The sequence below is a fragment of the Molossus molossus genome, unplaced genomic scaffold (genome assembly GCF_014108415.1).
Source record: "Molossus molossus isolate mMolMol1 unplaced genomic scaffold, mMolMol1.p scaffold_m16_p_11, whole genome shotgun sequence".
NCBI lineage: Eukaryota > Metazoa > Chordata > Mammalia > Chiroptera > Molossidae > Molossus > Molossus molossus.
Window position 1 is genome coordinate 82,518,572 of NW_023425346.1, and position 288,358 is coordinate 82,806,929.

The 288,358-nt window shown below is 43.1% G+C and overlaps 7 protein-coding genes and 1 pseudogene across 9 annotated transcripts in view; all 8 read right to left on the reverse strand.

Annotated features, from left to right (window-relative positions):
- Window positions 1–18,314: 18,314 nt before the first annotated feature.
- Window positions 18,315–189,472, reverse strand: PLEKHM3 (pleckstrin homology domain containing M3). Of its 3 annotated transcripts, XM_036254484.1 has the most exons (9): window positions 189,206–189,472; window positions 169,426–169,571; window positions 167,241–168,187; window positions 149,533–150,468; window positions 124,516–124,661; window positions 113,569–113,762; window positions 94,856–94,919; window positions 45,360–45,517; window positions 18,315–19,772 (listed from the first exon to the last, which is right to left on the reverse strand). In XM_036254484.1, exons 3-9 carry the CDS (start codon window positions 167,869–167,871, stop codon window positions 19,595–19,597), a joined length of 2,307 nt encoding a protein of 768 aa, XP_036110377.1. In that variant the 5' UTR covers window positions 167,872–168,187; window positions 169,426–169,571; window positions 189,206–189,472; the 3' UTR covers window positions 18,315–19,594. The 3 variants fall into 3 exon arrangements, with proteins under 3 accessions (XP_036110377.1, XP_036110376.1, XP_036110378.1); XM_036254483.1 differs by lacking the exon at window positions 169,426–169,571; XM_036254485.1 differs by lacking the exons at window positions 18,315–19,772; window positions 169,426–169,571 and adding an exon at window positions 44,577–44,669.
- A 26,517-nt stretch (window positions 189,473–215,989) lies between these two features.
- LOC118625964 lies at window positions 215,990–216,161 on the reverse strand (annotated as a pseudogene).
- A 25,739-nt stretch (window positions 216,162–241,900) lies between these two features.
- Window positions 241,901–244,334, reverse strand: LOC118625463 (gamma-crystallin F-like). The gene is made up of 3 exons (XM_036254502.1): window positions 244,304–244,334; window positions 243,979–244,221; window positions 241,901–242,234 (listed from the first exon to the last, which is right to left on the reverse strand). The coding sequence occupies exons 1-3, from the start codon at window positions 244,310–244,312 to the stop codon at window positions 241,962–241,964; spliced, it is 525 nt and encodes a 174-aa protein (XP_036110395.1). The 5' UTR covers window positions 244,313–244,334; the 3' UTR covers window positions 241,901–241,961.
- A 9,897-nt stretch (window positions 244,335–254,231) lies between these two features.
- Window positions 254,232–256,226, reverse strand: LOC118625461 (gamma-crystallin D). The gene is made up of 3 exons (XM_036254498.1): window positions 256,212–256,226; window positions 255,887–256,129; window positions 254,232–254,567 (listed from the first exon to the last, which is right to left on the reverse strand). The coding sequence occupies exons 1-3, from the start codon at window positions 256,218–256,220 to the stop codon at window positions 254,295–254,297; spliced, it is 525 nt and encodes a 174-aa protein (XP_036110391.1). The 5' UTR covers window positions 256,221–256,226; the 3' UTR covers window positions 254,232–254,294.
- Window positions 256,227–268,334: 12,108 nt separating this feature from the next.
- On the reverse strand, window positions 268,335–269,982 carry LOC118625442 (gamma-crystallin C). Its single transcript, XM_036254438.1, has 3 exons — window positions 269,932–269,982; window positions 269,584–269,826; window positions 268,335–268,659 (listed from the first exon to the last, which is right to left on the reverse strand). Exons 1-3 carry the CDS (start codon window positions 269,938–269,940, stop codon window positions 268,387–268,389), a joined length of 525 nt encoding a protein of 174 aa, XP_036110331.1. The 5' UTR covers window positions 269,941–269,982; the 3' UTR covers window positions 268,335–268,386.
- A 6,940-nt stretch (window positions 269,983–276,922) lies between these two features.
- On the reverse strand, window positions 276,923–279,181 carry LOC118625359 (gamma-crystallin B). Its single transcript, XM_036254286.1, has 3 exons — window positions 279,073–279,181; window positions 278,737–278,979; window positions 276,923–277,264 (listed from the first exon to the last, which is right to left on the reverse strand). Exons 1-3 carry the CDS (start codon window positions 279,079–279,081, stop codon window positions 276,989–276,991), a joined length of 528 nt encoding a protein of 175 aa, XP_036110179.1. The 5' UTR covers window positions 279,082–279,181; the 3' UTR covers window positions 276,923–276,988.
- A 4,659-nt stretch (window positions 279,182–283,840) lies between these two features.
- On the reverse strand, window positions 283,841–285,572 carry LOC118625049 (gamma-crystallin A-like). Its single transcript, XM_036253351.1, has 2 exons — window positions 285,282–285,572; window positions 283,841–284,113 (listed from the first exon to the last, which is right to left on the reverse strand). Exons 1-2 carry the CDS (start codon window positions 285,570–285,572, stop codon window positions 283,841–283,843), a joined length of 564 nt encoding a protein of 187 aa, XP_036109244.1.
- Window positions 285,573–287,295: 1,723 nt separating this feature from the next.
- Window positions 287,296–288,358, reverse strand: part of CUNH2orf80 (chromosome unknown C2orf80 homolog) — a 16,543-nt gene continuing 15,480 nt past the window's right edge. The window contains exon 8 of the mRNA XM_036254840.1: window positions 287,296–287,649. Coding sequence (XP_036110733.1) covers window positions 287,641–287,649 — 9 coding nt within the window. The 3' untranslated portion in view covers window positions 287,296–287,640. The remainder of the gene's footprint in view (window positions 287,650–288,358) is intronic.

The window sequence follows — 288,358 nt, forward strand, 5'->3', positions numbered from 1 at the left end:
TCAAATCGAGAAACTAATTAAATTCTTCATGATACCTCACAGCACAATTTTCCCGAAGTTTAACTTGTTCTACCAGTCTCAGAAAAAAAAAAAAAATTTAAGCCAAATGGCTATGCAAACAGTAGCTAGTCAAGTTTATGCTATTTGAAAAGCACTGTAGTGACCCTGTACTGTAATGGGCTTTGTCAGACGGAGACCACAGTGATTAAATAGCCCATAGGTTAGAAAAGAGTGGGAAAGGGCGGTGATTCTTAACTCAGTCTTCCTGCCTCTTCTCCAGGAAAGAGACCATCAGTGGTGATAGCTACCACTTTTTTTTTTTATCCTCACCCGAGGACATTTTTCCATTTTTTGTTCAGATAGAGCGGGAGGGAGAGAGAAGAAGAGAGAGAGAGAGAAACATCGACATGAAGGGACACATCGAGTGGCTGCCACCCACACGACCAACCAGGGCCAGGGACAAACTGCAAGCGAGGTACGTGCCCCTAGCGGGAACCGAACCCAGGTCTCTCCGGACCGCAGGCCGACGCTCCAACCGCTGAGCCAAACCGGCCAGGGCGCTACCACTTCTTATAGGCTTAGTATGTACCAAATAACTTGCTTAGTGCTGTACATTTGTTATTTAATCATACTTAGTCCTCATAATCATCCCGCAAGGGAACATTATCCCCATTTGACAGATGTGGAGGGCCCAGGAAGGCTAAGTCACTTGCTGAAGGTCACACAGCTTGTGGTAAAGGGTAGAACTGGGGATCCATCCTTGTCTCTTTGGTGGCAGTCACTGAAATCTTGACGAGCATCCTGTTCTGTGTCCATGGTACCCCAACACTGGATAGGGTTACTACCAGGAACCAAGGCCAGGAGTAGATGGCTTTGCCTGTGTATGTGGTGGAAGGGGAACAGGATGGGAATCTCCGGTTTTGCTCTTTGCCCCATGTTTGGGTGTGGGAATGAAGGCTGGAGTAACTGTGTGCCCTTGACCCTCAGGTCCACAGCGTCTCTGGCCAGAGTCCATCCTCCTCTGGGATTGATTCCCTGAGGCTCTGGCGGTCCCTGGGACTGGATGAGCCCCATCAGACCAGTGTGACGGCTCCAATTTGTCCTCCCTCGGGAATGGCTCTGCTCAGCTCCTCGGCGACACCGCCTCCTGACTGTTGTCCACAGAGACCTGTGCCTTGCTGCCCTGACCACGCAGGAAGTTGGCAACTCAGAGCTGAATGTGGACGTCTGTTGGGTCTCGGATTGCTCTGCACTTTGTTCCTTGTCACACCAGACAAACAGCGATGCCTCTGGGGCCAAAGGCCTGGGGTGCATGTGTTTTGTAGACAACTCCTCTGAAAAAAGCACTGGACGCAAATATTGACTGATAAAGTGTATTTTTACAGCCATCTCCAGCCTCTGTAAACTGAGTCAGCTGAGAATAATTAGTATGAACAGCTGTTCTGAGAAGAAGAAAGATTCAAGGAATTAAATTTTATGATTCTGGAAGGAATGCTGTGTACCTGCTTTTAAATGCAATCAGAACTTAAAGGGAACCCCCTCCCCACCCAGTTTCAACTATCATTTCTCTCCTTCTTATCCTAACTTTACAGTGTTAGAGCTAATTTTCTAGAATTTCCTGCTCCCTGTAAACGGGGAGGCCCCTGGGAACCTGGGGCCTGGTGGTGTGAGTGGTGGCCATGAAGGTGAGGGGAAGGACCCACATTTTACTTGGGGGTCTGAAAATTAATCTATCTTTTTGATGATAATAATTTTCATCAAAATAGCATTTGAAGTTATAATTCAAATCCTAGGGGGGTTTTCTCTTTTCTGCAAGTTTGTGGATCATTTTAAATACAAAGGGCCTGAGGGGCTCATTCTTCTGTGACTTGCTTGTCGTGATACTCGGCCATCTAAATCTGTTGTGATTTCTACTCACCCAGCTGCTCTCATCTTTGAAATTGTCCCCAGGTGATCTACTGTTACCTGTATTCCTTACAGACGTCCTCGTCCTCGCCCTCGCCCTCGCCCTCGCCCTCGCTGAAACAGTGCACCTTGAAAATGGAATCCTCCCTTCCTCCTCCCCTTCCCTCCCTCCCTCCCTCTCATTCTCCCTCCCTCCCTCCCATTCTCCCTCCCCCCTCCCTCTCTCCCTCTCTCATCCTCTCTCCAGGTCTTTATTTTTTAATTTATTATTATTATTATTTTTTATCCTCACCTGAGGACATTTTTCCATTTTTTGTTCAGATAGAGTGGGAGGGAGAGAGAGGAGAGAGAGAGAAACATCAACGTGAAAGGGACACATCGAGTGGCTGCCTCCCACACAACCCAACCAGGGCTGGGGACAAACTGCAACCAAGATACGTGCCCTTAGCGGGAACCGAACCCGGGTCTCTCTGGACCGCAGGCTGACTGCTGAGCCAAACTGGCCAGGGCTCTCTCCAGGTCTTTAAAAACCCAGAGCCCATTGACTACACTGGTGTCATCCACAGAACCATGGTCCTGACCCTGCAGGTCCAAGGGAGAGCCACAGCGACCATGAGTAGGAATCCTTTGCCCTCATTGGAGGAAAGGAATGTAGGCTGGTCTTATTGCCCTTGGTGACCACAATGGAAACACTTGACTCCAGCAGGTATTTCCCTCCCAGGTGTAGAAGCTCCCCCTCATTTCACCGGTGGGACCAAGTGTCTACACCAGGAAGTCCCAAACTGTTATTAGCAGACTGTGTGCAGAGAGAAGCGGCTGGATTCAACCAGGGAGGATGGAAGAGATTGTTTTCTCTTTCATTGAAAATCTTTCTCCTCCGGAGGTCCTTAAAGGCTTGTGATTTGCAGGGAAGTCTTTCTGAAGCAACTCGAGCTCCCCCTGGCCCAGGGCGAGGATCAGTAATGTCATGGAAGGCGGCGCTGCCCGCTGGTGCCTCTGGCCACGTGTGGCTGTGTCCATTTACATTAACTAAAATGAAATAAAATGAAAACACTCAGTTCCTCACTTGCATTAGCTATGTTTCTAGTGTTCAGTAGCCCATGTGGCTAGTGGCTTCTGCCCTGGCCAGAGCAGCGATACAGGACACTTCTGCCATCACAGAGAGTCCCATTGGGCCGCATTGCCATAGGGCTCACCCCTGGCCCCAGGGACCCAGTGAGGACAGAGCGACACACGGAGCTGCAGTAAATCTGCACACGTCGCGTGGGTACGGTCGTCGGAGTGAAACCTGGATGAAAATTTCAATGAGCTTGTATTTCTCTACATGTAGCATTTGATTCAGTGTCACCCAGAGAAGCATTTGAGATCCTGGTACTTGTCTGACCTCTATGCTGTACACCTGAAATTCATACAAAACAATATTGAATGTAAACCGTAACTGAAAAGAATTTTTAGAAATTATGTAAATATAGAACAGAAATCCGGGCACCGTACGAGACGCAGCTTCTGCTGTCCGGCCTCCCGGCCTGCGCTGAGGCAAGGGCTGAGCAACACGCGGGGCGAGCTGAGGAGGGGCATTTGCAGAGGGGCGGGCAACATGTGGATGGGGAATCGGGAAGATTCGCAGAGAAGCGCGTGTAAGCAAAGTTTCGATGGGTGATGAGAAGCTTAGCAAATAGGGAGCATGTTCGAAATAGAAGGAACTACAGAAACGTGGAGAACTGAGAAGTTCGGTTCGGGGGAAGGCCAGGTGGCGGGAGGAGAGAGGCAGGCCAGTCACCGCAGCTTGGGTCCCATTACATCAAGCATGGGGTCCAGTGCGAATGCCTAGGTCGCACGCCCACGAGACCATCCTGCTGGCAGGAGCGGGAGTTCAAGACAAAGGTAGGGTCATGTGCTCAAGGACGTTCCTGTCAAGCTTTGGAGCGTGGACTGTGTCCGGCAGGTGACAGAGAGACAGGAGATGTTAAAGCTGGGGTGAGGCACGAACAGGCTTGCACCTGACAGAGACCATGTTGGGGCAGCACCCCGGGCCTGGAAGGAAGGCTGGCCAGGAAGCTACTGAAATGGCCTGGAGAGAAGACGAGGACAGGGGAAGTGACAGTGGGATAGAGAGGGCAGGACTGTGAACGGTAGGCGGTGAACTTGATGACAGGACACTGACTGGACAGAGCATGGGCTGGGAGTGGGACTTGCGGGCGTGAGCTCTGGACTCACTATCCTCGGCCGGAAGTCCCCCTCGCTGTGGCCGCGGCTGGGCTGTCCCCACTGGGCTGTCCCCACGAGACAGATCTCTAGTGCCTCCTCATCTGCAGGTTCAGCCCAGAGCAAACGGCGGAGGTGGGGGGCAGGGGGAGCTGCCGGGGTTGCACCTGCCGGGCTCCTGCGGGCAGACGTGTCCCTCACCTAGATCTGGAACAGACTCAGTCCCCTCTCCTTGTCCGGCCTTCGAGGAAGTCAGTCTCCGCGGTTCCAGTGCCTCCCTCCGTTTGCGTTTCCTGACTTGGGTATTTGTGACATTCCATGGGCCCTGCTCAGAGGGTTTCACTTCTCGTTTCCTGCCTGAACCAGGACATGTCCTTCTTTTGGGGTGGTGCCGGGGTGAGGGAGCCAGTGTGTGACAAGGCCTCCACCAAGGGCGTGGGACAGTCCCACAGCACAGCAGGGAGCGGCCTCTGTGGAGGGCACCCCGGAGCCCTGACAGCAGCCGCCGAGAGAAGCCAGCGTGTGTTGGGGTCCGCGCCAGGGTGCACCAGGACTCCTCCCTTTCCACAGGACATCTCTGCTGGTATCATTACTGTGCCGGACAGTGACCCCCGTGCACACGGACACGGTGACTCCGCTGAAGTCCGGAGCAGCTTGCCCCTCGTGGGCTGGTGGCACGTAGATTGGAGCGCTGGCCTGCCCACTGCCTCCCGTCTGGGCACAGGCCTGGGAACACCCCCAGTTCCCAGCTTATACTTCACAGTGAGTCCTGGGTAAACTCTGACTATCTGGTTTCTAAAATGGGCGCAATTTTATTTAAACCATGTATGAACTGATGTCTCCAATTATTTGTTTTTAAAAAATTGCCCTGGCCGGTTTGGCCCAGTGATTAGAGCGCCGGCCTGCAGACCATAGTCCCGGGTTCGGTTCCTGCTAAGGGCATGTACCTCAGTTGCAGTTTGTCCCCGGGCCCGGTTGGGGTCGTGTGGGTGGCAACCACTTGGTGTGTCTCTCTCACGTTGATGTTTCTCTCTCTCTCTCTCTTCCTCTCTCCTTCCCGCTCTATCTGAAGATAAATGCAAAAAAAATGTCCTCAGGTGAGGGAAAAAAAAAATTAGGATCTGGTCTGGCCATGCACCAAGAGGTTGCCAGTTCGATCCCTGGTCAGGGCACATGCCCAGGTTGTGGGCCCGATCCCCAGCGGGGGGCGTGCAAGAGGCGGCCAGTCAATGTTCTCTCTCATCAATGTTTCCATCTCTCTCTCCCTCACACTTCCTCTCTCTCTAAAATCAATAAAGGAAAAAAAAGAAAAAAATTAGGATCTGGTCTGACCCAGAGAGAGGGAAAGGGGAGGTGCATATTTAATGCATTTGAAGGGAAATAAAAAAAATACCAGTAGTGGGTGAAGCAGGTACAAGTGAGAAATTGGCCGTGTCGGGCTATCCTGTTATGAGACACATGACTCCTTGTTCGACGGCAAGTTGGACTTGGTAAGTCTTTGCACTTTCTAGAAATTGGAGGGTGTGGCGGGAGCCAGGTGGGAGAGAGACCAGCAGAAGTTCAAGGTGGCTTCTTTGTCCGGAGCCCTTTCCTGTGCCAAGAGCTCAAACAGGCAGGGAACACACCTGGTCATCTCAGAGAGCAGTGAGGAGGGAGGGAGGGGGACAGCTCCGGGAGCTACCTGAGGATGCTCGGACCCCAGCTCAGAAGCGGGGCTGCCTTTTCAGGCCTGCCGCCCGTTCACACTGGACTCCTAAGTTTACCAGCAGAAAAAAACTCTCCTGGACATAAAAGTTTTGCTGACAGAAAAAATCCACAACCCACGGGCTCTGGATGAAAGGGCTGGGCCTCTGGGGGCATCTTCTGGGCTGGAAAAGGCACTTGAAACAAACACAAGGGTGACTCTAAAACGCACCCATATGTCACGTCCTTACAGAAAAATACGCTCTGTAATTAGTTACAAGCTTTGGAGAATAAAATCCAATTTACCTGTCAAAGAATAAGGCTGAACGCCCCCCCACCCCAGACTGCAGCGGGGTGGGGGGGGCACTGGCGGGCAGGCCCCCTGCCTCCCCCAACCTGGACCTTTTTCCTCCCACCCCATTATTTGTGAAGACTGAAAAAAAAAATAGAAAATTTGGAAAAATCCTCTGAAGACACACAGTGTTCCAAGCACAATCAGACCACTAATTGCTGTTAAGCCCCAGCCCTTTTTGTGTTCTGAGGGGACTTCAGTGAACAGTGACCACTTGGGTCCCTTCAGGAGTTCGGGCTAACTCCTGAATAGCAGATTTTTTTTCCTCTTCTTTTCAACGTTTGCTGCTTGCCTTTCTTTCCCTTCATCTTCACCTTCTCCTTTTCTTCTTTCTCTTTCTCTTTTTGTTTTTCCTTTTTGCTTTTCTGACAGCATTTTTCTCCTGGCGTTGGGCTGTAAGTCTCTAAATGAAACTTGACTGCCCCCACGGCCGGCTGGAGAAGCACAAAGGCCTCGTTCCACTGGCTACAGTAACGCCATTGTGTGTCCTGACAATGCACTAATTGGCGGTGACAATTGTGGAGTCGGGAGGAAGAGGGGGGCCGCTCTTTTCCAATCAGCGGGCCACTGAAATAAAAGAGGAGGAGGTGGAGGAGGTGGAGGAGCGGAGGCCCAGGTTCCTGATGGGGAGTGGGCGGCTGGACCCACGGAGGGGCGCGTGCTGCGGTCTGTGTCAGGCTTTCTGCGTGAATAATAATAGTGAAGGAGAAAATTATTATTTTGCAAACAATACGTAGACTTTGCTGCAGACAGCTTCAGGGCCCTGGTGGTGGGGATGGGTGTGGGTGAGCCCCCAGGATGACTCTGCGGGCAGGGAAGCTTGGGGGCGAGCCATGGGAAAATGGGGGCACTGGTGAGAAAGGGTCCCAGGAGTAGGACGGCTGAAGGCAGGCACGGATTTGGTGAATCCCCCTTTCAGCACCTTTCTCAACAATGGGGGAAGAAGCCGGAAAGGGAGAAGGGCATCTATTTGTTGTGTGGTGGGTGTATTAATAGACCTTGGGAAAGTCTGGGGGCCACAGAAGGTGGTTCTGACCTTTAAAATGGCCTTACGGGGGACTCGGGCAAGGTGGTGGACAGGAAAACATGGTGGCCAAATGGTGTTGCTGGGGCTCAGGGCCACTGGAGGTACCTGAGAAACCCAAATGTCACCTGGAGCTACAGGAGCTCAGAGGCACCTGGTCCAGCCTATACCCTCCTTACATGGAATGACCCACCTGCCCGGACCAACCCCCAGTGAGCCCTCTCCCAGAAACTTTCCTGGCCAGGTGGAAGAACTTTTCCCTGGCCACACCCTCTTTCATGCCTGCCCTCTGTGCCCTGGAAATAGCAGGTCCAGAAGGCACCTTCCCTCCTGTGGGCGGGCCTGGTGTCAGTGCCTTGCGCCATCATTCCACTGAGGTCTCACCCCAGCCCCATAGCCTGCCACCTCTCGGCATCCCCACAGAGAAAGCGAAGGGGATCTGAGGCCTCTTCACTTCCTGAGAGGCTAAGTAACTTGCCCAAGGTCACCCAGCATGAAGGGGGCAGTGGGGGGCAGGGAAGGGAGCAAAATCTGGCCATGGCAACAGCACTGGTTACCATGGCCCTGTTTGTCCCCTTTCTGCATTTCTGGAGGGGCTGTCTTTGCTGCCTTTGCACCCCTAGCACCTCCAAAAAATGTTTGCTGACTTCGGGGAAGCAGGGAGAGCGGAACCCCTGGCAGCCCTCTTCTTTGATGGGGGGGGGGTAGCTAGACCTCAGCCTGCATCTGAATCCCTGGGGTGGGGGAGGGAGGAGTGGCTAAAACTCAGGCCCCCAGGCTCCGCCCCCAGGGTCCAGGCAGGACCGGAGAATGGGCTCTCCTGACCCAGTCCCAGCAGCTGTTGCGGGTCCCGGACCACAGTTTGAGGACTGCGGCTCTAGCATAATGTTCACAGTGCAGCCAGGAATTCCATTCCTTCCATTATCTCTGCCTTTTTGTGGCCTGAGATCAGAAGTTTTATTAAAGAGAAATTAAAGTTGAAAACCTACCATAATGATAGATAATGTTAGGCTCCTGCCTGCATTAAATAACGATTTTAATCAGTCATTTATATCTGATTAAAAAGGGATGATCAACGATGTGCCCAACTAACCCACTGCAAACAATGTCATTTGCCAGAGAACATCTAGACAGTCTTTTATTTGGGAAGACTCTTATGGAGAGCCCTTCTCTCTCACAGAATTTTGTGCTTGTAACTTTTATTTTATGAATATCTTAGACTTTTAAAGGGAAAGACTCATCCCATGAAAGAACTGAGTCAAGAATTCTAAAGTGTTTGGTGAGGGCATCTCCGAGGAAGGCTGAGGAACTGTGGAATCTGCCCACGGGATCAGGGCGTTGGCTCGGGAACATGACCGACAGGGAGCAGACGGGCTCTCTGCACCTTGGGGACAGCTGCTGTCTCTGCAAATAAATGGTTCTCTTCACTCAGTTCTGTAGGAACCAATTCTGTTCCTTGAGCAAGTTGTCTCAATTAGTTAAGTATTCGTCACCCTTTAGAAGTCACTATCATTGTGTTGGGGATGTAGCAAGCTCCCGAAGACGTACCTTGTCTCAGTTAAAGAAAAATTTCCTCTAGCCCTGGTACAGCTTTCTGAACAGAGGTCAGGACCGGTGCACCCGGCTGGCTCCCACGCCTACATTCCTGCTGCAGTGTCTGATGGGTGCATAGGTCAGGGTGAGGTTGCAAATGCAGAGAGAAACTGTAGTGAGACATTGCATGGGAGAGACATTGTGTCAGAAAGCAGCGCCTAACTTAGAGAAGGCATGTGTTGTCTAGTTCATAGAATTTAAACAATAAAAAACCAAGGTTCAGTCCTGGCTGGTGTGGCTCAGCGGTTAGAGTGTCGGCTCATAGGTGGAAGGGTCGTGCGTTCAATTCTCGGTCAAGGGCATGCACCTGGGTTGCAGGTTTGATCCCCAACCCTGGTTAGGGTTGTGCAGGAGGCAACACATTGATATGTCTTTCTCACATCAATGTTTTACTCTCTCTCTCTCTCCCCCCTCCCTCCCACTCCCTCCACCTCCTACCCTCCTCCTTTCAATCTCTAAAAATCAATGGAAGAAAGATCCTCGAGTGAGGATTAACAACAACAAAAAAAAGAACAACAAAAAACAAACAAACAAAAACCAGGGTTCAGGGCAGTTCCGAGGGAGCAGGCATTACCAGACAACCCCTTCAGTTGCTGCAATCCAGTATGTGCACTCCCCTCAAATTCAATTCTGCTGGCCTGCCTTGGGCTGTGGGTCCAAACAGAAAGGGGACTTTGACTGGCAGCCCACCAGGACCACCTGGAATGGGGGAATGTCCTCTGAAGGAAAAGTGGGCACCTGTGTATTAAAGACGGGGTTTGGGGCGCTGGGGAGGTGCCATAGTCCTCTATAATTTATCAAGCCGGGGGGGGGGGCATTCCTATTTACTTTGTAAAAGTCTTCCTTCCTGAACAAATAAAAAAATGTTTTTAAGACAATGAGATACATTTAATTTGGAACCGAGCATCAGCTGATGACAAGGAATCACTTAATTTTGCTAAGTGTGTAATGGCACTGTGACTACGTCCAAAAAAGTAAACATTTTTTAGCTGCACGCTAAAGCACACAGGCGTAGCATGTCATCGTGTCTGGGCTTTGCTTCGTGACATTTCTTGAAAGTAAAAAAAGAAAAACAAAGGTAGGTGAAACAAACCAGGCAAAATCTAATCACCCTTGTTACAGACACCCTGCCACGGGCTGCGTGAACTGACCGCTGGGGCGCTGGGCACGGGCTGGGGGCGACGAGCAGGGCTGACGTCGGACGGCGTGCTGACACATTTGCTACCAGCACCGGCCCTCGGCAGGGTCTGTCAGCGGTGCCTGCCTCTGCCTTCCCCGTCCCACCTGCGTGGGATTGAATGTGCGTGAGTGGGAGTTCCTGCCAGGCGCCACCCTGGGCACGGGGCGGCCGGTGGCTGCTTCCTCAGGGGCCTCACTCCCGGGTGCAGTGAGAAAGCCCTTTGGGGAGGTTGACCCAGTTTAGAATTCAAATTCACTTCCCTGCCTGTGCAACTGGGATTTATTTCCTCTGCAAAAGGCTTGAATCTCAGAGCAAAATACCTCTGGCTGGGCTGGAGCACGCGTGCGGTGACCCGCATGGAGAAAGCCTGGGGTTTATTTTCCTGACAGTGTGCACCTTGTGGCGTCCTCGGAACCTGACATCATTAAGAGCGTGTCATCACGATACAGCAGGAAACTAAGGCAATTTGGATGTCCTTGGGCCCCAAATTAATATGTGCTTTGTATCATCTTGTAATTTGGAAGGCAATTTTCCATAACACAGTGAGAGATGTTCCTTTATACGTTTGAGATAATTTAGCTCAATGTTCATTTGAAAAAATTACTGTGCTAATAGCAGCTTTTCAGCTTCGGAACAGACCTGACTGGGAGGACATGGGAGCCGCCGAGAGCGTTCTCATATCAGCCTGTCTGGGAGCGTCAGGACAAAGCTGGAGGAATTTCCCCGGAGCAACAGCTGCCCCAGGTTGTATGGCAGGATCTGAAATATTGCATGAACTTGTGAACTTGAGCTGATTTGCTTAAAACCCAAAGTCCTTAATGGAGGGATGGGAAATAAAGGTGGAGGAGTAGTGAATTCCCCTATTGTCCAGGTAAATTGGAAGTCAGTGCACATAAATCAGGATTTCTGTATGCCCAGTGTGGGAACAAGGTGTTCTTCCCCGAGACTGTCCTGCCCAGGCCACGAAGAAATGGGTGCAAACGGGAGAGTGAACGCTCTCTCTCTTCGGGGTGTGTTTGCCTCAGGCTTCCTGGGTGTTATGTACCAGGGGCCTTCGTTCTCCTGGGGGAGGAATCCTCTACCCCGGTCAGAATTCCACGTAATAATAAAAATGAATGTGAGCCCTGGCCAGTTTGGGTCAGCAGTTAGAGCGTCGGCCTATGAACCAGAGTCACAGGTTTGATTCTGGTCAAGGGCATGTACCTCGGTTGCAGTTCGTCCCTGGCCCTGGTCCGGGCCATGCGGGAGGCAACCAATCGGTGTGTCTCTCTCTCTCTCTCCCCCTCCCTCCCCCTCTCTCCCCCTCCCTCCCATTCTATCTGAAGATAAATGGAAAAATATCCTCAGGTGAGGATTAAAAAAAAAAAAATGAATGTGAAACTCTCCCCTGCCCCTCAATCAGAAATGTGGTTTATAATGATGCTGTTTCGGAACAAGTTCCAGGCAAGACCCTGGTGGAGGAGACACAACTTCATTTCTAGTGCTTGCCTGCCCCTTAGCACGGCTGCTTCCTCCAGCGCCTCTGAATGAACTCAGTGCTGCGGGGGTGCCTGTGTGGTCAGCACTGTGAGCGTGAAGATCACATCTTTTCTAGGACTCTGAACCCTTTGGGAAGGTGTTTCATCAGTGAGGAATATTGCCAGCCTTACCCTAACTGACTTCATAAGGGGAGGTGAGGGTGAGAACTGTCTTCCTGTGTTTCCTTCACCTGTCACTGGCACTGAGGTTGAACGTCATCAGTTCGAGGGGTTCCCGGGTTTGCAACGGCTCTGGTTCATGGTAAAGTCCTTCTTCTACTGAACCAAGGCAAATCTGGACATGGCTCAAGATTTCCTGAATGTTCCAGGCCTTTCTGGGCAAGAAGCACCTAGTGATTTTCCATTTGAAACACCACTCTCCAGAGTGACGAGGCTCATGGTCGTTGGTTGGGCCTAAACTAGGACAACTGCAGTCTAACCCGGAAGAAGGAAAGAATAAAAAGGTGAGGACAAGACTCCCTTCGTACGCCAGCTCAGTCACCTGTGGCTGTGACCTGGCCACTTCTATTTACCAGGCTGTCTGGCTGTATACGCTGGATAAATGGAAGCTAACCACACCCTGGAAGAATAAGAAGGATATAAAGGTAAGGTTTTCATGAAAACGATTGTAGTTCATGAGCAGCAATTTCCAGAGGACTGTTCTGCTGGCAGGAAGGGCAGCAACGGCCGTGAGCTGGGGACAACCAGACCCATTCATCCCTCCACATCCCTCGTCATCCTTCCCACACTGGACCACCAGCATGCCAAGCAGATGTTTACTCCAGGGCAACTTGCTTCATTTGATCCAGTGGTTTTTAACTTTCAGAACACATGGGACTCACCAGGGGGCTTTTAAGAAATACAAATACTCAGGCCCCATCCAGAGAGATTCTGCTTCAGTTGTTTGTAATGGTGTCTTGACATTTTGCTTTTTTGTGTGTGTTTCTAATGTGGAACCACTGATTAAATCCACCATCGTGAGCCATTGTCAAAAGGACAGGTGGTGGTGGGGGGAACAGTTAAGGGAGATTGAAATCACCATTTCCTGGGTGGGGGGAGGGAACTAGATGGTGTCTCTTCCATCCTCTGACAACACCTTTCCATTTCTTCTCTTTGTTTTTGTTTTTTAAAAATCCTCACCCAAAGATATCTATTTATCTTCAGATAGAGTGGGAGGGAGAGAGACAGAGAAACATAGATGTGAGAAAGACACATCGACTGGTTGCCTCCTGCATGACCCCAACCAGGGCCGAGGTACAACCAAGGTACGTGCCCTTGGCCGGAATTGAGCCCGCGACTCATTGGCCTGTGGCCCGATGCTCCACCGCTGAGCCAAACCGGCCCGGCTCCGTATCATCTCTCTGATAATGCCCCAGCTTGCTGGAGTGATCCAGCCGCTCCTTGACTCTAACTGGGGCAAAGTGAACTTGCCCTGTGAATCAGATGAACCGGGGCTCTATGTCGAGTGTCTAGTTTGGTTCAGAGAAACATTAACTCATGTCTCTGTCGGGGATCGTGCCAGGTTTCTTGTGAGGATGAAGTCCAGTTGCTCCTTGGGTACGGGTGTGAGCCTGCCTGGTTTCCGGAGGGCAGGGGAGGGGAGGCTGGGCGTGAACTTGTTTAGGTGTGTCTCTGGGGGAGTGAGGCCCAGGGTTCACCTTTGGTAAATGGTTAACCAGAAGCACCTTTTCTAGTCTCTTCAATGTCTTTCTCTTAGAAAGTGAGTTTAAATGGTGCTTTGCAGGGTTCTACATGGACAGTTGTACCCCGAGGCCTCGCTGGTGGCAGGGCAAGGGCCAGCCACGGAGGTAGTGCGGATATTTCCAATCACTTCTCACCTCCCAGAGGGCTGCTCTCTCTCACATAAACATCTACTCTTTACTTTTCACTCTTTGCTCCCAAAATAGGGTCTACAGGAAGGACTAGCGCTCTTGCCTAGTGGCCTCCTGCCCGGCACTTGTCCGTCTGATTTGGAGAGAGTAGAGGCGAGATGAAACCAAGGCATTGGGGAGGAGGAGCTTTAGGAAAGGAGGCTTCCTGCATGAGCGTTGGCAGGTTTGTCTCTGAACGGAGAACATCAGGCCCTGATTTGGCAAATAAGGCCCATAGCACAACATCTGCCTTAAAAACTTGTGCTGGGTTTTCATAAACGTAGGAAGGGCTGGTGAGACGCTTACAGACTGAGGAATTAAGAAGAACAAAACAAAATCTCTAAGATTAATATTGAGATGTATTTTAAAGTCCTAGTAGCTCACTTTCAACAAAGCTCAAATTTTGACTTTGAATGAACACCCAGGGCTCGTCTTGGGCTTTCATTCCCCCCAACCCCCACCCCCAGCACAAACAGTAATTCAATGAAGTTATGAGAAGAGAAAATACTTTCTGCATTGTTTATTGAGGGCGAGATAACTTTATACATTAGGAACTGGTGCACTTAAATTATATAACAGGTAACCGTAAAAACTAGGGATCTCGTCAATAATACAACCTCATTATATTATTACAGTTACTGATATTTGGAAAATGATGTAAACAAAATTATGGATAAGTGATGCCAAAACAAAAGGCAATAAAATCTGGAAAACAGAAACAGCACATATATGTTAGCACATCAGCTATTGCAGAGTGACACACTGATCCAACCCCCGAATTTCAGTCAAGTCTGTAGTGCTGCGCAGAAGTAAGGGAGACGATGGTTCGGACCCAGGCGCGAACGAACGAGTCGGCGGAATCTTCAGCATTGCCATGCTCAGTGCTGTTCATCTGCAACCTCAGCATTTGCCCTCTTTTACCGTCCCTTAGGACAGATTTATTTTTTCTTCAATTTTCTGCAGTCGGCTGCTGGCCATTCACAATGAGATTCCGACAGAGAACCGCGATCAGAACCCGGGCCTCCAGCAGTGAGACCCTAATTTACCGACAGCTCCGAGGCCTGCCTGCACCACAGACTCGTTTTTATCGCAATTTATCAAGAGGCTTTCCACTTCCCACTTGGAAAACGGGCAGCAAAATAAAAAGAAAACCTTTATATAATGAAAGAAAAAAATCCTCATGTTTATGTAATTTCTTAATCTGAGAAAGGCTAAATTCATTGACTTCACAGATTGAGATCTGGATAACGGGTTGAATTGCTCTGCCCATTGGCCTTGGTGACATCATGACATTCCCCTGAGTTTGGTTAATGAGAGTAAGCAGGCAAACCAACAGAGAGAGTGATGTAAGAAACAGCATACAACAGGATGTGGTTTGCATCTTCTGTGTTTCCTGGTAAGTGTCAGCGGAGCTAGGAAGCCAACGTCCGCCGTCCAGGACGTGTTCCCCCAGGAGTCCCGTTCGCGCAGGAGCTAAGGCACCAGTTAGCGGACTGAGGTCGGGCGCGCGGAACGTGCGCTCCGGCGGCCGTGGCGGAGCAGCCAGCAGGGCAGAAGCGGAATGATCCGTGTTTAGCGAAGCGTCTCGCAGGCTTCGAGTGGGTCCGATGGGCTACAAGCACTAGGCGGTACTATAAGGCACTCCTACGGGGACACAATGGGCTGGCAGTGTGGAGGAGGAGCCACGGGCCCCAGTTGTCCACCAGCCGGGGTACTGGCCACCAGGCCCCAGTCTGGAGCAGGGCCCAGGACTGGGGCAGGGCGGTCAAGGGAAGGGGAGGGCGCTGGTCTGCGGCCATCGGAGGGAAGCTTCCCTGTGCTGAGCTGCCGTGGCCCTGATCGCCTACCTCGCGACCACGGGCTTCGCTCCAGACCTTTCTAACAAGGTGGCGTCTCTTTCCAAAGCAGAAGGGCAGTAGTCTCCTCTCTCGAGTTTAATGGGGTTTTAGCAGTGCCTTCCATCACACCGGAGGGCACTTCATGAGCAAAGTGCCACCTAACGTGGTCATTTGGAAGCTAATTTAAATTAAAGACCCCTGACCACTACAGGTGTGCTGAGGGGGGTGTGCCACACTTCTCTGTTGACTTTAGCCTAGAGTTTAAGGACGACTTGGATTTTACCTGCTAAAGTAAAATCGCACCCCACACACTAACCCCCTCAAGTTACAGATTGTTGAATACAATGAAATTAGCGTTATTTACCAACACGACGGCTGCTGGGTGCTGGGCTTAATTGTCCAAACACTGCCCCACAGGAGGGCAACCGCCAGCTGTCGTTACTGGCAGGGCTTGTTCACCCCCACGGTCCGACCAGGCGCAGTCCGCTCCGCTGGACTCGGGGAGGGCATGGTCCGAGGTGCACTCACCAAGCCCCCCATGCCCGGTGGTTAACAGGTACCAAGGAAAGAAAACCAGATTCGCACCAAGGAGGGAGGTGATCGTTCCTTTCAGTCTTGCCCCCAATTCTCTACTTTTTCACATTATCTTATAGTAAGAAAAGTAGTGAGATGGAAAACTCAAGAAATAAAGGGGGAAATTGCATGTATCTCTCTTTACCAGGAGAAGTAAAAATATCAAATAAAGTAGCCTTTGTGTTGACTCCAGGCGGTATTAGACTCAGGAGTTGGAGGTTTACTGCACGATCCAGTTATTTCAGTTAGTTCGGCGGCTCCGAGGGGACGGGCAGCTCTGCCCAGACACACGAGCAGCAGCGGCTTCACCCGAAGCGAGGCAGATGTGCTGGGCGTCCTCAGACAAGGCTCTGCGGAGCTCAGTGCGGCATCACAGGTCCCGCCCTGGCACCGTGATTCACACAGGGCCTTTTGAAGGAGGCATGGGAAGAAACTCCACTGTCAATGTTCAGGCTGTACATACCCAGAGACAAAAAAAGAGAGGCCAGTCCGCCTTCAAGGGACTCCCTCCAGCCCAGCACAGGCTGCTTACCACAGCTAGTGATGTAAACACCTGGCTCTCACCGCAGCGGGAGGTCAGGGCACGGTCCCTGCGCGGAGTCTGAAGGATGCCGCGGGTTGGTTGGGAGCCACAAATCCCAAGTGCTAGCACTATGCCCTTCTGGAGCCTGGTGTAGAACCATCGAGGAGTATCACCCTCTCAGCGAATCAAATGTGACAGCTCCTGAAGGATTAGCCTTCAGCACAACAGACACGAAGATGCCTGTACCACAGTCCCCCAAAAGGCATGAAGCAAGCGGGGAAGACGAGTGTTTACACGGTTCTCACATAAAGAGGCTTTGAAATGTGGGAGAAAGCAGCCCTGGAAAGAACACGCGTTGCATTCCAGTTGACTGCTTGTTCAGTCCTCTGCGGCCTTCCTGCAGCGGTGCAGAGTGAGGTCTATTTTGGGAACTGGCTTCTTTACTGCAGGGTTGGGTGCCAGCGTTTCACCAGGGCTGGCCGGCCTCACACATGCGTTTCTGGCGCCGCGGGCGGGAGTTCCTCCCGTGATACACCAGGGATGGGCCTTTCAAGCGAAAAGAGGTTCCCCCGAGCCGGCTGCCAGCTCTGGGAGATTAATTGGCCATCTTCTCGTGGGCTTTATAAGCAAGCTGTTTCATATGGGATGAAAAACGGAGCATGAGGGAAAGCAGGTACCGGCTGGTCTCAGGGAGGTGGTAATCCGCAGAAAGGCTTTTGTTTCGACAGTTCCTAAGCACTGGAACGATGACCTAACCGCACACCAAGGAATCTGCTCAAGTTGAAACCGGGAAGGGCATTCCTGTGCTCTAAGGCATTCTGGGCTGGAAACAGCAATTCTGCCTGTTCACGGCAGCCTCAGCCGCTCAGCCACGCCGCCTGTCCTATCGCCGCCTGTCCTATCCGAGTTTGGTGGCGGCGGCTGCAAGCGTCGCGAGGGCCTGCGGCTGGCACTGACCCGGCGGTCAGAAATGTGGAGAAAGGAGAGAAAACAGAAGCCGCTGGGATGCAGTGCCAGTTCTGAGTACCGAGGTGATAGCACATCTATTTTTTTCCCTTTTGAAAATAAGCAGAAAATGATGTGAGTGGAAAGCTCTCCTCAGAAGTTCACAGGGCTGCAGACATTTAGCAGGGCCCTCGGAGCGGGCCTGGTGACAACAAAGGCCTTCAGAACAGGCACCCAGAATTTCACCCTGACTCAAGGCAGGTCTGACCCTGGGTGCCTGGGAGGTGGGACAGGAAATTCTGTCCACAGAGCAAACACACCAAGGGGAGGAGACGGCCCTGCACCGGGTCTGCACACGCAGTGTGCTGGGGACAGCCTCGCTGACAGCTGGGATCACAGATACATTAATTACAGCGAAGGCAGAAGTAAGCTACAGTGACAGGGAGTGGGGTGAGGGAAAAGGCACTTTGCCATGGGAGCACATCTGTTTTATAATAAGCAGGTCCATAATTCTCTTGTGAAAGATCCTGTTCTGCTATCTTCTTTGAGGCTAAAAAATATAAATACTGTATTTCACAAAGGGGAGGAGGGAAGAGGAGATGATCGAATTTGTTTGCCTGTTTGCCAAGCGCTTGTTTGAGATTTTCCACCCTTTTTCTTCTGCGTGCAACGTTCTCTCTGACTGCAGCGGGGGAGAGTCAACCTGTTTGTCCAGGCGTGAAAGGCACCATGAGGCGTCTGGTGAACGGGCCCAGCCTCTTCACAAGTCTTCATGCCTTCGATACAGCTGCTGTATAATCAGAAAAGAAATGCGTGCGTGGTGCTGAGCTAGTAAGTGAAATGTGTGGTCTCGGGCCAAAGGAACTGGCACGGGTCAGAGGCCAAATGCTCACACCCGACCGTCTGCACAAAAGTCCGGCTGAAACATCGTGTCTGTCAATGGACAGAAGCATCGCGAGGTGGGACCTGGAGGGGGCGTCGTGGGGAGGACAGCACCGTGGCTAAGTGCATGTTTCACCCAGAGCTCACTTTCTGTTCTGGGAAGAGAGGGTGGAAGTGGGGGTGGGGAGCCCCTCCACCATCCCTGTGCCCGGGGTCCTGGAAGGCAAGCAGCGGGGAGCATGGCCCGGCCGAGCAATTTGTTCTAGTTCTCCTTCCTGTGATTTCATTTTAGCGTTTTGTTTTACCTTAAGGTGGCAAGTGTATCTATTTATTTAAACAATATTAGATTTCATTCATTAATTACACTGGTAAGTTAGGTATTTTCTTAATAGCCTCTCATTGGTATTTTGAAGTTCCCGGTTACTCTAAATGTTTGTTTTAAAGATTCAAAAAATATGAAAGTAGAAGAGGTTGACAAACGTCAGAATGAAAGCGCAACGAGGACCGAGGAGAAATCAAGCGTTTACTCGGAGAGGTAGGAAGTGCGTGGTGGGCGCCGTCCTGCGAAGGAACCGAAGACCGGCTGCTGGGAGCCTGCTCCACCTGGACCAGTCTGCAGCCGTCCAGTCTGCAGCCGATGAGCTGAACAAACAACCACCCCCGGAAATGCCCTCAGGCCAGCTCCATTCACAGATCAGAAACGTCACCCATGGAGCCCCCAGAAACTCCCAGGAGAGCCGCATTCACAACCAGGTGGAGGTGGGGTTCGAACCAGCAGCCCATCGACACCATGCAGTCACTGGTAGCAGAGTTCCTTCTTTTTCAAGAAAAAGACTTTCCTGACATGGACCAGAACTCGTTCTCCTGATACATGAGGGGTGCATGCTTTCTGTCAGGGGAGCTGCACTCCTGATTTCCAGGCCACTCAGCTCAGCTTAGGGGATCCCCGCCTCTGAGGAGGAAACCGGGGTGAGAGCCAGGGACTCTGGGTCCTGGAAGGACCCACCCGTTATTCCTGTGTTTTGAAGATTTTCTTAGAAACAGATGGTGGTGGGTGCTTGCCTCAGTTACCTCATTGACTATGAAGGCTAAAAATAAAGAACCCCGACCTAACCCAAAGGCTGTCGTTCATTGGAAATGCTTCCTCCTGTGTCCTGTGTAATAAAATGGCCCCCGAGAGCCAAAAAAGAAAAGACAAATTTCTGAAGCATGAAGCATTGTATGTAAACCACGTTTTGCTTGGGAGCAAGCAGCTGAAATTCATGGCTAAGTGTAATTCGGCGACTGGTAGTTTTTTGAGCTACAGAGGCTCCATGGACCTTTCAGACACTGACTTATACAGAACATACGTACAGGTATGTGTGAGTACATATAAATATATACCTATATCTAGCTGAAGATGAGACATACTCTCCTTCCCGAGGGATCTAACTGGCCTGCTAGGAAGCCGCTGGGGCTGTGGATCACTGAGAGGTCAGTGCTGGGCCTTGGGCTCCTGCCCAGTCAGGTGTTCTGGTAGGACAGCTCAAACATGTTGCAAGCCTCCTCCAGGCTCTCGTCCACGTTCAGCCTCCGCCAGAAAGACTTCTGTTTCTTCTGCAGCTCCCGGCGGACACACCTCGGGCAGGGGACAGACTTTTCTTTGCACTCGGAATGGAAAACAGCGCCACAGCATTCACACCTGTAAAAGCCAACCAGGGATATGATGAGCAAGGTAGACATGAGCTAGACAGATGCCTGACGTCCTGTGGCCTCTGCCGCTTGGGACACAACACTTGATTCCGGATAGCCCTGCGACAGGGAAGAGAAATGACTCATAGAAATGAGCGCTTCCGTTCTCCAAATGTTCAAGGTCGAGTTGCACTTGAAAAAAAATGTGTGTGTGTGTGTGTGATGAGGACTAGCTGGGGAAGAGGCTTTGGCTCACTGGTGGAATGGAGCCAGCAGTCAGCTAGCAACTCTGTGACCCTGGAGACGATGGACAGAGCCCGAGAGCTGTGTTAGTTTCCTGTCCCTGGAGAGAGGGTGTTAGTAACTCGGGCAAAGTGACAGAGAACAAGGGTGAAGGGCCTCCGCAACTGAAAACGCTCCGACCCTGGTGACAACCCCAGTTCCAGCCATGAAAACACCGCTGTCCACTCCAGTTAACATGAGCTAAGTGGTTCCCCACCAACTCCCGCCTTTATTTGACAGCGTGGGGAGGTAAAAGGACACATTTTCATTATTGAGTGCTATCCTGGGGTCTGCTGCTGTTCTGAGGTTTTTTGAAATTAGGACCCCCCCCCCCCTTAATTCTACAGTGGTAAAACAAGCGGGAACAGTAAAGCATGAGTGCGAGGGAGAAAACCTGGCTTTCTCAAACAGCACACAGATACTATCATCTGTAAGAGGAGACATTCCAGGTGGATGACTAGTGTGTTGTTTGGCTTGGTGGTGGAAACCTGTACAGGAGTCTGAACGGCTTGTTTTTACTGCAGAGTCTTTAATAATGAGTAACTGACAAGCACAACTATAGCTGCTTCAGTGGGTGGCTTGCCAACGTGGATTAATTTCTCATCCTTCCACACATGAGCGACAAGCCACCATTACCTTGCCCCTGGAGCCCAGGGAGCTGGGCCCGCGTGATTCTGTTCCGCAGCACCAGGGAGGGGCCAGCACTGGACCAGGTACAAAGCCTGCTGCGACTACAAAGGGTCCTCACGGCTCAGCCGAACGCTTCTGTTCCCAGAGTGTCCTGAGCTTTGTTCCTGGGCTCAGCAGGGTCTTTGGAGCTCCAGTCCCTAACCCCTGGCACCAATCAGGATTCAGAAAGTTTTGTCAGAGGAGGGTCTTGCTAGCCACGTTGGCACCCAGGAGAGAAAAGTGACTTGCAGAGGGAGGCTGGACAGGGTTAGGGTGAGCGACAGAAATAGGCCCCGTGGCTCCCAATGGTCTCGGCCCAGCTCGGCTCCCTGCCCCAGCCGCACGAGGTTAGGAGAGGAGGTGATGAGAGAGAAGGCCGACTCCAAACCCACCGTTAGGGCACTTTCTGGCTGCTATGGACTGAATGTGCCGCCGCACCCCCATTCCTACATGGAAGCCCTAACCCTCCGTGTCACTGCACTCGGAGATAGGGCCTTTAGGAATAATTATGGTCGAACAAGTCATAAGGGTGGGCCCTGATCGGATAGGACTAGTGTCCTCACAGGAAGGGGACAGGAGCTCGGTGGGGAGGTGCAGGAGGACCTCAACACGTAAGGTGGCCATGGACAACCCTAAAGACAGCTCCGCCAGGCCAGCCCTGGCCTGGGACTCCCAGCTTCAGCTGAGAGGAACAATACCTTGGGAAGCCACCCACTCAGTGGTATTGTGTACACAGCCTGAGCGGACTAGGACAACGACCTTGAGCTAGTTATTTCCCCTCTCAAGCTTCACTCAGTGTCCCTATCTGATAGGCACAGTTCCCAGGATCAGTACCTTAAGGAGGTGTTGGGAGGCTCTAAGGAGATAAGGAAGAAAGCATTCAGCACAGTTCCTGGCACAAAGTAAGTGCTTAACCCAGCAAAGACTCTCCCTTCCTGTAAGCAGCTGCCCTCCTGCGAGTCTTCATTTCAACCTGACTGCATCTGTGTCACAGCCATGGTGACCTGAGGACATCCTGATCAACTCCCTGATTTCCCAGAGAAGATAACTAAGATTCTGAGCCGACAGTGATTAGCTCCTGGGGACCGGAGTTGAAGAGCGTTGTGACTGGGACCCAGGACTGCTGGCAGCTCAGCCCGCCCGTCTGAGAGCCGTGTGCCGTGGGCAGGGAGAGGCAGGGCTCTGAGTCAGAATACTTGTGTACAATCAGAGATCGTTCTTCGAGGGACCCGAGCGAGTGATTTGCTCCCTTGGTGCTCTGGCTTTCTCCTTTGTAAAAGGCACCTCCTTCCCACTCACTGCTCTGCAAGACTAGAGTGGGGAGTGCGAGGACAGCCGTTCACATGGCAAGGGCTCTAAGGAACGCAGCGGACACCACCTCTGGTGACTCGGCCACTGGTGCTATGCTAACAGGACAGCATCTCTGCCCCCAGCCCCTCCCTCTTCCCAGTGGAGATGAAGGTCAGGCCCAGGTCTGCCTAGAGCCTCCCTTGTCTGGGCCAGCTCCTCCCCAGTGGCAGTGGCTTTGTCCGGGTTAGGTCATACCTCTGAGTGACCTCCTATCAGTGAAGTGACACTAATGGTAGCTTTATCAAATAAATTTCCTCCTTCCTGCCCCCTTTGCCCTGCTGAGTTAGTCAGCGATTTATACACAGAGGGGTGTTGCCCTGGGGCAGTGATTGATAAGGAGGAAACTGCTGGGTTCCTTCAGTGCCACTCCCTTATCTCTGCTGATACCAGTTCCCCGCCCCCACCCCGCCAGGTTGTCTTATCGAACGTTTGTGGGCAGCAAACACCCACTGGTGATGGAGGGACCGAGCACACCTGCTCTCTCTAGCCAAAGGTCAGTAACTGCAAAAGTGAGATAAAAAATTAATGATTTCAAAATAGAACCAAGTCCTATTTTCTAACAATTTGTAACCCAGCAGGCATCGTTTGAACTGTATAATGGAGAGACTGATCAATGACCTTCCAAAATTCAGAGACTCTATTGTTAATTTTCCCCCTGATTTTTTTCTTTAAAGGAGAAGAATAAGGGCAGGAAAAGAAAGAAGAGACGCTGTTTGCTTACATCAATTTTATGGAGCTCTGTAATAAAAATGTAATAGACAGGAAAAATAAAGTATTTATATTAAAAATGCAATACACAGGTGTGCTCCTCTTTGAGAACAGGACTTTATTAAAAAGGATCTTTCACTTTAAGAAGCCACTGGCTCCTTAGTATTTACTGAATGTCCTGACTATATTTAAAATATGATTTAACAAATGCAACTTTTCAGGAACGTGTCTTTTATATAAGGCAAATCTACCAGTGTAATCATCTGTGCAGAAAATTGCCACAGATAATGAAAGAGAAATGTCCCTTCGGTGTTCCTGAGTGATAAATCAAAGGCAGCCAGCACCTTCGCTCTGAGTCATCCAGTCCCAGCCTTCAGCTGTTCCCTTGCTGTCGCTTGTTGCTGTATTGCACAGAGAACAAAGACCCACGTCCTTCCTTCCCAGGGCCACAGAGAATGCCACTGCGGGGAGACATACTGGCTGTGGATCACAGCCACTCGATGGGATTTTCCTAAAAGCATCCATTGCTTCACTCAGTCCAGGCATCTCAACCTCAGCACTGTTGACATTTTGGGCCGAATAGTTCTTTGTCGTGGGACACTGCCCTGTGCATCGTGGGATGTTCAGCAGCATCCTTGGCCTCTACCCACTGGATGTCAGTGCCACCCCTCCTCCATTCTCCCCGTTTGTGACAACCAACAATGTCTCCAGACACTACCAAATGTCCAAATGTCCCCTGGGGTGGACTTGGGTGGAGTCATCCCAGCTGAGAACCACTGACCTAATCTGTTTGGAGAAGGTATCCCAGAGGAGGTACCAGAGGGTAAAAGAGCCCCCCCCCCCCCCGCCCCAGACTTGTACTAATCAGTAAGGTCCAGTGTAGTATACTTCTTCACATAACTTTCACAAATATATATTTTTAATACATCATTTGATTAAAATAGCTGAAACTCACTAGTGGTTTCATCCTGTGGTTTCTAAAGTAATTTGGAAAATCATTTCAGAAGTCAGTACCATGACACAATTCTCCTAATACTGACCTTTAACATTCTATGAACTCGCTCTGATTCTTCGGCCCTCCACAAAAGCCATCTTGGTGGCTGGCCCCCAGTCGCATTTATTTGCTCTTTGGCCCAGAACCTTTGGGTGGTTTCTCTGTGGTATCCTTTGCTTCTTCAGGCCCTGTCTGGGCCATCTAGTGAATCAAACCCCAAAACTTCTGTATTTGCTTCGTAAAATAACTTGCTTTTATGTAACCGGAGCAGTTAGGCGTCAGCAGCTACTATAGTGAAGAGGAGACCAGTAAATATCAACGAGGCCAGTTACTGCGGTGGGGAGAGCCTGACTAGGTGAGGAACCCACAGTTCTTGGCTTAGGTTGGCCCTGGAGTCACTGGGATCTTGGGTAACTTCTTTATCTCAGAATCTCGCTCTCCACAAAAATAAGAGAAGTATCCAAGGCTCCTTCTAACTGGTCGATTTGGTGCAGGAAGGGAACAGGCTACTCTGGGGTTTGCCCTCCTCTTTCCCAATTTCCTTGCCCCACAGTCTGTGGATGAATGAATGGGAATGTAGCCCTGCTGGTCACTCCAGGGAAAACCCCAAACTGACAAGCTGGGACTGGATGAGATGAACCTTAAGGTGAAAAGCATTACTTTAAATTTTATTTACTTGCATTGATTAAGCAAAAGTTATGGAATGGTTTATATGAATTAGTACATGCGGCTCTATCAGAAATTTGGCTAAAGGAGCTGACTCTGCCCCTATCTCATAAAGTTACAATTAAATATTAAGGATTTCTTTCTAAGCCTTTCCCACCCTCATCAGCACCAACTCTCTCCAAGGAAGGGGGGGGGGGGGACTAGGGCTTTTATTTGAGGGTGAGGGGTGGGAGCCGGTCAGAGGCACAGTCATTCACCACCCTCGATGGAAGTGTTTTTGTTTTCCCCATCAGGACGGCCACACTGGTGTGAACCAGGTGCGTGTCTGCAATGGATACACCACAGGATGTGGGACGAGAAAGGAGAAACTTAAGTGTGGCTTTGGCGGAAGCTCTGTGGACAACGGCATCCGTTATCCACGTGTGACCTGGCAAACTGGTCTCCTTTCTCAGGATAAGGCAGGAGAACATCTCTACCACTTTGGGGCAACACAAATCTCACTGTGTCTTAGTAAAGGCACCTTGGAATGAAACTGCATCCGTGTTAAGAGCAGTTGATGACCTAAAAATTAGCTTACTGGCTGACCGATGGCAGGTGAGGGAAAAGTTCATAACCTAGAAATCTGATACTCACCCAGAGATGGGACAGACACAATGTTCTTATTACAGCTATGAGAACCAAGAAAACCAACCTGCTACAAACTAACAGCCCTAGATATATGCAGGGGGGAAAGGTTTGCTTCTCAAATGTTATGGCAAAGAAACAAGAATTCCGGGCTGCAGACAGTTTCCTGTTCTGGAATGCTGATGATGTGAGACCAATTAGAGACAGGCCCGTGGCTTTGTCTGCGCCCTTCCAGATTCTAGCTGCACACAGGGAGGTCACAGGAAACTGCTAAAGGCCCCTGCCCCAAGCTGAGGTCACTGAAATGCTTCTGCTCTGTTGATGTTGGGTCCTACTCCTGCTGCACTTTTATTTTTGGCTCCGGCAGTGACCTCAGATATTTCACGAGGATTCAAATTCAGGCTGGAGTTTGGCTGGATCTCTGACAAGCGAAAGGACAGGCCCACAGAGCAGGGTGGCGCTTTGGCTGATTTCCACACTGCAGAGCCCGCAGGGAACAGGGTGGGGAGCAGGAGTCAGTGCGCGCTCGCAGGATGGGAGTGTGGTTAGGTAGACAGCTACTATGTAAGGCGCCCATTAGGACCACTAGCCACTACTGGTTTTTCCAAGAAACCAAGATGATTATTCAAATCTCTTAGCTAAGGGAGGTAGTTATTAGGGCCTGGTTATTTTAATGTTTTGGGTCAGTGTCTTCTTCTGTTATTGGGTAAGTAAATACATGAACATAAGCAAACAACTTATAATTTGCTTGAATAGGAAATCAGCCAACATTACCTACGGGGTACGCCTGTGTGGGTACGTATGTGCTTTATATGTACTTACATATGTATGTATGCTGTTTAGAATAATACACAGACGTGTTACTAAATATTCTAAGGTAAAATGAATTTGTAGGATTTAAACACATGCTATGCTATAACAGATTCACTCTATTGGGGGGAATAGCAGGGTTAAAATGAAGGGAGGTTCACACACCATTTCAGTACGAAACTGATTACGGTTGGTGCTGATGGCCGAGGGGAATCCGAGGTCCACAGCCTCCCCCAGAGCACCACCTGCAGTGGGGCCTTGCGCCAGGATGGCCAGAAATCCACTCCCCACTCTCCCCGGAGGCCCCCCACTCCCCGCAGAAGCCGGCGAGAAGGGGAGCGCAGGGTCTGGGAGCGCTGGACCCCAGGGCCACCGTGGCTCCGTTAGAGTGAAATGGACTACACTTGGGCCTCTCACATGCAGAAGTGTTCGTTGTAATTTTTTCTTTATTTCTTTTTGGCTGAGGATAGGGATGCAGGGGCTAAAAAGGTATCCATATGGTTTGACTAGAATTGCAAGAGATTGGAAAAGATCCAGCTCCTTTGGCCAAATGTCTGGCAGATTAAGGCATATATGTGCTAGTTTATCGAGCTCTTCTAACAGTTCTGCATGGTAAATGTGAATACAGAAAGATCAAAATTAGACATTTAATTAGGCAGCATCTATAGGACCCCTGGCCCCCATTTTTACATAAATCACCTTCACATTAGCTCTCTGAGCCAGGTACTGTTTGTTTTTCTATTTTAATAAGTCAGTCAGTAAATAGATAAAATGATGTGAAAGAATAAAATAACTGGAGGCTTATCTGGTCCCAGACTTAGTAAGTGAGTGATCAACTATGGACTTGATTCCTGTCTTCTGACTTGAAACCCGGCCCTTGTCCCCTGTTCCAGGCCACATGCCCCTTGAAGTTATTCAAAACATCCCTAAATACCTGCTAAGACTCAAATCTGGGAAGAACAATTGGTATGTCCTGCAATGATCTTTTTATTTACCTCTTAATCCCCAGAGTTAATTAAGGGAGGCTTTTCCCCTGATTGCGCCCCACAAAGCATTTGGCTTTCACAGGTCTTGCACTTTTAGTTTGTAAACCAAGCTCAGCTAATACTTTTGACAAAAGCTTTACTTAAAATCTTGGCTTTGAAACAGAATGTAAACAAGGGTTAATTAATTCATCTGTTAATTCTGCTACCCTACTGGGGACAGTAACCCCCTGTTCCCTTTAGTGCAGATGCCCCGTGAGTGCTTCCTGATGCTGTGTGGCCGGTGACAGAACTCAGCCATCATCTCGGTGGCTGTATAAAACCATAAGGGATTTGACCGGAATGAAATTGTTTTTTTGGGGATAGGGAAAAAGTGATATTTCTGACACTTCTAAGTTTTTGTTATGGTTCACCTGGCAGTTCATATAATTTGCAACAATCAAATGTCCATCACTTTTGAGGATTACTTTAGGAAAAGCTTATTTAGTATTAGAAAAGTAAAGAAACTGCAGGAGGATTTAAAAATGTTTTAAAATTTCTGGAAAAATCTGGAATATATTTTAATTGTAGCCACAGAGAACCATAAATATAAGAGCAATGGCTTTCTGTAGGAATTTCTAAGGTAGTTCAAAACACCTAAGAGCCCAAGAGATGCTCAGAAATGTCTTGTTACATCTAAGACAAAGGAAGAGAATATGAGAGTATTATTAAGCCTATGCAGATTTAAAAACAATAATCTTGGCTTATATATGAATTCCATTGATTTACCAGTACCTTTTTTATGTAAAAATGAAAAATTTAACTGTCAAGTTTTGAAGTAAGCTTCTTTAAAAGAAATAATAAGTTATAAGGGTGATAGGTATCTAGGACTGAATAGGATTTACTTCTATTTAACATATTACATTTCAGTTCCTCAAAGTACTAAGACACTTAATAGAGCCAAAATGAAAGAAAAATTTCAAGCATGGGTACATTAGAAAAATGCAAAAAAGTTCAGAAGATAAACCAAATCTCTTTATGAGTAGCATGATTAGCTGTTTAGGAATAAGTTAGTGATGCAAATTTAGAAGGAGAAATGCTTTCAAAGAAACAAAGTGTTTCGTCATAACTTCAGACTAATCCCCTATTTGTCTTTTCTCACTAATACAATTCTTTTAACAAGATGGTATTATATAATTTTCTAATAATGTATTCTAAGCCAGTGACTCTCAAAGTGTGGTCTTTGGACCAGCCAAACCAGTATCACCAGGGAATTTGTTAGAAATGTAAAATATTGGGTCCCAATCCAGACTTACTGAATCATAAACCCTAGGGTGGGGCCTGGCAATCTGTGTTTTAACAAGCCCTCCAGAGAATTTTACGAACGAGAAAGTTTGAAAACCACTCTTTCAGCCCAATCATTTCCAAAGACAGCAGGCTAATGTTAGAGCTGTTATAAACATTTAAAACAAAAATATGGACTTTGCAAAATGAAATTAAGAAGTTGTTATTAATGTTTTCACATAGGGTTTTACATTTAGTATCTATTGTTTTCTTAAAGTTAATAGGTACATTTCATTTTAATTAATTACAAATAATATATAGTGGTTCGTGTATTTATTGGCCATTTGCATTGTTTTCTTCAGAATCAGTTTATGCTCCTTGCCTGTTTTATATTGACTTTTACTTACTGACTTTTAAAGATTTTTTATATTCAGGACATTAGTACTGTGTCACATGTGCTGAAAATATTTCTCCAAGTTTATTGTTTAGCTTTGTCTTCACCTATAGAATTTTAAAAATTTAACATTTTTTGTTTTTAAAAGTGTTTTGCTTTCATGGCTTCTGGGTTTATGTTAGGCTTAGAAAGACCTTCCCTACTTTAAGATTATAAAAATATTTACCCATCTTTTATTTTAGTACTTTACGGTTTAAATTTTTTTCATTAAAATAATTGATCCATCTAGAATTTATGTTGCTGTAAGGAGCATGGTAAAGCCCAGCATTACTCTCTTTCTACAAAAGGCCAGCTAGTCCCAGTTCCTTTAGGGAACGATGCCTATGTTGTTTCACTAATTTACTGTGATACCTTTATCTGAATTCCCATATTACGTGGGTCTATTTCTGCACTTCTGAGACCCTGCCCCATTGATCTGTGCGGTCCTATGCCAGCACCATGCTGTGGATTTTATAATATACTTTTGTATCTGGTAAAAGCAGTCTCCTTTTATGTAATCAACTTTAGAGGCCAAATTCTATATTGAATATAATAGGAAAATTTATTGCTACCCATCTTTATGTTAAATGAAAAAATTTGGAACATATATAATCAATCAACTATTTAAAAATTTTATATTATAGTTTTACTTATAAGGTTTATTTAAAACGAGAGGCAGATGCACCTGTATAAACATCTCAGGTAGTCAAGGACTAATCCTCTTAGATATTTGACTTTTTTAACATCTCAGATCTTTTTCATCTTTATATAGCAACAAAGGTATTGTGCAAATTTGGTGAGTTAAAGTAATAGACTGTTCACATGTTTATAAAATTAAGAAATATGGTTCAATTGTGTAATAATGTATAAATGTTTAGTAATTAACATTATCCTACTTTGCATGAACCATGCATGTAATATCTTAGAAAATATTGCAATGATGCTTAACGCCTGGTGCGCATTAACCCTGAACGAGGGAAGACGGTGTGAACAACAGTCCATGCTTAGCGGCCCTCCCGTTCGGTGAGAACATTCTCTGGAACTTCTGTTTCCACTCTGCATGTTAGTAAAAGTTGGATGGAACTGATAATCACGGTAATAAAAATAGTTATGCTGTGTAACGCAATAAACAGACACGTGAGATGCCTGGGAAGTCACTGACGATTTTATTTCTTTCACCACTATATTTATTCATAAGACAGGGACAGGGTGGAGGGGCTGATGGTCGCGTGTCAGCAAAGGGAAGTCAAAGGCAGCAGCACAATCACTCAGAGGGCCTTCCGCTGAGGTCTGGTTAGCAATGTGCTGTGTTAACCAGTAACTAAGCCTTTTCTCTTTCATCGTCTCTGGGTGGAGGCTGGGCAAACTCTCTAGTTCTTTCAGTGAGAAAACTGAGGTAAGACGCGTTCAGGTGGAGCTGGGTGTGGAAAGAAGGGTTCAGCACTGCCCACAGGTACTGTCAGGTGTGAAGATTCCTTTGACCAGGTCTCTCTCTTTTATACAGTACACCTTACGTGTGCTCTCAGGCCAGCCAGAGGAAGGGAAAAGCCATCTTTCTTGCTTGCTGCTTTGACATTCACATTGTTTCTGTCCCTAAATCCTCTTTCAGGCATTGCATGACCTCCCCCCCCCCAACACACAGGTTACCCCAGGCCACTCCCCATCATTCCACCCTGCCCTTCTCTTCCGCCCGTCTTCCTTACTGCCAATGGCATTTTGCTTCTCTTTCCATTCTCAATTCTGAATTTTTTTCTTTCAAATCATTGATGTATGCTGCTTTCCGGCTATGTCTTTTTAATTTTTTAAAAATTTATTGATTTTAGAGAGAGAGGAAGGGAGAGGGAGACAGAAACATCGATGAGAGAGAACACTGATTGGCTGCCTCCTGCACGCCCCCTCACTGGGGATCTGGCCCACAGCCTGGGCATGTGTCTTAACCGCGAATCGAACCGATGACCTCTTGGCGCATGGGTCAACCACTAAGCCACACCGGTCGGGCCCGGCTATGTCTTTTAATTTCAATTTTCTTTCCTGCTACCATCAAGGATTCTCTTTCCAGCAAAAAAGTGTTAACACCCCTGTTAAATAAATAAAGGCACTACGATCCTTCAACTTCCTAACTGTCAAGGCCAAACTAGATCTTTCAGTTCAAGTTAAATAAGTTCTACTTAGTGGCTTCCAGTGTTTCCAGTGCAATCTTTGGAAACCATCCACTGTCACCAGAAGTATCCGCGACTCGTTAAGGGTGTTAAGGGTGGGTAGTGGAGTCAATTGCCCTCCTCTGTTAGTTTGTGGGTCCCTCAAATTTCAGGCTCGAGTTCTGACCAAAGGAGTGAGGCGGAAAGAACTGCACTGGATTCAGCAGCCCGAACCTTCCTCTAGCTATGGCTGTGGTTTTGTGTGGGGATGCTGACCTTGATGGGGGGCAGGCGGAAGGGTAGGAGGTGGGGTTGGGGGAGGGGTGGGTGTTACAGGGGGTGAGAGTGATGAGAGAATGATTGCTGGGCTCCCTCTGACTCTACAGAGGTTCTGTGCTCTGATAAAAACTCAGTCCAAATGGCAACCTTCGGACAGAGTGTGAACATCTACGGGCTGGGCCTTTATCTCTGTGTCAAGTGTTCTGAAGGCATCCGGAGCTGAACAGGGGATTATTACAGATAGCAATAAATTACTATAGACAGTAATGCAGCTGCTTCCCGGGCAACACTGAGCGATTTAATATTCAGAACACTAAAGGGTTTTTTGATTTTGTTTAATTTTTTGGTTAATCCTCACTGGAGGATATTTTCCCCATTGATTTTTAGAGAGAGTGGGATGGGGAGGGGGAGGGGAGAGAGAGGAGAGAGAGAAGCATTGATATGGGAGAGACACATCAATTGGTTGCCTTTACACGTACCCTGACCAGGGCCGGGGATTGCACCTGCAACCCAGGTATGTGCCCTTGATTGGGAATCAAACCCAAGACACTCTGGTGCAAAGGCTGATGTTCTAACCACTGCGCCACATCGGCCAGGGCAGAACATTCAAGGGTTTAATAAAATTATGATAATATACATTAGATACTGAAATAAAACCAAAAAGGATATTTTGAAACAACTTGAACAGATAGTACTACTTGTACTCCCATGATTAGCTGGATAAAAAAAGTCTCGAAATAGCATAAACATATACTAAGAAAACCAAGATACTATTGCACCTTTTGTAATTCTAAAGCATAAAACAGTTCATTTCAGAACACGCTGCTCAGTCTGAAAAGTCAACATTTTTGTATGGAAAGGTAAATACTCCTTCTCTTGCCTATTGTGTATTTCAGGTTACTTATTTACAGTCCCATAGGGAAGGAAAGAGCACACACTAAAAAATGACCTAAGAGATGTTCTGAAAATTAAATTATCTGAGTAGCTTAGCAAAGCTCATATTTTTTACATTAAAGTTTCCATTGGGCCAGTAAAACACATCTGTCCCTAACATGTCATCACTCATTCAACAAAGTCACATTACCTTGGTACTGTCTACATTGAAGTAGACAATTTCCCCGGAATTAGTTTAAAAACTATTAAAAAAAAACATGTTAAGTACAGATTTGAAAAACGAAAATAAAGCAAGTTCTTCATTTATTCATGGATTTCGTATTGAGCATTGACCATGTGGTGTTCTAGATGAAGAGGATGGGGAAAGGAGCAAAATAGAAAAAGTCCATTTCCTCAGGAAGCTGACATAATTTCCAAATGGTGGACTGAATCACAATTTGAATTTAAATCTTAATCCCTATGGGTCACTTCTGGCAGAATCAGTCAACTTGACTGAAAACATCATGACAAACTTTCGAACAGACTAATACAAAATGCTAAGCAATAAAGCTGAAGTAAAGCTCTTACTTCTTCTATCAACAAGAGCCTAAATCAGTGCCATATGCCTGGCATGCGGATCCAGAGAGGGGGTTGCTTTGTCAGAGGTCACACAGCAAACTAGTGGCAGAGTTAGGAATGACACGCAGACTTCTTTACTCCTAGGCCAGCGATCGTTCTGTGGAGTACCCTGCCTCTATTTATTGAAAGGATGTTAATGATTTTAGAGGCATTTAAATGAACTTTTTCCTGTAAAAGTGCCCATCAATAAAAGTTTATAAATTAAATGTGATCATTTGCCTAGATCTAATATGATGTGTCACAAAAGCTGGATATACAATGATGTATTCAATACCGTCTTGCGTTTATTAAAAAATGTATGCATACGTATGTTGGAGAAATATTCTTTATACTCTTGTGTCCTTTTCAAATTTCTATAAGGAACATTGATTAATTTCATAGTTAGAGTTAAAATATGAGTTAAAGAATGAACAAAAAATTAGGTTGTCCTGAGTGTTTAGAGGTAAGATGACTAACACAGTATTAACCAGACACCTAATTACAAGCTTGGTAAGAAACGTGTCTAGCTGGAGATGACAGCCATCTATTCAAGTGACCAACTGGCTTCAAAAAACAATGGTGGCCTCAGCAGCTAAGACTGTGTTTATAAATGCACCGTATTTATCAAGCGGCTTAATGGCATAAAGGGTCAGGTCAGTCCTGAGGGTTTCACAAAAGTCTTGTCTGGGTTAGACATTCTGAGACATTTGACATGTGAATATAGGAGCCACCAGGCCAAGGTGAAATGCTATTTGCCAAGTTACTCTTTGACCAAAGTTTAAAAGCCAAAAAAACTAGCATTGTGCTGGAGTTTTTATCAAAGAAAACCATCGCCGACACAGGCACACTTAAGAGCGGGCGGCCGTAGAGCCTCAGAAGAGTAGAATTCCGTCTTGGAAAGTCACCGCCCGCCGCGGCCACTCGCAACATCCGCCAGCGCTCTGGGCTCGGCTCTTCTACTCTCCAGATGTCCAGATGCTCTCCGCACGCCCTCCCGTCCCTGTGAGTCTGTGCTTCTAGAACACCGGGGTGTTGGAGGACCGTGCAGCAGGTTCCTCCGTGTGCTCCTCTTCGGTGCCAGGGGGAGGGAAGAACGAGGAGCGAGGAACTCAGGGCTCCTCTGCAAAGGTCCACGTTTCCTCTAGCTGTTGTGAGGATCCCACACCTCGTTACAACACTCACCGAGTGGCTGCTTCCCAAGAAAAGCCACAGAAAGGAAATATCATTACAAAAGTGTATATGCTTAGGGGAAGCTGTTCCCTCCCTTCAGCTCGACTGAGCCAAGGCTGTTGTCTCTATTGTTGAACAGGATGTAACAGGACTGCCAAGCGCAGCCCACAAACCTGCTAATTAGATGCGCTGACAGTGTTTGCTTTGGAACCGCTACCCAACAAAGGAATGTGTCAGGCTGATTAGTGAGAAAAGGGTATGTAATGTATGTGTATTCTAGTCCAGATGAGGGCATAATCCAGGTATTCAGTCTGTTTGTGCAGGACTCACAGAAACGAGGGCTGAGCAAATAGGAAGCCACAGGGAAAGACCGGCTTCCGGGCAATGCCGCGCTCTCCTCCTCGCAGTTCTGTTGGACTCCCCCTGCCCCCACCCAAAAATTCCTGCCTCAACATGAAACTCTCTTTCAAAGACCGACAAACTATGACTGGCTCCCCAGAAAAATGGAAGAGCCTTTGTAAGGTTGCTGGCAAATCCAGGGTTTGATGATTTCCTAGACACACAAGTAAGTGACCACTGGAGGTAAAGCCTTCCATGGACAAGTCAGAGGGAACAGAGACCAGCTCAGAAAAATGGCATCTCAGCATCTTCTATGGGAGGAAGTATTCTATACTTCATTATAAAGCAGTTTCGTTGTCTTTTTAAACAGACCTTTATGAGGTTTGAGTACAGTTAGCTATCGGAAGCTTGGAGCAGGGCAGCGAGTGCCAAGGCCGAGAACAGAGTCCCTGCCCCGGCACGCCGAGGTCCTCGGGCAGGCTGGCATGGACTGCAGTGAAATGGAAATGACAGAGACCAATTCATAAGGTCAGGTGTGTTGGGCGGAGTCCCCACGTTCCTCAGGACAAGGTGGACATTTCTGAAGTTGGCCAGACGGGTGTCAGCACGTTCTCTGGGAGGCCTCTTTCTGTGAGCTAACTTCACAATACAGGTTTCAAACATGAAAAAGAGGATACGCCCTGTTAGAAATGCACTTGCTCTGGACTCTTCCACGAGGCCAATGTCTGTTGTCACCGGAGGTGCCGGGAGCGTGTGCAGGTCTGATGTGGTGGCGGATACGTTATCTCGACGGGAAAGGGTTTGGTGTGGACGAGTCCAAGGTCCTGGGAGCAATCGTCATTTCTCAGAGGAGAGGCAGGGAGGGCGCCATCAAATACTACACACAAGAGAAACTGGCGAGTGATGCTCAGTCTGCTTCTCTAAAACCTAGTGCTTTCAAAAACCAAACCCCTTTAGAAGAGTACCCCCCCCTTCCCCGCAGGAAGAACCTCTTTGGATGCCTTGGGGGGGGGGGGGCAAGTGAGTGCTGCTGACCTGGGCGGGCTGCTGCTCCTGCCGGAGAAGCACTGAATGTTACATCAGTGGCCTCGACCTTATGTGCAAAGCTCTAGTGTTACTTTGGACTTCTACTATGTCCTCTGTCTTTGCAAGTACCTTTTCCCCAGTTGTACTGAGATAAAATTGACATGTAACATTGCACTAGTTTCAGGTATATGTGATGATCTGATATATGTACAGGGTGTCCCCCCCAAAAATATATAGAGGGTGTCTGTAGATTCTACTATATTTTGAAAATGAAATGTATCTTAATAAACACTGGCTTTATCATTATTCAAAGGTGTGTATAAGTGTTTTTGGAACACCCTATATATACTGCGAAAGGATCATCACAGTAAATTTAGCTAACATCCAGAAGTTACAATTGTTTTTTCTGATGATGAGAACTTTTAAAACCAACTCTCTCAAGAGTCCCGGGTTCGGTTCCCGCTAAGGGCATGTGCCTCTTTTGCAGTTTGTCCCCGGCCCTGGTTGGTCGTGCGGATGGTGGCCATTCGATGTGTCCCTTTCATGTCGATGTTTCTCTCTCTCTCTCTTCCTCTCTCTCCCTCCCACTCTATCCGAACAAAAAATGGAAAAGTGTCCTTGGGTGAGGATAAAAAAAAACAAACAAAAAAAACCCCTACTCTCTCAGCAACTTTCAAATATATGGTAGAATATTGCTATCTTTAGTCACCATGCTGCACATTATTACATCCCCAGACCTTACTTATCTTACAACTGGCAGTTGGCACCTCTGGACCGACCACCTACACCCATTTCCTCACCCCCGTCTCACCACCCATCTTTTTTCTGTATCTGAGGGTTTTGTTTTTAGATGTCACATATAAGTGAGAGTTTTCTCTGATTTACTTCACTTAGCACAAGCAATTTAAATTCTAATCAGTTTATTTAAAAAGCTTTGTCAGTGTTCTTAACGAATGCTCATAATATATTTGGGCGAGCTGAGCCAAACAGTACATATTTATGGCATGCCTACTACCTGTGTGACACCAAATTCACTGTGGAGTATCCCCCATCTAGGTACAGCCAACAACGGCACAGGGCTCGCGAAGCCTTGAAGTGCAGTCTTGTCCATATTGGAAGAACCGGGGGATGATCTGCATTCACATGAGAAGAACCAACAAAGCCAACGGGTCAGATTCCTGGAGGCTGGCGTGTCCCCTAAGTCCATGTTGCAGCGCATGCGGCGTGTCTTTAAGATGAAGTCTTCATGGACGTGGGATCTGGAAGCACGTCAAGAGTCAGGAGTGGCAACTTCACAGAAACGTGGGAAGCAGGACGGCGTCCTCAGCAGCATAATGTTCTTAATAACAGGAGACTGGTGATCTGTCCAGACGTCAGAAAGAAAGCTGCTGGATGGGAGTCAACTTGAGGATTTAAAAAAAAAAATCTATGTTCTGGGTCATTTTGTGGATTTATGTGACTTTTTTTTTTGCTTTCCATTGTTTCCCCTTAAGTCTTAGAGCGCATCAGTCTAACCTTCTGACTCGGAATTGGAAAGTCAGAGGTCGGCTTCTTCCGGGCGCAGGGCACGTGCTGTGATTTCTGTCCTTCAGGGTGTGGAGTGTTCTCACTGAGTTAACAGAAGGTGGCTCTCCCCAGCGCCGGGCTCCGAGTCAGTCCCCGAGGAGGGTAAATGCGGGGTGAGTCTTCAGTACAGCGTCCACCACTCTGGATCTTCCCATTGTATTTAAAACCTTGCGATTTGGCCTTTAGAGTTTTCTATTTAAATTTGAGGGAGGTATGTATTTAACTCCTGTTTGAGAAGAACGAGTATCTCCAGGTAAAACTGTCAACATATCTTCTGAGTGGAGGGGAGGGTATGTGGGCAACAAGCAGGTTTGCCTGGGAGGCCTGGTTACAGGCTCACCTTCGCCCCCCGAGCTGCCCAGGGATGCTCAGGTGGACGCTGGGCTGGGATCCCCTTCCCCGCCCCTCGCAGCAGCTCCGCCCACCCCATCTGCGGGACTCACTGCTCCAAGTGTGAAAACCTCCACGGTGGCAAATAAAAGGAAAATTCAAAAGAACAGTTTTGGGGGAGGCTTTAACGATAGAGGCACACAATTATTTTTCCAATTTCTTTAGGGGGTATGCTTGCAAAACGGTGTGAGGACTACAAGTACAGAAGAAATAGTGATGAATAATGAAAAAAGCCTGGATTTTAAAGTTAGATATATTTGGGTTCAAGTTCTGGCCTTATCTCTTGGGCAAGGTAATTGCCTTCTCTGAACCTGCATTCCCTTGTTATTAAAATGAAGGTAACAGTAGTTCCTCAGACCACTGGCATGAAATTAAAGGATGATATATGTAAACTGCTAGCATTAGTACTAAATATTAGTGCCCCTCTCCCCACAATCCCAAAACATTCTCTTTGTTTGCCAGAGATGGTGTTCTAAAAATTAATACTAAGGCTGTATTTTTAAATTACTCATTTATAAAGTTTCCTCCTGTCTAACAATGGATTTCACAAGGAAAAAAAAAGTCTGGAGAGTTGACCAATATTTGATATATGGTATTAATCAAATAAGCATGTTAAAACCAATATAGACTAATACTAAATTACCTAAATCAGTGCTTTAGAGTTCAATATAGAGCACTCTAATGTTTTTAGAAATTATGGAACTTCTTTTTCATCTGCAATGTATATCACGCCTATAGATGCTATAGCCCTTGTTGGAGCTTCGGGGTCACACCCTTTACTGTGGCCGCTCCCACACTTTCTTTCTTTCTTTTTTGTTTTTGGTATGTGCCCCTAGTGGGAACTGAACCCAGACTCTCTGGTCCGCGGGCCGCTGCTCCAACCACTGAGCCAAATCGTGCAGGGCTGCTCCCACACTTTCATACACCCTCCTCATGGCTCGGTGAGTAGGTCTCTCTCACTCTCTTTAAAAAAAAATTTTTTTTTTCTTTATTGATTTTTAGAGAGAGAGGAATGGAGAGGGAGAGGGAGACAGAAACATCGATGAGAGAGAAAGAATATCGATTGGCCGCCTCCTGCATGTTCCCCACTGGGGATCAAGCCCACAACCTGGGCATGTGCCCTGACCGGGAATTGAACAGGCGACTTCCTGGTGCCTGGGTCGACGCTCAATCACTGAGCCGCACCGGCAGGGCGAGTATGTCTCTCACCAGAGACTGCCAACGACCTGTGAGCAGGAAGCACGCTGTGCTCATTCTGTGTCTTCAGGATTGAGCCAATGCACAGACACAGTACACTCAATAAACCCTTACTGAAAGAATCGAATCATTCTCGTGCTTGTGGAATTTTTAAAAAACTGAGTTATGTATTCAGTGATATTTGGATCTCAAAGGATGTTAAGTATATTTCTGAGGACATGGAGGTGCTGAATTCAGCAAGGTGGTCAAGGGTGTATGGTAACAAATTCACTAAATACTTCATTTCTAAGATTTTTACGTACTGATGTTTAAACATTTTATTATGAAAAATTTCAAATATACTCAGCAAGAGGACAATACACCTTTGTGTAACCTGCCATCTAGCTTCAACAATGATTAATCTTTCATCTATGACTGTCTCCTCTCCCACTAACAGATTATTATGAAGCAAATCCCATATCATATGACTTTATCCATAAAGATTTCAGTTTCTTATAGATTTAAAAATTTACCCCCCTACTCAAAATTATTTTTATTTATCACATTTATTAACTCAGCACATCTTTGTGGACATGTTTTACATATGAAACTCTATTTCTGATTAAAGTCTTTTTTTTTTATCCTCACCCAAGGACATTTTTTCGTTGTTTTTTTTTTGTTCAGATAGAGTGGGAGGGAGAGAGAGAAACATCGATGTGAAAGGAACACATCTAGTGTTTGCCACCCACATGACCCAACCAGGGCCGGGGACAAACTGCAACCGAGGTACATGCCCTTAGCGGGAACTGAACCCCGGCCTCTCTGGACCGCAGGTCGACGCTCTAACTGCTGAGCCAAACCGGCCAGGAGGCTGGTTAAAGTTTCTTTTACTAAGTCTTTGATTAGTGTTTCTTTTTGTCCTTTCCTACAGACTTGTATAAACTACTCCCAGTGTTTAACTAGAAACTGAGCTGATCAAGAAATAGCTCAAAGGACCCTGAAAAGCAGCAGCATCCTGTAAGTCCAGGAAGGCCGGTCAGGCCTCCTCTGGACTCAGACAAAGCTTAGAGAACTGCCCTGAGCCAGGAAGAAACAGGATCCTGAATACCTGTGAATCCTTTCCTACTGGATACAGGCCCTCGTGAGCCCACAGGCGTGCTGATGTCCTTTTGGTTGTGAGAAACCAGCAACTCTGACCATGAGCAGGCTATCTTAGAGGGGTGTCTTCCTTCGGGCTGAGATGCAGACTCACCTGGGGAGCCTCTGAAGGTATAGATTCTCAGGGTAGAAACCCAGCAGGTCTCATGGGAGATCCTGACGGGGAGCCCCTCTGCCTCAGTGAAGGGATAGGTCCTGGGACAGGCCTCTGAAATCTGTGTGCAGCCCAGTGCCTGGATCTTGATTTCCAATGTTCTTCAATAAAAGGAACCGGGGCTCTTTGAAAAAATGGCTGCTTCTAGGACTAGGGCAGGAAAAGTCAGAGCCTGGAACATCTGGTAGTGCCAGCAAGTATGGAAATGTTAAAAACAAAATCCCCACCATACTTAGGGTATGTCAAAGGGACACAGGAGCCAGATGAAAGAGCTGCATGGCCAAAGCTGGAATACCCCAAAGTATAAACTAAATAAGCACCGGTTCACACAGATATGAGTAAATGGGGAGGAAAAGACAAATCCCTCATGCAGAACAATTCCAGGGTAAAGAGGGTCAAATACATGGCGACAGAGGGAGACTTGACTGGGGGTGCAGACACATGCAATACACAGATGATGTATTACAGAACTGTACACTTGAAACCTAGTTTTAATAACTGATGTCACCCCAGTACATTTAATTGAAAAAATTTTTAAACAGTGGGGGGGGGGGGGGGGGAGAGAATTTCAACTAATTGTTTACATACTCCACTCCTAAGCGGGGTGGGCCTAGCTCCCCACCCCTAAGTGTGGACTGCACAGAGTGACTTCCTCCACAGACCAGTGGGGGGAGAAGAGTAACTAAGAGGTCTTCCCCCACAAACCTGTAAAACCCAGTCTAACCATAAGAAAAGCATCCTGTATATCTCAGTAGAGGGATTCTACAGAACTCCTGACCAGTGCTCTTCATAACTGTCAAGGTCATAAAAACAAATGGCGTCTGAGAAACTTTGGCCTAAACCCAAGAGGAACCCAGGGAGATGGCCATGTAAACAAACTGTGGGATCCTGGAACAGAAAAACGAAGGAAATCTGGAAAACACTACAGACTTGGGCCAATAATAACGTATCGATATTGGTTTGTTAATTGTAACAAATGTACTATTCTAATGTAAGATGTTAATAGGAGAAACTGGGTGTGGGGTGTATGGGAATTCTGTACTATCTTTATGATTTTTCTGTAAATCTAAAATTGTTTTAATAAAGTTTATTAAAAATGCTCAGCACTGAACTTTGAGTCAACTGTTGGATGGATAAATTGTTTTATTTCACTAGACTTCACGTTTGGGGACAGTTCTGAATTTATGGAAAAGCTGAGCAAACAATACAATTTCCATATTGTTCCCTCCTTTCCCCAGTTTTCCCTGTTATCAACATCTTGCATTAGTGTGGTATATCTGTTACAATTAATAAACCAATATCGATACATTATTAACTAAAGTTCAGGGCTTAAATTAATGTTCATTCTGTGTTGTACAGCTCTGTGAACTTTGACAAATGCCTTATATCATGTATGCACTGTTACAGAAGCATACAGCATAATTTCACTGCCCTAAAAACCTCCTGTGCTCCCTCTATTCCTCCCTCCCTGCCCTCCTGAGCCCCTGGTGATCACTGGCTTTTTAACCGTCTCTCTAGTTTTACCATTTTCAGAATATCACATAGTGGAATCATATAACATGTGGCCTTTGCAGATTGGCTTCTTTCACGTTAAGGTTCCTCCATGTCCTTTTGTGGCTTGAGAACTCATTTCTTTGATCGCTGAATAATATTCCATTGTATGAATATATAGTTGGCTCTTCAACATCCTGCATCAGTTCAAACCCGTGTTATTCAAGGGTCAACTCTGAGGCTGGGAATCCACATGGGCAGAGGGCCGAGTGCAGTAACACTCAGATTTTCGACCACATGGGAGGTCAGTGCCCTTAACCCCTGTGCTGTTTAAGGGTCAACTGTACCACATTTTATTTATCCATCCACCTATTGAAGAATATCTTGGTTGTTCCCAGTTCAGGGTGATTATATTAAAGCTTCTATAAATATCTGTGTGCAGTTTTTTTGTGAGGACCTAAGTTATCAAGTCATGATGTAAGTTATCAATCCATGTTTTTTAGAAGTATATTGTTTACTCCCCAAATATTTTGGGGTTTTCCAGGCATCTTTCTATTATTACTAGTTTAATTTCATTGTCATCTGAGAGCATACTTTGCATAATTTCTATGATTTTAAGTTTGTTCAGATGCGTTTTATAGCCCAGAATGTGGTCTCTCGGTAAATGTTCCATGTGAGCTTGAGAAGTATGTGTATTCTGTTATTGGATGAACCACATGAATTGACATGATAATGCTTTGCAGTTTACCTGTATTCTTACTTATTTTCTGCCTGCTGGTTCTGACAGTTACTGATAGAAGGGTGTTGAAGTCTCTAACTATAATTGTGGAGATAAAACTGCATTGAATCTATAGATTGCTTTGGGTAGTACAGACATTTTAATGATATTAATTCTTTCTATCCATGGAAATGCTTCCACTTATTTGTATCTTCTTCAATTTCTTTCTTCAGTGTCTTATAACTTTCTGAATCAGGTCTTTTACATCCTTGGTTAAATTTATTCCAAGGTATATATTTTTTAAAGCAATTGTGAATGCGATGGCTTTCTTAGTTTCTCTTTCTGATAGTTCATTATTGGTGTACATAAATGCCACCAATTTGTAAATAATTTTGTATCCTGCTACTTTGTTGAATTCATTTATTAGATATAGTAGCTTTTTGGTGCAGTCTTTAGGGTTTTCTATGTACAATATCATGTCATCTGCAAACAATGACAGTTTTACTTCTTCCTTTCCAGTTTGGACGCCTTTTATTTCTTCTTCGAGTCTGATTGCTGTGGCTAGGACTTCCAGTACAATGATGAATAAGAGTGGTGGAAGAGGACATCCTGTGTTGTCCCAGTCTTAAGGGAAATGCTTGCAGTTTTTGCCCATTGAGTCTGATGTCGGCTGTGGGTTTGTCATATATGGTCTTTATTACGTTGAGATATGTTCCCTCTATTCCCTCTTTGTTGGGAGTTTTTTAAATCATAAATGGGTGCTGGATTTTATTAAATGTGTTTTCTGAATCAATTGGTATGATTATGTGGTTTTTGTCCTTTGTTTTGTTTATGTGGTGTATTACATTTATTAATTTGTGGATATTATACCAATGTTGCATTCTTGGAATAAATCCCACTTGATCATGTGTATGATCTTTTTAATGTATTGTTGGATCCAGTTTGCTAATATTTTGTTGAGGATTTTAGTATCTATGCTCATCAGGGATTTTGGCCTATAATTTTCTTTCTTTATAGTGTCTTTATCTTGTTTTGGAATTAGGATAATGTTGATCTCATTCAAGGAGTTTGGGACCCTCCTCTTGAATTTTCTGAAATAGTTTGAGAAGGATAGGTGTTAGTTCTTTGACTGTTTGATAAAATTCACCTGTGAAACCATCTGGTCCAGACTTTTTGTTGGGAATTTTTTTTATTACTGCTTCAATTTAATTAGTTGTAATTGGTCTATTCAGATTTCCTGATTCTTCCTGATTCAGTTTTGGAAGATTGTATATTTCTAGGTATTTATCCATTTTGTCAAAATTGTCCATTTTGTTGGCATATAGTGGGAGGCAGAAGAGCGCATTTGGTGACTTATGGCGACACAAGGAAACTTGACTTGGGGTGGTGAACACAATACAATATGCAAATGATGCATTATAGAATTGAACAATGGAAAACTATACCATTTTATTAACCAACATTGTCCCAATAAGATCAATAAAAAGAAAAAATAGTGGGGAAATATATATATATATATATATATATATATATATATCCCCAATCCTCACCTGAGGAAATGTTTTTATTGATTTGAGAGAGAGAGAGGAAGGGGGGTGGGGGGGGGGAGAGATAGAGAGAGAGAGAGAGAGAGAGACATCGGCCGGAGATCGAACCTACAACCTGGGGATGTTCCCTCCCTGGGAACTGAACCTGCCACCTTTTGGTGTACAGGACAACACTCCAACCAACTAATCTACACTGGTCAGGGATGACACATAAGATTTTAGAGTGTATTATTTAATTTCTAAATATTTAAGGTTTCTTGGACTTTTTTTTATTGAAGATCTTAATTCTATGTGTCAGAGAATATACTTCGTATGTTTTCAATCTTTTAAAATCTATTGAGACTTGTTTTGTAGCCCAGCAATAGTTTATTCAGTTTAAATCATTTGTAAATTTAATTTTTTATTTGTATTAAACATTTTTATTGTGATATAATTCATAACATGAAATTCACTCTTTTAAAGTATACAATACACAGATTGTTAGTGTATTTACAAGACTGTGTAACTATCACCATAATCTAACTGCAAAACATTTTCAGCATCTCCCAGGAATATCCATATCCACTGGTGGTCCCTATTCCCCTTCCCCTCAGCCCCAGGCAACTACCAACCTACTTTGCCTCTCTGGATTTGCTTATCTGGGACATTTCATATAATTAGAACATAAAATATATGGCCTTTTGTGTCTGGCTTCTTTCACTTAGCATAATGTTTTCAAGGTTCATCCACATGGCAACATGTAGCAGTATTTCATTCCTTTTTAGACTGAATAATATTCCATTATGTGGACATACCATATTTTATTTATCCCCTCATCAGCTGATGCACATTTCTGTTGTTTCCACTGTTTGGCTATGAATACTGCTGTTATATACATTTGTGTATATGTTTTTGTGTGGTGTACCTTTTTAATTAGTATATAATTTCTAGTGGATGAGCTAACTAACTACCTGTCCACTCAGGAAACTGAAGGCTGGAGAGTGTGTTTTTGTCTGTGTGTTTATGTGTCTGTCTTTCTTTGTGTGGGAACAACCAAAATTCCTGGATCTTTACAAAGAGTCTTTGGGTTTAAGAAGAAGCCTAAAGGGCTGAGTTAACTCTTAATATTTTAACTCTACCCTACATGTTTCAGCTCTTTCTGGCTTCATGCCTCACCTTCTGTTCTGAACCACAGTGTAAGCGAACCCTGCAGGGTGGGAAATGGACTATGATATTTATACCCAAAAATCCAGTCTACACACGCACAAACAATGTATATTTCTATCATGCTTTCTGGATAAAAGGAAAAGGGATATGTATCATTTTGTGATTCTAAAAAAGCAATGGGAAAAACTGCTTTCAAGTTAGTGGGGGGAAAATCACCCATTGATCAATGGATGTGATGATGCCCAAATATTACTTTGGTTAGAAAAATAATCCTGCGTAAACGCTCACTTTTCTCTCCTTTGGTCCTAAAGCATTCATCACGACACTGCAGGGCATCTGTAGACAAAAGCTTGTGGTGAGCCAGACAGCTGTTCACCAGTGTCCTCTGGTTTCATTCCTAGTAATCCATTCAGTTTCGGCCGTCCTCCGAGACTCTGATTTCCCATCGTCTATCACTTGGCCCTGAAATGGTAGGACTCTTCCTCCCCACTCCTCATTCTAAAAATGAATCTGAATAGTCTTTGCTTCCTAATAAGGCAGAGCTATCTTTGCAACTCGGTTATCTCATTCTGGATGAAGGTAGTGAGGTGAGTTGGAAGTAAATATAGAAAACCAAAGGGTAAAAAATGTTCTCCAAGAATAAGGTAAATCTGCTCTGGCTGATTTGGCTCAGCAGTTAGAGTGTCAGCCTGCGGTCCAGAGAGTCCCGGGTTCGGTTCCCGCTAAGGGCACGTGCCTCGGTTGCAGTTTGTCCCCGGCTTAGGTTGGGGTCGTGTGGATGACAGCCAGTCGATGTGTCTCTTTCACATCGATGTTTCTCTCCCCCACCCCTTTCCTCCCACTCTATCTGAAGATAAATGCCCCCCCCCCAAGTCCTCGGGTGAGGATAAAAAAACAGAATAAGGGGAGTCTGACACAGGGTACGAGACAGAGATATAGTACTTGACTAAAAGTTGGCCAGATCTGGTCAATTAAAATGCATGGGCCACATTCAGGTATACATTTACAAGACAAGAGATTCTGTACCTGCTTGTTGAAATATCCTCGAAAGGGTAGAGGATCTCTCCATTGTTGCAGATTTCACAGATGAAACCCTTCTGGCTGCAGAGACTGCAGCTGTACACGTGTGAGGTGGCAAATTTAATGACCTTGCCCAGGAATGGAGCCAGCTTGCCCTCTATTACCTGCAGCAAGAGAAATGGGACAGGGAAGCAAGTCATTGAGAACAGAAATCTTGCAGATGAGGAGTACTGGAATTCCTTTCCTTTACACAACAGGAAAACCTCTAATTATAATTTCTCAGCAACTCTCAGAAAGAAAAGATAGTATTTTCGCTCCAACAGAACCCTCTGGTTTAAACCACTGGAGGTTGGAAAATGAAGATGTTGAAACTTCTTTTGTATTCTTCTTCCTTTGTAGTGTGGTGTAGGGGACTGAAGACCAACAAATGGGGAGCCCGACTTCCATAGACTGCCTTCACAGTTATGGTGTGGTGTAAGAGGAATGTCTTTTGGGAGTTCCCAAAATAGACTGAAAACATACAGGGTAAGTACGCATGTAGAACTTCATACTTTAGGCTGTCAATTCAATAATCGCCTTTCTCTGATGAGTTAACAGGATAGTTTTTTTCACTATCTCCCCCAAGAACACAAAACAAATGCAGAAAAATAGGTTTCTTTTGCTGCTGACAAATATATTAATACAAAGAGGCTGCAAATTTGGCAGTCTGAGGGTCACATTCAGCCTGAGGAGTTAAAAAAAGCTCTGAGTTTTAAAAAATGAGCCATTTTAATAATTGGGAGATTTCACATAAAAATACCAATTTGGGGGCTTCTTTGGAAAAATCATGAGATCTAGCAGAACTAGGCCTGAACTCTAGCATGACGGTGGCCCTGCCTGTGGCAGGGCAGCTTGCTCCCACTGGGCACGTGTCTCCTGTTGATAGGTATCCCCACTGGGCCCTAGTGTCCTGCATCTCCTGCCTCCCACAGTTACCGCACCTGTTGGCCTACAGATATCCAGGCGTTTGGAACCAATGGTCAGTCCGACCCCTCCTCACTTAACTAAAATGCATGGGCTTCAAAGAGGTCAGCAGTTCATATACTAACAAGATAAAATCTGCCTTTCTTTCTATTAGTGTAAATGTATATACATGCTGATTTTGATAGAAGAGAAAAAGAAAGATGAAATTTAATTTGGAAATAATTGGAAATGGCTGTATACTTTCAAATGAATACATCGTTTAAATTACACTCTTACATAAATATATCATTTGAGGGCAATGTAAATCCCAAGTAAAGACAAATTACAATGCCAAGGTGAATAAACTAGTAGTAACTAGCATTACCAAAATAAGACTGCGAGGAATGTAAAAATGCATTTTGCAGAAAATGAAGCTATGCATAATACTGGAGATAAAAACTAAAGTGGTTTTAAAGATTACAGCATAATCTCATGATGTTTTTAAAATGAATATAACAGTAGTTAACTCTAGAGAAGGGACTGGGAAAAGCAAGTCTTCTGCTTTGCATATAGTTGTCTTTTTGCATTTTTTGAAACAATGTATACTATTTTGCATCAAGCTGCGAAAGTGAACAGAAAAATCAAGATTGTTGCTGTGTAAGAGTGGAATTTTTTTTTCTTAATGAAGAAAGTAGAAATTATGCTGTTTTTTGAGTTAAGCAAGTCCATTTTCCACCATTCTTTAACTTATTTTCCTCTCTACTACCTTTAGAAAGCCATAGATAGAGCTGTTTCTATTTTTATTTGCTCAAGGACCATTAACTTCGATAAACCCCAGTAAAGCTTACTCCTAATACTAACACATGATACACTTTCTAAGAAATAACCACTACCAAATCATATACCCAACCACCAGTAAACACTTTTCAGTGTGTCATAGGGTTATTTCTAAACTGTGGTAACAATACTTCAGTTCTATTTGGTTTTACTCCCATTACTCTTTCCTAAACAACCAAGGCTAATGACGCATTTAAAGACAGGCACAAACTATAGTCCATTTAGGGGAAAACAGGATAGACCAGTTCTGGAAACCAGGTGGGCAAAGGCTGTTTGAAGGAACTGAGGATGAGAAGGAAAGACCTTGAGGAAGACCTCACAGTTACCGTCTAGGATCTAAAGGAGCAGATCGGACATCTTGTGCATAACGCTTTTCCCCCTTCTAGCTGATTTCTTTGAGACAAAGGGTATGAACATTTTGAAGGCTTTTGATATATTTCACCAAACTTATTTAATAAGCCTTTAAAAATTAATTTGGGGACTGATATCTTTATAATATTTAGTTTCCCTATCAAAGAACCTGATCTATATCTTCATTTTATTAAATCTTCATTTATTATAGCTTAATAAAAATTTGTTTTCTTCCCTTGTATAAGCCACTCACATTTATTATATTTAGGTTATTTCAAAGTTGAATTTTTGTGTAATTTTTTTCTTATTAGCTATTGCTGGTATATTAGAATATAATGACATTTGTGTACATCTTATAAATGACCGTATATTACTGAATTTTCAGAAATGCAAATCATCTTAGGTGATTCTTTTGGATTTTTCTGAAAGTTATAACCTGGTCCCTTCCTTTCTAATATTATACCTCTCATTTATGTTTCATGTCTTATTGCATCACCCAGCGCTCCTAAAACAATATTAAGTAATAATGGTGTTTGTGGACATTCTTGTTATTTCAAAGAGAATCAAATGGAAACTATGGAGTCCAGTGAGTGGCTCATTTTCTCCATTAGAAACATATATATTGTCATTCACCACATTTATTTATTTTTATTGTTGACAGTATTACAAATGTCCCCTATCCCCTTTTGACATTCCATTTTAAATTACAGCTTTACTGAGATATAATTCACATACCATGTAATTCACCTACAGTTAAATGAAAGCCTACAGTTAAATGGCTTTTAGTCATTCACAGAGTTGTGTACCATCACCACCATCAAGTTTTGAACATTTCTTCAACTCTTCCAAAAAACCTTGTACCTGTTAGCAATTACTCCCTTTCCCCCTACACTGCTCCCCAAGCCCTAAGCAACCAAAAATATAATGTCTGTCTCTATAGATTTACCTCCTTTGGACATTTCATATAAATGAAATCATACAATATGTGGTCTTTTGTGCTGGCTTCTTCCACTCAGCTTAACACTTTCAAAGTTTATGCTGATTCTCTCTTAAATATCTCTAGTGTGAGTCTCCTTGTTCCATCCTGCCCCACACTCATCACTCCTCTCTTCTAGTTCAACTTCCAGATGCCAGTCTTTTTCCTTTGCTCCAACCATCACATATTTAATCGATTTTAGATACCACTTTCATCATGTATCATCTCTTCCTTCAAACCTTGGTGAATTCTTATTTTATCACTAATAAAAATGCTTTACTCATCCATCTCATAGAATAGACTGAATTACTGTGTCCCATGTACTTGATACAAGAGCGAACTGGGCAAAACCGGAGCTTACGTTTTGCCTGGTACGCAGGTGTCTCCACAAGCTGACCCCACACTATCTATCCAAACTCGTTTCCACTTCTTACTATGTATGTGTCTTCTGTTACGAGCAAACTTTTCCTCCTGTAGAAATTGCTCCCTCTTGCTCTTGTGCCTTCACCCGTGTTATTTCCTCTATCTGAAGTTTCGCTTCTTTCTTAAGCACTTCTTTAAATTTCACCCAGGCTTCATGGCTCAGATCTATTCTGGCTTGATGTGGAAAGCCATCTTTGGTGACTTCAGCTGTTTAGATCTCTTGTGCTTCACATCAATTACTTTTACATAATGTATATCATGTAATTTAATATGAAACTTGACGCTATTGTTTAATGTGACTGTTTACTGAATATATTGAAATGGTGATACTATTAAATGGTGATTTTACTTTAAAAATGGCTATTTTAGCCCTGGCCAGTTTTTCTCAGTGGTTAGAGCGTCGGCCCGTGGACCAATGAGTCACGGGATCAATTCTGATCAAGGGCAAGTACCACGGTTGCGGTTTGTCCCCAGCCCTGGTCGGGGTTGTGTGGGAGGCAACCAGTCGATGTTTCTCTCTCTCTCCCTCTCTCTCCCTCCCTCCCCCTTCCTCCCACTCTATCTGAAGATAAACAGAAGAATATCCTTGGGTAAGGATTGAAAAAAAAAAGGCGATTTTATATGGAACAACCTAAGAGAATGTAAATTGCTGGGAGGCAAAAACGGAGTCTCACTTGTCTTAAATATTCCCTCTCTGCCAGGCACCTAAGTTCTTGTTGACTGACCAAGGATGCTCTCTCATCTTTTCCCTTGGCTGTGGCGGTCATATCTTAGGGCTGTCTTTGTGTCACCAACATTTTCAATCATTGTGCTGTGTGATTTAGGAAGGAGCATAAAGAGTGCATGGCCCTGGTGGCAGCTCAGCTATTCAGGGACTCTTTTGGCTTCTTTTCACTTGATTAATTGCTCTTCCTATTTGTCAGCTTAGTTTCATGGCCATGTTCCAAAGGGCTAAAGCTGCTGAACGTTTTCCCTCCAGAAAATGACGTAATAGTCTATAAGTATATTTTAGAATTGACAAACATTTCTTTAATATTTCAGAAAGGAAAACTTTATACTTATAATTTTCCAGGGATAAAGATATATTTAGGAGGTTTAAATCTTATCTTTGACTACAACTACTAACAGCATTGGGAACAGGATGCAACTATTTTGGCTTCTGGTAGAGAGGTTCCATCACTACAAAGAAGTAGGTTCCAAGTGTGACATCTCCTAGGGTTCTTTTATTATTTTTTTCTTTATTGATTTTTAGAGAGAGAGGAAGGGAAAGGGAGAGGGAGATAGAAACATCGATGAGAGAGAACACCGACTGGCCGCCTCCTGCATGCCCCCCATTGGGGATCGGGCCCACAGCCTGGGCATGTGCCTTGACCAGGTATTGAACTGGTGACCTTGGTGCACGGGTTGATGCTCAACCACTGAGCCACACTGGCTGGGCTCCTAGGGTTCTTTTAAAAAATCAGATATGTTAATTAAAAAAAAAAAAGAAATCAGATACATCTTTACTTTGGATAATTGCTTAAAAAGAAATCGAGTGTCCGGCCTCCCACCATATCCTCTTGCCCCTAAGAGTCTTAAAATTTCCACTCCGACTTCCCAGCTATCTTGTGGGGGCTTAAGGTCAGGACCATATCATAAACACCAGGAAGGTGACAGCCTTAAAGAAGACCAAAGCCCAAGAAGCCTCCTGCCTTTAGGTTCCAAATGAGAACAAAGAGTAGAAAAGAAGTGTTAGAATGCCAATGGACCTGGAGAACGACTAGGAGTTGGCAAAGTCAACAGCCAACAAACGAACAAGCACATAGCCTGAGGGAAGTCAGATTGAGAACTCGGCCAAGTCAGCCCTAAACTGGAGTGCCTCTCTAGAGTAACAATAGTCCTCAGTGGGGCCCAGCATGGGAAGCAGTCCTACAGCTGCGTATCTAGAGTTGACCCAGGGGATTCTAACATCACTGAGAACAAACCAGGACTGATCAGAACAAAGTAAGCCACAAAAGTAGTTCCTTCATAATACTGGCCAAAGTGTGTTTTAAAAAAACCCAAAAAACTAACTACAGAACAGTTTTTGCTTCTTGACAACTTGGGTGTATTTTTCTAATGCACAGAAGTTAGATTCATTAGGGAGTCTCCCAGAGACGCTTACATTACAGAGTTTTCCATACTCCCTCAGTACCTAGTTGTCTCTGGGTAATGGGAAGCAGTGTGATGGAAAGGAAAAAGTATGACTGGAAATTATCTTTCTTATTCTTTTCCTACTTATAATTAAGTTAGTCACAAGTTAATATAACTTTAAAAAATGTTTTTATTGATTTTTATTTAGAGAGAGAGGAAGGGAGAGAGAGATAGAAACATGGATGTGAGAGAGAAACATATATCAGCTGCCTCTTGCATGCCCCCTACTTGGGATTGAGCCTGCAACCCGGGCATGTGCCCTGACTGAGAATTGAACTGGGACCTCTCAGTCTTGCTCTGTGGAGTGGGCCCCTGCACAGCTGATCCTCCATGGTGGTCACAGCCAGTCCTTACAGCTGATAACCTGGGTAAATCCCTCCCACTGGCATGCCAATAGCAATCAAGGCTCAACTACAAGAGGAAGGTGTACAGAGCCCACACAGGGGTTCCACCTCGAGTGCCCAACTTGGGTCATTGGGGAGGCTGTGTCACTAGACCTGACAGAACACCTACTACATTAGGCCACTCTACCAAACTTAGGCGATGTAGCAGCAATACCTAATACATAGAAACAAACACAGAGAGGCTGCCAAAATGAGGAGGCACAGAAACATGTCCTACATGAAAGAACAGAACACAACTCCAGAAAAAGAACTAAAGAAAATGGAGACAAGCAATTTACTAGATACAGAGTTCAAAATACTGGTTATAAGGATGCTCAATGAACTCAGAACTTCAATATCATTAAAAAAGGACCAGAGATGAAGAATACACCAACTGAAATAAAGACTAACTTACAGGGAATCCACAGTAGAGTAGATGAAGGTGAGAATCAAATCAGCACTTTGGAATATAAGAAAGCCAAAACACCCAATGAGAACAGCAAAAAGAAAAAAGAATCCAAAAAAATGAGAAAAGTGTAGGGACCCTCTGGGACAACTTTAAGTGTACCAACATTCACATCATGGGGATGCCAGAAAGAGAAGAGAGCAAGAAATTGAAAACCTATTTGAAAAAATGACAGAAAACTTCCCTAACTTGGTGAAGGAAATAGACATACAAGTCCAGGAAGCACAAAAACATCCAAGCAAGATGATCCTTAAGAGGTCCACACCAAGACACATCACACACCAAGACACATCACAATTAAAATGCGAAAGGTTAAAGACTAAGAGAAAATCTTAAAAGTAGCAAAAGAAAAGCAGTCAGTTACCTGCAAGGGAGCTCCCATAAGATTGTCAGCTGATTTCTCAATAGAAGCTTTGCAGGCCAGAAGGGACTGACAAGAAATATTTAAAGTGATGAAAAGCAAGGACCTACAACCAAGATTATTCTACCCAACAAAGCTATCATTTAAAATTGAAGGACAGATAAAGAGCTCCCCAGACCAGAAATACCTAAAGGAGTTTATCACTACAAAACCATTATTATATGAAATGTTAAAGGGTCGTCTTTAAGAAGAAAAAAAGATAAAAAACATAAATCATAAAATGGCAATAGATACACATCTATCGACAATTGGATCTGAAAAACAAAATAGCCCTGGTTGGTGTGGTTCAGTTGGCTGGAGCGTCATCCTGTACACCGAAAGGTTACTGGTTTGATCCCTAGTCAGGGCACATACCTAGGTTGTGGGTTTGATCCTCGGTTGGGGCATGTGCAGGAAGCTACTGATCGATGTTACTCTCTCACACATATGTTAATCTCTCTCTCACTCTCAAATCAATAAAAACATATATATCCTCTGGTGAGGATTAAAAAAATAAGAAAAGAAAAAACAAAATAAATGAACAATCAGGACAAAAACAGACTCAGATATAGAGAGCATTTTGATGGTTGCCAGATGGGAGGTGGGCTGGGGAGAATGAGTGAAAAGGGTGAAGAGATTAAGAAGTACAAATTGTTTTTACAAAACAGTCATGGGGATGTAAAGTATAGCATAGGGAATATAGTCAGTAATATTCTAATAACTATGTATGGTGTCAGATGGGTATGAGATTTATCAGGATGATCGCTTAGTAAGTTATGTAATGTCTAATCACTGAGGTGTACACCTGAAACTAATATAATAATGCATGTCAACCAAAATTGAAAAATAATAAAATGATTTTTAAAAAGGCATCAGGCCATTAAACCAGGTGGTCATTTGAATATGTCATAAGTGATGGCTAAACAGGCCTCTGAGATGGGGGTTAGTTATCCCTCTATTCTTTTTCCCCAAAGTGCCTGCCTATGTGAGCAAAATCATGACAAAGTAATTAGCAGAAAGCATATGTAACCCTTCCTCCATCTCCTCAGCCCCCTGCACTCAACCTCCTTCACCTTCTCCATATACCAAATCACTTTGTCTTCTTGAGAAAAGGCAAATATCTGAAATAGGGCAAAAGACTTTGTTTCTGTTTTCCATTCAACTTAATTTCTTATACTAAGGAAGGTACTAGTCTGATTTTATTTACTTGGAGAGCATGCATATATGACTATTTCAGAGATATTTTACTGACTGGGTATTCAAGGAATACACACGTCCATTTGTAACTTAAAATGAAGAGTCCTCTTATTGAAAGGTAAGATAAGGACAAATTGCAGCATCAGGCTGGTATCTTCTTCCTGGTTTTGCTATTTTTCACTTCTGTGGTCTCTCTACAGATTCTTTTCACTCTGTCATCTCAGGTACTTCTAGAACTCAAGGAACCATCACATACTACTTCCCATGATCCAGCTAGCTCACAGATACGCCAAATATGCTTACCCCATGAAAGCTGCTGGTCGAACTTCCAGTTCAGGAATACACACATCTCCCCCCTGCCCCCCTTTCAATTCTGGTCAGGATGGTCAGCATTGGAATTTGAGGCCTATGGCTTTCTTGCAGACTAAGACAACAGACTTTATTTGATTTGCTTTCTTGCAGACCAATCAAAAATTACAATTAAGTTAAAAAATAACCTAGTGCTGCCTTCTCCAAACCACAGTTTCAGAAACAGCTGCTTATTACTCATGTGTGGCACCAGGAAATTGCAGTGTCATGTTCAAGGTCTGCAGCCAATGGAGATCTGTGGGATTGGGAAATGGGCACAAATGATTCTTTCATGTCCGTTACCTTCACTCCCTTGGCACCAGCACAACATTCAAAATCTACAGGGGGAGAGGGACAGGACACTAGTAACTTGGACAAGAAAAAAACGAAGGAAAAGCTCTTTCTCATTGAATTTCTGTGTGCATCGGCTAATTCCTTCCCCCTGATTTGTCAAGTTACCTTCCATTCGAATACAAGAATTCCTCAGCCATTGTGCAGCATTGAGATTCTGGACAACTGTTGGGAATACTTTGATGAAGAGGGCTGCTGCACTTGACAAATGGCCCCTCCTCTAAAAGTCTAACCAAAGGCCCCATTCACAGTAAACAAAGCCACCTGCCACTCACTAGTAACAAGCTAGCTTGATGAAATGGAAGAATCAAAATTGTCACACATTGTAAAATGATTTCCAATACAATTTAGTTTGCATTTGCTTGGCCAGAGGCCCATGGAAGTTGGCACTCATTATTTTCCCTAAGTGCCATTTCTCTGCGTTTACCAGGTGGGTACAGCGGGACCTAGGGATCTAGGACATGTGAGTTCATTGAGAGGGAAAGAAAAACAGCCTGTGGATTCTGCTCAAGTTTGAAAACCCTAACGCACAGTGAGAATATTCTGAGCCCTTATTCAATTCTAAATTTTACTCATCTTAGTCATAAGTCCTTAAAACGGGAAGTTAAAAAGCACTGGGGATTTTCCTATTTCAAAAAGTTTGCTAAAACCTCATTTTCCCATAATTAACCTTTGAGCTCCTTATCATGGCTCAGTGCTGGGATGTTTGTATATAAACAGAAAACGGTGTCTTCTCTAATTAGCTGCTCCCCACCCATCTTTACCCATTATGGAACTGCTCTAACACGCTGGGCTTTGGCTAATCAAGCACTTTACTGGGGTGGATTATGATGTCACCAATTAGCTCTTATCTGATCCTTTCCCAAAGGTGACAATTTTTACTTAGACTTAGGAAACTATGTGATAATTGAATCTGAGTTGATGTAATTGGGTAGATTTGTGAGTGGTCATCATCCATCCTATCAAATTACATCTTGCCTCCTGCTGGAAACTAAATCTTAGGGAATAAAAGAGAAAGGAATTTCAATTTTCTTCAGTTGTTGAATGGCAAAGAACATACATTTCTTTTTCTTTTTTCTTTTTATCCTAACCCAAGAACATGTTGATTGATTTTAGAGAGAGAGGGAGCGAGAGAAAGGAAGAGAGAAACATTGACTGGCTGCCTCCCTTCTGCCCCCAACCAGGGATCAAGCCTGTCACCTAGCTACGCGCCCTGAGCAGGAGTTGAACATGCGACCTTCTGGTGTTCGGGATGATGCGCCAATCAGCTCAGCCACCCAGCCAGGGTTAATGTAAATTTCTTCTTCTTCTTTTTTTAATGTTTTTTTTTAATCCTCACCCGAGGACATTCTTCCATTTTTTGTTCAGGTAGAGTGGGAGGGACAGAGAGGAAGAGAGAGAGAGAGAGAGAAACATCGACGTGAAAGGGACACATCGACTGGCTGCCACCTGCACGACCCAACCAGGGCCGGGGTCAAACTGCAACCGAGGTACGTGCCCTTAGCGGAAACCGAACTCGCGTCTCTCTGGACCGCAGGCCGACGCTCTAACCGCTAAGCCAAAACCGGCCAGGGCTAATGTAAATTTCTTATTCAGAAAAATATCTGGGGTGGGGGCTACTTCAGGGGATTTTTCTGCACTAGAGAAAGTGCCTCAAGGGGTGTGGCCTCATCAAGACAGCCTCATGGAACTGCAGTGGAAGCATCTGCAGAGTAAACAGTCACGTGGTCCACGTGTTCTGAGCCCCAAACAGGCCACACGGTCTGATATAAATACATAAGGATTATTTGTGGTATGGTGAGTAGAATTTTACTTTTCTGTTGAGTTAACTGGTTATATGCCTGAAATAAATCTGATTTGGGTCTCTACTATTCATTTGGGTCCTAGTTAAGACATTTTTGACTCATTACATAGTCAACAAGGAAAGGCCCTAAGTGGGCTTTTAAACTCAGCTTCCTTACTTAATATGTATATGACAAGTCTGAGGCCCAGACAGGTACCATGAGCTGCCTAAGATGACACAGCTGCTTAGTGGCAGACCCTGACCCCCTTCTTAAACCCCCTTCACTGCTCCAGAGCAAGGACTTCCTAAGGGCATCTGGGGTCAGAGGCCTTAGGATTTGGTTCAGCTTGAGAATTCGGAGGCCACTGGGTACCTACTGACCCACCATGTAGACATGGAAGATCTAAGATGGACTCAGTGCCTGCATGGAAGCAAGATGCAGTCTAGATTAATCCAGGTTTACACCCACAGTTTGTATCTGAACTGGACCTGCCTTTGGCTTACAGGAAGATTTATTGTCCAACTTATTTACTTCTTGCATGAAAATTCTCTTAAATGGTCACATCTTGTGTACATTTCTGAATATGGAGTATGATTTTGAATAGCATCTTATTATTGGTCAAACTACAAGGAAGTTCATAAAGTAACATAAAACTCTGCGACAACAATGGACTTAACATCAACACGAACCTTATTCTATTGACCAAATTTAGAGAAATGATTTTATTGAAGGGGAAAGCAACTACAACTGGAAAAAAACAAGCCAAAACAAACAACTCCCTGGATGCTTGTATGTGGGAGAAATGGAAGAAATACGGCTTTCCGGAGAGGACCTGAACAGAGGCTGATGTAAGACACCACAACAGGGCAACATCCAAGGGGTAGAGCAGGGGCGGAGAAAGAAAAGTTGCAGTCCCTGATCACGTCAGATGACCCATGAGGAGTTGGGACAGACATAAAGTGCAGAAAGCAAAGAAGGGAAGGAGAAGTAGGGAAAATATGGAAGCAAAAAAGAAAAGAAGGTTAAGAAAAATAAGAGAAAGGCAAGCCGGAGGCCCACAAAGAGGAAAACACCAGGAAGCGACTGAGATCTGAAACGGTAGTTAGAAACCTAGGCTTCTGTTCCTAGTTATGTCCCCTGGAAGCTGTATGACCTTTCTGCAAGTCACCTGACTTCTCCAGGCCTCAGTTTCCTCATCCAGGAAATAAAGAGACTGTACTAGGCCATTCAGAACTAGGAAGGATCCCTCACAGTTTGAAGATTCTACGATTCTGTGATTAACGAACAGGGGAAACATCAAAAGAAGCTTGTTGAATGCCCCCAGGAATGTAGAAAGGGAATATCTGGGGAGACAGATAAAAGGTGAGTTTAGCCAGACTAATTAGAAGATACCCAAGGAAATTTTCAAAAGAAGTGAAATAATGTCACCAGCTTTTTATTCCTCTGCTTGCTGAGTGCCATTCAAAGGGGAGTTAATGCTTTTTAGGAATCATCCCCTCACAGGTGTGCAACCAGATACCAGTTTTCCTGAAGAAGGCTGGAAATCCCTCTTTTCAGCAATGTATTTAATTAGTTATAATGTTTAGATAGCACTTAGGGATGAAAAGTACAATGCAAGTGCTCAACATCATTACTACTTAATGGCTTTTACGAGACTAGCAATGCCTAAGATTAAATGAGAAAACAAAATAAATTCCTGGCTAGAATGCCGTGATCTAATAAATAGCTGGATCGCTGATGTGAGGAGAAACAAATTCTGCATATAAGTTGAAACAGTACTCTTTATTAGCTTCATGTCATTGTGTTAAGGTTGTCGGTAATTTTTATCCTTTGCCTCAAGCTATCAACAACTAGTGAACCACCACTCACACACAGGGCAGATTATGATTCCACACATCCTGCTTTTCAAGAATATCATCTGCTGTGTTTGTGGCATCTGTATGGTGGGCATCTGTATAGCCAGGATATGGAGTGAAACACATGTGGGAATTAGATACAATAAAAGTGGGGGAAATACGTTATTTAGTAAATGATGGTGGGGCAGCTGGTTTGATATCGGGGAAAAATTAAGCTGAATCTCCAACTCATTTAATAAAAAAAGTAATTCTGGATAAATCAAAGATCTAACTATAAAAAGAAAATCATTTAAAAAGTATTTTTAAAACTATAGAAAAATATTAGAGAAAAATGTTAGAAAATATTTACATGGGAGTAAATATTTTATAATCTTAGAAACCATAAAAGAATGATAAATCTGAATATATAAAATTTAAAAAGTATTACAATACAAAATACCATTTACAAAAGTCATAAAACTGGGAAAAATATTTCCTATTTTATGTGGAAAAAGTGCTAATTTCCTTAGTATAGAAAGAGCTCTTTCTAATTAATAAGAAAAAGGCCAATAATATAATTTCAAGACAGGTTAATGAAATTAACAGGCAATTCACAAAAACTACAAATGGCCAATAACATATAGAAAAGATTCAACCTTACTTGCAATGGAAAAAGAAACAAATTAAAGTAACTGTGTAAGGTTATATATGTTTTAAGTTGGCTAGGACGGAAAATGTCATTAATATGGAAAGTTAATGTGGGTGTAGGAAAACACATCCTCAAGATCCGAAGTGAAAGTGTGAATTGGCTCCACCTTTTTAGAAGGCAAGTGGCAGTATTTATCAAACTACAGGGCATGCATACCCTTTGACCTGACAGTCTCAAGTTAATGATTTTATACTACAGATACATTTACACATGTGCACAGGGAGATGCATGAGGTGTTCACTGCAGGGCTGGTTCTAACAGAGAAACTGTACAGGTTAAACATTAAGGGAACTCTCAACTCTGCAGACGATAAAAGAATGAGGTAGACCTTCATGTGTATTGAACGTGTACATATACTCAGATGTCCACGTATACTGTTCACTGGAAAAGGCAAGATGCAGAAAGATAGTATAGTTTGATCCTACATGCAAAGAAAAACTAAGAAGGTAGAAAAAATTTGTAAATGAGATGTATGGAAGAAGACAGTGTATGGCTAGAGTTAACAGAAACTACCTCAGCAGAGTGGAATGTGGGGGAGAGAAGGGCAGACTTTAAAAATAGAATTCTGTAATGAACTATCAAAATAAGAAATTAAGAAAACTATTCGATTTACAATTGCATAAAAAAAATTCCTAGGAATAAATTTAACCACAGAGGTGAAAGATCTGTATAATGAAAACTGTAAGACTGATGAAAAAAACACAAAAAGGTGCTCAATATCACCAATCATCAGGGAAATGCAAATCAAACCCACAATGAGATATCACCTTGCACCTGCTGGAATGGCTATTATCAGAAAGATAAGAGTAAGTGTTGGTGAGGATGTGGAGAAAAGGGAACCCTTGTGCACTGTTGTTAGGAATATAAATTGGTACAGCCACTTTTAAAACAGTGTGAAGTTTCCTCAAAAAATAAAAAATAGAACTACCATATGATCCAGCAATTCCACTTTTGGGTATTTATCTGAAGAATACAAAAACACTAACGTAAAAAGATTTATGTATCCCCATGTTCACTGCAACATTATTTACAATAGCCAAGATATGGAAACAACCTAATGTCCATTGTTAAATAATGGATGGAGACAATGTGGTATATACATACATACAGTGGAATATTATTCAGTTATAAAAAGAAGAAAATCTTGTCATTTGTGACAACATATAGGGATTTTGAAGACAAGATGATAAGTGGAATAAATCAGACTGAGAAAGACAAATACTGTATGATCTCATTTATATGTGGAATTTAAACACACACACAACCAAGCTCATAGATACAGAGAACAGATTGGTGGTTGCCAGAGGTGTGTGTGTGTGTGTGTGTGTGTGTGTGTGTGTGTGTGTGTGTGAAATGGGTGAAGGTGGTCAAAAGATATAAACTTCTGCCTGGCCAGTGTGGCTCAGTGGATTGAGCGTTGTCCCATGGACTAGAGGTCCCAGTTTGATTCCGTCAACGCACATACCTGGGTTTCAGGCTCGATCCCCAGTAGGGGGCATGCAGGAGGCAGCTGATTGATGTTTCTCACATAGATGTTTCTATCTCTCTCCAAAAAAAAAAAAAAAATCAATTAAAAAAGATATAAACTTCTAGCTATAAAATAGATGTCATAGGGATATAATACACAGCATGGTAGCTATAGTTAATATTATATTGCATATTTGAAAGTTGCTAAGAGAGATCTTAAAAGTTCTCATAAGAAAATAATTCTTATAACTATGTGTGGTGATGGATGTTAACTAGACATTATGGTGATTGTTTTGCAACATATACAAATATTGAATCAGTTTTTTCCTGTGGAGCCATGGGGTTCAGAGGGGTGTGGCCCTCTCCACGCCATGGCGTGTGCCCATCCACTGAACATCAGTGTGCTCTGAAGAGGGGGACCATCTGGCAAAAATGTCACCTTGCCTGCTGCATTCAAGGCTCCCATTCGCTCAGATACTGTGAACTTTGTTCACATCGACTTATGCAAAAACAACAGGCAGCCCTGGTGAATTGGCAGGTTATCAAACCACTGCTGAGTCTTGGGGTGCTGGCAGAGCAGTGGCTCAAATCCCCAGAGTTCAAGGTGGTGGGACTCATCATTCTGGCCAAGGTGCTTTTGAAAATATGTGCCATGGAGACCGCATGTTTGCACCAACCAAAATATGTGCCACTGGCACCATGGAGTGAACACAACACAGCAGCAACATGCCATCAGCTCTGCCCTGGCTGCCTCAGTTCACCAGTTCTGGCCATGTCTAAAGGTCATCGCATTGAGGAAGTTCCTGAACTTCTTTTGGTGGTTGAAGTTAAAGTTGAAGGCTACAAGAAGGCCAAGGAGGCCGTTTTGCTTCTTGAGAAACTTAAGGCCTGGACTGATAACAACAGGTCTATGCTGCTCAGCACAGGAGAGCTGGTGGGGGTGAAATGAGACACCGTCATCTCCAGGGCAGGGACCTTGCATCATCTCTAATGAGGACAACGGTATCATCAAAGCCTCCAGATACATCCCTGGAATTACTCTGCACAATGTAAGCAAACTGGACGTTTTAAACGTGCTCCTATGGGCATGTGGGCCGTGTCTGCATTTGCACTGAGAGTTTCTGCAAGTGAGACGATCTGTAGGGCACCTGGCGCAGAGCTGCCTCCCTCGAGAGTAAACACAACCTTCCCCTGCACAAGATGCTCAGTACAGACCTGAGCAGAATCTTGAAAAGCCCAGAGATCCAAAGAGCCCTCCAAGAAGATTCATCGCAGAGTCTTGAAGAAGAATCCACTGAAAAACCTGAGAATCTTGTTAAAGCTAAACCCACGTTCAAAGACCATGCGTGGAAACAGCTTTCTTTCTCCAGGACAGAACCAGAAGCTCCAGGTGGACAGAGCGGCAGCAGCAGCACTCGGAGCCAAACTGCATGAGAAGGGGGTGCCAGGCAAGAAGCCTGTTGCAGGGAAGGAAGGAAGGAAAGAAAGCTGTTGGCATTACAAAGCAGAAGCCTTTGGTGGGGAAAAAAGGCGGCAGCTACCAAGAACCCGGCAGCTAAGAAGTCCATGGTAAAAACAACAACAAAAAACCCACCACAGAAGAAGCCTGAGCCATACACTTCAATGTGTTTATTCCATAAAGGTCAAATCACTTTGGACAGCTAATTTTAAATAAAAACCTGATCAAAGGCAGTGAGAAACATGAAAAAAAAAACAAAAAAAACTGAATCATTATGTTCTACACCTGGAACTAATATAATGTGATGTGTCAATTACACCTCAATTTTTAAAAAAGTCATTCACAAGGATTCAAAGATAACTTCTTAAAACCAAAACAGGATAGTGAGAGTGCAGAGAAAAGAAAAATTGGGGTGGTAACATTGGAAAAACATGTTGGAGATTGTGTGGATGATGTTTGTAATGAACTATTTTGATGCCTGACTGCAAACAGCTTTGAAGGCTCACGCCTGCCTCCCCTTGTCCACACCTGGGCAAGCTGACAGGCAGCCAGTGTCCCCCATTTAGCACCTCAAGGAGATTCAAACCACCCAGTCTCCTGTCTGTCTATAGGAATCCTCACCCGAGATCCCCACCCCAACTACATAAAAGCCCAAGCCAGCCTGCTTTCCATTTGGACCTGCTCAAGGAGCTCAGCCCCTCCCGGAGATCTGTTATGTAAGTAATAAACCCTTTTGTACCTTCACAAAATTCTATGCTTTTTGAATGTTTAAAGAATAACTAGAAATTTCCACTTTTATAATAAATGTTTAAATTGTTTAAAAAAAACAATGACAGCTCTATAGTGACTTAAGAACTGTATACAGTAATTTGCATATGCATATATGTAAGCATTATAAAAATGTAGAAAAACCTTCATGTTTTGATTTTATATGACTTGTGCTTTCACTTGTCCCCAATATGTTTATTTTCACAAAAGTTCTTGAAAGTTGCCAATCAGTGAACATATTGTAACTGCGCCAGACTCAATGCTTGTATCCAAGGAGACCTGCCTGTCTGATCAGAATGTTTCCTGACTTAGGGTTTTTTTCGGTTTTGGAAGGTAACCCAATTAGAATGACTTATAAGATATGCAGAGTGTCAACAGCCATATCTAATGCCAGGCAATTAAAGGTGGTTTTTGTTTACATAATTATCACTGAATTCTAGACATTTAATCTTATCTCTTTAAATACCTAACTGGCAGTTAGTAAGTAAGCAGTTAGAATGCACGGTTCATTTTCTGCGGATCTCACCTAAATGTTTCCAACGCTCCTTTCCAGCTCTGCTGGGGCAGGGCTTTCTCCTCCCTGCTCTGTCAGAAGTGACCTACCCTCAACAGCCCCACCCCCAGAGGCACATTATTGCATCCCCATCACCTGGTTGGTCTGGAAATTCCAACAGTTTTAGATTGTGTTTTGTAGTCAACAAGAGGAGAAAGCACTGGAATCAGATTTTTAAGAATCCATTCCCCATCTATTCAAAGGTCACAGCAATTTCACATCACCCAGGGCCCTGTGCAGAGGAAGTATGTTACTCAATCCGAATGTTTTTAACCACTTAGTTTGGTGTCAATCCAAAGAAGTCAATGAACTCACTGACCTGCCTTAGACTTGGCCTTAAAAAGACATGAAAACTGTGGTTTTAAAGAGGACGTGCAGAGATAATAAAAGAGGAAAGCATTTTGAATAGTATGTCTACCTGTGTGTGACCTGTTCGGAGGTTCGGTAAAATCTAAATGGAAAAGTGCCCTAAGAAGGAAGCCCAGTAAACAGTCAGCTTCTGGAGGGCTGAGGACAGAGTCTGTGATCTGGTCCAGCATCTAACATCCTTCTCTCTGCCGCCCCAATAGTCTGCCTTTCTCTGTTCTAGCTTCTCTGTACCCACAGGCCAGAAGAAGAGACTCATCTGCATCCATTCGCTCCTGTTGGGAGCTCTAGCAAAGGGAAGACTTTCAAACAGGTTAGAATTTTGTATGAGTTGCACAGGTTTCAGTTTTCTTTGGGCTCCTTGTCCTTCAGAGCATGGTGAACTGAAAAGGATGTTACTTAGTCCCTCACAATCGAGAGAGAGAGAGGCAGACAGACAGACAGAGAGCAAGGGGGCATGAGAGCAAGTGAGAGCTTAGCTAACTGAAACTCCAAGCAGTTGTAGAGTAGCTTATGAACACTGGGAGAAGTTTCATTGGTTATCTCTTTTATTATATTTCTTTAAATTGAGGTGCAAGATACATAAGGTAAAGTGCACAGATTAGAAGTACACAACTCAATGAATGTTTAAACAAGTATGTGAACCAATATTGTCCTATCTGTTGTCTTGGCCTCCAGCTCCGACCACTCCAACCCACTGTGCTACCACCAGAGGATCTTCTAAAGACAGATGTGACCAAACAATAAGAACGACAACAGCTGTTTGCACCCCCCAGGGCAGTGGCTGACTGTTTAATATGTGCCAGTTGCTGCCTGAGCTCTTTAATTCACTATCTCCTTTAAGATAATACAAGTTAAGCACTAAGAGCAGTGCCAGCCACACAGTGAGCATTAAATAATAACTGTTACTATTATTATTTATTTATAGGAGCCCTTACAGGTCAGTATTTTTATCATTACCAGTTTATAGGTGATAAACTGAGGCTTAGAAGGCTTCAGTTGTTTGCCCAGGGTTGCTCTACTTGAATGTGTAGCGTGGGGAGCTGGACTCCCAGGGCCCAGGGCTAACCACTGTGCTTAGTGCCTGCTTAGAGCTGGCATTTCCTTAATGAAACCCCCGAAGCCTCTTCAGCTGCTCCCTCGCGTGCCCTGCCCTACAAGGTCTTCCCCCAAACCTGTCTTCCACGCTTGCTCCTGGTTTTTATCTACCATCCATTCATCTGCTCTCTACTCATTATTCCCGGAAAAAGTTTTGATCTTAGTAAATATCATTTATTGCTATCATCATGTATGAGTTCTGGAAGCTTTCTGTATTTATTTCCAATTCTTACTGCAACTACCCAAAATAAGTAGTACTTAGCGATTTTACAGATAAACAAACTGAGACACCAAAAGATTAAGGGTCTTGCCGCATGATCAGAGAGCCAATAAACATCAGAGCTGGGGTTTGAACCCAGGACATCTGATTTCAGTGCCTGGTCCTTCTTACTCCGTCACAATTCCTTGACAGTCACAGGCTCTCATTCCTGTCTCAAATACTACTTGGTTTGATTTGGCCACCAATTTGCCCCCTCTAGCTCTGCTGCTTTCCACAGGTATAAACAGGTCACTAATGAAGGAGAAATGGCTTTTGCCCCATTTCTATCCTAGGGCTTCACAAATACATTCAACTTTTGAATTAAAAAAGCTGAAACTGAATACTTCTGGAATATGCCTATTGCAGGCCCTAGAACCAACCATTTAAATCGCATCCAAGCAAAATGCAAATCTTTGAGCAGGTGGGTTATGGTCTGATGGCATGAACACAGAGGGTAAACGGCGACGTTGCTGCTAGTTCAACACCACATACACTTTCGCAGAAGCTCCAGGGGACGTGTGATTCATGAGCTCCTGGGACATGAGAAATTCCAAACGATGAGCTCGCCAGCTCTCTGAACAGGGGGACAGTGGGGGATGACTTCTGTGGACAGCCAGAAAGGCCACACCAGGCCATTTTTTAACTCATCTCGAAAAGCACTTTATTACTGGAATAGTTAGCATTCTTGTTGATGATGTAAAATAAAAAAACAGCGAAGTATCTGAACATTTGGTACATGTTCGGCTCCTTCTGTACCTCAGAAGTGAATATTAATATGCCCTCTGTAAAGTCTCTCAGCTCGACAGGAAGTGGCTGGCTCTGCAGCGGCCTCCTAACAAGGTTTGGCAGCACTTGGCTGTGACTGTTCAATTGTACTTGTATTTAAGAGGGTTAAAGAAGTTACTTAATTCTTTAGCTTATTTTTGCATATATTTAAATTCCATATGTGCATTTTAAAGTACCAAGGGAAAAAGTCTCATTGTTGAGAAAAAAGTACAAATATCCATCTTGGAACAGCCCAATTATTAAAATAATTTAAAAAGTACATTGATTTAAAAAAAAAAAAAAAAGTAAATTGGGCTGGCCCTGGCTGGGTTAGTGGTTAGAGCGTCGGCCTGAGCACTGAAGGGTCTCAGGTTCGATTCCTGGTCAAGGGCAAGCACTTGGGTTGCAGGTTTGATACCAGGCTGGGGTGAGTGTGGGAGATAATCCATCGATGTGTCTCTCTCACATCAATGTCTCTGTCTCTCCCCGCCTGCCCCTTCCACTCACTCCAAAAATCAATGGAAAAAGTATCCTCAGGTGAGGATTAACAACAAAAACAAAAAACACACAAGTAAATTGAGCTGACAAGGTGATTTCAAAGTTGATCTGGAGGAATAAAAGAGCAGGTATAAGTAAGATAATTTTGTAAAACAATATGTAAATGTATTTGTGCTATCAGACATGAAAATATATCATAAAATTTAAATAATTAGAACTGGCACTGGGATTGAGATTGAAAAAATAGAAGTGATTGCTCAGAAATAAACCCCAGGACACATGTAATTAGATTATGATGAATTTGAAATCAAGCGTCAACACAGAAAGAATGGATGATTAAAAAGTGGAGCAGCCTCAGCCAGTGTGGCTCATTTGGTTGGAGCATTGTCCTATACACCAAAAGGTGGGGGTTCGAATCCTGGTCTGGGCACATACCCAAGTTGCAGGTTCAATCTCCAGTTGGGGTGTGTGTAGGAGGCAACTGGTGTTTCTTCTTTCTCTGAAATCAATTAGAAAAATAATAAAGAAAAAAATCTCAGCTGCCTTAAAAAAAAAAAGTGGAGAAGTGACTGCTTAATCATTTTGAGGGGAAGAAATCAAGCTAGATCCTCACCTTATACTACGAAGTAAAATAAATCCCAGAAATGGATTATTAAATGTATAAAAGACACCGTTTAAAAAAAGACAAGAGAATTCAAAATAGCATTTATCTGATCTGAGCATGGGAAAAGCTTTGCAGATTTTAAAGTCACAGAAAAAAATCATACCAGGAAAAAGTGAACAGATCTGAACACATAAAAGTTGTAAAAATCTGTTTATCAAAAAAATATCATATATAAAATTTAAGAGCAAAGAATAAAACTAGGGAAAATATCAGATATAAGTGTTGATAGCCTAGTAATTAGGGAACTCATATAAACCTACTGAAAAGATAGCCTGCCCTCAAATGGGCAGGTGTGACCAAACAATTCATTAAAAAAATATTGGTAAAACATCTAAAAAAAAATGTTTAGTCTCACAAGTAGTAAAAAAAAGTCAAACAATGAGAAATCTTTTTCTTTACCTCTAAAATTACCCAAAGTCTGTTTGTTTGTTTCAGATAGAGTGGGAAGGGGAGAGAGAGAAACATCGACGTGAAAGAAACATACCGACTAGTTGCCTCCCGCATGACTCCGACCAAGGCTGGGGACCAAACACAACCGAGGTACACGCCCTTGACCAGAATCAAACCCGTGATTCTTTGTTCCTCGGGCCAATGCTCTAACCGCTAAGCCAAATCAGCCAGGGCTATCTGTGTTTTCTTTTCTTTCTTTCTTTTTTTTTTTTATGACAATGGCTAATGGTCCAATGATATGAGGCAGAACACGCTTATACTGTTGGTGGCTATAAATACATAAAACTGTATCCAGAGCTTTTAAAAAATTAAAATCCTCTGACTACAGTAGTTCCTATTCTGAATTGATCTTAATCAGAAACTAAATTTTTTACATGTATATTATAGTATTTATAATACAAAACTGAAAACCCCTAAATGTCCAACAAAAATAAGGTATTTAACTTTAGCTGATGAGATCTCATACAGGAATTCAAAATAGCTGGTGCTTCTGCAGATTATTTAACATGTTAAAAAAAAAAAAAGATAAAAATTTATAGACTGTGAAGAATAAACCACATTTTATATCTACACATGCAGAGAAAAGAACTAGCCAATGTGTACCTAAATGTTAACTGGTGGTGGACTAATAATAATACTGCTACCAGCAGCAGCTAACATTAGCCGGGTGTATGAGCCGATTCAATCCTCTCAGCATCATTATAAGGATCTCACCACCCTCATTTTATAGATGAGGACACTGGGAAGTAGAGCTGGAACTTGGACTCCAGTCTACCAAGCATTGGGAGTTGAAACTCTCTGCCATGCTGCCTGGTGATTATTTTCTCTTTAGCGATATTCTTTTTTTTTTTTTTCTTTATCCTCAACCGAGGACATTTTACCATTTTTTGTACAGATAGAGTGGGAGGGAGAGAGAGGAAGGGAGAGAGAGTGAGAAACATCGACGTGAAGGGACACATCGAGTGGCTGCCACCCACACAACCAACCAGGGCCGGGGACAAACTGCAACCGAAGTACGTGCCCTTAGCGGGAACCGAACCCGGGTCTCTCCGGACCGCAGGCTGACGCTCTAACTGCTGAGCCAAACTGGCCAGGGCTCTTTAGCGATTTTCTATACTTCTCCAATTCTCTGCAATGAGTGTACATTTATAATCTGGAAAAAAACACAAAACTTTTTAAAAAGTGATTTGGGGCCAAGAGGCCCTGGGACAGCCTGTGGTAGGGTCCTCTCGCTCTTGCCCTTGGCCGTGGGTGGCTTTTCAGTTTCCTTCCCCTTCCTTCCACTCCCCAGTGTAAACCGTGGAGTCACTTGGCCTGGTGAGGGGGGAGGCCCATGGTGCATGGCGGCGCCTTCCGAGGCTGAGGGCCAGTCTGGTCTACTCATTTTTCTTTCCTCTGCCTCCCTCTTTTCCTTCCCTCCCGCTGACCCTTAGGCTTTCTAGCAACCTCTGGGAATAAGTTTGGTTCAAGGTTCTGGTTTAACAAAACAAAACAGGGCATCCTGGGGTTAACTCTGGGCTGGCCTTTCACAGTTCTATGATTAAATTGCATTTTTCAGTGGTTCTGCTTTAAACTCAAACCCTTTTAAAGAGAAATTTAAGGAGAGCAAAACATAGGAAACAGCGCCAAATGCCAATAACATATTTTAGTCGTTTGGGGAATGGGCAGCTTTAGAAACCGCAAATTCCCACTTAGGCAAGGGCGACTTGAGCTTTTTTCTTTATTGCTTAGTGACAGAAGCCTGGCTTTGGACCATGGTCAGAGTTGTTCTCCCTTGTTTTCTTTCTCTGTCTCTGAAAACAGTTATCAAAGATCTGAGTTACCACCATGAGAGTTGGCTAATTAAATAACAAAAATCATTTTCCACTGATGATGTGGTTAGTTCAGGCTAAAAGGCAGATCCAAGTTCGTATCTTGGTACCTGTTATACCTGCTTCACAGACTCAATTATACTAAACCTGGGCGGCTCCACACATGTGACTTCACCAGTTGGCAAGGCTTTGGTACCATGTGCTCAACTAGGTGTCCTGTGTCCTTTCTCTCAAAGAAAGGGGAAGATAAGATGTAAGTATTGTTTGCGACTCTGCTTTCCAAAACCATGGCTGACATACAATGGAAAGAATCCCAGAGAGCTCTCTTCTGTAGCCTTAGATCTATTCCATTAGGTATTATAAACCCACTGAAGAGTCCAGTGAGGATGATCTTCTTCTCAGCCCCCCACCATCAGAGCTAGATTATGGTGTAGCCCAAGCAGTCCCAGGGCATGATCTAATACACTGCACTACATTATAATAAATTGGAAAGAAGGTGCCAGCGAGGTCAGGTTTCCACAGCCACTCCTGAAATTATCAGCGAGTGAACTAGTCCCACTTAAGGATAAGTAGATAGTAATGAAAATTAACAAAACAACAACAACAAAAAACTTATTTATATATTGAGTACTAGAGTTTTTGTGGTAAGCACATGTAAAGTATATAGAACAACTATAGGCCAGGGAAATAGTTCTGGAATAAAGCAGCTGACAGTCATCTGAGTTATCAATCAACTAACATGGGTTCAAGAGATTAATTTTACTACATAAAGGTTAAAGTTAACTGATTTGGTTAAAATTGCAAACAAAAACCTATAGAAAATAATAACTATAAGAAACCAGGTAAAAGACACAAATATCCTCAACAAAAAACTAGCAAAATGAATCCAGAAACCTATGAAAAAAAATTTATAAACTATGACCAATTGGGATTTATCCCAGGAATGCAAGGTTGGTTTAACATCTGAAAATCAAACAGTATAATAGACTTTATGAATAGAATAAAGGACAGAAACTCCATAATCATCTCAATAGATGCAGAAAAAGCATTTGACGAAGTCCAACACCTCTCTGTGATAAAAACACTCAATAAACTAGGAAAAGAAGGTAATTTCCTAACCTGATATAGGCTATCTATAAAAAAAATCAGTTAACATCATATTTAATGGTGAAAGACTAAATGCTTTCCCCACTAAATGCTATCAGGAACCAACTAGATGTCTGTTCTCACCACATCTATTTAACATCATAGTGAGCAAAATAAATTTAAAAGATAGTGTTACTGTCAAAGCATATAATAAATTCCTCATTTTCAACATAAAGAGGTATATATGTACTTTTATTAATAGATAATTAGCTTTACACCAAAGGGTTACAGGTTTGATTCCTGGTCAAGGGTGTGTACCTGGGTTGCAGGTTCAATCCTAGGCCCTAGTTGGGGTGCGTGTGGGAAACAACCGATTGATGTTTCTCTCTCACATCAATGTTTCTCTCTCTCTCTCTTTCTTTCTCTCCCCCTCCCTCCCTCCTTCCCTTCTACTCTCTCTTAAAAAAAAATCAATAGAAAAAAAAAATATCCTGGAGTGATGATTAACAACAACAACAAAATGGATAATTAGTTTCCCTTCCCCTATGTATTAAATATATTACAAACTATTTGAGTACATACTGAAACTATATTTGAAGAGTATCAGTGAGTTGGATGCCAGTTAACCTGCCTGGTGTCCACAAATTTTATCTGGCCCTGCCTCCTGCAAGTACTCTGGGCCATGGCTACTCCCAAGAAAGCAGAGATGACACTAGTCTGATAGGCTAAGCAAGGCCCCCTTGTACTGAATCATGATAGACTCCATGGGGACATGGGGCTTAGGGTCAGACCAGAAACAAATCATTGCCATCTGCTATTGAAACTGAGGCCATTGGGTGGGAGAAGATGAGAACTTTTAAGGTACAAAGGAAAGCCATGTAAGAGATAAGGCTACTAAAACGTCTAGAGTTAGTAAAATAAAAGCTTCTCGCAAGCCAGAAATGTCCACCGAGTCTACAGAGTGACCCAGGTGCTTGGGATTGCCTGGGTCTGAGAGCTCCCTGACTGGTTTCCACTTTCTTCGACAGGGCAGTGACTACGGCAGTGATCTTGCTGCTTTGGGTTTGCTGGCCTTAAACTTGACAGATCTTCCGTAGCTAACTCAGACATGTCCTGACAAACCACTTTAAAACTTGCTGGAGTCTTTGAACTTCGCTTCTTGTGTGTGCTTTGGCCCTACGGTTAACCCTTCCAACTCTAGTCTTCTTGACACTGGGCATTTTGGGCCTCCTTCTCTCCCTTTATAAATCTTTCTACATCTCCAAATGGCCTCTTTCCAGACCAACCCTGAAATCTTATGTAAAGTAATGCTGGTCAAAGCAATGAAGAACAGAAAAATGACTTCCAATCTTTTAAAATATGTCCAAGATTTTTAGCTTCTCTTCTCTCCAGAGTTCCAGTAACAACAGCAGCAACATTAAACAAACAAATTTAAAAAACAGTGACCATTTAAGTGTTTCTAAGTGGTGCTCTGAATTTTTCATATTAGAAGTGAAAATGAAGTAAATATATCTTAGCAACTTAAGCAGGTATTTCAATGGATTGGTTGTAATAACTAGGTATTTCAGAGATACCTAATCTTTCAAAAATTACTCCATTAATAATTAGCATTGCAGTCCTGATAGGAAAACTATAAACTTAGAAAATACACAGACGAGAATTTCACAAGCAGGAACGCTAGTAATTTCCCTGGAGAAAATGCTTGAATGCACGTTAGAAAGACTGGCATGGTTCCATATCACCCTTCCTGAAGTACTCAAGACTGCTAGGCAACCGAGAGGCCTCATGCCATGAACAGAGTGACTGAGCAATGGCACCCAAATTTCATGTTTGCTGGGTCAGCACAATTTTGAAAAAGTTTACAATTTGTAACTTTGTCAAATAAGGACTCTAAAAACAAATTTTTGTCATCTATCACCATCATTTCACAAGAAAGGAAGGAGATTTTAACACCAAAAAAGTAGGAACAGTATGCTTTCAGAAAACATTTGCTTTTCTTAAACTGAATATATGTGGTGTTATTGAAAATTCACCACGTTGTATTATTTTTCTCTCTTCTGTATGACCTGGTGAAAACTCCATCCCAGATGAGCCCTCAACCCACGGAGGGAAGTTGGGAATGTTTGTGATAAGAGAACAGGGACCTTATTGTTCACCAAAACCATTGCTTTAAAGTGCATTTCAAAACAGAAGAATGAGGACAGTGTTTCCCAAACTTCAGTCATGTGAAAACCCTTCACGAATGTCATGGCTGCATTCCACCTGAGTTATTATTTACTTAATTTCAGTTAAGTCATTTGCTTACTTAAATAAGTTTATTTAAAAATGAGTCTTCTATGAAGACCATGTGTGGAAAGCCAGTCACTCTTGCCCATATCAAGAGGACACACTGCGGGAAGCCCGGAGCCTATGTCAACTTTCCCTTGGGAAGGAAGATTAGCAGGTGTTTGGGGTTCAAGTTGCACCAGCACCAGGATGAAACTTTGTTTGATTTAACCTGAAGGACAGAAAGAAGACTGAAGGGAATAACTTCCTAATTGTGTAATTCAATGTTATTTAATGCCATGTCCACGTACTGCCTCAAAGCATCTCTTGTGCAAACTAGTATCTTGTTAGCCACATATAGAATCAGGGGTGTCCTTAAATAGTAAGAGCGCTGGCTAAATCAGCCTTCCTGAGTTCCAATTCTGAGACTTCTCCATGTACCAGCTGGTGACTGTTAGCATGTTATTTACCTTCTCTGCCCAAGGTTTTCATCTATGAAATGGGCATAACAGTAATACCCATTTCACAGGTTGGCTGCGAGGATCAAATGAGTAGATAGATATGTGTAAAGCTTTTAGAATGTAAGTGACACATGAAGAGCTCAAACATGTTAGTTATTATTATCTCAATGCTTTGAGGAACACCAGAAGGTCTAGGCTTATGTTAGACTGTACCAGGCATATAGTCACACAGTAAAACATTTCTGCAAAGAACATACAGCTCATGGATAAGAGTGACAATTCCTTTGCTCATTTGAATTCAAATAACTTGGTCCATGTGCATCTAAGGCAATTTTTTGTTCATTTGGTTTAAGTTTCCTTCCATGCCCCATTTTCTTGGTCAAGGTCAAGTCTGAATGACATGTTTTTGTTTTTATGGCCCAGTAAACTGTGCGTTTGACACAAAAAGGTCACACCATAGAGAATAGCTTTCAAAATCTTAACTGCAAGTCACTCTTTGGGTAAACAAGGCCATCCAAATACATTAGGTTTTTAATTATGAAGTCAATGTTCCCTCTATTTAGAGTAAACAACAGAATTAAGGTCAGCTTTAACTCTCAGAGTGGCTACACATGTTATGATTTAATTCATATTATGAAATACAGTAAGGGAGGACTTATCACTAAATCATCAAATAAGTAAGCTAACATCAAAAAGCAGTAGTTCTAGGGGGCTCCTGAGATGGATTAGTTGGTCTTGAACAAGAAAGACATATTAACATAACCTAAGCTGCTGCCTTTCATGTGTCTCATCCCGTTTGTCCCTGGAACTATATTTAGTACAGAGAACAACAGCGCTGCCAGGGCAGTCAAGTAGAAAGAGAGGGTATTAATTTAGGAGGTCTTGGTCAAGGTTAGGGCAAGAGATAGTGGACAAGTACATATTTGGTTTATTAAAATACAAGATAAGGCCATACTGGAAACTCCAAGCAGCCTCAGAGCCTGCACCGAGTCCACCTTGACGGGGGCTAATTCACGACGATCGGGAGTGTAAGAATCTCTCTTTTCTTCAAGTCCCTGTCTGTTCACTGTAGAGCATTTTCTTCCATCTCTACAACAAGCTTCTTGGTGACATCTTCCTCGCCTTCCTTTCCTTTCCATTCAACTTTGAGTGTTTCTTTCTCCTGTTGAGATGCCCTGTTTGTAACCTGCCTCCCTTTTCCCTACCGACCTCTTCATTGCTAGGCTTCTTCTCTTCTGACTAGGCCCAGGGTCATCCTCATTTGCTTTGCCCTTTCAGGCGGGTCTCTCAACTTTTCAGTTGAATTCCGCACCACACGTTAACTCTCCTTTCCTGCGTCTCTTCTTCCTCCCACACTCTCAAGGACATTAAAAAAAAAAACTTCACTCTATGTCTATAAGCAATAGAATGTTCCAGACCCTGAAAATGGAATTAGGTCATATCTTTTCATTTTCCTTTGCACCTTTTCCCCAGGACCTACTTCTGCTGGAAGGCTTAGCTCGAGTACTTTAAGAGACCAAAAAGAGCAGACTAAGATCCCATGCAATGCAGCGAAAGCTCCTTCCCCTTCCTTCAGCGTTTGCATCAGGTCTGGGTATCTAATCCAAAGGAGTGCCTGCCCTGGCCGGGTTTGCTCAGCGGTTACAGCCTCGGCCCGCGGACCAGAGAGTCCTGGGTTCGGCTGCAATTTGTCCCCAGCCCTGGTTGGGGTCATGTGGGTGGTAAGCACTTGATGTGTCTCTCACATTGGTGTTTCTCTCTCTCTCTCCCCCTTCCCTCCCTCCCTCCCACTCTATCTGAAGATAAATGCAAAAATGTCCTTGGGTGAGGATAAAAAAAAAAAAAGAGTGCCCAAGGTTGGCGTTCAATAAATCTGAACTACCAGCAGTAGTTCTAGCTTCTAGTGAGTTCTACACCCTACCTGTAAATGGCCTCTCTGTTCTGGGGTAAATGAACTCTTCTGGATCTGTCTGATGACTTTATAATGATTTGAATGGGTCATTTCCAAAGCTAAATAGTGTCCTAGAAATGTCACTTCACCACCAAAATGAGCAAAGTCTTATACAGTCATGGGAGTCTGCAGTATGTGGGCACTGCTCCAGGTGCTGGGGCGCGGGGTGAACAGCTCGGCCAGGGCCCCGCTCTCCAGTGGCTGCTGAGAGCATTTCGAGGCCCAGGAAGTGATCAGTCACACCGGCGAAGGACACCTGGTTAAAGCCATTTGTTGGTGGATGGGGCACCATGCTGACCAGTGCTCCACCTCCCTAAGCTAGGATACACATTTAAGAGTGGGCAGGAGGTTCAAAAAAAAAAAATCTGAACCCAACCCTAAAGATAATGGGAATCATCTGTGCTGCTCCATGTGCAAACCTATAATTTATGGGAAGATGGGAAAGAGAAAGTCCCAGAGGAGGCCTAGCCAAGTTTTGTGGTGAAAATTCAACTGTACTCCAAGCTCAGACTGGAAGAGGTGGGGGTGGAGAGGAGCAAGAAGCCACAGCAAAAATAACACATCTTGAGGCAGCTCCCTCTGCTCCCCCCGGACCCAGCGCCATTCCTGGGCCAGCGCGGCTCCCTTCCTCCTGCCACCCCAGCCCGCCCTCACTCACAGGTTATTACTCTTCCTCTTCGTTTCCCATTCATTATTTAAGAATCTCAAACCGCTGTCCTCCCAATCCCCGTCACAGGTAGGGCCAGCAGTATAAATGACAGGGCACCCTAGGAAGCAGGTAGTGAGGGTCAGGTGTGACTGTGTGCGTAACAAAATGAGATGCAGTTACTGAGAATTTTCAAATTTCGGAAAGGAGACATTTCCTTGAATAGATGACTGTATATCCTATGTATTTGCATTGTTTGTGCCCACTTACATATAAAGTAATGTACTACTAAGTGTGCTGTAAGACCTGATCGTAGAAAAGGCCATCATTCTTAAATGCGATGTTACTTAGCAATATCACACCCACCAGACTCTGGTTTTTGGGTTTCAGCTCTATATCATGTTGATTACATATTGGTTTTTTTGTTTGTTTCTTCTATGGGGCTGTCATCACTAGTTTTCTAATATGACCTTTAAAGGGCATTGTTACTAACAAGTCAACTACTCTTTTCCAAGTGTTTTTAAAATTTCCAGTATTAGTGATTGCTGGGCCATTTGACAGAACTTTTTATTTTTATTATCCTCATCCAAGGACACCTTTTTTGATATTTTGTTCAGATAGGGTGGGACGGAGAGAGAGAGAGAGAGAGAGAGAGAGAGAGAAATCGATGCAAAAGGGACACATCAAGTGGTCGCCACCCACACAACCAAACCAGGGCCGGGGACAAACTGCAACCAAGGTACATGCCCTTAGTGGGAACTGAACCAGGGTCTCTCCAGACCGCAGGCCAACGCTCTAACCGCTGAGCCAAACCAGCCAAGCTTGACAGAGCATTTTTATTACACTTTTTAATAATTTGCTAACATACTTCAATAAAACTTCAATATATATTTCATTCATTTCCTTATTAGTCATCTAAGGTAAATTATGATCCATGTCAGAGATGGAGAAATTGAGGCCATCTAAACCAGACAGAAATAGAATGCAAAATAAATGTCAAACTGTCCAGGGAGGGAACCCCCCTTGTAACATTTCTAATGTCAGTTAGTGTTCTTGCTATTCATGGGTAGCTTTAACTGCTAGTCAGAAAAAAAGAGAAAGAAGCACCTGTGGTCATAGGGTGCAAGATGAAGCCGCACTACAGTGTCATAAATCAGTGGCACCTTGTTACTATGACCTCGAGGGACTTTCAGCAGCGCTCACAAAGCACTCACTGTATACCTGGCATTCTTCTCGGCACTTTACATATTCCTAACCCCTCACAACCCTGTGGGTGTGCGCTTTATCCCCATCTCACAGATAAGGAGACTGAGGCACTACAGGTTTAACTAACTTGCTCAAGGTCCTATGATGCAAACCCGGTCTGTCTGGCTCTAGACACTGTGCCTTCAACCACTATGCCACCTGCCTGTCAGAGGGCATGCCGCAGCTACACAACAGGCTGTGGTTAATTAAAGGTTTCCTGGGAAGGCACCTGTTTGAACTCAGAACCAAAGGGCCCTAAAGAGAAAACAAACCAACATTAGTGAGGTCTTTGGTTCACAAATGCTCACTTACATAGTAACAGAACTTGAATTAACGGCGCCTTTTGAGTTCATTCTCATCCTTGCCTTCTTCCTGTGACTGACACATCCCCTTACCCCATACTTACCGGGCCCTTCCTCTTGCCCAGGCCCTGTTCTTAGCAGTGGGGACTAAGATAAGGATGAATAAGATAAAGACTTGCATTCAAGGATAAATCTTTCACTTAGGGTTATTTTAAAAAGGGAGCAGACCTGAAAACTAACACAGGTGACATTTTATTCTGGGAATGCGTAACACAGTCTTGGCAAGAACCATGAAACTGTCCCCTTTCTGGTCCTACCCAGGGAACTGAAGACAGCCACCAGGAGGGCTTTTCCAGTACACGGCCTACCCAGAACGTGTCATTTTGAATTCACAGCATCACAGTGCAGAATACCTAGCACTTAACAAATACTTGAAAGGCTGTAAAATAGAGTCTATAAGTCAAGGAGTGCCAGTAATTTCCCGAGGTACTCATAATCTTTATTTAAGGTGATAATATTCTTTTTTTATTGTGGTAAATATACATAAAATTCACCATTTTCACCACTTTAGGTATATCTCATAATCACTTTTGGTTACACTTCATTGATTACTTTTCTAAGTATTACAGCTTCTTCTCTACTTCTAACCCCTTCTCCGGTAATAAAACTGTAACACGAACAATAAGCTGGTTTTTCCCAACTAGCACGACTGGCCATGTTAGCATCTCAGAAAGACCAGCCTCTCTCCTAGATGGGGCTGCCTCCAAACCTCATGGCGCCCTTCCTCCCCACCCTTGATCGATTCAGAAGCTATTCAGAGGTCTAAAGTTTCTTCGCCTCCCTCATCCTAAGCAGCTGAATCAACTCCTCTCTCCACCCCTTTCATTACCCCATTCCACCTGCCCCATTGCCATCAGTGGGGCGGAGACTCAGAGCTTCTAAGTGTGCTGAAGAAAACCCCAGAAGCAAGAAACTAGAATAACTTGCTCCTGCTAACAAAACAAACCAGAAAACACAGTAGGGGCCAAGACCTCACAGTAGCTGAGTTCCAAATCCTTCCTTATCCCAAGGAGACAGACTGCCTGCCTCTCTATTCTAAGCTCAGGCAATGTGGCTTAAGCAAACTCATAGAAGGAATTCAAGCCTCAAGATCCATTTTCAGCCTTCCCCGGATCCCATGTGCCTTTTTATCCTTACTCCATCCTGCCCAGCCAAATGCAAAAGCCCATGTAAAGACCATTACATCTCACTTTGAAAGGACCTGAATGTCCTTGTGAACTAACTCCTGGCTGAAAATGCTGGGCCCATGGAGACAGGGAAAGCAGCAGCCAGTTGGAAAACAAAAAGAGAGTTATCTCTATGTGAAATTAAACTCAGATCTGTTTAATATCTTGGCCAAGTTATGCCACAACTATTTTGGCCCTTTCTACCACCCCAAAGTCTTCTGTGGCCAAAACGCACCGCCGTGCTGCTGCTCGGCGCGGAGTGCCAGCAGGCCCCTGCCCAAGCCGAGGAACACCCTTCCTCCTTCGGGTTTTGGGGTAGCCGGGGGGGGACTGCTAATTCCTTTGGTGACCACTGACTAAGAGCTGAGTGGCCAACAGTTCGGTAAATTATATACACACCTAAAATGTCAGCTGCACCAGAGATTTTTTGCTCTGTCCTTCCAGGAGCTGAAGAGAACCTTTCGGCTGCAGGCCGTTTCAGAAGAGTTGGGTTTCTAACCACATGCGGTGGGAGGGATGCTAGCAGAACTCCAGGCATGCAGGGTCCTGGGCGGCAAGAATCCTCTCCGATAAGTGTATATACCAGTGATTTGGGCCAATGGAAAGGGAGGGGAATTAAAAATAGTCAGTTATAAACACAGACATGTGCACGCACACACACGAGCAGGGAGAGAGAAGCTACCGCAAAGGTCTGTTTGGGACTCAGACTCGCTATAAATACATAAACACACACTGACACAGGTCAGCCCAACTATGAATATAGAATGTGCTCGCTCTAAACTCTTGAAAAACAAAACACAAAGCAAATTCACGGGATCACAAATCCGTATGTAATTAGCCTGCCTTCCCTTTTGGACGCTATGTTAATACGTGCTATGGGTTCTCCAGTTCTTTGTTCTGGAAGTTTGCTGTTGTTAAGGACTACAGGGCACTCTCTGGGTTGGACAGAATGGAACTACTCTGACTGCCTTCGCAGTGGTTAAAACTGACCCGTAAACATTTTTTTTTTTTTTTTTTTTTTATCATCCTCACCCCAGGACATTTCTCCACTTTTTGTTCAGGTAGAGTGGGAGGGAGAGAGAGGAACAGAGAGAGAGAAACATTGATGTGAAAGGGACACATCGAGTGGCTGCCACCCGCACAACCAACCAGGGCCGGGGACAAACTGCAACTGAGGCACGCGCCCCTAGCGGGAACCGAACCCGAGTCTCTCTGGACAGCAGGTCGACGCTCTAACCACTGAGCAAAACCGGCCAGGGCTGACCCGTAAACATTTTAAGAGCTATGGCCAACTTGAGAGAAGGTGGCCCTGGTCACATTGACACCAACTCTCTTGAGCACTGGGACTTTTGCTACGTGTGGTGTTGGCACTCTGGGGCTAGTGATGGGTGCATTTACCTGGTCCTGTCCCCCACTTTAATGATTCCCTCCTCTCACCCAGTGGAAAGATTTGGTGGGGCTTGAGCGATCGCAGGGCCTGGCCCTGCCACCTCCTGGACCTGGACACCAGTTTGCCTCGAGAAACGGAGAACACTGGCGCTGGAAGGAAATGGTACCCCACAGCGATTCGGAGTGTGCTCCTGGAGAGGGGGTCCCTCAGCTGCCGGGGATCGTGCAGCTGGCTGGATCTGGTGTTCTTTCTGTTTTACATCTGAAATATTTCATACTAAATTGAAACAAAATAAAAGAGGGTGTGTCTTGAGCAGGACAGCCTGGGTTTCAACCCCAGCTCCTCCACTGTTAGCTAGATAGATGATTTGGGGCAAGTTCATCTCATTTATAAAAGGTGGATAATAACAGTATCTATCTCAGAGGGCCGTGGTGAGGATTAAATGAAGTCATCTGTATCCATTTCAAACAGTGTGGCCTAATTTTAGTGCTCAGTAATAAAAGTGACATTTTGGAGGCATATAATAAAAAGTAGATATTCTTAATCCTGCCATTTAGTACAACTTTTCCATTTTACAAAGATTTTTAAGCACCAGAGAGATTATGTGACTTGCTAAAGGATAAACTGTTGTCACCGTGGGTTGTGGATTTTCTAAATGTCCCTTTCTCTCTCCTTGACTACGTGATATGAAATGACAGTGAAATGAGCAAGCCCCTTGCCTTCAGTGTGACTGAGCCTTGACTCAGGGATTGCAGAAAGCAGGGTGAAAGCCTTGGCCCTTTTTAGCTCCTTCAGCCTGTTAGCTGATCAGTCCCTGCCCCCAGCAGGCAGTAGGCAGAGAAAGGAGAAAAAGATGAAACTCAGATCGGCAGTTTTATTACCTGCGACTGCCTAGCCTACTTTCTCTCTGCACCCTTGACCTCTGCTCCAGCCAAGAATCCATTCACAATAGCCTTCCCCCGACTCCCTTTTTTCTTCAGCTCTAAACCTTCCCTTATAATGTCCCATCCTTTTATTGTCCCTTATGCACACCTGAGCTGCAGTGGGCTCTCACTGTTAGCCCAACACAAACACCAGCTCATAGTTCACCAGATAACCTGACTGATGTAGCAAACCCACCAGGCGGCATATTATCTTCTGCATTCTTTTATTGGCCAACTTGTGTGTGCTGGGCATTATTCTAACTGCCATTGGATAAAAAAGTATTAAGATAATTTATCTGTCTTTAAGGAATATTTAAAATAAAAATATTTAACTTGTTTATATAAGCTGCCCTTCAGATCATATTTATGAAAATGCCTGGAACAGCTATTTAATAACAAAAAAGAAAGTTAGTTGACCTTTGGCAAGTGAAAATCTTGACATCCGTCACTTGGAACTAAAGGGGCTGAGATCTGGCTCTAGCTCCTGGCTCCTTGCTGTGCCCACAGCCTGGCTGCTTTCTGCAAACTGGCTGGGACACCCAGAAAGTGTATATAAGCAGAGTGGCTTCTACAATTTATTTGCTTCTCAAGTGTCATAAAGTCATGGAACCCAGGTCCTAAAGCCGGAAGAGGCTGTAAAAGTTGCTAATTCAAGGCAAAGTGGTGAAGGTGGTTTCTATCCAAATATGACTATGATTCTCATTTGGGGACAGAGATAGTACAAAGGCAAAGCCTAAGCCTGAAAAAAAAAAGTGGTCCAAATTCGAATGTGCTGGATACAGTTGTTGTTTAAAGATGCCATATTATCTTTAATATACTGGTTAACAGGGCTGAGAAGAATCCCCATGAGGGTTGAGTTAAAATCTATTAGAAAAGAAAAGAAACCTAGCTTTTATAAAGCCCCGAGAAGTGATAGGGATGGGGATGTTTTCAGAGGTAAGCCGTGTTTCCACTCCTGAGTAAGACTTAATGGAACACAGGCCTTCAGGGAGATGCGTGGAATTTAAACACAATTCAGCATCGGTTAATTCTAAGAGTAAAGGCCCTTCAGTCCGAGCTGCCTACCGCCTCAGCATTAAAGGAAGCTAGAAAGCCAATTACACTCACAGCAGGGCCTCTCCCCTACTGCAAGGGAAGAATGTACTGCAAATTCTATGTGTGCTTTACAAGCTGGTAAAACTATAATTGCAGGTGGGAAGAAACACTGATTCTCTTGGTTTCTGTCAACAGTTCAGTCTGGTAAGTGCCTCCCCTTCTCTACCTGCAGAAAGAGTGTGGACTCAACATTTTTTTAAGCACAAAAAATATTCTATGATTCTACAAAATTGAAAAGATAATCTGTGCGCAACCCACTAAAAGGGTATGCATTCTTCAAAGAGACAGGTGCTGAAGGTGCCTACCGTTTTGGGGAAGCCAAACCCAACCTTCTGGTTCAAACTCCGAAGGCCTCTCAGTAAGACCAAAGACAGGTGGTGCGGCTCAGAGGCCTGACCTCTGTGGCATAACCTTAGGAAGATCAGGGCATGGGGTGGGTTCTCCAGGTGCAATTCCCCGGTGCGGCCACTGGGGGAAGGCTAGTCTAGGACCGCCCTAGAGGCGGAGGAAGCTTTCCCTACCAAGGTGCTGGTCGTCTGGTGATGGCATAGCTGCTGCTACAGCAAAAGCCTGTGGCAAAGACACCCCTGCAGGTCTGAGGGGCAAAAATGAGGTATAGCAAGCATTACTTCTGTAGTGACAGTGTGAGTCTAGTGCCCACATATGCAGCGTCTTGGTGACACTGAAGAAAGCTAAGGAAGACATTTATGAAAGGCCCACGTCTCACACAACACTAATGCTAGTACTTATACCACTAGGAAAGCTCTTAGCTCCTCAGCCCTGTGTCAAGAAGGGTTCTCCTCCCCTCCCCTGCCCCCCACCAATGATTTCTGAGCTTTTTATTGGCCTACTGACCCCCCCAAGGGGTGCCCAACTTCTGCTGCCTTAACGCCTCAGAACTTTAGCGTTGTTGACCTCAGACACCACTTTGCCATCCACAATCCTGTGGGTGGTGGTATTTTGGATGAATCGTATGGAGTGGCTGTTGTCCAGGGCGTCATCAAGACGGAAGTACTGCCCTTTTTCTAGTAGGCGGTGGTGGCAGGTGATGATCGGAGTCTCCAGCTTGACCTTGATGCTCAGCAGGACCTTATACTCCTGGGCCTGATGCTACCCCTCTGCCCGGGTCTGGGCCGGCTCTGACTCCAGGTGCAGCAGGATCCCTTGAGGTGTTACATCTGCATGGCACAGCGTGTCTCCACCTCCCACAGGCTGTTCTCCAAGCTGGCCTTCAGATTTCTCATCAAGTCCCGGTCAGTCTCCAAGGGCTGGACCATACTTCTCAACTTTGTGAGTGTCATCTCAGTAGCTCCTATCGCAGCGTCTGCCAGCTGACCACTGTGGTGCTCTCCTCAGTGTGCTGGGACTAGTACTTGTCTAGCTCCACTTGGTTCATCTGCGCCAGTTTGTCATACTGGGCTTAGATGTCTGCTGAGGTCCTGAGATCTAGGGGCATTCAATTCCACTGTCAACCCAGAGTTGGCGATCTGGTTTTGTAGACCATTTACTTCTTCCTCAGAAAGAGCAGATGTTCCTTGAGAGCCTCGATGTCTGTCTCCAGCCATAACCGAGTGATATTGGTGTCATCGCTGACCTTTCAGACATCACTGATGTTACTCACCACAGACTGGCACGTGGCCAGTTCTGTCTCATACTTGACTTTGAAGTTATTAGCAGCAAGATGAGCACTGTTAACCTATAGTACGATGCAGGCATTGTCCACAGAACTTACAAAGATCTAAGCCCTCAGGTCTTCAATGGTCTTGAAATAAGGCCCCCAGTCTCTCACCTGGGGGCCCTTCTTCCCCAGGTATTCCCAGATTTTGCTCTCCAGTCTCTGACATCAGCCTCCAGGCCCCTCACCTGCTCTAGATAGGGGGCCAGGTGGTCATTCAGGCATTGCATAGTCTCTTCTCTCTGGATGCCCTCTGTGCCCGCCAGAGCCCCAGACCCCAGGTGCCCACATGCTGGTGGAGTGGGACATGGAGATCCAGGAGCCCAAGCCCCAATGACTGCACAGACACTGGCCAGCTGCATGGAGTCTAGGGTTGCTGGAGAAGCTGGAGTGGGTGTTGAAATTCATGTTGTTCAGGAAGGAAGGCGAAGAGGACAAGACTCAGGTTCAAGCTGTTCAAGGAGAGTTCTAAGTGCCTGATACATTTGAACTCCTCTAAACCTCACAAAAACCTTTTGGGGAGGGTACTGTTATTCTCCACTTCAGAGATGTAGTGCCTCTTGAGGTAAGAAAGAGAAGTGACTTGCCCAAGGTCACTGAGTGGGTCTGGTATGAGCTGGCACTGAGCATGGGCAGTCAGGCTCCAAGGCTCCAGCACATAACCACTGTACCATCCGGCCCCTTTGTGACGCCAAGGTCAGGTATCATTACCTCTTCGGAGACCTCTGCTCTAGGCAGAAACTTCATCCCATGTTGGCCTCACGCTGGCCTGCTGGTCTCCTGACAGCCATCTTAATTTTGATTTCTATTTAATTTTCCACCTCACAAAGCAGTGCTGAAGAGGGAATCCGGAGATACCATTTGAATATGATTTATTAACCGACAGCTCGAGGAAGTGGAGGGCTTCCTTGCTGCCACCCGACCTTTGTCTTCGGCCTTCCGAATGTTTGCATTGCTGCCCTGACCTTGCAGCGTGACCTGGAATAGCTCGCCTGTTTCCTCGTGCGTGTCCACTTTCAGGGCCCAGCTGTCAGCCTGTGCACGTCTGTCAATTAGGACCTCAAGGGTTTGGGATGGGGTCTGCAGGCTTTTGAGGAGTACAATCTAGCCCTAACCTCCAAATTCCTTCTCGTAATTGAGCATTCATTAGTTTGACGGAACAAAAGCAGGCATTCTCTATTATAAAGCAGAGGTCACAACCAGTGGCTGTGTTTTGTTTGGCCTGCAGAGTGTTTAAATATTGGGAAATTTCACATAAAAATACGGATTTCCGGCTTCTCTTGGAAAACAGGAAGGGATGACAACTCTGGGGCTACTGAGCAACAGCTGTCCCGTCGGAGAGGCGCTCCCTCCAGGTTCTTATCAGGGCTGTCAGTCAGTCTCGCCTCGGCCCTGCGGTCGGCACAGGTGCCATCGCCTCTGCAGGAATCCCAGCCAACTCAACCCAGTTCTGAGGCTGTGCTTAGGCGGCCCTCCCCATGTGCCTGGCACACCAGGACAGCTGTGCCTTTTCTATCCTGTCCCTAGCACCTGGCACAGAACGTGGCACAGAAGAGATGTTTATCACCTTCTTCTCATCTGGGTGAATAAATGAACGACTAGCTCTTGAGGGAAAAGTGAAACTGAATGACAAGAAGCCTGTTCGACAGCACCAGGAGCCCAGGCTTCTTGATGCTCCAGCAGCTTTTGGAATGACCGAGGCTGCTGCCTGCACTGTTTCTTTACTTGCTGTGCTATCGAGATCCTCCCTGCTGTCACCAATGATTTTGAATCTTGTGCAAATGTGTTGCACAAGAATCAGGAGCAAATGTGTTGATGGTTTAATAGGCTTTAGCCAGAAATGAAAATAAAAAACAAACAAGGATAGCAAGAGCTGCCCCAGCCAAACTTCTATTTTTTCCTTAGGAAGATGAGGGTGGCACTGTTGAAAAAGCAGAAGTTCCTACGCAGATGGAGTTGCAGGCTCCTACCACAGCCCGCAGGTTCAGCTACGGCACGTGCTAAGGCGTCACACTCCCGGTTCCGCCTCTGGAGCATCGAGGGAATGAACTTGGTGAAAGTGCTGGAACCTCCTAAGCGCTCAGCATGGAACCAGACCGAGGCTTCTTGTGATCCCTCTGGTCCCCTGAAGACCAACAGCAAATGTAACAGAATGAGGGACATGGGGTGCCGGGGTGTGTGACACCCCCCTGGACATCACTAGGTTGAGCAGAAGCGTGGGCGGCCTCCGGCTAGAAGTGCTCAGCACACGGGCGGAGCACAGGAGCTTCCACAGTCAGTAAGGGTCACCAGTCCTCTCTGAGAAAACGAGCTCTCAGCTTCGGGGTCACCGTGGCTTTGGGCCCACAGTATGTGCGTAATGAATGTTTGCTAACTGAAAAAAATGAACAGGGAGAAAACGCCTGGCCAGGGTTTGGTGACAGAAAATCGGGTTCATGTTTCAGGTGCACAGCTGGGATGGAAAGGTGATAAGTTCAACATCTTTGCAGCTCTAGGCTGGGGACTGTCACAGCCTCTTGATGAGAGACTTTCATTTCTGAGGAAAGTGAAGCGATACAGTCACACTCATTCCATGAATGTTTGTTGAGACAATTTATCAAAATAATCCTGAAGCATGCAGATGAAATGTTCTTCAGAAATGTCAACGTCAGCGATGAAAACTTTCTCCTGCTCATTTCCATGACAGAAACACGGTGGGTCAGGTCACGGAGGGGCGCGTGCCGAGGTCCGACAGCCCCTCCCGGTCCCGTGCCTCGCTCACATCCACAGGCCCTCACACCTCAACTGAGAATCACAGCTTTCAGGCAGCCTTCCCGACAGCTGAGTTACGGGGTGTTCTGGTGACTACTGCTGGAAACAAATTACCCCAAAACCTAGTGGTGTAGGACAATCATTTCACTATGTGCAGATCCGTAGGTCACAGTTCAGGGGACACAGTGGAGATGGCTTGTCTGTGCTCCATGAGATCTGTAGCCTCCTTGAAAGCGAGGGGTGGGAACCATTGGGAGGTATTTGCACTCGCGTGTTCGGTGGTTGATGATGGCTGTCAGCCAGGACTCCTCGTGGGCTAGTCACCATGGTGGCTGGTTAACTACAGTGACTACCCATCCCCACAGAGCACCTGCTTGAAGCTGCATCATTTTATGAGCTAGACTTGGGAGTCACACAGCATCACCTCCATGGTCACAGGCCCATTCAAATTCAGGGAAAGGGAAGACAGTCCCCATCCCCCCGCTCGATGGAAGGAACGTCAGTCACAGTGCATGAAGGGCGTGTGGGATGAAAGGTACCGCTGTGGCCATCTTTGCAAAATGTAACCCGCTACACTTGGTTAGCTGTGTTTCCCGAGCACCCTGCGTTCAAATCCACTGACTTAAAAATGCTTGTTGGTCTCTTTCATCAGACTGTGAACTCAGTGAGGAAAGAGACTGTGACATATCCACCTTCGTGTCCTCTGTTCCTAGCACAGTGCCTGGTACACGGAAGGCATGAAACACAGGTTTGTTGAATTGAACTGAATAGAAGTGAAGAACCAGAAGGGCTCTTGGGGGTCCCTTTCCCACTGGCAGTGGGTGGCCTAAGGGGAGTTTGACCGGGAAAGAGAATGAGTATGAGGGGGAAGTACCTAAACGCCTTTCTGGGGCCAAGGCTAATCTCTGTGAGTGTATCATTCATGAGAAGGTCCCATTTGCTTCCTTATGCTTCTCAGGCTGTATGTAGGAAGCAGCTACAGGACTCATAACTGACTTCGTATTTCTGGTTTCTTGAGCTTTTTGCAAATATTTTTCCCTTTCATATCTCTTCTCTGTGCCACAAGCAGGGCAAGTATGGGACTACCCAGAGGCTGCCTGTTTTTAATGCTCAGACACTGGCGGGCGTCTAGAGCTGACGGAATGCTGAGTCACAAAACCTCGGCTTCAGCCCTGGCTCGGTCACTCAGTAGAAGCTGTGCCGCTTTGGCCAGCCGGCTAACTTTTCCAAGCCTCAGTCTTCTTGCCTGTAAAGGGGGTATAAAAAAGGCAGACCTGCCTCTCTCAAAAGTTGTTTGGAAAAATGTTTTTTAAATGATAAAGCAAAACACAAGTACAAAATGCAATCATTACAGGACATGGTGGTTTTGAAATACATTCACACGTTCTTTGACAAGCCTCCTTTTAGAAGGTGGGGTCTAATTCTTCTTTCCACAAATGTGGCCCAACTTTGTGATTTATTTCAGACGGACAGAATGTGGCAGAATGCTATTTGAGTTCTGAAGTAAGGTCCTAAAAAGGATGGTTTCACCTGCTTCCACACTCCAGGTTGCTCCCCAGACAGCCGTCGTGTCCTGGGGACCTGTGTGGGAGGCATAGAGGCCTCCCACCAATGACCTGCCCCAACTTGCCAGCTGTGGAGTAGCCCACCTTGGAAGGTAGAGTCTTCTTCAGGTGACTGCAGGCTTGACCCACATCTGGACTGCAGCTCCTAACACACTCCATACCCAAACTGCCCAGCTAAACTACCCCAAATTCCTCATCCACAGAAAGGATGGGAGACAATGAAGATTGACTTTTAAGTTACTAAGTTTTGGGGTAATTTTGTTATACGGCAACCGATAACTAATACTAACCAACCAGTGGTGTGATGGACATTCCCGTTTCTCTGACCATGTGATGGGTGAGTTCTGATCCAAACCCTTTCCTGCCTGTTCCTAGTGACTAATAACATTCATGTTTGATGTACAGGCCGAAGGCTCAGGCAGGGGACAGTTCAATTCCTCTGCTGGTTTGATCCAGATGGTTGGATGCCAAAGTAGAAATGGGGACCAGGACATTGGACCTCCAGGAAAGCGATTTCAGCACTGACTAAACGCTATGCAATTCCGTGGTTGCGTCCTCATCCATTACAATGTTGTTTATACTTGAAGGGCTCAGGGTTGGCTTCTGGAATCCTGATCTCAGCTGAGTTCTTCCTTACCTGGAGGATGAGGCTCTCTATCCAACACTCACAACACAGCCATCATTCTGACCTGGTTCCCCCAGAGAACCCCACTGTCTGCCCCAGCTCTGCCCTGTCCTCCCCAGTGCTTCGCGACCGGCTGTGTGGACATAGCTGGGTGTGGTGCCTGGGTCTGCAGACAGACAAAGTTTTATCTGGGCAGAGATTAACCAGCTGGCATAAAGAACAGTCTGTGTCACCACCTTTTAATCAACTACTTGAACACCCTTAGCTAATTGGTCCCATCACCCAAACACCAAAACTCTGCAGTCATGGTGGGCAGGATTGCAAGGACTGAAGGCCTCAAGGAGCAGGTAGAAGACCAGGCTCCAGCCCTGGCACTTGGCAGCAGCTGTCACTCCTCCCGCCACCCAACGCCCTGGGAGACCGAACACGAGGGGTCAGGAGCTGTTCAGCATCGACCTTCTCTCCCAAGGAACAGTGATTTCCATTTGCGCTGCCGCCAGCCTGCCCATCCTTCGAAGAACAATGTTCAATCCCTTCCTTTCCCTCTTGAAAGATCTTCAAGGGAAACACACACGATCACTCCTTAAAGATCCACTTATTTAAAAGGCATGCTTTCCCCACAACTTGCTTACGGTCCTCTTTCCTAACTCGTTAATTGGCTGGAACAGCACTGGCTAAAGTTAACAGAGACTTGGTGATGGTTTACTGGAGGTCTCATTCCTGTCTCACCCAGGTTACGCTCGGGGGGGTTTGGACACAGGCGCTGGCCACAGAAAACACAGGCAGGCTGTCACGCTTTGTTTTTCTGCTTGTTAAATCCGAATGCTCCTAATTAGTTATCCTGCCCGTTTAACGCCTGGGTGGACAATGGCGTGGGGATCAGGGGTGCTGAGAGGCTGTGAATACAAGTTCTTCGGGCTCCTGAGGCTTGGGGACTGGTGGCCTGCTTGTGGGTACTGAGGCGCCGTGTTCCTGTGGACTGTGAATTCAAAGACGTCAGCCCCGTGTGAAGAAAGGTCATCACCTGGCACTTCTTCGGTGAAAGGGCAGCCGCGCTGGGTGCCCACTTAGGCTCGGCCTTTGTCTGCTGCCTCTGAACAGCACCCACAGACACTGACATTCTCCGCGTCTGTGTTTGCTTGGTGGGGCAGGGCCGTGCCAAATAACTTGCATAACTTCCTGGGAGAAGAATTCAGTAATATTTTGAAAAAGTGGCCTTGAAATGCCTTAAATGTTCCCTTTTGGTGATCATACTCCCTAGCTGGAAAACACTAGAAAATCTTCAAGGTAGGACCACTGTTTGCAGTATTTCTGCCGAGGCCAATTCTGACAGATGTTTAGGTCACACAGATGCCTGTTCCTAAGCTCCAAGGGTACGAAAGATTAGCAAAAAAGTTAACTGAAAAGGTAGCTAGCCGTTTAGGAATGTTTAATGTTCAGTAAGTTTGCCACATTGAACTCACCATTATTCTGACATTCAAAAAGCAGATATTTGTATTTGGTTTTAGAAATCTGTGTAGTTATTTTACAGATCAAAGTTTCTAATATTGTTTGTTTAGGGGCTAACATTAAAATAATTTGGTTTTCTTTTGGGCAGCGATCTAGTGAGTTTAGGATAATGTATGCATGCATGTGTGTATCCATCCATCCATCCATCCATCCATCCATCCATCCATCCAGTCAAAATATATGCCCAGCTGCTCAGTGTAAGTATTCACTATATTAGCATGAAACACACAACTCAGACATTCTGGGCAACGCCAGAACGGTAGTCTGCACTGGATTTACTCCTCTCTCTCTTCATGGCTCGAGTGCTCTGGGTCCCCCTCTCTGGCATCCTTCCCACTTCACATCTCTTAGTAAGTACTCCAAATTCCAGGCTTTTCCATCTCTTTTTTCCATCATTAAAACGTATCTGTTGAAATCTCTGTCCCCTCAAACATCATGCTATGTTTTCAGTTTATTAGTAAGACAAATGAATTGGTGCCAAGATAATAATTTATTCTTCTCAGGGAATATATTTCCTATTAACTAGAATCTAAATTGTCTTAACCTGAAGGTACAGTCTAGTTTGGAAATCTAGGGAAGGTGAGCCACAGGGAAGTCAGTGCTTTGGATTGTCCCACAAGAAGAGTATTTGTGTGGGGAGGTGAAGGGGTGGGCGGGGCAGGGAACGGGTGGGGAGGGGCTACTGTAACCGGCTGCCTCACCCATGGGATCATCCAGTATCCTTTCTCATGAATCATGTACAAACAGAATCATTCAGTGCTTAACTTACATATGCCCCAAAGGTGAGTAACACCAGAAGAGTTAGTCATTAATATACATTTTAGGTTTTTGTCACAAGAGCACAGGTAGCCAAAATTTAGAAGTTAAATCTGACCTTTCCTTTCAGCAAGTAGCAGGAACTTCAGAAGAATTCTCCTATCGCTTACACAGTCCGAGGAATGACATATTAAACCAGGGTTCTGATTTGCTCCTTCCGAGCAACCACAATCTCTTGAACATTCCCTTACACATACTAATGTACTCTACTGATAAAATGTGGAACTTGCTTATCAGTGTTAAAATAGCTGAATAAGGAGAGGGTCTGTCCCATGGCTCACAGGGAAAGGGGAGCGCAGGCGTGGAGAGTTATGGCGCTCTTCCTGCTGGCACATGGCAGCTGCTCTTGATTGTGTTCCCATCTTAAAGCTCTTCCATGAATTGTGATCATGATGGCTAGACTGAAAATAACAAAACACAAATTCTATTCCGCTTCCCATTCTCAAAGTAGCAAAGCCCTTCGAACGTAGTATCCCCTTTCAAAACATGCGCCTAGTCCTGGAAATAGAGCGGGGAACACATTGTAAAGTGACCACTATGCCGGACGCCTGAAACCAATACAAAATAATATTGGAAGTAAACTGTAATTAAAAAATAGGAATAAAAAATCTTGAGATTTATAGATTAAAAAATGCACCAATACTCAGCCATTTGTTCCCATGCACTTAGTCACCGCCTGCCAAGTCCTTTCTAAGGAACCACCTGTCAGTTCCCAACACCACGCGCATCCGCACCTCCTGAGAGGAAGTTTCTGTTGATAAGATTTCATTCTCTGTCCATTTACAGTCAGAGAGCACAGATTTCATGGGATTTTCTAGCAATTTTTACTTTGCTGAACAGAAATTCATCTGAAATTCCAAACTTAAGAAATGACTAACTCAAGCCAGTAGACCGCCAGGCTGCTGGGCCTGGGAGCCTCTGCCCCGTCTTCTGCTGCTTCCTTGGCCCTGCTCCTGGCCAGGAAGCACACTTGGCTCTCATCTTGCGTTACATGTCACAATGCTGCCACTGATGGCAGTCACGTAATGATGTGTGTTGTTTACTGCTTTCACAATGTGCTAGTAAAATCCAGTGAGCAACTTAATCATTGGGGGACATAAATAGACAATTAGAGACTCAGTACCAGCATAAGCTACACATTTGGCCAGTAACTAAAACTCATCCATTGGCCAATGGGCAGGTGACTGCAGCTCCCAGAGCAACCTGAGGGAGTTCCCTTTGTTAGGCAGGGTCAGTCTGTGCTATTTATTTTCTAACATCCAAATGTACAATCAGGGAAAATGCATGCAAAGAGGCCAGAAAATTCAAATATGAGAAGGGGAAAAATTATCTTGAATGTAACATCAGAAGCATTAAGGTAGCTTGAAATCATCACCAAATTGTTGAAGTGAGTCTATTGGCTAAAACTTCAGGAACTGTTACTTATAAAAATGAAAACAGAGAGACAGAGAAAGATAAGAAGATAATAAAATATTTTTGTATCAGAATTCTTTCAGCATCTTTAAGTATTATTATGGTTTTGTGCACTGTATTCTTTTACGATTGTATGTACTTAAATTATATATCCCTCTTTACAATGTTTATTAAATTCTTACCTGTTTTCTTTTTGGAGAGGAAGATGTCTATGTTTTGTTTTTTAAATAAAAACTAGTAAGAAAAATCAAATTCACTTAGAAATTTGGGAGAAAAAAAATCTACCTTTAGGAAAGATATTTATATTATCACTGAGATCTTCAACTCCTTAGCTACTTGTTTTAGTTTATCTTCCTTTCCCCTGCAAAATTTATAAACTGAAATGCACATTTCTATAGCTATTTTATATGAGAGGAAGACCTGCTTTTACAGAGGACTTTTTTAGGAGTGAGGAGAGAAGTGAAGTGGGGAGAAATGACGTACTCTAACTCCTGAGCTGACGTGAAACAGGATGACGAAGCAGCCAGAGGCCAAAATGGTACCAGACAATATGGGGCTGGCAAGTTGGGTTGGTTAGGTTGGGTCACCTGCTACCACTAATATGCTCTGTCACAGAGCAATAGTACTTCTTCCCTCCGTGTGTCCCCTTCCCTTGCCTATTTATTTGCAAGATCAGTTCAGCTCCAGAAAACACGATGAAATGTACTCAGAAGCCAAGGTCAGATGGGGTGGAGGTACCCTTCAGTACTGACAGCCTAGATGTAGACAGATCAAAAGCTAAATCCAATTTAACCCACCCCAGGCAGGGAAAGTAATTGAATTAAACATCCTCTAAATATGATAAGTTTGGGGGTTTTAAAACCAGGCATAAAGAGCCAGGTTACAGTAGATGGATGTGGAGCTCTGGCCGCCCCGCCCACAGGGAGTTTGATGAGCTGCTGCTTTGCCTCGGTCACTTGACTACTGAGGCTGAAAACTGATTAAGCTGCTTATGGGGCTGGGGAGGGGGGTCTGGTCCACCGAGATTTAAGTAAGCTGCCTGGCATGTGTGGTTTGATTATTACAAGGAAAAGATAAGGGTGGTGGGAGTGGGGGTGGGGAGACAGCAGGGTACAGGGAAGTTTTTTAAAAAGTAGGTTTTATTATGTCAGAGAGATATACTACTTTGACACTCTAAAATAAATATGGAATTACTCTGATTCTTTCTGTTAATCTGGCATCAAAACTCATTTATGAAAGGCTTCCTCAAAGAGGACTTTGGAGCCCAGCAGTTCTATTTTCAGCTGTTTTTATGAGAATACGTTTAAACGTACTTCTCAAGTGACAGCCTGGTCCTCAGACACCAGGACCATCAGGTAGAGTTCTAGAAACAGATAAATGAATAACGGGTATTTTCATCGGTGTTTCCCCTTGAACGCCACTGGACAATCATGAATAAAAACGGATCCCTGCCTGGCCAGGCGGCTCGTGTGGCTGGAGAGTGGACCTCTGTACCAAAGGCTGCGGGTCTGACTCCCAGTCAGGGCACACCCCCAGGTTTCGGGTACAGTCCCCAGTCAGGGTGTGTGCAGGAGACAACCAACCGATGTTTCGCTCTTTCTCTAAAATCAATAAAAACATATTCTCAGGGGAGGATTTAAAAATAATGATAATCAATGAATACAAATAAAAGCAGAGCCGCTTGCACTCCAGCCAGCAGAGGGCTGCAGCTGGGCCTCGCAGTGATGGCGGCAGGACTGAGGGATGGACGGAGCTGACAGGCACAGGTAGGTGTGAACTCGATGAACATGGAAATTAAAGCTCTAGTCTTCTCTCAGACCTGTCCAACCGAATGCTCTGAAACTATTTCTACCATTTAAAACAAATTTCTTACCTCTGGGGGACAAAGAGAACACAAAAGTCTTAAGTTTAAACTAGTTTTAAGATTTTTTTTTAAGTCTTGAAAAATGACTGAAGGATCTGTATAGTTCTCTCGTTGACCTCATTTTTTCTGGGCAAAACAACCCGAGAGGAAAACAACAAACAAAAGAACAAAATCCCAGCAATTGGAGATGTTCTGGAAGTTGTTACGGTTATTTTTTTAAATTAACTCTTGAAGAATCAATAGCTATGCCTTCATTTAGTGTCTTAGGAAGAGAGCTGCTGAGTGAAATGATTAACCAAAGCTTGACATATTCAGAACTCTGGGCTGAACAGACAAATGTTAGTTTTCTTTCTGGCTGCTAACCTGTCAATCATTAAAAGGACATAATATATACTTAAAATATAAAAAGACGATTTTGACTCGTATATGCTTTGTTATGTTTCATTAAAATTTAAGGTTGTCCAACTGTTTGGCTTGAGCACAAAGAGTTTAATAGTCACTGCTTTTATATCTTTTTTTCCTTGTATAATTTTTTTTTTTACTGAGATATAATTCACATACCATAAGACTTACTCTTTTAAAGTATACAGCTCAGTGGTCTTTAGCACATTCACAAAGTTGTGCAACCATCACCACTATGTAATTCCAGAACATTTTCCACATTCCCAAAGGAAACCCCGGACCATTAGCAGTCACTCCTCATTCCCTCTTCTCCCCAGGCCCTGGCAACCACTCATCTACTTTCTCTCTCCGTGGATTTGCCTGTTTTGGACTTTTCATTTAAATAGATCATAAAATATGTATTCTTTTCTGTCTGGTTTCTTTCAGCGTGATGTCTTCTAGGTGCGTTCATGTTGTAGCATGTATCATACTAGACGCCTTTTTACGGCCAAATAATATTCCATTGTATGGATATACAACACTGTGTTTGTTCATCAGTTGATGAATACTATTTGGGTTGTTTCTACTCTTTGGTTATTATGAATATGTGTGTACAAGTGTTGAAGTGAACATATGTTTTCGATTCTGTTGGTATATATGTAGGAATGGAATTGATGGGTCATATGGTAACTGTTTAATTCTTTGAGGGCCCGCCAGACTGTTTTCCAGTGGCTGCACCACTTTACATTCCCACCAGCAGTGTGTGAGAGTTCCAATTTCTCTACATCCTTGCCAACATTTGTTATTGTCCTGGAATATCTTTTTATACTAAGTTTACTTTTTCCATTATGAATAGAAATTAATCGATTACCAGGGCTTGCAAAGAAAATGACCCCAATGGTCTTGTGCCAAGACCACAATCAACAAAGGGCACCTCTCCAGGGAGAAAACAGAAATGAAATGGCCCCTCCGAGTACTTACCTGCTGCAGATCGGCGAGGGAATACAGGTGGATCTGTTGAAGGAGGTATTCTCTGGGGAAAATTCTGAAAGCAAGGACAGAAACACACATGAACTGTGGTGCTTCCACCAATGCACTTTTCCTGATACGTTTCCAAGTCTCGTTCAGGCTCCCTTGCACCTGCCTTCTCCCCTTTCCACCTATACTCCTCTTCACACCCTCCCAAGAAATCTGTAATACCTTTTTGCAGATCTTTTTCTTCCTAACACAGAGAGCAAGAGTTGACCTTGATTTCTGATGTCATCTGAGGTGCTGTAAAAACCTCAGTGGTCCAGGCCTGAGGGCCGGAGCACCGGGCTCCTTTACCAGCTGTGTCCCTAACAAGCTGGGTCATCTCAGGCAGGTCGCAAAACGTTCTTCAGCTTCTTCACTGTTGAATGAAGTAGACTGAACTCCATTCTCTAAATATCTTTCCAGCCCCATTATTCTATGTCTAAATTAATAGATTTTGGAGTTGAGAAAATCACTGAAGGGCCAACCCCTGTGTCTTCTGTCTAGAGGCTCCAATGGGTTTCTTTAGTAGGGACAGTAGTGCTCAACAGCATATCAGTGAGCTATCTTCTTACATGTATAGTGGTGATAAGTTTTAGAACCTAGGTACAAATGGCAATAACGGGACAAAGTAGTTCAAATTGGGACTCCCTGAGAAAGTCCGATATCTCTGGCTGCTGTCAATTCATAGCATCTGAATAAATGACAGTGAGTGAACTTAAAACAATAGATTATGGACAAGGAGACAGGTACCAAAGTATAGATGGTTAGAAAACACCACACACACACACACACACACACACACACACACACACATACTCATGGTTCTAGCATTTTCTCTGTCTTATATGGTACTATGCAATTTTCTTGTGTCCTATGAAAAAAACCACCAATTTATTCAATTAACATTTATGACTACCCATCATGTGCCAAGCACTGTGCCAAGCACTAAGAAGACAATCATAGTACCTGAGTTCAAGAAGTATAAAGTCAAGTGAGGGAAAGGTACATAAACTAATCATGTAGTAATACAATGCAGTTATTGAAAGAGAGTTATGCGTGGGGTATTATTTCTGGAATGGTCTAACATGGTGGATCCCAACCCTGGCTGTCTATTACAATCACTTGGGGAGTTTTTAGAAAATAACAGGGCATAATAAGCCTGGGTAGAACCCAGAAATCAGTGTTAAACAAACAAAAACTCTCCTGATAATATGTGTTGCCAAAGTTTACAAGAACTGAACTAATATCCATCCAGCTCACTAGGAAATTCATTATACAGTCTTTCAATTAAGTATATGCATTACTTAACAAATCCTAGAGATTAAATCATTCATCCACCCTTTACCTGGCTTCCCTTAATATTAACATATTATACAACCATGGTACATTGATCAAAACCAAAAAAATGAACTACTATGTAAATTACAGACTTTATTCATATTTCACCAATTATTTCACTAATGTCCTTTTTCTGTTCAAAGATCCAACCCAGAATCTAACATTGCATTTACAGATTTTTAAAAAAATACAGTAGTTCCCCCTACCCAACCTCTGCCCCTCAATCTGTGGTTTTTTAACTTCCTATGGCTTCAGTTACCCAAGGTCTGAAATTATTAAATGCAACATTCCAGAAGTAATTCATAAGTTTTAAACTGTGCACCATTCTAAGTAGCAGTGTGATGCAATCCCACACTGTCCTGCTCCGTCCCACCGGGGATGTAACCACCGCTTCGTCCAGTGTATCCACACTGTACATACTACCCATCCTTTCAGTCATTTAGCAGGCGTCTTGGTTATCCCATTGACTGTGGTGCTATTGCAGCACCTGTGTTCAAATAACCCTTATTCTAGTATTGTGATTGTTCTATTTTATTATTGGCTCTTATTGTTAATCTCTTCCTGTGCCTAATTTATAAATTAAACTATCATAGGTATGTATGTATGTATAAGAAAAAAATAGTATATAGAGTTTGGTGGGGGAAAAAAAAAAAAAAATATATATATATATGCATTCGCAAGAAGACTGGAGACCCAAACACATGTGCAAAAGAGGGAACACAGGAACACAGTCTTCCAGTGGGATTGTGAGGCTGGCCATGTACAATAATCTCATACAGGAGCAGAGTATGTCTGAACACGGTTGAATGGAAGGCATAATCTTTTTCAAAGGTGACTGCTTATTAATGAAATCCTTTAAATCAGGTAAAATGAAAAGAATGTGGCAGCAAGGCTGATAAATGGAGACAGAGTGAACCAAGTGAGTAGGCTGGAAAATCATTTCAGAATTAGTTTCTGTCTCTTCCGTTGTTTGTACTAGGTCAGCTAGAGAAAGAGTTAGAAGGAAGGCAACTGTAGCAGGGACAAATGCAGGGCAGCAGATCTATGATGTTTTTGCTACTTAAAGTTCTTTCTGCTCCAAAATCCCAACATTCTATGACAGAATAGATAGGGTAAAATAATTATTTATAAATTTATAAACCAAATCATAATGGTATTCCCATCCTAGAGTCTATAGCCAGTTTTCCAGTGGACAAACACTGAGGAGTGCTGGAAATCAGCCAGGTGCTGCACAACTGCTGGTGGGTATGTCAGTGAACACAGATGATGAGCAATAAAGACAATAGCCAGTTTTTATTTTATTTTTTATCCTCATTTTCGCATTTATTTTCAGATACAGTGGGAGGAAGAGAGAGAGAGAGAAACATTGATGTGAGAGAGACACATTGACCAGTTGCCACCCACATGACCCCAACCGGGGCTGGGGACGGGGATGAACTGCAACAGAGGTATGTGCCGTTAGTGGGTACCAAACCCAGGATTCTCTGGTTCGTGGGCCAATGCTCTAACCGCTGAGCCAAACTGGCCAGGGTGACAATATCTAGTTTTTAAAAAAGTTTTTATGAAGGTATAATTGACATATACCATTATATTATTCAGGATGGCACAAAAGTTGGTTTACAGTTGCTCACATAGAAAAGAATACAATAATTAAGAAATGATAATACAAGAATGAACAGTTTTGTGTACTCACAACTGTAACCCTACTTTTCCCCCCACTCTGTATTAGTTTCAGGTGCACAACATAATGGTTTGATAGTTGTATACACTGTGAAATAATCACCACTAAAAGTCTCTTTAACATCTGTCACATATGCAGTACACTATTAACTATAGTCACCATGCTGTACATTACATCCCATGACTTATTTATTTTACAACTGGAAGTTTATACCTTTTGACTCCCTTCACCCATCCCCCACAAGCACATCTGGCAACCACCAGTATGTTCTCTGTATCTATGAGTTTGGTTTCTTTATTTTTTGTTTTTCATTTTGTTTCTCAGATTTCACATATAAGTGAGATCATATGGTATTTGTCTTTCTCAGTCTGACTTATTTTACTTAGCATAAACCCCTCAAGATCCATCCATGTTGTTGCAAATGGCAAAATTTCATTCTTTTTTATAGCTGAATAATATTCCATTGTTTTTATATACACATTTTCTAGTTGTTTCCATAACTGCCTATTGTAAATAATGCTGCAGTGAACATGGGGGTGCATATATCTCTTTTTTTTTCAGATAAATACCTAGAAGTGGAATTGCTAGATCGTACGGTGGTTTTATTTTTATTTTTTTGAGGAACCTCCATACTGTTTTCCTTAGTGGCTGCATCAGTTTATGATCCCACCAACAGTACACAAGGGTTCCCTTTTTCCCACATCCTCACCAACACTTGATAGTTTTTAAATTTTTGACAGTGGCCATTCTGACAGGTGTGAGGCAATATCTCATTTATGGTATTGACTGTAGTTTCCTGACAATTTGTGATACTGAGCATCTTTTCATTTACCTGTTGGCTATTTGAATGTCTTCGTTGGAAAAATGTCTATTTAGATTTCTGCCCTTTTTGTAAAAATAGGATTGTTTGATTTTTGCAATTGAGTTGTATGAATTCTTTCTATATTTTGGCTATTAACCCCTTATCAGCTATATGATTTGCAATTATTTTCTCCCATTCCCTAGGTTGTCTTTTCATGTTGTTGATGGTTTGTTGTGCAGAAGCTTTTTAGTTTGATGTAGACCCACTTGTTCATTTTTGCTTTCAGTGTCACATTAAAAAAATCATTGCCAAGACCTATGTCCAGAAGCTTACCGCCTGTTCTCTTCTAGGAGTTTCATATCTTATGTTCAAGTGTTTAACCCATTTTTAACTAAGTTTGTGTATGGTGTAAGACACTGGTCCAGTTTCATTCTTTTGCATGTGGCTGTGCAGTTTTCCCAACACCATTTATACAAGAGACTGTCCTTTTGCCATTGTATATTCTTGGCTGTTTGGCCATAACTTAATTTACCATATGTGTGTGGGTTTATTTCTGAGCTTTTCCTTACCAGCCTGGGTTCTTCTTGCTTCCAAACAGTTCATTATTCTTCTTCTCACAATAACTAACCAACTTTGGGCATAGTCATCTCTAACCCTCCTTCTAATACTTCCTCTTGTACAGCTGAACTTAGCTGTGCATTTATTTAGTGTTTCTGTGTGTGTAAATATATTTCACAAGTGTTTATTTTCCCTCTCCCTTTGGAAGAGATGCGAAGCCCCTCCAGCAGCACCTTATCTCTGGCTCCTATCTACCACTCTTCCGGTGTCTAACGCTGCAATTCACATGAGGTCAGTCATAACAGACATGAAGAATTGGAAAATGCAATATATGCAGAAAAGATAAAGGCGAGCTTATGATGTCTGGAAAAGATGTCGTGTCCAGATTTAGTGGTGGTCATAAAAAATTGAGACTTTGAGTACAGATAATGCCAATCAGCGTTTTCTCCCTGGAGGACAACATTGGGCTTGAAAGCACTGAAGTCAACTATGAGAATAAATTTCCTGAGAGGGACGGTTGAGCGAAATTAAAATGTGTCTCTTAGAGTGATGCTTCTTAACGTAAGTAAACTTAGAAGAAGGTATTTTGCAGCTATTTAGAGGTAGGCATGCAGTCCTCCGCTTAGAGGAGGTGAGGGTCGAAGGCAGGATCAGAAAATCTAGCCTCACTCCTGCTGTCAGTTTCTCCTCTCTCCCGTCCCGTCTTCAAGGCAGACTGAATCTGCAAGACGTTCTCTGAAAATCTCCCCAGGCAGACCATCCACAGGGGATGCGCAGGGTAAATAATGACATAAAAGCCCAGCCCAGAAAAGCCTCGGCAACTTCCCACCAGAGTGACGCCCAGGGATTTTCCCTGCTGTGGCTTAGATGTACAAGTCGGCCCTTCTGACAGGAGGGCGTTAGGAAAGGGATGTGACAAGCAGGGACTCCCAGGGGCCATCCCCCTAGGCTCTGAGCAGTGGAAGGGGTTGTGGAGAACCCGCAGGACCAGGCATGCTGGGGTGGCCTTAAGCTGCCTGCAGTCTGACTAGGAGAGGCCGAGGCTCTGCAGGAGATGCAGAGATAAGTTGGCTGCCACTTCAGGGACTGCTAGGGAACCACTCCTGTCTGGGAGGCAAAGCTCCGTGTCCCCTTAAGTTAGTCAGTACAGCATTAATTTCTACTATTAATGTTTTCAAGAAAGAATGGATGATTATTTGCACTGTTTGTCAGGAAACATGACTGTGTGATCATATCTTCCATGAATTTAATGCAAATAAAGTCCAGCCTTATGACCTCTGTGACTTGTCACTATGGTGAAAACCTAAATCAGGACCTACAATCAGCATGTGGCTGTCTCGAATTTCACTGTGATAAGTAGATGCTGGGTACATGACATGTGGCAGGCATTGTGCTAGGCGCTGGAGATCTGGAGTCCAAGTGAAGATTTTTTCACATCTGAGAATATGCAGACCAGTGAGGTAAACAGACCTGTAAGCAGACAGTTCTGGTTCACGGCGTGCAATGCTGAGCCCTACAGTCCTGCCTACAGGAGTGAGGGGAGCCTGCAGAACCCCTGGTCAGGGAGGGCCTCAGAGAACCCCCGTAGGGGTGAGGGGAGCCAGCGGAACCCCTGGTCAGGGAGGGCCTCAGAGAACCCCTGCAGGGGTGAGGGGAGCCTGCGGAACCCCTGGTCAGGGAGGGCCTCAGAGAACCCCCGCAGGGGTGAGGGGAGCCTGCGGAACCCCTGGTCAGGGAGGGCCTCAGAGAACCCCCATAGGGGTGAGGGGAGCCTGAGGAACCCCTGGTCAGGGAGGGCCGCAGAGAACCCCGCAGGGGTGAGGGGAGCCTGCAGAACCCCTGATCAGGGAGGGCCTCAGAGAACCCCCGCAGGGGTGAGGGGAGCCTGCAGAACCCCTGGTCAGGGAGGGCCTCAGAGAACCCCCGCAGGGGTGAGGGGAGCCTGCGGAACCCCTGGTCAGGGAGGGCCTCAGAGAACCCCCGCAGGGGTGAGGGGAGCCTGCGGAACCCCTGGTCAGGGAGGGCCTCAGAGAACCCCCGCAGGGGTGAGGGGAGCCTGCGGAACCCCTGGTCAGGGACGGCCTCAGAGAGCCCCCGCAGGGGTGAGGGGAGCCTGCAGAACCCCTGGTCAGGAAGGGACTCAGAGAACCCCCACAGGGGTGAGGGGAGCCTGTGGAACCCCTGGTCAGGGAAGGCCTCAGAGAACCCACAAGTCTCCACTTGTTCAGTGACTCGAAGAACAGATTTGGTCTGAACAGGTGGAAGGATGGGCAGTCCCGGTGGAGGAGCAGCGAGTAGGAGCAGGGGCCAGAGGGGTATGATGCTCTAGGAAACCGCTGTCTGTGGAGGGGAAGGAGGTGTGTGGGTGTACACGTTGGGGTGGGGGAAATGCGGGGTATGGGCTTAGAAAGGGGATGCAGCCAGAATGAGAGGTCTGGCGTGCCCTCAGATACACGGTGGTAGGGAAGCGCTCCAGGCAGAAGGAGAGTCAACTCTACAGTTCACTCACCCACCACTGGCAGTGCCTCAAAAGATCACTGCCCGGAGAACGGGAAGGGAGCAGGAGAATGAAGAGATGGATCATTGTGTTTCTGGTAAACTAAGTGAGAAGTGATAGGGGCCTAACAGAATTTTTTAAATGGTTGCCTGGGGTTGGAGGGAAATTTCCAGAAAAGTTTCTGTAGTGGGATCCACAGGTCACGACAACTAACAGGAAGTGAAGGCCAGGAAGGAATTTGGGATTACTCAGTTAGCCATCAGTTTGCCAGCATGATCCAGCAGGTTAAATGGCAGTTCCATTTACTGACATGGGAACGAGGAAGAGGAGCTGTGTTCGGGGAGGAAAGGTAGCAGCTGCCAGGACAGAGGTCTGGAACTGGCCAAGTAGAGTTGTCCAAGAGTCAGGCAGGAGGTCCGCGTGCCCCAGCCCACGGGTGTGAGGGGAGCCACGAGAACGAACGGCAGCCCAGGGCAGGACATGTCAGGGAAACAGGGAAGACTGGGCTCCGGCCAAACAGTACTATTTACGAAGCGGCTGCAGGAAGAAGAGTGGGAAGGAGCAGCTTGACGGGGGACAGAGCAGAAGAGCCAGGTCAGGGAAGTCAAGGAAGCAGAGAATTTCAAGAAGAGGGTCAATGGCAGCAAAGGCAGCAGAGAGGTCGAATAATGGAAAAGTGTCAGCTGGATCTGGCAAAAGGGAGTCACAAATGACCTCAGACAGAATGGTTTCAGGGGAGGAAGAGGGAAGCCAGACTGCAGAAGGGTGAAGAGCTGGTTTACTCCTGAAAGGAGAGAAATGGGCCCAGGCAGAGCTAAAGAAGGATGTAGGGCTAAGAAAGGATTCTTAAACATGGGAGAGACGTGGGCTTATTTGTATGATAAAATGGAGAAGCTAGTGCAAAAGCAGAGCTGCAGATAAGAAGTTGGGGTAACTGATGGAGCCTGGCCCTGGAAAGGCCTGAAGCACCGGTTCTCAACCTGGGGGTCGCGACCCCTCTGGGGGTCAAACGACCCTTTCACAGGGGTCGCCTAAGACTATCTGAAAACACATATGTCAGATGGTCTTAGGAACCGAGACACCGCTCCTCTGTCCGTCTCCAGGCGGGTCCGCCCACATGCAGATGCGCCCACATACAACATGAGGAAGTATATATAAGGGTCCCGGCATTAGGAAGGTTGAGAACCACTGGCCTAAAGAAAATGGGATGGACCCAGCGGGAAGCTCTTTCAAACACATACATTTGTACACACACATCCTGCGTTTTTTCAATGGAAATGCATCAAGTTTTTACTAAAATGTTACAAGGTAATTACTAATTTCTCCAATGTTCCCTCCAAACTTCCACGTGTTAGGAACCAAAAGCTGCAAACTGACTTAGCAATCGTTTGGTAAACAGGATTTTTGCTGCAGTAGGGAGGTGCCTTTTGTTTTGTGATGAGACTGCTGTGTTCCGGATTTCTGTGCATTAAGTGAGCTCACTGAACCACAGGCCTGTTAATCATCAGGTCTGACAGCGTTTCTCCAGCAGGCCAACCACGAGGACAGCCTGCTCATGCCAATGCAAGTTCATCTGGTTGGTCCTGACACCAGAGCCAAAGGACAAACATAAGAAGGAGAGTCAACTCTACAGTTCACTTACCCACCACTGGCAGGTGGCACTGTCAAGGTCTCTGACACCAAAGAACAATGAAGAAAGCTGCTAAAGGATCATGAAAACCAACTAGCACAATCATTTCTAGTGCCAACATTTTCTGTTTTATCATCTTTAGAATTGCCTGACACACTGAGAAGGTAACTCAGGCTTCATTATACATTGCTCTAATGAGAAAGGTGAGAAAAGATGAAAATTAAGGAAAGAGATCATATATGATTCAGAGCCCTTATATTATGCAGCTGGTACTTGAGGTTAAAAATGCAGAGATAATTGCCTAGGAAATCAAAGGCAGGAATCCTTACAAAAGAGGTAGGGGGTTCCTCGTTCCATTTGTACCAGGACAGCGAGTCAAATACATCAAGACTCAATTAACCCGACTAATTTCTGAGGACTTCAACTCAGCTCCCACCAAGCCCTGATGCTCACGAGAGAAAAGGAACTAAGCCGGGCTCTGAAGTGGGCAGACCCTTGGCAGGATTCCGATAGATTTAATGCCATCGCCGTCTCCCTGAGGCTCAGTTCTCAGAGCTGCACACCCAGCATTTAAAAACCCAGTGATTACCTGGAGAGTATTGTGCTCCGTGAAATAAGCCAGTCAGAGAAAGAAGTACCATATGATTTCACTCCTATGGGGAATATGATGAACAAAATAAACTAACAAACAAAGTGGAGACAGACTCATGGATACAGAGAACAGACTGACAGCTGTCAGAGGGGAGGTGGTTGGGGCTGGGTGAAAAGGGTGAAGGGATTAGGCAAAAAAAAAGAAAGACTCATGACACAGACAACAGTATGGTAATTGCCAGAGGGAAGGGGTGGGGTGGGGGAGGTAGAAGAGGGTGTGGAGGGATAAGAGGTGATGGAAGGAGACTTGACTTGGGGTGGTAAACACAAAATACAATACACAGATGATGTACGATAGAGCTGTATACCTGAAATCTACATAATTTTATTAACCAATATTACCCTAATAAATTCAATAAAAAATAAAAACCCAATGATTAAAATGAAAAAAAAAAACTGTTTGTAATGGAATTATCAAAACATGTAATAGGCTTTAAACACAAGACCTCTCTTTCTCTCTCACACACACACACACACATACTTACACACGAAATAGAAAAGATAACACAACATCAAAGAAAAATCTCCGATTTGATTCTAAATCATAAGGTTCTACAGGAAGAATATGAATAGAGGCGCATAAGGAATACTATAAAAAGGAAAATCACTTATGCATGTATTTTGCTGTGTTTTCCAAACAGATGTGCTCCAGGGTAGGTAACCTGCGCTGTGTTGAGAGCCCCAGAGTCTTCCTTTGGAGGGCACTGCGCCCACGCCGAAATCAGCAACATCACTGTGAAGCATGCCCAGGGAGATGCAATTTGGTGTTCTTGATATGAGCTGTAAACTCTTCCTGAAATAGTCACATTAGGCTGCATGTGTACAGGACTCGTATGTCCAGCTATGCTCCTAGCTAATGGAAAAACAATTTGAAATCAAAGGCAGATATTTCGATAGCAACCCATGTGGAAGAAACAAACTTCAATCATTTTTTCTAGATAACTCATTTTGCTAATCTCATTGGCTGACAAAGTGGCAAGGTTGCATCAGATATTATATCTTGGTAGATGATTATGGAAAATAAGGGTCTCTTTTACCTGCTCAGTCAGAAATTGTGCTTAAGTTTCTTAGCAACAATCTCCCTGGAGTAGAAATACTTCGGAAGTAATTTTGGTTGTGATTATTCTGGGGTCCTGTTATAAAAGTGACAGATTGTAGGACAGTTATTACAGATCCTAGCTCAAATTCTTATGGTATTTTCTAACAGTTCCAAGGATATAACACTTTCCCTCAATAAGTTTTATTTTTTGTTGTCTCTTAGAAAACAATTTTAAATGATTTATGTATATTTCATTTAATCTCAGAGTAAGATAAAATCACTTTCAAACTCTCTGAAGGATTTCTCAGTAAATAAAAAGCTATGTGTATAGCCCTGGCCGGTTTGGCTCAGCGGTTAGTGTTGGCCTGCGGTCCAGAGAGACCTGGGTTCGGTTCCCGCTAAGGGCACGTACCTCGGTTGCAGTTTGTCCCTGGCCCTGGTTGGGTCGTGAGGGTGGCAACCACTCAATGTGTCCCTTTCATATCAATGTTTTTTTTTCTCTCTCTCTCCAACTCTATCTGAACAAAATATGGAAAAATGTCCTCGGGTGAGGATAAAACAAATTTAAAAAGCTATGTGTATATTACAGTAAAATAATATATAACTTGCCAGAGTTCTTTTTTCAAAGTTTATCTGTTTAGTTTTGAATGACACTTTTTTTCTGTAGGTCCTTTCAGAGTGCTGATATTGGTATATGTATAATGTGCTGAAAGACTCTCTAGAGAAAATGAAGGGAGAGGAGCTATTTGGAAATCAAGAGGTCAGATAACTTGAAAACTTTAGTTCTAGAAGTCATCCAAGGGAAAAGAATTCTTGATGTAGAGTGAGAACGATGCTTTCAAAAACTATCAAAAAGACATCCTGTGTCTTAGTAGTTCCTAAGCCCTGATAGGTTCATGCAGCTAGTCTGTTGAGACTAAAGCCCTAACTGCAGCTAATGCCACTTTTAATTAGCTAACTTGAAAATTAGCCATAAGTCTGGCTAATATTGAATCTTACAAAGAACATAAAGAGTTGTATTCATTTATTGAGCTTAAAGAATGGTTTTTCTATACACTTGGAAGTGCTAATAATTGCGGGTCATTAATGAGACCAATTTAGTGATATTGTTGCTAAAATGGGCTTATTCTTCTAAAATTCAATATTAGCCAGACTTTGTTGGCTGCACATTTAGATCTCAGATTTCAGTGATAAGATACTCCTCATATGCAGCTCAGACTTACAGCAAGTCCACTTTGTGTAGACTGTTTTAAAAACTAGGCCACCCCAAGAGATATATTCTTAATAAGCTAGCCTCCTAAATTAAGTGTATTCAATTCACAACAGTGCACAATCTTTTCTTTCTGTAACAGAAAATCTCTCAACCTAATACATCTGACTTTTTGGGGCGCGGGGGAGGTAGGGGACAAGAGAAGGTGTTGATCTAAAATTCTCCCTCCCAGCTCATTCATTACTAGCACATGCAATCTTTTGTTGGGTACACTGAATAATTTCTTCATTTACTTCTTCCAAAATCAATAATACATAGGTATGCTTATACAACAAAACACCATTTTCACTCAGTGATTCATGATGCTTTAGACAAATAGTTGCTGGCATAAAAAGATACACCATTCTTAGTAAAGTGACTGGGTTAAAAGTAGCAAGTATGGTATGAAGCTAGAAAAAAAGGTCTGGAAGGATATGCACCAAAATGGTCAAATAATGCATGGCTTTCTTGTTTTAGCTTTCTGTAATGAACAGCATTCATTTATTTATTTATGTGTAATAAAAAATTTTTTAATTTTTTTCAGATTAATTTTAAAAGTTCAATTACAGTTGACATACAATATTATATTAGTTTCAGGTGTACAACATAGTGATTAGGCCTTTATATACCTTACAAAGTGATCACTCCATAAGTCTTATACCCATCTGACACCATATACAGTTATTACAATATTAACGACTATTCCCTATGCTGTACTTCACATCCCCATGACTATTCATTGGCTGCCATTTTAAATAGAGTGGTCAAGGCTATTTCATTAAGGTAAGTTAAGATAAAAAGGAGGCAAGGAAGCAAGCTCTGTAGTTATGTGGGGGTGAGGGTTGGAGGACAAGTACAGAACTCACGTAGGAGCCTGCTTGATGTGCTCAACAGAATGGCCTCAGTGACTGGAACAGAGAAAATGAGGGGCAAGTAGTGAGAAGAGGACAGAGAGGTAATGGGGGACGAGACCACATGGGACCTTGGCTTTTACTTAGAGCAAAAGGTGAAGCTATTAGATAGTTTGGGTCAGGGGTGACATCATCTAATCTACACATAAACTCTAGCTGTAGTCTTAAGAACGGAAGGAGGAGACCCGTTCCTGCAATAGTTCAGGGGAAAGATAGTGGCTTGAACCCGAGCAGCAGCAGTGGATGTGGTGATAGGTGGATCTACTCTGAAGGTGAAGCTGACAGGGTTTGCTGGCGGGCTGGATGTGGAACGTGAGAGAGGAGTCTGGCCTGAACACCTGGGTGGAAGGAAGTGCCTATTGGCCAGTGGGGGAGCCTGCAGGAGAAACAGTTTGCGATGGGAGTAGGGGCAGGGACATCAAGAGCTCAGTTTTGGACACATTAATAGGCATCCAAAGGACACTTCAACCTTTGAACTTCGCCTTCCTCCAGTGAACTCACTAGAAAGACAGCTGTCCCTGGGGTAACAAGGGAAGGAGTGGAAAGGGAATCTGGGCAAAAAGGTGACATTTATGGGGACTCATCTAAGAGCTTAGCAAGCTGCTAAGTTTTGCTTGAAGGAAGAGGAAGCAATGAGATTCTGACAACACACACACACACACACACTGTTTTTTCTGGTACTCATCACAATACACAACGTTAATAAAAATGGCGGTCTTTCTGATGGACATTAAAAGCTGATATGTCACTGAGAACTAACGCTGGATAAAAGTATAATTTCAAATAATATGTGAACCCAAAGACAGAGAAAGTGGTTTAGAAGGTAGAAGAATCACTTTTCATACTCTCTTGAGAGCCCCAATTAAGCTGTTACATTGCTTTGGAATGGCCTAAGCCAAGGACTGAACTTGACAGATAAGTAGGATCGATGTATCCTCCAAACTGACACACTCTGCTCTGAGCAGCTGGGAGAACAGGCTTCATACTGCCCACCGGCCTCAACCAGTGTTTGGGGAGAAACCCATTTTAACTTTATATCGTAATAGAAACTTTGGATTCACCAGACACCCCAAGTCCCCAAATCATGTTTTGATAGAGCACGGGAAATACTCAAGCAGCCACATCCACTGCGAGGATGTCTTTCCCTGACCGGATGGTTTCACTTCACTCAGAAGAGAAAATATGACTTAAATCAGGATTTCGGAAAAGTTGGTCTAAACAGCTGGTACGGGTCTGGTGATGTTTTTAGCAGTCCAAGGTAAATGAGAGGGAAAAAAAAAGAATAGTAGAATACATGTAAATCTATTTGATTTTATAAAGCTGTTTGATTTTGAGGCTGTTTGCCTTTTTTTTTTTTTTTTAGTGTTACTATGTTCTTATATCCTTTTATGAAATAATAGGGAGAAACAGGTGGTAATGTTTAAGTTTGTTTTGGCTACAAACATTTATATAAGACAACCCTATAGATATCTCCACAGTTTTATTTTAAACGTACAGGTCTGCGAAATGCAAAGGCCTGGTAAACACCAGCCAGGAGAAGGCGCGGTGAGCGGAGCCGGCGGCCAGGCCTCGCTCTGCAAGGCTGCCGGCCGGCAGTGCGCGCAGGCGTGCCGGTCAGCCAGCCCACCCTCCCCCTCGTGGGACAGTGCTGGCTGCACCTCCCGCCTTCCTTCGCACTGTCCTAGAGGACCTCCAGCAAGGCTTCAGAATGGGAAGCGATTCCTCGGAAGAGTCTGGAGACCTGTGGACACCACCATCACCCAGAGCGAACACACCAGGGAAAACAGCAGCGACCTGGGCACGGGCCCTACTGCTTACCAGCTCTGTCACCTCAGGCCAGTCCTGTAGTATCTCAGAGTCAAGTTCTTTCTCTTTCTTGTTATTGTTGAAAGTATTACAGATGTCCCCCCTTTTCCCCCATTGATCCCCTCCTCTCCACTCCTACCCCCTCCTGCTTTCCCCTTCCTAATGTCGGTGTCCAAGGTATGCATATATATTCTTTGGTTTATCTCTTCCCACCCCCCATCCCCCTGAGGTTTATTAGTCTGTTCCTTAAATTCCATCTGTTCTACCCATTTAAAGGGGCTATTGTAAGGAACAAATAACATATTTATGGGAAAGTACTTCTTAACTGATAAAATTGTGATTGCTTCATGGGCACAGGTACCAACATAAACTACTGAAATAGGCTGGGGATAAGAACGACAGGGCAGCATGTGTTTCAGCCACATGGCCCTGAGTTTGGAGAGAGGGTAGGATCAGAGACCACGGCACAGCACGAGTCCAGTATCTCAAGCTGATGGCTGTTCTCGGCTCTCGGGCACGAGGGAAGCTGTACAATCAAAGCTGCTGATTTCCTAAGGGAACCAGACAGCAAGCTTCATCTTCTATGTTCATAAAAACTCCTGATTAGTTAAATGTCAGCAACTGTTTAAAAACCTGGTGGGGGCCCAGCGGGTGAACATCAACCCATGCATCAAGAGGTCCCCGGTTCAATTCCTGGTCAGGGCAAATGCCCAGGTTGTGGGTCAAATCCCCAGTAGGGGGCATGCAGGAGGCGGCCAATCAATGTTCTCTTCATTGGTGATTCTATCTCTCTTTCCCTCTCCCTTCCTCTCTCTCTAAAAATCAATAAAGAAAAAACCCTAGTGGGGGCCATCTCGGAAAGGCCAAATAAAATGTGTCTGAGGGCCAAACTTGGCCCTGAGGTGCCCATTTGGGACTTCTGATCTGCAAATATATCCCACTGCTCCATGTTCAGCAGGATGCTCAGGGCAGGGGCCCTGCCCGCTCCCCCTGGGGCCTTCCCAAAGACTTCCCTAAGGGCTGGTGATCCGTGTGTGTCCTGACAGCGCCACGATTTTCCAGAGTTCTTCATGCACCTTCACGTGTGGACACTGTAAATAAGGCTTCATGAAAAGTTAGCTGGGCCTTGAACCAACCAGCAGGTCGCCATCTGGGAGTCCTCAGCAACAGTGAGTTGTCAGCACTGTAAACATTTTAGACTTCAGGGAAGACATTGACTTTTTCTAAGCTAATTACCTCTGCCAGTCAAGATTTGCAGTATGAGTTCAAGAACAAGACGTTCATTTAACAACAATAACAAAAACAGTGAGGATGAAAACTGGACGATCATCATAATAAAAGGCCTAAAAGCAAACTGTGACTGCCCTAATAAGGCGATGGCCAAAGTTGGCTCCCTGGCGGTCGAGCGCCAATACAATTAATCAGTCTGTTTTCAGTTTTCTCACGACAGCAATATTAACAGTTTGCTTTATTCTGTTTATATGGTGCTGACAAGTCTTCAGCATGTTGGGCCTACTTGCTGGAGATTAATGGCTACGCTTCTACTGAGGTAAAAACCAGGCAAGGAGACAATGCCTTTTACGACCAGATAAGAACTGGACTTTCTTTGCTCTTTTCTGTTCCCCTACTGCCTATCAACTGCTCTCTTCATTTCTATCAAGGATGTGTAAGATCAGTAGTGTCCAGAGGTTCTTCTCACTGTCTGAACCCCCCACCCTTGCTGTAGCCCCAGGTGAAACAAAAGGAACCTGGGGTATTGCTTTCGGGTAAGTTTATCATCTCTAAAGGTACAGCTGGCTAATTTTGTTTTAAAAAGTCAGATTCCATATAAAAGTGAAAACTAGGTAAGAGATGACCTCTGACAACAGGATATTAGCACATCAGGTGGGCGATGGTCTCCTTCGTGTGCATGGTTATTTCTGTAGACACTGAAGTAGACAGAATTTTTTCTTTTATTGATTTTTAGAGAGAGTGGGAGAGACAGAAACTGATGAGAGAGAACATCGACTGGCCACCTCCTGGTGCCCCCCAAGTGCCCCCCTTGGGGGATCAGGCCCACAACCTGGGCATGTGCCCTGACAGGGAATCGAACCAGCGACCTCTTGGTGCATGGGTTGACTGACACTCAACCACTGAGTCACACTGGCCAGGCTGAAGTATGCAGAATTGATAGTATGGCCCAGCTGCAAGAAGTATGAACATCCCAGAAAATCTCTTAGACATCTCTCTCAAAATAGTCATATTTAAAATAAATCAAAAAGATTTGAAATAACTCAAGAAGACCAGTCCCCCTTAAATCCCCTCTCCCTTAAAAAGGCTGTAGAAAGGATGTTTGTTGCTGGCGTATTTTGCTCTGTGCCAGGTTGGAAAGGCATAGTAACCTCAAGCATCTAAGTACAGAGAAACCAAAGTAACAAAAGTATTTGTGTGTGAAGTGCAAGACAGTTAGAGTAGAGCAATGCAATGAACTAGATTTGGGCAGATCTTGAATGCCATGCATGTTCTTTATTTGTCCTGTGCGAAGGTTCAGTTGGAAAGAAAGGGAGACAGATTAGACGGAGGGTGCTGCAATACCCCAAACTCTGGGCCAGGGTGCTGTGCTGGAAGTGAGGAGAGAATGGTCTGAGACTTACCCCTGAAACAGCACCACTAAATCTTTTTTGACTGATTAGATTTGGTCTGTAGTTCATTTGTTCATTCAACAACTATTTTTAAAGGTTTCGGATGGGTCAGACACTGTGCTAATTAACACATAGGAAAGCAAGAAAAGGAATTGGAAGATAACTCCTTCCTCTAAATTGGGCACCAGCCATTGTTCAGTGGTCTAAAGTGACGCTGTAATAGACATTCATCCTCCCTCCTTCCTTCCATTTATCCATGCGATACTTACTACACCTACCTCGTGCCAGGCACTGCCCTACACAATGGTCATGAACAAGTCCAGAGAAGAAAAATCAAGAGGAACAAAAAGACCTACTGTCTTAATTCTCACAGCCTTGGAGTGCCTTCTTTCTAGAATCTCTGTCCTGTCCTGGTGGCCCTAAGGCATAGTACACGGTGGTAAACCACCAGACTGTGGGAACAGCATAGGTATTCTTAGTCCTCCATGTGAAGGGAGGATCTCCTATTTAATTTCTAAATGTGTGCCCTGATTTGGCATATTTAACCAAAGTAAAACATTATATCAGAAAGGTATCTAACATAATTCCTATGTGCACATTTAAATATTGTCTAAATACATAGGCACGAGAAAAACCAGCTCTGAGGAAAGCCAAAAGGTCCTGAAAATAAAAGAACAAACATACTTTAATGTAAAAGGTCTTGTATATAGTTTAGTTGGTAAATTAGTTTGAAACATGTAATTCTACTGCCTTTCAGGGAAAGCCCTGATATTTTAACATTAAGATTTGCCTAGTCTTTATAAGAACAAATCCTGACCACTTTCTAGTGCTTTCTAAAAAACAACTAGGTAATAGATGACTACCATGGAGAAGTATTTTGCTTTATGGCAGCTGCCTTTTCATTATTATTTTATGAGAGCTTGTCTAGATATTATGTATTCTTCACCATCTACATTTAGTTCTTTTTCAAATGTCTTCTTCAGATGCCTGGGGTTATGTCAGTGTCTTTGGATCTAATTGGATCTCAAATAGCAAACTATATCACTTTTAAAACTTTCCAAAGGTTCTTATGCACGTAGGCGTACCTCCAAAATCCATGACTAATGTATGCTTTTGGTCATTTCTACTAAAACAAAAACATTAAAAGGTATTTTTAGAGCTTATGAACACCATCAACAATTATGTCAAGTATAAGCTAGCCCGCATATGCCAAAGTGAGAATTTAAATGCCAATAAAATCTAACTGTAAAGGAAGGAGTTTGATGAGAGCAGGAACATGTTCCCTTCAGTTTGGTTTCGAGGCTCTGAGCCTGGTGTGGACCTGTGTCCCATGGACTCGGAGATGACAAGCTGTGCGGGCAGCCCGCTCCCACGGGAGCGTGAAGGGGCAGGGCCCTGGGCCTGGGCCTTTGACCCCTAGCCCTACTGCCTGCATCCCTGTCCAAGCTTCTTTCTCTGTGGGAAATAAGATTTGAATAACCACCTACTTATTTCCTGCTGAAAAATGTTTTAAAGTTATGGAATATTTGAAACATGCTTATTTTTACTGATGATACATAGGAATTAAAATTCGGAAAAGTGTAGAACACCACAGAAGTGATCAATGAAGACACTGCCACAATCATCTCAAGTTAACCGATAAGTGAGAGACGTCTTCGCCGTCTGGGGAACGCGATCCTTGGGTTAAAAGCCTGCAGTTATGCTGAAATATTATTTTCATTTTGCTTGGCTCAACCTGATGGAGGACCATGGAGGAAAAAGTCAAAGATGAGCCCAGAGGGAGAACCACAGAACTGGAGCTGGTCTGTGTTGGAAAGGCCCCTGGAGATCATCTAACCATCCTCCCAGGGCAGGAAAGAAAAACAAACGGAAGCCATCTGACATTTATGACTCTTACCTTCGGCGCAGATCCTCGGCCACGGCTGCCCGGCAGCTGAACAAATAGGCTCGCAGCGATCTGAGCCGCTGCCGCAGCCGCACCACGGTGGCCAGCGGCTCGGCGTGCAGGTACAGCATGGGGTTCTCCCGCTGGATGTCGATCAGGGGCTCTTCGTACACGTACTCCAGAAACTCTTTGGCCTGCTTAGACACCTACAAAATCAATGTCCTCAATGAGTTCTGGTGAGTCATCCAGCTTTCCACGCCGCCTCAAGCTAAGAACCACAGCTTAACTATCCCAGCCAAACGGAAAAGCCGTTTCACTAAATATAAATTCTGGCTTCTCTTTCTCTCTCCCAGAAACTCAACTGGTAAAAGTAACCTGGGCATTGAAAGAAATTCATTAATTCTGTTTCCTGATTACATGAATCTACAGATGTGATAAGATGACCCAGGACTACAAAGACCCAGTATACTTATGTCAATTTTCTTTTTTTAAAAAATATTATATTTTCGTTATTTAAGGTGTAACCAATGGGGAAAACTAGGTGAAAGGGATATAAGACCTCTCTGTACTACCTACACAACTTTCTGTGACTCTCTAATTATTTGAAAAAAAAAAAGGAATTACGACAACTGGTTTTAAAAATACATATATGTATATACATATATATGTACATCCTATAACATTTTTATAAGCAGCTGTTTTCAAAAATAGATAAATCATGCACATATTATAAAATTAAAAATAAATAAAAGAATATTTCAAAAATATTACTTGCAGAATAATTTCAATGCATAGAAAGGCTCAAACACACACTTTAGTGAGCAGAAAGGAATTTCTCTTTTAGGACAACTTTAAACCTGGGCCGCTCTAGCATATTCATGCAACTCAGTATCTATCTCTGGTAGTAGAGGACAAAAGTTGATTGTGAAATGTCATTGTCATCAGCAGAAAAAAATAGTAGAAACATAATGCATCAAACAGACAGAGGGAGTTGTATAAATAATGCATAGACACTGGTAATCTGGGGGAATCTACATTCTTCTTCACTGATACTGAGACATGGATTCACTGGCGATACAGAGAGTTGGCTTAGTTTCTATTTATAGAAGGTAAAACCCCTTCATCAAGTTTCCTCCAAACCCTATCCAGTACTGGAGGTAAAGCTGGAATTCATCATAAAAACAAAATAAACAACTTTGCTTATTAAAAAGAAAATGGAAAATCCACTGTTTCACACTGTAGGCTAGAAGCTTACAAATGCAGTTAAATAGAATATAGTCCCTACCTTCAAGGGACTCACTGTTTGGTACAACAGACAAAAATTTAAAACAAAATATACATGTAACACATAGCCTGTTATTTACTACACACACACACACACACACACACACACACACACGCAATATGGATAAGGTCCACTGGTAGATTAAAGGAGGGAGAAATCAACTATGCTGGGGGAGGAAGCTAGGAGCCAGGGCCGGCCTGGTAAAACAGGTCACATTGGCTCGAGGTCTAGGAACATAAATAGAAATTCACTTGGTGGGCAACGACGGGACAGAGGAGATATAACAAGCAGACACAGCCATGAAAACCCATCAGTATGTGCACGTGATAACTAAATGTATGGCTACTGCATGTTGATTAAAAACACATGTTTATGAAATTCAATATTATCATTTTCTTTTATTGTAAAGCTCACATAAAAGTTTATGTTCCTTACAGAGATGCAAAATATGCATCAATTTTTTTCTAATGAAAGTATCTTTCTTTCCCCCTGAAAAGCAATCGTTTTTGCGGTACCTGCTGTGCTGTGTAACCCTCTGGGGCCCTGCAGAGTTAGAGCTGATGGAGTTTACAGTTCTCTAACTCCAGCTCACAAAGAAGCACCTAGATTTCGCCAAAACCTTTGACTGCTTTACCAGACACGCCTCACTCCGGGGCCGAGGCCCAGGTACACGCCAGGCACTGTGGTAAGCACTGGGAACACACCAGGTGTGGCCCTGTCCGCATGCAGCTCACAGTTCAGAGGGGAAAGACAGACTTGGGTTCGAACAGATTTTATTTATCATGGTTAAATATTTGCGATATTTAAATATCTTAAACGAGGGAAAAACGAATGGTGTTCTGAAAAATGAAGTACAATCCACTTGAAACTGTTGCTGAAAAATGATGTATTGTACAATTCAATTAGTCTTTCTGGCTCTATTGAGCAGTGTTTATACTGAGTCAGGGCCCTGCTGAATTAGGTTAACAATGCTACCTTTTAGTAGGTGAACAGAAGGACAAAGGGCACTGGCCAGTCTCCCAGGCCTTAAAAGGCTTCTCTCTTCAGGTGGCACTTAAGCCCGAAAGGAAAAAAAATAAAAGTCTTTTACAGAGACAGTAAAAGCGGTAAGACAAATGGGGCAGCAGCTACTGACATCAGCATTCATAAACCGACATCACTAAAAACAAACACCCAGCCGGTTTCAGTCCTGTCTGGGGCTCTGCTCCCGGGGTTATTAACGAGGGTTAGGAACACGGAGCACGTCGTGGCGAGGCGGCGGCGCGAAGGAATCCCTCCCCGCCGGGCTGGGCCGCTGGCCGGGACGCTGAGCACATGCTCGGTTTTGAGAATCAATCACTGATGTGGGGAGGGAATTTCTGAGAGAACTCAACATTCGACATGAAATGCACTTTCCCCCGAAGTTCTAAATGGCCCTCCATGCTGGTATGAGGATTCCACTTTCAAACTTGAGTGTAATTTAAAAGCTTTTTAAGGAAGAAACTGTTTAAAATATATATAGTTACTTAGGGAAGGAAGCCAATGACACTCTTAGGTGATAAAGTTTATGTGACAGAAAGTCGCTTTCTTGTTAATATAAATATTGCACGAGTTATATGTGAGCGCTGAAGGTATTTCCCCTAAAAGCCAAGAGCTACTGTCCTACTTCTTTCCAACCAAATTTATGAAAAACGTGCAACGCCGGAGTGCTGTCTGATGTACATGGACACTCAGCTCACGGGCGCAGACGGATGAGCCCCATACTCTTTCTTTAAAAAATAATGAATGGTTTTGCTTGGCATGCTTTCCACGATCCCACTCCATTCACACTGGAAACAATTTTTGCAGGGTCAATAGCTCACTGACCTATTAGTATTTTACTAAATAATATTTAATGTTTATTAGGAATATAAATGAAATTCTTTCCACAGCTCTTCTGCCTTAGCACAGAACAGTTTAAGCTACAAGAACTCAAGGCTGGGACTGGGTTACAGTGTGTGAGCTGGTTCCTCTTCACAGCCTTGCCTCCACATGACTCCAGAGAGCGGAGGAGGAGGCACTCCAGGTGGAAACAGGTCACCTCCCACCTCACTCACGAGGCATTGGAGAAAACAGCACAATCACAATAATTAGCTCTAAATTAATAATGACCAAATCTGCCACATACACATACGTATTTGTACATAAACATACTTGTCATTTAATTGGAACATTAAGCATCCTTGGTACATAGATTTATTAAGCTGGTGACAGCTAGCTCTTGAAAACAAAGTTCTTGAATGTTGTTCAAGTTTACATAGTTCTGAGAGAGGTTCTGGAAGAGTGCACAAGTATGTTCCCCCACCAACACATCCTGGGAAGTAAAGCAGCGGGCAAAGGGAATGTTTCACCACAGGTGGCGAGTTCGAGATGAGGTGGTGGTGCTGGCGGAGGTGGTGGTATTGCGGACTTTAGTTTTTGTTAAAGGAGAAAAATGCACCAGAATAAAACAGATAAGAACAGTCTTAGAATAACAAGGACTGGTACAGATAATCTACTTTAGTTTTTCTCAACCTGTGTTCCAAGGAATACTAATCCTACAAAAAAGATGTTCTGAGGTCCAACGTGAAATACGCACACGCTGCATTCTTCTCTTGGTGATTCAAAGTACAGCATGTTAGCATATTAAAGCTCTGGACATCTTGAACTAGAGAAAACCTGCTTACGCCAGCCACTTCCCAAACCTATTGACTATAGACAAGGCAGCTGTTGAATGTTGAGCAGGCTGTATGGGGGTGGGGGTGCGGTGGGAGATGAAATCCAGCCTGGGCTCCACTCACTAGCCAGAGGAAGGGGCGTCCTTCTGTGACCCGCTTCATCCTCCTGCTAAGCTGTGAGCTCCCAGGGCTGGGCTCTCCTAGGGGCCCTGTTCCATTTATAGGGCTGGCCTCCCTGTGGCCCGCCTATGGAACCCTCTTTTTGAGTAACAGCTATTAACATGCACAGAACTTGTTAATGTTTCATGGAACACACTTTGTGAAATGCTGAACTAATCTATTACCTGTGTTTAATAGAAAAAATTAAGTTCAGAGAGCTTAAGTGACTTATCTGTGATCATGTGTGGCAGAATTAGAAACAAATGTCAGAACTCTGAATACTCTGTGCTTGTTAGCACTGTTTATATTCACAGTTCTTTTTATTATTTATTCTTTAATTTTTTATCTTCACCCAAGGATATGTTTTTATTGATTTTTAGAGAGAGAGAGAGAACACTGATGTAAGAGAGAACATCAGTTGGCTGCCTCCCGTATGCACCCTGACTGGGGATCAAACCCACAACCTAGGTATCTGCCCTGACTGGGGATCAAACCAGCAACTTTTTGGTGTATGAGACAATGCTCCAACCAACTAAGCTACCCAGCCAGGGCTTCCTTTTATTTTTTAACAACTCTACCATAAGCGAACCTGCTCATCTTTAACAGAGATCCCTGTGCTTCCCTCCTCCCCAGTCAAATAGCAAGCAAATGGGCTACAAACAGAGACTAACCTATAATATAATTAGGTAGTACACTGGCATGTAGGTTCCCATTGGATTTTTACCTCTAAAACAAAAACTAAAGTCCAGTCACACTTCATTTATCTAGAATTCTCTTGTTTGTGTATTTGGTGTCCCTCGGGAGAAATCATGAGGCAGAGACCATGTCCCAATGCCTAGAATGGCGAGCACAGTCACCGTTCGATAAATAGTTGCTGAACAAATGAATGAGTACTTCACAAGACTCTGGCCGTGACTCCGAACCACACCCCTACTGCAAACACTTCTGACAGCTTGGTTATCTGTTTCCCAGTTCACAACATATTTAGGGGCCATAAAGTAGGAAAGGCAGCACAGTGACAACAGACTGACAGCTGACACCTGGTACTAAGGGAAGAAAGGCACCTGTAAGAAGATACAAGTGAAAGTACAGCGTACAACCCCGACAGAGGGCAGGAGCCGTCCGGCTCACGAACGTACACACTGCACCTAGGAAGTTATCTGCAGGGAGTCTCACTCGTATTGAAAGAACTTATATTCAAAATGATGCATAAAGTGTTTCACTGGATCACTGTCTATAACAAGCAAGATTGGAAAAACCTTAATGTCCAAGGGGAAAAAAAAAAGGTCAGGTTGAATAAATGTGGGTGTGTGTGTGGGGGTGTGGGGGTGTAAAATTCATGATAAAATATGGAGTGGCTATTTAAAAAAACAAGCCCAAGGAAGAGTTCTATGAGATAGATGGAAAGTTCTCCAAGAGTAGCTTGTGTACCATACTGCCTACTACCATTTCTGTGTAAAAAAACACATGTATGAGAAATGAGCTCTGGAAGGATACATAAGAAAGAATGGGTGGGAGACAGAGGTGAGAGGGAGATTATCTATGTATATATGCCCTTTGTACTTTTGTTGTTGTTGTTAATCCTCACCCCAGGATATTTTTCCATTGATTTTTAGATAGAGTGGGAGGGACAAGGAGGGGGAGAGAGGAAAAGGTGGGGGTGGGGAGAGAGAGAAAGAGAGAGAGAGAGAGAGAGACATCAATGTGAAAGAGACACATTGACTGGTTGCCCCCCGCACCAACCCAGCCAGGGCCAGGGACTGAACATGCAACCAAGGTATGAGCCCACGACTGGGAATCAAACTCAAGACTCTTTGGTCCATTGGTCACTGCTCTAATCGCTGAGCCAAACTGGCCAGGGTTGTACTTTCTGAATCTTGAAATTTGTGAAAGTATATTTTAAAAAGAAGAATAAAAGTATAGCAGCACAAGGCAATTTCTTTATGAAAAACTAACCTCCTACACCACATTAAAGCACATTGAAGTTTTCTACTGCAAGACAGAATAATCATAATTCTAATTCTGAGGCAGTAAAAAAAGTTAATTTCTATTATGTATTTTCTTAAGTGACAGTTAAAATTTATAAAATAATAAAAATAATATAATGACATTACTGAAAATTTGGAGAATAAAAATTGAAAAGGGGGGGAAAAAAGATCACCCATAACTTTACCACAGTCAATAACCACTGATTGCTTTGGTATAAGGTTTTCTTCCACCGTATCTTTCCATCTCTGAGACATCATGGTGAAAGCTTATTGAAATCTATCCCAACCATAATACTTCTTGGTCCTGTTAAAACAGGCACTGTGGGCTAATGGAGGAGGAATCAGGAGATCTTAAGTTTAATTAGAATTTGTTCTTGAAACCTCCAAATGACTCTGAACAAGTGGTTTTTCCCATCAGTGAACTGTCTCCAGCTCCGCAAGGGCTATAGCGCCCAGCCTGAACGCCTCTCCAAACAACAGAGATAGGAAAGGGTTTCTGTGACATGGAAAACCCCTGGCTCAGTGGAATGTGAGTATTCAGGCGCGGATGCAAAACTATTTTTTAAAAGCACAGCGGAGGGGAACTATTAGGAAGAGTTGAGGGTAGGTCAGAGTTCTTTACCACCTCTTAGTCATGCTGGTATAACTGAATGGTGGTGGGGGGGGGGTGTCAGGGGAAAGTTATCATCAAAGAGAATTTCATTAGAAAATGGCTATAGAATTTGAGGACAGGATTTAGCTGCTGGGTAATCCTGGAGCTCAGTTCAATTTGCAGGATGTACACCGGAAAATAGATGAAATCCTGCTTTAAAAATAATTAGGATTATTATTACTCCAGAGGGCAGACAAGGAAACCCTTAAGATGACAGATTTCATCCTGCTCTGCAAAACCATTTTTTCACTTGTTTAAATGGATAGGCCAGTCACGTACTTGCTATTAGAGAGAGCAGGCAGATCTAACAGAAAGATGTCTGGTTTTAGAAACTGATAGGTCTGAATTGATCCTCACAATTAGGAACATTAAGATAAATCCTGCTTCTGAGCAAAGACAGACAGACACTGCACTAAATGGAATAGAGTTACTTGATGCCTGTGCGAGATGATCCAGATAAAATCGACCAGCTCTGTTCTTGCTGTAAAATCTTCCCTTGTTCACTGACACCCTGAGAAGGAACGGTCTGACAGAGGACACTCTCCTTACGGGCAACATGGATGAAGCGAGGGTACCCGATATGTTCGTTTAGTAACCTATCCTCTCCAATTCGAACCCTGTCATTGGGATGACCACCATGGCAAATGCCTGCTGCAGAGAAAGACCGCAAGTGTCAGTGGCGGCTAACCTGACGCGTGATGGCCTGGGTGGTCTTTACAGCTCACTGCAAACAGACCTGGGTTTCCTCCTCCATTTCACGTCTGCATGAACTATGCCTGAATTGTTCGTTTTCCTCATTCAGCGGCACCGTTTCTGCTGTAGCTCCACCGACTGGCATATTTTCTGCTGGCAGGGCCACCAGCCTAAGCCCTCAATGATCACAGAGCTAGGACCACCTCACTCACTTGCTCCCTACACATGTCTCTTAGCTGTCAAAGCCTTGCTCCAAGTAGATTGATTTAAACTGTCTTAACCAAATTCAACTAGCATTCTTTCCCCCTAAATAAGTTTTTATCTAATACACACATGGCAAATATATTTATAGCCTCTATTCAGAGTGTCAAATACAAGATGCAGAGGAGAGAATGATAACTCTGTCTGGCAGAGGGGAAGGAAAGAGTCAGGAGAGGAAATGAGGTTTAAGCTGGGTTTAGGACTTGCGGTGCTGAGTGAGGCCAGAGGAAGACGAGGTGTGCAATGGCATGGCAGGACTGGGGAAGAGGAAGGAGCCTCAGGGTGGTGGGGAGGCGATGGACGAGGGGCCTCGAAAGGCAGGGACTAGAGATCACAAAGGTCTTTATGTCAAGCTAAGAGATTTGTATTTGCCTTATGTACAATCACGGTAACAGCTGCCATTAACTGATCACATATTATGTACCAGGCGCTGCACTAGGTGCTTTCTGTGAATCATTTATTTAAGCAAAGAACAAACTTATGAAATAGGTACTATTATTATTATCTCCACTCTGAGTATGAAGAAACTGAGACCAAGGAGGGTACAAAATTCACCCAAGGTGAGATCAGGACGTTTTTGGAAATACTGTTGGTGCAAATTAGAACTTTTTTGGAAGTTGCTGGGGCCAGACTTGAAGGCAGGAAGCACAATTAGGAAGCTACTGAACTCCTTCACCGGAATGCTGCTGAGGGCTCACGTCAGTGTGGGGGCAGAGTCGTGGGTGCAGTGGAGAGAGCATGTTCTCAAGAGCGCAAGTTCCCTGGCTGATGTCTGCCAGCTGAGGAGGCAGGGATGGCGGAGGAAGAGTCCGGATGTCTCCCCGCACTGGCAGTGGTGACTGGTGAAGCCATGTGTACTTAGGGGGACATTAGGGGGACATTAGGGAGGGTGATGAGCCCACTCGGGGCATCCTGAGAGTGAGGTGCACAGGGCAGGCTGAGTCACTCGGTAGGCATCCCTGCTCACCTGCACTGTGCCAGGAGCTGTGCTAAGACAGGCTCCCTGTGCCCAGGGAGCTGACTGTTACAGAGAAGACAGATATGCAGCTGACTATTACACAAATGTGAGGATAGTAACAATTACAACAACGTCCATTCTTCAAGTGCTTATCACAGGCACTTGAAGAGTGCTTTTCTTATATTATCCCAACTCACACCACTCCCTTCGGTAAACATGTGAATTATGATAAGAACGATGTTTATTTGGCCCACATAGGTGCCAGGACAGGCACTGTTCTGAACACTTCCCGCGCATTCGCTCCTTCAGCCAGCAGTGCCCATCTGTTACCACTGCCTCGTTTTACAGATGAGGACAATGAAGCACAGAGAGACTGCTTAACTTGCCCAGGTGAGACAGTTAACGAGTGATGAACCTACGACTTGAACCCAGGCAGTCTGGGCTCATTTTACAGATTAAGAAACTGAGGTTCAGGGAAGCTCAAGTGATTCAGACCAACAAATCAAGCACCTAATTAAAGGTGAGGTAGGATGTGGACAAATGCCTGTTTAACAACCAGCTCCTGTTAGTAACCCCTAAATCTGCAGTTCCAGAGACCCATGCGTGGTGGTGGCACAGAGGGCCATGCGTGGTGGCGGCACAGAGGGCCATGCGTGGTGGCGGCACAGAGACCCATGCGTGGTGGTGGCACAGAGACCCATGCGTGGTGGCAGCACAGAGAGCCATGCGTGGTGGTGGCACAGAGACCCATGCGTGGTGGTGGCACAGAGGGCCATGCGTGGTGGTGGCACAGAGGGCCAGCAAAGGAGCAACGGGGACAGTGGGAGCACCAGGGATTTCATCAAGGAGGACATGCTTTTGTGAAAGAGTGAGCAGGGACTCCACACATGGGTAAAAAATATCTAAAGCAGACATGCGTGGACAGATGATCTCTAAACAAGAGAAAGGGCTCTTTTATTATTATTATTAATTTATTTTTGTTATAGATGTCTCTCCTTTTTCTCTGCAGACACCCTCCTCCCTATCCTGCCCCCAACCCCCAGCATTGTTGTCTATGTCCAATGGTTACGCATACATGCATATAATAAGTTCTTTGGTTTATCTCATCCCTCCCGTGCCCCCCCCCCCCCCCGAGGTTTATCAGTCTGAACCGTACTCGAGAAAGGGCTCTTCTTCCTCCCAAGATAGCAAGAGAAGCAGAAAGGATAGGGACAAACTTCTATAGACTTGTAGGTATTCCTATTCATATCCCATAGCTTCCATTTTCTCCTTGAAGGAGGCAAGGCTGTACACTAAGGAGTGGAATGAGGCATCTCGAAGGCAGTGAAGATACAGATGGCTACTGAGTAGAAAAGGAGACAGGGCTACCCAGAGGTGCAAGCCTATTGGTCATGCACAATTTTCATGTTCATTTTAGACTTCAAGATGACAGTTAGGTGACAGCTACAGGCACCTTCCTTTTCCACCCACCTTGCTCCCAGGTGATACTGTTACAATGAAAGCAAGTCTCAGACATCTACTAGCGAGGAGATGTAAAAACAGACAACAGCCTGCTTTGGTTCACAGCACGTGCGTGGAAGGCTCACTCGAGACAGATGTGACAGCACCCTGGCAGAAGGCTCCAAACAGCCCTAGTCAGACCAGGTAACAGAATTCCCTGCTCTGTGGCAGGCACTGCAGCACAGGAGAACCCTAAGCCTAAAGTACCACTCCAGCGCAGGCTGGGTTCCCCGCCTTGGAATCCTAGTACCTGGCTTGTGCAGCCGTGGAGATGCTGTACCGTGTGGCTAACTCACTCACAGATCTCAGAGGCAAAACTGGAGCTGGAGCTAAAAGTGGGAACCATCAGCATGTGAGTTCTGGTGGTTAAACCCACAGAAAGGAGGGAGATAACACAACAGGACAGAAAGTGGGAATAGATCTTGTAGCTTTTATGAAACTACCTAATCAAGTTCTAATCTCATTGTCTTTTTTTTTGTAATCCTCACATGAGGATATTTCTATATTTATCTTCAGACAGAGTGTGTGTGGGGGAGAGAGAGAGAGAGAGAGACATCGATGTGAGAGAGAGACACATTGATTGGTTGCCTCCTGCACAACCCCAACTGGGGCCAGGGGCAAACAGCAACCGAGGTATGTGCCCTTGGCTGGAATCGAACCCTGGACTCTTTGGTCCACGGGCCAACGCTCTAACCACTGAGCCAAACCGGCCAGGGCTTATCTCATTGTCTATGTGACAACGTACAAACCAACAGCCATCATGAAGTGCGCCCGGCCTCTGGGCCTACCTTGTATTTTGAAGTGTCCCAGTTGTGGACTATGCGTGCTGGGATGAGAAAGCTGTCGTCCACGTGGCAGCTGCTGCAGTAATACCACCCGCTGTAACTGCACACCTTGGCTTTCCCATTGGAAAGGCCTATGGACCGCTGGCATCCTGTTCAAAACAAAAGCCAAAGTCTATGATTATTGTACTGTTAACAGCACAGGACAAGGCTACACAACCCTCAACTCAAGTTAAACAAAATTCCACAACAGGACAGAAATACAGGTATAGATATGTGTCCTCCTTCCCTCCTAGGAGATCGCTGAGACTGGTCCCATCTCTGGTCACTTCTGATTCCATCTCTGCAGCACGCAGCTGCCACCAACTGCCTTCCTACAGCCCCCGTCTCCTCGCTTCCCTCCTCAGAAACTCCATTTCACCAGGCACTTCGCTGGGGCTTCTCATACAAGATCAGCCACACATCTCTATGAGAGAGATGTTATCAGCTCTGTTTCACAGATGAATAAACTGAGGTTTTAGCCAGGTTAAGTATTTTGTCTTGAGGTCACCCAGCCAATAAGAGATGAAGTTGGATTTGGCTCTAGGCTTGTCTGACTCTAAAATGATCCTAAACACTGGTATGTAGCCTTCCCTTTGCTTCCCAAATCAATAAAGGGTTTGTCCTTTAATTGGCCCCCGTCTCACTTTTCCAGCTACCAACTCCTCTCCAATGGGAATATGACCTCTTTAGTCCAGGCAGAGATGCTCCCACTGTTCCCCAAATGAGCACAGTGGCTCACTCCATCCCCCATGTCTTAGTGCACAGTGCTTCTTTTTACACAAGAGTCTCTTCTCTGATCTCTACTTTGCCAAATCCTGCCGGTTACTCAAGGCCACTGGCTGTCTGCAAGTGATTGCTAAGGCCCTTTGCATGTCCAAGGAAGTCCACGGTTCTGGGAGTGCTGCCCTGGTACTGCCGGGGGCCTGGTAGTAATCATGGCTCTGCTACAAAGCAGCCACTCGTTTTCCTCAGGTGGGAGGAGCAGCCTGCTGCTGGGGAGCATAGCAACTCTGTCACAATCAATCCAACGGACAAAATCCAGAATAGGTCATCATGATTATATAAACAGCAGTATTTTTCTGACAGTTTTTGATTTACAGCTTTCATTTGAGAAATCCTTCCATATGGCCCATTTCATGGCTGGGTGCTAAGAACTACATTTATCAAAGGAATCTCACATTGAGCCTATTTCATGATATGGGTACAAAATCAATTATTACTACTAATAACAATGATATAATGATCAGTGTTGCACCCCATTTCCATTAGAAGGAGCTAAAACATTTATTTAACAAATTGCCATCCTACGGAGATACTGACTCACATGAACTGTGTGAATAAAAGGATCACAAAGCTCACAGAACTTTCATTTCCATCGCTGATAAAATGACATCCGTAATCAAGCAGTGTCACAGTGCATCTGCCGGAAAGAAGGAGATCCTACCGTTTTTAAACAGGAGAGGTGGTGAAAGACAAAGTAAATGTGTTGGTGTTACGCTACAGGAGCTCCATACTCTTCTTTCCTAGAATAGCTATTTCTTTACTACTGAGCAGCAACAAAATCCTACCCCGCTCCTGTCTTCAGATTGGCTGAGGAATGTGTGAGAGATAAGCAAGAACCCAACACTCGGCTGCTGCTGCCGGACGCGAAGGAGGTGCTGTCAGTCACAGGCTCTGAGCGCTGGAGCAGACGGAGCGGTCCGCTGCGCCGTGACCCCGCTTTCTCCAATGAGCTTGCCTCTTCCTGTGCGAGCAGCCAGGACCACACTGTAAACTTCTCAGGTCGATTTTTATCCTTAGCACTTAACACAGAGCTTTGCACATGGAAGACCATCAATAAATATTTATGTCGAAGGGACGACAAATGGAATATTATTTAGCACACAAACAGCTACATGCATATAAAGAGATTTTAATTTCCCATAGCTATTCTAGACTGATCCTCCTAACCTGGTCATCTGCCTCTTGAAACAGCCTACTTTTGTTTGTTTCCCTATGATAACATGTTGTCTTTTCTAATAATTCTACATTACACATGTGTTCATACGGGGACTATGGAACGGAGTTGAGTGGACCTCGACATCTTCTAGACACTGGGCTATTGCAGTTTCCAAAAATGAATAGGCAGATTGACTTAATGCTGAAATGACACTGAATAGAACACGTTCTTTCCTAATGATTAGAAAGGGGTCGTGATCTTGTAGAGATTCAGGATCATCATCAGTGTTGAAACTTTCACCATAGAATACAGCAAAAATAAATTTAGGTTATTTTAGCTTTTTTGGCTATTTGAATTTTGGATATAATAACAATAGTAAGCACCTGCTGGATAGTTATATACACTTCTGTGGGTACTACTGGGGTTGTAAGTCTATACTTTTTAATGACTTTATTATAATTTTCTAGATGGAACATACATAGGCAATATTAAAATACACAAATGTGCATTTTAAACAAGCATGTAGCCTAAAGATGTGTATATCAACCAGGCACACATACCCAAAGCCTAACCTACTGGGGGTTCAACTATACAAGCGAACAAATGAGCTAAACATCTCGCCTATTTACATAGGTCTCAGGCTCATAGACAAGAAAAAGGCTGAGACAACATGGCTCAGGTTCATTCAGGTTTTCATTTAGACAGAAACCCCAGCACAAAAACTCGACCTAATCCTTAGGTGTCTTTACCTTTATACTTTATTTAGAACCATGGTCTCCTACTCTTGGTGATGAAATCACCCCGAGTAACAGAAGTAGGGTTCAACCTACCCACATGATACGTGATGTATAGACAACCTCTAGTCTAGAGTGACGAAGCTTGTTCTTGCCTAGGGTACAATGGACGTATGACCCATCAATTCTCTCGGTCTGCTTTCCACTGCAGAATTAATGGGTTAACCTAAATCAGTGGTTGCCAAACTCACTGAGCATCAGAATTTTCTAGAGATGTTTGTGAAAAATATAGAGCCCCTCACCCCAGAGATTTTGATTCTATAGACTGTAACTTGCATTTCTACCTAACCACCACCAGGAACTAGGTGGGTAAGAACTGAGAATTGTTCCCTGATTTCTAAATGACTGCCAAAGTCCCTCTAAGCTCTATAATTCTAATTCTAGTCAAGTGAAGTGCAGAGGGTGTATAAACTATGGGCTCAGTGGAAAGCTCATAATTTGTCACACTGTTTACTTTATAGACTTCCAAAATCAACATTTAAGGTTCTCAGTCTATTTCCAAAAATTTACTATGTAGAAATAATGTGAGTCATTTTACCTGTGTTCTCCCAGAGCATCTATTGTCCCCACTGAGAAGAATCTTATTTGACTTAGAAAGAATTACAACTTTTTTTTTCAGTCCTCACCTGATGATATTTTTCCATTGATTTTCAGATAGAGTGGGAGAGAGGGAGGGAGAGAGAGAGAGAGAAACATCAATGTGAGAAACAGACACATTGACTGGTTGCCTCCCACATGACCCAGACCAGGGCAGGGGATGAACTGCAACCAAAGTACATGCCCTTGACCGGCATCAAACCCAAGATTCTTTGGTCTGATGACCAATGCTCTAACTGCTAAGCCAAACCGGCCAGGGCAAGAATTAAAACTTTTAATCTTCAAATCCAATGTATTTGTCACTGAAAAAACATAGGATGGTCGGGAAAGAAGATTAGAGGCTAGTTGGTTGGCCTGGTGTAGATTCATTTTCTAAAAACAACACACACCATTTATTTGAAGAAGGAAACACCCATTCTTTCAATTAACTGCAGGATTTCTTTCTTTAATATTATACAAGAAAATCATAAGCTAAAAATGTCTGAAACAATTCCTTATAAAGATACACAACCTGGAATTTCACTATCATTATAAAGTTTTCAACAGAGGGGAAAATGTGTTTTCTTAATAATTACTGTTAGAAAAACACAGTTTGGAGGGTGCCAAAGCTGGACTCTGACAAGCAACATTATGGGGAGAAAAATCGAGCTACAAAGCAGAAACAAAAAATAATTAATTGAAATAACTAATTAGAGCTTATTTACATATTATATTTGTATGCACTTTCAAATAGACTTTTCAACAATGTTTCTAAATTAAAGGGCATCTGTAGTAGGAAACACTCTACACGTTGGATCAAAGCAAATACATTCTTCCCAATCTCTTTTTGAAACTTTTCAGAGAGTGTATTCAATTCATCGGAACAAAAAACTATCTCACAAGAGAACCCACTGGCCTTTTTTTTTTTATTGCTTCCCACCCCACTTCAAACCTTTAATGAACACATGCTCTGAAGAGCGCAGCTTCCCTCTGATACACTTAGGGAAACAAATGTAACCATTTAACTGAAATCCTATTTGCTGCATGTAAGCCCACTTTCCAAAAAGCCTTTTAAGACACCCCAAAGAATCTGTTGCTGGGGGTTGAAGCAGAAATGTTGGCATAATTCTCCACAAAGGCAAATCTTCCTTCCAACAGTGTTCCCAGTCAGCTCAATCGGCTGCATGGGGTGTTACTGAAGCTGAGATCTGAGGAGGAGCCAACCACCTTTTCTGTTTCATGGCTACCAACCCAGCCCTCCGGCCCCTGACCAGCAGTTGGAAAATTCGTGGGCATAAGAGACAAGTAACAAGGACTGTGGCTGGATCCAGGTGAATCCCTCTGGGGAAAGAACACACACAGTGCTTCCTAAGTATCATCAGCCATGCTACCCCTCTACCCAACTTGGTAAGGTAAATTCACTATTTCGTATTTGGAAGGTGAAAAGGCTCTAAGAGAACAGGGGCAAATGAGAAGGAAAAGGAGAAGGCACCTCTATAAAGGGAGAAAGAAGATGAAGAGAGTGAGAGGACACATTTTCATTTGCTCTGTTAAAATAGGAAAAAAGAAAACTGGCAGGTTGCAGACCCTCTTTTACTCTATGCCATGGGGTAGGGAGAGGAGAGGGGCCACCGGAGGAGAGGACTGCCCTGTCCCTCCCCCCCCCGCTCTGTCGTGTCCTGGCACGGAACGGTGAGCTGTGACAAGCATTGAGAAAAAGGTGGCTTGCAGGCCTGGACTTCGATCATATGCTTTAGAGACTAGAATTGCCAAAATGAAGAAAAACAGAAATGGTTCGATGACTCGGTAGTTTACAAGAATTAGGGGGAATCATAAAGAACAGCTTCCCTAGCTTGCAGCCTATAACCAGTGGCTCATGAGTAGTTAAGAGTTGAACGTGTACTTTCTAAAATAAGGTGTCACATTAGGTATACAAGTGAAAATTCTGCTTGGTGAGCCTGGCACCAGCACAAAGCTGGGCACAGAGTCAAGCCCGGGACTGTTGGAGAGAGGGCAGACGCAGCTTTTTGCGGTGTAGTCTTGGTGTCCATTAAAGGAAGTGGAAACAGAGCAGAGCGGGGCCAGCGTGCACCTTCCACTGCAGGAGGGACGGGGCGGGGATGTGAGACTGACCACGTTGTGTCCTCAAGGTCACAAGGTGGAACTGAGGCTATGGAATTCTACATAATGGTAATGAAAACAGCCAAGGGTGAGGCACACTGAGACACATCTATTTACAAGTACACTAGTCCCCCCTCATCTGTGAGAAATACAATCCAAGAACCCCACTGGGTGCCTGAAACTGTGGAGAGTACCAAACCCTATATATGTGCTATGTTTTTTCCTACACATACATCCCTATGATAAAGTTTAATTTATAAATGTGACGCAGTAAGAGATTAACAACAATACCTAATAAGGAAATAGAACAGTTATAACAATAAGATTAGGGTTACTGGAACACAAGCACTGCAATACCTTGACAGTTGATCTGATAATCCAGACGGCTACTTGAGTGCCTAAGTAGGGGGGGAAAGAGGGAGAGTATAAAGCAAAGATATGCTGGACAAAGGGATGACTCATGTCCCCAGTGGGACGGAGCAGAACCGGATGAAATTTCATTATGGTAGTAAGAATGACACTCAATATAAAACATAAATTATTTCTGAAATTTTCCATTTACTATTTTCTGACCAAGGTTGACCACGAATAACTGAAACCCCAGAAAGCAAAACTGGGGGGTGAGGAGGGACTACTGTAAGTGATCTAAAACTTTCCCACCTCAAACAGCTAAGTTACTCTGTCTGTGGGACAAGGTGGTGACCCACACAACAGGAGGCACCTACTTAGTCATTTATGACATGACATATTTTGGTGGAGAATCAGGCATATGAAAACAAACGCCTCTGAGTATGCATTTTTTTATGTTAAAAGGCAAACAGTACCCACAAGCATCTCAATGAAACCTAAGGAACAAAGGGGGAATCCGGAAGAACCCCTTGTATACCACCTGGATTGCTCATGTGAATACAGGAGTGGGCAGAAGTCATTTCACAGTTGTTCGGATGGAGATGATACAAATCAATAACACAACAATTAATAAATAATAATACATTTCATGTGCTAACAACCATAAATCAACTTTTGCCCACCCCTGTAGAATGGCAGACTGCTGGCAATCCGTTCTTTTACCTTATGGGCTCACGTTAGGCTGCAACATCTCAAAACTATTTTCCCCATAAGGTTTAAGTCTTTTGATAGTGAATTCCCTTCCCAGGGGATGAAAATTCATGGTTGGGAAGGAATACACCTATAGGCACACCTCAGAAATATTGTGGGTTTGGGTCCAGACCACCGCAACAAATAGCGTATCGCAGTGAGGCAAGTGGTCATCTTTTTACTGGTGAAAGGTCTTGCTTTCCATTTTTAAAAAAATGCAACATCTGTGAAGCGCAAGAAAGTAAAGTGCAGTTATGAAAAGTACTGACGTTCTTTCCAAAGCTGTCCTGAAATTCATTTCTGTTCATCAGGAAAAAAATTCTGATGGGCTTCATTTTGTTTGTCTATAAACTGACTTTATAACAGTGAGACATTGTAAAAAGAAATTGTCAAGTATTGTTGGCCAAAGTTTGACTCAAAAAGTTGGGTTGGCCCTGGCCAGTTTGGCTCAGTGATTAGAGCGTCAGCCTGCGGTCCAGAGAGACCCAGGTTCGGTTCCCGCTAAGGGTATGTACCTTGGTTGCAGTTTGTCCCCGGCCCCAGTTGGGGTTGTGTGGGTGGCAATCAGTCGATGTGTCTTTCTCACATCAATGTTTCTCTCTCTCTCTTCTTCCCTCCCCCTCTCACTCTAACTGAAGATGAATGCAAAAATGTCCTCTGGTGAGGATAAAAGGAAAAAAAAATAAAGTTGGGCTGCACAGTCAAAGGGCTGACACATGTAAAAAGCATAAATAAGTAGCACTTGGGAGGAAACGTCCCTTTGTGGCTGACACACATGTAGGACAACAAGCTGGCCCTTGCAGAATGGACTGCAGCTACTGCCAGGACTATTCCTTAAGAATATGAGAAGCAAGTAACTCCTCAGGCACAAAATGGAACCACCTAGTGAAAGGATTTTTATTTCAACACAGCAATATGGCGCGTGTTATGCTTGTTAAGTATTAGCACCACCCCTGGACACAATGAGGGCTGAATCCACATTATATGTAGAGAAACAGACAGGCTGAGGCTGAGGCTAAGCCCAGCAGACATCAGCTGTCCAAGACAGTGGCCATCTAAGACATACAATCGTGTGTTACTTGATTATACTTGCAGTACTAAGGCAAACAAAAAAAAGATACGTTTAAAAATCTAATCTGAATACTAATTGGTTTAAAATTTAGAAGTACAAGTCTCAGGTAAGGATTTTTTTTTTTTTTTTTTTGCAATGAATGTTTAAATAGGTAAGTTAGCTTTGATTTATACATCATATTAAATATAGAGGTACTATAAGTAAAAAATGAAGTGAAAATCACGTTATATAATTACTGCTGATTGAAAATATAAGGCAGTGTGTCAGGGGTCCCCAAATCTATATCTTGCTTCAATAATGTTTGGAAGGAACAGAACTGGGGAGTCCCCCTTCTTCTAGCTTCCAACCACCCCCCCCCCAACCTCCCTTTCAGTTGCCACCTCCAAAGCTATCTTCTCTGCCATCCTCTGCCTCCAGGAACATCCAACACAGATTTTGTGATTAGCTCCTCATTGTCAACCAACCATGAGCTCCCGATTCATCAGAATTATTCCACCGAGGTGGAGGCCACCATCAACCACCTGGTCAACCTGCATCTACGGGCTTCCTGCACCTACCTCTCTCTGGGCTTCTACTTCCACCACGATGATGTGGGTCACTTCTGTGAGTTGGCTGAGGACAAGCATGAGAGCACCCAGCTTCTCGTAAAAATGCAAAACAGCAGCCACATCCTTTTCCAGGGTGTGCAGAAGCCATCCCAAGATGAGTGGTAAAGCCGTGAACGCCATGAAGCCACCAGGGCCCTGGAGAAGAACCTGAGCCAGGTCCTTTGGGATGCGAGTGCCCCAGGTTCTACCCAAGCAAACCTCCATTCTGTGACTTCCTGGACAGCCACGTCCTGGATGAGCAGGGAAACTCATCAAGAAGATGGGCGACCTGACTCACCTGCACAGGTTGGGCTGGGCGAGCATCTCTTGGAAAGACTCACCCTCAAGCAGGACTAGAAGCCTCCGGAGCCCAGGAGGCTTTGAGGGGTCCCTCTGCATCCCCCTGGTGTCAGGGACCCTGCTCTCTGCAGCCACTAGGCAGTTTTAACCACCCTGGAGCCCTCTCCTCATCCATGGACCAATTGAAAACAATAAAACTTTTTGAAGTTAAAAAAAAAAAGAAAATATAAACTAAAGACTTTCTACTCTTTCTAAACTTTATAATGTTTGTTTGTTCAAGCTCATGGAATGTTATTAAGATTATAAATCTTATGAAATAAATTAATAAATACCAAGTAGACTCCAACTCAAGTTTAGAAGTGTCAAGATATATTGGTCTTTCAGGTAAACAATGATTGAGAGCCTAAAGTCAATATTTAGTCAAAATTTATCTTGAAAGGCAATAAATCTTTATTTTTTCTAAGGGAAGTAAGTAAATATGTTCACTGTTCTAGAGATTCTGACTGCTTTTCTATCTACTTAATAGCTACCTTAAGTTATAAATATAAAGATCTATGACATACATTTTCACTAACAAAGAAATTATTTGAGTTTTTTAGTTACTTTCAATTTTTCTTACAACAAGATGCTTCAACACTGGTATTTATAGTAGGGTAAGATAAGAAAAGTTTAATAATTAAATGCTATAAATTCAGCATCTAGTATATTTAAATCAGTCTAAATTTAGTATTTTTCCATACTTGTTTTCCTCTTAGACTTTCTCATTTACTTCTGTTCCTGTCTGCTCTTTCCCCAAAGACTTCCAAGAAAATGGTAAGCAACTTAAAATGAAAATAATAAAAAGGCAAATGGATAAGTTTCTACATATTGCTTGCTTACTGCATGCCAGGTACTGTCATACACACTTCACACGTGCGCGCGCGCACACACACACAACTCTTGTCGATTCTATGAAGTGGGTATTATCCCCTTTTTACAAATGAAGAAGCTGAGGCAGCGGGTGATAAACTGCCTGTGGTTGTACATCTAATAAAAAAGGTGGAGCCTAAATGAGGTGGCATTTTATGAGCAACACCAATGAACTATATAGGTGAATTTCTACATAGCTACCTCCTTGTGGAGGATATTATAAAAGCTGTCTCCTGTGGATGACAATATGACAAGCACAGAACATATGAATCAACTATGCGAAAGTACGTAAGTCAGTGCATCACTGAATTCAGCCTAGGACCCACCAGCAGTAGCATCACCTCTGAACATGAAGGTGGGGCACAAACACAAATCCGTAAGGTGGGAAGCAGAAGAGACCAGACGAGCAGAGGAGGAAGCAATCACTCTAACTGGGGAGATGGGGGATGCTGGGTAGACACGGGCATTTGAGCTGGGCCTTAAAGAAAAAAGTTTTGGCAAAGGAAGTCCAAGTCGGAAAATCGGGGGGACACCAACAATTCTAGCTGTCTGAGCTCACTGCAGCTAGTGGGGTGCTGGGACCCACAAACTGATGCTAGAACCCAAGAATCCGGAATGCTATGGGAAGGAGTGCAAACTCATCAACAAGATAAGAAACAGCTAGAGTTGTTTAACACAGAACAGTAATGTGAGCTTTGGAAAGATTAACTGGCAAGAAGACACTGGGAGGAAGGAGAAACAGTTGGTAAGTTACTGCCAGCCTGGGCTTGAATACGCAGTGGGCTTCGGAGCCGAGGGGGAAAGGAGATAGTCCGGAGATAAAATGGAAGCGATCTGGCAGCTGACTAATGGGAAGAACATGGCAAAGCTGCCCAAGACATTTTGAGCTTGTGACTATTACATGAGAAATCTATTAGTCAGAAGGGGCAGCTTTAGGGGAGAAAATGCTGTTGGTTTGAAGCATTAATTTTTTTAAAAATTGAGTTAAAAAATTTGAGCTAGCAGATCGACTGATGCCTGAAGCTCCACTGACGGAGACTGATTCCCTTTTATTGTATAAATCAGTTGGAATTCGATGGTCTGTTGCCTGTGACTGAAAGCATCTCATAGATTTATACTGAATGATGGCTGGTGAGGGTTCTATTTCTATAACCTGCTTTTTTACTTAAATCTACCCATTACGATGCAGAGGTCTTACTGCAAGCCATTAGTCTTAAATAATCGACATGCATTTCAGCAGAACACACTTAGTACTTTACACAGGAGTGCAGGAGAGCAGCACAAAGCGAGAAGACATGGCTAGTAGCTCTTGTTTCTTGACGGCACAGTGGCTCACAACCAGGGGAGATTGCTCTCCCAAAACAGGGGACATTCGCAACAACTAGAGACATTTTTGGTTGTCACAAAGTGGTGAGTTGGGGTAGCTACTGGCATCTAATGGATAGAGGCCAGAGATGTTGCTAAACATCCCTCAATGCATGGGACAGCCTCCCACACCAAAGAATTATCTGGTCTAAAATGTCACTAGTGCCTGTGACAGCAAAGAGACAAGTGAGCAAAATAGGAGACCCGTGTACTGACCTACCTCCCTGAATCACTTTCCTCCACACACAAGACACATACCATCTGTTACGGGGAGGAGAAGCAGCCCTTTCACCAGCTCTACTTCCTGACACAAAGGAAACGAGCCATGCTGCTGGTGGGAGCTAAGGGGTGCCACCAAGGGAGGCCCTGTCCGCAGGCACCACCATCCACTGGACTACCTGCCAGGAACACCTGCTCCAAGCATGAGGCTCTTCCCTTCACAAATTAATCCTTCCGGTGAAACCCTCGCCTATGAACAACTCTTCCTTGTAAAACAACTGCAGAAACAGAAGGGGTCGAACTAAGCTAGTCATTTCAGACACGAAAGTGCCGGTGGTGGGAACAGGGCTCCGGTCTCGGTTCTCACTCAGTTCTCTCCTAAACCCCGGAGTGTCAGGATCCCCACGTGGAGCCCCTGCTGTCCCGGACAGGACAGGAATGGAAGGTCCACCTCACCACCCTGGTAACGAGGCAAACGCTGGGCTGGGCTACTTGGAACTTATACACTGAAAGCTTTGGGGGAAGCCCTGGTAGGTTTGGCTCAGCAGTTAGAGCGTCGGCCTGCGGTCCAGAGAGACCAGGGTTCAGTTCCCGCTAAGGGCATGTACCTCGGTTACAGTTTGTCCCTGGCCCTGGTTGGGTTGTGCAGGTGGCAACCACTTGATGTGTCCCTTTCACATCAATGTTTCTCTCTCTTCCTCTGTCTCCCCAAACAAAAAATGGAAAAAATGTCCTCAAGGATAAAAAAAAAAAAAAAAAGAAAGAAAGAAAGCTTTGGGGTAAGATGTCTAAGTACACGGTCTTACTGGGTGTTCCCCTGAACCATGTCAGAGCCTAGGGCCAGAGGAAAATCCGTCATACTGGTCCTCGCTCTATTTAACATTTTGTATTTTGTTCTTTGTCGACATTTTGTTATTATTTTTGGTTGTTAAATAATATTACATTAAAATATTACTTACCTTAACTACTGAGGGTGTTTTGGCATTCCCTTATATTCTGTGCCCAAAGTGAGTACCGCACCCCCTCCCCCTTGTCCCAGCCCTGCCCTGAACTCTTTTCTTTCTCACCGAGAATCAACTGTCTGCCCCAGCTCTGTTCTTGCCACAGTGATTTTCCCCTGGCATTTAACATTATATAAACCACCACTAACTCTTTTTGTGATTCCCCAGTTACATCTCTGTTATGATTGCTTCAAAGGTCAGTGACCTCTCATTGACTTTGAAAGTCAGATTATCTTTATCTAAAAAGCAGCCCGTCTTTCCTTACTGTTTCTGGAATTCACGTTACACCCAGCTCACGGTATACAGAAGTCAATACATACACACCTCGGCTCACCAGTCTGGAGTTTTGTCACATACACTGTCCCACCAAGGCCCCTTCTCTTTCACGTCACCCCCTATTCTTAATGATTGTTTCTCTTTCCTATTTTGAGAGAGTCTCATCTCTTTGAACTTTACAGTATCTTTAAAACACAACCTTTCCTCTTCTTTGCTAAAACTCCCTAAAAAACCATGACAGCATCTCTCAGAGTAATTTCTACTGGAGCTATTTCAGTAATGGCAACAATCTGATGAAATTAAAGTCGTGAGCGTGGATGTGAGTAGTGCTAGAAAGTCTCCAGGTGGAAAAGATCACTCCCATCAGCTTCCTTTACACTTTGTACACCTTCAAGTTACACAGTGTTATTTGTCAATTACAACTCTCTAAGGCTGGGGGAACATAAAAGAATGTGATTTCCAATCTTTTGGAAAGTGATACAAGCCTGCATGTCTTTGGTTTGGGAATCCTAGTTCACTTCTAGAAGTGGTGTATAGTACACACTAAATTCTTTTCTTTTCTTTTTTTCCCCTTTATTGATTTTAGAGAGAGGGGAAGGGAGAGGGAGAGAAAGATAGAAACATCGATGAGAGAGAACATCGACTGGCCGCCTCCTGCATGCCCCCCTGGGGATCGGGCCCACAACTTGCGCATGTGTCCTGACCAGGAATCAAACTGACGACCTTTTGGTGCATGGGCACACTAAATTATTTGCAGTGAAAGCTAATACATAAAATGCATTTTGTTGGTCACCTTTATAATATCCTTTAAAAAAGGAAATGCTCTCTATTTTGAGCCAGGATTTGAGAGTGGTGTCTGAGTTGAGAGTGGGGGTTGCAAAGTCACTGGACGAGCACAACACCCACCACCTGGGCTGGGGATCGGGAGGCTGCACACAGACAGGCAGCCAGGCCGGCCAGCCTGTTTCCTGGCTGTTTCTGAAGCTGCTCAGTCCCAGGAAGACCCAAGAAGACCACCAGAGGCCTTCCCTCCCCAGGTGGGTGCAGTCAGTGCTGGAAGGCACGCGCCTGGCTGTTTGGACAGGAATCTGGGTGAGCAGGCCGAGGCTTCCTCATTCTCGGGAGCAGCTCCATCTGTCACTTGCCTCCTCTCCTCCCGGTTCCGTGTGCTGCCGTGGAAGTGGCCCACTCAGCGTCCTGAGCTGCTGTCTAGTCAGGAATTGCCTGGTCTTTCTCCCTGGTTCCTGGCAGAGAGCTCCCAAACCCTTGCAATTTCCTGAGTGATACCAGTGTCCTTATTATTTATGGGATTCGTGGATCGCAGCCGAATTTCTGCTGATGAGGTGACTCATGGTGGGCCACTGCAAAGCTTCAGGATGGGGGGTGGTCACGAGAAGGACCGACCACAGGATTCGAGGGTTGGGACCTGCAGCCAGCCTGCTTGGCCTCAATCAAGCATGCCTATATAATGAAACCGCAGTAAAAAGTCTGGATGCTGAAACTCCTGGACTTCCTGGGAGGGTGACGTGCCCTGGTCCCACAGGGAGGGTGACGAGCTCTGCATGGCGCCCTCCCGGGCTTTGCCTGCTGGGTCTCTTCACTTGGCTGTTCCGATTTCTATCCTTTCTAGTAAAACTATAATCGTGAGTACAGTGCTTTCCTGATTTGTGAGTCATTCCAGCAAATTAGCAGCCTGAGGGGATTGTGGGAACCCCAAAATTTGTAGTCAGTCAGTGAGAATGCAGGCAGCCTAGGTGGGCAGCATCTGCGGCGGGGGCAGTCCTGTGGAGGGCCAAGCCCTGAGCTCAGGAGCCTGGGCTAACTGGGGTGGTTAGTGCCCACCATCCGGGGCCTACCGAGAATGTGCGCGAAGGAGCCCCTCCGATGCTCCTGTGCCCAGTTGGGGTCATGCGGCCAACGCATGCGTCTCTCTCACATAGGTATTTTCTCCCTCCCTTCCACTCTATCTAAAAATCAATGGAAAACTATCCTCAGGTGAGGACTAACCCCCCCCAAAAAAGGAAGTCAGAATGTGGGTAAGGTCTTGAACTAACCTCTTCTTTCATTTGTATTCACCGCTAGGCAGAACCCTATTAGAACATCATTGTGCTTTCTAGAACATAAGGAAGACGTGGAGACCTGGAGATTATCAGCAACTGTTAGACATACATAGAAGAAACGGTTGAAGGAAACGTGTTTCATAACCCAGAGAAAACTGAAGTATGACTTGACTCATTCATTAAGAACATTCTATGGTAGAGGCCGATGGTGTCTCAAACTTTGTATGCCATCGAATCAACTGGAAAGTTTGCTAAAATCTCTAGGCTCGATCCCAGAGATCCTGATTGCAACAGGGAAGAGTCCAACTGACATTCCCCATGTCATCCTCATGATGCTGATACAAATGGTGCTCTGACCACACTTCGAGAGGTGCTGGGGTCCTGCCCTCAAAAACCAGACACAAGTCATAGGCCCACAACAGGAGTCCAGGAGAGTGTGTGTGTGTGTGTGGGGGGGGGGGGGGTCTTGCAGGAGGAATGCTCAGTTCTACCTGGAGGATTAAAGTGGGAGGTAGGGTAGTCAAGGAAAGCTTGGAGAGAAGTCTTTAAGGCTGTAAAGGATTTTTCACACCCAGAAGTCTTCAACAAAGCATAATACAAAACTATACCCAGAAGATGGCCTGTCACCTCTGTCACATCTGAAACATGTAAAGTAGTTTCATGCTCTTGGTTTTTTATTAATGTGATTCAATTAAAACATTTTCTATGTTAACATATTTCAAAGTATAAAGGCCTGTGTACAGTCGTATTTTCTCCTGCTAAGGTTAACTTTTAGTTTATCCCAACACCTACATTTCTGGGACTACATGAGCCCCACGTTTGGTAAATAAATGAAGTGAGAAATAAATTGATACTACTACATTATTAGATTTCCTTATTTAGAGCTCTGTTTAAAACTTGCAAGTTTTTATTAAGTATGTTTCTGCTTTTAGGCAGAAATGGATTTTAGAAAACCTCTCGAGTGGCCCTTGCTCTTTGCAGAGCCTGTGACGCTCTGGTTGTCAAGGAACTTAGCTAGAAATGAAGGAGAATATTGACATATCCCCAGACAGGATACCCCCACTCTATCCTAAAACCACACCTAGATCGATTTCTGTCCTAATGAAAGGTCAATAAATAGAAACTTTTAACTCAATGTAGAGTCCAATAGTACATTAACACTTCTTTTAGAAGTTTAGCCGGAAATGAACACATGATGAGAACAATGTTAACCATAAAGGAAGCTACAAAAAGGGACAAGAACTTTCCAGACCAAAGTATAGCAACAAAGACTGGGAGAAATGAACAGCTTAAAAAAAAAAAAAAAGATAGCACAGCTATGGCCTATGAAGTTCAGGAAGGTCTATCAAAAGATCCGTATCTTCTGAAATTCAAAATGATTTTATTCTTCTGAAACATATCAAAGACCAACATGTGACTTCTCTGATGAGAATACCAGGAATAAATCAAAAAAGCAAATTTATATCCTATAAAATCAAACGGCCTACTTATATAAAGTTATCGAATCTCTCTGAATTTTAGAATGTGAAATAGTTCAAAACTCAAATTATATAACACTCTTCTTCTCCCATAGAGTCACAGTATTATTTCAGTGTGTATTCATATTCTTAATATCATTTATTTTTATTTAAAATTATTTTCTGGACCCAGAAACTTAAGACTGAAATTAGAAAGGTAAAAAGCAAAGTAATGAATCCAATGACATCAGAGCGGGGAAAAAGATTCCCTGTCTCCAGTCTTCTTACTCAAGTGATACTTGTGTGGTTTAAAATCTTCCCCAAAGGAAAAAGGTATTACTTATTAAATGAGGTTTAAATGGAGGACCACATTAATCTAATTTTCTCTACTCTTCTGTAGACATTCAAAGAATCACAGAATGAGAGATAAAAGGGACCATATAGTGCAAGGCCATTCTCTCTAAAATACCCCAGAGAGATGGAAGTATTGGAAGGAAACTGAAAAACCTTCAAGTTCAACTGTGTTATAATTACTTATTTAATAGTCTGGTTTCCAATTTTCAGCCTCTATGAGGACACATAATGGGATTATCTTTGTTCACTGAGAATGAAGCACAGTGCCTAGAACATAGCAGGGCTTCAATAAACATTTGCAGAAGGGCTGAATTTATCAATCTTTCATCTTGCAGATGTGATAACTGTGGCTCGGACAAGTTCAGTGACCTGCCTTGAGGTCAAAATTTGAGGTCTTCCAGTCTCACTGGACAGGGTTCTTGCCACTCTACTGATTTTCTCCCATGACCATCAAATCTTAAATAAGAAAAATCCAGTCCAGCTGGTGTGGCTCAGTGGTTGAGCGTTGACCCATGCACCAAGAGGTCGCTGGTTCAATTCCCGGTCAGGGCACATGCTCAGGTTGTGGGCCTGATCCCCAGTATGGGGTATGCAAGAGGTGGACAATCGATGTTCTCTCTCATTGATGTTTCTCTCTCTCCCTCTCCCTTCCTCTCTCTCTAAAATCAATAAAGAAAAAAAAATTAAAAAGAAGAAAAATCTGTTCCACTCTGGACATTTCTATTACCTTGTCCAAATGAATGACACAGAGAAAGCCTATTTTCTAAGTAGCAGCCTTCAAATAAGTGGAGCCAATACTTGTATTCTCCCTATTCTAGGTCTTGTTTGTATGGCATGGTATTTCGTGTACCTTCACTATCCTATCACTTGTCAACAGGTGTGGTTGTTGTTCTAGAAAAGCAGCATCCATAACTGAAGTGTCCGGGTCTGGCCATGGCAGAGGACAATGAGAACTTGACCTCTGACAAGACCTGTTGTGCATGCTTTTGATGCAACCGCAGCAACACAGCTTCGGGTTTCCCTGTTGCCTCATTTGAGCTGCTGTCAGATCCAGTGTCCTCTACCCCCACTTCTAACTTTGCAGTTAATTTTATGAATATAAGTATAGGACTATTTATTCCTATTAAATCACATCTTGTTTGCTCCATTCCTCTTGCTTACGTTTCAGAATCTGGATTCTGTCATCGAGCATATTATTTGTCCAACCTAGTTTTGGTAGTGCTACATATTTGATAAGTTTGCCTATATCTTAATAAGGTAATTATTGTTCTATTGTCCATATCTTGGCAAATAAAAATAGCTAATCTTTATATAGCACTTACTAGGTGCCAGGCACAGTTCCAAGTCCTGTTAACTCATTTGATTCTCATTACAAGCTTATGAGGTAGATGTTATTACTTTCTCACATCTGAGATTTAAAAACAGAAGTACAGAGAGGTTAAATAATTTACCCAGGGTCACACAGTAAGCAGATCTGGAAACCCAGGCAGTGTGATTCTAGAGCCTTTGATCTTAGTTACTGAATTATGCTGCTTCTCATCATTATCATGTACCTTTACTGACAACCTTCTAGGCTGAAAGGGGTCCATTAGTCAACAATCCTTGGGTAAAGCTGCCAATCATTCACAAAATTATGTAACTGATTTCTGATAATCCAAGCTTCTCTGTCTTGAGGTTTCTGCCAAATGCTTTTCTGAAAACTAGGTTCGATATAGCAGTGATTTTCAACCTTTTCATCTCATGCTCACATAAACTAGTTACTAAAATTCTGCTGCACACCTAAAAATATATTTTTTCCCAACCTGAGCAAAAAAAAAGGGATACTTTTGAGTCATTCACACTGGACAGCTATTGTTGTGTTGACCGTTGTCATTTTCTTATTTGACAATCTAAGGGAGCAGTGGTCAGTGCCCCTGACTGAACAGTCAGGTACTGCATGTTTTAAACATTCCTGTGGCACAGCGGTTGAAAATCGCTGCTCTAGAGCGTAAACCTGACCTATCTACTCACCCCTCGTCTTCCTTTGTGCACCCTCCGCAGATGATCAAGTCCTGGGATCCAGCCCCTACCTATGCTTCTCTGCTCTCCCATAGCACCTACTACTTGAGCACACAACAGAAATTCAAGTTTTACCCTTGACAGACAGGCAGTAAAAGCCAAGCAGATTTCCCCCCAAGCTTAATTCTCAGGAAACAGAAGGATGAAGTTTAAAATGGGGAAGTGGGGAGAGACACCACTTTAGCTCTTCAGCTTTCAAATTCTCTACAACAGGGATTCTCTGACAGAAGCAGACAGGACCTATTGATCTCTGCACCAGTGGCCATAAAAGCTTAACCCCTCATCTCCCAGTCCCAGTCTCCTGCTCACCCCTTTCAAGCTCCTCACACCCTCTTGGAGGGGATTCTATAAATCATTGAAAAGTACACCCTGTACCTCACCCTACTTGCATTTCCCAAGGTGCCTGGAAGAGCATGTGTGTGACACTCAGGAGGAACTGAATAAATGCTTGTTGAAATGAACCCTCCACCAAACTCCACTTAAGGATTTTACTATCAGCAACCCCTCCATGGTCATATGAAAGGTTGGGAAAAGAAAGTTTAGCCCTGGCCGGTTTGGCTCAGCGGTTAGAGCGCCCGCCTGCGGTCCGGAGAGACCTGGGTTCGGTTCCCGCTAAGGGCATGTACCTTGGTTGCAGTTTGTCCCCGGCCCTGGTTGGTCGTGCGGGTGGCAGCCACTCGATGTGTCCCTTTCACATCGATGTTTCTCACTCTCTCTCTTCCTCTCTCTCCCTCCCACTCTGTCTGTACAAAAAATGGAAAAATGTCCTCGGGTGAGGATAAAAAAAAAAGAAAGTTTAGCCCTTCAGGATGAACATACACACACAAACTAGAGATTTCCCTCTGGAGGACAACAATGGGCCGAGCAATTCTAAGCTGTTTATGTTGAAGGGGGGGGGCAGCGAAGTTTTCTTTCATTGTCTTTTTCTCCATCAATTGGCTACCTGTCTGTTCCTTGTCTCAAATAAATTTTCACCTCACTACCATTCCTAGCAAGTGGGAGACAAACTGGAAAATAGCAGTAAAGATAGGAATTGGAGGTATCAAGAAAAGTAGTTTCTTTTCCTTTCTTTCTCTCATTTCCTTAGAAGATCTGGCACTTTTGCTGCTAGAGGATCGCCTAATTTTTCACATGACAATCAAAACAGATTTTGGCTACATTAGAATATTTTTTTCCCCAAGAGCATAATATACAACTTCCCTTCTTAACACTTAAAAACCTACAGATCTTTCTTTATCTAGACTCGCACGCATAATCAGCTCCCACATTTAACTTCTCTTTTTCTTAGGAATTGCTATTCTGCATGATTTACTCTGAGGCCAATAAGTAACTAACTATGCCCAACTCAGAACTATTGCTTATTTCCAGACTGGAAGCTATTTAATGAATAATTAACCAGTCCGTACTTTCTATCAGGGATGCTTGTATTACCAGGGTAAAGGTATCCTTTATGTCTAAACAATGTCATAAAACAGGCCTTTGCCAGAAAGACGCCCTCATTTATCACATGAAATGCCATGTGGTATTAACAAGGTCGATACTGTTTGTTTAATATATTTTGCTTTCATAGGGGCTTGAAATGATTTGTTTTTGCAGCTGTAACAGAGTTAAATTAGGGATTTAGCTCCAGTTTAGCTAGTTGAGCATATATAACAACCAGGGGCTATTAATTATCTGCCTGGAGGGTTCTGGTCATCTTCCCACAATTTACAGCATCCTTGGAGTACTGAGTTACACCACAAGCAGCCAGAGTCTATCCTCAAATAATCAATCCCCACTTCTCAGGAACTAAGGGGAGACTAAATAATTCAAGTTTCTGTTTCTTACTCCACACCACCACCCCCCAACATGTAACTGTTATTGGTTTTGTGTGTTTTTTTACGTTGAGTAATGAATTTAAGAGAAAATCTTCATTCAAAGACTAGTTTCAGACATCCGTTCCCACAAATGAGAAACTTAAAAAAAACACACACACTTTTCTGACCTTAAAGCACCAATAATCAGCCCCCTTCCTCTTTCTCTCTTCTCACACTGCTGTTTTGCCTTAAATGGAGCAGGGGGAGAGGAGGAAGTAGCTCCAAAGATAAACTTGTCAAAAGCCTGCACTACAATACTAATTCCTCTCTACCTGTTTGTGAATGTCAGCTGGGAGCAAGCGCTGAAAAGCTATGGGGGGAAATGGGGGGAAGGAAGGGGGGGCAAAGAAAAACTAGAAGGCAATTCAAACAAAAATGAAATCTCTCTCTCTCTCTCTCTCAGACACACAAAGAGAGGGAAAAATTGCTCCCCCCAGCTCAGGTCCTAACAACATACTTCTTTATCAGAGGTTCATTGTCAATCAATTAGCCAAGGCAGCAGGGGTCTGTGAGGTGGGGGCACCCGGGGAAACAATGGGCAGCCCTGTTGTATTACTATTTAATCACTTTTGCTAAATAAATAGAGCAGCCCCGAGGTGCTGTCATGTCAAGGGAATTTATAACAAACAAAAAAAACTTCATTTTTCATTGGTCATTCCTTTTCTCCCCCAGGACAAGAGAGGGTTATTACTGTAGCCTTGCGTCCCATCTTTGTGTTTCTTGCCTTTGAGTCCCACTGGACCCTGCCACTTTCTGGCACTAATTTGTCAGGCTGAACAAAGAGGATTTGTACCTCCTGTAAGGTCTCAATTAGGAATGGCTTCTGCTGTATTCTGCGCCATTCAGAAAGCACACAATGCCGGTAATTACAGGAATTTGCACTAAATGGCTGAAGAATTCACAGCAAAACTTCCCCCCACCCTCCCCACCTTGGGCTTACCCCTCCCAAGGGCTGGGGGGTGGCGGGGTAGGAAAGCAAAAAGCTCTTAAAGCCAGAGAGACATAATTACCAACAGCAGCCCCAAGAGGTTAAACAGCAGCCGAAGGAGTAAAACCATAAAAACTGACAGTGTGCAAATGGTGGCGGGATCCCAGAGCTCACTGTCTCTCTTGCTGTCCCTTCCGCGTCAGCTTCAGTCCAGAACGAGGAACACTGTCCCACAGTGGGCCTCCTACGTCACTTCCAGGTCAGAGCAGTGACAAAAGGAATGCTTTCCACCGGGCGCTTTGCATCTCCTTGTTGCAACCATAAACAAGACCCCGGCCCTTGCATGATAGCACTGGACTCAGCTGCTAGGTTTCTGGATTGCTGGGAAATTACAGGAAAAATGTGTGTGTGCTAGTGCCAAGAAAACCATGTTATCTGTGGCAAGAAACAGGTACGTGCGCATGTCTAGGATCTGAAGAGAACAGGGCCGCTGCCTGATTTATACAGCTATCTGTGAGCAACCTCGCTTAGAATCACTTGCAGGTACATCCTTAATAAATATTTTAATAAGCCACATGATCACTTGTTTTAGCATTAATATTTTAATAGCGCAGATTCCCCACTGCCAAGCACTGTTCTGAATCCCAACCAGGAACTTCACTGAGGACTACATCTCACCTTCTGCTACACAGTTGTTTCTGAAAAGCTGGATGGAAGCGCCACCCAATTAATTCCCCCTCAATACCACTTTTGGCAGGTGCGCCTCTGCTCAGGAACCTTCTGCAGCTTCGGGCTCAAACGTTTAGTTCAACCTTGCTGAACTGCCCCTCTTTTTGCAGGTCCACGACGACCACACCTCACCTCTGAATGTTCTCTAACTCAGTGTGCGGGCCTGCCTTCGTGCTCTTGTCACAGCTGCCATTTGGCACTCTGGATGTGACTGCAGGCTCCAGGAGAGCAGCGGCCATGCCTACTTTCTTGCAGCACTGACTTGCCCAGGTGCACAAAGTTTTGGGCACACGGTCAGAAACTTGGTGCGTAATAAATGGTAGAATGACTGACTGGAAGAAATTACTTTTCAGGAAAAGGAAACAGCACATGCAAAGGCCATGGAGGCAGGACTGACCAAGGCAGGTTCCAGAACAGCGGGGACCACCATGGCTGGGGCAGCCATGGAGCTGGGAGGAAGTCATGGAATAAACCACACATAATCAGATACGACTATAAAAAGTTCAAGCACATGCTAAGAAATATACAGTTATACATAAGCATGTATTTTCAAAACCATAACCTCAGACATTTTTGGACGGTTGCGGTCCATTTTCTCTGCAGGGGCACTTTAAATTTCAAGGAAGAATATAGAAAATTCTTCACCTACAGAAAGAATTTAGTGCAATAAGACCAACTGCACTATTTTGTAGATTTAAAAGCCAACATTTGTGGCTCCCCCGAATAGCAACTGAATGACATCATTAATAAAGAGCTACTCAGTGCAATCTTCCACTTTTAAGGTTTATCCATCGAAAATTATTCAAACGGGGAGGGACTAAGTGGGCATAAAAACTGCCAGTCGAAAGAGGCTCACTAAAACCATGAAATACTGTGAATTAGCTTCTTCTTAAAGTAATAGAAAAAGCCAAGATTCAACTAAAAACAATTTACTGGACTTGCTGGCCTTCTGGAAGGTAAACATGCTATGTAACCAGCTTTTTTCACCGATTGAGTTTTTATGAGGATGCAAAGCTCAGGAACACAAGTACTACACGAAGAAGCAGCTGGTTTAGATTAACTGTGTTTGTGAGAAACATAGATCAATTTTTAAAGTTCCATCTGCTATAATAATCCTTGATATAATGAACAGCCTCCCAAGTAATTTAAAAAACATTCAGAGCTTTTCTTAACAAGTTTCTGCCTTTTTCTTTTGAGACTCTGCCCCCTACAGGAGATGAAGTATACCTATCTGCGGTAGGAAACAAGTATTCCGGGCACTGGCCACTAAGGAAAGAGAAAAGCAATCCAGCAAAAGCACGCGTATCACAAAACAACGGACTATAGCAGTGTTTGCGATGGAAGAGAGAGCGATGAAATGAAATTAAAATTTTCAACTCTGGAATTGGCCCCACTACACAAATTAGGATTGACTTCTCCCCATCCCAAATTAAAATCCCTGCCAGTACCCTATTAAAACTCCAAACCAAAACATGAAGGTAAAAGCTGAGCCGAGCAAATGAGTTTTAGACTACATTACCCCTGTCTCCTGGCTTCCCTACACCACCCACCCCGACCTATGCTCCAGCCAGCCACATTTAGTGAACATGCCAAGGAAGGCACCTTACAGCATGGACCCCACAGCAGCTGCCAAAAGGTCTATCCCTACCCATCATTTAACCCTTTTCCTAGTCTCTTCTAGGTAGCATCCTTCTCCCTGCCTCTTCTACTCACCTTTGTCTTTTCCCTGGTTTCAGCTCTGCACTGCCAGGGGCAGGGGGCCTGCTCACACCCTCCTGTCTGAGTGCAGGGAACACTACCAGTGCAGCCCCGAGCGGTGCACACCTCCCGGGAAGCAACCTTATGAGAGAGAGGTGCATTAGGCGACAATCCTATGCTATACCTGAGGCTTTCCTTCCTTTTACCAGAAAAATCCCCAGTCCAGCTACTCCTGTCCCTGCCTCGAGAACGAAGCTGTTCTCCCTGATTCCCATAACCACCGATTAGCTGACCCCGTCAGCAATCTAAAGCCTGAGAAGCGCACAATAATTCCAGGCTGTCCACAGAGCAAGCTCTCAATAAATTACTGTTGACTGTCTGGACTTTGAGATATACTCTGTCTATTAGTACAATCAGATACCGAAATATCAACCATTTCTAAAGAGCTGCGCTAAAACCCGTGTCTCCTTGCTACAAAACCACCTGCAGATACATATGCACGTCACCATGCAGCTTCCTCTGGCTGCTTCCAGTCTCCGAGTCCACCTGCAGGTTTCTGCTTCGCAGTCACTGAGGCTCTCCAGGCAAAGCAGGGACAAGTCACTTACTCCTCCACCCTCCTTAGGTAAATTATTTTTCAACAGAAAAGGCTACCATCATAACGAACATAAATTCAGTGTGCCACCACTGTTTGGCTATTCGATGCAGGAGCAAGCACAACATTTTATATTTGCTCTTGGTTGGCTTCTCTACATTTTTAAACAACTTACTTAAATCCGATATACCTGAATTAGTCTTCCAAATCGGGCTTCCGATTAGAGCTGCCTTCACAGTAAATTTCTTGTGACAAAGGGAAACCATTTGGTTTCGTTTACAGCAGGTGTATAGGTTTGGTGCAGTGAGGGTGTTTTTCTTTCTGGTTTACTACTTTGGGGAAGGTGAGAGGAGTGGGGAGTGGGGAGTAGGGAGAGAAGCAGTAACAAGGTTTTAAGAACTAACAGATGATTGGCCTTGAACTCCACTTGTCTCTCACCTTCCACAGAATTCCAGAAGCCCTGAGCTTCCTCAGGATGAGGCAACAGGCCCATCGTGACTCAGAGGTCACCTGCTTAATCATCATCCACCCTGCTCGTACCACGTCCACATTCCTGTGTAGGCTGACTCCAGAGATTCTACCTTAACAGGATCTGACAAGTCATGAGCCATGACAATGACTGACCATGGACATTTTCCTCGCCTAAGAATATTAGTAGTCAGCTCCGGGCCTGAATGTCTCTTATGAGACAATCTGTGGCATCCACAGTCACAGTGACCTTTATTTAAGAAGGCAGAGGAAACAGAACCACAGCAGACTCCAGAAGCCTGGTCCAATCTGGTAACGCTTTGGCAAAGCCTGTTTGGTTCAATGGGGTCTCTCATCTCTGCTTCTATACTTACCGGCATGGCAGGAAGACCAACAGATGTGCTAATATAACTTTTTAAACAAGGAGCTGGGTCTGGCCTACTGAGGGGATTTTAAAACTGAATTCCAATTGTGAGATTCAGAATTGTTTGATGAGCTTTTGGGAAAAATTTGCTTCCTACCTGCACATTTGAAACTCTGAGCAGTGAGTCCCCGTTCCAGAGACAAGGTCGTCAGAATGCTGAGGAAGCTGGTGGTCACGGACTGCCGTTTGTTCTTCCTGAGCTCGTGCCCCCCGAGCTGATCCTTGGGCTTGGTCCTCAGTGTGACTTGCAGATTTTGCTCTGAACTCCTCGCCACATTGGCGGCTGTCTTCAGAGCCTCCATCCACTCCTGAGCCCTCTGCCGCGTCTCAGCACGGAGGCGGAGAGCATCCTGGGGGAAAATGACTTGAAAGCAAGAGTCACAGTCATCCAGGTTGTCCATCTGGACCGCCAGACACACGTCCACATTGTAGCTTAGCAGGGGATCCTCGTCCAGCTTGCCAGGCTGAAAAGCCATCAGGTAGGCCCTGCTCAGCACGAAAGTGAATGCCTTCCAATTGTTCTGAACAGTCAGCCTGTAGAGTGTGCCTGACTTGAGGATGTTCTGGTACTGTTTGGGGCTATCCGAGGCGGGGCACCGCGGCAGCAGCTCACTGGATTTCATCTGTAAACAATGACTCTGTGTACAGTCCAAGTGATAACCAAGCCCTGGTGTGTTTGCCAGCGTGTCCTGCTGCCCCACGGAACCAGGCACTGCGGCGTGCACAACTTCCCAGAGCTTCTGCCCCCAGTCCAAAGCCTCCCACGGTGACTCCGCCCTCAGCTGCAGCTGAGTGCTGTCATACAGCACAGTCTCCACCAGCCTGGCCTCGAGGTTGCCCAGAACAGATATGCTCTGGAAGTGGGAGAGCTGGTACGCGGCAGAGAGGTGCTGGTTCCCACTGCTGTCGCGGCTGTAGAAGTGTAAGTGGTAAGGTGAGAGTTCTGCGTAACAGCTTTGCCAGTAACTGTCATGGTCCTTCCTGACCTCCAGGTAACCCTTCTTCAGAATGTTTGGGAATGCCTGCTTGTGTTCTAGAAAGAAACAAACAATAACAAAAGAGCAATGTATTAATTCCTTCATATGGATAAATCGAATGAGATGAAAAGGCAGGTACAAGAAACCAAAGGGATCAGGGGTCCGACACCTTTCTGGTTCAAACTAAACATGGTAGAAGGTAATATAATTCCAAGATAGCATGTAACTTACAATTTGTAACTGGGGAAAATCTCAGATCTAAAAAAACTTAACTAGGGTGGAATAACGAGTACCGGAGTAAGTACTGGGGAGAAAGGCAACGTCAATGTGACATGCAGAGGTCTGTGTGGAAACAGAAATACTGGAGCACCCTGGCCGGTTTGGCTCAGTGGTTAGAATATCAGCCCGAGAACAAAAGGGTCTTGGGGTTGATTCCAGTCAAGGGCAGGTACCTGGGTTGCAGGTTCGATCCCTGTCCCCAGTCAGGGTCATGTAGGAGTTAATCAATCGATGTGTGTCTCTCACATCAATGTTTCTCTCTCTCTCCCACCCTCCCTCCCCCTTCTACTCTATGAAAATCAATGGAAAAATATCCTTGGGTGAGGATACCAAAAAAATACTGGAAAAATGTGGCTATCTATGCCTTGTGCACCCATGAAATAATACTTTGCCAGGATTTCTTCTTCTCTAGGGAACATTCTACAGAGTACCAAGTACATGAGACAGACTGTTCCTCCTGCCACCTGGCCCAACTCCCTGCGAATACTCATCTGTCTTTAAGTGCTGAAGCCAGGAAGGGTCCATGGAAAGGACCGAGCAGGAAGTGTGCTGCTCACAGACTCATTTCTCAGACACCCCATTAGTCCTCAAGGCCAGTCTGCGAGCCTCTGTCGACAGCCGGCTCTCCAGACTTGACGCAGCCAGCTCTCCCTTAGGTCTCTGCTGAGAGGGCAGTTCTTGCTCCCCCCGAGCCTGCCTGTGCTTATGCTGCTCCCTCCGCGTGCACTGCTCCTCCCACCGCTTCCGCTTCCGGCCACCAGCTCTCACCTTCACGCTGCTCCGCCCTCTTCCCGCGGGGCTGTCCTGACTCCCCCGGCCCCGCCCTGCAGCCTGCACCGCGCACGCCTGGCCAGAATCAGGTATCCCCACTATATTATTCCTCTTCCATGGGCTCTTACCAAGCTGCATTATAATCATTTATTTAAATATTGAAACAAATAAAATGCTTTTTGAAGGTTTTGTTTGTTTTTCAGAGAGAGAGGAAGGGAGAGATAGTAACATCGATGTGAGAGAGAAACATCGATGGACTGCCTCCTGCACGCACCCTACTGGGGAGTGAGCCCGAAACCCAGGGCATGTGCCCTGACCGGGAATTGAACCGGACCCCTCAGTCCATGGGACGACGCTCAATGCACTGAGTCACACCAGCCGGGCTTGTGTTTTTTTTTTTTTAAGTCTGTCCTCCCTACTGAGGGCAGGGGTGAGGTCTGTCTTTTCATCCTTATATCACAGCACATAATGCACTGCCTAATATATAGTAGGTACTTTAAAAGAATTTGTTAAATTAGAAATAAAGCTTCTAGCACAATGTCCTGCATATAGTAGTTATAATTCCCTTCCCTTCCACACTGTTTCACAAGTTTATCTAGTCATGCCGTCTTCAATCAGTGGCTAGCTGCAACAAGTCTGAAACTTTAATAAAAGGGGACATCATTTTGGAGACTTCGTAGTGCTTTCATCAGGCATGGAAATGACAACCCTGCAAGAGGACGCAGTCCTCCTGGCAGACTTTCATTTCTGAGATGTTTCTCAACCTCCTCGCTGACACACATTGGAGACAGTCATAAGCTAATTGAGTCATTCCCTAAAGAAGACAAATCACACTCCCAAAGGGCACGATTTCTGATCTTGGCTGAAGAAGAAAAGAGTAACACAGATCTAGATCTTAAAATAGCAAACCAAAAGAGAAAAGGAAAGAAATGAGGCAGAGAAAAGCCTATTTTACCAGCTTCAAATCTCTGGTCAACATTCATTAGTAGTTCTATGGTAATGCAAAAGCCACTAATTTCTTGCAACCCACACCAATGCCTTTGTAGAGATAATGGATTCCTAGACTCAGGTTATCTTTCTGTTCTGATCATGCAACAAGGGAGGCAGTGCTGTTAGACACGGCCTCTCCCCCTCATTTCCATCAAGTGCTGAGGATGGCTCCACGTTTTCCACAATAAGATTCCACCCAAGCATCCCTCCTGTGACCCAGGGCTCACCTATGCAGCCCTGAGTAAAAAAAAAAAAAAAAACCCATCTTGCTTTTAGCTAGGAATTCTCCTCTCCTTTTCTTCCCTCTTTGAGAGCTTTTTACAACAGCTACCATGAATTAGAAATTCTACTTTAATTGGGCCTACACGAGCAGTAGACCTGACTAAAACCTCATCTCTTTCTAGCTGTACCAGCTAGGGTGGTAGATGAGAAGTCCTTGGGTGAACTGAATGACAAGTCCTCTTAGGGAGTCCCAAAAGTTCCCTCACCTTCTTGATGCAGAAGGGTAAAAAAAAAAAAGCATTGTGTTTCAATATTTTTCCCTACCTCGGCTCAGCCCTCTCTAAATAGGTAAATTAACTGGAGAAAGAAGAGGGGGTATTAGTCACAGGAAATGGCCCATACTTAAATTTTGTAGTGTAATTTCTTGGAAAAGAAGAATCAAGAAGAAAGCAAATGTAATCAGAAAACTAGTCTCTGGCGTGTGTATTCCTCTCTGGAGTGCCTGCTTATATCAGACATTATTAATATTTTGAGTGTGAAGCATTAATTATCTTTGATGGTAGAGAACTGGAGAACTACCACTTCTCTTTCATCCCTAACAACTGCTACTTCCTATTGAATCGAAAGTTTACTTTTAAATTTTTTCTATTGACAAAGCAGAAGTTACATATTTAAATCGAAGCTTCATTCATTTACTACAGTTCAACTTCTGTTTCCCAAGAGCATATCATTTCAGCTCATTTAATTAACCCACACACACTAACACACGTGTAAAATTAACACTCACGCATTCAATTTTACAAATTAATATAATATCTCTCTTAACTAATATCATAAACGACTCAGATGGGACCACTGACAAAGATTATCATGATTGCCTCAATAAAACAGAGAAAGATACTCAAAATGAATTACTGTGTCTATAAATTTCATACTGCAACCACAAGACAGTAATTTCTCATTAAAAACAAACAAACAGAAAAAAACCTCTTTGGTGTCTCATTGCTTTCCTCTTTCCAGCATGAGGACCTGGCTCGGCTCCTCCTCAGTGAAGTCTTCTCTTCCCTCCTCGTCTTATGGTCTAAGGACAGTAAGTGCTACCAGCTGAAGAAGAAGAAGGGCATTTCCCCATCATGCACCTGAATCACTTCTGCACTGCCCACTCACCAAAGAGTTCCTCTTTTGACATTATTTCCTCTATCTGTTCTCAAAAAAGTTTCCATTCTCATGACTACCACCTTAATCAAATTCTTAAATACGCTCCATCCACATCTAGGCCCCTCCTTCCTGGTCATTCCACAGCTACTAGGTTAACCTTTCTGGGTCACATGACAGGTCAAACCCCTTCATAAGTTTCCTGGTGCTGCACAGTCAAGTCCAAACTCCTTAGCTTGGCCTTGTAAGACTTTATTATGGAAAATTTCAAACACACTCAGGAGCACGTAGAAGAGTGAAATGAACATCCCCATGGAATCATCCGCCAGCTTCAAAATCATCACTTCTGCTCTTCTTGTTTCGTCTCTCCCACCTCATCCAACTCCTGCTTTCTTTCTTTCTTTCTTTCTTTCTTTCTTTCTTTCTTTCTTTCTTTCTTTCTTTCTTTCTTTCTTTCTTTTTGCTTGAACATTTGAAAGCCAATTGCAGACATTTTATCATTTCTATTATAAATGCTTCAGGTTAACTCTAACAAATAAGAATTTTAATATTTATATATATAGGATACCATTTTCATTCCAACAACATGAATAATTCCTTATCTAATACCCAGTCTGTGTCTCATTTTCCCCAATTACCTCCAAAATTTCTTTAATACAGATGGCTTGTTCAAATTGGGTTCACACATTGATTTGGTCGCTATGTCTTAAGTCTCTTTAAAGTTGTAACATGTATTTTTTTCACAACATGTATTTCTGGAGGAAAGGAGTCTACTTATCTTGTGGAGTTTCTCACGTTGGGGATTTGGCAGACTATATCCTCATGGTAATGCTTAAACGTTCCTTTGCTTCCCATGTTTTCTGTCAACTGCTATTTAGATCTTGAGGTTTATATTTCAGGAACTATTTCACATTCATCAAATATGTATTAAATTATATAAGATTATTCAAAAAAACAGTAAGGTGAAAATAAAACATCCCAAAACCCACACTCCTCCTGCCCAGACTGTATACCATTGATATGAAGCCTTTAGACATTATATATATTATGTATATGTATGTATGTAATAACAATATAAATAATAATTAGGTATATTCACACATATTAGCATACATAATTATTGACCTTATATGTGTTTTCATTGTGGTTATTTAATGCAATTTTGTCTTTTAAAAAACAACCATGTCCCAGATCACAATATATGAAATATTTAGGCAATCTAGTTTACCAAGAAAATCTGAAGTGCCTGAGTCAGCACATGAATGAAGTCAGAAGAATAGATTTCTGAAGATCAGGCAACAGAATGAAAGACAGAGCAACATTTTCATGTTTCCAAAGAACTCCAAAGCCCATGTGGTATCAATATCCCAAATACTGTCTAGGCACATTTAAAGGGAATATTTAAATTCTTATAACAAATTCATAAATGTGAAGGGAAGCCAAAATGGAGTGTTAACGGAGTACTCATCATACAACAGTATTACACTCTGTCCTAGTCAAACCCAGAAGGATCGCCTCTAAGTTCAGCAGATATACTGCCATTCTTTCGCCCTTCATATCTTTCTTTTCAGTTTCCCTGTAAGTTATCCAGATTATAGTCAGCTATGAGGAAAGATGATTTTAAGATCTGAAAGCCTAGGAAACGGGATTTATAATTAAATGGGCTCGGAAATAAGGGGTCAATAGTTAAAACTTTTTCTTCATACTTCCCAGATTTAATCACCAACTCTGGGTCACTATCCTCATCTACAAGGCGGGGCAAAAGTCAGTTTATAGTTGTTCATATGGAATATAATACAATAATTAATAATTAGTAATACAAGAATAAACTCTGTTCCACGCACTCACAACTTGTAAACCTACATTTGCCCTGCCCTGTCTATTCTCTAGTTCAGCTTGGATGCTGGGGGAAGATACAGAAGTGTTCACCTAGGTGTGTCAGTCCATTTGGAATGCTCTAACTAAATACCATAACCTGGGAAATTGTAAACAGACACTAATTTCTCACAGTTCTGGAGGCAGAATGTCTGAGATCAAGGTGCCAACTGGCTCGGTGTCTGCTGAGGACAAGCTGCCTGTCACAGAGGCCATCCTGCCACTGCAGCCTCACAGGTCAACGGGGTGGCACTAGTGAAAGCACTAACCCCACTCATGAGGACCCCGCCCTCCTGACTGATGCACATCTCAAGGGCCCCACCTCCTCATACCATCACTTTAGGCACTAGGAGTTTAACATGTGAATCTGGGGGAGTCCAAATATTCACACCATAGCATCAGTAAACATCCACATTGCTCAACTTCTATCATATTTTTAATCCTGACAATTCATTCTTTTATTCACTTCGGTGGATCCCAAACACAATCCCCAGAACAATTTTTCCACACCTCTTTTACTCTCCCCGAACACCCAGCCCACGGCTCCCCTCGTGACAGCAGGGGGCTCCTTTACACAGAGGGCTCGTCTCCCTTCAGCACCACGAGAACCGCCCCGCCCCGCCCCGCCGTCCTGTCCAAGTGCTGCAGAGGACAGGGTCTCAGCTACAGCTGTCCACGCCCGTCGACTTAAGTTTAAATCCTGGCCCTGGCCGGTTTGGCTCAGCGGTTAGAGCGTCAGCCTGCGGTCGCGGTCCAGAGAGACCTGGGTTCAGTTCCCTCTAAGGGAACGTACCTTGGTTGCAGTTTGTCCCTGGCCCTGGTTGGGTCGTGCGGGTGGCAGTCACTCAATGTGTCCCTTTCACATCAATGTTTCTCTCTCTCTTCCTCTCTCTCCCTCCCACTCTATCTGAACAAAAAAAAAATGTCCTCGGGTGAGGATAAAAAAAAAGTTTAAATCCTAGTTTTGCCCCTACCTGCTGTGTGACCATGGGCAGACTACTTCACCTGAGTCTCAGTTTTATCATCTTTAAAGGGGGCTATAATAACCACCTGCTTCACTGTACTGCTGTGAGTAGAAATGAGTAGCTCTTAGAACAACGGCTGATACATGTTTCCTATTTTAGTCTTCTGGTCTCAAAAGAAGAAACTTCTCGCCTCCTTGCTTAAGCCTACCCCTTCCCCCTCTACTCTGTACCTAATTCCTTCCCACTTCTTCAGAATCTCTTCCTCTGTCACAGTTAAATCATCCCTTACTTAAACTCTTTTCCTCTGGTCTTCCAATACCCCAAGGCTTGTTGTGTCTATTAAAAAATTATTCACGTGATCTTACTTCTCCTGTGGCTCAGTCTGTCTCCTTCCTTCAGATTCCAACTTGCTGTGATGCCTCCACGTCCAATGGGCCGGTTTGTTGCTCTGACCCTGTCTCACAGCTCACGTCCCTTCTCTCACTCCAGCCGCAATCCTCTATGCTCTTTGAACAAGCCAAGCACATTCTAGCCTCGAGGCCTCCGGGGCTGCTGTGTCCTCCATTCAGAACTTCTCTCCCAGCTCCACTGACTCATCTTCCTCCGCTGTCTCCTCACAGGCGCCACGCTCAGTGCGGCCCCCCCACCTCAGTCCCGCTCCTTCGCTAACTTACTTAACTTCTTTCAGAGAAGCTCTCCTTACCCTTGGGGAGCGGGAAGGAGCTGGATGTCTCTCTCACCCGCGGCTGGCTCCATAAGTATTTGTTGAATGTATGCACCAAGGACTGCTCTAGAATCTGTGATACCAAATGAATCAGACACAGATCCTGTCTGGAGAGGTTCTTTTTCCTTTCACCCTCATCTGAGTCCTCATCACCTCACATCGTGATGAGTGGCAGAGCCTTCTGACTGGCTTCCCTTCTTTCCATTCCTCCCACCTACCACCCTGTCCCATGTACTGTTGGGGCCCGAGGAGAGCCAATAAACAGCATCCCTATTCTTCACCCAAATTTTAAACCGACTGAGATTACAGGGTAGACAGACACCGGAAATCAAAACATCAGCTGGTTGGAGGGTGCAGCTTAGGGGTCCTCCTAGCAAACTGCACCCCAGGATTATAGACTTACCTCTGAGTCACAGCCGCGGGGACTGCCCATGACAGGCTAATGAAGGAGGAGCAAGTCTGGAGGAACAGACCAGAATCAGTGCTTCCTGTGAGAGGCTGAGTCCTAAATGCCTGGTTCCTCTCCTAAACCTGCCCATAAGCCACGCCTCCCCAGGGGTGCCGGGCGGGTGCAAAGGCGGAAGAGGGGCCAAGAGTGTTAGTCTAACTGATGTCCCTTTACATGGACACAAAAACTATAACAAAGAAGGTTCCCTGCTCCCCTCCCCCCACTACTACCCCTCAACCCTGCCAACTTCCAGACCTCTTGTAATTACCCTTTTCATCTTAACTTTCAAGTAATTTTCAAGTGCTTCTTGCCAAACCTATCACATTAAGTCTAACTGCCGGGCTCTGAAGGTCCTCCGTAATCCCAGCCCACTCCTGTACTCTCCCAAACGCAGACCTGTTGCAGATTAGCCCCCTGGCCATCCCACACACATGCTGTGTTCATCCCAACTGTGGCTTTGTGCTCAACCCTCCAAGCTCAGCCGAAACATCCTTTCCTCAATGAACACTTCTCTGACATTCTCCGTCACAATCCTCTCTTTGCTTTACATTCCTGGTTAGCAAAACACAGTATTCCAAGTCTACTTCTATCATGTTATAGTATTCAACTGTGTTTAATCCAGAAACTAGGGAAGTTTTTTAATTTTAGGTCTTTGTTCTCCTCAGTAGAGGCACATGAGAGAAATGAAATTAACGGGATCCACATTAATCATGACACTGCTTCCAATGTCCATAGCAAAGAACATGATGCTACAAAAGAGAATGATGCTACAGGAACCAAAGAGGGGCCGCGTCTTGTACGTTTTAAATATGGTCCACACGCCATCGTAAGTGCTGGCCATCATGGAGCTCACAGATACTTGTTAAACTTGTTCTGGTAGAAATGAACTAGGCTCAAGTACTCTTTCCTGTGAGCTACTTTGGATATCTTTCTTTATGGGTAAAAGAAAATAACCCATTTGTTCTCCCTTCATAATAAACCTAGGGTAAAAGACATATTATCTGTGTGGGCTCTGGTAGAAACAGACCTACAGTATACCTGATACATATTAGCTAGATACAGCAACAGGAATCTTTTCCATTTAAGTTCTTTGCTATGAGCAGCAAGGACAGAGCATAAGTCAATGAAGTCCCAGTCAATTTCAATTCTCAATTGTGAACCTGACCAGGAAATCACACACCCAACCAACTTAACAGAGGTTTTCTGCCTTCTGTGACGAGGGTAATCTCTCACATTAACAGAACTTTTGATCCAAAAATTCCAAATATCAACTTTCAAACTATGCTCAGTCATTGTCATGGTAAACTTTTTACTCTTTTTCTCTAATCTATAGAAATAGAGTATAAAAGAATCTCCTATACTTAGGCCAACAGATTGCAAAATAAATGGCATGCCGTTACTATACCTTGTGTAACATTTAGAATCATAGAAACTTAGCTATTGCTTTAGCCCATCTCCAGCAGAGGCAGAACCTATCAGTTGCCTACCCCATTGGCTGGTTCTCCCTCCCCTTCCTTCTTTACCAACAAAACCCTATTTTGTTCAGGTATGGTGGCACAGGCTTAGAGGAGATGGCCTCTCCCCAGCCCCACGGAAAGAATCATGATTTGTTCGATCCAAATCACAGGAATTCTATTTTCCTTTACCAGAGGTTGCTCTAGGGGTGGGCATGTGACCCAGTTGTGGCTACTGAAAGGGTGCTATTGAAAGAGACCCACAGGAGGTACCCTGCTTTCCCTTCCTGACTTTGGCTGTTGATATACAAGAAAACGATTCTTTGGGCTGCTGTAGCCATCTTGAACCAGTGAGGGGAGAGAAGACATCACCAATATGCTGAGAATAGCAGAACAAAGAGATGAAGAGTGCCTGGGTCCTCGATGACTCTGGGACCACCTGCCCACGAACTTCAGTGTTTACTGCATACAGGGCTTGACATTCACTAAGTGCTCAGTAGCCATCTGTTAGATAGATGAGAACATAACATGATAAATGGCCTTACTATTTCTGCCACTTTTAGTTGAGTATGGTATTACTTGCTTCTGAAAAAAATTCTAACCACTTTAACAAATTTGGAAAGAGATTCCAGGAAGAAAAATGAATTGGCCAAGGTTATACCACAAAGTGTGCAAGTTGAGATTGGAACTCCAAAATCCAGACTTTCAATCTGGATCAAATTGTGTTTTATTTGTGGTGGGAGAAATAAGTTCTAAACCTCCTCAGGCTTGAGAGACAGTATTATTGAGTGGCTCTGTGTGGCCTGCAGTGCCAGGCCTGGCTGGGGATGCCAGTCCCACCACGTACTAGCTACGTGGGCTGGCGTGAGGTCACCTTCTCTAAGGCTTGGCTTCCTCATCTGTAAAATCAGAACAATATCATCTTCATATTAAACTATTATGAATATTAAATAAGATAAATGATGAACACAGCACAGAACTGGGCATAAAGTTAATTCTCATTAAAAGACAGTATTAATACTAACAAACTTCATTCAACTCGATTCAAGTTATAGGTAAGGAAAAGTAAAAGAGAGGCAATTTCCATTTGAGGGGAAAAAACCAACAACACTACTGTCCTGATTTTCTAAGCATCAGCATATAAAATTCAACCAAACACATTGCATATGCTCATATTGATACAATACAACATTTTCTATAATATGGTTCATACCATCAAAAAACTCCCAATCTAGTGTGGGAGATGGAGGTGTAAGCAGATACTTATAATGTTCAGCAGCATAAAATGTGCTGTAGAAACATAAAGTGAAAGAAAAAAAAGGAACTTTAATTGAGAAAAATTTGGAAGGGTCTCAGGGAGGTTGTGGCATTTGAACTGGTACTTGGAAGGTAATGGAGGATTCTGAAAAGTGGAAAAGGCAGGGAAAGTATTCTGGGATGAAGAGACAGCATGAGCAAAGGCCCGGGACTTGAAAGCACATGGCACAGTCAAAAATGGCAAATAGATGGGCTGAAGAAAAGTGTGGGTAATAAGGTTAGAAATATATCTGGGTGTTTTATAAAATTTATACTTGGTTTTGTCAAAAGTGGAGAACCATGATTCATTTTTGAGAGCAAAGTGGCATGAAAAGATGTGTGTTTTAAGATGGTAACTTGAGCAGTTTGTCAAATTAGTAACTATAGTTCTTCTTAGCCAAGAAAGATAAAATGCATTAACAGAGCAGCCACAAAAACGCCAGACACTTCATTTTCAGAGTTCCCATACAGAAAGGTTAGGGACCGAATGCGGCTGTCGATGAGGCACGTTGGGTTTCCGAAAGACTGCCACCAGCCAACATTCAATAATGTAACCAATGGAAACTATACAACCATATAAAAATCAACTTTCTTTGACCTATTTTAGCAACTTCTTTGTACTGACTAATCTTGCTGAAGGGTGAATCATAAATTCAGCAAGAGACCATGTCCTGGTGACCTCACTTGTTCTAAGCCTGCAGGAATATTCCCACCTCTACTGGCTCCAAGGCTTTTGAGAAACATCATAATTGAAAAAGCAGTCATTTTAGTATAAGTTCCAAATTTGGCTTTTTTTTTTTTTTTCCTTCAAGTGAAAGATGGGGGAAAAGGGAATCGAAACAGAGTAACATAAAACTCAGGATAAAGAAACCATACTGCCATGGTTTTTCTTGCCCTAAAGAAAATCTCTGCTTGAGACCGTCTCCCAAAGTACTGAGAACAAGAAAACACAGGCATAGGAATGGTACCAGGTCACCAGAGAGTGAAACCGACTGAAACAAAAGCCCAGCTGACCACTGCCCTTGCCAAGCAGATGAAAATGTGAACACAGTCAGGGAGGGAAAGTAAGTCAGATTCTGGCAGTCTGCTGAGTTTCAGAGCTTCATAGCTAATGCAAAGTATTTCTTCATTTTTTTTTTTAAAGTACAACAGCAGTTCATCCAGAAGCAGAGTTATAAGGCACACAGAAATCTTTCCATGTTGAATAATTTCAAGCATACCTATATTTCCATCACCAATCCAACTACAGTAATTAGCTCCCACACAACCATGAGTCAGGGTCAGTTCAAGTACATCCTAGAATGATGTAATTTTAGAGTTGGGAAGGCCTGCAGAAATCATTTAACCTGCTTCACTAGGTTTATAAACTAAAGGCAACAGACAAGTGATTTTTCCAAACCTACTTGGTGAGTTAGGATATGATACATTTGAGTCCTAGTTGTGTGTTCTTCCCATAGAGCCTCACCTTCCTCTAAGTGTGTGTTTGCATATAACCTATTTTTCATAATGATAATGTGGCTAAAGTCCACATGTTCACAGGACCTTTTATCTTCCTACCTTAATATATATTTATATTGGGACTGTAATTCTATAATGTTGGCACCCTGTCTTCTTTATCCTATGGGGAAATCCCTGATGCATATGGCTGAACCATTAGACAGTGATGCAAAGGAGTAAAGGGTTAAGAATACATACTTGTCCAGAGCATGTTTGTATAGAACTACAGATTAGTGCTAGGACTAGAAATGAGCCATCCTTGCAGCGGGGTGGGGCCCCTCCCTCAGGGCGAGTTCCCAGTCATACCTCACTCCCACTGAGCAGCGCAGGGCAGACCCTGGGGTGGCAGAAAGGAAGGGAAGCTTTGGTTTCCACCACTACCTTGGATTCTTTAGAAAAATGCTTCTGTTGCCATCTTACCTTAGATCTATTCCTTCCTATCGGTCTATGAGCTAATCCTTTTGACACTATTATCCAGTCCCCAGGTAGTGCAGACAGTGTTAACCAGGTTGGATTCAAGCCACACTATCCACCTAGTAGGACCCACTAGCAGTGCCCTTTATCCATTAGCACAGGCAATGTTCCATCTTAAGAAATCTGTCCTGGGTCTGTCTCTGCCTGAGGCAATGCAATCTGTAGAATGTATTTGCATGCTTCTAAAACCAAAAAAAAAAAAAAAAAAGCAGCCAAAGATGGCGCAAACCCCCAAGCGATCTTTCCATGGTTACAAACCCATGGGAGTCCGGTCACTTAAGCTCTCTGCATAGCTAACATTCAAGAATGTGAAAGGCAAAGTTAGTCTTTCTTTTGCAGATTCACTGGTCTCCTGAAGAACTGTGTCTAGCTCTGCACTGTCCATGTATTTTAGCAAATACGTTAAATGCAGAAAACAATCCTTGCTTTTAGCTAGACTGCTTTTGGTGTGTCTCAGTTTTTCCTAACCAGTGATCTAATTTTAGTTCGATGAACATTATCCAGGTCTGCTTCTTCCACACTACTCCCCACCCTCTACCCCGACAGAGACTGGTTGCCAAAAAGGCTTTCAAAGTAGAGGGTTCTGGAGTCTGAGGATTACTGGTTTCCAAAGTAAGGATACAGCCTAGCTTGGTGGTCAAGAGTATGAACTTGGAGGAAGACTACCTGGGTTCAAATCGAGGAGCCCAGTTTACTAGTTGTGGGGCTAAAAGCATGTTGGAGCAATACTATTTTCAGAGCACTATTTTAGGTACGGAGGATAAAACAATGAGTAAGAGACCATCCCTTCCTCAGTGACCATAAACCCTGGTGTGGCAGACAGCAGACAGTGGCTCACAAGTCAGTATGAGAAAGCGAATGAATCGAATATTTCCCACTAACAACCCAGTTCATTGCCATGAGCAGGTACACTTCAAGAAGGCCAATTCAAGAAATATTTATGAGGACATTTTATAAAATAGTCTATGCCAGGGAAAACTAGGGGTGACTGGTAATGTCACCCTTATCTTCACTGATGAGTTTCAAATTTGATTAATAGCAAAATTAAAATTATTAAACATTTAAAACATGTATTAAGTATTTACTATGTGCCAAAAGTACTAAGAAGTACTTTTAGATGTTTTAACCCATTTAATGCTCACAAGAAACTGAGGTGAATACCACTACTTTTCCACACTTTATGGAAAAAATAATAGTAATAAAGACAGAGATGAAGAAAGCCTTCCCTATGTGACAGAGCTAATAAGTACTAGAACAAGAACTGAAACTCTAACAGTGTAGGTTCTGTAAGTTTTTAACCAATACACTGTCGTTTGACCAGAAGGCCTTCTTCAGACAGGCTTGCCCAGTAACAAAATAGCCGATGACACCCCCGCTACCCACTGCCCTCACCCCGCCAGACCTGATTTGCTTTATACCCAAAGCAGCAGTTGTCTTCAGGAAGGCTCAAAAGGCCAGTCAGTCATCACTAAATGAGGCAGAAGCTGCAGCAGTTCTACCCAATGAAGATCCTTGGGCTTGTTGTTATGAAGGAAAAAGAGGGAATGGTGGTGGTGGGGGGGGGGGTCACGAAAGAGAAGGGAGGGGCGAACGAGGAGAAGAAGCATTCCTGTAAGTCTCTGAGATACTCCAGGTGAGCTCTAAATAGAAGCCAGAAAAAAAAAATTAACTGGAAAAAACAAAACTTTGTAGTAATAAAGCCCGTAGGTAAGAGAGTGTCAGAGCCAGACACAAAATCAAGTTGACCTCATCAAAAGAAGCCAATTTGACGACATTTTATTTCTCCTCAGGAGCCCCCAGCCTCCCATTAACCTGGTTAATTGTTAGAACAGCAGGAGTGGAAGATGGGAGGATGATGGGTCACTTCTGGTCACTTTGGATTTAAAGTGCCCGTGAGACATTCCAACAGACGTGTTCACCAGTCGGCCGGATATGCAAGTCTGGAGCTCAAGGAAGAGGTCTGGCCTGACCCCGAGCGTCCAGCTCCAGCCAAGAGCTACACCACCTCCCTCTGCTTTTGGCATATTCTTCCAGGAGAAACAGTAAGCCTTTCTTCACTTTGGATTGCCCGTTTCAAAGGTTTTAAAGTAAACAACTCAAAGATCTTGGCTGATTTTGACTAGAATGTACCTGAATGTCGGCACATCACCCCCAAAGGCTGTGAGAATTACGGCTGGCAGAGCAGGTGACCAGCCACGTATCCTGAACTCCTCTGTCCCAGCCCTGCCCTTCACCCGGTTAGCAATACAAACATGACTTGGCCTGCCTGTCTCCAGAACATGTCAGAAAGAAAAAGCATCAAAATTTGCCCAACTTTGTTCATTCCTGCTAAGTTGTCTATCTCGTGGATGACCAAACGGTGGCCAGGCTACATCAGTATCTGCAAAGGCCATTTGTTACAGTTTATTTTTCAGATCACCATTCAGTACTTATATTTCAACAGCATTTAATATTCAACTCTTTTGTAATTGAGGATTAAAAAATCTGCCCTGGCCAGTTTGGCTCAGCGGTTAGAGCGTCGGCCTGCGGTCCAGAGAGACCCGGGTTCGGTTCCCGCTAAGGGCACGTACCTCGGTTGCAGTTTGTCCCCAGCCCTGGCTGGTCGTGTGGGTGGCAGCCACCCAATGTGTCCCTTTCACATCGATGCTTCTCTCTCTCTCTCTTCCTCTTTCTCCCTTCCACTCTATCTTAACAAAAAAGTGGAAAAATGTCCTCGGGTGAGGATAAAAAATAAAAAAATAATCATAATCATAATATACCAAAGAGAGAGCCTAAAGAAGGTCTGTTTCTTAAATTTACAATACGAACAAGAGAGGAAAAATAAAATTGGAAACAGGACACCCTCTTAACTTTGGTTGTACCAGGGATTTAGAATGGTTATGACAATGTAGTCATAGAAATCTAAGTGAACTCTAAGAAACCGAAAAACAACAGAGGTTAATTGCTAATCAAGGAGTACACCTGGTTGTACTTGGACTCAAGGCAGAGAGCTGATTCTGCCTGGCACTGGGACCACAGAAACTTGTTTGCCCCCCAATATCTAATCAGTTACCAAGTCCTGTGCTTTATAATGTCCCTTTCTTTGTACTCTATGGTCACCACCCTCGGCTCGCTGTAACAGAGGGCTGGTGAAAGTCTAGGGAAAAAAGGAATCACAAGTCATAAATTTGAGTAGGGAAAAAAAGTATTTTAAAAGAATGGATTTGGCTCTGGTAGGTTTGGCTCAGCAGTAGAGCATCGGCCCAAGGACCAATGAGTCGCAGTTCAATTCTGGCCAAGGGCATGTACCTCAGTTGCGGTTTGTCCCCAGATCTGGTCAGGGTAGTGTGGGAGGCAACCAATCAATATGTCCCTCTCACGTCGATGTTTCTCTCTCTCTCTCTCTCTCTCTCTCCCTTTCTTTTCCCCTCCCTCCCACTCTATCTGAAGATAAATAGAAAAAAAAAATCCTCACGTGAGGATAAAAAAAAAGGTGGATTTGAACTGGATATGAAAATAACGCAGCCTCAAATTATATCCTTGCCTCAAATTACACTTATAAACTAAGTTTTATTAATTAAAATATTAAATGGACCAATGGAATACCATGCAATGGTAGAGACTGAAGTAACACTAAAATAACAGTTAAAAATAACAGTTAAGTACATAAGTTAGTCTCCCCAGTTAATTGAGCAGAAGCCATCTAAATTAAGACATAAGCAGGATAACTGAAGAATCATCAGTAAAAAAAAAAAAGAATAGCCTGTACAAAAGAGGTTACCTTGAAGGAAAATGCTGAGGGAAACAGAGAGAAAGTTCATGAGTGAGTGCATGAGTGTATTTATACAGTATACAGTATATGAGTGCATGTATGTGTGCAAAGTATGAGGAAACAAGAGATTCAAGGTCCTACACCATGAGATCCTAACGAACCTCTCCAACCCTGTCCTCCCACTACCCGTCCTGGGATCCTTCGCTCCTCTCACAAGGGAAGACTTGCTCTCCTCTCGCCTCCCACCTCTTCACCTTGGTTCACCCCATAATCCTGACCAGGTGTCCTCTACTGAGACTCTGCATCCTAGTGTCCCATGACCTCTCACAGGCCCTTCCTGCGAGCCCAGCCCAGGGTGTCTTCCCTTCCTCTATGCTCTTACAGTCACTGCCACTCACTCATCCAAAAAATCCCAACAACACAGAATAAATGAAGTTCCCTCATAAGCATTCCAGTTGACCATCTACTTCCCCTCACTACTCGGTGCCTTCCTGAGTCTTTGAGAGGGTGCGATCCCCTCAGCTACATGAGAAGTTCTTCAGGGCAGGGACTGGGCCTTCACACTTGAACTCCTTCATAGCACAGGCTCTGCCCGCTGTGTGATCTGACGAACCTCTCCTGGTGTGAATAAGCAGTACCATACAATGTTCAAAGGGAAAATGCTACACTGATTATGGGAGTATTCTGATTGTAACATACAAGACTAGAAAGGATGCAGTAGCCAGAGTTCTCTTTTTACTCAGTCCCTCCTATAAAGGCAGTAAGACCGTAGATTTGAGGTAAGGTGAAATGTGAAAGGAAATGGAAGGGAAGCTTAAGTAAACATGGCTGGACATAAATACTGGAGAATAAGCTTCTCATGAGGCAGCTGTAAAAGACAAAGGAAAACTGGCAGTTGTTCAACAGCAATCAGATATAAAAACCTACCAGTGAGTGAGTGCATGAGTGCATCAGTGTTTCCTTGAGCATCTTCTATCTTACTTGGTGAGGGCGACAGAAAAGACGGCCTGTTGGAGTGAGGGCCCCGAAGAGATGGTTGCTGTGGCTGCTGCTTCGAAGGCGTGGTCTTGAGGATCACCCTCCAGTCCACCTGGGTAACATCCGACCTTGATCGAGCATGCCCTGGCTTAAAAGTAGAGGTCTCATCCAGTAGGTCGTTCACAGAACGAGGTCTGTCCCTCCGACGCTGACAGATGTTGAACAAATTCAAGGTCGATGCTTCCTTTTGTTCCATCCAGGAAAGATTATCTGGGGTTGTCCCTTTCTGGACCATAAACTGTTCTTTGGCAGGGAAGACATTTTGAGCTTTGGTTTCTAAGAGCCTGGTCTTACAGTGGTCCCAAATCATGCCCCCCTCGCCCAGGGAGGCAACATTTCTGATAGTACCATTGTCTGTTATGTTACTGAGGACCTCGTGCCCCACTAGTTCAGGGACCTCCTGAATCCCATACACCTCTGCTTGCTGCACAGCCTTTTCCAGTTTACTATCAAAAGTACTAAAGAAATCCTCAGTAACTTCCAAGGCCGGGCTTATATCGTCCACTTCCAAAGCTTCCATGTTGCCAGCTCTGAGGCCTATGCCTCCTAAGCTGGTTTGGGAAAGAGCTTCAAGAGCGTTCACCCGCCGAAGAAAGATGCTCTGCGCAACAGAGTTCTGGGGACAACGGAAAGGAACCGCATCCGCTGCCTGGAGCAGGCCAACCACTCAGACAGTTGATGTTTTCCTTGTCACTAAAAGCATGTGCTAGCTCATAATGGCCATTAACAAGGGCGTCCAGGAGACCAACGTTCTTCTGAGATTCTACTTCAGTGAGATCTCTGTGAAGGCAACAGGAAGTGCTTGTCAAAGCAACGCCATGGCAATCCTTAACTTCCTGGAAGAAAGTAAAAAGGACAACATTGACACACAGTTCATTGTATTCTGTAGTACACAAATCTGCCCAATCACCTCCCCACCTTTCCGTCTCTTCTCTGGCAGTCATGCCAAAGGTGGACGAGACCTACGCAGAAGTTCCACTGTCAAGAGCACACACCACTACCGCTTTGTATTAGAACTTACACAGAGCAGAGTGGAGCTCTTGATGAGGGGAATTAAGGTCAATGGCTTTTACTCACACAGAGAAGCCTTTGAGAGCAATTGTGAAAAGACTGCCCTGGCAAATCTCTCTGATATGCTGACCTAAAATAGTAAGCAAAAGAGACTAGGAATTCTGTGACTGGGCCTCTATGATAATCAGTCTGAATGTCAGAAATGCATGAGTCCTTTTACAACCTTGAAAGCACTGATAATTCGTTGGGCTTCAAGGTACATGGGGGAGTAGAGAGGGAGACGCTCCCTTTCACTCTAGCTGTGCATGCGCTCCCTGGTTTAGACTGTGTGATGCCTAGTGATGACTCTGGACTTCGGAATCCTCATCATCCTGGAGAGAGGCTTTGAGGGCTGGCCTAGAGGAGAAGTCCAGCCTCTGGGCTGAGCAGAAAGAATCGTAGGACTAACCTACCCTCTCTGAGAAACGGGAGAGCTCCAAGATCAGGCCAGCTCAGGGCTGACCTTGACAGTGAGGCTGTCCAGTACAGCAGACACTACTAGCCATACATGGTATTTAAATTCAAATTTATTAAAATCAAATGAAGTTCCTCAGTCACATTAGCCACATTTCATGTGCTCAATAGCCATATATACCTTTGTATTTTTGCCAAAAACAACTAGGCAAGGGCTTTTTTCCTCCTCAACTACTTATAAATAGGTAAAACTAGGCAATTAGCAACACCTTTGCAAGGTGCTCAAAGTAGACAAACGTGCTTTCTTTAAAAAAAAAAAAAAAACTGCACAATTTTTGTGGTTAATGAAAATCATTTTGGCACTCGGTCATTAAACTATTACATTTCAGTCAACAGCACCAATCCACATTGCTTAATGTATGCAAAGAAAACTAGTATTACAGCCCTTTATTTTAGGTTTAAGAAGGTTTGGAGTTCACCGGAACTCTGTGGTTAACCTCTTATAAAGCAATAATGACTGTGAATTTGTCTACTTTTATATTTTGATATTATCATGTCAGCACCCATGAAGCATGGCACAGATTGAATTTTTGGAGATGAAATCACTTACAATATTTCTCTAGCTGCAAACACAGTTTTGCTTTCTGTGTCTCTAAGAGGACTTGAGCCTCCAGAATTGTGCAACAGGGTTTCACTACTTCTGTCATTTTGAGACTTAGATGTTGTTTGTTTTTCAGTTTTATCTTGTATGTGATACTAAAAAGAAGAAATACATAATAAATCTTAAAGCTTTTAGTTCTGTCATGACTATAATTTCAAATGAACATAATAAACAAAATACAAGTTTCCTATTTTATAGAAGAGGCATCAAGGTGCAGGGGACACTAACTTATTCATCTAAGATTATATTATGGATAGTCCTTTTCTTACCCAGTGTTTAAAATTCAGTATCAAATTAAAAGTGATTTTTTTTCCTTCCTTCCTTCCTTCCTTCCTTCCTTCCTTCCTTCCTTCCTTCCTCCCTTCCTTCCTTCTTTTCTTACTTCTTCCCTCCCTCCCTTTTTTCCTTTTTTATTTTATTTTATTTATTTATTTTTATCCTCACCCGAGGATATTTTTTCCATTTTTTTTTTTTTTGTACAGATAGAGTGGGAGGGAGAGAGAGGAAGGGAGAGAGAGAGAGAAACATCGACGTGAAGGGACACATCGAGTGGCTGCCACCCGCACGACCAACCAGGGCCGGGGACAAACTGCAACCGAAGTACGTGCCCTTAGCGGGAACCGAACCCGGGTCTCTCCGGACCACAGGCCGACGCTCTAACCGCTGAGCCAAACCGGCCAGGGCTTTTTTCCTTTTTTAAAAATCAAAATATCTAGGAGTATACTCTCTGTGCTCTCTGCTTGGACAGTCACAGACTGGTAAGAAGCAGAGAAGCATGGATGGCCAGCACTCCTGGGTTGTGGAACGCTTCTATTCCACACGTTCTAAAACCACAGACCCTAGAGATCATCCTTTCAACCCCAACCTTTCACAGAAGAAGATACGGAGGTCCAAAGAGTAAGAGGTCCCATGGACACTTTCGTATGCATTGCCTCATTTAATCCTTATTAAAGGGTAGTAACAATTCAACTTTAAAACCATTTCAATGCTGTTTAACAAGGCGTTCTGGAAATCACTCATCTATCCATCCTTTCATCCTTTTACAGGGTCACACCGTGATCAAGACCCTAAAGATGCAAAGATGAATAAGACACGGCTCTTGCCCCAAAGAGGCTCGCAGTTTATTATAACGCACCTACGAAAGTAAGTCCAAATAACTGCCTTGACAGAGGATGGAAACAGGTATCAGAAACAGGCCACCTATTAGAGCACAGAGGCCCCCGACGTGTGAGTGAAGCTGCATCTTGGATGACAGCCCAGCTGAGTTTTCCAATGATTCCAGCCCCAGTCAGCCTCAAACTGCAACTCAGAGAGATCCCTGATGAGACGTTTCCAGCTGAACCCACTTAACCCAGAACCATGAGAGATAATAAATTGTTTTAAGACACAAAGTTTGGGAGTAGTTTGTCACACAGCAACCAATAACCAGGACTCATCACTTCCTCCGGGAAGCATTCTCTGGTGTCCCAGACTAGGTCAACGTCCTTGTTTAGGTTTGCATGGCACCTGTACTTCTGTAAGACTCACAGTTTCAATGTCAACATCCCCTCAGGCAGCAACTGTCTATTTTGCTCACCCTTGGATCCCCAGAACACAACTGCAGCTCAATAAATATTTGTTAAATAAATGAATGAATTTTTTTTGAGTGGCTATCTTTAGAATCATTTGACAATGTTTTCCTTTTCTCCTTTGTTGTCAGTACCTCTGACTTACAGCCCTCACACTACATCATGATTACCTCTAGCAATAAACAATAAGGATGGCTGCTGCCTTAACAACAGCCCCCCATTACTCCTTAGTGTAATAAATGAATTAACACACCAGTGTAAGAAATCCAGCTTTTGCCTGTATTCACACAGTACAAATTAAATAGCTAAAAAGAGTTACTGAAAGTGGCAGTGATTTATTCATTCCTGGATGTTTTCTGAAGCAGCTGTGTTCCAGGCATTGGTGATTCAACAGTGAACAAAACAGATAAAACCCCTGCCCTTGTGGAACTTAGGTTCTGTGCGCTTGTGGCACCTCCCATATGTGACACAGCTCTGAAGCTCTGTCCTGCCTCACTTGTTAAGGAGTGGTCAGAGGTGAAGAGCCCTCCACACCCTGCACAGATCCCACCCTCCCCGTCCACACCCCAGCCCTCTAGGAGTCTTTCCTGAAGAAGCAATGCCTTTGGTCTCTCCCTTCCCTGAAGTTTGAACAACTCAAACTTCGTAAACTGTCTTTTCCACCTCAATTAGACTGTAAGGGCAAGTTCCCTACCCATGTCCGAGCTCCCCCACCAAGCCAGCAAGGTCTTCCTCCGCTAAAGTGGCCTCCACATCACTTCTCTGAACCCTTCAGGCCCTCCCCAACAGAACAAGAGTCAGGAAATATTTTCTGTAAAGAGCCAGATAACAGTGTGGGCTCTGTGGGCCACACAGTCACGTCAACTATTCAACTCCACGGCTGTAGCAGGGGAAGCAGCCACGGGCGGACAGCACAGAAATGAATGGGCATGCCTGTGTTCTGATGAAACTTTATTTACAAAACATGCAGGTAAACAAAATGTGCTATATCCATACAATGGAATAGTATTCAGCCTTAAAAAGAAAGGAAATCCTGTCATGTGCCACAATGTGAATGAGGACATCATGCTAAGTAAAATAAGCCAGTAACAAAAAGACAAATACTGCATGATTCAATATACATGAGGTATCTAAAGTAGTCTTATTCATAGAAACAGAGAGTAGAATGGTGGTTATGGGGGGGGGGGGGGTTTAATGGGTCTAGAGTTCAGATTTTCAAGATAAAAATGTTCTGGAGATCTGTTTCACAGCAATGTGAATATATTTAACATTACTGGGATTAAAATGATTAAAATGGTAAATTTTTAATTTTTTTTTACCCCAACTTAAAAAAGAAAACACAATCGCAAGGTCAGATTTTCCGCTGGGCTGCAGTGTGCCCGTTCTCGGCCTAGAGGACGAAGAGGCAGAGGTCAACAGTGACAACTTTGGGGCTCAGGAGGAAGGAAAAATTACCATCAAGGGGACTTCGGTAAATTACTTTAACTTTCTAATCTCAGTTTTCTCATTTGCAAAATCAGCAAATTAATAATACCCTTCTCCTAGGATAGTTGAGAGAATTAAATAAAACAACACATGGCATGGTTCCTGGCACCTGACCCGTGAACAAGCCTAAAAAGCCCCTCCCTGTCTGATCAGCACGGCCATCTTTCCCCTAGGACCTCACACTCTGCGCTCCACCGTCCCTTCTGTCTGGCCACCCTGGCCTCCCTGCTGGTCCCCAAACTTGCAGACACATCTCACCTCAAGGTCTTCGCACTGGCTGCTCCCTCAGATATCAACACGGCCACCTCTTTCTTTACATGATTGTTCCTGCCGCCTTTTCAACGGGGCCTCCCCTGACCACCCCATTTAAAATTGTAACACACAACTCTGCCCTGGATTTGATTCCCTTTACTCTGCTTTTTAAAAATAAACTTTTAATTTTAGAACAGTTTTAGATTTATAGAACTAATGCAAAGATAGTACAGTGCGTTTCCATAAACCCCACACCCAGCTTCCTCCATGAAACATCTTACATTAGTATGGTACATTCATTTGCCACAATTAATGAACCAGTATTGAACATTACTGTTAACTAAAGTCCATGCTTTGTTGTGATTTCTGTCATTTTCTCCTAATATCTTTTTCTGTTCTAGGACCTCATCCACAATACATGACATTTAGTTGTCATGTCTATTTTGCTCCTCTTGGCTGTGACTGTCTCATCCTTGTTTTCAATGACCTAGACAGTTTTGATGAATACCGGTCGGGTGTTATATGGATTGTCCCTCAGTGGGGATTTGTTTGATGTTTTTCTCATGATTAGACTCAGGGTATATGTTTTGAGAGGTAAAACCATTTCCATTATATCATTTCAAGGATAGATACCGCAGACATGACTTTTCTACGATTGTTCATGTTAATCACCCTTATGCCTTTACTATCCTCTAACATATCACTTAATTTATTATTTAATGTTTAGTGTTTCTCGCTTCCAACTACAATGTAAACTCCTCGAGGGCAGGCATTTATGTTTGTTTTGTTCACTAAAGTATCCCAAGTGCGTAGAATAGAGCCCGAATGAACGCACTGTTATTCCTCGGCATGACGTTCATGGCCCATGGCCCTTCGTGGCCTAGCCACCTCTCCAGCTGGTTGCTCCTGACCTACACTCAGCTCGGGTTTCACTCCTCCGAGCTCCGGTCCGAGCCGGGAGCCTTCGGCATTGCGCAGACTCTCCGGGCACCTGGGTTTGCCACACCACATCGGCCCAGCGGCAACCCCTCTGTGTCCCCTGCACTCTGCGCCACTCCACAGCAGGCACGATGCCTTCGTACCCTCCTAATTAACCTCTCCGTCTCCATTCTTTGGGGCTCCATTTGCCAACCTTACTCGATTTGGAACTTCATCTTTCCATATTTGTCAGTATTTTGTTATATTACATTAGCATGCACAGCCCTCGAATTCACTACAAGGTCTAATGCCAACTGAATCTCTGAGTAAACACCTCTTACTAGTTTGTCTCACTTGGTTTTGAAATTAATTAATTAAAAAATAATAACAACATATTCAGACAAGGCAAAATATGAAGCGTACCTTCCTCTGACAAAGTGAACTGAGTAAAACCAGTGTGTGGGTGCAGTATGGTTTGCCTCAGCACGAAACTGGAAGTCAGGAGCTAATTAGAAAGAACTGTGTTCTAAATGTAGCCCAAGCACACACAGGCTGGGTGGCCTCAGGCAGACCATTTAACCTCTGGGTGCCTCACTCAGCTACCTGTATTCAATAAAGCTGCTAATATCAAACTGCTTCGCCTGTGGATCATTCACTAGGTAGTTGGCCCAACACGCCCTTAAAAATGTAAACTGATGTATAATTATGAAGCGCACCACTGGACTTCACCCATTCAACAACCACGTGCCTCTGGTCTCTCCCTCCCTGGGAAGATTCGTCAGCTCAACAAAGACAAAGTCAGCAACCAACTATTTATGACACACTCGTTTCAGCCAAACTCAATAATCTAAAGACATTTTATCTTATTTTTGTGTAGAACACCTTTTCTGTAAAAAGGGTTATTGCCTCTATTTAACAGATTGAGAAGCTGGTTAGGGTGGTAATCAACGTTCAACCCCAAGAATTCCATGCATGCATCAAAAAGTAACAGGATGGAGAATCAGTGTATTGCTGTGCTCTAACAAGAAAATCCACTGTTTACATGCTCATGGGGCAAGGCTAATTAACAGGATGACTCCAGCAGCCCTCCCACACAGAGGCAGAAGCAGATATGAGCAGCAAGACCAGCCCAGCCCACACAGGGATGCCATGTCCTCTAAAGCTGTTTGGTAAAAGTGCTGACTTCCCCCCAACTGAACTAAATGGTTTGTAATCAGAATGTAATGAGTGCTGAGAGGGTGTCTGGGCCATATAATTTCAGAAGCAACTGGAGTACGGAGAAGCGTGCAATGCCAAGGACACCTAGGATAAACTTTCTGCCAGTGCTTTCAACCCGAGGCTGACTGTAAGGATGGTCAGCACATGTGGCGCTCACATGTTCTTCCCTTGGTTACAGCTGTGGCTCACTGAGAATTTTCTAAGACTTACATAATATGAAGGATCCACCACAAGAGAAGCTGACCCTAGTAAAATGACACTTCTGGATCACGAGGCTATAAGAGGTTAGGGTTTCTCATGGTGTTTTTGTCATAAAAACAAAGTAAGCATGTTGGTGAAGTACAAATAAGCCACAAGCAGCAGAAAAGGACATGGTGCCAATGAGACTTCATGGGAAGCCTTCAGGGGTCTTCCAGAGGAAGACAGCTGGAAACACAGGTGGACTCCCGTTTTCACAGGCCTGCGGCGGGGGCGGGGACATTAAATGGCTGCACTGTATACAAGTTTCAATAAACGAGAAGTTGGTTGCCATGCAATACCTAAGGAGTATAACATTAAAAAAAATTATTTGTATAGTGTTTTTTTTCCAGTTCTAAAAGTAATAAATACTCATAGAAACCCTGGAAAACACTGACAAATATGGAAAACAACAGAAAAATCAGTCATGATCTCATAACTCAGGATAAATCAATAGGTATGTTTTTGTCCAATATTTAATTGGAATCAGACTATATACAATTTGGGCTTACTGTTTAAATGTATGCTTGAAAAGCAAATACTGGTAAATATTAACCTTGAGAAGAAGAAAGAAATGTCCCAGAGGGGGCTGCGCCATTACACCTCACAGCCTGACATGAGGCCCCGCTTGACTGCACATCTCCTCTCCCGCGGACCCCTCATTACACATCACAGTCCTTCCGAGTCCTGACTCTCACTGTTGCTATTTGCCTGTCCCTCTTTAAACATTTCCTCCCTGCCTTTCAGAAGACCACCCTCTGTTGGTTTTCCTCTCGTTCTCAGTCTCCTCCTCCTTTCGTACAGGTCTCCTTATCAAAAATGGATACTGCCTGGGCTCTATTGATTTATACCTATTGATTTATCCTGAGTTATGAGATCATGACTGATTTTTCTGTTGTTTTCCATATTTGTCAGTGTTTTCCAGGGTTTCTATGAGTATTTATTACTTTTAGAACTGGAAAAAAAACACTATACAAATAATTTTTTTTAATGTTATACTCCTTAGGTATTGCATGGCAACCAACTTCTCCGACCACAGCTATATGGGCTCCTTGGGTCAATTTATCCAGACCTATGACTGCAACAATACTCTGTTCAAGCCTCCCAAACTTCCAGCTTCAGTCTCAACCTCAGGCCTGACCTCTGGCCCTACGTTCCCAATCACCTGTAGGACATTTCTACCTGGCATATCTCATGGCAAAATTAAGCTCAGTTTGTCTAAAATCACAGTCAGTTATTAATTCTATTCATATTTGCTGAGTGCTCTCGGTGGGCTGGATGCAATTCTGGACACTGGGAGACAGGAGCAAACAAAATCCTTCAATAAAGTTTCCACTGACAACGTCCAGCTCATCAAAACTGGCACTCTAGGCCTTCACAATCTTGGCCTAGTGTGCCAGCACAAGTTCCCACTTCTCTTCCATACAACACTCTTTTCCTCCAAACTGGAATGTCCTTGCTCAAACATCATGCTTTCTGAACTCCAAGACTTTGCCTCCAGTTATCTCTGAGGTACCCTCTCCCCACCTCCACCTACTGAAACTCTGTCCACTCTTCAAGCTCCAGTGCCACCTCTTCCACAAGCATTCTTTCATCCTGATCCTCAAACGGTCTTCTCTCTCTTAAACATCCACAGAATGTCTTTGCTACCACTCCCAGAACATATATCACATGCTGCCTGTTCTTTCTGAAATGCTGATGATAATAACAATCACTGTATAATTTATCAAAAGCCTATTTTATGCCAGTTACACTACTTGGCACTTTAACTCTCACAATGTATAATGTGGGTACTATTATACCCATTTTACAGATGAGGAAACTGAGGCTCAGAGATATATAACTTGTCTAAAGTTGCACACCTACCCTACTGAACTTACATCAACTTGAGAAGAGCAATTCTACCCTATTTCATCTTATAACCCCCACTGGGCCTAGAAGTAAGGCCAGTACACAATGGGTGCTCAGTCAGTATTTGTTGAATGAACACCTGCATAGAGAGTGTTTGTAAAGCACTGACACCTGTAATTATAAACACTACTCTGGTTTTCTGGCAAAAGTATACATGAATTTATTATAAGCTCATTGAAATAAAATTTGACATGCTTTCCAAAATATTTTGTTGACTTGAACTTTTAAATTTGTTCTTGGTAAAGAAAGCTTGTAAGCTATTGAAACCAGGTTTAAAAATAATACAGCAATGGTCAGGTAGCAAAAGCCCTCACTCAGACCTTTTATAGAAACAACAGCACCTATGCAGCACTTGGGGATTATTTTGTGAACCACTACAAACCAGTAGCTTAGCTGGTCTCATTGTTCAGTGACTTTGAGCTCCAGCTTCTTCTAATACCAGTGAGGAGATGGTCCTTTGAAATACCTCCAGGCAATCGATGCAAAGCACTTTTCAGTGCATCTCTGTACTTGTTTATTGTTCGCCACTTGCAAAATCATTGGGACATTTGATGCCCCAAGACGTTTTCCCAGAAACCAAACTAAATATAAGCCTGGCACTTCAAATCTCAGATTGCTTTGTTATTGAAGGCAGCGATGTTATTGTGCCCCTAGGTCAACCGCGGATTGAAAAGCCAACGCTTTCGATTGGGAAGCCCACTTCATAAAACCACCAGAGTTCCAATGTCCTGCTTTTAGAAGCAAGACAGACACAAAATTCAGTTATGTAAGTGTCCAAAAATGCAGACTCCATGTTGTCCATTTCCCATTAGCTCCATGGCAGGGAACTGTGATTTAAAAACAAACCAAAGAGCCATTCGAATTACCTTCATCCTACAACTGAGATGAAGAAGGTGAAAATTTCCATCATAAAAACCACATGTTGCTAGAGTCAGCCTCCAACTGCAACAGGAAATTACTGACCAGTATCTATGTGGGTGCCACCCGAGCAAAGCCAGCTAGTGTGGGCTAAATATGTGACAGACTGCAACAACAAAGGTAATGACCACCCCCAAGGAGGTACACTGAGACCCACATGTGCAAGACACCCAAAAAGAACTAGGAAAGTCACTTCAGATTTGAAGATGTCATCAGCTCATTTAGCATCTTCTACTTGAGCCTGAGTAACGGGAGCTATGTTTCCAAACCCAATACAGGACTGAATTTCATCCAATGTTCTCACAAAACTCCTCAAATTCAGTTAACGTGAGCAAAAATCACTTGGCTTTGCTGAGAATAACCATTTTCACATGCATGGCTTAAAGTATAGTTTATAAAGTGCTTGATATGCTTCTTGATAAATACATGTAGTCATCTCACCAAAGAGAGGTGAATCAAGTAGCAGGATTGTTTTAAAGATGACGAAAGAGAGACCAAGATGACTCATCTATTGCCAGCTGAAGTCCCCATGGGGAAGAAATCAGTTCCTGGAACCCTAATTACTGAGTCCTGTGAGCCACAAGGTTCAATTACCTTTTGAATCTCTTAAAATTGCTCAGGGGCCCTGGTATTAGAAGGACCGTAAACAAGGAGTAAGGTTGAATCCAACCCATGAGCTACCCAGTTCTGAATTTATTCAGTGGGACAGAGGTGTAGCAATGGGAAGAACACAAATTTCTGACACCAGAAAAGTGTTCATGTCCTAGCACTGCCTGCTAGGGTGAATGACTTCCAGCAAATCAGGCTGATGCAGCACTTCTGGGCCCTCCTTATCTGCAAAATGAGAACCCTGCCAATGCCTGCCCCCATCCCCCTTCGAGAGCTGTGAAGCACAAATGTGGGTAATGTATGTGACAGTTCTTTGTAAAATCTAAAACAATTCCTATTCCTATTAGAAGCTAGCTGATTCCTAACCACACAGCCATTTCTATTCAACAAGCACTTAGAAGAGGATTGACCAAGTACCCAAATACTGTTTGATGCTTGGGACACAAAACACAGCTCCTGCCCTCAGTTAGAGAAACGACACAAAGCCAATTGTAAAAAAGGTGTCTTAACAGAAGTAAACAAAAGGTGTTATGAGAACATAAGTAAGAAATCATTACTAATCAAGGGACAATAAAGGGTCTTAGGTGACAGGGCACAATTAAATGACATAATAATATGTATATATACAGAGATGACTTCAGTGGAAGGAAACAAAGACAAGGGAAACAAACAAACATACAAACAAAACCAAGCACACCTGCTCTAGAAAGGGTGCTTCCATCATGGAGCTGTCACATACAGCAACAGCCTCAGGGGTCCCACCCAAGACTGAGCTTGCAGTGAACTGACAAGGCACAGATGGAAGGCCAGAGTGCAAAGGGCTTCTTCACAGGCTGCCCAAGTCTTTCCAACCCACAGAAACACCTGGTCAACAGGAGGCCTTTGCTGGGTGGCTGGGATGTTATGGGAAATGAATAATCGCCTCACTTCCTGTTGACTTTCATTCCTTAGGTCACTGCAGTGATTAGCAGACGGGAGACTACTTACAACTTTAACCTTCAAAACAACAACCAGCTTATGGGTTAGCACATATTTACAAAACTGGCTTCTGTGGGTAATTTAGGGTGAATATACATGAGAGGTGATGAACCGATTTTTTTTTCTTCCTCTGCTACACTTGAATCTACTAAAACAGTGAGCCTGGGTCTTTGTTCATTGGCGCCCAGAGAGAAACAATCTATGATAAGATCCAAAAGTGGCTCACTTCTTATCTGAAAGGACAGACAGGCTCAGAGGCGATGGGCTGCATCCATGACCCCTCCCTCCTCTTCAAACTTAGGACAACAACGTTGGCTACACAGCAGCCTCTTAACAATTCTGTCTGGAAAACAAACAAGGCTGGCGAAGGCAGACAAAATACTGTCTTTGACCCTCAAAGATAAGGCCAAGGTAAGGCAAAATAGCAGGATGAGTCTTTGTTATTTTACAAGCACAACATGAAGACCAGAAAACCTCTGCCCATCACACAGGACAAAGGACAAGTTTACAGAGTATGAAGGAAAAGCACAGTAGAAACTATATTTTTGTTTCCAAATCTAAGTCTAAATTTATTTCATTATGAACTATTATTAATATGGAATAAATTTTTATAAAACAATCCTACAGCATGTAGGAGTTGAGTTCTGGAACTCTGACTGACCCACATTTCTTTGTTTTGATCTGACATTAGAATGACGGGATATGATAGCTGGAACTTAAATAGTTGCCCAGCATCAGACACCACTACCACACTAAACTCTAAAAATGCCCCGCAGAGGACTCCTTCAGTGTGGACTGACACGTGTTAAATGTTGCATGATGCAGTTCACAAAATATTTTAAGAAAGATAGTGCTTATAATTCCTAAGCCAAGACCAAGATTGAAGAGTCATAGCTAATATTTTTTGAGTACTTACTAAAGTACTCAATTTTTTGAGTCATTATGTGAAGCCCATTATCTGCATTATGTTGTTAAATCTTCACAACAACACGATCAGAGAGGAAATTTACAGTAAGGAAATTGAGATTTAAGAAATAAAGTATCTTGTCCAAGGGAATATGGCCGGTGAGTGGTAACAAGACTCAAGGGGGCACAGACAGTCCCCATGTGACAATTCACAGTAAATTAATTGTTTTAATATAACACTACTAAAATTTTACACATGATGCTTTGAATTTTAGTGTCAAACACCAGCAACTCTAATATTTATTTTTAAATCTTACTGTTTGTTAATCCTACAACTCAGAAAGTTAATTGCCTAGTATCATCTTCGTACCCAGGGAAATAGTTTATACTTAATTTACCAAAAAAAATCACCTCTGTAATACTTCTGTGTCATTGTAAGTGGATGAGAGGTCCCTGAACAAACAGAATAAAAGGCTGTTCTCTAACTAAATAGCTAACCTCAATTCTCTCAGTGACCTTGGACACAATACTTGGAATGCCTGCAAGGGTATAATAACTGTGACTTCATTTAGGCCAAACAAGTGCTTTTGCAAATGTTTACATAGTCCTAATTGCCCAAACCTTTTATTACTGTTTCCCTAAGACATCATTTTTCATTTAGCCAATAAATACAAACACTTGTAAAAATGTTTGCTTTTTAAAAACCTGAAAATAAGTGTTTGTGTCGAAAGAATTAAAATAGTTTCAAATTAGATATGACTACAGATAATTCAAACACATTTTAACTATTAATGCATGTCCAAGTAAATTGCCTCCTTCTAAAACCAACTTAACATTTTTGGGATGGTGGGGTTGATGGGGAGGGGGCAAATATCAATATAAAAACAAAATAAAGTTAACCCACAACTTTCAGTCTTATTTCTTAAGTGTACTAAAAGACAATATGCCCAGGGTTTCATATGACCACACTACAGTGAAAATATAGACATCATTAGCTAACCTTTCAGTAAAGGGCAATTACTTTTGGATCAGGAGATCTGGAATTAGAACACTTGAGTTTGAACTTTCATGCACTACCACCAGATGTAGAATTCTGGGCAAGTCATTTGAACCTGAATTTCAGATGTAGGTCAAATAAGGATTCCTGCCCTACCTTCTTCACAGGTTGTCTTAGAGTGTAAATCAAATGATATGAAGTAGTGCTTCATGAACTCCAAAGCAGGGTACAGGATGGCAACAGGGGTTGTCTGTAAGGGTCACCACATTCTCTTTCATCTCCTCCCATTATAAACCACAAACTGGTAAAGAGGCTAGTGACGATGATGAATTCAGGAGGCTCGTAGACGAGGTTTTAATTTACTCAAGGGTTGCTCCTGCGCTGTTCAAAGTAGCATGAGTTACTATGCACTGGCTTTTCTGGTGATCCTGGAGTGAAGGGATTCCATGGTGCAAGATGCAGGATGATTCAAAAGGAATATCTCAAAGAAGAAAAAATTAGTAATACCCTCCCTTGCCCCCCAAGTTCCTTTAGGGCTAGGGCACTTCTCCTTCCTCCCCTTTTCTTCCAAGTTTCTTGAAATGTGTTCTCTAGCCTGGCCGGTGTGGCTCAATTAGTTGAGCATCAATCCATGTACTAAGAGGTCGCAGGTTCGATTCCTGGTCAGGGCACATGCCCAGGGTGTGGGACCGATCCCCAGTGGGGGGCATGCAGGAGGCAGGCAATCAACCGATGTTCTCTCTCATCGATGTTTCTCTCTCTCTCCTTTCCTCTCTCTCTAAAATCAATAAAGAAAAAATATTTTTAAAAAATTTAAAAATAAAATGTATTCTTTCTATTTTCTCACTCCACCTCTCACAACCCATTCATTCTCCCCCAGAAGCAATCTGGTTCTGCCCCAGCTGAAAATGCACAGGCAGAAGTTAACAATTTCCTTGCTGCTAAACCCAGGAGACCTTGCGTCTGACCTCTCAGCAGTATTTGGCCTACCCAACACCCACTCTCTGCATTGTCTCTTGTGAACTCACTGACACAGTCTCTTCGGTATTTCTCCTTCGCCTCTGGGTGCTCCTTTCAGGCCCTTCTGCGAGCTCCTTCCTCTGCCCATATCACGAATTAAAGTATTCCTCCATTTCCCCCATAACCCTCTTAGTAAGCTCCTCTTCTGCCAGAGTGATCTTCTCCATTCCTATGGCTCCAGCTACAATCCTCGTGGTAGATGAGGAACAGACTGTTCTCCTGAGCTCTACAGTCACATATGCAACTGCCTTCGGTTGTCCCCTAACTCCTAACAATGCTCAAAACCAAACTCTTCACCTCACCCTCAACCTGCCCCTCCTCCTGGCATGATCTGTATAGTGAAGGACATCATCGTCTACTCCAGAAAGATGACCATCACCCTTGCCCCTTCTGGCTCCCTCACCACAGTCACTCCAGTCTGCAAGGTGCACTGATTCTGCCACTACAAGATCTGCCAAATCTAACCATTTCCCTCCTGTGTCACCGCCCTCCAGTCGTCCGCCATCAGTCTGGCCCTCCACTAATCCATTCCTCACAACGCAGCCAGAGTGGGCTTTCTAAAAGTACAACCCTGGCATCTTCTGGATAAACCACACTCCTTAACATGGCCTCTCCTGGGCTTATCTCTTTAATCTCCCTCTCCACACCCCATCCTGCAACACACAGACACACAACTTGGCTAATTTTTTTAAAATATGTTTTTATTGCTTTTTTAGAGAAAGAGGAAGGGAGAGATAGAAACACCAATTGGATGCCTCCTGCACACCCCCTACTGGGGATCGAGACTGCAACCCGGGCCTGTGCCCTGTCCAGGAACAAACTGGGACCTCTCAGTCCATGGGATGACACTCAATCCACTAAGCCACACCGGCCAGGCAAATTTGGCTAATTTTAATTGTCTTCAGGTCTTTGCTGAGGTATCACTTCTTCCCTGACCTCCCACATCCATTTTGGACGTCCCTCCTTGTACTCCTGTTGCACCCTGACTTCCTCAATTATCATGCTTCTCCCTCTGGGTAAAACGGTCTGGTTACTTTTCTGTCTCCCCCACTGGACCATAAGCTTCATGAAGGCAAGAGCATACCTATTTTGTTCAAGACTGTATTCCGAGCTCCGAGTACAAGAGCTCTGTGCCATGGCACAAAACAAGTGCTCAGTTCTTACTTGTTTAATCAATGAATCAATGAATCTCTAAGGGTGGAACAGAAATTGTTCTGGATAAGTTACAGTGCTGATAAAAAATGGATCAAGTCCGGCTGGTGTGGCTCAGTGGTTGAGTGTTGACCCATGCACCAAGAGGTCGCCGGTTCAATTCCTGGCCAAGACACATGCCCAGATTGTGGGCCTGACCCCCAGTGGGGGGCATGTGGGAGGCAGCCAATCAATGTTCTCTCTCATGGATGTTTCTATCTCTCTCTCCCTTTCACTTCCTCTCTCTCTCTAAAAATCAATAAAGGAAAAAAAAATTTTGTTTTTAAATGCATCAAGAACACATGGGAAGAGATAATTTAGCTCACTTCCTGGAGCATGAAAACTGCTGATCACATTTCTAACATTTTCTAACCTATAATACATGTTCCCTGTTCTGTGATTGAAAATCTACATTTATAATCACATCTACAGACCACAAGATGAAGTAGATATTTAGCAAATTCCCAGTTAGATAAATGGCCAAAAGTAAACCAGATAAGGCAGAACAGGGCAGCTTTAGTTTGTACTGAATTATAAATTGGTTACACTAATCAAGATAACTGAACAAATAAATCTCTACCACACTCATGTGGCATATAACCAGGGAATCCAATTTGAAACACATAACTCAAATTAATAGTTAATGAGTATCCGAAAAACAAACAAAATGTTAATGAAGATAGCAAGCGTGACATCTCAATGCAATCGCCTCTGTATTTTGACTTTGATTTCTGCTCATAACTCATGATGCCATCAAGATTAATTACACTCATGGACCAAATAAAGTTCTTATCTTATGTCAGTATGAAAATAAATTACGTGGGCTTTTTATTGTCTATTTGGTAATATCTACAGTAGCCAATGAAACAGAGCAAACGTAATGCATGGAATTTACTGCTGGGGGTCATTCTTATCGCCTTCCCACTCAGGACTCAGCCCTCTGAATTATTTAGCCTACACCAGAAGCTCCAAACTAGAATGCGGTTTGGCTACTTATGAACCAAATACAAAATCCACTCTAAAATAAAAAGAAAAAAGCAATTCCTTGCTAGGTATTCCTCCAAATGGTTTCTATTAAGAGGTTAACATTCTTCATACAGCTAATCAGCATTTGGCTAGGAGCCAATGAGGCAACAGACACTTTCTGTAGTTTTCTACAGGTGTGGGAGGACAGGGTGAAGCGAAAACAGGGAAGGGAGCCCTGGGGAGAATGCAGGAGTAGCTGTGATCCAGTATTCCTGGAAACTGTCCAGAAAAGAGTATGCTAAACAACTTGCCCAGGTGTCTACTAAAATCAGGTGTTCTGAAGCTAATAATTAAAGTAGCACCCATCTACCTGCCTGCTTAACATGTAAATGTATGACAACTTCAAGTATTATGCTATATACACGATTAAACTGGAATAGAGTATATCAAGTATGTAATAAAATATTAGTTTTGGATGTTTTTTAATGCAGATGTTACTGGCCCAGGTCCTCCTTGGTCTTTCTAGTCATAATATGCAGGACTTTTTGTTTTATTTTGCAAATGGTTACATATCCATCATAGTTCTTTATTTTCCACTTATGTAGGTAACCGAGGTCCATAGCCCAGAGCCTAAAATCCATCAATCTCTAAAAAAACAAACACTTTTAATAAAAATTTAACTGTGTACCTTCTTTTCCTATTATTTCAGTATGATATTTAGCAATCCTTCTACCATAAAGCTGATTACCCTATTGAGAAATAAGTTTTCCAACTTTATTTTCAACCTTTCCAACAATAATTATCATTTCCTATCTCACTGTTTTTCTTTTTTTTTAAATCACTCTCTGCCACATATTTAAGTTACTTAATGGATTTTTATTTTCTCCATTATTTGGACAATGTTTCAGATTCACTGTATTCCCCACAGCACAGAGCTTTAATAGTTTTCAAAATAATGCTTATGGACTCTTGTGATTATGAACAACTACAGTATGTTCACTACTCAACATTTTGAAAATACAGAAAAGTATAAAAGATATAATAAATAATGCCTGTTCACCCTTCAGTGGGAAAAAAGCACTTCCGCATTTTGGCCCTTTTGGCCTCTTTCCTATATAAATAGATCTTTCTGGGTTTTTTATAACAAGTTGAGAGCGTACTGTAGATACAGCTCTCTATTCTATTTGTTCCCTATTTAACAATAATTAGTAAACACCTTTCCATAGTTAAAATTATTCACAAATGGCCCTGGCTGGTTTGGCTCAGCAGTTAGTGTCAGCCTGCGGACCAAAGAGTCACAGGTTCGGTTCCAGCTAAGGGCACGAACGTCGGTTGTGGTTCATCCCCAGCCCCGGTTGGGGTCGTGCAGGTGGCAACCAACCGATGTGTCTCTCTCACATCAATGTTTCTCTCTCACATCAATGTTTCTCTCTCTCTCTTCCTCTCTCCCTCCTTCCTGCTCTGTCTGAAGATAAATGGAAAAATATCCTCAGGTAAGGATTAAAAAAAAAAATTCATAAATATCCCTTTAAATGTCTGCATAACACCATATCTTTTGATGACGCCATAATTTATTTAAACTGTTCCCCTGTTGTTGGGCATTTCAATTATTGCTAATATGACTTTTCTAATCGAAAACATTTGTGAACATTAATTTTTAAAATATTTCTCATAAGTTCCTTTGGATTGCTAAAAGTGGAATTACTGGATCAAGGGGTAAGAGAATTAGTGAAGTTTTTCATACATTAAGCCAAGAAGCTTTTCAGAAAAGTTATAAACCCCTCCCAGCATCTGAGAGTATCTGCCCCACTGCACACTTACTAATGTGGATAGTTATAATTTTTAAAAATCTATGTAAATATAAAAGCTGGAAAATGCACCTTGCTATTGCTTCGATTTCATATTTTTGATTAATGGTAAGAGAATACATTTTCATATATCTATTAGCCATTTCATTTTCTCTTTTATGAACAGTCTGTTCCCGTCTTTCACCCATTTTTCTGCTACAATCTGTATTAGTTTTCTATTGGTACATAACACATTTCCACAAACTGAGTTGCTTAAAACAGCACCCATTTTGTGTTTCCTAATTCTGAAGCTCTGAATCTAGGTGGGCCTTGCTACATTCTCTTCATAGGGTCTCTTTCACGAGGCCAAAATCAAGGTGGTGGCCGGGAGGGGCTTTTACCTAGAGGCTCTGCAACAGAATCCAGTTCTAACTCATTCAGTTTGCTGGCAGAATCCACCTGTGGCCCTGGGGTCTGAGCTTCCAGTTTCCATGCTGGGCCACCCTCATGAACTCTAGGCCTCCTGCATTTCTCAAGGTGGCTGGCCCCTGTTCCTTCTCAAGTGTCCCTTCCATCTTCAAAACATCAACAGCATGTTCAGTCCTTCTTAGGTTTCAAATCTCTCCGATTTCCACAGACAGTGAAAATCTTCTCTTTTATGGGCTCCTGTGATTACATTAGGCCAATCCAGATAATTTCCCCATCCTAAATTTAACTGTGCCTTATAAAACATAATCAAGGGATATTTCATCGTATTTACAGGTTCCAGGGATTAGGGCATGCAATCTTGGTAGAGGCATTATTAAAATTGCCCTGGCCAGTTTGGCTCAGCGGTTAGAATGTCGGCCTGCGATCCAGAGAGACCCGGGTTCGGTTCCCGCTCAGGGCACATACCTTGGTTGCAGTTTGTTCCCGGCCCTGGTTGGGTGGTGCGGGAGGCAGCCACTCCATGTGTCCCTTTCACGTCGATCTTTCTCTCTCTCTCCCTCCCACTCTATCTGAACAAAAAATGGAAAAATGTCCTTGGGTGAGGATTAAAAAGTAAATAAATTTTTTTTAAATTGTGTCTGCCGTAGACTCATAGGTATTATTTTTTCAATAATTTGTTTGTGCTCTTTATGATGTTTTAATTGCATGCATTTACCAAATAAATGAATCTTACTGATGACTGCCAGAGTTGCATTTTCACAATGGCAAAGGCAACTGTAGAAGGGGCTGCTGTGTGCTAATAAAAATTCTGTATACATAACTTTGCTAACACTGGTATTTTTAAAAAATTTTTAACTGTGGGAAAATGTTTACAATACATACAAAAAAAATTGCTATCTAAATCATTTTTAAGTGTACAGTTTAGTATTGTTAAGTACATTCACACTGTTGTGTAACCAATCTACAGAACTCTTCATTTTACAAAACTGAAACTCTACACCCATTTAACAATTCTCCATTTTGCTCCTCCCTCCAGCTCCTGGCAACCACCATCTTACTTTCAACACTGATATTATATGTTATTTATTAACAAACATGTATATAGCAATTGCTACATGCACTAAGCACTTTAATAACGCATTTAATCCTCATAACAATCCTATGAGCTCTGTATTGTTATTATCCCCATTCTACAGATTAAGAAACATAGTAAGTAAACATCCCAAGTTTACAAAATAGGGAAGTGGCCAAGAAGGAATACAAAACCTAGTCTGGCTTTATAGTCCTGTATAGTGAACCATTACACTGTGAAAATATTCATTGTACAGACAAACTCATCAGGCATCAATAGTACGTCCTTTATGTGCACAATTTAAAAATAATTCTCTATGTGCAATTTAACATAATATTCTTCTAAATGAAAGTTAGATTGTGACCATGGTGCCACATGTCTACTGACCTTTTAACCCAGTGATGGTTAACATATTTTCATGAAGTTAATGAAACAAAAAAAAACTGCTGTGTGTTTATTTTCGGTACTCCAATTATAACTTACATGTGGTACTTTATAATAAAATATCTTATGAATGAATACAAATCACAATTCATTGTGACAACTAAAATTAAAATAGTAACGAAGAAAACACAGGTGTTTCTCTTTTCCAAGGAGGTAAAAAGAAGGAGAAAAACTTCCAAATAAGTTTACAACAGCACATAGTTCAATCTCAGTTTAACCTGGAAAATCCAAACATGTCCTGCTTTGCAAGCTACAAATCTAGATCAGTCTTAACTTGTCATTCATTTGTATATCTCAGTAATAACATTTCATCTGAGGAGCCGGTCGGAAATTTCCTTAGCCTTAAATTTTTAGCTTAGTAATTTTCTGATAGAAGACCAAATCATGCTTGTCATCGATTACATACTGTAGTTTCATTTAATATACATTAAACATGAGCGGAGTCAACAGAGGAGAACAATAGTTGTTTCTCTGGGAGCCCCAGCTTGATGTGAGTTCAAAGCTCTGCTGAGGTTTGGCTTCTTGGACGTGGGAGGGGGTAGGGGTACCAAAAACAACGCACAAAACTGAACAGCTATTTCACTGCTTTCTACTTATATACCTAATTCACAAAAATAAGCATACAAGGCACCAGGTAAGCTCCCCTCACCCATTATCCATTGCATTTTAGTACAGTCTCCAGAATGAAATAAAAACCAGAGCATGGACGAAACAGCAAAATCACCGCTACCCCAGGGAGCTTCTCTGGTATTTACCATCCTGTCATCCCCACGCCCTTCCCCCAGTGGTCAGCCAGGCAGCACAGAAGCAGGCAGATGCTCACCTGGCCCCAGCTGCTTCTTTCCCTTCACCTGCTGGGCCTGCAATCTACTCCTGACTGGGGCTGGGCTTCCAGAACCCGCCCGGCTCACGATGACAGCCGCTCTGGCCGCGAACCATCACTGCCCGGCTCTCTGTTTACAAGCGCTTCTCACGGTCCCACTCTTAAACGCTTCCCCCCAGCAGCCCGGGAAGCGAGACCCGCACACACAAGGTTCCAGGCCGTGAAGACACCTCTGCTGCCGGAGGAGCTAGCAGCCAGGCAGGGCCTCCTGACCGCACCCGCCAGGCCTCTTACCTCTTTGTTTTCCTGTGCTGTTCTCATGATACACATTTTGAAATCAATGTCATGTGCCGCAGAGTCTCCTCGTTGCTCCTCCCAGCACCCAAGTGATGTGTGCAATTGCAACACTTTGGGGCTGGGGCCCATTTTTAGCAACTCCCTTGTCTAAGAGAATTAATTACTCCTACCTGTTTTCTGAAAAGAGGACTATTTGAACCTAGAGATTGCTTCTCATTTCAGTTTGGAGTTGAAATAAAAATCAGTTTTCACTGGCCTGTCATGTTGCAGCCAGCAGATTGGAAGGGGACAGTTTTGAGGGGAGGTCTTCAACCCCCATTGGGATTCCCAGCAAAACAAACACTGGCTGGTGACGGGTGCTCCTTAGTGAGAGACTCCACCTTTCCCCACCCACAGTGAGTTTGGCCACCTTGCAAGAGGATATAGTGATCTTTCTGGAAGATCTTACTTAAAGTTTCCTACCCTTTTCAACGATACAGCACACGTCTTAGCCATTCTCTCAATATATAATTACACATTTATTTACTTATTTGCTTTATTGGCTTCTCCACCCTCACCCTATAAACTCTCTGAGGGCAGGAACTATTTCGGTTTCACTCACCACCACATAACAGGCTCAAAGCACAATGCCCAATCTATATATGTTTGAATGAATGAAGAAATGGAGGCAAAAAAAAAAAAAAAATTGTCAAAGGAGGCCAGAGAAAGCAGCGTGGTAGGAATGGAAAAATATGATTACCTCTCCCCCTTAAAGAAAATCTTTAACCATAGAATTTTAAAATATATATCTTCTTTGGTTGATGTTCAGAGTTTAAATACATTTAAAAAATAAAACTGACACTGCATTTTGAATTGCATTTCTTGTTCCCTAAACATACAGTATTCTCTTTTGCCTCAGGACTTTGGTATATGTGGGTTTCTCTGAGGGGAGCTTTCACGCCCTCTTCAACCCTTTAGCCTGGCCAACTTTTCCTTGCTCTTTAAGAAGATATCACATCTTTCCTGGAAACCACCAACAAAGGAACCAATTCCTTTTATGCATGCCCAGAGGAACTCACATGTTCCTCTTTAAATGCATTCATCTCATACCAAATGCATCTATATGCTCATCAGTCTTCCTAGACTAGTGGTTCTCAAACTTCAATATGTAACAGCATCTTCTAGAACAGTACTTCTCAAATGTTATGTGTGGGGATCCTGTTAAAATGCAAATTATGATTCAGGAGGTCTGTGGTGGGGCCTCTGCACCTCTAATGAACTAACAGGTGATACTACATTATGAGTGCCAAGGCTCTTGGATGCTTATTAAGAATGCAAGTTCTTGAGTCATACACACCACAGATTTTTATCCCATGGGTCTACAATGGATGGGGTATTGAATTCTGTGATTTTAACAATCGCCTTAAAGTACTTCCGAAACAGGTAATGTCAAACAACAAACTTCGAGACCAGAAGTTGCACTGAAAGAAAGGGTTTATTATTGAGCCAGAGAAAGGACCAGGTCCGGGGTGTGTGGCCTAAACCACCAGCAGCAGGGCTAGATGGAGAAGACAAACATCTCCGCTGCCCTGGGGTTGACAAGGCTCTTTTATACAAGGAGTCTGCGGAAGAAAGATGTAAGTTGCTTTGAAAGAACTAACGGCTATACATTAGGAGGGCAGGAGAAGGTAAAGCAGGACAAGTTCTGGGATAGGGGAATAGTCCGTAAGGAAGAAGTGCTCGTCTCTGGATTGGCGATGGGCAACAGTCCGGAAAGTTCACTTGTAAACAGCATAAGGTGGCATCTGGTGGTGGGCTCTTTTTTTCTAGATAACTGCTGAAATAACTGCCTGGAAGTTAATTCAAATTTTCAATATACATTCAGGAATGCAGGTAAAGTTTTGTTAGTTTCAGCCCCAGGATGCTAACTGTTTAACTTTCCTTGTCTCTTCCTCCTACCTCCAGCCTGCTGTAGCTTAATTTAGGTTACCTCAAAGTTTTTCTCTTTGAGAAAAACAATACCAGTTTATGAAGTTTGAAGGCAGGGTGATGCTTGGACATTATTTCCCACCGTGCATTAAGCACAGGGTCTGGCACATAAAATGCATTAAAAAGCCACATTTGCAGAATGACTGAATTCACTTACTGTCACTAACATAGATCCTCAGCACAGTACCAAGGGAGTAATAACAAGAAAAGGGATAAAAAGTAAAAACAAAAAGAGTCTCAGCTGGGCAGCTGCAGGGTCGTAAGCCTTCATTTGGTCAGAAGGGACATTTTACTCCTCTAAATTTCAAGTGTTTAAGGTCATGTCTCCATTCAAAAGGCTTTCTACTGCCCGGCCAGTGGTTGAGCATTGACCCAGGCACCAAGATGTCGCCAGTTCAATTCCCAGTCAGGGCACATGCCCAGGTTGTGGGACCAATTCTCAGTGGGGGGCACTCAGGAGATGGCCAATCAATGTTCTCTACTCGATGTCTCTCTTTCTCTCTCTCTAATATTAATAAAGAGAAGAAAATAATTTTTAAAGGCTCTCTACTAACAGCAGCCCTACTTTTTTTTTTTTAAATATACCTTATTTTGTGGAGCAGTTTTAGGTTCACAGCAAAATTGAGCAGAAAGCTCCGGGTTCCCATTTACTCCCTGCCCCCGTACATGACAACCTCCCCCACTATCAACATCCTGCACCAGGGTGGTATGTTTGTTACAGTTGATGAATTTACACTGACACATCGTTGTCACTCCCAAATCCATAAGGCCACCTATCTATTTATACCTCTTAGACCTCACAGCTGATACTACTAATTAAATCCCTGTTTGCTCAAGGTAGCTGGAGTTTTCTGTCACTTACAACTGAAAGCATCTTGACTAATATTCCACCTTCCCAGACATCTCTCAAATACTCCTTTCCTCCTGCTCTAATCTCCAGACTCACATTTTTACCACTCCCGGATACTCTTCCTTTCTCATTATCCTGCTTTAGGCTCCCCTGTTATATCTCCTGCATCCCCCGAAGGGCAGGGACCTGTCTCATTCTTCTTTGCATTTTCCACAACACTTATTGTGTTTCCTAGTAAATGATCTCAATGAATGTGCATCACAACAAAATGAAACACCAAAAGACATGTAAGGAGATTTTATTATTATATCCCTTCATTAAATTTTTTTCCTTTTAGCCTTCATGTACTAAAGTAATAGCCAAGCCAGGATTCAATCAAGCAATATTGTCTTCCAAGAAATAAAAGTCTCATCAAAAATATGTTTTAAACATAATCAGAAAAAATATGGTGCTATTTATAGCTTAACGTTTGCAAGACAAGTATACCTCACTTCATGTCCTCAAAAATGCCCAAGTAAAGATGATTCAGATATTCATTGAGTACTATAATATAATTTGTTTGTATCCTTAGGTAAATTAAAAGCATTTGAGATATACAATGCTAAAGCCATAAGTGGAGTCACTTGTTGAAATAAATGAGCCTGCTACTCAGCTTGTAGGCACCCACAAGGCCATACCCATTGTTAAAATGTTAAAATAGGTCAATACAAGTTGTAACTAGCTTCTGTCCTAAGCTTCCTAAGTGTCCTAGGTCTCTCTTCCAAATGACACCTCACCCCACCCATTCTAATATCCAGCACCCATAGGATTAAAACCTGACCCTATTTTGCGGAGAGGGTACCTACAAGACCCTGCTCTTACATTAGGACCAGGATTCTTTATGATTTGTTGATAGTCAGGGCATACATGTTCTTAAGTCTTTTGACTATCACTGCTACACCCAGGGGGAAAAAAATGGAAAGCCTTCAGCAAAAGCAAAATATTTTGTGATTTCCTACCCTACCATCACTATGTTTTTGACCAGAAAGATCAAGAATAAGTAATAAAATCTTACAAAAAGTTTCTTTAATAGCAATTTGACTGAGGTGCATTCTAGTCATTCAACAAGCATGTACTATAGGAATTTATTGTCCTTTAGGTTTATGAGTTCATGATGGCTTATATATTGGTTAGTACTAACCAGCGGCTTCCATTAAGAGCATACCAACTGAGAGAATGGTCCAAAAAGTTAAAACCTTATATAAGGAAAAATGCCTCAGCCTTGATGTGGGAGAGAAGATTTCTGTATGTTATATTCTCATCTTCTTTCTGGGAAAATCCTAGCATTCCTGATAAAATGCCTCAGCCCTCTGGAAAGTTTAGATAAACTTTAACAGCATTAAGCTGTTGCAGTTTGGGTTCCTGAGGAAGCTGACTTTGAGAGAGAATTCAGCATGCAGGGAGAACTTTTGGGATCAGCATGTGTGTGTGGGAGGGGACAAAAGCAGAGTTGAGTCGAGGGAGCAACAACAGGCTCAGTCAACCCCACGTTAAGAAACAAAGTTCATCCCTGGCCAGTTTGGCTCAGTGGTTAGAGCGTCTGCCTGTGGTCCAGAGAGACCCGGGTTCAGTTCCCGCTAAGGGCACGTACTTCAGCTGCAGTTTGTCCCCGGCCCTGGTTGGGTCGTGCGGGTGGCAGCCACTTGATTGTCTCTTTCACATCGATGTTTCTCTCTCCCTCTCTTCCTCTCTCTCCCTCCCACTCTATCTGAATAAAAACAATGAAAAAATATCCTCGGGTGAGAATAAAAAAAAAAAAGAAAGTTCTACTGAGTACATTTTAAAGAGTGTATTGGCTGTACTCAGCAATTCACGTGAATTGAGCAGCATCCCATCTGGCAGATGGAAAGGAGCTCTGAGGAGTTGTACAAAATGAAAGTCTTTTATAGCAGAAGGGGGAAGGAACAAGGAACTTCTACTAGAAAAAGTAGATTGGCTGTAGCAAGTCACTTCCCTTTAGAGGGTGGTACAGGTCTATCAGGCAGAGTATGTCTCTAGTGCTCACCAGGTAACTCCTGGTTGACTGGTTTAAGATTCAATTTCTAGGAAAGCTGAAACTGTAATTAAGTATTAAGTCTTGATCATTCAAAACCGCCTGACATCGAGCTGAATGGAAGTCCTACAACTACGGAATTAAAGCAGCAGCCACATCCAGACTGGTAGGAGGGCGGAGGGGCTGGTCCCACACCCACGTGTGGCGGATAAAAATCAGGAGGACACCTCGGCTGGGAAGGTCCTCCCTGAGGACTGAGGGGTCCCCGTCCCACACCAGGTGCCTCGCTCAGGGTTCCAGTGCCAGGAAGAGAATCCCCATAACTCTGGATGGAAAAACCAGCGGAAACTGAGGCTCAGGGAGGCTGACGTAGCTGGAGCCCCAGGAAGCTCCTTAAAGGGCCCGCACACGGACTTATCGGACTCTCTCCCTCTAAGCTTGGAGGGGAGGCAGCTCGAGGGGCACCAGAGACACACAGGGAAGAACTGAGCTGTTTGGCACTGGAGCGAGGGCTGGAGAGGGGGCTTTCTCCGGGACAAACGTGCTGTCAGAGGCCTTTGTTCCTTTGGTGAGCCCTTCCCTGGGGTGGCAGACAGAAGCCATATCTGAGATTCCAGCAACCTAACTCACACTGGTAGCCCCGCACTGGTGACTCCCTGAGGCCCCGCCCCGCCCCGCCCCGCCCCACTCAACTTTCAGGCCCACCCAAGCTGTTGCCACTTGCTTAACCATAGGATTGGCCTGTCTTGGATCCTGCTTCAGGTTTTCCTAAATTCTTTCAAATGAGCAGCATCTGATCTCAGCTAGCCCCATACCTCTCATTAAGTAATACACTGAAACAAACACAGGGAGGCAGCCCAAATGAGAAGACAAAGAAACAGTTCCCAAATGAAAGAACAGAACAAAAACCTAGGAAAAGAACTAAGTGAAATGGAGATAAGCAACCTAACAGATGCTGAGTTCAAAATACTGCTTATAAGGATGCTCAATGAACTTAGTGAGAATCTCAGTGAACTTAGTGAGGGCCTCAAGAGCATAAAAAAGGACCAGTCAGAAATCATGGATACACAGTCAGAATTGAAGGAGGCATTAACTGAAATAAAGAATAATTTATACAGCTTCAATAATAGAGTACGTAAGTCCAAGGAGCAAACCATCGATTTGGAATATAAGGAAGCAAAAAATGCCCATCAGAACAGCAAAAAGAAACAGAATCCAAAAAAATGAGGATAGTGTAAGGAGCCTCTGGGACAACTTCAAGCGTGCCAACATTCGCATCTTGGGGGTGCCGGAAGGAGAAGAGCGAGAACAAGAAATCGAAAACCTGTTTGAAACAATCATGGCAGAAAACTTTCCTAACTTGGTGAAGGAAACAGACATACAAGTCCAGGAAGCACAGAGAATCCCAAACAAGATGAACCCCAAGAGGCCCACACCAAGACACATCATCATCAAAAGGCAAAAGGTTCAAGACAAAGAGAGAATCTTAAAAGCAGCAAGAGAAAGGCAGCTAGTTACCTACAAGGGAGTTCCCATAAGGCTGTCAGCTGATTTCTCAAAAAAAACTTTGCAGGCCAGAAGGGAGTGGCAAGAAATATTCAGAGTGATGAAAAGCAAGAACCTACAACCAAGACTACTCTATCCTGCAAAACTGTCATTTAGAATCAATGGCCATATAAAGACTTTCCCAGACAAAAAAAAGTTAAAGGAGTTCATCACCTCCAAACCGTTATTATATGAAATGATGAAGGGTCTTTTTGAAGAAAAAGATAAAATATATGAACAAACAAAATGGCAATGAATACATATCTATCAACAATGGAATCTACAAACAAAATGAACAGGTAGAACAGAAACATTCTCATAGATACAGAGAACATTTTGTTGGTTGCCAGTTGGGAGGGGGGTTGGGGGAATGGGTAAAAAAGGTGAAGAGATTAAGAAGTACAAATTCATTGCTAGACTGACAAACCTCAAAGGGAAATGGGTTGGGGGGAGTGGGAAGAAATAAACCAAAGAACTTATATGCATAACCAATGGACCTAGAAAATAGTGTGGGAAAAGGTGGGAGGGGAGCGGGAGTGGGGAGGAGGGGTCAATGGGGTAAAAAATGTGGAACATCTGTAATACATTTTACATTCAACAATAAAGATTTTTTTTAAAAAGTATTAAGTCTTGGTCTGGTTATATGGAGATTAGCATAATCTATTTTGGGCCTGTTGTCTTGTTTTTAATACCCATGAAGACCTCAGTGACAGAGTGGCCTTTTAGAGGCTTCAAGGTCATCCTGAATTGGGCCAAGAACAGTACTGTGCTGGCAAATTGACTCTCTGAAGAAACAAAACCCCTGATTTTTAGTGTTTGCCAATTTCCATGGTATAAATACCAGGTATGCCTCATTTCAAGCTCTGGATGTTGTGTCACTGAACATGGTGTTAGAGATGTGTACAATCAGGCCTCAGGAGTCAGCAGAAGCCTGCTCCAGCACAACACTGACCAAGATGGCCAGGCCTTCATACTCCCACATCCATCAGTCAATGGGTGTGGGCTCCTCTGGGAGGAGGCATGGTCTTGAGCAAGGCACCTCTGTACCCTTGATCCAATCCCCAAAGGGACTGACCACTAAAGGCAATCTGCTGACAGTACTCCCAGCAGCTACAGCAACAAGTCCTTTTTGATGGGGGATCTGGGCAGCTCATCACAGAGTCCACAATACTCATTATGGAAAACCAGTCACCTGCCCTCGCAGTGAACTGTCAGTCAAGTGTCTAGTCATCTTTCACCTTTAGATGGTAGAGCTAATATATAAACATATGGAAAGATTGCCAGCTGTGTTAAACTGTAAACATGCAGAGTAATAAAGGGAAAGGAAACTCCAGAAGTTCAGAAAGTTGAAGGGAAGATAGAGCTTCTCAAATGGGCCTATATGAAAAAAGCAAGGGTTTGGGTCTGCCTTGAAGAATAAGCAGAACTGAGGTAGAAAAGCAGAGGAGACTGAATAGAAGCGGCATTGCCTTGTGGTTAGAATCCTGGGCGTAGCACTCACCAGTTCTCAGGCCATGCACAAATTACTCTACTTCTTTGTTGCCTTAGTTTTTCCATGGGTAAAATGGGGATGGTGATGACAATAATAATAATGAGAAAAAAAAATAATGATATAATAATACTAATAATATTATCTACCTCAAAGTGTTATTGGGATGTTATTGTAAGGAGCTAAATGAGAAGCCACTACATTGCAGAACTGTGTATGTGTATCTATATCTATATCTGTATATATCTATATCTATATCTATATCTATATCTATATCTATATCTATATCTATATCTATATCTATATCTATATCTATATCTATATATCTATATCTATATCTATATCTATCTATATATGGTAGGCAGTTAGACAAAAATGAGCAGAACAAGGATGATGGGCCAGGTACAGAAGGTCACCAGGTCAGAAATCCCCATGTGCCTAGCAATGGACAATTGTAGGATAGGACTTCATCGCCGGGGTAACCTTTCCTCCTTTAGCATATTGCTGGTCATTTGGTTTGAACCCTCGACCTTCTATCTCATTGGTTATATGGTGGTTTAGACCCACTGACCTTTCTTCCCTAGAGATAACATCTAGGCTTCAGTTGTGTTTCAGCTTCAGGCCCAGAAAAGCAGCAAAATCCAATAAGTGACAACATAGCCTACCTCAGGACCAGCTGCATTAAATGATGATTCCCTGCCCTGGCACTGATCAATCAATCAGTGGAGACACTGACCCTGAAAGGACACACCTGAAAAACTGCTGAATATTCTATTGGGATCTTCCATAAAATCTCCACCCTTAAAAGCTTTAGCACAGAGGACCCAACTCATTCTTCCTCCTGGGAGCACACCCATGCCTTTCCCTCCCTTTCCCCTAACCTTTCCCCTCAGGTGCACCATTACTTTCCTCACTTCCAAGCTCCAAGGGCCCTTCTTTTGCCTCTGCAACTTGTTTCCTGAACCCATTCATTTCTTCCTCCTCTGCAATTTTCTAAATAAATGTTCTCCTACAGATTGAGTCTTGGCTCTGAATTCATTTCTAGCCAGAACTCAAGTACCAAGGTCTGAACCCACCAGTCTAACACCCAATGCTATTCTCACTGCTTTATTCAAAAGACATAGGTTAATTGAATGGATAAGAAAACAAGACCCATAATGTGTTGTCTTCAAGAGACCCACCTCAGAACTAAAGATACACACAGACTAAAAATAGAGGGATGGAAAAAAATATTTCATGCAAATAGAAAAGGAAAAAAAAGATAGGGTAGCAATACTTATATCTGACATTATAGATTTTAAAACAAAGGCTATAGTAAGAGACAAAGAAGGACACTACATAATGATAAAGGAAGCAATTCAACAAGAAGATGTAACCTTTTAACCATTTATGCACCCAACATTGGAGCACCTAAATATGTAAAGCAAATCTTTTTTTTTTTATCCTCACCCGAGGACATTTTTCCATTTTTTGTACAGATAGAGTGGGAGGGAGAGAGAGGAAGAGAGAGAGGGAAACATCGATGTGAAAGAGACACATCGAGTGGCCGCCACCCACACAACCAACCAGGGCCGGGGACAAACTGCAACCGAGGTACATGCCCTTAGCGGGAACTGAACCCGGGTCTCTCCGCACTGCAGGCAGACGCTCCAACCACTAAGCCATACCGGCCAGGGCTGTAAAGCAAATCTTGATGGACATAAAGATTTTTACAGTAATACAGTAATAGTAAGAAATTTTAACACTCCATTGATATCAATGGATAGATCTCCCATACAGAACAACAACAAAGAGACAGTGGCCTTAAATGACACACTATATCAAATGGATTTAATTGACATCTTTGGAGCATTTACCCCCAAGCAGCAGGATATACCTTCTTTTCCAGTGTACATGGAACATTTTCTAGGATGGACTACATGTTAGGACACAAAACAAGTCTCAATAAATTTAAGAAGATTGAAATCATATCAAGCATCTTCTCTTACCATAAAACTATGAAACTAGAAACCAATCACAAGAATAAAACTGAAAAACACACAAAGGCACAGAGGTTAAATAACATGTTACTGAACAATGAATGGGTTAACAAAGAGATGAAGGAAGAAATCAAAAGATACCGGAAACAAATGAAAATGAGAACACAACAACTGAAAATCTGTTGGACATAGGGAAAGCAGTCCTAAGAGGGAAATTCATAGAATTATAGGACTATCTGAAGAAACAAGAAAATGCTCAAATACACAGTCTAACTTTACACTTAAAGGAACTTGGAAAAGAACAACAAACAAAGCCCAAAGTGAGTAGAAGGAAGAAAATAATAAAGATCAGAGTAGAAATAAATGAAATAGAGTCTTAAAAAAAAAAAAAAGTACAAAAAATCAAGCCCTGGCTGGTGTGCTCAGTGGTTAGAGTGTTGGCCCAAGCACCAATGTGTCTTGGGTTCGATTTCTGGTAAAGGACATGTATCTATGTTTCAGGTTAGATCTCGAGCCCCAGTCGGGGTATGAGCAAGAAGCAACCAATCAATGTATCTCTCTCATATTAATGTTTCTCTCTCTCTCTCTTCCTCCCTCCTTCCTTCTACTCTAAAAAATATCCTCAGGTGAGGATTAACAGCAACAACCAAAAATCAATAAAACCAGGAGCTGGTCCTCTAAAAAGATAAACAAGATTGACAAACCTTTAACCAAACTCATCAAGAATAAAAGAAAGAGGACTCAAATGAATAAAATCAGAAATGAAAGAGAAGTAACAATTCAAATGAAAGGAATACAAAGGATTGTAAGAAAATATTACAAACAATTATATGCCAACAAATTCGACAATCTGGAAGAAATGGATAAATTCTTAGTAACATACAATCTTCCAAAATTAAATCAGGAAGAATCAGAGAATCTGAATAGACAGATTACAACTAATGAAATTGAATCAGTAATAAAAAAAATAATAAAAAAAGAAGAACTCCCAACAAACAGAAGTCCTGGACTAGATGTCTTCACAGGTAAGTTTTACCAAACATTCAAAGAAGAACTAATACCTATCCTTCTCAAACTATTCAAAAAAAATTCAAGAGGGGGAGAAACTACCAACCTCATTTTATAAGGCTGGATTATCCTAATTCCAAAACCAGATAAAGACACCACAAAGAAAGAAAATTATAGGCCAATATCCATGATGAACATAGATGCTAAAATCCTCAACAAAATATTAGCAAACTGAATCCAGCAATACATTAAAAAGATCATATACCATAATGAAGTGGAATTTATTCCAGGGATGCAAGGTTGGCACAACATCCACAAATCGATAAACATGATATACCACATAAACAAAATAAAGGATAAAAATGACATGATCATATCAATAGATGTAGAAAAAGCATTTGATAAAATACAGCACCTATTTATGATAAAAACTCTCAGCAAAGTGGGAATAGAGGGAGCATACCTCAATGCCATAAAGGCCATATCTATATGACAAAACTACAACCAACATCAGACTCAATGGGCAAAAACTAAAAGCATTCCCCTTAACATCGGAAATAAGACTGGATATCTGCTTTCACCACTCTTATTCAACATAGTACTGGAAATCATAGTCACAGCAATCAGACAAGAAGAAGAAATAAAAGGCATCCAAATTGGAAAGGAAGAACTAAAACTGTCATTATTTGCAGATGACATGATACTGTATATAGAGAACCTAAAGATTCCAACAAAAAACTAGTAGAACTGATAAATGAATTCAGTAAAGTAGGAAGATACAAAATAAATATCCAGAAACCAGTTGTATTTTTATAAACCAATAATAAACTATCAGAAAGAGAAATAAGGAAACAATCCCATTCACAAGTACTACAAAATGAACAAAATACTTAGCAATAAACTTAACCAAGGATGTAAAAGACCTGTACTCAGAAAAGTATAAGCCACTGAAGAAAGAAATTGAAGAAGATACAAATAAGTGAAAACATATACTGTGTTAATGGATAGGAAGAATTAACATCATTAACATGTCCATATCATCCAAAGCAATCTACGGAATCGATGCAATTTCTATCAAGATACCAATGGCATATTTTGCAGAACTACAAGAAATATTCCAAAAATTTACATGGAACCACAAAAGACCCTGAATAGCAACAGCTATCTTGAGAAAGAAGAACAAAGTTGGAAGAATCACACTACCTAATATCAAAGTATACTACAAGGCCATAATAATCAAAACAGCATGATACTGGCATAAATACAGAGATATACAGATCAGTGGAATAGAATAGAAAGCCCAGAAATAAACCCACATATATATAGTTAACTAATATTTGACAAAAGGAGGCAAAAACATACGATGGGTTAAAAATAGTCTATTCAATAAATGGTATTGGGAATATTGGACAGATATGTGCAAAAACTGAAACCAGACTCTTACACCATACACAAGAATAAACTCAAAATGGATTAAATACTTAAATGTTAGACTCAAATCCATAAAAATCCTAGAAGAAAATATAGTCAGTAAAATCTTGGACATTTCTCGTAGCACTATTTTTTCTGATCTATCTTCTCAGACAAGAGAAACAAAAGAAAAAAATGACCAAATGGGACTACATAAAACTTAAAAGTTTTTGTACAGCAAAGGAAACATCAACAAAATAAAAAGACAACCCACTGAATGGGAGCTCATATTTGCTGATACATCTGATAAGGGATTAATATCCAAAATTTTAGAAAAACTTTAAAAACTCAATATCAAAGAAACAAACATTTCAGCACGGCCATTGTGGCTCAGTGGTTAAGTGTCGACCCACGCACCAAGAGGCCGCTGGTTTGATTCCCGGTCAGGACACATGCCCAGATGTGGGTCTGATCCCCATTGGAGGGCATGCAGGAGGTGACAAATTGATATTCTCCCTCATTGATGTTTCTATCCCTCCCTCCCTCTCCCTTCTTCTCTCTCTAAAATCAATAAAGAAAAAAAGAAAAGAAGAAAGAAATATTCCAGTTAAAAAATGGGCCAAGGACCTGAATAGACACTTCTCTAAAGAGGACATACAGATGGCCAATAGACATATGAAAAGATATTCAATGTCACCAATCATCAGATAAATGCAAATTAAAACCACAATGAGCTATCATCTCACACTGTCAGAATAGCTAGCATCAATAAATCAACAAACAACAGATATTGGCAAGGATGTGGAGAAAGTGGAACCCTCGTGCACTGTTGGTGGGATGCAGATTGGTGTAGCCACCATGAAAAGCAGTATAGAGATACCTCAAAACATTAAAAATGGAACTGCCTAATGACCCAGCCATTCTACTTCTGGGAATTTATCTGAAGAAATCCAAAACACTAATTTGAAAGAATATGTGTACCCCTATGTTTATTGCAGCATTATTTACAAAAGACAAGCTTTGGAAGCAGCCAAACTGTCCATCAGTAGACAAGTGGATAAAACAGCTATGGTACATTTGCACAATGGAGTAGTGCTCAGTTGTAAAAAGGAAGAAAATTTTACCCTTTGCAACAGTCTTGATGGACCTGGAGAACATTATGCTAAGTGAAACAAGTCAGTCAGAGAAAGACAAGTACCATATGATTTCTCTCATATGTGGAATATAATGAACACTCTGAACTAACAAGCAAAGTAGAGACACACTCAGAGAGCCGGCTGACAATGCTACAGGGATGGGGGAGAAACGGAGGGGGTGAGGGGTTGAACAAAAAAGAGAAAGAGAAACAACTCATGGACACTGACAACAGTGTGATGAAAGCAGTGGGAAGGAGGGTGGGTGCAGGTGGAGGAGGGTCTACGGGAGATAAATGGTGATGAAAAAATTAAAAGAAAAATAAAGGGGTGTGTGTGTGTGTGAGAGAGAGAGAGAGAGAGAGAGAGAGAGAGAGAGAGAGAGGGAGAGACTCTAACCCAAGGTCTAAACCTGTCCATAAGAGCTAGATGCCCTTTTCCTTCTTCCATGATCCTCTGTCCTCGGGGTTTTAAGGGTGAAGATTTGAGGGGAGGTCTCAGGGCAGGACCACAATAGAATATTCAGGAACTTTCAGGTGTGCTCTTTCAGGTTCATGGTCTCTGCTGATTGGTTGGCGCCAGGCCACAGGGTCATTTGTCAGTGCATTGGCCCTGAGGCAGCCACCACGTCACTTTTCTGGTTTTGCTGCTTTTCTGAGCGGGGAGCTGAAACACAATTGAGGCCTAGATGTTATCCCTAGGCCTAGGGAGGAAAGGTCAGGGGTTCAAACTGCATGACCAGTGGTATGCTAGGGAAGGAACGTTTACCCTGGGGGCGAGGTCCTTGTTTTCCCAGTTTTGCCTGTCACTGGGCACTGGGGCTTTCTCCCGGGTGACCTTTCATACCTGGCCTATTGTCCTTTATCTGCTCATGTCTAACTGCCTACCACATACTGGGGTGACCTTATATTCTTCTTCTTCTTCTTTTTTTCTTTTATTCAATTTAGAGAGAGAGGAAGGGAGAGGGAGAGAGAGAGAGAAACATTGATGAGAGAGAACATCGATTGGCCGCCTCCTGCATGCCCCCCACAACCTGGGCATGTGCCCTGAACGGGAATCAAACTGGAGACCTCTTGGTGCATGGGTTGATGCTCAACCACTGAGCCACACAGGCTGGGCAACTTTCCATTCTTTGTATTATTATGGGTTGGAACTTGAAGTTCTCAGAGGATATATGTAAGTTTAAAATCAATCACATCCTACAGAGAAACCACTAGTACATAAGAGTGCAAGGCATCTTCTGCAAGCACGTGAGTGGGTCCCCTGTCATTTTCAGGAAGAGATTTTCACCCCATAGAAGACCCAATAGACACAGTGATGCCTTTGATTTGAGGGAGAGGAACCTCAAGGTTTTTCTGGCTGGTCTAATAATCAAATAGACATGAGACAAGAGATAGGTATCGGAACCCCACATACATGAGAGAGTCAGAGACCCCACATGCAGGAGAGGTTCAGGGATAGAAAGGGGGACTGAAGTATGTAAGACATCCTGAGCTAAGGATGAGGTAAGGTCACCTGGGGGCTACAGAGGTTGTTGTGGGATGATAAGAAGAGTAGACCTTTAGAATATAGATATTTGTCCTGCCCTATACATAGGTCAAAAGAAGTTATCGCTGATAATCTCTTATTATGGGCAAGATCCCTGATTCAAGTTCTTCTAGGTAGTGAAAGGTGTGGACGGGGCAGAAGTTTTTCTTGAGCCTGAAGCTAAGATTGCTTTTAGCTCAAAGTAATCTGCAGACCTCTGAGGCACATCTTGGGGTAGCTCCTCTGAACCCTGACCGATTCCTGGGGGGAATCAGTTTAGAAAGGGAGAAAAAGAGGAAGAAAGCAACATTTAAATGTGATTCTACCATAAGCTGAGCCTCTCAGCACACACACACACATACACACTCACTAATACACACTCACTCACTCACTCACTGGCACACAGACCCACACACAGTTTGCTATTCTTCAGCTAATGGGATTGGCACCGCTTAAAGCAGACTGCTAGGTCATTGTCCACGACCACAGCAAGAGAAACATTATTTAAAGGCCATTCAGATCCTAAAAGAAGCAGCTGAGCAGAGTAATTATAGGCGACTCTCCATTAACTAGGGCATCTTTGCTCTTTGTCTGAGTTGGTTTAATAAGGTCCACTAATGGGACTGTGGGGGAGGGGCACACTAATGGTTCCACAAAAGCCCCTGCTTGGCCCCTTTGTTTCTGGGGGCCATCTTTAGAGATGCTGACAGTAAAGCCAGAAGTTACCATACTGCAAAATGACCTTCACAAAAAAACTTGGTGGGGACTCCTGCTGCTTAGGATTTAGGTTTTCAAAATTAGGAAACATTTTGGTCTTTTTCTCTCTGCTATTCCAAGGTGATTTCCCCCCACCTCCCCTTACTGGTCCTTGGCCCTTGGTGTTTGGGAAACTTGTTGTTGGAAACAGCAGCACTTAGTGGTAATAAAGCAGAAAGACACTCCTGGGCAATTTCTCTTTAAGCTTGCTGCTTCTACTTTTCCAGTGGTCTATTTCTCTGAAAAACCACCTGTCCCATTATTCCTTTTAGAACAGAAGTCAATCTCATGTTTACTTTTTGAACTTGGGATGGCCACCTGAATTCAACCTACTGTATTATTATCAACCGGTGTTATAACAAAGGCCTCACACACCTGGCTTTCCTGGAGGCTAGCATCTCACAAGGGAGACTCTCATGCATTATCAGTTTTGCCTGGGAAGTGGCCCCTGCTTCAACCCTACACCAAGCTTCAATCTTCTTACTTTTGGATGACTGCACTAGTCCCTGAGCTGGTCTCCCAGCAGCACTGCTGCTGCACCCCTACTCCCACGTGGTGTGGCTCTTTCTTCCTCTCCAGCAACATCTTGCACCATGCTCCTCCTAACTGTCTGCACAGGCACTGGGGCCTTTTTCAGTGAATGAACATGTCATGCTTATTCCTGCCACAGGGCCTTTGCATATCTTTCTGCTTGGAATACTCTCGGCACTGGTAGCCCCCACTCACCCTTCAGTTCTCAGCTCAGTAGTCAGATGTTCAGGAAAGCCTTCCCTTGCTGCATTCCTAGGTCAACAATTTCTATTTCATGCATTTATAGCACCGTGTACTATAAATGTGTTCCTTCGTAGCAGTACTGTTATTCAACTTATATGTTTCAATTGTTTTATATTAAGAACTACCTCCTCATGAATAAGTGTAATGGGGATAAGCATAAGATCCATAAACAATAATTATGTCTTTGTTTGTATAGCATCATATCCTCAGTACCCAGGACAATGTCTGTGACCTGAGTGCTTAGTAAGTATTTGTCGTGCTTTAGATAGCAATTTAAAGTAATGTACCCCACTCCTTCATGCCTGTTTCAACCTACGTTTGTTTCCTGAGAGGTTCCCATGGTTACTATATTTGGAAACTACCTATATCCCATATTTTCCCATATCAGTGTAGAGGGCCAGGTCTCCTTTCCTTTGGGATTAAAGACTAATTTTCTAGTTACTGGGGTAGAACTAAAAGCATATTCTTATGAACTGAGCTTTATGCAGTAATATAGACTCACAAGGCACAAATACACACTCAAGCTCTGATAATGTCCCCTCTCTTCTCAAGACCTGGTGGGATAGAGAATGGGGTGTTTAGCCAGAGAGGAAAATCAAGGATTGAGAATCCAGCACTCCAGACGTATTGGCATAGAGATGGGTGGACAGGATTGTTCCAATTGTCTATGGTCCCCAAGAAAACTGGGGACTTTTTCTACTGGCTGGAGAAAAAGGGGTGGGCCTCTGCAGGTGCAGAGAAACAGCATGGATTGAGTGTGTGTTCCATTGCCCTGGCTGTTCTGGAGAGGGGACACCAGGGTGCCTGTATGGGGCCAGCTGAGTGTATCCTGACTCGCATGGAGTGGGATCAGGCATTCGTACAGTGGGCTGGCCATGCCCATGTATCCTATCCCTTCTTTTAAAAAAATAAAGCTACAAGTAAGCTGCATTTTTGCATTTCTGCTTGGAATACACTTAGTCATGGTCACATAAATTCAGATTGCTCTATTGTAATCAAGTTGCACTAGCCAGCCTCAGGACTCCACTAATTTAGGAACAATCTGGAAATTAAAGCTAAAAAGTCATTATCAAGTTGTGTTTTCAGAGACTCTGAGAACAGAGGCCAGTCTGTACGGTGTCCCTTAACCAACGTAAAGTCACATGCGTGGATTCCAGATGCAGTCAAGTTCAGAGCCAGGGCCAGAAAGTTCTCTGGAGCTGGTACTAGTGGAAAGATTATACAAACTCTTACATAATCTTCACCCCCGTCTAAATCACTGGGAAACCTGCAAACCTCTCAGCCTCAGTTAACATGTATCCCACGAACAACTCATGGCTCTCCAACTGCAGACGACACAGAGTACGTAAAACAAAGTACCTAGCCACAAGGAACTGCCACTCTATAAAAGAGATATGTGGTTCGTAAAATAAAGCAACAGAATATAATGAGTCCTAAATTGTTTAGTTGTAGACCAGTGCCTCTAAAAATATAATCCAGCCCGGCCGATGTGGCTCAGTGGTTAAGCACCTACCCAATACACCGAGAGGTCGCCGGTTAAATTCCTGGTCAGGACATGTGCCCAGGTTGTGGGCCCCATCCCCGGGGGTGGGGGAAGCATGCAGGAGGCGGCCAGTTGATGTTCTCTCTCATCGATGTCTCTGTCTCTCTCCCTCTCCTTCCCTCTCTCTAAAATAAATAAATAAATAAATAAATAAATAAATAAATAAATAAATAAATAAATAAAAATGTAACCCACAACTTGCAGGATCAGCATCACTCAGGAGTATTGTTGGAAAGGCAAACTTTGGGGCCCTACCCTGGTCTCCCTGAATTAGAACCTGGAGGTAGGGTAACAGGAGCAGTAACTGTCTCTTCGGGGGACTCAATCAAGTACACACTGAAGTTTGAAAGCCGTCACTATAGAACTCGAGGAAAGTGGGAGTCCAGATGGACTGAGAGCTGGGGAAGAGTTTCAAGGAGACCCTCGAGTTTAGTCTGGGCCATCCTTGAAGGCCAGGCGGGTAGAGTTCAGGATAATGAAGGTCTCAGGGGAGGGCATTCCAGGCAGAAGGAATAAAATGAGTAAAGGCAAGGAGGGGACTGATTGAAGCTGAAAGTCTGGGAGTGGAATGAAGGTGAGGCCAGATCTTGTAAGAACTGAGGTTTGGAAAACATGTTGCACATACAATAGGCCTCTATCCACAGCTTTGCAGATTCCTTTGTTCGCTTCACAACGTGTCCTCCACATCAGTGCCCGTCTTTCCCTGATAGCCCTAAAGATCTACCTCGTTCTTTTTCAGGGCCCACAGTACCCTGCTGCATAACGGGGTATTGCGCAATAAGTGCTATTCTGTATCACTGCTGGTCCTTACGCTGGGAAGAATCTGATAACAGGGGTGTTTTAGAATACTGTACAGTTGTGGAGGTGACTGTGTTATGTGGTGAGCTCAAATTTAGAGAAGATAAGCTGGGGGCCTCAGTGTTCACAGTGGCCTGCCAACTCTTTAGTTGGTAGTAACCTTAGTCTTCTATATCTGTATCTGTATCTATATCTATGTATATTTTTACCTATATCTTCAGATGTATATCTGTTTGTAGATGTATGTCTATATCTATGCCTATATCTATCTAGCATTAAGTCCCATATAAAAGTAAAATGGGCCCTGGCCGGTTTGACTCAGCAGTTAGAGCGTTGGCCTGTGGTCCAGAGAGACCCGGGTTCAGTTCCTGCTAAGGGCACGTACCTCGGTTGCAGTTTGTCCCCAGCCCCAGTTGGGGTCGTGTGGGTGGCAGCCAGTCAATGTGTCTCTCCCACATCGATCTTTCTCTCTCTCTCTTCCTCCCTCTCCCTCTATCTTAGGATGAATGCAAAAAAAAAAAAAAAAAATGTTCTTGGTTTAGGATAAAAAAATAAATAAATAAAAATAAAATGGAAGACCTTGGCCAGACTTTTCAAGAAGTGTCTTTTTATAAAAAGATATTTTTATTGGATTTATTGGGGTGACACTGGTTAATAAAATTATACAGGTTTCAGGTGTACAACTCTATAAAACGTCACCTGTACATTGTATCGTGCATTTACCACCTGAAGTCGCTTTCTTCCATCACCACTTATTCCCCCATACTCCCTTCTATCTCCCCTCACCCCTCTTTGCCTCTGGCAATCACCATGCTCTTGTCTTTGTCTGTTTTTTGTTTTTCTTAATCCCTTCACTTTTTCACCCAGCCCCCCAACACCCCTCCCCTCTGACAACTAACAGTCTGTCCTCTGCATCTCTAAGTCTATAAAGGAGACCATTCTAAACTCCATAAATTTGTCTCCAACAAGAAGCAGTTTTTTCATCTTGGTGTGAGAGACTTTCAGTCTCAGCATGTCCCCTTCCTAAAAGCTTAGAAGTCTTTATGATTAGAAATTTCATCATGTTTGGGGTTAGGATTTCAATGTGTGGATTTGAGGGACACCAACCTTCAGACCCCAGCATGGATCTTTCTCATGGTATTGCACTGGAACTATTGAAATTACAGTGATTCTCATCCACAAGTTTCTCCTTATGAGAAATTCAAGTATACCCCAAGTTTATTTATTATAGGATCTTTTCAGCAACAAAAGAATTGAATACTAGCATGTAATCTCTAGACAGTTCACCTAAGCAATATCCTCTTTCCTACCAAAAGCACCCCCATTTTATTTGGGATGGCAATACACCTGCCAAAATGAAAGGACTTTATTTCCCACTCTGTCTTGCAGTTTGGAGTGGCCAGATCACAAGTTCTGACCAATGAGATATAAGCAGAAGTCTGGTGGATGGCATGTCTAGAAAAGCTAATGTTTTCCTCATGAAAAAGGACAGATTTGGCTTGTGAGCATTTTGGCTTTGCTTTTCCTGCTTCTTCTTGCCTTTCCTGTGCACTATCACACGAAAAAAATATCCCCTTTCCTGACCCAGTGAGAGCATGATCCTGACCAAAACCACAGCCCTTCCTTGGGAGGGTAACTAGAAAAAGAGAGACCGAGGGTCTGGCATTCAGTTTTACAGACAGATTTACCAGAATTATTATGAAACCTGTGTTAGACCAAAGGCAGGGCAGTGGAGAAATCATGGGCCAACTACAGTGCCAGCGAACGTCATCAAAGGCAGTGATCAAGTGCTCCTCCCTGGAAAACTTTTGGCCTGGATCCTGAGCAATTGCTGGGGCTCCGGAGTTTTACCAACGCGCATGAGAACTCTAACTTAGCACGTTCCAGTACTCATCCTTTGGTGAGCACTGGTTCCCCATGAGCACTAATGACAAGAATGCCGTTACATGTTGGGCTTCCAACACACGGGCACACACAGGCTCATTTCAGAGGTGACTTTCTGTGGTTCAGGGCTGTTCTGATTCACTTGAGGGATCCAGTTTGTGTTTCCAACACTCGTGTCACTCAGATGTGTTTAAGCAATAGACTTGAAATAAATAATGACACCGTGATTGCCAAGATGAAAATCAACAGAGTTAACTCAGTTCTGTCATCTTTGTTAACTATTTGGACTTATAGTATTTAAAACATTAAACAGTGAAAGAGTGCAAACTCCAAGGTGGTATTTGATTGGCAAGTGCCAGATTTAGTTTGCACATGAAATATTTTACTGAATTTGAATATAAATTTCTTGGTTTTAACTTGTTAGTCTTTTGTAATTATTATCAAATTGTAGCCCTGGCCAGTTTGGCTCAATGGTTAGAGTGTCAGTCCACGGACCAAAGAGTTGCAGGTTTGATTCCGGTCAAGGGCAGGTACCTCGGTTATGGTTCGGTCCCTGGCACTCGTGGGGGTCGTGTGGGAGGGAGCCCGTCTCTCTAACATCTATGTTTTTCTCTGTCTATCTCTCCCTCTCACTCTGTCTGAAAAATGAATAGAAAAATATTCTTGGGTGAGGATTTAAAAAAAAAAATATATATATATATATATAATTTATTATTATGACTCACCAATATGTGGGTACCAGGGTATAAGATATTTTTTCCTTTCTTTTTTTTTTTTTCCAATAAAAGCACGTCATTGTGATTAAAGAGTGTCCATATACCCCCTCCTTTTTTTTGGTAATTCATATTTTTGCTGGTATAATTATATTTATGAAATTTAATAAACTATTTTCACTGTCTACATTTCTTTTCTGGCCAATATTATTTTTTATTTAATGAGCATTACTGAAGTTAATTTCATCATATAGAAAATGGGGGTGATAAAAAATAATCTGCTCTGCCACTGGTTAAAAGGATCTCAATTTTCATTGATTTTAGTCCTCACCACCAGCTGTTTCATTCCATGACTTACCGATTGTAATCTGTTGGAGTCCATCTTAAGTCATTTTGAAGAAGGGTGCACAGTTTGCATCCTTTCTGAGTGCCTTCGAATAGGAGGTGTCTTTATACCGCCTTTCTCTGAATGAAAACATAGCTGGCTACGTACTATTGGATTTGAACCTCATTCCTTAGCATTCTGCAGGCATTGCTTCATTGCTATTCGGAATTTGTGTGGCAGAGAAAGATAAACTTGTGACAAGTGCTATTTTTTAAATGTCTTTTAGGTATTTTTTTTTAAGGGGAGAAAATGGATGTAGTAGCATTTTTCCTCTCTAACCCTGTGGTTCAAACATTTTATTCAAATATGCCTAAGAGTGGGATGTTCTTAATTGATTTCACATGGGACATGGTTTAGCAGATTTAGCACTTTTGATCTAGTTCAACATCTGTATTCATTCATTCATTCAGTCATTCATTCATTATCTTACCCGGCATCTATTCTACCATGGCTCTGATTTATTTATTTTTTCTGATACACCTGAAGGACCCAATACAGCTGGACCAGCAGTCACTCATCACTGCAATTTGAAGCTCATTGCTCCTTCCTGGGCAGTTCTGGTCCTGCGCCCGCTAGGACTGTGTCACGCATCCTCAAGCCCACCCTCCAGTGGAGAATCACTCTGCTGTCACGTCTCTGGCAATTGTGTCTTTATGCTCCAGGTTCTTACGGAAGTCGGCTTGCTCTTCTTGGCTCTCTGTCCTTCATTCCCATCATCTTATCTTTTTTCATCTCCTCGTCCTTTTCTGTGTTTGGGGAGTTAGGGAACCTGTCCTCTGCATCACTACAGCATCATTTTGCTCAACCTTCAGTGGAGTGTTGAAAGATTCCTGCGTTTGGTTTTAACTTCCTTCTCATCTTTACTTATCACATCATTCTTCCTTAAAAAAATCGGGTTGCATTTCCATTTCATCCTATGTCTTCTCATTTTATCTCTTTCCTTTAATTACTCATAATTCTTTCCATTTAAAAAGTCCACCTTGGGCCTGGCCAGTGTGGCTCAATGGTTGAGCATCAACCCCTGCACCAAGAGGTCACCAGTCAGGTTGTGGGCCCAGTGAGGGGCATGCGGGAGGCAGCCAGTCTATGTTCTCTCTCATCGATGTTTCTATCTCTCTCTCCCTCTCACTTCCTCTCTCTCTCAAATTAATAAAAGGAATAAATAAATAAATAAATAAATAAATAAATAAATAAATAAATAGTCCACCTCAGGCCCCGGCTGGTGTGGCTCAGTTGGAGCACCATTCCATACACCAAAAGGAGGAGGGTTTGACCCCAGGTCGGGGCATGTGCAGGAGGCAACCAACTAATGTTTCTCTACCTCTCGTTTCCCTTCTTTTCTCTGAAATCAATATAAATACATAAATAAATAAATAAACAAATAAAAAATCCATCTTGAGCCTATTAAGACTATCGATTCCCTGATGTTTGCTTCAGTAAAATCCTACAGTAAATCAATTCCTGGGACAAGCCCTTCCCCCAGAGACTCCTGGAGATTGTTTCTTTCCTCCTATTCTGCAGAAGTTCTTTCTTAGGCTGCTCTGCTTTTTCTTCCTCATCCTTGACTAAAGTAAGCTTTGTCTGGACTGAAGCTTTATCACTAGACATGTTTCTGAATCCATTCCCTGTCAAGCGGAACAATGCCCGAACCCTCTTCTCTCCCTGGCACATGTGGAGAAGAGGTCGCACCCCCAGCTGGCCGATCAGTTTCCAGGCTTCTGCTCATTTCACCTGTGCTTTGTGGTGGCACCTGCCGCTGGTGCCCACTCCATGGCTGTGCCTCAGGTCCTCCCATCCCTGCCGTCCCCAAGAACGGACAGTACACCAACACCTGTCACAAGCAATTCCTTACTCTTATTTCTACAGTTTATCGCATAATAGGTGATGCACCCCTAAACTATCCAGTGGTGACTTCGGTTACTTCAACGTATGTGGAAGTTTATGTTTTAGGGAGACTTGCTTCTTTCACTCGGTTCAAACAGGCTCACGGCAGGTGAGCCCGCTGGGTCTGCTGCTCCTTAGGCCAGAGCTAGCACACCTGGGGAACCAGTGGGCCTCTCACCAAGATGGTGTTTGGACTTACTGTAGGATTTGGGCTTGTGCTGGGTGATTTTGGGGAGAGACTGAAAATTCAGCGGGGCTTTGCTTTTGTTTGGATATCCCTGGTCAGGAAGGGGGGCGATTCTGTAACTGGGTATCCCACTATATCTTACCTGGAAGGACGAAGACTAGACTGAGGCTGAAGCAGCTGTCATCACACTGTTAGACAAGAGGCTATTTGGTGATTTTTGTGGTTTGGCATTAACATTCATGTTTTGTCTGTGGTCAGATGTGATTACAGAGTAGTATTGTTTTCGTCTTGATCTGTAGGGGTCACAGAGGGGCCTTGTCCGATGTTATATTGTGTAAAATTATGCTCCACGGAACACCAAGGCCAACCTGTGAGTGGCTGACTGATGGTCCCAGACTGGGTCCTGGACATCGGGGCTGCTTTTGTCTTTCTCAAATGGCGAGGAGACTCATCCATGTCGCCACATGCAGCTTAGCTCCTTCGTTTTCTTTTTCTTTTTCACTTTGAGCTTGTATTTATTTATTTATATTTTTATTTTATTCTTGTTACAGATGTTTCTCCTTTTTTACCCCATTGACACCCTCCTCCTCTACTTCATTCATTTTCATCACTCGAGGTATTCTATTCCATCTCATCCTAATACATAGATCTATATTCCCACGCATCGACATTTTATGTATTCCCTCTACATTGATGGATATGTGACGCGCTTGCACTTTGGGGCTACCCCACCCCACAGGCCCACTGCGTGATTTTTCTGACGCTGCAAGCTTAATGCGGGGCGGGGGAAACAGCAAGCGCCAGAACTCACTGGTGCGGTGTTTTTCCTCTTTGTTCCCCTCTCAGCACTTAACTTAGGGGGCCTGAACTTTTCACTGTGCTGTTTTCTGTTTCGTTTATAGTTGGGCACTCCTGAAAAGTTTAAGATGGAGATGGGGAGCAGCCAGTAAGAGAGATCAAAGATGGGGGCAGGAGGAGAAAGAGAGAGAGAGACAGAGAATTCTACAAAGATCCAGCGTCTGTGTGGAGGTGTTGGCCGAGCGAACCCACAGGTGTGAATTGTTGGATGAGCCTACGAGGAGTTAATTATTACTGCCATGGGCCGGGGTGCAGGGAAGGCTCTGTGGAAAATGTTGGATTGAAGTCGGATCTTGAAGTAAGACTGATAGAGATGGGCAGAGAGGAAGGTGCCTGGCTGATCTGGGGATAAGGCAAACAATTATTTTAAAAATATGTTTTTATTGATTTGTTAAAGAGAGAGGAAAGGAGCCCTGGCCGGTTTGGCTCCGTGGTAAGAGCATCGGCCTGCGGTCCCGAGAGACCCGGGTTCGGTTCCCGCTAAGGGCATGTACCTCGGTTGTGGTTTGTCCCCGGCCCTGGTTGGGTTGTGCAGGTGGCAGCCACTCGATGTGTCCCTTTCACGTCGATGTTTCTCTCTCTCTCCCTCCTACTCTATCTGAACAAAAAAATGGAAAAATGTCCTAGGGTGAGGATTAAAAAAAGAGGGAGAGCAAGAGGAAAGGAGTGAGAGATAGAAACATTCATCGGCTGCCTCCTGCACACCCCCTACTGGGGATGGAGCCTGAAACCCTGGCATGTGTCCTGACCGGAATCGAACCAATGACCTCTTGGTGCATGGGATGACGCTCAATCCACTGAGTTATGCCAGCCGGGCAAGGAAAACATTTTATACATCAAACCATAATGCTAGTGAAGAGGGTAAAATTGGGAGAAACAATACCAGGAAGAGATTGTTTTTATTCCTTTAAGACTTCAGGATTATGTGTCTTAGTTTTTGTATACCAAGACTATTCACCAAATAGTAAATTCACTAAAGTTTTGAACAACTAGTATTATAATTTTATTTTCTTTTTTACCTTTAAAATGTTTGAATATTCTGGATTTTTTGGATAAAAAACATATGGTAAATGACCCATTTTATTTTTTATTCCTAGCCAGTTTACCCATTGCCATTTAATATATCTTCCCTCCTCCTTACCTCCCATATATTTGACCTATCTACCATTTTCACACATTAAATTCACATATGTATTTGGGTTTATTTCTGATCATTCTATTCTATTCTTTTCTGTTCAGCTATTTCCTCTCTAGAATAAAATATTTTGATTATTGTAACTTTATAATACATTTTAATACATGGTTCTATTAGTTACGTCCCCATTACTCTTTTTTTTTTCTTTTTAGAATTTTTCTAATTCACCATTTTGATTTCCTGATGAACTTTAGTATTATTTTCTCAAGTGAAAAAAAATTACCTTGGTGTTTTATTTGGTTCTACATTGAATCTATAGATCAATTAAGAAAATTAATGTCTTTATAATTGTGAATAGTCTTCTCTCTCACTGCTGTAAGCAAAGAGGAAAAAACTGAATTGGGGGGGGAGGAAGAGGAGGCGAGACATAAGGAAGAATAGAAATTTTCTCCTAATTCACATTTTAAAATAGAGTGTAAAATGCATTTTCCTCTGAATAGCACAAGAGACTGAAAACATCATCTCAATCTCTAAAACATACCCAAAGCAGGAAATTACTATTTCTAATTTATAGACTGAAAGCTCAAGGCAGGATCTTGCCAAGTTTAACTTTTATATATTTGTTCTTAAATGATTTCTTTCTTTTGAGTATTTATGAAAAACCGAGTATAAATCTTTTCTGCCTTTAGGCTTTTGGCAGCCCCTGCCAGAGTAAAATGAAATAATGAATGGGGTTAATGGAAAAGCTATATAAACACGAGCAATCTACACTTGATCTTAGCCAAAAGGCCGAGAAGCGATAAAATCCAAGCCATCTAATTGATGGTGATTTTATTCAGATATAAGCTACTTTATGTAAAATTTGACTCTTATCCCAACTTTGACGCTTATCCCACTGTCAAAATTATTTCCAGATTATCCAAAGTGATAGGTAACGAACAGAAAATGAAGTCAACACTCATTCTCGGCTTCCCACACTCTTAATTTTAAACAGCTTCCTTTGGAGAATCATAAAATTAAAGGTTATTTTCCTGTAATATTTCTCCTCCTAAATATTTGGATTACACACTGGGGTGACTAAATGGATAGTTCGACTCTACTGTGAAGATGGCAATCAGAAAAGAAAAGCCAAGAGCCCTGGAGTCCAAATGCACTTGGAGTACCTGAAATTACACCTGGCAGCCAGCAACCTTTTGTGCTTCTTTGTTGTACTGTATTTTCTGGCAGCGGGCTCTCAAGGGTACCTTTATTTCACTGATTACTAAATTAGTGTTGGATTTAATGAGTGAGATCTGTCCTTTTATTTGTGCCTTTTTCCCTTCTTCTTCTTCTTACTTAAAAAAAAGGGATCAGCATTACAAAAGCTTTGTCCATTTCTAGTTTGCTTTTGATGATGTGACCATTTGCTCCCATCTATCTCCATGGTAATAAGCTTCCTCCACCCCCACCTTTCGAAGCCTCAGATACTTAGGAAGATTCAGGAATGGAATAGAGTTCCATGCTGAAATAATGCGGAGAAACAAATTGGTCTCTGTAAATAGGCCCTATCTTCAAAGCATGTGAATATTCTTCAAATATGTGATCCATTTTTCTTTGCTTGAAAACAAGTGTATTTTAGATAAAATATTAGAAAGTAAAAATTTGCATCTGAGGAAATGCATCTCAGTAAGTGCCCATATTCCAAAACAAGACTTGGATAGGATTTTAAAACTGAAAAGGCCTTGGACTTGGTCTAGCCCAGTTTGTATTGTGTATTTGAGGAAACTGAGGCTTAATACAGTCCATGTCCTGTGTCTAATCAGAACTAGGGGCTGGGACTTATGTCTCCCAGCAAGCTATTCTTTCTTCTGTTACCAATATTTCAATACAAATTATTATAACTTGTTGATAATATTGTGTTTAGTGATATTAATAATAGCTATTATTAGTAGTGATAAAAGTTAATGCACAGATTGCTATAAAATGCAAATAACACATTTATGCTATGAAACTTTTCACTGTAACCTGAAGTCTTTTAGAAATTGACATTTCAGTTTTCAATCATGTTCTTTTGAAGAATATACTCATAGAAATGACTATTCTTTTTTTTTTGTACATGCCCCTAGCAGGAACCAAACCCGGGACTCTCTGGCCCACAGGCCGACACTCAACCGCTGAGCCAAACTGGCCAGGGTGAAATGACTATTCTTAAAAGATGAATTATATATATATATACACACACACATATATATATATTTGTAGTATATAAATAAAATATTAACAGTGGTAATCTCTGAGTAGTGGTTAGAGTTAACATAAATTTTCTTTTTTATGTAATTTTCTGCATTTAAAATTTTCTATATTAAATCTATCTTACTATTCTTTTCATTTATTTATTTATTTTATCTTTACTCGAGGACATTTTTCCATTTTTTGTTCAGATAGAGTGGGAGGGGGAGAGAGAGAGAGAGAAACATTGATGTGAAAGGGACACATCGAGTGCGCACGACCCAACCAGGGCTGGGGACAAACTGCAACCGAGGTACATGCCCTTAGTGGGAACCGAACCCAGGTCTCTCTGGACCGCAGGCTGACACTCCAACCAATGAGCCAAACCGGCCAGGGCTCTTTTTTTTTTTAAATCCTCACCAGAGGACTTTTTTTTTGCACTTATGTTCAGATAGAGCGGGAGGGAGAGAGGGATAAAGAGAGAGAGAGAGGAATATCGACGTGTGAGAGACACATCGAGTGGTTGCCACCCACATGACCCCAACCGGGGCCGGGGACAAACTGCAACTGAGGTACGTGCCCTTAGCGGGAACCGAACCCGGGCCTCTCTGGTCCGCGGGCCAACGCTGTAACCGCTGAACCAAACCGGCCAGGGCTATCTTACTATTCTTATAAGAAAAAATGGTTTCTACTTTTATTTTATTTTATTTTATTTGTTTTACATTTATCTTCAAACAGAGTAGAAGGGAGAGAGAGGGAAAAACATCAACATGAGAGAGACACATTGACTGGTTGTCACCCACATGACCCCAAATGGGGCTGGGGACTATCCGCAACCAAGGTATGTGCCCTTGGCTGGAATCAAACCTGGGACTCTTTGGTCCATAGGCCGACACTCTAATCACTAACCCAAACTGGCTAGGGCCTACTTTTATTTTAAAATGTGCACATTTGATGCTTAAGATGTAAATCATTCATACATGGCCCAATCCCAGTATTCTTTTCAAAAAAAATTTATTGGGGTTACATTGGTTAATGAAATTATATAGGTTTCACGTGTACCATCTATAATACATCATCTGTATATTGCACCGTGTGTTCCCCATCCAAAGTCTAGTCTCCTTCTGTCACCACCAATCCCACTGTTCTTTTCCCACAAAATGCAAAATAACTTATGGCTCAATAGCTGTAGATATTCTGCTCTGCTCTCCCTACTAATAAATCATTCTGGGGCTTGGAATTACTGCTTTTCCTCATCATTCTCAGAATATCAGGGATGCTCAGCCAGGAAAGAATTGATTGCAGAACCCAAGGTTTTTGTAAATAATATCTCTTCACGACTTTTTTTTTTTGGCCCACATGTTGCTTTTTGTTTTGTTTAAGAGCTACTCTTAAGGTAAAGATTATATTTATTGGTACTTCCTCATCCTTTTCACACCTGGACAACTAGAAATACTTCATATGCCTTAACCCGTGTATGGTCTCATTAAGGTATGTGTTTGGTCTTACCGATTCATTAGAGTGCCACAAACAACACCCAAATGAGCAATTGCATCTAGCAAATCATGGGAAACCCTCTGGGAGCAAAGGGGTGTCCACGAACAACAATAGCAGTGGCCTAGTATCCCACACAGTGATAGTCTCAGGTCTATGTATGACAGAGGCTGAGAAAATATTCCCTGACTAAGAGACTCCAATACAGAGATTACACCAGTGCTTGGTTAGTCCTTAAAGCATCTGCCCGGTAACCAATGTACCATTAGCCTGAGCCAATTGAAAACTATCAATTCATCACTGCCTCTGACCACGTACATTGCAAACAAATGAGTTTAACCTCCATTCATTCTTTCCTACATGGTTACAATTGAAATCAACTGGACCTGTACAGCTTCTTATCATTAACAGCAGTATTGATTGGATCAATTTCACAGAAGAATAACATTTGTGACATTGAGAAATGACCAAATGACCATTTGCCATATCTTCTTTTACAAATGGCTTAAACATTCCTGGGAACAACTATAATTGGAGACTAGAGAGAATAGAAAAGGAACATATAATTTATTCTGGGATCTTAAAAATGAATGGGAAGTAATCAAGTATCTTGAAATAATGTGTCCAAAATAGGTCTTTAGATTTTGCCTCAAATCTGTTCCTTCTCCAGTTGTCACCCCTTCTCAATATACAGGACTGGTATTCACTCAGTTGCTCAAACCAAAACCCACAGTGCCATCCTTGGCTCCCGTCTTCCCTTTACTCTCAGATTCAGTCCCCCAGCAAGTCCTGTTAGCTCATCTTCTAAAAGATTCCCACATTCCTCCTCTCTCCCACTTCTTTTCCACTCCACAACAGTCCCCTGATCGAAGCCCCCTTCATCTCTCACAAGAACAACACAATGACTCCTATCCAGTCTCTCACTGTTGACCTTCACTACAATTCATTCTCCCCATGGCAGCCAGATTTAAATAGATCATGCGTGCTATGCCCCTGTCAAAAGCATCCCTTCTCACAGAACAGAATCCAAACTCCTTTTTGCCTAGACTTTCTCCTTGATCTTGCCTACCTCGAGCCTTTTCTCCCAGTCTCTTCTTTGCTTTCTCCTCGAGCTGTTTGGCCTCCATGCTGTCCTTAGCTCTGCAGACGCTCCCCTGTGCACGGAAGGCTTTTCTTCAAGGACCTTTGCTTGGTTTACCCTTTCATATCATTCAAGTCTCTGCCCAAATGTTTTCTCCCCAGGGGAGAGATGGTATCTCACTCCTTATCTCCTTGACTCTTCCTCATAGCTCTTATCACTTGAAATTATGTTATATCTTAAATGTCTTAAATGTTTGTTTTCTGTCTCTGCCCTAGAATGCAATCATCACACGGGCAGATGTGGTCTTTCTTGTATCTACTGTGATCTCAGTTCCTCACATACAGCAGGCAGTCAATAAATATTTGTAGAATGAATGCAAGAATGGTCTCATCTTAATCCTTTCTTCTGCTTTGAAAGAGAGCAATTGGGGGTAGTCAGGATACCTAGAGGACAATAAATCAGCACGCAGCCCACACAATAGTAAACAAATTACATTTTTACCATGGATCACCATAGATATATGCAAGCACTTCATGTGGATATTTGGGGTGCAGATTTCTGTAGCTCAGAGAGATACTAACCCAACAGATATATTGTTTTAAATGTCAGATAAGGCACATTGTAGTCCTTTATGTAAGAGCTTGTGGCCCTCTTCAGGTAGTCATCTTCCTGAGGGCAGGGAGAGGGGATTGCTTTTCTCCTATATTTTTTGTTTTGTTTTGTTTTTGTAATCCTCACCTGAGGATGTGCTCCCATTATTATTATTTTTTTCTTAGAGAGGAAGAGAGAGAGAGAGAAAGAGAGAGAGAGAGAGATCTATTGGTTGCCTCTGCATGCGCCCCAATAGGAGATCAAACCCACAACCTTTTAGGTGCACAGGACAACGCTCCAACCAATGGAGCCACTCAGCTGGGGCTCATCTTCTATATTTTATGAAAGCAACTTGCAAGTAGTAGGTAATATGTAAATACTTGATGAATTGAATGAAACTGGTTCTTTTCATATAAGCATATATTTTTATTTTATTTTATTTAAAAAAAATTTTTTTTCTTTATTGATTTTGAGAGAGATAGAAACATCGATGAGAGAGAACATCGATTGGCTGCCTCCTGCATGCCCCCATCTGGGGATCCGGCCCACAGCCTGGGCATGTGCCCTGAGCAGGAATAGAACTAGCGACCTCTTGGTTCATGGGTTGACTCTTAACCACTGAGTCACACCGCTCAGGTGCATCTGCATGAATTTTTAGATTCTGGTGTGTGTATGTGTGTGTGTGTGTGCTCAGACCAAAACTATTTATTTTGAAGTGACCAGACTTGGGAGACATGTCAGTTTGCCCTAATTCAATGTATTATCACAGTTGTCCCCCCCCAAATACCAACAAAGTTTTTCATGTAGCCAAACAAGTTAATACTAAGCTTATATGGAAAAATAAATAGGCAAGGACAGTAAGGGAAAACAAGTTAAAAACTTTCAGTGGGGACTAGCCTTCCCAAATATTATGTTCTATAAAGCCTTTGTAATTAAACATCTCCTATTCTTGTATAGAATGACTCAGCATCACAGAGATGTCAGTTGTCCCTAATTCAATTTAATTATCATGATCCTAATAAAAAGAACAACAAGATGTTCTGTGGAGCCAGATCTTAATACTAAAGTTTATATGGGAAACACATGTAAAAATAGTCAGGAGAACAATTTTTAAAATTGAGAGGGGTACTAGCCCTATCAGAGATTAAAACATACTGTAAAGCCTTTATACTAACACAGTGTGGCAAGGGTCCATGGCTAAACAAATAGACTAATAGAAGAGAGTTAAAAAGCAAGAAATAGAACAAAAAATATGAAAATTTAGTATATGACAAAATGGTATCTCAAACCAGTGGGCTGAGTATCACCCATGCACCAAGAGGTCACTGGTTCAATTCTCAGTCAGTGCACGTGCCCAGGTTTTGGGCTTGATCCCCAGTAGGGGACATGCAGAGACAACCAATCCATGTTTTTCTCTCATCGATGTTTCTATCTCTCTCTCCATCTCCTTTTCTCTCTCTCTCTAAAAGTCAATAAAAATATTTTTTGAAAAACAAAAATCAGTGCTAATAATAGTGCCCAAGAAAGTGCCAAGTGATTTAATACCAATATACAGCATTCCCATGCCTGAACTCTAGGCATACGTGAATGATTCCATTGGCTGGAACTCTGGCCCAGCCACAGGGCACCCCCCCCCCCCCGAACCAGAAGATCCCAAGCCTGTCCTAGCATGGGGCTTATAATCCTTAGAAGGGACAAGAAGCAGAATGGGCCCTTATGAAATGGAAAACAAGACAAAGTTGAGAACATTCAGTCCAAGAAACTCCGAGGTTTCTGCTCATAAATATCCTTTTAATATGTAATGACCTCTTACAAATAGAAGGACAAAGGACCAAAATCCTGATAGGAGAATGGAACAATACATTGATACATGATTCTGGTAAGAGAATTTAATGAAGAATCTGTAAAGAATGGTGCAGTACCCCAGAGCTAGCGAGAGCCAAAAGTCATTACTGCCCTAGGTCTGCTGAATGGAGAACCTGCCCAGGGAGCCAAACCACAGTGACTCAACTGGGACGGAGCTGGAGGAATCAACACAGTGACTTGATTCACTACCACCCATTCCTCACCACCAGTACTAAACTCCTGCTTGTTATCACCTAGTGGTGGGGCTCATTCAGAAGCCTCCTGGGGTACTGAGCAGGTGAAGAAGGTAAAGACATTATCTGGAGAGATTGGTGTGGAATATTCAGAACACTATATTAAACACAGTGTGCATCGTATAGAGAACCAAGACTTTCAGATGATCACCAGACAACACTCCGTAGATGAGAAAAACATGAGGCCACTCCCCTTTATGAATGTGGACTGGGCAGGAGTTGGGTTATACCTGAATTTCTGTTATCATGAAGTTTTACTACATTATTATAACCATAGGTATAGAAGTGAGGCAGATGAAAGATAACTAGAGATGTTTGACTCTACTGTCATTGAGAAATGGGACCACTGTCTCCTCCCCTTGATCTTGGGTAGGTTCTGGCTATTTGATTAGTAAAATACTGTGGAAATGGCTATTTCCTTAAGAGACCTCCATTTTAGAGTCTTGGGACATTGACTGGAGCCCTGAGCTGCCATGTAAGAAGACAAACTACCCAGAGGCTGTCATCAAATAAGGACACCTAAGCCAGCCAAGAAACCCCATGGAGACAGAGAACTATGGAGAGAGAATTGGGAAGCCCACCCAGCCCCAGTTGCTCTCGCCTCCCAGATATTCAACTCATTGCAGGTAGGCCCCAGGCATTCTGGGGCCCCGGGGGCTGTCCCTTGCTGTGCTTTGTCCAAAGGTAGTCATAAATATGCCCCAATAGATAACTTAAACAGAATTTGGTACTCAGAAGTGGATGCTTCCCTGACAGATACCGAACCATGTGACATTGGCTTTGGAAAGGGGTGGCAGGGAGGAGCAGAAAAGGCCATGAGGAGATGGTTGGTGGGGGTGTGAAGGACCTTTAGAAAAGTGTTCCTGGAGTCTGGAAAACAGGACCCTTTTTATGCAGTGGCAGAAAGTGTGGCAACACTGTTCTAATGAGTAATGTGGAAAATAGAAAGGCTACTTCATAACTCAAGTTGGCTGGGAATATGTCCAAGCAGAGGAGAGGAGGTGCCAACTGGCTTCTTCCAGTTGCTAATGATAAAATATGAAACCAGAGAAATGATCTAGCAAAGAAACTGTTCAAGTTTTTAGCAGAATTGAAAGGAACTAGGATTAACTGGGTTCTAAAATAAAACTGTTGCTCATTCAGTCTCTCCCATTAAAAGATTTTCATATGAGGACTTCCGGTCAAGATGGTGGGTAGGTAAATGCGGGATCAGGTCCTCCCACAACCACATCGAAGTTACAACTAAACCACAGAAAAACCATCATTTGAAACTACCTGACATCGAGCTGAATGGAAGTCCTACAACTACGGAATTAAAGCAGCAGCCACATCGAGACTGGTAGGAGGGCGGAGGGGACGAGCTGGTCCCACACCCATGTGTGGTGGATAAAAATCAGGAGGACACCTCGGCTGGGAAGGTCCTCCCTGAGGACTGAGGGGTCCCCATCCTACACCAGGTGCCCTGCTCAGGGTTCCAGTGCCAGGAAGAGAATCCCCATCACTTCTGGCTGTAAAACCAGCGGGACCTGAGGCTGAGAGAGGTGGCTGGAGCCCGAGGCTCCTCTTAAAGAGCCCACGCATGAACTTTCTCGGACTCACACCCTTCAGGCTCCAGCGTGGAGGAGGCAGCTCGAGGGGCGCCAGAGACATACAGGGAAGAACTGAGTTGTTTGGCATTGGGGCGAGGGTTGGAGAGGGGGCTTTCTCCTAGACAAACATGCTGTCAGAGGCCTTTGTTCCTTTGGTGAGCCCTTCCCTGGGGCGGCAGACAGCCGCCATATCTGGGACTCCAGCAACCTGGCTCACACTGGAAGCCCCGCCCTGGTGATTCCCTGAGGCCCCGCCCCACCCAACTTTCAGGCCCACCCAAGCTGTTGCCAGTTGCTTTACCATAGGATTGGCCTGTCTTGGATCCTGCTTCAGGTTTTCCTAAATTCTTTCAAACAAGCAGCATCTGGTCTCAGCTAGCCCCATACCTCTCATTAAGTAATACACTGAAACAAACACAGGGAGGCAGCCAAAATGAGGTGACAAAGAAACAGGTCCCAAATGAAAGAACAGAACAAAACCCCAGGAAAAGAACTAAGCAAAATGGAGATAAGCAACCTAACAGATGCTGAGTTCAAAATACTACTTGTAAGGATGCTGAATGATCTTAGTGAGAACCTCAATGAACTTAGTGAGGGCCTCAAGAGCATAAAAAAGGACCAGTCAGAAATGAAGGATGCACAGTCAGAAATGAAGGAGGCACTAACTGAAATAAATAATAATTTACACAGATTCAGTAGTAGAGTAGGTAAAGCCAAGAAGCAAACCATCGATTTGGAATATAAGGAAGCAAAAAACACCCAATCAGAATAGCAAAAAGAAAAAAGAATCCAAAAAAAAATGAGGATAGTGCAAAGAGCCTCTGGGACAACTTCATGTGTGCCAACATTCACATCTTGGGGGTGCCAGAAGGAGAAGAGAGAGAACAAGAAATTGAAAATCTATTTGAAACAATAATGACAGAAAACTTCCCTAATTTGGTGAAGGAAACAGACATACAAGTCCAGGAAGCACAGAGAGTCCCAAACAAGATGAACCCCAAGAGGCCCACACCAAGACACATCATCATCAAAATGCAAAAGGTTCAAGACAAAGAGAGAATCTTAAAAGCAGCAAGAGAAAAGCAGTTAGTTACCTACAAGGGAGTTCCCATAAGACTGTCAGCTGATTTCTCAAAAGAAACTTTGCAGGCCAGAAGGAAGTGGCAAGAAATATTCAGAGTGATGAAAAGCAAGAACCTACAACCAAGATTACTCTATTCTGCAAAGCTGTCATTTAGAATCAATGGACAGACAAGGAGTTTCCCAGACAAGGAAAAGCTAAAGGAGTTCATCACCACCAAACCATTATTATATGAAATGTTGAAGGATCTTCTTGAAGAAAAAGATAAAAAGTATGAACAAACAAAATGGCAATGAATACATATCTATCGACAATTTAATCTACAAACAAAATGAACAAGCATAACAAAAACATTCTCATAGATACAGAGAACATTTTGTTGGTTGCCAGATGGGAGGGGGGTTGGGGGAATGGGTGAAAAAGGTGAAGGGATTAAAAAACACAAATTGGTTGTTAGACCGACAAACCTCAAAGGGAAGGGGGGTTGGGGAAATGGAAAGAAATAAACCAAAGAACTTATATGTATATATGCATAACCAATGGACACAGACAACAGTGTGAGCAAAGGCAGGAGGGAGGTGGGAGTGGGGAGGAGGAAGGTCAATGGGGAAAAATGAGGAACATCTGTAATACATTCAACAATAAAGATAAGTTAAAAAAAAGAGAGAGAGATTTCCATATGAGAAATGACTTCAGGGCTAAGATCAAATCCAGGATGCGCAGGTGAGAAACTTTGTCAGAAGAATTTTAGGAAGGCCTACTAGTACTTCTAGGAAGGTTACGGGTGTGCCTCATAGGCCAAGGAGGCTCAGGATTTCTAATGTGTAAAATGGGCATGTTCACATCTATCTCCTGAACTTCCGGAGCTACTAAACAAAGTAACATCCATTCATTCTAAATACATGCTGAGTGTCTGCTCTGTGCTAGGCACTGTACGACCACTGTCTGCAAATTCCTGATAGACACTAATCTTCAGGATTCTGGAACAAAGAATTGAGATTTCTAGGAATTCTCAAAAGCATAAGTTATTCTGCATGTTTCCATAATATCTTCTTTATTTGTTTTTAAATAATGACTGACAGTAATAAACAGTGAACCATCTTCCTATGATAGGGTTATACTAAAAGTTTCTGAAATTTACTGTGTAAAAGAAAAAGGTAATAATAAATGTATGGTTTATTATTATTATTATGAACATGTCTATTGGTACAAGATTATACTACATTTCAATTCCATGCAAATGATCTCTACCGGATAATGACATTTGATAATAGAAAATACTAAAAGAAGGAAATAGTAACACAAAACAAATACTAAAGTGATTTTAAAAATTTTTAAATAACATCAATTTTAATTTTTTTTAATAATTCTTAAAGTGAAATGTAAAAACACAGAAGACATGAATTGACTTACCTGATTGTCTTGATCTTTGTTTTATAACAAATACTCTAGACATTGCATGGTCTTTCATTTTGTGTTGACATTAGTTGAATTGTTGAGAGTGTGTCTAGAAGTGTGGATGAAAAAGGGGCTCTAGCCCTGGCCAGTTTGGCTCAGCGGTTAGAGCATCGGCCTGCGGTCCAGAGAGACCCAGGTTCGGTTCCCGCTAAGGGCACGTACTTCGGTTGCAGTTTGTCCCCGACCCTGGTTGGTCGTGCGGGTGGCAGCCACTCGATGTGTCCCTTCACGTTGATGTTTCTCTCTCTCTCTCCCTTCCTCTCTCTCCCTCCCACTCTATCAGTACAAAAAATGGAAAAATATCCTCGGGTGAGGATAAAAAAAAAGAAAAGAAAAGAAAAAGGGGCTCTACAATAAATCTGACAAGTCCAGTGACCAAAAGTAACCCCACAGGTGATTTGATCATAAATTCCTAGCGGGACAGGTCGTGATGGGTAGTCATGCCCCAGGCACATTACTTCTTTAGTAAAAGATTATCTCGACTATAAGCAAGCCCTGTCCATTGTTTTTGTGCATCTAGGTTAACGCACCTTTGAAATAAGCATCCTCAAGAGAGTACATTAACTTGCTAACTGTCCTGTAATCTAATCCCCACCTTAAAAAAAAAACAACTCATAAAAAATTCTCTATAGATTTGGACATTTCTTATTTCGACAGGAGCATCTTCATTGTTGATCATTAAGACACATGTTGTGTATTATAAACTCATTACCTCTTTTTAATGATTAGAACATCGTCTTCTTTCTCAGATTTTGCTTTTGCCCTTGAAGTCTATGTTGTTTTTGCTAATTCAGAGTTCAGTTTTGGACTTTCACAAAGAATAGCCCACAGCATTTACTCCCCTTGTGTTTCTTCTGGTGAAGCAACAGAAGTCTGTCCACTAATGATGTTGCTAATTGAGCTATTTCACTCTTGTTTGCCAAAGCAAAAAAGCTTTTCACTTCATACTAACATTGCTTAAATATTTAATGAAGGATATTAGATCTTTTTTTTTTTTCTGCAAAAGCCATTTGATTCAAATTCTTCTAAAACCACCTTGCTTGAAGCAGAATTCTGTCTTTGCTTAGAAGATTTGCATCATGGTTACTTAATGCTAATCACAGTTTTAATCACCAGTTTTAAGCAATGTGATCTCTCTCACACAATTTCAGGATTTTCCTCTTTCCATAAGTGTGCCAACGTCAGTGGGCACCAAATCATTTTTATCGGATGTAGGAGCTTTAAGAATCTTCCAATCATTTTTTTTCTGGTGTGTTTCAGAGTGGTTTGTAATTCAAAATGACCTCTAAGTGTTTTTTTTTTCCCCATTCTAGTTGCACAGAAGAATTTCTCTCTGCAGAACATTTAAGCAGCTTTACAAGTTTTCTGATATTAACACTTGCCAGAAAGACATCACCTTGTGGATCCTACTGACAGGTTCGGGCTTCCTCTGGAGCGATTGCTTTCCCCTTTCTCGTGTGCAGAATCTATACAGTGTTTGCCTCCTCTGCCAGCTGTTTTTGTTGCTTCATCTTGCAAGTTTTTGAGTAAAACATTTTTGTCCCAGCAAAGTGAAGTGTGTAACTGCTGGAAACTTTCCAAATGTTTCTGTGACTGCTGCACCATCACCAGCTGTTGGTATTGATGGATTCCTTTGAACCAGTGCCATCTCCATGAAGATCGTTAAACTGTATTTCTTGCAGGAAGAATTATAATGCTCGCATCCGATTTCTCAATGGATTCTTCTTGGGACTCAGAAAGATATCCATTTTTTCAAGAAATTCCGGGAATCCCCGAATGGAAACACTGCACTGCGGCAGGGGCCAGGATACCGCAGTGAACCAGACAGACCAGCTCCCTGCTGTTGTGTAAACAAGTGAAGGAGCTATTTCAGGTAGGGCAGTGTGCCTGGGGATGCTGTGGTATATTTAGTTAGTACTGAGCTGTGGCGACGTGAATAGTCCAGCTACCAGTAGCTGTGGCTTAAATAAGTCGCTTATTTCTCTCTCACAGCAAAGATACTTGGAGGCTGGCGTTGCACACTCTGCCCCATCTCACAACATCAGGCTTCTATCTGACCTTCTCCCCATCCTTACGACCATCTCAGGTCCAAGATGCTTCCAGAAGCTGCTCTTATTACATCTGCATCCCAGATAGTAAGAGAAAGGACAATAGGATACGGGCTTGTCTCTTTCCCTGTAAGGACGCTTCTAGAAGTCCCACTCAACACTTCCATGTATGTTCCATTAACCAGAAACATGGCCACGACCGGCTGCTAGCGAGGCTGGAAGTGTGGGCAGCAAAGTGCCCAGCTCGGGATCAGGGTTCCACTGGGAACGGCAGGCAGGAGGGGTGGTTTAGGAAGCTTTTTCCTCAGAAGCGACATTTAATTTGGAACTTGAATGACAAGAACAGTTGTTAGATGGTGGAGCGGTTCAGACATGGGAAACAGCAAATGCAAAGTTAGGTGATGGAAAATGGAAAATGTCTGGTGGTTTCATGGAAATAAGGTCAGGGAGACTGAAAAGTACTGAGGAAGGAAGAAATGAGGAGAGGAGAGAGTTATGGAGATTGGTAATGACTACACCATACAGACTTTTACCTGTCACTGGGAGAGCTTTGCTTTCTTTTAAAAAAATTTTTAAATTTAAAGAATTTAATAACTTGGGAATTAGGTTTAAAGGACGGGAGTGCCCTGTCTTAAATGCTTACTAGAGTGCTTGGCTATAGTAGATGCTAAAGAAATTTACTTGTAAATACGCTGGAAATGTCTTGGTTTGAATCCTGGTTTCATCCCTGATCGTTCAATAGGATATGGAAAATTATTGATTGTTCTGTTTCTTGTTTGGCTGCAAGCAACACGTAAAATTATATTTGATCATTAGCTGCCTCAGTGAGAAACAGATACTAAGTGGCAAACCCCAGTAAAACACTTTCTGTAGGGCATGGGGGGCTTGGGCGTGGGGAGGGCACTCATAAATCAGAAGTTGGAACAGCATATCCGTGACTTGCAGTCAGCTCTTTCAGGATACGTGAAAGCCAAGAAAGAGTCTTTTAATGATTCCTTTCCAACTTTTTCTTTTTAAGTTCAGGAGTCATTTGGTAGGAATCTGCATTATACTATTGGGCAAGACTATAAAGCAACATTTACATGTAAATCTACACTTGATTGTTAGTTTCTCCTGGGTATTTTGTGCTCCTTTAACACTGACAACCAGTTAAAAATAAGCAAAAGCAATGGGAACTTACAGCCTCGTTTTTTGACGGGTTTAGGAATCACCACAAATGCCTGTCTGTGGTCGCCCTCTAGTGGGATGCTTAAGTATAACACCGAAACGCCTCCAGACCACCATTCTTTTCTAATATCCTCATCTGCCAATACTTACACTTCCCACCCCAGGAAGGCCTTTCTGGGCACTCTCCACCCCCCGTCTCGCCCCCCTCAACCATCTCATATATATATGTTTGTGTGATTATTTGATTGACATCCATTTCCATCTCCTCTAACTTAATTGTATTCTGTGAGGGCAGGGACCCTGACACCATTTTTCAATAAACATGTGTTAAATGAACGAATAACTGAGCAAAGAAGGGCTTGAACGCCAGACTTTTATACTTCTTCACTCCAGCTGACTGCAGCAAGTAGGAGAAAATACAAGTTCAAGGCTACTGCACTTAAGATTTTCTATAAAGTATAACATCACAGAAAAATGTACACATTGTGAGTGTACAGGTCAATGATTTTTTGCAAACAATCATACCATTGGCCTCACTTGAGTTAATTTTTTTTCTTTTATTGGTTTTTAGAGACAGAGGTAGAAACATCAATGAGAGAGAACATTGATTAGCCGCATGCCCCCCACTGGGGATTTGGGCCACAACCCGGGCATGTGCCCTGACTGGGAATCGAACCAGTGACCTCTTGGCGCATGGGTCGATGCTCAACCACTGAGCCACACCAGCCAGGCAATTCTTACTCATAATGAAAAATTCATCTCCAATGTCAGTGCCTTGGGAAACAGACACCCCCCCACCCCGGGATTCTCCTTACTAACCCAGCAAGAATCCTTGTACTTCTTCTGTGCCTCTGCACCTTCACACCCTCAGCGCCTCCTGGGCAGGCACATTTTCCTCCAGCTAATGGTGGGTCTGGCTCTCCTGCTAGACTCTGAGCTGCTGAAGGGGAAAGGGCCTGTCTTACTCCTCTTTGCATTCCCAGAACCTGCTATGGTGATTGGCACAGAGTAAGGGCTGGGTCAACGTTGGTCCCTTCCCCCATTGCTTTAATGGCAGTGATGATCTCACCATCTTCGGAATTCCTTTGCTTAACTCAACAACACTGGGACCTGGGGCATAATAGGTGCTCAATTAACCTGTGTTGAACTATTGGTTGAATTACTGTGTGGCTGGCATAGCAGGTCTTTACTTGTGCCTGAGCCCATATTAAGTTGGGCCTTCCTAGCATCCTTCTTAGTCCCTACTTGTTCAAGCGACCCAGCTGCCAGCCATACCTGTTACCTGTAGGTTCTGCTCTTCTAATGGAACCCAATGAGAAAGTCGGCTTGCCAAGATATTAGGAAGTTTGGCCACTCAGGGACCAACACCAGTGACAGCCAGTGATCGCAGAAGCAATGGAGGTGAACAAAATCCCAGATTTCCACTGCGCACCAAGCTCCTCTGCCCACCAGCCTCCTCTCCCTCCAGCGGGGGTGACATTAACGGGCCTCCCCTTCTCGCCCGAGTTCCCTACTGGGCCAGAAGCCCAGACTTGAGCAGCAGCCCAGCAGGTGTGGGTTCCTGGCACCTGGCCAGGTTCTCCACGTCCATCTTCAAGGCTCCTATTATCCCTTTGATTGACGCAGCATTCGGTGCTGCTACGGAAGTTGTGCTGCCACGTCTTGTCTGGTCTTGAACACCGCTGAGGACGCAGAACTCGCCAGCCTGTGTGCTTCTCTCTGGAACTCATGGTTCCCACAGTAAACGCCCCTCTGGGGCAGGGAGCCCTCTCTGCTCCTGGCCCAGGTAAGGGCTGCGAGCTCCGTGCTCCCGTCCCTGCCAGAGCCCCGGGGAGCCCCCCAGAGCACGCCCACTTTCCCCTGACTCTCCCAGCTCCTACTTCTCTTTCTCTAAAACGCAATAGAAAGAAAAAGTCTAAATTTTTAAAAATGACAGTTCAGCAGGGACACAGAGAACAGACTAATGATTGCCAGAGGGGAGGGGTTTAGGGGCTGGGTGCAAGAAGTGAAGGGATTGAGAAGTACCGATGGATCGATACAGAATAGTCACAGGGATGTACAGTACAGCACAGGGAATATAGTGAATGACACTGTAACAACTACGCATGGTGCTGGTGGGTACTAGAAATATATGAAGTATATGATAAAGTCTAACCTCTATGCTGAAACTAATACAAAATAATATTGGATGTAAGCTGTAATTGAAAAAGAAAACATTTCTGTAAATGGCAAAAAATTTTTTTCAACAGGGAGACCACCCCATGTCTAAATCTCCATGTCACAGAAGGGGCCCACGGCCTACTCTCACGAACTCAAACGAGTCCCTCCTTCTAAAGGGGTACAGTGGCCCAGCTCCCTCCTAACTGACAAGACAGTGGGTCGTGGTGGCATCCCGCACTAGCGGCCCTTTTCTTATCAGGGGCACAGAGACGGTTTCCTGTTCATTTGAAAGCACCCTTGATGCTCCCTGACTGAGAACAGCTTGCTGGGACATTGGGACCCTTCTCCATTCTCTGCCCTTGTCAATGGTACAGATGATCTTTCTGAGGAGACCCTGCCGGTGCCTATGGTATTGCGCCCCGGAAACACGAGTGATGGTCTGTCAAACCTGTGCCTCCAGATGAAGGCGGGATGGTCACAGGAGGTTAACTGCTGCCTCTAGGCCCACAAATGTGTTACAAGAATGTTTTATGGTTCTCCACGTCCATCTTCAAGGCTCCTATTATCCCCTCTGATTGTCAGAGGGGAGGGCCCTGGCCGGTTTGGCTCAGCAGTTAGAGCATCGGCCTGCGGTCTGGAGAGACCCGGGTTTGGTTCCTGCTAAGGGCACCTTCCTCGGTTGCAGTTTGTCCCCAGCCCTGGTTGGTCGTGTGGGTGGCAGCCACTCAATGTGTTCCTTTCACAGAACAAAAAAAAATGGAGAAATGTCCTCGGGTGAGGATAAAAAAAAAAAAAAAAAGAATGTTTTGTGGATGCAGGAACCCAGCTAATCATACTTTCTTTTATAATCTTGCTGTTGATCTTCTCTAACACGACAGAAACGACACATCCACTTTGATGTCATGAGTGTTACAGCCCTGACATCTCCCAACAGCTCTGTTCCTGGTTTCCAAGCTCCCTCTGTTTGCAGTCCTCTGGGTGGGGTACTTTCTCTGCCCACCCACTGCCCCTTTCATTCCGGCAAATTACTGAAAGAAAAAGTCAAAAAGGCTAGAAATGCCATGTCCACCCTGAGAAGCCTGAAACCCCAATCAGAAAGAATATATATGCCCTGGCCGGTTTGGCTCAGCGGTTAGAGCGTCGGCCTGCGGTCCAGAGAGACCCAGGTTCGGTTCCCACTAAGGGCATGTACCTCGGTTGCAGTTTGTCCCCGGCCCTGGTTGGGTCGTGCTGGTGGCAGCTACTCGATGTGTCCCTTCACGTCGATGTTTCTCTCTCTCCCCCTCCCACTCTATCTGAACAAAAAATGAAAAAATGTCCTCAAGTGAGGATTAAAAAAAAAAAATCAATAAAGGAAAAAAATTTAAAAAAAAAAAGAATATATGTACCCCCATGTTCATAGCAGCACTATTTACAATTGCTAAGATCTGGAAACAGCCCAACTGTCCATCCGTAGATGAGTGGATAAAAAGGCTGTGGTACATATACACAATGGAATACTATGCAGCTGTAGGAAAGAAAGATCTCTTATCCTTTGAGACAACATGGAGGGACCTGGAAAGTATTATCCTAAGTGAAACAAGCCAAGCAGAAAAAGACAAATACCTCATGATCTCACTTATATATGGAATATAATGAACATAACAGTCTGAGGAATAGGGTAGACCCAGAAACACGGAAGTAGGGTACAGACTGACAACCCTCAGAAGAGGGGGTGGTGGAGGGAGGGAAGAGATAAACCACAGAACTTATATGCATGTTACCATAACCAATGGCCATGGACAACAAAGCCGGGGACGGGGCAGGGGGATGGGAAGGAGGGTGTCAATGGGGTAAAAAAGGAGAAACATCTGTAACAAAAATAAAATTTAAGAAAGGAAGGAAGGAAGGAAGAAAGGAAGGAAGGAAGGAAGGGAGGAAGGGAGGAAGAGGGAGGGAGGAAGGAGGAAGGAAAGAAGGAAGAAAGGAAGAAAGAAATGCCATGTTCAGGAGATAGACACGTTCCTGTCCTCCACCTCATCTTCCCATGTCAAAGAGTGTCCTTGTCCCACACAGAGGTCATCTAACTTAATGGTGAAATCCGAGGATTCTGAGGTCGGAAGAATCCAGCTTCGAGCTGGCTCGGCTCCTTCTATTCGTCTGTGACACTGGATCACTCGCTCAACTGTTCCCAACGTGCGTCCTTGTGAAGTGCAGATACTGCCAGGACCCACACCTATGGCTGTCGCAAAAAGACGGAACAAGCAAATGGATGTGAATTGATTGGCACCGTGCCCGAGGCACTGGAAACACTATAAATGTTGACAATTATTATTATTGGCTGCCCGGCAGAAAGGAACATTGTCGAAGCAGCAGGCCAGCCGTCCAAAGCGGCGGGGCCGCCAGCAGCTGCTCGGTCCTGATGCTCGATTTCCAGGGCCCGGGCCAGCGTCGGCTCTCCCTGTCTGCAAATCTATTCCAGATGCTCCAAGAATTTCAGTATTTTCCCGTGTAATAAAACCTCAGTGGAGAATCATCTCAACAGTGCCAATTAGGTTTTATCTCCGAAATTATAATAATGCGTTTTATACCCCATGGGGAATTTTTTTTGTTTGACTCTGAGCCAATAGAGATGCTAAAATTGATGGCGCCAATAAGGAGGGGTTCGGAAAGCAGTCCCTTCCCACTGTGTCACCATTTTTAAAAGCTCCCTGTAGGGTGGAAGTTATACTGAATCCTCATTAGCCCGGGACAAGCTGAGAGAGAGCGGTTTCCATTGTCCCCGCTTTTGTCATTAGGAGCGCCATCAGCGTGGTTCCCGTGTCTCTCCCCTCCTCGGCCTCCTCTCCGCTTTTTCCTTTAGTGTTTCCTTATTTTCTGACACCACAAGATGTTCCAGACTTGTCTTGTGTTTTCTCCGCTCCTGCCCTGGAATGAACCAACTTCTCCTCAGGAGCCCTGGTTTCTTTTACTGGAGCATGGTGCTCAGATGTAAAGAAAAAACACACTGTTGTTTTCCTTGACACTGCACACAATATGCCGAACACGTCTGTATTCTGGTCACCAAATGTGTGGGTTTTTCTACACCTCAAGCGATGCTTTTTAAAAATATAGATTTTTAGAGAGAGAGAGAGAGAAACATTGATCGGCTTGCCTGCTGCACGCCCCCCCAGGGATCGAGCCCGCCACCCTGGGCATGCGTGTGGACTGGAATTCAACCAGTGACCCCTTGGTGCCTGGGGTGATGCTCAACCAGCTGAGGCACATTGGCCGGGGCTACCCCGTAAGCAACTCTCTGTTACCAGCTGGGTGTCCTATAATTTAATTTAATTTTGACATGATCTCCCTGGAGAGGGTGTCAGATCTTTCAGGTTAAGGGCCTACTCCTACAAGACTGCCTCACCACACTGTAGACCCCAGTCCCAAGTTCAGATCATCACCTGTGCTACTGACTAACTGGCTGTAGATCAGAGGTTCCCACGACCCCCTCCTCAGTTTTGACTCATTTGCTAGAGAGGCTCACAGAACGCAGAAAAAAGTGTATTACTCGATTACAGGTTTATCGTGATAAAAGGGTTTCTAATAAAGGGATTTTAAGGAGGTTTTAGTTTTAGTTTTAATTTATTTGTTTAGAAATTGTGGGTGGTGGTTTAAAGAAAAGACTTTGCTAAAAGCAGTCAGCAATAAGACCATGGCTATCAAACTAGTTTCTTTCACAGAAAGTGGCTATTCCTTTAAGTGTTTCCGAAACTTTGTTAGGACAGTCCTAGCATTCCAAAGGGTCTGTAGTTACACATGTTATTACATATTACTTGTTACCACTTAAAAATCATGGGCAGAACAGCCCAAATGGAACAGACGCATCAGGCAAGGTCTGGCCTTTCCCGGGGTGCCCTTCTCCCAGCACCTCCCGTGTTCACCAACCCGAATCTCTCCACCTCCTGCCCTTTTGGGTTTTAAGGGGGCTACATGACATAGGAATGGGGGGGCTAAATCATTGGTGTTCGGTGAATAAACTCAGTCTCCAGCTCCTTTCCCTTTGGGGGAAGTGGGGGAGGGGCTGGAAGTTACAACCTGTGATTTCAGGTGGATTGCCCTGGCAACCACCCCCTTCCTCAGGGCTTTCCACAAGTCACCTGAATTCTCAGGACACAACATGAGACAGACAGGAGAGCACTAGCTGTCCCTGGGAGGAAAGGATCAATAACCAATGGGTACCCCCCAGTCCAATTCACAAGAGTCATGATTCAAAGAACTAATTCTTACAAACATTTTTCTCCTGCTAGTCTGAATTTGGAAGCAAAAGTCAAAGTGAAATTTGACCTTGTGCTCTTGATTGGGCACCCCCGGACAGAAATCTGGGGGCGCTGACTTCGGGAAGAAATCTCATCCTTCTCCAGCTTCTGCCACATTTCTAGGATCCCATCAGGTGGGACCCTCAGAGAGTCCCATCTGAGTTGCCAAAACTGTAGTGAAGGAAAAGTAATTTTCTGTCCACCCTTCTGAGTTCTTGGTTGAGACACCCTGTACTAAAGGACAGATTAACAGGAAAAAAAACAGACGTTTAATAACATGTGTAACTCATGTACACATGGGAGATACCCAAGAAAACAGTAGAACTCCCTGAAATGGCCCAAACCACCACCTTAAATTAAATATCATTTCCAACTAAAGACAAGAGAAAGATGTTGGGGTGTAGGGGGAGGCCAGGTCGCGGGGTTATCAAGGAAAAGCACAGTAAACAAAAATAAGGTTGTTATGCAGATTTAAGTTGGGTGCTATCTCCATTGATAAGATTCTTCTGTGATTTAGAGTCATCTTCTCTTCTTGATACAGAGAGGGAGACGCTGACAGCGATTTCCTTTATAAATATAAATGTCCCTTATAAAAGGGTAACTTCTACTCTGTTTTCAGAATTTCTCCTGTACCTGCTGTTTCTCAAAAATAATTAGTTCAAAATAATCCTTATACCAAAGAGGAACGTTTTGGGGTAGCTCATTCTGCTCCCCTCCACCCACCAGCCAAAGACCACCAGGAGCACACCCGCCACTGAACAAAGTTGGATTCGCTGGTACCTGTTGCAAGGCGGGAGGCTGTGCACCGGGGCATCTCGGAAGAAGGGGCTGTTACAAGATCTGGCCTTGCGTTAGGTGCTTTAGGGTGAGGTCGGTGCTATGACGGGGCATTTAACTATTGTTACTGAACGTTCACTAGGGGGGGGGGGGGGGAAGGGGGTGGAGCGAAAACTAACTGGGAAAGCAACAGCTATCACTCGTGGTGACTGGAAGGGCGGGGGGTTGGGCCTTTGTCATTCACAAGGGTCTCGATCTCACCTGCAGTGCTCAGACATGGATGTGGAGTGGTCTTATTTTTGCCTTGCCCCGTCGCAGAGCGACCTCAGCTGCTACCAGCATTCTGTAAATTGTTCGTGTTTGTCAGGAAGACACGATGGCCTGGCTGTGAATGCCACAACAACAACAACAACAACATGGCTGTGTTGTGCGGTAGAGGGTGTGCTAACTAACCTTACTGTGCTCAGCATTTTGCAATGTATCCATGTATCAAATCTTCACATTGTACACCGTAGACTTACACAACATTACATGTCAATTATATCTCAATAAACCTGGGGTGAGCCCTTGAATGGAGGTTTAGCAAACAGGATAAGGGAGAAATAGACACATTTTAAATAAAGCTTGATTAAATAAGCAGTAGAGGAAGTGTGGTGAAGGAAAAGGAATTACACAGGAGGCGGAAACTCGAGCCATGGAAACCGTGGAGAAGAATCTGAAACAGGGCAGAGCACTGGTGGTCCTTGGAGAGTCTGATGGTAAGACAGCTTAAAACGGGCCAGTTTGATTTCGTGGAAAGAGAACATGTTGAGGATAAGACAGGGTTTATCTTACTTAAGGCCCCTGACAGGCAGATGGCCACGAAGTCAGAGTGAGAGGAAGGGGATACACCTCAGAGCTGGAGTCCCGTAGGGCTCTGGGACCTGGGTCAGTCCGCAGGGTTCCCCTTCCAGCTGGGACCTCTGGCGGAGGCTTTCTGGGATGCTCGCCACAGCCCAAAGGTACAAGAACGTGGACTATATCCGTGAGCTACATTGAGGGTTCCCAATTCTCACCTTTCAGACCAGAATAAACTGGAGTAGGAGGGGTCAGGCAGAAAGGCAAACATCTCCTGGAGGGTGCTATTCAAAGCAGCCTCAAGGTTCGTAGCTTGGGTGTTATTCTAAAGAGCCACGCTTGTGGCTTTTACACGCAAGGATGGACAGTGGAGTCACTGTTTATTACCTGACCACACTTAGACTGAGTTGGGATGTTGTAAGACCGGTGGGATGGGAACATCCTTGTACGTCTGTAGACACCGAGAGGGGTGGAGGAGCACAGGAAGTTAGCCAGCGAGGTTTGAAATAGGTGTCCTTTTGTTTTCTAAAGGATATTAATGAAGACATCTGTCAAACAATAATTCATATACATACAATGATACGAAAAATGTAAACTATATAAAAAAGAGGTGGTTGAGAAACCACAAGTGGACAAGAGTTGGAGGTGAAGTGGAGGAAATATTGGAACAAGAAGGGCCTATCCTCTCGTGGAGCAAAGGCTCATAAATTAGAAGCGGGTCTGTCAGGTGCAGAGATGGAGGAAGAGGACCAGGGGCTCTGTTAAAGTCACAGTGCAGATGCTGGCTTCCCCACTCACAAGGCCACACCTGTCAGGCCTTCCTTCAGCTTGTTTTACGAAATGCCTATGATGTGTCACAAAGCTCTCAAAATAATATTTACACTTGCTTAGTAAGCACTTGGGCTAAAGTATAAGTATACTCTGAGTACGCATCATAGCAGAGTATATATAAAAGGTGCAAAATAGCCCTGGCTGGTTGCTCAGTGGTTAGAGCATCGGCCTGTGAACCAAAGAGTCTTGGATTTATTTGGGTCAAGGACACTTACGTTGGTTTTGGTTCGGTCCCGGCCCTGGTCGGGTCGTGCAGGAGGCAACCAATTGAGGTGTCTCTCTCACATTGATGTTTTTTTCTCTCTCCCTCCCACTCTATCTGAAGATAAGTGGAAAAGTATCCCTGGGTGAAGATTTTTTTAAAAATTAAAAGAAAATGCCTTGGCCAGTTTGGCTCAGCAGTTGGAGTGTTGGCCTGCGAACCGGAGAGTCCTGGGTTCGGTTCCCACTGGGGGCATGTACATCAGGTGCGGTTTGTCCCAGGCCCTGGTTGGGGTTGTGTGGGTGGCGACCAGTCGATATGTCTCTCTCACATCGATGTTTCTCTCTCTCTCTCTCTCTCTCTCTCCCTCCTTCTTTCAAAAAAAAATTTTTTTTTAAAGAAAAAAAGATGCAAAATAATCTCTTACCATTCATGATTTTGGAAAAGGCTTTTAAACCATACTTGCCTTCCTTCTGGTGAGCACAGGGTGGAGCTCTTCTCTAGATTAAGTAAAAGTGTTGTCTAAAGAAAAGGAAGCTTCTTTAAAGAGTTTGCATTTATGGAATTCTCTCTCTGGCACAAAAGTCTTCCAACTTTCCACTAAGAGAAAGAAAAGGGAGAGAGAAGAGAAAGAATTCCAGAGCCTATAAATCAGTAATGAAGGAAAATGTGAGAATCAGGGTACAAAGAGAAAAAGCAAAGATTTATTAATGGAAAGCTGTCTTGTTAGTAATAAATTCAGCTGATAGTAAATTTAAGCATAGCTGGGTTCTAAAACCTTCTTCATATTTTTTTCCTTAATCCTTGTCTGAGGATATGTTGAGAGAGAGAGAGGGAGAGACATTGAGACATTGATGTGAGAGAGAAACGTCGATTGGCTGCCTCCCATCCTCACCCTAACCAGGATCCAACCTGCAACCCAGGTATGTGCCCTGACCAGGAATCGAACCCACAGCCTTTAGGTGTACAACATGATGCTCCAACCAACTGAGCCACCTGGCCAGGGAAAGCCTTCTTCGTATATTTAAAAAATCTTGTTCCTAAGCGAGGTAAGTGTCTCTTTGGCCCTCAGGTTGTTCAGCTGGCCTAATGGACAAAACATCCACATTGGAAGGGGCCACGGCTCCCGGGCCACAGGGTCTGTCCGTGGCTTTGCCCGGGCCCCCTGCACTCTGCCTGCTGTGCCCACTCTGCGTCCAGGGCAGGCCTGTCCTTGGGATGTGCGCCTGGAATCCACAGCTGCTCTGCCTGTGCCCGGGTTAGCTTGGTTTGAAGAGAAGCTGGGAGTCCCATCTTGGCCCTGGATTCAAATCTTGTTTACCAGTCAAGCTTTCTTATTATTAAAATATTCGGGATATTTGAATATCTAGAACAAAAAAGTAAAATAGCATATATACATCGATAAATTTTAAATCAGAAGAGAGAAATTCTTGGAAAATTATGTAATTAGTTCAGAAACTTTGGGAGTGTGGCCCAGCCATCAGCATTTTTAAAAGCTCTGTGGGTGTTTCTAATGTACAACCTGACGTGAGAAACGGTGACCTACACTGGACTGGATTTGGGGGACACTGGCACGCGTTAGCCCAGGGCTTCTCAAGTAGGCATGTCCATAGGAATCCTTTGGGGTCTTCTCTGAATGACTGCAGCAGCCCCCCAGCTGGGATCTCTCTGCTTCCTCACCTCTTCATCTCTTTCTTTCTTTCTTTCTTTCTTTCTTTCTTTCTTTCTTTCTTTCTTTCTTTCTTTTGTTCTTTCTTTTCCTCATTTGAAGACATTTTTTTGCATTTATCTTCAGATAGAGCAGGAGGGAGAGTGGGAGGAAGAGAGAGAGAGAAACATCGATGTAAGAAAGACACATCAAGTGGTTGCCACCCACATGACCCCAACCAGGGTCGGGGATGTGTCCTTAGAGGGAACTAAACCCGGGACTCTGGTGTGTGGGCCGACACTCCAACCGCTGAGCCAAACCGGCCAGGGCCTTTCTGTTTGTTTTAAAGTTTCTTCAGTAATCTTAGCAGCTAGCAGAGACAACTCATATACCAACATAATATATTCAATATTCCAATTTAGTTTTTAAAGAAAATATTTTGTGTTTTAAAGAATGCTGGAAGGACCTAGGTGAAAATAACTAGTTAAGCCCTTTGCAGAAAACTCACCTTGGGGCGGGGCCTAGGAATCTGCATTTGAACAAGTGTCGCAGATGATTCCGATGCTGGTGATCCTCAACCCATTGTTGATTCTTTGACAAAACTCTAATTTATAAGGTCCACAGACTCAAAGATAACCAAGGAACATTCATGTTATACATACTTATTAAACAGCATTTACTTCATGCCTGGGACCATTGTAAAAGAAATCTAATAATAATTCATAATAATCCCCATTACCACCTTAAGAGATGAAGAGTGTTGTTACCCCAGGTTTTACAAATTAGAAAACTGAGGCACAGATCTGCTAGGTACCTTGCCCTGCCACCTACAGCCAGGAAGTGGGTGTGTACCCTGGCATTCTGACTGCAGACCCTGTGCTCTTAACTGCTCAGGACCCCATTTCCACTGATGGGGGCAAGAAAGTGCACATTATCCCAGCTTAATTTTGGGGAACTCTTCCAAGGAGCTTGAAAGGAAAACAGGACTCCATGACTGCATGAAACACACAGGAAATATTTTATTAGCTTCCAGATGGAGAAAAGGGTAGAGACATTTCAATAGAAATCCGTGGCCCTTCTCAGAGAGCCCACTCTGGCATCCATGGCCCCCCAGTCGTGGTAGCGCCTGTAGTCCCCGGGCCTCAGCAGGTACTGCCGCCCCCGGTAGCTGGGCATCTCGTAGAGGACCCAGCAGCCCTCCAGCACACTGCAGGAGTGGATGTGGGGGAAGTGGAAGCGGTCCTGGAGAGAGGAGCAGTCCTCAGTGAGCTCCCCCATCTGGCCGCGGCAATCCTCCCTCTCGTACACTCTGATCCTGTGGGAGCTGGTCTGTGGATTCAGCAATCAGCATACAAAGAGAAGTCAGAAAACCGAGCCGTTAGCAACCAATCACATGCAGCTCTGGGGGATGAATGCTTCTTCATCTTTTCTGTATCAAAGGCGACTAAGTTAAAGAAAGAGACTTCCAGCACCAGGGCTGCTATGTGCAGTTAGTTGGATGGGTTATACACTGTAAAACTCAAAAAGTCATTATTTATGCAGACCACAATATGAATGGTTCGCCCTGGAGATTTTTCGGTCACAACCTATGTGAACCATACACACTGGCTCTATTTAGTTCCATTCTTAAGTAACAGTTTTATATATTTGTTTTGCTCTCTTCTTCATAGACGTATGGTGTTCTGGGGCTCTCCATACTGGATGATATAAAATAATAAAATATTAAAACAAACAAAAAAACAAATATATCAATGCCCAAAGGTATTATTTTGACTTCGACAACATTATTAGAAGAGGCTAAGGAGAGAGAAAGTCAATTTGAGGCACAGACTGGTGGCAATTACGCATAGGCAATTCCTTAATAACTTCCTTTCTGCTTTAAGTCCTGTTACTCTAAAATTTTGAAAAGTGGGCGCCATCAGAAAGATTAGCTCTAATATACGCTCTGGCAAAACAATTTTAGGTAACTAATGGATATGGAAGCCCAATATCATGAAAGAGGCCTTTACAGATCAATAGATTATAAAACCTTTAGAAAAAGGGAAAGGTAAGCTGTTAGTGCGGGGCAAATCCTGTCTGTCTTTCCTTGAGCATTTGTTCTTTCATCTGCTTGTTCCTTCCCAGCAGGTACCCATTCAGTGTCGTCCTTCTTCCATCATTAAATCCTCTTTACTGCAGAAGGTTCTCATGAGCAATTCATTCTGCCCTATAAGAAACTGCAGATAATGTATCTTCCGGGGTTTGTACAGGACTCACAAGTACGTTTCCTAATTTGATCTACACGACAGCCTGACACACGGGGAGCGCCATTGTCAGCCTTTTCCTTTTCCATGAGAACGTCAGGACAGAGCTTGCCGGCTGTAATTAGAAGAGCTGGGACTGGACAGGGAAAGCCCAGATTTCCGGGCTCCTAATGCCAGTCCGGGTCCTATCCTGCAGTAAAACCTCTGAGGGGGTTTCACACTTCACAGAAATGGTACATTTTCCCCAAGACTCTGTCACGGTCAAATTAGAGAATCCCTAAGGGTGGGATTCCAGGCTGCTGGGGCGTTATTTGGGTTAACAGTGGGCTTTGCAGGAGTTATTGGAATCAGAGCTGGTTACCTGTTTTTCCTAATCAAAAGGCAGCTTGAGGGACCCTTGATGTTCATAATAATAGTTTATATTTGGGGAGGGTGGCTTCTTATGTGTCAGATACGTTCCTTTCATCCTCACTACTACTGTGGGAATCAGCTACTATTATTAGCTCAATTTTACAGATGAGAAAAAAGAGAAACAGTCCCAGTAACGGTCCAAAAGCCACCTGATAGGAGTCGCTTAGTTATCACCTGTGGCATCGACACTCCGAACAATATCATGCACTACTCTTTCCCAGTAGAGGTGAGTTTAATTTTAACAAAGTAAAACAAAATGTCCAATGAAAAGCATTGCGTCACATACGTTTACGGTAGAAGAAACCTTACAGATATTAATAAAGGAAAAGAGAACAGTTAGAGCCACAAAAAAGCGGGCTACCGTCCTGCACTGGTGTGACTGACCGGAGGGTGCAGAGGGACCAGGGGACCGGACTCACGTGGGGGATGAGGCGGCAGGAGCCCACCGAGTCGCTCAGGCCCATCCACTGCTGGTGGTCGGGGTAGTCGCCGCGCCGCAGGAAGTACTGGGGGCCCTGGAAGTTGGGGCGCTCATACAGCATCCAGCAGCCGCTGTCCACGCGGATGGAGCCGCAGCGGCTCAAGTAGGGCTGCAGGTTGGGGTGGTCGCTGCTGCACTCGAAGTGGCGGCCCTGGAAGCCGCGGTCCTCGTAGAAGGTGATCTGCAAGGAAGGGAACGAGAGGTCAGAGACCTGGGCCCGGCCGCGTCTGCCGGGGCCCTGTCGGCCTGGGCGCTGGGCTCACCTTGCCCATGGCTGGTGACACGTGCGAGCTCAGGGGGGCGGGCAGCGGGCTATATAGCAGGCCGGCTGCTGCGCTGGCGGGAACAGCACAAAAGGGGCCCGGGGGAGGGGGATTTCCTCTCTTTTCTATGTAACGACCTGGGGTGTGTGTGTGGTTATTGTATGTTTCCTCTTAGACTCTCCAGAGCTTTCGAATTGATGACTCGGGTTAAAAGTCACTTGGTGCCTCTAGGACCTTTACATGGAACCTATTCAGGAAATTGGAACTGAGCAAAGGCGTTGAACCGAGTTAATCATTGTAATCAAAAGTTTTGTCTTTTTAAATTGCAAAATGATCTCTTTCTGAGTAACAGCGCGGGGCGGTGAGCAGGTCCCAGGTCAGAAGGGGCTACAGCGCGGGGCGCTGAGATCAGGCGTTTTCTGGGTGTGAGAGTGTGGAGCCTGGGGGCGGACTTGCCTTCCCCACCTACCGATTAGAGTAGGAAGGGGTGTCCCTCCCAGGGAAAGTCTCTGCGGCTAAGTGGGTGTGGCGGACACTAGTAACACCCGGGGAAGGATGACAGGGGCTTAGGCGAGGGAGCGCTCTCGGAGCGCCTGCCTCAGCTCTGCTCCCCGAGACTGAGCGGGCCTAGGGACATCTCCAGGATGTCTCCAGGGACTCAGCTTGTGCCTCCCACCCCACAGGAAAGGAAATCCTTGATTTAGGAATTCATGAGGTGGCTCACTGGTGGTAATTTATCACACTGTGACTGTGACTGTGACTGTTAAACTAATAATTTTGCAAACCGAGTGCTAAGCTTAGTTCTAGCTGCTGACAGCTGCAAGTTAACATGCAAATATTAGATTTAAAATCCTACAATTCTGCCTTCTCTGACGTTTCCAGCCCTGGTTGCTCTCTAGTTAAGGGTCTGGCTCCAGGGATTGGATTTTTCCTTCTTTCCCCCAATACCACCCCCCTCCCAGCCCCAGGCAGCTCCTAGTGCCCTACTCTCTTTCGAGCAGGATTTCTCAATCTGATACTATTTTGACATTTTGAGTGAGAAAATTTTCGGGGGGGGGGGGGGTGCGGCGGTGTCCTGTGCATTTTAGGATGTTTAGCCTCATCCTTGGTCTCAACCCACCCGGTACTAATAACATTACTCTCAAGGTTGTGACAACCAAAAATATCTTCAGACATAGCTAAATGTCCCCTAGGGGAGAAAAATCAACCCTGGTTAAAACCACTACTCTAGAAGGAGCTAGTCCTTAATTAGATACAACCTGGATATACCGTCTCATTCCATAGTTTGAAATCTTGCTACCAAAATCTAACGCTAAAAAATAATTTCTCCTGAACAAATTTCATTTGATACACATAAATTTAATAAGAATTATTCATATTCTTTCTTTTACAAATTCTAACTTTATAGAAAATTTGGAAACTATAGAGAAGTAGAAAGAAAAAAAAATTAAAACCATAGTACTGTGTTTTTAAAACAGCATTCTTTTTTTGTTGTTGTTAATCCTCACTGGGGGATATTTTTCCATTGATTTTTAGATAGAGTGAAAGGGAGAGAGGGAGAGGGGAAGAGAGAGCGAGAGAAAAAAAAAATCGAATGGAGAGAGGCACATTGATTGGTTGCCTCCCATATGAGACCAGGAATTGAGGATCATACCTGCAACCCAGGTATGTGGCCTTGACCAGGAATTGAACCTGGACCCTTCTGTCCACAGGCCGAGACTTTAACCGCTGAGCCAAACTGGCCAGGGCAAAAAACAAAACAAAACATTCTTGATCTATTTTTAAAAACCTTTCAGTTTTGCAGGATGAAAACATTCTAGAGATCTGTTCCACAACAATGTACATATAGTTAACACTACTGTACTGTGTAGTGAAAAATAGTTAAGATGGTAAATTTCATATTATGTATTTTTACCACATAAAAGACATCTACCCTCAAAAACCTCATCTTAATGTTCACTTCTTTGATATAATACTTCTATCTCTAGATATCAGGAAACAGTTAAAGGTACAAGCAAACATTATGTCCAGTGGTATTTTATCAGACATTGTTTATAACAAAACATTAGGTAAAAATAAACTGTCCTAAATATGGCATTAAATTAGATAAATCATAGAACATCTGTTGATGAGATGCTATGTAGCTACCCAAACTATATTCTAAAAGAGTTTATTTAAAGATATGAAAAATGTTCACCATATAAGTTTTATTTAAAGCAAATATATTATGTACTGAAAACTACAAACATTCTGTGAGAAAAGAAGATATAAATAAATGGAAATACATCTTGTATTCATGGGTTAGAAGACTAAGTATTGTTCAGATAGCAATACTACCCAAGGTGATCTACAGATTCAATGCAATTCTTATCAAAATCCAATGATGTTTTCTGCAAGAATAGAAAATCCAGACTAAAAGTTATACAGAATCTCAAGAGACTCCAAATTCCCAAAACAATCTTTAAAAAGAAGAATAAAGCTGGAGAACTTATACTTCTTGACTTCAAAACACACTTCAAAGTTACAGTGATCAAGAGTGTGGTACTGCCCTGGCCATTTTTCCTCAGTGGGTAGAGCATTGGCCTGCAGTCCAGAGAGACCCGGGTTCAGTTCCCGCTAAGGGCATGTACCTTGGTTGCAGTTTGTCCCCGGCTCTGATTGGGTTGTGTGGGTGGCAGCCACTCGATGTGTCCCTTTCACATCAATGTTTCTCTCTCTCTCTCTCCCTCCCACTCTATCTAAACAACAAATGGAAAAATGACCTCCAGTGAGGATAAAAAAAGAGTGTGGTACTGGCATAAAGATAGACATGTAGAACAGAGATGCCAGAAACAAACCCTCACATGCATGGTCAAATGATTTTTGACAGTTGCCAAGACCATTTGATGAAGAAAGGACAATTTTTTTTTCAACAAATGGTACTCAGAAAACTAACTGGTCACCCACATGCAAAAGAATGAAGTATTGGATGCTTACCTTATTCCATATGCAAAAATTAACTCAAAATGCATTAAATACCTCAATGTAAGAGTTAAAACTATAACACTTAGAAAAAAACATAAAAGGAAACATTCATGACAATAAATTTGGCAACGATGTCTTGGAAGTGAAAAGAATAGGTATAGGCACCCTGGCCAGTTTGGCTCATCGGTTGGAGCGTCGGCCTGCAGTCCAGGGAGACCGGGGTTCGGTTCCCGATAGGGGCACGTGCCTCGGTTGCAGTTTGTCCCCGGCCCTGGTCGGTCATGCGGGTACAGCCACTCGATGTGTTCCTTTCGCGTCAATGTTTCTCTCTCTCTCTGTTCCTCTCTCTCCCTCCCACTCTACCTGAACAAAAAATGGAAAAATGTTCTTGGGTGAGGATAAAAAAAAAAGAATAGGCATAAGCAATAGATAAATTGGACTTCATCAAAATATAGGGTAAGCTAAACTAAGTATACTGTTGTGAGTACAAGAAACACAGTGTTTCATTTTTATACACCAATAATGAACACACACAAAGAGAAACTAAAAAATCAATCCCATTTATCATTGCAATAAAAAAAATTAAGATACCTAGAAATAAACTTAACCAAGGAAACAAAAGACCTGTTCTCAGAAAACTACAGGACATTGAAAAAAGAAATAGCAGAAGATATTAAAAAGTTGAAGCATATACCATGTTCATGGATTGGAAGAATTAACATCATTAAAATGTCCATACTACCCAAAGCAATCTATAGATTCAATGCAATCCCCATCAAAATACCAATGACATATTTCACAGAACTAGAACAAACACTCTAAAAGTTTATATGGAACCAAAAAAGATTCCAAATATCCACAGCAATCTTCAAAAAGAAGAACAAAGTTGGAGAGATTACAATTCCGGATATCAGGTTATACTAAAAAGCCTTTAATCAAAACAGCCTGGTACTGGCACAAGAACAGGCATATAGATCAATGGAACAGAACAGAGAACCCAGAAATAGACCCAAGACATTATACTCAGTTAATATTTGACAAAGGGGACAAGAGCTTACAATGGAGTAAAGACAGTCTCTTCAATAAATGATGTTGGGAAAATTGGACAGCATGCAAAAAAATGAAACTAGACCAACAACTTACACCATACACAAGAATAAACTCAAAGTGGATAAAAGACTTAAACATCATTCATGAAACCATGAAAATCCTAGAAGAAAATGTAGGCAGCAAAATCTTAAACATCACACATAGCAGAATTTTCACCAATACATCACCTAGGGCAAAAGAAACAAAGGAAAAAATTAATAAATGGGACTACATCAAACTAAAAAGCTTCTGCAGAGCAAAAGAAACCAGCATCAAAATGAAAAGGGAACCCACTGTATGGGAGACCATATTTGCCAATGATACATCAGATAAGGGGTTAATTTCCATAATATATAGAGTGCTCATACAACTCAACAAGAGGAAGATGAACAATCCAATTAAAAAATGGGCAGAGGACCTGAATAAACACTTCTTCAAATAGGACACATAAATGGCCAAGAAACATATGAAAAAATGCTCATTGTCACTAATCATCAGAGAGATGCAAATTGAAATGACTATAAGATAACATCTCACCTGCCAGAATGGTTGCCATCAACAAATCCTCAAATAACAAGTGCTGGTGAGGGTGTGGAGAAAAGGATACTTCAGTACACTGCTGGTGGGAATGCAGACTGGTGCAGCCACTGTGGAAAACAATATGGTGTTTCCTCAAAAAATTCAAAATGGAACTACCATTTGACCCAGTGATCCCAATTAGGAGCATATTCTAAAAAGCTTGAAACAACAATCAGGAAGAATATATGCACCCCTATGTTCATAGCAGCACTATTTACAATAGCTAAGATCTGGAAACAGCCCAAGGGTCCATCAGTAGACGAGTGGATAGAAAAAGCTGTAGAACATTTACACAATGGAGTACTATGCAGCTATAAGAAAGAAAGATCTCTTATCTTTTGAGAGGACATGGAGGGACCTGGAGAGTATTATGTTAAACAAAATAAACCAATCAGAGAAAGACAAATATCACATGATCTCACTTATTTGTGGAATATAATAACAAAATAAGCTGATAAACAAAATAGATCCAGAGACATGGAAGTAGGAAATAGACTGACAAACCTCAGGTGGGGGGTGGGGAGGCAGGGAGAGGGAAGGGGAGGAAGAGATAAGCCAAAGAACTAATATGCATATATGCATAACCAATGGGCACAGACAACAATATGGTGAAGGTGGGGGGATGGGTGTGGGGAGTGGGGAAGAGGGAGTCAAAGAGGGAAAAAGGAGAAACATCTGTAACAAAAATAAATAAATAAATTTAATAAACAAAGCAAAAACTACCATCAACAACATAAAAGAGAATATCACTGGGGAGGTTGAACTGTATTCATGTTTTTTGTTTCTTAGCTTAAAATTAACATAGGTTAATTTTATTTTCTGTATCTTTTCATATTATGGAAGCATTTCACTTTTAAAAAATAAAGTTAACTGAAGTCTAAAAAAAAAGTAAAAGACCAGTTTATTCTTAAATTATTATTTATTAATTATTGTTTTATTTTCCATAAGAACAACTGTAAGTCTACTTTTGCCCCACCCTGTTAAATCTTTTGTGCATCAAAGGAGACTGTCAACAGAATATAAAAGGAACCTGTGAAATGGGAGAAAATATTTGCAAATCATATTAAAGAACTTCTACAACTCAGCAACAACAAAAATCAAATTAAAGCTCAATTAAAAACCAACTTGAGTAGACAGGTTCTCAAATGGCCAATAAGCACATGAAAAGAGGCTCAATATCACTAATTATTAGAGAAATGCATCAAAATTATTATGAGGCCCTGGCCAGTTTGGCTCAGCAGTTAGAGCATATTCCTGGAGACCAAAGAGTCATGGGTTTAATTCCTGGTCTAGGGCACACACCTTGGTTGGGGCTAGATACCCAGCCCTGGTTGGGGTCATGTGGGGAGGCAATCAATCGATGTGTCTCTCTCACATTAATGTGTCTCTCTCTCTCTCTCTCTCTCTCTCTCTCTCTCTCTGTGTCTCCCTCCCTCTCTTCCACTCTATCTGAAAAAAAATCAATGAAAAAATATCCTCGGGTGAGGATTAAAACAAAACAAAAAAACTATAATGAGATACTACTTCACACCATTAGAATGGCTATTATTTAAAACAACAAAAACAAAACCCAAAACAAAATAGGAAATAACAAGCGTTAGTATGTGGAACAGTTGGAAACCTTGCACATTGCTGGTGGGAATTTAAAAGGGTACAATCACTGTGAAAGACTGCATTTCTCAAAAAATTAAACATTGAGTTACCATAGAATCCAACAACTCTACTTCTAGGTATATACCCAAAAGAATGTAAAGCAAAGACTTGAAAAGACATTTGTACACCACTGTTTATGGCAGCATTATTTACAGTAGCCAAAAGATGGAAACAACTCAAATACCAATTGAGGAATGAATGTAAAACAAAATGTAATATAGGCATGAAATAGAACATTATTCAGTCTTAAAAAGGAAGGCAATTCTGATAAATGTTGTAATATAGGCAGACCTTGGAAACATTGTTTTACGTGAAATAAGCCAGACACAGAAGGACAAACACTATATAACTCCATTTATTTGAGGTGTTGAGAACAGTCAGATTTAGGAATCCAGAGAGTGGGATGGCGGAAACCAGGGGCGTGAGAATGGGGAGTGATCGTTGAATGGGCAAGGAGTTTGGGATGGTTAGAAAGCTCTGGGTGTGTGGGTAGTGCTGATGATTGCACAACAGTGTAAATGTTCTTTATGTCACTGAACTGTACAGTTAATAATGGTTAACATGGCCCTGGCCAGTTTGGCTCAGCAGTTAGAGCGTCGGCCCGTGGACCAGAGAGTCCTGGGTTCAGTTCCGAATAAGGGCACATACCTTGGTTGCAGTTCATCCCCAGCCCAGTTGAAGTCATGCAGGTGGCAACCAGTCGATGTGTTTCTCTCGCATCAATGTTTCTCTCTCTCTCTTTCTCCCTCTCTGTCTGAAGATAAATGCAAAAATGTCCTTGGGTGAGGATAAAAAATAATAATAATAATGGTTATAATGGTGCATTTTATGTTATGTATATTTTCCCAAAATTTAAAACATATTTCATGGGCAACAAGAAAAAACTGAATATTAATTTTTTCAATATTACTTCTTGATTTTGATAATTATACTGTATTTGTAAGAAAACATTAAAATGAGGTGAATCCTAGGGATTAAAAATGAATTAAACATTTAAAACAATGTTTATTTTAAATTTCTTATCGTCTTACTTTATAATGAATTAAAAGAATAATATAATTAACATTAAACACTTTTTCCCCCTATTAGTATCTTTCCCTTCTTGGGCTTCCTCACTCTTTCACCCTTTATTTATTTTATTCTAATTTCTTTACATCTCCAAAGCTTACACTTAAGAACCTGACAATATTTCAAGGTCCTCTTTAATCCTGGGAACTTGTGATCTCGGCACAATTGTATATTGTTCCAGTTGCAGTTAGCAACTTGCCTATTGTTTTCAGGGACACCAGCTTCTGGATGATGCAGCTGCTAAATATGGTGGACAGACAAAACCTGGGACCCTAAAGATGTCGTGGAACTGCTGAATCAACCATCCCTAAATTCAGTGCCATTCTAGAACTTCCTGTCATGAGAGCTAATAGATTTCCACACTGTTTGCCCATTTGACAGGGGCTTTCTGCCACGTTCAGTCTAGTGTATCCTAACTGATTCAGATCTATTTTGGGGGAAGGGTTGGGGGTGAATTTTGATCAAGCTTTGGAGGGTGAGAAGCTCACCAGGAAGAAGGTAGGGAAGAGTAGCCTGGTGAGGCACACACACATAAAGTGCAGTTGGTTTGCTTGGAGGACTCAAGTGAGGTGGGAGTAGGGACAACTGGGGTTAGGTAACAAGATGAATTAAACAGGCTGGGAACTGGTTCTTGAAGGAAGTAGAGTATTTCCCTGTAAGCACTGGAGAAGCGTCAAAGGTTTAATTAGGGACATGAATGACCAGATCAGTCTCTGAGCACATACATAGTCATCAGTCTTCCTCTCTAGAACTCTAGCCATGGGAGCACAAGTAAGACAGAACAAGAGGCAGGAGAGGGCCAGTATAAGTGAGTACAGTGCCTTATTGTCCTATAATCTTATACACATAATACAGTAACAAACAGACACACATGGTGTATGTAGATGGTTCTTATTTGTATGTGTGTAACTGTGTGTGGGTGTGTGCATAATTACAGAAAGAGAATGCAGCTTTGCATTATCTTATACATGTAATTCAATTCCTGGTTGGTTGTTCACAATGATCTCATGGTAAGAATCTCTAAGCAAGTGTTGTCATTACTCTGACAAGAATCTTCCTGATCCCATAATGGAAAATCACTGGTCTCTGAGCCGTGAGTTCTGGATTCCAAGGTCACTTCTATCATTAACTGTTTGACATTTGAATTTTATGTAAAATTTGACATAAAAATTTCCCTTACCTAAAATGAGTTATCTAGGGTAGATGATATTCAGGTCTAAAATATGTCACACATCATATGAATTCATAGTGGCTTCCTTTCCTAATTCCTCTTTCCCTCCCTCCCTCCTCCTCCTCCTCTCTCTCTCTCGGCATTTTCCATTAGGAATTTTTTGAGACTCTGAATAAATTTCTAAACAGTCACCTTAGAAAAATTCACATGTACTCTGTACTACCTAGAAATGTGTTTTGAATTACACGTAACAGAACATGCAATTACAGTGGCATAAACACATTTCATTCTGGTTACAAGAAGTCTGAAGGTAAAAGATTGCTGGCAATGTGTGTTCATTAATTTTGGGTGTCAATTTGGCTGGGCTAAGGGATGCCCAGACAGCTGGTAAAACATGGCTTAGGGTGTGTCTATGAGCACGTTTCCTGGAGGGATTAGCCTTTGGATCCTTAGACTGGGTAACAAAGGTTGGCCTTACCAGTGCATCATCCAATCTGTTGAAGGCTTAAATAGGACAAAAAAGGTGGAGGAAGGAGGAATTTATTCTCTCTGCTTGAGCTGAAACATCCATCTTCTCCTGCCTTCAGACACGAAGCTCTTGGTTTTCAGACCTTTGGACTCAGCCTGAATTATTCCACCTGCTTTCCTAGCTCTCCAGCTTGTAGGTCATGAGACTCCATAATGACATGAGCCAATTCCTATAATAACTATCCTCATATATCTCTCTTTATATATCCCATTGGTTCTATTTCTCTGAAGAACCCTGACTAATAGACATTGGTTCAGGAGCTTGACCACATCAAGGCCAGCATTCCTGAAATTGTGGCATTTGCATCATACTTGTCACCTCTTACCACTTCCTTTCATCAGAAAGGCAAACGTTTCTCCAGAGCCATCTCGTCTTCCTCCCCACCAGCACCCTCCACTTACATTCCAATGTCCAGAGACTTTCACGTGATCACCTCAGCATCACATCAAGGAACTCTGCCAGAGATTTGTGAACTTGACTTTACATACAATTTAGGGGATTCAGACATTTTCTAAAACCCAATGCGGTACCCAACTTCAGAATCCCTGATTTAAGAAATAGTTACATTATCTATCTCTGAACCTCGGCTTTCAGATCCTCACTCCTTAAGGAAAAACTGAAATCTGAACAGATTTCTAATAATCTGGTTTGAAGCAGCAATTTGGTTAAAGGCCAGCCAGAGAATCAAATGAGATAATGTATTATGAAAGTGTTTTGCAAGCTATAAAGTTCTGCTTACTATGAAGGCATATTTCTATTGTGAAGATTTCCTTTGTGACCTATATGGATCATAAATCTTGGTTTCTATTTACATCTCGTGTGTGTGTAAATAACAAAATAAAAGTAACACAAAAGGAAAAACACAAGCAAATCAGTGCCAGAAACGCACAGAAAATATTTTATTAGTTTCCAGACCGAGAAATGATAAAGAACTTATTTCAATAGAAATCCGTGGCCCTTCTCAGAGAGCCCACTCTGGCATCCATGGCCCCCCAGTCGTGGTAGCGCCTGTAGTCCCCGGGCCTCAGCAGGTACTGCCGCCCCCGGTAGCTGGGCATCTCGTAGAGGACCCAGCAGCCCTCCAGCACACTGCAGGAGTGGATCTGGGGGAAGTGGAAGCGGTCCTGGAGAGAGGAGCAGTCCTCAGTGAGCTCCCCCATCTGGCCGCGGTAATCCTCCCGCTCATAAAGTCGGATCCTGTGGGAGCCAGCCTGGCCCATCCAGAGATGGAAAGAGAAGGAAAGCAAACCATGAAATGACTCCAACACATTCATGCAGTCCAATATAATGGAGACCAGCTTGAGACATTTTGAAATAAATGGTGAAAATTAATTAATTCTGAATATTTCTACACTCCCCATTTTCCAAGGTGGAGATTCAGCACTGTTTCAAGATCACAAAGTGTGACTTAGGAATTTAAAGGGAAATCTCACTTTTTTTTTATCCTCACCCGAGGACATTTTTCCATTTTTTGTTCAGATAGAGTGGGAAAGAGAGAGAGAGAGAAACATCAACGTGAAAAGGACACATTGAGTGGCTGCTACCCGCACGACCCATCCAGGGCTGGGGACAAACTGCAACCGAGGTATGCGCCCCCAACGGGAACCGAAGGCCTACACTCTAACTGAGGAGCCAAACTGGCCAGGGCGAAATCTCACTTTTTATATTCAAATGTTTCCCAGGACAAACTACTGACCATGCCAATCACACTAAGCCCGCAGAGAAATCCAAACCTTTAACAGCTTATTGCTATTTCTGCTGTTTTGAAGAAGTATTTTTAATTTTTCAAACACACATGTTTGAACAATAAAGTCAGTTTATAAAATGAATGACCTTGCATTGAGTTTAAAATAAATCTTGGAAAGATCACTAAGGGCTTGGATATGTCTGTTGAAAGCGGCGTTAAACACCTTAAGTCTCTTAGACAATAATTGATCCATATTTAATAATTAATGAATAGAATGAAGAAAAATAGGGAAGAAAAAACCATAAGCCTAAGAACTAATTTTCTTAGTGCTTTAGAATACATTAATAAAATATATATGATACATGTATAAAAGTTCTGTGTTGTTTACCATTAAGAGAGTACTTTTTTTTTTATATTGGTTGGGGAAAATTAAAATATGCAAGCAGAGAGCAAAAAGTTTGTAAAAAATGACCTTTGTAAAAGTTTCCTTTTCAACTCCTGTGTTCATGAATACCATATATTGTAGCACTTAATTATTCTTCTATTAGATATAAGTGGTTTTTCTACCACTCCATTGTAAATGATGCCAGGACAGGACCTCTATCTTTTCCATGCCCAGGGGAGCCAACACGTTCTTGCTCAAATAAGTATGTGTTGATTAATTTGTACCTGGGTAACACTTTGCTTCTGTTCAGGTAAAACGATATTGAACGAATCTGTCATAGCTTATCTTTTGTCCAAACTCTCAGTTATCCTTAATAATCACTACTCCAAATGTTTAACTTTTGCTTTGAAACCATCCATGTGCCCACACGGGGCCCATTCCTGATGTGCCGGACTCACGTGGGGGATGAGGCGGCAGGAGCCCACCGAGTCGCTCAGGCCCATCCACTGCTGGTGGTCGGGGTAGTCGCCGCGCCGCAGGAAGTACTGGGGGCCCTGGAAGTTGGGGCGCTCATACAGCATCCAGCAGCCGCTGTCCACGCGGATGGAGCCGCAGCGGCTCAAGTAGGGCTGCAGGTTGGGGTGGTCGCTGCTGCACTCGAAGTGGCGGCCCTGGAAGCCGCGGTCCTCGTAGAAGGTGATCTGCAAGGAAGGGAACGAGAGGTCAGAGACCTGGGCCCGGCCGCGTCTGCCGGGGCCCTGTCGGCCTGGGCGCTGGGCTCACCTTGCCCATGGCTGGTGACACGTGCGAGCTCAGGGGGGCGGGCAGCGGGCTATATGGCAGGCCGGCTGCTGCGCTGGCGGGAACAGCACAAAGGGGGCCCGGGGGAGGAGAGGACTTGCCGGTTCTCTTTTCTCTTTGCTGCCTTAGTCCACGGGGCTTATTGTGGGGTTTGGTCCCGTTCTCTCTGGAGCATTCGGTTGCTATCTTTGGTTGATGCTATTGAGACTGTATGGGGAAAAAGGTCGTTTGGGACATTGTCTAATAATTAATAGAAGTAGAGCTTCAGCCACTTGATATATAATATACACTGTTTTTTGTATAGGTTGGGGGAAAACAAAGAAGTGTAAGTGGGGGAGCAAAAAAGGCAGGGCCTGAATATGGTAAATGTAAAGGAACTGGCAAGAACGATCATATTACTTACGTGTCACAATGTCGAATACTAATTGTCACTAGGAAGAAAATGTCCTTAACTGAATGTTAAAATGTTCAAATTAGTCCTTTAAGAGAACTTCCTCATTAAAGGGTGTAAGAAATTGGAATGTTGACCAAGGGAGTTCGCAGAATTTCAAACTTTCAGTATGGTAAGCAAACAAACAAACAAAAACACAGCAAGCACAGATCTTCTGGATTTGGTCTGGTTCTGGTTCTGATTCGGTGGCAGTCACGCCTGGAAGTAGACGGAGGATTAGATGTTTTATCTTCGCTAATTGTGAGTCAACAGGGAGATTAGCTTTAAAATGCTTAATCTCAGAAAGAAGTAAAAGGGAACTTTCTAAGTATAAGAAAAAAATTTAAAACAAACAAACAAAAAGATGCCCTCTTAGGTTATACAATAAAAGCAAATTTCTAAGAAACACTATCTGGAAGGATCTAGATGCACCTTGGTTCTCTGGGAACAAGAGGACACAATGCTTTTGACTCAGAGGAAATTACTGCACGAAGACAAAGAGCTCTGGCTGAAATGGTGTGGGGGGAGGGAGCAGGGACTATCTAGAAGCTGGGACTCTAGGGAGACTTGGATTTACTGGCCCGGAAGTGGATGGTTTGATGGGCTGGAAAGAGCCCTGGAGTGGAAGATGACATGCCTTTAGCCTCTTTTGTGCTCAAAGAATTGTTCACAATCCTGTGTTGTCTCTTGGAAATACTTTGTCCTGACTTGGGTCATAAATCTTTGTAAGTCTAGATTTATGAATTAAACACCAACTATGTACAATATGATGAGTTCAGTTCTTTTATTCACTATGTAAAGGCATGTGTTTTCAAAGTTACTTATGTTTACATACTGCAAAACAAAGAGCCAGAATCTAAAAATTATAAAACATCATTTTTTTTTTTTACTCTTTTTTTTTTTCCAATCCTCACCCAAGGATATCTTTTTCATTGATTTTTGGATAGAGTGGAAGGGGGATGGGGCGGAGAGAAAGAAACATCGATGTGAGAGATACATGGATTGGCTGCCTTCCACACTACCCGGACCAGGGCCAGGATCAAACTTACAACTGAGATATGTGCCCTTGACAAGGAATCAAAATGAAGTATATGAGAAATAGCACTTTCTTATTTTCTATAACTCGACATATTTTATGAATCCAAGTCTTATTTATTTCACTCGGATGCAAAGAAAATTTAACGTTAGTCAATGTTAGGTTTCCTCTCCTCACTTCCCCAGGCTCCATGGTTAGGTTCTGTGGGCTTACCGTGCAACCAGGGAATTTCATCCGGTTAGATCCATTGGGGAATACTGATGTCCATTGTTGGGGGCTCTTCCCAGTTTTCACACCAGCATGGAAATGAGAACTGGCAGCCCTGAGGACTGTGGACCTGGAGATATGTTTTATTTGGTTGACACAGTGTTTAAATATTTTTTGGGGGTAATATTTTAGGTTGGTTCACTTTCCACAATTCACCACACTCCCCATTACTCCCTGCTCTCTTATAGAAGGTTGTTTCACTTATTTACACGATCTCCCTGGCCTCTGAAGGCATTGAGCGGCAACCTCAAACAGGAATTTTCAAATTCTACTCAGTTTCTGTCAGTTTTTACCAAATGAAAAAACAAAACAAAAACAAAAAACAATTATACATCAAAATTCTCAAGTGTTCTTTCTTGGTCTGAGCCATACTTCAGTAGGAGCTTGTGCATTTTGGAGTTAAAAATCTTCTTTTGTTTATTTTTATTTACTGATTTTTAGAGGGAGAAGAAGGGAGAGGGAGAGGGAGAGAAGCATCGATGTGAGAATGAAACATTGAATCACTGCCTCCTGCAACCCTGGCATGTGTCCTGACTAGGAACTGAACCAGCAACCTTTTGGTGCACAGTAGGACACCCAACCAACTAAGCCATACCTGCCAGGGAAAAATCTCCTTTTGTAAATGTTTTTTTCTTTTATAAAATAATGTACAAATAGATGGTGCTTAAATTTACGTTTTTGTTGTTTTGTTTTTAATTTTAAATGTCCTTGGCATAATTAAAATTGGTGATTCTGTGTTGGTCTCTATTTTTTAAAAAAATTGGTCTGGAAAATCTACACTATTTTTTTAAATTGTTTTTATTAATTTGTTTTTGTTACAGATGTTTCTCCTTTTTCTCCTATTGACACCCTCCTCCCCTTCCAAGCTGCCCTATCCCCAGCTTTGTTGTCTATGCCCATTGGTTATGCATACATGCACATAAGTTCTGTGGTTTATCTCTTTCCCCCCAACACCCTCTCTATACCCTGCCTCTATGTCTCTGAGTCAATTTTGTTCATCAGTTTGTTTAGTTCATTGTATTCCACAAATAAATGAGATCATGTGATATTTGTCTTTCTCTGCTTGGCTTGTTTCGCTTAGCATAATACTTCCCAGGTTCCTCCATGTCATCTCAAATGATAAGAGACCTTTCTTTCTTACAGCTGCATAATACTCCATTGTATATGTGTACCACAGATTTTTTATCCACTCATCTACTGATGGACACTTGGATTGTTTCCAGATCTTGGCTACTGTAAATAGTGCTGCTATGAACATAGAGGTGCATATATTCTTCCTGATTAGTGTCTCAGGCTTCTTAGGGTATATTCCTAGAAGTGGGATCACTGGGACAAATGGAAGTTCAATTTTTAACTTTTTGAGGTAACACCATATTGTCTTCCATAGTGGCTTCAACCACTCTGCATTCCCACCAGCAGTGTATTAGAGTCCCCTTTTCTCCACACCCTCGCCAACACTTGTTGTTTGATGATTTGTTGATGGCGGCCATTCTGACAGGTGTGAGGTGATACCTCATTGTTGTTTTAATTTGCATTTCTCTGATGATTAGTGATGTTGAGCATTTCTTTATATGTCTCTTGGCCATTTGTATGTCCTGTTTGGAGAGGTGTCTATTCAGCTCCTCTGCCCATTTTTTAATTGGGTTCTTTGTCTTCCTTTTGTTGAATTGTATGAGTACTCTGTATATTTTGGCAATTAATCCCTTATCTGATGTATCATTGGCAGTTATGCTCTCCTATACAGTGGGTTGCCTTTCCATTTTGATGATTGTTTTTTTTGCTGTGCAAAAGCTTTTTAGTTTGATGTAGTCCCATGTGTTCATTTTTTCCTTTGTTTCTCTTGCCTTAGGTGTGGTATCAGTAAAAATTCTGCTCTGTATGATGTCTGAAATTTTGTTGCCTACATTTTCTTCTAGAATTTTTATGGATTCATGAGTTACATTTAAGTCTTTTATCCATTTTGAGTTTATTTTTGTGTATGGTGTAAGTTGGTGGTCTAGCTTCATTTTTTTTTTTTAAGTAGCTGTCCAATTTTTCCAACGCCATTTATTTTTTACTTTATTTTTTTTATTCTCACCCAAGGACATTTTTTCCATTTTTGTTCAGATACAGTGGGAGGGAGAGAGTGGAAGAGAGAGAGAGAGAGAGAGAGAGAGAGAGAAACATTGACGTGAAAGGAACACATTGAGTGGCTGCCACCTGCACAACCCAACCAGGGCCGGGGACAAACTGCAACCAAGGCACATGCCCCTAGTGGGAACCAAACCCAGGTCTCTCTGGACTGCAGGCTGACACTCTAACTGCTGAGCCAAACCGGCCAGGGCCCAACACCATTTATTTATTTATTTATTTATTTATTTTTTAATCCTCACCCGAGGACATTTTTCCATTTTTTGTTCAGGTAGAGTGGGAGGGAGAGAGAGGAACAGAGAGAGAGAGAGAGAGAGAGAGAGAAACATCGGTGTGAAAGGGACACATTGAGTCGCTGCCACCCGCACGACTGACCAGAGCCAGGGACAAACTGCAACCGAGGTACATGCCCCTAGCGGGAACCGAACCCGGGTCTCTCAGGACCGCAGGCCGACGCTTTAACCGCTGAGCCAAACTGGCAGGGCCCAATACCATTTATTGAAGAGACTGTCTTTTTTTTTTTTTTATGAATTGTTTATTTATTTTTTTGTTACAGATATTTTACCTTTTTACCCCATTGGCACCCCCCACCCCACCCCACCTCCCCCCCGTCCCCGACTTAATTGTTCATGTCCATTGGTCATGCATACATGCATATAAGTTCTGTGGTTTATCTCTTCCCACCCCCACACACCCCCACCGCCTCTTCTGAGGGATGTCAGTCTGTGCCCTACTTCCATGTTTCTGGGTCTACTGTATTCCTCAGACTTTTATGTTCATTATATTCCGTATATAAGTGAGATCATGTGGTATTTGTCTTTTTCTGCTTGGCTTCTTTCACTTAGGATAATACTTTCCAGGTCCCTCCATGTCGTCTCAAAGGATAAGAGATCTTTCTTTCATACCGCTGCATAGTACTCCATTGTGTATATGTACCACCGCTTTTTTATCCTTTCGTCTACTGGTGGACACTTGGGCTGTTTCCAGATCTTAGCTATTGTAAATAGTGCTGCTATGAACATGGGGGTACATATATTCTTCCTGATTGGTGTTTCAGGCTTCTTAGGGTATATTCCCAGCAGTGGGATCACTGGGTCAAATGGAAGTTCAATTTTTAATTTTTTGAGGTAGCACCATATTGTTTTCCATAGCGGCTGCACCAGTCTGCATTCCCACCAGCAGTGTATTAGAGTCCCCTTTTCTCCACACCCTCGCCAACACTTGTTGTTTGATGATTTGTTGATGGCGGCCATTCTGACAGGTGTGAGGTGATACCTCATTGTTGTTTTAATTTGCATCTCTCTGATGATTAGTGATGTTGAGCATTTCTTCATATGTCTTTTGGCCTTTGTATGTCCTGTTTGGAGAGGTGTCTATTCAGCTCCTCTGCCCATTTTTTAATTGGGTTCTTTGTCTTCCTTTTGTTGAGTTGTATGAGCACTCTGTATATATTGGAAATTAATCCCTTATCTGATACATCATTGGCAATGATGTTCTCCCATACAGTGGGTTGCCTTTCCATTTTGATGATTGTTTCTTTTGCTATGCAGAAGCTTTTTAGTTTGATGTAGTCCCATGTGTTCATTTTCTCCTTTATTTCTGTTGCCTTAGGTGATGTATCAGTGAAAATTCTGCTCCGTATGATGTCCGAAATTTTGTTGCCTACATTTTCTTCTAGAATTTCTATGGATTCATGGGTCACGTTTAAGTCTTTTATCCATTTTGAGTTTATTTTTGTGTATGGTGTAAGTTGATGGTCTAGTTTCATTTTTTTGCATGTAGCTGTCCAATTTTCCCAACACCATTTATTAAAGAGGCTGTCTTTACTCCACTGTATGCTCTTGCCACCTTTGTCAAATATTAATTGAGCGTGTTGCCTTGGTTCCACTTCTGGGTTTTCAGTTCTGTTCCACTGGTCTATATGCCTGTTCTTGTGCCAGTACCAGGCTGTTTTGGTTACAGTCGCTTTGTAGTATAACCTGATATCTGGTATTGTGATCCCACCTACTTTGTCCTTCTTTTTCAAGATTGCTGTGGCTATTCGGGGTCTTTTTTGGTTCCATATGAACTTTTGAAGTATTTGTTCTAGTTCTATGAAATATGTCGTTGGTATTTTGATGGGGATTGCATTGAATCTATAGATTGCTTTGGGTAGTATGGACATTTTAATGATGTTAATTCTTCCAATCCATGAACAGGGTATGTGCTTCCACTTTTTTATATCTTCCTCTATTTCTTTTTTCAATGACCTGTAGTTTTCTGCAAATAGGTCCTTTACTTCTTTGGTAAAGTTTATTCCTAGGTATCGTAATTTTTTTGGAGCGATGGTAAATGGGATTGTTTTTTCAGTTTCTCTTTCTGTGAGTTCATCATTGGTGTACAAGAATGCCGTCAATTTCTTGACGTTAATTTTGTATCCTGCTACTTTGCCAAATTCATTTATTAAGTCTAGTAGATTTTTGATGGAGTCTTTAGGGTTTTCTATGTATAATATCATGTCATCTGTAAATAATGATAGTTTCACTTCCTCCTTTCCAATTTGGATCCCTTTTATTTTTTCTTCATGTCTGATTGTTGTGGCTAAGACTTCCAGTACAATGTTAAATAAGAGTGGCGAAAGTGGACATCCCTGTCTTGTTCCTGTTCTTAATGGAAATGTTTTTAGTTTCTGTCCATTGAGTATGATGTTGGCTGTAGGTCTTTCATATATGGCCTTTATTATGTTGAGATATGATCCCTCTATTCCTACATTGCTGAGCGTTTTTATCAGAAATGGATGCTAGATTTTGTCGAATGCTTTTACAGCATCTATTGATATGATCATGTGGTTTTAATCCTTCATTTTGTTTATGTGGTGTATCACATTTATTGATTTGGGAATATTGTACCAGCCTTGCATCCCTGGAATGAATCCCACATGGTCATGGTGAATAATTGTTTTGATGTATTTCTGGATCCGATTTGCTAATATTTTGTTCAGGATTTTGGCGTCTATGTTCATCAGGGATATTGGCCTGTAGTTTTCTTTCTTCGTAGTGTCTTTTTCTGGTTTTGGAATTAGAATTATGCTGGCCTCATAGAACGTGTTTGGAAGTCTTCCTTCTTCTTGAATTTTTTGAAATAGTTTGAGGAGAATGGGTGTTAGTTCTTTTTTGAATGTTCGGTAAAACTCCCCCGTGAAGCCATCTGGGCCTGGGCTTTTGTTTCCTGGGAGAGTCTTGATTACCTCTTCAATTTCCTTAGTTGTTATTGGTCTGTTCAAGTTTTCTATCTCTTCCAGGAATAGTTTTGGGAGACTGTGTGTTTCTAGAAATTTGTCCATTTCACTTAGATTGTCGAATTTGTTGCCATATAGTTGTTCATAGTAGTTGTTAATGATCTTTTGTATTTCCGTGGTGTTGGTTGTTACGTCTCCTCTTTCATTTCTGATTTTGTGTATTTGGGTTCTCTCTCTTTGTTTCTTGGTGAGTCTAGCTAAGGGTCCATCAATCTTGTTTATCTTTTCGAAAAACCAGCTTGAAGAGACTGTCTTGACTCCACTGTATGCGCTTGCCACCTTTGTCAAATATTAATTGAGCATATTGTCTTAGGTCAATTTCCGGGTTCTCTGTTCTGTTCCATTGATCTATCTGCCTGTTCTTGTGCCAGTACCAGGCTGTTTTGATTACAGTGTCTTTGTAGTATAACCTGATATCTGATAATGTGATCCCTCCTACTTTGTTCTTTTTTTTAAGGTTGCTGTGGCTATTCGGGGTCTTTTTTGGTTCCATATAAACTTTTGGAGTATTTGTTCTAGTTCTGTGAAATATGTCATTGGTATTTTGATGGGGATTGCATTGATTCTGTAGATTGCTTTGGGTAGTATGGACATTTTAATGATGTTAATTCTTCCAATCCATGAACAAGGTATGTGCTTCCACTTTTTTATATCTTCCTCTATTTCTTTTTTCAATGACCTGTAGTTTTCTATGAAGAGGTCCTTTACTTCTTTGGTTAGGTTTATTCTTCGGTATCTTAATTTTTTGGCTGCGATGGTAAATGGGATTGCTTTTTTAGTTTCTATTTATATGAGTTTATTATTGGTGTATAAGAATGCCATCACATTTCTTGACGTTAATTTTGTATTCTGCTACTTTATCAAATTCATTTGTTAAGTCTAGTGGATTTTTGATGGAGTCTTTAGAGTTTTCTATGTACAATATCATGTCATCTGCAAATAATGACAGCTTCACTTCCTCCTTTCCAATTTGGATCCCCTTTATTTTTTCTTCAGGTCTAATTGATGTGGCCAGGACTTCCAGTATTATGTTGAATAAGATTGGTGAGAGTGGGCATCCCTGTCGTGTTCCCATTCTTAAGGGGAATGCTTTTAGGTTTTGCCCATTGTTGGCTGTAGGTTTTTTAAATATGGTTTTTATTATGTTGAGATATGATCCCTCTATTCCCACAATGCTGAGCGTTTTTATCAGAAATGGGTGCTGGATTTTGTCAAATGCTTTTCCAGCATCTATTGATATGATCATATAGTTCATTTTGTTTATGTGATGTATCACATCTATTGATTTGAGAATATTGTACCATCCTTGCTTCACTGGGATGAATCCCATTTGGTCATGGTCAATAATTTTTTTGATATATTGCTGGATCTGATTTGCTAATATTTTGTTAAGAATTTTGGCATCTATGTTTATCAGGGATATTGGCCTGTAGTTTTCTTTCTTTGTAGTGTTTTTTATCTGGTTTTGGAATTAGGATTATGCTGGCATCATAAAATGAGTTTGAAAGTATTCCGTCTTCTTGGATTTTTTTGAATAGTTTGAGGAGAATGGGTATTAGCTCTTCTTAGAATGTTTGGTAAAACTCCCCCATGAAGTCATCCGGGCCTGGGCTTTTGTTTGCTGGGAGTTTCTTAATTACATCTTCATTTCCCTTTGTTGTTATTGATCTGTTCAAGTTTTCTATCTCTTCCTGGTTCAGTTTTGGGAGGCTGTGTGTTTCTAGAAATTTGCCCATTTCTCCTAGATTGTCCAATTTGTTGGCGTATAATTGTTCATAGTATGTTTCGATGATCCTTTGTATTTCTGTGGTGTCAGTTGTTACTTCTCCTCTTTCGTTTCTGATTTTATTTGGTTTCTCTCTTTTTGTTTCTTGGTGAGTCTGGCTAAAGGTCCATCGATCTTGTTTATCTTTTCAAAGAACCAGTTTTTTTTGTTTCATTGATCTTTTGAAATTTTTTTTTTTTTTTTATCTCTATGTCATTTATTTCTGCTCTGACCTTTACTATTTCCTTCCTCCTACTAGCTCTGGGTTTTTCTTTTTGTTTACTTTCTAGTTCTTTAAGTTGTAGGGTTAGAAAGTCAATTAGGAAATTTTTTTGTTTCTTGAGGTAGGCCTGTAGTGCTAGAACTTCCCTCTCAGGACTGCTTTTGCTGTGTCCCATATCATTTTGTGTTGTTGTGTGTTTGTTTTCATTGGTTTCCAGAAAGTTTTTAATTTCTTCCTTGATCTCGTTAGTAACCCATTTGTTGTTTAATAACATACTATTCAGCCTCCAAGTGTTTGAATATTTTTGTGTGTTTTTATTGTAATTGAGTTCTATAAGAACTACTTGATTTAAAGAATATAAAAAAATATGGTGAGCATTTTTATGGGGAATTTGTTTGTTATAATGCTTCAAAATCTTGTCTTAGGGTTGTTTCAAAAATTATTCCTCCATTGAACCCCCACATTAAGGCCAGCATAACAGTTAAGAACATTAGACAAACCTGATCTCATCCTTGCTCCTTCTAACTAGGGGACTTGGGGCATGTTATTTAATTTAGCTCAATCTCAGTGTTTTTTTTTTCCACATGAAATAATAGGCTTAGTTTATCTCGTATATAAGCTATTTGGATCAAGCTAAATTTTTCACCTTCAAAATAATGTTTCTTATATGTAAGCCAAATCATTATGCTGTACATTTAGTACTTGTATGGTGCTGTATGTAAATTATATCTCAACAAAACTGGAAAATCAATGTTCTTCATTAAATACAGTTTTACTATAAAACTGTCATACTCTTCTTTGTCAGGTGACATTTTCATTTTAACTGAAGTAGTATTACTCAAGTATATCCATGCTTGTCTGCCTCCACTGTCATCAATCTTTATTATTCTCAAAGCCCTTTACTAAAGTAAAGGCACAAACTGATCATAAAAAGTGATTGGAAGCTGGTTCCTCCCAATTCCCTTTTGGAATTCCAAAGAAGAAAATGGCCATTTCATGTTGGATTGCAAGCTCATTGTGATTTTGCATGAGGGAAAGAGTGAAAAGAAGTCATTTACTAAATGTTTGGATTGTTATTAGAATTTCTCTTCCTTAGAAGATTTATATGTGAGTCCCAAGCACTTTTAGCACAAGAAACAAGAAAGTTTTGTAGCTCTGGGTCATTGTTAAAATGTCTCCCAAAGCATGGGAGGGACATTGGAGAATTCATTTTGCTTTTACCCCAAGACCAGTAAGTGAGACAAAGGAATAAAGGGGCAGAAAGGTAGAAGACAGAGGGAGGTAGTGAACGGAGCAGTAAGAAGAAAGGAAGACAGCTAGAGGAGGAAGTGGTAGGGAAATGGTGACCAGCTTCTTTCTAACCTCCAGTTCCCCAGCAAAAGGACAAAGGCAGAAGTGGCTACTCCTTCCTGTGCAACCTTCTGTCTGTTGTGGCAAGGTCAGCTTTTTTTCTATTTGCAGGAAACTATTTTCATTGGAGATGCTTTCCCAAAACAGGGGGGAAAAGTGTCACAGAAAAGTTAGGTGTATAAAAGGAAGTGTTAAACGTGTATGTCCTACCAAGAAAACACTTCTGCCTCCCCAAATGTCAAGGAATAGAAACACATCTCATGAGAAATATGTAAATACATATATTCTATTTATTTCCCCTAATAGTTTGTTATAGGAAGACTTTAAAACTCTTCTCTAAGCAAAAGTACTCAATAAACAAAAGTGATTGCATAAGTATTATTTAGTACTTGGGCAGTACTTGACTCTAAAGGGTGATTATATACTTATTATTTAGTGTTAATATTTAGTATTTTTTTATAAAGCTCTGTGGTGGTAGGGATAATGCCTTTCATTTGTTTGTTTTGATTGTTTTTGCATCCCCAGTGTCACATTTGGCAGGCCTATACTAGGTGCTCAATAAATAGTGAAGATCCTAACTCAGAGAAGTTATGATCTCTGGTGGTAATAATTGGGCAGAGTCTTAAATAAAAAAAATATTTTGTGGTATGAGCAGGCAGTCTCATTTCTAGGTCTCTATCCTCCAATAATTATGACATGTGCAGATAAAGGTATATATGCAATATTCTTTGCAGCTTGTTTGCAAAATTAACATTGGAAAAGCCCAGTCACCAACAGATAAATGGTGAAATAACCTAGGGGACCTCCAAACAATGGCATACAATGTTGCTGTTTAACAGAATAAAGTAATAACCTAGATATATATCCATATCATACCACATGTTAAAAGCAAGTTGTAGACTAATATATACAGCATGATTCCATTTTGGCTTTCTTCAATGTGCCTTTAAATTCGAGACTGCTTTATTGTAGTAAAAGAATTTTTATGTTTGTGGTACACTATATCATGCAAATCTATTTAAAATATGAATGTGTATCTCATTCATTCATTTATATTAGCTGGATGTCATGTACAACTATGCAGTTTCTGCTCTTCATGCAATATTTGGACCAGCAGCTGTACTGGCCAAGAGGTGCACCCCAACTGGAAGCCATTTTAGAATAGGAAGGAGGGTCTGTAACTGAGACCAAAAGTTTGACAATGGCCAATGACAGCCCTGGCATCAGTTACATAATACTGTGCTTAAAAATGAACAAAACTATAATTCCTTATATAGTATAGTCAGTCTTTTTGCCAAGTGGGTTTTTCTTCACCACTCATCACTGACCCTCTGTGACCTCCAACCATCTCTTGTGTCAAAAGGAATGTTGTTCCTCAAAGCAGAGACCGAAGGCACCTGTCCCATTTCTCTGTTGACCCGCCTTGCATTCGTAGATAAGCTACCTCCTCTCTCCACTCCCACTTCTGAACCCCGGCAAGACTTAGTCTACCTTCTAGAGCAGACCCCTTCCTACTTATTCACTCTTCATTCAAAGGACTCCATAAATGCTTCCTTTACCAGGGAGTTTTTACTGGTGAATTAATTGGCACACAATGAAAGAAAAACAGAAGCCAGTAATTGCCAACAATACAGACTAAATACTTTATTAGGTTCCAAACTGAGAAAATGTGGACCTATTTAGTATAAATCCACCACCCTCCGCAAAGAGCCAGCCTTGGCATCCCCCGCCCCCCAGTCGTGGTAGCGCCTGTACTCTTGGGGCCTCAGCAGGTACTGCCGCCCTTGGTAGTTGGGCATCTCGTAGAGGACCCAGCAGCCCTCCAGCACCTGCAGGGAGCGGACCTCACCCAGGTGGAAGCGGTCCTGGATGCAGGAGCAGTCCTCGCTCAGCTCCATCATGTGGCCTTTGTGGTCCTCTCTCTCATAGAGCCGCAGCCTGTGGGAGCCCATCTGCTTGGTCCAGACAGAGAAGAAGCAGAAGGAGCAGAAGCAACAGGACAACAGGTGAACTTGGTGGGTTGGGGCAGGACTGTCTGTAAAAAGCTGAGCCTCTAAGATGACTGTGAATGCTGTGTATGGATCTGTGTCCTACTAGCATTAACAAATATTTGCATACTTGCTTTCTATTTCTTATCTAGGAGATGTAGTTTTAAAGAGATCCAAAGTCTGGGTTTGAGTCCTCTGAGAGCTCAAATATCTTGTTTTCTTAACTCTCAATTACCAAATTCCTTGATTCCTAGGCGTTAAACCAATATTAGAGGAAAAATATAAAGTTTTTTGACTAGTATTCTTTTGATCTGAGTATGATCTCCCAAACGTATATACATATACATTTTCCACTAAAGTAAAATTTTAAAAATCACATACTTCAGTGAAAATTGATTTAGTCCCTTGAAATCATAATTCAACTAATTTTCCAAATTAAGACCAATTACTTTTTCCAAAGTTGAACATTGCCTTTGGATAGTCTATACTAACAATAGAGTTTTCAATATTTACTAGTCTACAGTAGAACATTTTTTGTTCATAATCAATTCTTTTACCATAGGTAAACATTTATTTATTAGAAATACTGCCTCCTTATGTCCAATCAATTTTCCATTTGCAAGTTTTGTTTTATATCCACTATGTTATTACATTTGTTAGACAACTTTTGATTCACCTATTGGTAGCAAACATTAAAAATAAAATGGTCTTTTTCCCTAGGTGAATTCTTCCATATATTCAGTGCTGTTTTTGTGCGGGTATCTATCTGGCTTAGGCAAGTATCTGAAGCCCACTTAATCCTTGGGTGAAGCCCTCCTTCGCCCTAACCCCCCTCAGTAATACTGTGAGACCCCTTAGGCAGCGCGATGGCCACCAAGCCACACTCACTGGGGGGATGAGGCGGCAGGAGCGGACCGAGTCGCTCAGGCCCATCCACTGCTGGTGGTCCGAGTAGTCGCCGCGCCGCAGGAAGTACTGGGGGCCCTGGAAGTTGGGGCGCTCATACAGCATCCAGCAGCCGCTGTCCACGCGGATGGAGCCGCAGCGGCTCAAGTAGGGCTGCAGGTTGGGGTGGTCGCTGCTGCACTCGAAGCAGCGGCCCTGGAAGCCGCGGTCCTCGTAGAAGGTGATCTGTAAAGGAAGAAGAATTCCGAATTAAATCATCTGCTCCCAATAGATCTTGTATAGAGGTTTCTTTTCTGTTTTGTGTTTTAATTTAACGTGTGTCCCTCTCACCTTGCCCATGGCTGGTGACACGTGCGAGCTCAGGGGACGCGGGCAGCGGGCTATATAGCAGGCCGGCTGCTGCGCTGGCGGGAACAGCACAAAGGGGCCGGGGGAGGGGATTTCGTGGATCCCTTACATGCTGCGTTCAGTGGAAATGCCTGTGGCGTTGCCCTCGTTTTCTGGTATATTCTAACGCTGTCCAGTACGAGTCCCAGATGAGTCCCTACAGTTGCTTTTATTCGGATTCTCAGTGTTTTCTAAATTTATCAGCACATCAGTCTGAACTTTTGACCTGAAATGCATGTGTCTGCACATATGATTCAGTTACACCCCATGTATTTTCTGGGGAAAATCTGTGCCTGTATAGAAGTGTCTCAGAATTCCAGGGGTGCTGTCGGGAAGCAAAATGCCACAGCACTGACTACTTTTTCTTGTTAACAGAGACCACTCTGATCTAAATATTTTTTCTTTCCGCGATTTGCCAGTGTAGTACAGGACATGAATCTGGATTCTGATCTTTGCTAGCTTTGACAGAGTTGACCAGATGCTTTAAGGCATAGCTATTAACTTCCTCTTTGTGTACTTTATGTAATTAGAAATCAGAGGCTGGTAGTGAACTTGTGATAAGAACGAAGGCAAAGGTCACTGGGTCCAAGACTGAGATGTTTATTGCTTCATAGATTGCTTTCCTTTTTCCAGGGCTGGGGGAGGCAGCAAAGCTTCAGGGACTGAGAATGTCCACTTAGTAGCCACATAAACTCTCAGAGCATGAGTTATTTCATAATACTTGTCTCATGGTATACAGCACGTTGGATGAGAAAGAAATGAAGAAAAAAGGAAAAAGGAAGGAAACAAGAAAGGAAGGAAGGCAGGCTGACCTTTGCTAGAGCTGACCTGGCACTCAGAGCTAGGCTCTGTTATTCCTCTATTAGACCTAAACAATCTCACAGAATACTAAATGCAGGCAAGGTTACTCTGAGATCATGATGAAATGAGACAAAATAAGGCCATGTCACAATTTTGTCTAAGCACTGACAAAAACAAAGTCAGTGTGCCACCCACAAAATACCAAACACCGTCTCTCTCAGCTGAAATGTTTAACGGCTACTTCTTTACCAACTGCAGCTTTATTCTTGTTCTAGGCTCCCCTTCCCATAAGCAGATTTATTGAGATATCCAACCATAAAATTACCTCTGTTTTCTGACAACATCCAATCTGAAGTGAACCCCTGCTTTTCTAGATCCTTCCCCCAATCACCCAACTAAAGTAGAAATCCTATTAATATACTCCTTCCAGCACCCTCTTATGGAGACAGCTTATGCTTCTCCACAGTGTGTGTCTTCCCTCCATCTAACAAGTAATAAAACCAACTTGTTTTGTGATAAGGGTTCCTAATGATCTTTGGCTAAAGGACATTGACATGAATAAATGAGATTATGTGTATCACATGTTTGGCACCTGGTTGGCACAAATGAGCAGTGAATAAATATTTTATATTGGTAATATTATTACTTATATTAATGACATTATTAAGGATGACTTCAGCCTGTTTATCTCTCTCAAAGATATTCAATTCTCTCAAAGATGCTTGAAAAATCTTTCTGCTATGAGGAAACAGAGACTCTAAATGAAGCACTAGACCAAATGGATTTAGTAGATACCTACAGAGAATTACACCCCAAAACTGCAGAATACACATTCTTCTCAAGTGCACATGGGACATTCTCAAAGATAGACCACATGATAGGACACAAACTAAATCTCTACAAGTTCAAGAAGACTGAAATCATATCAAGCATCTTCTCAGATCACAAGGGTATGAAACTAGAAATCAATTGCAACAAGAACATGCAAAGACATTTCAACACATGGAGGCTAAATAGCATGTTATTAAACAATGAATGGGTTACCATGGAGATCAAGGAAGAAATTAAAAACTTCCTGGAAACCAATGAAAAGGAACACACAACAACACAAAATCTATGGGACGCAGCAAAAGCAGTTCTGAAAGAGAAGTTCATAGCACTACAGGCCTACCTCAAGAAACAAGAAAATTTTCTAATTGACTGTCTAACCTCACAACTTAAAGAATTAGAAAGCAAACAGAAAGAAAACCCCAGAGCAAGTAGAAGGAAGGAAATAGTGACGATCAGAGCAGAAATATGACATAGAGACCAAAAAAACAATTCAAAATATCAATGAAACAAAGAGCTGGTTTTTCGAAAAGATAAATAAGATTGATGATGGACCCTTAGCTAGACTCACCAAAAAACAAAGAGAGAGAACCCAAATACACAAAATCAGAAATGAAAGAGGAGAAGTAACAACTGACACCACAGAAATACATAAGATCGTTAACAGCTACTATGAACAATTATATGGCAACAAATTCGACAATCTAAGCAAAATGGACAAATTTCTAGAAACACATAGTCTCCCAAAACAGGACCGGAAAGAGACAGAAAACTTGAACAAACCAATAATAACTAAGGAAATTGAAGAGGGAATCAAGACTCTCCCAGCAAACAAAAGCCCAGGCCCACATGGCTTCACGGGGAAGTTTTACCGAACATTCAAAAAAGAACTAACACCCATTTTCCTCAAACTATTTCAAAAAATTCAAGAGGAAGGAAGACTTCCAAACTCATTTTATGAGGCCAGCATAATTCTAATTCCAAAACCAGATAAAGACACTACAAAAAAAGAAAACTACAGGCCAATATCCCTGATGAACATAGATGCCAAAATCCTGAACAAAATACTAACAAATCAGATCCAGGAATACATCAAAAAAATTATTCACCATGACCAAGGGGGATTCATCCCAGGGATGCAAGTCTGGTACAATATTCCCAAATGAATAAATGTGATACACCACATAAACAAAATGAAGGATTAAAACCACATGATCATATCAATAGATGCTGAAAAAATCTTCGACAAAATCCAGCATCCATTTCTGATAAAAATGCTCAGCAATGTGGGAATAGAGGGATCATATCTCAACGTAATAAAGGCCATATATGAAAGACTTACAGCCAACATCATACTCAATGGGCAGAAACTAAAAGCATTTCCCTTAAGAACAGGAACAAGACAGGGATGCCCACTTTTGCCACTTCTATTTAACATAGTACTGGAAGTCTTAGCCACAGCAATCAGACAGGAAGAAAAAATAAAGGGGATCCAAATTGGAAAGGAGGAAGTGAAACTGTCATTATTTACAGATAACATGATATTATACATAGAAAACCCTAGAGACTCCATGAAAAATCTACTAGACTTAATAAATGAATTTGGCAAAGTAGCAGGATACAAAATTAATGTCAAGAAATCGATGGCATTCTTGTACACCAATGATGATCTCACAGAAAGAGAAACTGAAAAAAAAATCCCATTTATCATCATGGCAAAAAAATTAAGATACCTAGGAATAAACTTAACCAAAGAAGTAAGGGACCTATTTGCAGAAAACTACAGGTCATTGAAAAAAGAAATAGAGGAAGATATAAAAAAGTGGAAGCACATACCTTGTTCATGGAATGGAAGAATTAACATCATTAAAATGTCCATATTACCCAAAGCAATTTATAGATTCAATGCAATCCCCAACAAAATACCAATGACATATTTTACAGAACTAGAACAAATACTTCAAAAGTTCATATGGAACCAAAAAAGACCTCGAATAGCCACAGTAATCTTGAAAAAGAAGGACAAAGTAGGTGGGATCACAATACCAGATATCAGATTATACTACAAAGCCACTGTAATCAAAACAGTCTGATACTGGCATAAGAACAGGCATATAGACCAGTGCAACAGAACAGAGAACCCAGAAATGGACCCAAGGCAATATGCTTAATTAATATTTGACAAAGGTGGCAAGAGCATACAGTGGAGTAAAGACAGCCTCTTTAATAAATAGTGCTGGGAATATTGGACAGCTACACGCAAAAAAATGAAACTAGACCATCAACTTACTGCATACACAAAAATAAACTCAAAATGGATAAAAGACTTAAATGTGACCCGTGATTCCATAAAAAGGGAAAAAACAGGATGAAAAAGATTTAAAATCTGGACTTTGTATTACAAATTAGGATATGCAGGAGACACTGGTGTGTGTTGGGTACGTAGTTGGACACTAAAGTTATCTCAATTGTTGGTTCATCTTATTGGGGAAAAGGTTATTGGGATCCTATAGGCTATCCTTTCTTCCATTCCACTCTTTCTGGCTGCCTTCTCCTCAGACCCTTTCACTTCTTTGAAGTCCCAGCATTTACTTTAGAGGGAGAGAAAGAGAAAGGGTGGAATTAGGAGTTAGTTTGGGCATAATCTTCCCCTGGCCACTCCCCACTGCAGATTTTTCTTTATGTTGGGATTAGAGCGAGAATGCCATTCTCTTCACCTGTGCCGATTTTCAACAGCAACCGATTTTCAAAAGAAAAACTTGATCCAATGAGATCCAGGGACTCTAATTTTATGAGCTTCCAATTCAGGTGTTTCAGGATAATTGCCATATCTGAGGTTGTGATAAAACTACTTGGCAAATAGTGTAAAATTCAGCACTCCAAGAAACTTTGGGTTTCTAATTCATATTAGATATATTATTATTGGCAAACAGAGGACCATCCAGGAAGCCAGCACTAGTGCTGGGAGTTTAAAGTTTGAAGAATTGAGATTTAGGGACAATGAATACCAAAGACTTCAAGAATATGACTCTTTTCCAGGGAAGGAACCTTTATAAGTGTCCAAACCATGTGCTCCAGTTCCCCTGGGACAGTCTTGATTCATGCATCTTTTTTTTTTTAATCCTCACCCGAGGACATTTTTCCTTTTTTTTGTTCATATAGAGTGGGAGAGGGAGAGAGAGAAACAGACAGACAGACAGACATTGATGTGAAAGGGACACATCAAATGGCTGCCTCCTGCATTACCCAACCAGGGCTGGGGACAAACTGCAACGGTGGTACGTGCCCTTAGTGGGAACCGAACCCGGGTCTCTGTGGACCGCAGGCCGACGCTCTAACCACTGAACCAAATCGGCCAGGGCTTGATTCATGCCTCTTGCCCCAGTGTAATCCTTAACAGTATACCCTTTTATTCTAAAAAATGACTCAGTTTAAGAAATAAAGTTTGCTCTGTTTATAAGCCACTTGGGTAGTACATTTGGAGAGTTTGAGGGCATGGGATGGACAGAGACTCTATAATAACCATGTAGACACAGCTAAGAACAGAGAAGAGAGGAGCAAGAAGGGAAAGAAGACCAGATCACCCAACAGCAGGTTGAAGCTTGCAGACCAGCCAGAGCAGGGCCATCTACTATTGTTGCACTGTAATGATCTAAATTTGCATCTCTCTCTTAGAACCTGCATAATTAAGCTGATTGCACACATTAATGCTTTATGTGAGAGATGGTTCAGGAGTTAAAGGAACTATGTGTTTCATCTGGGTCAGCATGATGCATGGGAGGGATGAGGGAGATACACATGGGAAGGCAAGATGATCCACCAATGACAAGTTAGGAGTTCAGAGTAGATGGTGACTTGAAGAAACAAACCATTCATTCTCTCTAGAATTAAAAGAGACATTGTCCAGCTGGTGTGGCTCAGTGGTTGAACATTGACCCATGCACCAAGAAGGCACCAGTTCGATTCCCGGGCAGGGCACATGCCCAGGTTGTGGGCCCAATCCCCAGTGTGGGGCATGCAGGAGGCAGCCAGTCGATGTTCTCTCTCATCGATGTTTCTACCTTTCTCTCCCTCTCACTTTCTCTCTCAAATCAGTAAAGAAAAAAAGACATATATCTGAATTTGAGTCATTTTGTTAGAATTTCAAAGGCTGAAATACTTAAGATAAATTTTGAACTGAAGCTGTCAGCTTCATGGAATAACTTTTTAAGAAACAGTCCAAAGAACTACATTTAATTATTTAGTCACTGCAGGACGTGATTGAGGGTGTTGTTTACTCAGTGCCCTCTTTACAGACCCACAGGAAAGCTTTCCTTTAGGTTTCAGTACTGGGAATGGTTAGGCTTGTCTTGAATCATTTGTTTATTGTATGGACTCTGTGAGTTGTGGAACTGACCTTGTCTCCTTCTCTCCCTTGGCTGCTGGGTCCAAATCTGGCTCTATCTACAGCGGACAAAGTGCCTTACAGAATGCAGCACAAACTTGAACTTCACCACTGGCTCCATCTCTCTCTCTCTCCTACGCTTGTTTATCCTCTGCTGCAATTTCCTCATTCATTTTCATTTCTTTAATTTATTATGCTGTCATTTTTTTTATTAGTGACTTTAATCCATTCTTAAAAAACAAAGGAAACAAACATACAATCAAACTCCAGAAAATTTAAATTCCTTATTTTCCGTTTAATATTATTTTCTACGTATAATCATAATATTTTATTTCCCATTAAAATGATAGGAGGCTGACTTTCCCTGTGTGCAGGTGGTTTTGGTAAAAATCCTGAAATTCTTCTACAGAGCATGTATAGAAAGCTGACAGGGAATTATATTTGGACTAGAAATCTCATGGAGGAATGGGGTATTGGAAATGAAACTGGGAGAAAAGGAACAGTGGCTGTTAGGCTGGGCATGCGATAGGTGGGAGGGGCCAGTTTATTTGTTTGTTTATGGAGCTGGAGTAACTGTAGATGTTGAGAATGGCTTTCGTCATCAGCTAAGACTTGGACTATATAAACGGAAGATGGTGGGGACAACCAGGAAGGGCAACTTGAGGTCTTTCAGTAAGTACTATTCATCACTGTAGCTGTAAAAATATCCTTGTAAGACCAACCACAAATGGCTTTAGTACAATTAAATTAAACTTTCTTTGAGCTCACATGGTTTAGTCTTTAAAAGAATGCTGATAATAATGTCCTCTCCTTCTCATAAGATATTGTTTCTCCATTTTGAAAACAGGTCATTCTTTTCGCCAAGTGCTAAAATCGCAAATGAATGCTTAGTAGGTTGAAAGAAAGGCAGAACTCTGTTAGTGCCAGAAACACAAGCTAAAATATTTTATTAGATTCTAAAGGAGAAAAGTAGAGAATGTGAATACTTCAGTAAAAATCCATGGCACGTCTAAAAGAACCAACTTTGGCATTCATAGCACCCCAGTCAAGATATCTTCTGTACTCCCCGGGTCTCAGGAGGTACTGCCTTCCCCTGTAGCTGGGCATCTCGTAAAGAACCCAGGAGCCCTCCAGCACGTTAAGGGAGTGGATTTCATTGAGGTGGAAGCGGTCCTGAAGAGAGATACAATCGTCTGTGACCTCTGACATTTGTCCTCTGAAGTCTTCTCTCTCGTAGATCCTCATTCTGTAAGTGCCGGAGTGCTAGGGTGACAGACAGAAAAGAAAAAGTAAATGACCACAGATAAAGAGAAATTGAAGTTCTGGTCCCCACCCCTCTCTGGCCACACATGCTCGGAAGTTCTGAGTTTAAGGTTGTCTCCAGAACAGCCAATCTTCGGAGTGAAAGAGCCTTCCTGGCACCCCATCACCCACTGGAAGTGAGTCTAATAATTTATGGGTAAAACAAGGAACAGAACTCAGCAGCCCTTCAAATGCTACCAAATCTCTGGCCTTAGGAATTAAGATTTGCCTAAAATAAAATGGATTACTTTGAGAAATCCCTTCTCAAAGGTAAAAAGTGAAAGTCATTGGAAAGCCCAGTGTCATTTGATAAATTACTCTTGTTAAAAAAAGAATCAACATTTAGCTGTCTTCTGCAAAACTGTTGATATAGTGTTTATGTACACTATGGAGCATAGGATTACGAAGCTCTTGTGAAAAATTAAGATGACACATTTTCATAACTTCAGTTTCAGTTCAGATTTCAACATATTTGACTCTTTAGCTTCCATTCTGGCCTCTCAACTACTCATTTCCCTCGGCTGCAAAAAGCATTTGCTGTAAGTTCTGTTTGGGTGACACACTATCCCCCATCTCCCCTACTCCATTCTCCTAAGAACACTGCAATCACTCTCTAGGACATACTGAATCTCAAACTAAAGTTTTGGATCTGGCCCTTCCACTAATTTATAACCTCTAAATGAGCTGAGAGGTGCTGACCATGAAATTAGAATAGAAACTAGAAGACGGGGTCTCTCTTCTCCAGGAGGATAATCACATAGAAAAGTGAGCCAACCCAGGCAAAAATATTTTTTATCAATTAAACTGACACGGATTGTATTTCTCAATTTTGCTATATTGGATTTCTGAGTTGATAAAACTCGGAATCACCACTTTAAGAAATTATATCTTGAACAGGTGGTAACTTCAGTCTCCTCTATGTTCTGCTTTTTCTTAGTCTTTGGTCATTTAATTTGGGATTACATTTAAAATACAAAATCTAGGAACATGTGATTAAAAAAAAAAAAGAAAAGAAAAGAAAAGAAATGGCCCTGCTGGTGTGGCGCAGTGGTTGAGCATAGACCCATGCACCAAGAGGTCTCTGGTTCGACCCCAGTCAGGGCACATGCCCAGGTTGTGGGCCAAATCCCCAGTGGGGGGCATGCAGGAGGCGGCCAATCGATGTCCTCTCTCAGCGATGTTTCTATCTCTCTCTCCCTTCCCACCCCCCCCCTCTCCCACTCTATCTGAAGATAAATGGAAAAATATCCTTGGGTGAGGGTTAAAAAAAAAGGAAACAGTTCATGAAGCATGACTTCCCATCTGAGACCCCCTAATAGAATGAACTGCAGGCACTCGGCTCACTTCTGCTCTCTACTTGGAACTACTGGATTGAAGAAGGATCTGTTTTCATGGCTTTCATTTCCAGGGACGGAAGACAGAGCCACACTCACTGGGGGGATGAGGCGGCAGGAGCGGACCGAGTCGCTCAGGCCCATCCACTGCTGGTGGTCCGAGTAGTCGCCGCGCCGCAGGAAGTACTGGGGGCCCTGGAAGTTGGGGCGCTCATACAGCATCCAGCAGCCGCTGTCCACGCGGATGGAGCCGCAGCGGCTCAAGTAGGGCTGCAGGTTGGGGTGGTCGCTGCTGCACTCGAAGCAGCGGCCCTGGAAGCCGCGGTCCTCGTAGAAGGTGATCTGTACAATTAGAGACACGGGAGCATGAGCTCTTTGCCCCGCTGATGAGGCTGCGACAGGGCAAAGGCTGAGCCTCAGGTCCCCGGCACTTACCTTTCCCATCTCGGAGAGGAGGCGTTGGTTCGCGCTGTGTGGGACCAGGGGGCCCTCCGCTCTATATATAGCAGCCCTGACTGCTGCCTCCGCAGGAAACCACACAAAAGGGGCCCATTTCGGTGAGCAGAGGATTTGCAAGCTCCCCGCTCCCCTCCCCGCTGGTCGCTGGGGTTGCTGAATGGTTTATTCTCCTTCTTTCTGGTAGGTTCGGGTAGTTCTAATTCACTACAGCTGTTGTTGCCACGAAAATGAAAAGTCGTTACTCTTTGAGTTGAGCAAAAGGATGAGAGAACTTCTATCCTCATGCTTTTATTTCATAGCCTTCTCTGCCTAATTGACCCCTCAAAGGTCACTAAACTGAGCAATGTAGTCTGCTCAGGGACTGCTGTTTTTTGTTTGTTTGTTTTTAGGAAAACAAAAACAAAAAACTTCTTAAAAGTCAGAATTTAAATAATAAGGAATCTTAAGGGAGAGGGGATCAAGTGAAATAGTCTGAAAATGCTTTGAAAAGCATAGAGCTTAGTTCAAATTCAAGCTTCTATGACCATCATTGTTATTTGGGACTTATCTTGAGTAAAACTGATACCTGACCAGAAATTCATAAGCTCCCGAAGGCTGGGAATTCTCGTCCTTTCTGCCCCTGGGCCCTAGAGCAGCGGCCTGGCCCACCGTTGGCCCGCAGTATGTGGCTTTGACCTGCAAGAGAGCAGAGTCATCGCCTGTCTCCCTTTCACACATCATCCCAGGAGCCTGAATTTCCTTCTGCTGGTGGCTGCCCAGAGTTCTGCCTGCTGTTTGATGTCCCTGACCTCCTTCAGATGTCCTGTGCTCTTTCTTTCCTCTTTGCCATTATGCATTCTTGCTCACTTGATAAAGGTGATTTAAGTCAGTGTAAGGAGTAATTCAGAAAACCTCAAAGTACCATACCGCCTACTTCCTCAGACTTCGGAGATGCTGGACCGCACCCAGGCCAGCTGACAGAGTGCTTTGATGGTATGATTTCACAGTGTGGTATGGGGACCCCCTTGGATCCTCAAGACACTTTCAAGGGGCTCATAAGGTCAAAACAGTTTTCAAAACAATACTAAGGTATTAATTGCCTTTTTCACTCTTATTCTTTTACAAGTGTATTCAGAGGCTCTATGATATTAAAGAAATTTGTAAAAATGTAAAACAGTGTCAGTCTTTTCATTCATTGTTTTTGTTTTAGAAAATATAGTTGTTATTCATAAATATATGTTATCTGTGTTATCATGTAATAGGTTTGCTGTCCAAGGCCCTTCCCTAAAAGAGGGAAACCCAGAGTGAGGAGCGTTCAATCGAGGTGCTTCTATTGGAATAGAACCAGCAGATACTCAGGCCCAGGCATGACGCTCCGTGGAGTGATAGAGTATGAGGTCACAGGCTGGCTCGGGTCTACTTCTCAGCCAATGCCATGTGGCATTGTAGAATTCATCCCAATGCCATGTGACATTGTAGAATTCATCCCAGCCTCTTGAAAACTAGTGATAGCACTAAAAGAGCTCTGAGATGATCTATAAGATCAAGATGTATCCAGGATCAAAAAAAATACCTATAGTGATCTGGACCTATGAAAGGGAACTGTTCCCTACCACTGGAACACCTCTCCTTTCTGGAAGTTTATCAAATCTCACCAAATATTCAAGGCAATCTGGACCCTCTTCTTAGGACATCTCCTCTCAGAACCAGCGTGTACTTGTCTCTCCCTTCTCTGAGTGTCTACATTCACCTCATTACCACCCAACTTAGCACTGAGGCATTGCCTTTTCTCATTTAATATTTTTGGACCACTGTTGACCACTGGTAACTGAAACCTTGAAAAGTGAAACCATGGATAATAGGGGACTACTATATGTATATCATCATATTTATAATTGATCACATATGCTTCTTCATCAAGAAGAAGTCTTAATCTAAAGAATCTTCATTATGAAAAGTTCTATGCATGGCATTATTTATTTTAATAGCTTTATTCAGATATAAGTCATATACTATACAGTTAATTCACTTAAGTGTATAATTCAATAGTTTCAGTATATTCTTAGAAATAAGCAATCATCACCACAGTTTTAGAACATGTTTATTACCACAGTGAAAAGTCCTATACTTTTGAGTTATCATCCTCTTATACACCATCCCTCCAGCACTAAACAACTACTGACCTACTTACTGTCTCTATAGATTTGGGTGTTTCATATAAGTGGAATCATATAACATGAGGTCTTATGTGACTGTTTTCTTTCACTTAACGTAATGTTTTCAAGTTCATCCATGCTGTAGCATGTATCAGTACTTCATTCCTTTTGTGGCCAGATAATATTCCATTATATAGATATATTGCATTTCATTTACCCAATCATCTATTGATGGACATTTGGGTTGTTTCCACCTTTGGCTATTGTGAACAGCACTGCTATGAACATGCATGTATAAGTTTTTGTTTGAACACTCTTTTTCAATTCTTTTCAGTACATACCTAGAAATAGAATGGCTAAGTCATGTGATAACCCTATGTTTAACCATTTGAGAAACTACCTGTTTTCCGCAGTGATTGCACCATTTTATATTCCCACTAGCAATTTATGAGAGTTCCAATTTCTCCACATCCTTGCAAAGTCTTGTTATTTTTTGTTTTCCTCCCTAGAATTATTGTAACCATCTTAGTGAGAATTAAGTGGTATTACATTGTGGTTTTGATTTTAATTTCCCTAATGACTAATGATATTGAGTATCTTTTTTCATTCACTTGTTGGCCAATTGTATATCTTCTTTAGGAAGATGTATATTCAAGGTCTTTGCCTTATTTTTAATTGCATTGTTTGTGTTGTTGAATTGTAAGAGTTCTGTATGTATTCTGGATTCTAGACCCTTATCAGATACATGGTTTGTAAATATTTCCTCCCATTCTGTGAGTTGTCTTTTCACTTTATTGATAGTGTAATTTCATGCATAGAAGGCTCTAATTTTGATGAATTAATTTTTTTATTGTTTGTGCTTTTGGTGTCATATTTAAGAAATATTGCCTAATAAAAGGTCACAGAGGTGTATGCCTATATTTTTTCCTCTAAGAGTCTTATAGTTTGAGTACTTACATTTGTATGTTTGATCTATTTTGAATTAGTTTTTATATATGTAAGAGATAGGAATCCAACTCCATTCTTTTGCATGTGGATATTCATTAGCCTCAGCACCACTGCTGAAAAGTTATACTTTGCCCCATTGAAGTCTTAAATCTTTGCCAAAAATCAGTTGAACATAGACACATGGGTTTATTTCTGATCTCTCAAGTCTATTACACTTATCTATATGTCTATCCTATGCCGGTACCTCAGTGTCTTGACTGCTGTTGCTTTGTGGTAAATTTTGAAATTAAGAAATATGACCCGGCAGGTGTGTCTCAGTGGACTGAGCATCATCTCATGCACCAAGACATCACTGGTTCGATTCCCCATCAGGACACATGCCAGGGTTGCAGGCTCAGTCCCCGGTAGGGGGCGTGTAGGAGGCAATGGATTGATGTTTCTCTCTCACATGAATGTTTCTGTCTCTCCCTTTCCCTTCCTCTCTTTCTAACAAAATCAGTAAAAACATTTAAAAAACAAAAACCAGAAATTGAGAAGTGTGAGTGTTCCCACTTTATTCTTCTTTCTCAAGATTGTTTTGGCTATTTTGAGTCCCTTGCAATTCCAGGAATTTTAAAATCAGCTTATCAGCTTCCACAAATAAGTTAACTGGAACAGAGCACTATTTTTGCTTATATAAATTTGGAAAGAAATCCCATAGCTATGTAGGATAGCAAACATTAATACTTCACTCTGTATAACTGAGTCTTGATAAAAATTCATATTGGAGCTCCAAATAAAGTTGACCATATTGTACTGTTGAATTTGAGGGGACATTGAATTTGAGGATACATTAATTTAGATAACTTAAAGATAACATAATCTTTCTTTATCTTTTCATCATAATTATTATGGGATTTATTTAGTGAGGCAGGAATTTATTATTACCTGCAGTTTTCAATAAGTTAATTTAGGCACAGAGAGCCTAAGAAATGACTTGCTCAAAGAGATAAGCTACTAAGTAGGGTAACCAACCATCCCTGTTTACCTGAGACAGAGAAACTTTCCAGAAGCCAGGACTTTCAGTGATAAATCTGGGAGAGGCCCTAGAAAACTAATCTGAGTTCGTCACTCTACTAGTAAATTGCAGAGGCAGGATAACAACTCAGGACCTTTATGTCTTGGTTTAACCCTTTCTCTTCCAGGTGACCTCATCAACCAGGCTTGACCTTCTCTGCTTTGAGAATTCTGCCTAAAAATCCTCTCTAGTTTCAGCTTTTCTTGACATACCTGAGACTTTGGCTGCCCTAACCCCTTTAGCAATTTCTTGTCTTTGGTGTTCTAGCCACACTGGTTCTATATTTTCTCCCGAGTGTGGGTTCTAATCATTTTCATTATGTTTGTCTTTCCTCTCTTCTTCAGGTGTGGGCTATAGAGGCAGAAAGAGTGCTTTTCTCTCCTTCCCATGTCATGAATGGGGACGCCATAAATACTGCACCTAACCAACAGGAAGTAAGTAGACATTCAAAACACCTGAGCTTCAGCGTCAGGTAAGTGCTGGGGAATCACCACTTACTAGAATTCAGTTATTATTTAAAGACAGGTGAGAGTCACATAGTGCCAAGAACACAACTTGTCTCTTTATTGCATTTCTATATGAATCATAACAAGGAACACACAGCCTAGTACAAATCGATGACCCGTCTCAGAGAGCCCACTCTGGCATCCACGGCCCCCCAGTCGTGGTAGCGCCTGTAGTCCCCGGGCCTCAGCAGGTACTGCCGCCCCCGGTAGCTGGGCATCTCGTAGAGGACCCAGTAGCCCTCCAGCACGTGGAGGGAGTACAGCTCATGGAGCCGGAAGCGATCATGGATGCAGGAGCAGTCCTCAGTGAGCTCAGACACAAGGCTTTGGTAGTCATCTCTCTCATACAGTCTGATCCTGTGAGAGCTGGTCTGTTGTGACAACAAACAAAAGAAGACATACATAAATTGTGTGCATCCTTAATATCTATAGAAGTGACTCAGTCAGCGTGCATCTTCGGGAAGCATGGCTTTCAAACCATCCTGACATAGATTTCCTCCCTACCCTCTCCTTACACTGTTGGTCTAACAAATTAGGAAGAGTCATAAAATAAAACTCACCTGCCCAGTGGACTGTCTTGTAGAAGAAACATTGAAACAAATGGGGTGAAAGGGGTTCCTCTGTAAGAAACCACCTGTCACAACCATATTTTATGAGTCTGCAGAGAGGATTTGAACTTCCTTTTCTGTTATGACTGCATCAAACTAAGTCCTACCAAGCTTGTTCCTTTCTAAGTTACTTTCGTATTCGTAGTGTACAACAGTTCCTACTCTGAGATGTCTGACATTGTGCCAAGTCACTTGTACCATTTGAACTTCTTGTCTCAAAGAAATTCTTATTTTATTTATATCTCTTTTTGCCACTGCAAATTTTTCTAGTCTAATTTTGGTCCGAATTCTTGAATCTGCTTGCCTCACCACATAATTTGGTGTCACCATTAAACACAACATAAACTCCACATGACTGAAAAACATTAAGTAACACTTTGGTGAGGATCCTGTCCCATGAAACCCTAACAAATGAGTTGTCTCTGATCCTTGTAAGAAGCCAGTTGATAATAATTTCTAGAAGACAAAAGCCACTTACAAGATGAAACAAATTGTTTCTAGGTCAGTATGATGACATACGGATGAACAATATAGAGAATGTATTGAAAACAATCACCAATTCAGTCAGAATACATGATACCTATATTGTTCTCCTGCAGTCTAGTAGTGTTTTTATCATTAAAAAGGAATTATCTACAGAGTTTTTTTTTTTTTTTTTTATTGAATGAGATGATTTTTATTTAGAAATTAAGGATCAGCCAGAGGCCATCAAATTTAATTTTAGAGGCTATGTTATTATGATTTCTTGTGCCCTGAAAACAATTTGTTACCCTTAAGTAAGAAAAAGGTAGAGATAAGGTTATTCATAATCCTGTTCATAGTTGTATTTTTTTAAGTGCTTGAGTGTCGGGCATTGCTATTCTTACTGTGAGGACTAGTCCTGAGTTGCAACACGGATGCTTTTACATCAGTCGGTTGAAGCAAGACTCACGTAAGGAATTACGCGGCAGGAGCGGACCGAGTCGCTCAGGCCCATCCACTGCTGGTGGTCCGAGTAGTCGCCACGCCGCAGGAAGTACTGGGGGCCCTGGAAGTTGGGGCGCTCATACAGCATCCAGCAGCCGCTGTCCACGCGGATGGAGCCGCAGCGGCTCAAGTAGGGCTGCAGGTTGGGGTGGTCGCTGCTGCACTCGAAGTGGTGGCCCTGGAAGCCGCGGTCCTCGTAGAAGGTGATCTGTAGTGGAAAACAGGGTGACAGCAGGCGGGCAGCTGGGAGGTACATCCTTGTACAGAAGACACTCAGCAGACAGGGTCCGGCGCGGGGGGCTCACCTTTGCCATGGTCGTGGACAGCGGATGATCAGCGTCCAGTGTGGTGGACACCGGAGTGCAAGTTGGTACATATAGCAGGACAGCTGCTGTGTTGGCAAGAACAACACAAAGGGGCCCGAGGGTAGTGCGTGAAAAGATTTCTATGTTATCTTTCTTTTTTCATTTGGGATCATGGGTCAGGGGGCTTTCATTCTCTCTGGCATTTTCGACTTGTCCGCAGTAACTCCAGTGAAAGGAATTGAAGTCAGCAGAGCCATTATGACCTTGGAGACAAAGGGCGCACTTCTCGTCCTAGGCAGCTCTCTAGAAATACATCACACGCCCAGCACTTTGTACTGTCGGCCTATGGAGACTGCTGAGATGGGGCTGCTGTTCCATCTGGGGGACTCATGACACTCCTACGAATTCCAGAAGGACCTGAAGTGCTAAGAGCAACAAAAATATCCTTTAATTGAAAAACGATTACATTTCCTAAATGATCTCATCAGTATAATAGGATTTTTTTTTTTAAATACAACTTTTATATATGTTTATATAGGGAAAAAAAGAGATTAGGACGGTGTTCGTTACACCAAACAGTCATGGTTATGAATGAATGGCAAGAGTATAGGTTCTAGTTTTGTTTTTATTTCTCCTTTGTGTTGTTTTCTGTTGTCTTAACTTCCTATCACAAATATATATTACTTTCAGGAGTTGAAAAGTAAAATCAATTAACATCGAGTTGATGGTAAAAAGCAGAAACTTTTGAAAACAGGCATATTTTGTCTTGTGACTCAACACTTCTCGTGGGGCTAAAATAAAGGGATCTCCTGAAATCAGCATCATGCTTTGCCTGTTTTCCATCCCTGATGCGTCGGTCTCGCGGAACCCAGCCGAGTGCCCGAAGAGCTTTTCCTTTGCTGCCGACCTGTTGATTCAGATATGCAGACGTACAGGATGACTCACCCCAGCTCATCATTTTTCATCCCACGTGCTCGTAGAAAGATGATACCAAATACCTTTGTGCTTCACGACCCATGAAGAGGCTCTAACAGGAGAGCCAAAGGAAACTAGCAACATGTCTGCAATGCCACTTGTGGAAGTCCTCAGGCACCATGTGAAACAAACATGCAGATGGTAAAGGGAGAGACAGCAATAGCCACAAAATAAAAATGTACCCACAGAACTAGACAAAAAAGAAAAAAAAAAAATTCTACAAAGTCCCATGAAGCTAGACACCTGGCAGCATACCCAGAAACCACTGATATACTTCTCTGTCTCCCACCTAATGCTGCAAGTCTACTGGTAAACCTCAGTGACTGTTTTAGTAGCTGTAAGTTCAGTTTTTGCACACATTAAACATACACACACACACACACAAACTGTTCTACAAAGATAGCACATCAAAACCTTAAGAAAAGTATAATCTGTACTCATGTTCATTTGGTCAAGTAGGTACTGCAGATATTTACACGCTGAGCCATATGTCTAATCAGCATTTTGGAAAGGTACTGAAGGACAGATGTTTTCTTTTCCTTCTAGTCATGATATTCTATTAAAAGAAAGTCTACACCTATTTTTCTTATAATGCTTTATTGAAATGATATTTAAATGTTTTCATAAGACAACATAGTAAAGACAATCAATGATAGATTAATTTTATTTTGGATTGAAACTTTGGAAAACTGTCTCCTATTCAACCACTTTGCAATATTCAGGGGTAAACATTTGTAAAATGTACTAAAAACAGCCTGCTCTGACATAGAAACATTCTTGGAATTCTCCAACCAATGGTCTTCCACTCACAACGGTCTTCCAGTTATGAAGTAGCATAAGATACACACATTGTTAAAACCCAAATGTAGCCATACAATTTGATTCTAAGAGAGAAAGCTCAACATCCAAAAATCATACTACAGTGCATGTTGCATCCAAGCTAACTGTAAAGAAAAATATGCTGGCAAGAGCTGCAGTTTTAAGATGTTTCTTTTCCTCTGCCAGAGACTGTATTATGAAGTCCCATGATGCAATTCCAAGTTTCTAAGTGACCTGCAAAATAAAAAGATGATTTTGGTATCAAGCACATCAATTCAACATGGACACAGACATTAGCTTTCAACTTATAGAAAGTTAAGGTCAAATAACAGACACTGAGTTATTGACAAAGATGGTTTGTTAAAATGAATGTAGGTACAAAAGAATGTCCATGGAACTGTTCTGAGACATTTGGAAATTGAGTTATATTTTTCAACTAAATACACTGAATCCCATACAGAAGGGGGAAAAAAAACATGATTGGGTCAATTGACAACATTTGATTACAGACAGTAGATTAGATCAAAGTATTAATGCTAGATTTTCTGAAGTTGATAACTATACTGTGGTTATTTAAGAGAATGACTGTTCTTAAGAAGTGCACACTGGCCCTGGCCAGTTTGGCTCAGCGGTTAGAGCGTCGGCTTGCGGTCCGGAGAGACCCAGGTTCGGTTCCCGCTAAGGGCATGTACTTTGGTTGCAGTTTGTCCCCGGCCCTGGTTGGTCGTGCGGGTGGCAGCCACTCGATGTGTCCCTTCACGTCGATGTTTCTCTCTCTCTCTCCTTTCCTCTCTCTCCCTCCCACTCTATCTGTACAAAAATGGAAAAATATCCTCGGGTGAGGATAAAAAAAAAAAAAAAGAAGTGCACACTGAAATATACAGGGATAAATGATATGGTGATGTAACTTCAAATGGATCGGAAAAATATATGTCTATATCTC

Bases quoted from the DNA above. Each gene is read 5' to 3' on its own strand.
- PLEKHM3 (XM_036254483.1), bottom strand. From the start codon at position 167,871: ATGGAAGCTTTGGAAGTGGACGATATAAGCCCGGCCTTGGAAGTTACT. The intron at 150,469-167,240 runs GTAGGTTTTTAT...GTTTCTTTCTAG, and splicing joins ACTCATGCACTCACTCACTG to AACACAAGCAGGCATTCCCA. The intron at 45,518-94,855 runs GTAAGTACTCGG...CTCTTGCTGCAG, and splicing joins CCCTCGCCGATCTGCAGCAG to GTAATAGAGGGCAAGCTGGC.
- LOC118625463 (XM_036254502.1), bottom strand. The intron at 242,235-243,978 runs GTGAGTCCGGTC...CTGAATCCACAG, and splicing joins CCTGCCGCCTCATCCCCCAC to ACCAGCTCCCACAGGATCAG.
- LOC118625461 (XM_036254498.1), bottom strand. The intron at 254,568-255,886 runs GTGAGTCCGGCA...TGGATGGGCCAG, and splicing joins CCTGCCGCCTCATCCCCCAC to GCTGGCTCCCACAGGATCCG.
- LOC118625442 (XM_036254438.1), bottom strand. The intron at 268,660-269,583 runs GTGAGTGTGGCT...TGGACCAAGCAG, and splicing joins CCTGCCGCCTCATCCCCCCA to ATGGGCTCCCACAGGCTGCG.
- LOC118625359 (XM_036254286.1), bottom strand. The intron at 277,265-278,736 runs GTGAGTGTGGCT...CTGTCACCCTAG, and splicing joins CCTGCCGCCTCATCCCCCCA to CACTCCGGCACTTACAGAAT.
- LOC118625049 (XM_036253351.1), bottom strand. From the start codon at position 285,572: ATGTACCTCCCAGCTGCCCGCCTGCTGTCACCCTGTTTTCCACTACAG. The intron at 284,114-285,281 runs GTGAGTCTTGCT...TTGTCACAACAG, and splicing joins CCTGCCGCGTAATTCCTTAC to ACCAGCTCTCACAGGATCAG.